Here is a 275689-nt window from a genome sequence, read left to right on the forward strand (position 1 = left end):
GGCTCGGAAGGGAAGGAGCGCCATTTGACTTTTGAATGAAAAATTAGCTCCAATCGTTAGTGGACACCATGTCGCGTTTGGAGAGCCCCTGTGTACCTAAAGATTGGAGCTCCCCACAAGTGACCCCATTTTGGAAACTAGACCCCCCAAGGAGCTTATCTAGATGCATAGTGAGCACTTTGAATCCCCAGGTGCTTCACAAATTGATAGGTAAAAATGAAAAAGTACTTTTTTTTTCAAAAAAAAATTATTTTAGCCACAATTTGTTCATTTCCACATGGGCAGCAGGATAAAATGGATCCTAAAATTTATTGGACAATTTCTCATGAGTACACTGATGCCTCACATGTGGGGGTAAACCACTGTTTGGGCACACGGCAGGGCTCGGAAGGGAAGGAGCGCCATTTGACTTTTTGAATGAAAAATTAGCTCCAATCATTAGCGGACACCATGTCGCGTTTGGAGAGCCACTGTGTGCCTAAACATTGGAGCTTCCCCACATGTGACCCCATTTTGGAAACTAGACCTCCCATGGAACTAATCTAGATGTGCGGTGACCACTTTAAACCCCCAAATGCTTCACAGAAGTTTATAACGCAGAGCTGGGAAAATAAAAAATCATTTTTCTTTCCTCAAAAATTGTTTTTAGCCTGCAATTTTTTATTTTCACAAGAGTAACAGGAGAAATTGGACCCCAAAAGTTGTTGTCCAGTTTGTCCTGAGTACCCTGATACCCCATATGTGCGGCGGAACCACTGTTTGGGCACACATCGGGGCTCGGGAGGGAAGTAGTGACGTTTTGGAATGCAGACTTTGATGTAATGGTCTGCGAGCATCATGTTACGTTTGCAGAGCCCCTGATGTGCCTAAACAGTAGAAACCCCCCACAAGTGACCCCATTTTGGAAACTAGACCCCCCAAGGAACTTATCTAGATGTGTGGTGAGCACTTTGAACCTCCAAGTGCTTCACAGACGTTTATAACGCAGAGCCGTGAAAATAAAAAATCATTTTTCTTTCCTCAAAAATTATGTTTTAGCAAGCAATTGTTTCTTTTTGCAAGGGTAACAGGACAAATTGGACCCCAGTATTTGTTGCCCAGTTTGTCCTGAGTACGCTGGTACCCCATATGTGGGGGTAAACTACTGTTTGGGCGCACGTCAGGGCTCGGAAGGGAGGGAGCACCATTTGACTTTTTGAACGCAAGATTGGCTGGAATCAATGGTGGCGCCATGTTGCATTTGGAGACCCCTGATGTGCCTAAAAAGTGGAAACCCCTCAATTCTAACTCCAACACTAACCCCAACACACCCCTAACCCTAATCCCAATTGTAGCCATAACCCTAATCACAACCCTAACCCCAACACACCCCTAACCACAACCCTAACCCCAACACACCCGTAACCCCAATCCCAGCCCTAATCACAACCCTAGCCCTAATTCCAACCCTAACCCTAATCCCAACCCTAACCACAATTTTAACCCCAACACACCCCTAACCGCAAGCCTAATCTTAACCCTATTTCCAACCCTAGCCCTAATTCCAACCCTAACCCTAAGGCTATGTGCCCACGTTGCGGATTCGTGAGATTTTTCCGCACGATTTTTGAAAAATCCGCAGGTAAAAGGCACTGTGTTTTTACCTGCGGATTTACAGTGGATTTCCAGTGTTTTTTGTGTGGATTTCACCTGCGGATTCCTATTAAGGAACAGGTGTAAAACGCTGCGGAATCTGCACAAAGAATTGACATGCTGCGGAAAATACAACACAGCGTTTTCGTGCTGTATTTTCCGCACCATGGGCACAGCGGATTTGGTTTTCCATAGGTTTACATGGTACTGTAAACCTGATGGAAAACTGCAACGAATCCGCAGCGGCCAATCCGCTGCGGATCCACAGCCAAATCTGCACCGTGTGCACATAGCCTAGTTCTAACCCTAGTGGAAAAAATATGTATATATTTTCTTTATTTTATTATTGTCCCTACCTATGGGGGTGATAAAGGGTTCAAAGGGGGTGATAAAGGAGGGTTCATTTACTATTTTTTTTAATTTTGATCACTGTGATAGGTTTTATCACAGTGATCAAATTGTACCTGGAACGAATCTGCTGGCTGGCAGATTCGGCGGGCGCACTGCGTATGCGCCCGCCATTTTTGGAAGATGAGGGTGCCCAAGGAGAAGACGGACATCGGGAGGCTCGGTAAGTACGGGGGGGATCGGAGCACGGGGGAAGCGGACAGGAGGACAGGGGAGCGGACAGGACGACTGAGGGGAGCGGAGCACAGGACGGAGGGCTGGGGAGGAGATTTGGGGGGGGGGGCAGAGGCAGATCAGGGTTTCCAGCCATGACCGATGATATTGCAGCATCGGCCATGGCTGAATTGGAATATTTCACCAGTTTTCATAGGTGAAATATTACAAATCGCTCTGATTGGCAGTTTCACTTTCAACAGCCAATCAGAGCGATCGTAGCCACAGGGGGTGAAGCCACCCCCCCCCCTGGGCTGAAGTACCACTCCCCCTGTCGCTGCAGATCGGGTGAAATGGGAGTTAACCCTTTCACCCGATCTGCAGGGACGCAATCCCTCCATGACGCCACATAGGCGTCACAGGTCGGATTGGCACCGACTTTCATGACGCCTACGTGGTGTTACAGGTCGGGAAGGGGTTAACAGGTCGGGAAGGGGTTAACATCCGGTTCATGTATTGTACAAACCAGGACTACGAAGAGGAGGAGAGTTTGTGAAAACCTCGGTTACAGGAAGCAGAAAGGGGACTCGGCAATACCGCACTGTCATCCCATGTAGTAAAACAGAAATAAAAACAAGGGTTTTTTCATTCAGCCAAGAGAGTGACGTCCATGACGTGGTAGAAGTCGGCACAAGATTGGCAGTGGATGACATAACTGGTGATGTGACCTGTGAATATGATCGGCGCTGTTGGCGGCTACTGTACTCTCCAAAGATTGTGAAAATGAAGAAGTAGAAGTGACTTTTCTGCAGCTTCTGGTCCAGCGCCGTCCTTTGTGTATCCAAGAAAACCAGACATTGTAAAAGTTAACAAAAATCAGATATTGACTCTGGTGGAGCCGAGCACCATGACAGGCCGCACATACTCTGACACAAAAGGAAATGGCCATTGCTAGTAAGCGCATATGGACAAGATGACATTTCACCCACTAGAAGGGACACATTGATGATAAAAGGCCAGTGTAAAAACCTACTATTGTTTGATTAGTTCATATTTTATAAAACGAGGATTTAACTACTGTACTATTCTTCTTAAACACTTCATAAATGACATGTTTAGTGATATAATAGAAAAAAAATTGTTACATGTATAAATAGGTGGTAAAATATTGGTTCTTTTAATCTTGTTTTTAACATATAATTAGGATGAGACTGTTTAGAAAATCACACTTGAGGATATGATCACTTTTTTCTTTTGGCTTGTTCAATGAATTCAGGTTGAAAATGCTGAGCAAGTTGTGTTATGATGATTAAGATGTATTTATTCTGGCACATCTGGCATATAAATGTTGAATTCAATAAGTTGTAATTTGAAAAGAAAAAGGGAAGAAACTCACACAAACATAAAATCAGATGATTCAAGGCTTAAAAAAAAAATAAAATTGATAGGTCCCAAGTTGAGTCCCTGTACAAATATAAACAAGAACACAAGTAACACACATGCATGTTTTCACAATTTTAAAACATACGTTTTTTTTCACAATTGCGCATCAAAATTTTGAATTTGATTTCTCCAAAACAAAATATCAAGAAACAGTCTTGTGACATATCAAATGAAAGCTGGCACTGTTCTGAGAACAATGATGCCTCTCCCACCTCTTTATCTTAATTCTAGCCCGAGATATGATAAAAATGTAAAGCCATTCCAGGCCAAAATCCACATTTTTTCAAAACTTTAAAAATCTGTAAAAAATTAACGAAGAAAAAACTTCTAAACTTTTAATTTGTAATTAACTAAAGTTGTACTTCATAAAAACAAAAAATCTAAAGACGTCAGGTAAAAAAATATTCATATTTGGATCACTTGATATGGAATGACCCTCTATCAGCTGTTACCGTCGTTGGCCGAAAGTTCTTGGATGCGCCGGAACACAACAGCTCAGTCAAAGCTATAGTGGCTGGGTATTATATATCCACTCGCTATTTTCCTCAATAAGAAATAGAGCTGCACTACCCAGGTGCAGCTATCTAACTAGAACATAAAAACTTCTGCAGAATATCTTGAAAAGTCTGTATGTCTAACTGAAGATGCAAAATTCTCCATACTTATATCATGCTCCACTATTCCACTGCAATATATCGGTGAAGAATAAGCCAGTGATGGTATAACTTTTTTTTTCGAACATCTAGCAAGATGCACCAAATTTGTAATTTAATTTTATGCTGTTTAAGTTGAGCCAGATAATTACTGTCCAGAAATTAAGAAATATTTTTCTGACGTGTGAAGTAAGTTTGATGATCTACTGGGTTTCCAATTTATTTGTGTATATATTTCATCCCACCAGTGATGCAAAACGTGATTTGAAGTTAAGAATATTGTTGAATACTTGGTGCAAAGCCTTTGTTTGAAACATTTTATGGCATGCAGATAAAGCAACTCTTTTCAGTGAGCTACACATTTAGTTACATATGTATAAGGCAACTAAAATGTAGTGATATTCAGTATTTTTAGTATTTTGCAACAGTGTTTGTAAGACAAGATCAGAAGCCGTTCCAAAATATAAAAAGGGTGCACAAATTAAAATTTTTGGCTTTCTCTAGCTTTACTCAAAGATTTGACTTGCAAATACTAATGTAAAATAGTAACCTAATAGTGGCCATAAAGGGGATGTGTAGTGCTTCATATTTCTGCATTCGTCATTGAGAAATGCTGCTGCACTCTAGGCGGGACAGTTGCTGGTGGTGTGACGATTGCCCTTCATTTCCTTTTTTTTTCATGATCGGTTCATATCATATTAGTTTTATTTCTTCTCCAACATATCTGTATATGTGAACAATGTATAATGGAAAAAAGTTTGGGTGGCTGTGATATACCATACATTGCCACTATGTCATGTTAGTGTTTATCGCTAACCATGTGTCTGCTGGTTATGAAATTATGAAAGCTGCTCTGGTTATAAAATTAAATCTTTCTCTATGATGACGATGCCCAAAGTCTGTAGGTGACCATGCAGTATTGTCTTGCCATATTGCAAATATTCATAGTTATCCTTACATTGAGGTTAGCGTTGTAATCATTAATGATTGGAGAAGAGCATGTTAAACAAGACAAGTAAGAAACTTTTCTAAACAACCCTGACAATATATTAGGCATGGTGATCATTGTATTAGGTGGGTCAGAGATTTCCTTGGGGACCAAGCCTGTGCACATTAAGAAAGTATCCCTTTATTTATGTTTTACAATAGCCTTTACTTTTTTTTTCTTGCAGTGAAATGTTGCAAAAAAATCACAGACTTTGCTCACTGTTCCCAAACTTTGGCAGCTAAAGTTTATTCAATGAAACACCTGAAAAAAAATGTATTGGTAACAAAAAACAAACACGTTTGTAACTATCATGTGCCTTAAATAAATCTTTCATGATAGATATGAGCAAAGTGGAAAAAATCTGCTGAAGGTTTTCAATCCTCCCCTCTCATTCTTCGCAACATTGTATTGTGTTAAGCAAGTGGGTTGACATGTATTTAGACTGTAATATAATATTTCTGAAGAGGAAAACATTGGTTTTAAAGTGATTGTTAGATGAAAAGCTTTGATTTAAAAAAAAAAAATTCTCCCCAAAGTGATATATAATCAGAATCAAAGAACGAATTGAGATATCATTGTCTATTCTATGCTGATGTTTTACTAATCTGGATAGATTTGATGCCTGTTAAGTACCAGGTGTGAAAAGATGACAAGCTTGACCTGTTTTCAATAAACCATGCCTGGACCAAACCTTGCACGTGATCTTGTTCTATGTTCTTTGGACTGCACCAAACAGGAGGCTTCTGTGAATTCCCATTCTCAATAGAACAGACTACATGAAGGCCTAACACTACCTCTAGAAATGTGTGACTTTTTTCTCCTTACCTTGTAGTTCTCATGTCTAATAACACTGTTTTATTAAGCCATGTTGATCTGGTAATAAATGTTATATATTGTCAAGTCCTATGAGTTAAGGTTCAATTTACGCTACATTTTTCTATACATGGAAATATATGTTTGGAACCAAAAATCTGGTGTATTGATATATATCGTTCTTTTTACTTCTATAGTGCAGACATATTGGACTCCTATTAACGTTTTTTTTGTCTGTAAAGACAGTTCAGCAGGATTTGAGTGCTTGATTACTACTTCAATGAAGGAAAGTAAATTACAAGATACTTTTTTTTTTTTTTCAGCAGTTTCCAAAAATAGTGGTAAAAAAGCTAAATTTTTTCCATGCTTTTGCAAAAGTATGGCAGAGAATGCATTGTAAGAGCTCTAGCAATACAATAGAGCTGTCTGCGTACTTTGTCCAAGCCTACAAAGCAAAGCGGACGTGAGCAATACAAAACAGTGTCTGGCTAAACTGACAACCTAAAAACTGGAATATTTCAATATAGGTTTGTATATGAACAGTGACATAAAAGATAACACTGCTGTATTCAAATCTGGCTGCAATATATTGCATCACTTTTTTGCTTACTCCTTTTGTTATGGCCTGATTAAACAATGACCAAAAATAATGATATATGTTTATCTTTGTTTTATAGCCACTCCTATTTGTGGCTTGCAAATACTGATCAGATGTGAAATTTTCAATTCTAGTGTTTCTCATTGTAGTTTCTGCTTTTGTCCATGTTCATTCAAGCGTATTACACTTCATGCCTGCTTTGGTGGTGGGAACCAAAGTTACAGAGTCATAGATATATATGAGACTGTAAGTAAAGGTTCGGAGCCCCGTGATCAAGCCATGTGTTTGTTTGTACAGTATAAAGACCTTGTAATCTGTTGAACCCAGCCTTTGGCTTTCAAAGTTTACGAAACATACTGACCAAAAACTTCCCTGTGAATAGGGCCTTAAGGGCTTGGCAACCTAGAGGGATGTTGTGTTCTGTAGAATAAACTTTATTCTTCTACTGGTTGAACTAACCCCTGTATATAGCACAACCGTTGATGGATGTTACCAACTCCAGCCTTAGCTTGTTGACCGATCCTACTAAAATGGCTGTTCATCTATTTAACATTTTTAGGCAGTTTATTGTTGGGTAGACCCTATACCAGCCAAATTGCTACCATTTGAAGTCAGCAAATTTTTGACATTAAGTGCTCAACATACTATTTGAATGATGCTCCACTGAATATCTATTTACTAGGGCAGTCTGAGCACAGATCTTGTGCTAATTTGTAGTATTTGATATATAGTGCAAACTTACTGTTGAATTGCTGAAATTCGAACTCCTTTCTTTCAAAAACAAGAGTAAACCTTTTAAAAGCAAGGTAAAATCTGATAAATGAGTAGAGGAGATTCAACAGACTGATGACTTAATACCTAGAGCTGTAGTAGGTTCAACCAGAGGTGAAAGGTTTAAATAAGAGTTTACAATCTGTGAAAATAGTGGTGACTAGGGATGAGCGAGCACTAAAATGCTTGGATACTCGTTACTCGAAATGAGCAATTCCTAATACTCTGATTCTCATTAAATTCGGTACTCAAAACAAACATCAATGGGAAATCTGAGTTTTTTCAGCAGACCCTACAAGGAGGTCTGGGTGGCAGTAAAAATGTTGAAATGGATGGGAAAAGTGCTGAATGGAAGGAGACCAGCATGAGGGAAAGCTTTAGAAGCATCTCTGACTCCCAGATCCCTGCTGAGAACAATGATGTCACATTTTTACTCCACTTTAAGGAGTGACAAAACATTCAAATAAACTAGGAATTGGAGTTTACAGGAAATAAATATTTAGCATTCCTTCCTGAATAATGACTTTATAAAGGGATTCTTTTAAAAAATTGAAGTTAACCAATATTGAGATTTTTATTAAAAATTTTAAATTTCAGTGTAATTTATGAAGGAAGCAAGAAGTGCCAAAAACTTGATGAAAACGGACTCCTGTATTAAACACTAAGTGCAAAGCCTGCCAAAAATTACAAGCAGGGTAATCCACACACCCTTGAAGACACCAACTGTAGTGTGTCATTAAAATATTAAGAAAGTATAGTTATGGTAATCCTACACTCATAAAGGCTCTACTACGCACAATGGAAAGCCAGAAAAAAAAATTATAAGGAGTGTCATCCTTACACCCTTGAAGATACCTACTGAAGTGCATCATAAAAATTAAAGTGTAGTTGTGGCACTTCTACACTCAAAAGCTTTGCACACAGTGCAAAGCCAGGAGCAAATTATAAGGAGGGTAATTATGCATAGACCCTTGAAGACAACATTCAAATATTGAAGAGTAAAAACACTATGTGCTGTTGTCATCTGGTGGTGTGGAAAAGTCAGGGCTAATCCAGGCTTTGTTCAGTTTTAACAGTGCGCTTGTCAGAATTTTCTGTTGACAGCCGAAAGCGCCTGTCTGTCTGACTCCCCTTGTGGCACTAAAAACCTGCTCAGACAACACTAGCAGCAGGGTAGCACACCTCCAAGACATAGAGGGACAGCTCATGCTAGGTGTCCAGCTTTGAGAACCAATAGTTAAAGGTCACAGAGGCATTGGGGAGTACGTTGGTTTTGTCTGCCAGGTATTGCTTGACCGACCATCTTTAAAAACTTTTCCCTTGTCAAAAATATCCAGAAATGAGGGAATAGACGCTGGCAGGGTGTGATGAAATTGGCCCAGGTCTTTCATAGTGTACCTGGTGTGTATCTCCCTTGTCTCAGCTTGCCCCCTGCGGTAGCGTTGTCTGATGGAAATTTTTAAAAAATATTTTTCACACTGACCTTCTTATATAGCACCATTTTAGTAGACCTCTCTGCCACCGGTAGGAGAGATGAAGGGTTCTCCTTGTAGCGTGGGTCTAGCACGGTGAACAACCAGTACTTTTTTTTTTTAACCCCTTTCCGACATCGGGCGTAATAGTACACCGATGTCTGACACCCTCCCTTTGATGTGGGCTCCGGCGGTGAGCCCACCTCTTTCCCAGCACATGTCAGCTGTTTTGAACAGCTGACATATGCCCGGAGCAGCCGCAGGTGAAATTGCAATCCACCTGCGGATATTAACTCATTAAATGCCGCTGTTAAACGCTGACAGCGGCATTTAACATGCGCTTCTGGCAATTGTGCCGGAAATCCACCCATCTGTGACCCCTGTCATGTGATTTCGGGTCACCGATAGGATGGCGTGACAACCAGAGGTCTCTTGGAGACCCCTATGGTTGTCACTGACAGCTTGCTGTGAGCGCTGCCCACTGGTCGGTGCTCATAGCAAGTAATTCAGCTACATACAGGCGAATTGATCATTGCCTGTATGTACCAGAGCCGATCAGGTTATGGCAGCGTCTAGTCTTCCATGGAGACTATTAAAGCATATCAAAAGTAAAAAAAAAAGTTTTTAAAAATATAAAAAGAGTTCAAATCACCTCCCCCATTCAAAATAAAACCATAATATTAAACATACACATATTTGGTATCGCCACATTCAGAATTGCCCGATTCTATCAATTTAAAAAAAAAAGGATTAACCTGATCGCTGAACGGCGTAGCGAGAAAAAAGTCAAAATGCCACAATTATGTTTTTTGGTCACAGCAACATTGCATTAAAATGCAATAATGGCGATCAAAAGGTCGTATCGGCACCAAAATGGTATAATTAAAAACGTCAGCCCAGTGCGCAAAAAATAAGCCCTCACCAAACCCGAGATCACTAAAAATGGAGACACTATGGGTATCAGAAAATGGTACAATTTTTTTTTTTTTTTTTTTAAAACAAAGGTTGGAAAAAATTTTTTCACCACTTAGATAAAAAATAACCTAGACATGTTTGGTGTCTATGAACTCGTAATGACCTAGAGAATCATGAAATGTGGGATTGCACTTTTTTATTTCACCGCACTTGGAATTTTTTTCTCATTTTCTAGTACACAACATGGTAAAACCAATGGTGTTGTGCAAAAGTACAACTCGTCCCGAAAAAAAAATCTCACATGGCCATTTTAACCAAATAATTAAAAAAAACTATGGCTCTCGGAAGAAGGGGAGCAAAAAATGAAAATGCAAAATCAAAAATTCCTCTGGTCGTTAAAGGTTTACCAAGGTGAATGTAACACGAGGGTCACGGGAAAGGCAATGGTACATACAGTTGGCCGTATGTGTCAAGCTCCCTACAGCCAACTATTCACTGTCTCCACCATGATGTCTACTCTCAATCTCTTCCTTCTCCATCTCTTCCTCCTCATTTCCCTCCTCAGCCCATCCATGTCGGAGAGACTGGTCCAAACTTGTGTGGGTGTTGGCCTCTGTTGCGCTAACAACCGGTTTCTCCTCAACCTCCACCTCCTCATTGTTGCCCGATCTCCGCTGAACAGATGAGATGAGGCTGGGCTGGGTAGTATCTCCCGGTCTCATGTCGTCCTCCATCTCCACCTGGTACACATGCAAAACTTCAGCTTTAATTGTGAGCAGCGACTGTTTAAGTAGGCACAGAAGCAGGATCATTGTGCTGATTATGGTGCCATCTTTGTGGAGTCCTCAAAGTCTTGTAGAGCTGCACAAATGTTAGACTCTTCAGTTATGGGTGGAGGCTGCCCAGAATACTGACAGTCGTGTTGGAGCTGGTATTTGTAAACTGGCCTCTGCTGCTCAGTCTTGCAAGCATGTGCAGTGTGAATTTCCAGCACGTGGTGATGTTGCACACCAGTCAGTGAGCTCACTGCTGCAGCACTGCCAGAGCCATGGCAGCTGTAGCCGACTTTAGGAAATGTGTGCTAATGTGACATACCTTGACCAAAAGCTCTGGCAAATCTGGAGGGGATTTCAGAAACTGCTGAACCACCAAGTTTAACACCGTGGCCAAGCATGGTACATGTGTGAGTTTGCGAAGCTTCACAGCCGCCACCAGGTTTCGGCCATTATCACACACAGCTATGCCTCACTTGTGATTCAGCTGTGAGAGCCACAGATCTCTCTGGTCTGTTTTTTCATTTCAATAACTGACCAAGTGTGCGGTTTGCCTCGTAGGCAAATCAGCTTCAGCAGAGCCTGTTGCTGCTTCATTGAGGCAGTGCTGTAGAGCTTCCAGCTGATGTGGACTGAGATACCAAATCTGAGATGGAGGAGCTGGAGAAGGGGGCAGGAACTGGTGTAGGAAGCACAGGAAACCATGATAGAAGTAGGGCCAGCAATCTTCGGTGTCTGTTGCACATGTGCCATACCAGGGTGGGACTCAGCCTCCACTGTGTTCACCCAGTGTGCCATCAGGGAAATGTAACGTCCCTGGCCACAAGCACTTGTCCGCATTTCTTTTGTGAAGTTTACAATCCCAGTAACTGTTAAGTACACATGTGATGTTCTTTGACACATGCTAGTACAAGGCGTGCACTCCATACCTGAGAAATGGTGGCTGGGGACCGAGTAACTAGAAACTTGCCGCCATGAGTTGCTAGAAATCATCGGTGCCTACAAGCCTAAACTGCAACTGTTCCAAGCAGTCTGGAAATGTGCCCCTTTAGCATTTAGGCCTGTGGGTGGCTGGAAACATTTTTTTATTCCAAGGCCTGGGGTAGAGACAGCTGAACGCTCTGCTGGGACAAGTTTTTGGAAGTGCCTTATGATGGTGCATCAGAATCTGCAAGGACATGTGCAGGGTGGGAGGCATCTGCGTCAGTGTCATGGACAAGGGATTGGGAAGCATCTAGCACAGGGGAAGAGGCAGTGGTGTCACCCGCTGGCACAAATTTTTACACCAGGCTGGTGGTGGTTGGGCTCTTAGTGGTCAGGCCCCTACTGATCTTGGCATGGCACAGGTTGCAAGATAACTTTTTTTTTTTGTCTCAGAACCCTTTAAAAACATTCCAGTATGGGGAACATCTAATTCTTTCATGGAAAAATTCATGAGTGTTGTTGCTCTGCAGAATAGTTGACCAACTTCTTCTGGTCAGCTTAATGCCTTTTCATGCCTGTGTCAATACTCCCGATCCCTCTCCCTCAGCACTACTGGCCTCGCTCTGCATGCCAACTTCCCAGGTTGGGTCAGTGACTTCATTATCCACCATTTCGTTTTCCACTGCCGCACCCTGGTCCTCCTGAAATGGTGACTTAACAACCTGACTTATCGGCAACTGTCTTATCATACTATTCCCCACCATCTTCTGAACGCTAAGACTGTTCTCTTAGGTTTTGTGCATCACTAAACAGCATCTCCTCCTGTCTCTCTTGGAACATGCAGGGTGAGAGGTCACAGTCAAGAAATGATGTTAAGAGCTTTTTGGAGTGTCCTAGTGTGGGATCACTGGTCTCCTGGGACTCAATATGATGGGAGGAAGGGGGATCAAGGTAAAGATTAAGTCATCCAGACCGTTGACTGGCGAGACTGGAGCGTGTGGAAGACTGGGTGGTGCTGGCAAGCATTCCAGATACATTATCTGTTATCTAACTGTCCACTTGTTCGCACTGATATGGCTTCAGAAGTGGTGTACCGTGCCTCCTTGCAAATTGGGACAGGAAGCTATGTAGAATCCTAGACTGTTAGAGTTGGAAGGGATCTCCAGGGTCATGTCCAACCCCTGCTCAAAGGAAGATTCACTAAACCATCGCAGACAGGAATTTCCATGTGAAAATGAGAATAAGAATGATCCCTCTACACACTAACATCCCTTCAGATATTTGTAGACCGCTATTAAGTCTCTTAGCCTTCTTTTTTTTTTTTTTTTTTTGCAAGCTAAACATTCCCAGATCCTTTAACCGTTCCTTGTAGGACATACTTTGCAGTCAGCTCGCCATCCTGGTAGCTCTTTTCTGAACTTGCTCCAGTTTTTCAATGTCTTTTTTTAAAATGTGCCCAGAACTGGACAAAGGATTTCAGATGCGGCCTGACCAAGGAGGAGTAGAGGGGGATAATTACTTCACGTGATGTAGACTCTATGCTTCTCTTAATACATCCTAGAACTGTTTGCCTTTTTTGCTGCTGCATCACACTGCTAACTCATGTTCAGTCTGATCTATTAGTATATCCAAGTCTTTCACACATGCTGTTGGATGTGCAACCATTTATTACCACTCTTTGAGTACGATCACTGAGCCAGTTGTTAATCCCATAGTTGGTCATTTTTTTCAATAAGGGTAGTATGAGATACTTTATCAAATGCTTTACTGAAGTCGAGATATACAGTGGGTACAGTATTCAGAGCCTGTTAAAATTTTCACTCTTTCATTGCAGCAATTTGGTAAATTCAAAAAAAAAAAAAAACTTTTTTCACATTAATGTACACTCTACATCTCATCTTGACGGAAAAAAAACAGAAATGTAGACATTTTTGCAAATTTATTAAAAAAGGAAAACTGAAATGTCACATGGTCATAAGTATTCAGACCCTTTGTTCAGTATTGAGTAGAATCACCCTTTTGAGCTAGTACAGCCATGAGTCTTCTTGGGAATGATGCAACAAGTTTTTCACACCTGGATTTGGGAATCCTCTGCCATTCTTCCTTGCAGATTCTCTCCAGTTCCGTCAGGTTGGATGGCGCTGAGAAATAAGGGTATAGTACCCCCCAGCGATGGAATTTCTCCGGGGTCTTGGCATTGCTCCTGCCGAGATCTGCCGGCCGTCAACCGGCAGAAATAGGACATTTTTCCTATTGGTTCATTTTGATCACCATGATAGACCCTATCACAGTGATCATAATACAAAATAGTAACTCAAACCTCCCTTTATTACCCCCTTAGCTAGGTAAAAATAATAAAATAAAAAAAAATATTTTCATTTTTCTGTTTGGGTTATAGTTGAGGTTACAGCTAGGTTTACGGTTGGGGCTAGAGTTATCATTGGGGTTATAGTTGTGGTTACAGTTAGGGTGGGGTTAGGGTTGAGGCTGGGACTCAAGTTAGGATTTGGCTAAAGTTGGGGTTGTGGTTATGGTTGGGATTACGATTAGGGTTGGGGTTAGGGATAAGGTTGAGATTAAAGTTAGGAGTTAGAATTGGGGGTTCCACTGTTTAGGTACATCAGGGGGTCTCCAAACACGACATGGCACCGCCATTGATTTCGGCCAATTTTGCGTTAAAAAATCGAATGGTTCTCTCTCCATTCTGAGCCCTGCCATGCACCCAGTGGCTTTCCCCCCACATACGGGGTATTGGCATAGTCAGGAAAAATTGCACAACAATATATGACGTGGTCCAAAAAAGAAAAAAGATTTTGTAAATTTTGTTGGAAAAATGAGAAATCGCTGGTCAACTTTTAACCCTTATAACACCCTAACAAAAAAAGTTTCCAAAATTGTGCTGATGTAAAGTTGACATGTGGGAAATATTATTTATTAACTATTGTGTGACACCACTCTCTGATTTAAGGGTACAAAAATGAAAAGTTTTAAAATTGCCAAATTTCTGCTTTTTTCATAAATAAGCGCAAGTTATATCGAAGAAATTTTACCAATAACATGAAATACAATATGTCACAAAAAACAGTGTCAGAATTCATGGGATATGTTGAAGCGTTCCAGAGCTATAACTTCATAAAGTGACAGTGGTCAGAATTGTAAAAATTGGTTTGGTCATTAAGTACCAAATTGGCTCTGTCACTAAAGGTACCGTCACACTCAGCGACGCTGCAGCGATATAGACAACGAGCCGATCGCTGTTGAGACGTCAAATACAGCAACTCCAGAACGATGCAGGAGCGATCCAGTGACATAACGGCGACTCACTTATCGTTCTCGCTGGTTGTTAGCTCCATGTAAAACATTGCTGGCGTCGTTGCTTTTGATGTCAAACCTGACGATACACGCCGACCTGACGACGAAATAAAGTTCTGAACTTCTAGCTCCGACCAGCGATGGCACAGCGGGATCTAGATTGCTGCTGCGTCTCAAACACAACGAGATCGCTATCCAGGAAGCTGCAACGTCACGGATCGTTGTCGTTCTCGTTGCAAAGTTGCTGAGTGTGACGGTACCTTAAGGGGTTAAAGTATCCCATGATTACTATGTTATATTTTTTTCAGAACACAGACATCTGATGTAAAAAGAGTTCATCCATATCTTCAGTCTGTCTATGTAGCCTATAGTAAACACCTACAATAGTGTTCTTTCTGTTCTCTCTTTGTATTCTTACCCAAACAGTTTCTGCAGAGCTACCATTCTCAGAAGTTTGGATCTCTGTGGAGATATAAGTTTTCCTAACATACAATGCAACACCTGGCCTTGTATTTCCCATCCCATATTGCTCTAGTTAAAGCTCTCCTGATGAGTTTAGCAAACTGTCTAAGTACAGGTGCTTCTCAAAAATTAGAATATCATCAAAAAGTTAATTTATTTCAGTTCTTCAATGCAAAATGTGATAATCATATAGAGTAATTACCGTGTGATCTATTTCAAGTGTTTATTTCTGTTAACCCCATAGAGAATCTGTGGGATATTGTCAAGAGGAAGATGACAGACACTGGATCCAACAATGCAAACGAGCTGAAGGTTGCTATCAAAGCAACCTGGGCTTCCGTAAGACCTCAGCGGTGCCACAGGCTGATCACCTCCATGCCACGCCGCATTGATGCAAAAGGATCCCCGAGTAAGGCTTCTTTAACACATCAGTTTGTTTCAGGCACAATCCGGCAAATTTTGTAAACAACGGATCCGTCGCAAATAGTGAAAAACTGAAGTGAGGGATCCGTTTTTTTGTTTTTCACCCGGGAATACAGTGACTTCCTGTTCCGGGTGGGAGAGGTAGAGAGATTCCAGAATGGAAAATGCACGATTTCTGTTAAAAAAAAAAAAAAAAAAAATGGATCTGGATGCCAGATTCGGTCATTTAAACCTGCATTTCATACGTTTTTGGCCGGATCAGTCGTTGTGCGGTTTTCCGCCGGACACAAAAAAAAGTTGCTCTAGACGTTTTCTCTGTCCTCTAGAAAACTAATTTTTGACCCAGCAAAAAACGGATGAAACGTTGGGACATTAGGCGCAATTCGGCGCTAATACAACTCTATGAGAAAAAAAAGATACTTTTTTAACAAATTTGCCAGATTGTGCCTGATGCAAAAAAACTGATGTGTGAAACTAGCCTAAATATTAAGTGCATTTACTGAGTATACATTTTAATAGGCCAACATTTCAGATTTTAAAATATTTTTTCAAGCTGATGTTATAAAGTATTCTAGTTTACTGAGATAATGACTTTTGGGTTTTCATTGGCTGTAAGCCATAAACATTAACAGAAATAAACAGTTGAAATAGATCACTCTATTTGTAACAACTCTATAATATGAATTTCACTTTTTGTATTGAAGAGCTGAAATTAATTAACTTTTTGATCATATTCTAATTTTGTGAGAAGCACCTGTATGTGTGTTCCTGTATTCATAAGGTGCAACCCATCTCTAGCAAGGAGTCTTTCATGCAGGTAATCCCCTTCATGGTCAAGAAGCCCAAAATATTGCTTATTGCACCATCGACCAAAACCAGTTGTATACCTGTAGAATCCTGTTCAATCTACTTGGTCCATGTCCATCCACTGGGAGGATGGATGAGAAGATAACGTGCGCTGCCAGTTTATTCACTTTCCGTCGTATGTCTTCAAAGTCTCTGCATATAGTCTTCACTTCCTTTTTTTGCTGTGTCATTTGATCCTCTGTGTATTGGTAGGCTTAGGCCTCTTTCACACTTCCGTCTTTCAGCTCCCGTCACAATCCGTCGTTTTTTGACAATGCAGGATCCTGCAAAACAATTTGCAGGATCCTGCATTTTCTCATAGACTTGTATTAGCGATGGATTGTGATGGATGGCCATCCGTTTCATCCATCTTTCACTGGATCCTGCATAAAAAAAATGGTCCGTTGGGCAGAGAAATGTTCAGAGGAATGTTTATTCTGCACGTCGGAAAATCTGTCAGCGACGCGTCCTGCACTGCCAGTCACTGGCTACGATAGTAGCCTATGGGCGCAGGATGCGTCGCTGCCTGTGAAAAGCAGGAATCCAGCGACGGGTCCTGCCTTTTCAAAGAGCGCATGCGTGGAAGAATTTCCCGTCAGGGAAATTCTCGCTCGATCTTTCTCTTTTTACTATTGATGCTGCCTATGCAGCATCAATAGTAACAAGATATAATGTTAAAAATAATTTTAAAAAATCGCAATATTCTCACCTACCGGCGTTCCCGCGCAGTGTCACCGATGTTCCCGGCAGCTAGCGTTACTTCCCAGTAATACATTGCGAAATCTCACGAGAAGTCGCAATGTCAGAAAGACAGGTCCAGTGCACATGTTTTCCACAATCTGCACAGGATCCGTCATTTCAACGTCTTGACGGATCCTGTGCAGATTTGGAAGATGGAAGTGTGAAAGAAACCTTAGGTAGTCATCTGTAGCACTGAAGAGTTTTGATAACCTATCGGACACATCTTTGATTTGGGCACCTGGAAGCACACTTCTCGTAAGGTAATGTCATGTCGGCAAATAGCGGCTTCCATTCCTCTCAGTAGGGAATCCCTCATAACCACCACTTTCCTTTTCTTCTTCACCACAGTGTTTCTTTTTCTCCCTTCAAGAGTCTTCTGATTTCTTAATGTCCTGTTCTTCGTGGGCAAAGCACTTTTTTTATGTACATCGTCACCATTGTCCTGTGTGAGAGCCTGGTAGCAGTTCTCCAGCAGTATAAATGCTGACTGCCTCATCATCCACCTGTTTTTTTTTTTTTTTAAATAGCATGCTTCCATTTTTCTTCTTCTGCAGGTACATTGAAAGGTGCTTTGAACTTTCTGAATAGTTATTTCTACTGTCAATAGTTTCTGCAGGAACACTGAAAAGTTATTCTCTTGCAACATTCTGCAAAGATTTCTCTGCTCTGTCAAGGAAATCCTCATCTTCTTTGGTGAGCTTCAGTATGGTTATTCTCTCCTGAAGACTTTACACCTTTTACTCCAGAGGTCCCCAACCTTTCTGACCTTGAGAGCCACATCCAGCTGTGAAAAGAGGGTCGTGAGCCACATTCAGCTCTGAGAGAGGGTCGCGAGCCACAACGAGCTCCTTCCCCACTCACAGTAGTGTCACCGAGAGCCTCCTTTACTGGTATAATGACAACCAAAGCTTTTTCCCTGATATCACACCAAGGCAGTATGCCAAGCTCCACGGTTTCCTATCTCACCCCCATTCAGATCTGCTCTTCTGTACAGGGCTACACACAAGTCACCATTTATAGATCTGCTCTTAATAGTTATTTACACCTGGTGCTAATGCACCAAGCTGGCAGGCAGCTGCGAGCCACACATCACAGGCTCGCGAGCCACAGGTGGCTCCTGAGCTACAGGTTGGGGACCCCTGTTTTACTCTAACAGAGTCAAAAGCTTGTATTTCTGACACAAAGTTTTTTTCCCCCTGACAAGTATGTAAACATATAGCACACATTGCAGCACACCATATGGGTAATCTCCATGTTGAACAAAACGAACTTCTGTTTTGTGGATGGGTGTGTTCCTTGTGCTCCAGCAACAGTCTTATTCACCCCTGCTCCACGTCCTCAGCGTCTGCGTGCAACCTCATCAGCACTTCCCTGTACCTTAACGCACGCCTTACGCAACTTCTAATTGCGAGGTCTCTGTGAAGTGGCTTCAGTGGGCCGAGCATGGCGGAGCTTGTCCTTTTATAACCTCTGAGGTAACGTGGCCAGCTAATTACAGTAATGCCACTACCAAGATGGCTACGGCATTACAGTGACAGTAAAAACCAACCATCAGAACTATAGACCCAACTCAAGGAAATGAGTAGCACGGATATACTTTTAAAAATATTACTTTATTTGTAGTTGTATATTTTATGTGCACATGTTTGAAAACATAGAATAATAATACAATAAGTGACATATATAAAAATCACCAATATATACAGTATAAAAATCTAAATAGGCATAAGGTGCACCATAAAAGGAAAGATTATTACACAGGACTCCTACAGATAAAATTTGAATGTGAATGTATTACACAAGTGATAATAAAAATATGTAAAAAATGTGTAAAAACAGAGGATATGGGGCTAAACATATAACCCACGGCCTGAGCAAATATAATTTGGCTAAAATTTGTGCAAAAGTGCAATGTGCCAAAAATGAAACAAAGGGAACAATGTGCAATGTGCCATGATTAGAAAAGGAAAAAGAACGTGGAGAGGAATACTTAGGAGTTCCTGTATCTTTAAGGCATCACTAGATCCAAACAATGCGCATTGTTTACCACTCATTTCACTTGTTGCACTAGGGTTTACCAAATGATTTCATATGAATATATGTAATCCTATATAGAATTCACTGACCCTATAAAGTGTTAACAAATTTCCGGCATTACAGTGACGTGCAGGCAATCCCCACTTGTTTATTGGCTATGTAACAGGCGCCAAACATGTGGGGCTGGGATTTGAGCTTCAAATCTGAGCACCAGCCAATTCTCATTAAGTTCCGAGCACCCAGATGCTCTATTGTTATCCAAGTATCGTGGAACACATTCGCTTATCACTAGTGGTGACACAAAAGCTAAAAAGTACATGTATTGTCAAGTAATTTTTTTATATAAGGTTATACATGTAAAGCTGCTTGAGCCAGTCGCGAACCAGTACACATGTATGCTCAGATATGAAAGAAGTGTGCGGTATATTGCTAAGAGAAAGGACCAGGTTCTGCGGGGAAAAAATGTGATCTGTCTGCCTAAATCGGTCAGTTTTCAGTTCACACCTTAAAACTATAGATTCTGAAATGCACAAGACAATTTGGTTAATTTCCATAGAGATGGTGCTGCACAAAAAGAAAAAAAAAAACAAAATTAGACGTGTGAATGGGCAATGTTAGATCAATAGCAGAATGGAGAGTTTGGGTTGGGTGGTACACACAAAAGGGAGTATTTGTAGTAAGATGCAGTACTGTGGAAAGCTTTGAGGATGACTGTGATGCTTATATTCTATAGTGTTGAAATGGTTCTGCCAGAATATTATCCCATGCGGCCAGGAAAGTTTCTTGCAGTTCACAAAAATTTTGATGGGACTAATGATGAGCGCAAGTGCTCATTACTCGAGTTTACCTAGGGTGCTTGGGTATGGATCAAGTAGTGCAGGTGCTAGAGTGAAACATTCACATCCCTGAGGCTGCATGTTCCGTGGCTGTTAGGCTACTTTCACACTAGCATCGGCGTCAGCCTGTCGCAGTGCGTCGGGCCGACGTACTGACGCATCCTATACCAACGCAGCACAACGGGGGTAGCGAATGCATTATTACAACGCATCCGCTGCCCCATTGTGAGTTGCAGGAGGAGGGGGCGGAGAGCCGGCCGCGCATGCGCGGTCGGAAATGGCAGGACACAACGCACCAAAAAAGGTTACAAGCAACGTTTTTTTGTGCCGACGGTCCGCCACAACATGACGCAACCGTCGCACGATGGTTGCGACGTGTGGCAATGCATCGCTAATACAAGCCTATGGAGAAAAAACGCATCCTGCAAACAACTTTGCAGGATGCGTTTTTTCAGCAAAACGACGCATTGCGACGAGCGTCGTATGACGCTAGTGTGAAAGTAGCCTTACACACACAAAACATGCAATGATTGCCTGACAAACATGGGCAATCACTGCATGTTTTGAGCAGAGACGTAGCTAAGGGTCCAGGCTGGGGGGGGGGGCAAACACATCTGAGTGGGCCCCCTAACCTGAATGATGTTTGTTTACATAATTATGGTGGTTTTAAACACTCTTGTGGGCATCTCGGTGGACTACTGTGCATTCCAAGTGAGCAAGATTATATTCTGCTACATCGCTACACATGAATAGATACTACATTATGCATAACATACATTAAATCATGGTTCTAAACCCCTAAATTCAGAGCAGCTACAATCACAACCACAGATATACCTAAGGAATGTAAATCTTTATTGTCTGGCAAAGAACTGTCAAACATTTTTCTGTTAAATAGAAATAAATTATGGAGCTCACCAAATCAATGTCTGTTCCACAATAACTAAAAATATTTTTTTTGTTCCAAAGAACAGATGGACTGAACAAATCCAAAACTATGATGAACTATGGAAAAGTCACTTCTTACAGTGCCATTCTCTCCTTTAGATGAGCAAATCTACCACCCACCTTGTCTTTGTCAATTTCAATGTGCCTCTCAATACTAAGCAAGGTCAAGTTGGACAGTCGGGCCTCATTCATGCATGCTCGCAAGTGTGTTTTAATAAGTTTCAGACCGCTGAAGCTTCTCTCTGCTTTTGCACTACTGACAGGAATAGTCAGATAAATTCTATAAAGTGTACTTAAATTTGGAAAAGTATGATGCATGTCATTTGCAATTAGAAATGGTAAAGTTTTGTCAGTGGTGTCAACTTTCTTCTCTATTGACAGCTCACTGTACATATTCCGGAAAGTCAGGAACTCATCTAAGACTTCCTTGGGTTCTGTAGACACATCATCTGAGTAGAAGCATGCACGTTCAATCGCTCTGTCAGCAACATCAGAGTCTTGAAAGTGTTTGTTACTGAGTGGACTGAATAATTTGGCAATTTCTCTAAAATCCGAAAAACGGTGCTCAAACTGGCTCCAAAATACATCTAGTATAAAATAAAATACTTCAGTTTTGAAGCAAGCTCGGCTATCCTCAATTGGCTCATCTTCAGCCGTTTTATCAAAAAATCGTTTCCTCTTACGAACTTTTCTTTTTTTGATATATGGTAGTGTGATTGCACTGAGTAGCCAAGACATTGACTGTGTTTTCTAGGGTTTCAAAAGCCTCATCTGATCGCACTCTCTCTAATTTGTGACATGCATGCGTCAATTAAATGTACAGCTGCATTGATGTCCAATGACTCTTTTTGTAGGTAGTTTGAGAGGACATAAGTTTTCATTAAGTGTATTTTCCAAAAAGCTAGCATTAGTTGAATTCATATGTGCTAATTTTTGCTAGCAGACCATCTGCTTCAGCAGCAGTTTTTGGGCTGGTGTCATTATGCATCTTGATGCATCTCAGAACTTCAAGAATCGCTGGCAGGCTTTGGATTACTGCATCAGTCGCCTGTTTCCTGGAAGCCCATCGCGTATCCGACAGCCTCTTCAGTGTTAACACTGTTTCTTCAAGGATTTTATCCTGCTCTTCCTGGAGAATTTTATATCTTGGTAAACTTGATCTTAAAGGGACACTGTCACCTGAATTTGGAGGGAACAATCTTCAGCCATGGAGGCGGGGTTTTGGGGTTTTTGATTCACCCTTTCCTTACCCACTGGCTGCATGCTGGCTGCAATATTGGATTGAAGTTCATTCTCTGTCCTCCATAGTACATGCCTGCGCAAGACAAGATTGCCTTGTGCAGGCATGTACTACGGAGGACAGAGAATGAACTTCAATCCAATATTGCAGCCAGCATGCATTCTCTGTCCTCCGTAGTACATGCCTGCACAAGGCAATCTTGTCAAGTGAAACAAAGAAAATTTTAGCACTGCACAATGCACATGCAGTGTCTAGCAGAATCAAATTGAGATTGTGTGCACAACAATGTAATAAAATGCTTTCAGAGCAATTTTATTTTGCCCTGGCTTGCAGCCCCATTAAATGACATGACATTGTCCTTGCCCCATCATAAGCCTGCCCTCATTAGATTCAAATTAAGACCAAGTTCTCTGGTGAGAATATTTAATACATCATAAAATGACTATACATGGCCATCTGGAAGCTCTTCAAATTTTATGAAACGCTCAATGCGGTTTTCCGTTTTTGTTACGTATCTCAATGATAAGGAGAATTGGTCAGTTCTTTTGATATCCTGTATGATAGTGCACATAGTTTCACTGGCCAGTGCAGAAATCAGCTCATTTTGTTATTCCGAACTCAGATACGTAACACGACCAACCGGATTCTTCAGATGATGTTCAAGCACAGTCATACTGTGCTAGCAATTTAAGCAGCTCCAAGAAATTACCTTCATTGACATCTTGGTCACCCAGGCAGGCATGCTCTCTGTGACCCCGAAATGCAAGACCCTCCTTGCTAAAAAAAAAAAAAAAAAAAAAAGTGACCTCTATTAGCCTATGAATTATTTTTCTATTTCTATCTGCTCCTTTTCACCTTTGATAAGCCCTGCTATTATTGTGCTGTCCTGATATTTAGTTATAAGCAAAGTTATTAGTTATTTAAGGAACACATGCGGAATCACCGCACATATGACGGGACAGCCCTTTGGGTGGAGCGGGGTGTCCGTTGCGTCCAAAGCGCAGGGAATCTTGAACGTGGAGACATAGCCTAACAGGCTGGGGCTTATTATAAGACCTAATCTGTAAATATAATAAACCCCCTACCTCCACCCAGACAACAACTATTAGATAATATATGCCAATAAATGAAATAAAAGGCCCCTACAGCGCCACCCACCTCCCCTACCCTAACTCTGGAATTGCACTTTTTTGCAATTTCACAGCACTTGGAATTTCTTTCCTGTTTTCCAGTACACGATATGTTAAAACCAATGGTGTCGATCAAATGTACAACTTGTTCTGCAAAACAAAAAACAAGCCCTAACATGGCCATATTGACCAAAAAATAAAAAAATATGGTTCTAGGAAGAAGGGGAGCAAAAAAACAAAAATACCTCTAGTTGTGAAGGGGTTAAGGTTAGGAACCTGGTTCCAAGAACATCACAGAATTGTTATCATTAATTTTGCTTATATATTGCTACCATGTGAACATACAAACTCCTTGCATATGTTGTCCTAGGTGAATTTGAGCCTAGTACCTCAGTACAGCAAAGCAAAAGTGATAAACATTAAGCTAAAGTCTAGCCACAGGTATCTGAGGACCCCTGGTGTGCAAAGAAAAAAAAACAAGTAAACCTCCAAACCATTACTCCAGTTTTTCATTTTGGTGTATCAGCAGTTCACACTGCTGGATGTGATCAATCATGCTGCTTGTGCCTAAATATTCCCCTCCCATCAGTATTTAGCAACAGAAACCTGTACTCATCTGCATAGGCAATATTTATTTTGCCACTCATAAATCCATTTTTTCCACTCTTACACACTTGAGTCTCCACACAGTATGGCGTTCCCAACAGAACCATCCACACATTGTCCTCCATGTAGTAAAATGTGCCACACATTGTCCTTCATGTAGTATAATGCACCCCACATAGCCCTCTTAGTAATATAATGGATCCACATATTCCGCCAAGTAATTAATGCACCCCACATAGTCCTCTTAGTAATATAATGACCTCACATAGTTCTCCATGTAGTATAATGCATCCCACATAGCCCTCTTAGTAATATAATGGATCCACATTGTCCTCCATGTACACTGTGTGCTGAATTATTAGGCAAGTTGTATTTTAGAGGATTATTTTTATTATTGATCAACAACTATGTTCTCAATCAACCCAAAAGACTCATAAATATCAAAGCTTAATATTTTTGGAAGTTGGAGTGGTTTTTTTTTTTATTTGGCTATCTTAGAAAGATATCTGTTTGTGCAGGTAACTATTACTGTGCAGAATTATTAGGCAACTTAATAAAAACCAAATATTCCCATCTCACTTGTTTGTTTTCACCAGGTAAACCAATATAACTGCACAAAATTTAGAAATAAACATTTCTGACATGCAAAAACAAATCCCCCAAAAAATTAGTGACCAATATAGTCACCTTTCTTTATGATGACACTCAACAGCCTTCCATCCATAGATTCTGTCAGTTGCTTGATCTGTTTACAATCAACATTGTGTGCAGCAGCCACCACAGCCTCCCAGACACTGTTTCCCCTCCCTGTAGATCTCACATTTTATGAGGGACCACAGGTTCTCTATGGGGTTCAGATCAGGCGAACTAGGTGGGCATATCATTATTTTTTCTTCTTTTGAGACCTTTACTGGCCAGCCACGCTGTGGAGTAGTTGGAGGCATGTGATGGAGCATTGTCCTGCATGAAAATCATGTTTTTCTTGAACGATACTGACTTCTTCCTGTAACACTGCTTGAAGAACTTGTCTTTTCGAAACTGGCAGTAGGTCTGGGAGTTGAGCTTCACTCCATCCAAGGTCCCACAATTTCATCTTTGATGATACCAGCCCATTCCAGTACCCCACCTCCCCCTTATTGGCGTCTGAGTCGGAGTGGAGTTCTCTGCCCTTTACTGATCCAGCCTCTGGCCCATTCATCTGGCCCATCAAGAGTCACTCTCATTTCATCAGTCCATAAAACCTTTGAAAAGTCAGTCTTAAGATATTTCTTGGCCCAGTCTTGAAGTTTTATCTTTGTTTCTTGTTCAAAGGTGGTCGTTTTTCAGCCTTCCTTACTCTTGGCCATGTCCCTGAGTATTGCACACCTTGTGCTTTTTGTGACTCCAGTAACATTGCAGCTCTGAAATATGGCAATAACTGGTGGCAAATGGCATCTTGGCAGCTTCACGCTTGATTTTCCTCAATTCATGGGCAGTTATTTTGCGCCTTTTTTTCCCAACGCGCTTCTTGCGACCCTATTGGCTATTTGCCATGAAACCCTTAATTGTTCGGTGATCACGCTTCAAAAGTTTGGCAATTTCAAGACTGCTGCATTCCTCTGCAAGACATCTCACTATTTTAGACTTTTCAAAGCCTGTCAAATCTCTCTTCTGACCCATTTTGCCAAAGAAAAGGAAGTTGCCTAATAATTAAGCACACCTTGTATAGGGTTTTGATGTCATTGGACAACACCCCTCCTCATTACAGAGATGCACATCACCTGATTTACTTAATTGGTAGTTGGCTCTCAAACCTGAACAGCTTGGAGTAGGACATGTATAAAAAGTATCATGTGATCAAAATACAACTTGCCTAATAATTCTGCACACAGTGTAATCTAATGGTCCCCAGATAGTCCTCAATGTAGTATAATGGGCCCCCATTGCCTTCCAAGTAGTATAATGCACCCCACATAGAGCTCCGTTTAGTATAATGGGCTCTACATTGCCCATTATACAGTATAATGGGCCCTAGATAGTCTTCCATACAGTGCAATGTGCCCCACATAGCCTTCCATTTAGTATAATGGACCCCACATATTCCTCTATACAGTATAATTGGCTTCCATGCAGTATAATGGACCCCATTTCCATGTAGTATAATGGGCCTCCGATGCCTTTCACACAGTATAATGGCCCCACATAGTCTTCCATATAAAATAATGGACCCCCTCCATGTAGTATAATGTGTCGGCACAGCTGAACGTGTGATGACAGGCAGGTGACTCACAGGCCTCATAGCAGCTGCATGGTGTGCAGTCATTGAGCTCCACTGCTGCTCGTTCCAACTATTATGCTCTCCACTCTCCCATAGGTAAGTGAGCGGCACCAGACAACCTCTATAAAGAGAATCTATCACCAAAAATTCTCTTCCTTTTTACATTTTTATATATATTATTTGTAAAAAAATAAATAAACTAAATTCTAAATATGTCATTAAAAATCAGTGAAGTAAGGGCTTTAATTAAGGAAGAAAAGTGAATTATGTGCTAATCTAACGATCAGAAAAGAAATCTCTATCATTTCCCAAAATATGTAGCGACGCTACTTCACTCCATAGCACAGAAGATAGTATCTGCTTGGAGCAGCTACCATCTTCAGTGTTGTGCAGTGAGTGTGCTGCTCACAGCAACGCACTCTGTTATTAGAAGACTTTTCCTTGCTTGTCTGCAGCTTCACCACATATCACTGTCGCACTTGTCTGTGCTCTGGCCAGTGTGATAGTGATAGACAATGAAGCTGCTGACAGGCAAGTACAAGTGTGATAAGACTCTCTTTGCTGGTGGAGCGACTGTGTTCGGTATTAGAGTGCAGCAATGCCCACTTATTTTTAATGCTTTTTTTTATAGTGCAGAAAAGCTTTGATTTTGCACTTAAAAATGCAACAGTTTTTTTAATCTTTTTTTTTATATGCAATTTTTTCAAGTGCCGCATAGAAGCTTACAGAGAAAAAATGCATCAAAGCAATGGCATCTTTAGATGCACAGTGGGTAGGAGTTTTCATGAAATCACATCCACTTTGCTTCGACATTTAGGCAGTGTTCACATGTAGCCTAAAGACTGTTTTTTCTGCTATTTTTATTTTGCACATTAATTCTGTGTTTAATTGTGCGGGCAAAGTGGATGTGATTTCATGAAACTACAGACCGCTGTATGTCTAAAGACGTTGATGAAGTGTATGGTTTTAGTGCTTTCTTTCTCTAGACTTTTATGGGAAGAATGTATAAAATGCATGTAAAAAAAGGATATGAAAAAAATGCAGTTGCTTTTATAAGTGCAAAATCCAAACTTTTCTGTACTAAAACAGCACATAAAAATGCTTCTTCAAATCTGCACTAAATACACATTAATTAAGGGGAGGAATGTATTAAAAAATGCAATAACCAAAGCAAATTGTTATGGCGTAGTTTGGTGTGGAAAACTGCAAAAACGTGCCTGGACGCACATTCAGCTGAAGTGAATTGGCTGCGCTGCACTACACGGCCAATCAGAGGCCAGCAACTAATGTTTCCACACAATCAGATCAATTCCTGTGGGAGAATTCACAAGAATTAGGCCGGCATCACAGTAGCGAGTTTTACGGACGTAAGAGCGCAGAAAATACGTCCGTAAAACTCGCCAAACAAACGGCACAATTATTCTCTATGCCCCAGCTCCTATCTGCCGTATTTTACTGATCCGTATTATACTGGCTTCTACGGCCGTAGAAAATCGCAGCATGCTGCGTTTGTCACCGTACTGCGCAAAAAATACGCCAATGAAAGTCTATGGAAGCCAGAAAAATACGGATCACACACGGACCAGCAGTGTAACTTGCGAGAAATATGCAGCGGTGTTAAAGAGAAAAGCCGGCAACTGGGGCGGTGTACAGTAAAATCACACTGACAGCTTACAGTAGAATAGGTAGAATAAATGTGTACACATATATATATATATATATATATATATATCTATTCTATGTATGTCAGTGAGACACATAAATGTATTATTACTTCATACAGCGCTAGATAGCTTTAAAGCCGGTAATTCAATTACCGGCTTTTTCTTTCTCCTTCTTAAACCCGACATGATATGAGACCTGGTTTACATACAGTAAACCATCTCATATCCCCATTTTTTTTGCATATTCCACACTACTAATGTTAGTAGTGTGTATATGCAAAATTTGGCCATTCTATCTACTAAATTAAAGGGTTAAATGGTGGAAAAAATTGGCGTGGGCTCCCGCGCAATTTTCTCTGCCAGAGTAGTAAAGCCAGTGACTGAGGGCAGATATTAATAGCCTGGAGAGGGTCCACGGTTATTGGCCCCCCCTGGCTAAAAACACCTGCCCCCAGCCACCCCAGAAAAGGCACATCTGGAAGATGCGCCTATTCTGGCACTTGGCCACTCTCTTCCCATTCCCGTGTAGCGGTGGGATATGGGGTAATGAAGGGTTAATGTCACCTTGCTATTGTAAGGTGACATTAAACCAGATTAATAATGGAGAGGCGTCAATTATGGCACCTATCCATTATTAATCCAATACTAGTAAAGGCTTAAAAAAAAAACCACATTATTAAAAATTATTTTAATGAAATAAACACAAAGGTTGTTGTAATATTTTATTCAACGCCCAATCCAGTCACTGAAGACCCTCGTTCTGTAACAAAAAAAACCAAAAAAACAATATCCTTACCTTCCGAAGATCTGTACTGTCCAACGATGTAAATCCATCTGAAGGGGTTAAAATATTTTGCAGCCACGAGCTTTGCTAATGCAACGTTGTTCCTGGCTGCAAAACCCCGGGGAATGAAGGTAAAGTAGGTCAATGACCTATATTTACCTTCATTTGCGGTGAGGCGCCCTCTGCTGGTTGTCCTCATATGAACTCGAGCCTGGGAGCTTTCTAGGAAAGTTCCCACGATCTAGGGACAACCAGCAGAGGGCGCCTCACCGCAAATGAAGGTAAATATAGGTCATTGACCTACTTTACCTTCATTCCCTGGGGTTTTGCAGCCACGAACAACATTGCATTAGCAAAGCTCGTGGCTGCAAAATATTTTAACCCCTTCAGATGGATTTACATCGTTGGACAGTACAGATCTTCGGAAGGTAAGGATATTGTTTGTTTTTTGTTTTTTTTTTTGTTACAGAACGAGGGTCTTCAGTGACTGGATTGGGCGTTGAATAAAATATTACAACAACCTTTGTGTTTATTTCATTAAAATAATTTTTAATAATGTGTTTGTGTTTTTTTTTAACCCTTTACTAGTATTAGATTAATAATGGATAGGTGTCATAATCGACGCCTCTCCATTATTAATTTGGCTTAATGTCACCTTACAATCGCAAGGTGGCATTAACCCTTCATTACCCCATATCCCACCGCTACACGGGAATGGGAAGAGAGTGGCCAAGTGCCAGAATAGGCGCATCTTCCAGATGTGCCTTTTCTGGGGTGGCTGGGGGCAGGTGTTTTTAGCCAGGGGGGGGGGCAATAACCATGGACCCTCTCCAGGCTATTAATATCTGCCCTCAGTCACTGGCTTTACTACTCTGGCGGAGAAAATTGCGCGGGAGCCCACGCCAATTTTTTCCGCCATTTAACCCTTTAATTTAGTAGATAGAATGGCCAAATTTTGCATATACACACTACTAACATTAGTAGTGTGGAATATGCAAAAAAATGGGGATATGAGATGGTTTACTGTATGTAAACCATGTCTGAAATCATGCAAAAGCTGGTAATTGAATTACCGGCTTTAAAGCTATCTAGCGCTGTATGAAGTAATATATACATATGTGTCTAATGATATATATATATATATATATATATATATATATATATATATATATATATATATATATATATGTATATATATATATATATATATATATATATATATATATATATATATATATATATATAAATTTTTTTTTTTTTTCAACTCATGGATCCCTTGTATAGCCGTATGTTGGTTTTGCAAGCCTGCGAGAAAAACACGCAGTACGGATGCCATACGGATTACATACGGAGGATGCCATGCGCAAAATACGCTGATACACCCTGCCTACGGAGGAGCTACGGACCACTATTTTGGGGACATTTCAGCGTATTACGGCCGTAATATACGGATCGTATTGTCTTACGCCGAGTGTGACTCCAGCCTTAAGGGGAAATGTAGTAATGAAAATAATTTGTTCTCAGAACCGAACCAGTCTGTACATAAATTAAAAAGAGAAATTATCCTCACTGGGCATTTAACAGAGCCTTAAATATGGTATCACAGAAAAAATAGAAGACTTAACCCCTTAATGACCGCCGATACGCCTTTTAACAGCGGCAGTTAAGGGTACTTAAAGGGACTCTGTCACCTGAAATTGGCGGGACTGGTTTTGGGTCATATGGGCGGAGTTTTCGGGTGTTTGATTCACCCTTTCCTTACCCGCTGTCTGCATGCTGGCTGCAATATTGGATTGAAGTTCATTCTCTGTCCTCCATAGTACACGCCTGCGCAAGGTAATCTTGCCTTGCACAGGCGTGTACTACGGAGGACAGAGAGTGAACTTCAATCCAATATTGCAGCCAGCATGCAGACAGCGGGTAAGGAAAGGGTGAATCAAACACCCAAAAACTCCGCCCATATGACCCAAAACCAGTCCCGCCAAATTCAGGTGACAGGTTCCCTTTAAACCACAGCGCAATTAATTAACAGTACTGTGGAAAAAGTGAATAGCGCCACCCAGAGTCGGATTTTCTCTGGGGTCTCGGTTGTCGGGTGTAGCCGAGACCCCAGAGAACACGATTCGGGGGTTTTTTACCGACCCCCGGTAATTAACCGTTTACCAGCGGTCACAAAAAAAGGCGATTTCCCATTTAATTTCTCTGTCTTCCATTGTGATCGCACATCAGAGGACAGAGAAATGGGGTCCCCGATAGCTCCCCGATACTCACCTGTCTCCCCGGTGCTCCTCGTGGCTCCCGATGGGCGCCGCCATCTTTTTCCGGCCAAAAAGTGGCGGACGCAGTGCGCCCGCCGGCCGGCACCCGGAAGATCTTTGGGGTCTCCAGGGGTAGCCGAGACCCCAAAGAACATGTTCGGGGTCGGTTTTTACCGACCCCTGTTTTGCGATCGCCAGTAATTAACTCGCCGGTAAAAAAAGCGATCTGTGACTCTGTTCTCTGATGCGATCGCACATCAGAGGACAGAGAAATAGGGTGATTTGTGGACCCTGTTATACTTACCAGTGTCCCTGGGTCCTCCTGCATCCCCTCCTGCCAGTTGGCTTTTTCCTCCAGTAAGAAAAATGGCGGGCGCATGCGCAGTGCGCCCGCCATGATCTGCCGGCCGGCAGCTAGAGGAGTTGGGGCTAAGGTTAGGGTTGGGGCTAAATTTAGGGTTTGGGCTAAATTTAGGGCTAGGGTCAGGGTTCATTCACACTTGCGTCGGTATGGGGCCGTCGCAATGCGTCGGCCCAACGTACCGATGCACGTTGTGAGAATTGTTCACAGCGTGGGCAGCAGATGGAATTTTTCAACGCATCCGCTGCCCAGTCTATGTTCTGGGGAGGAGGGGGCGGAGTTACGGCCATGCATGCACGGTCGGAAATGGCAAAACAGAAAACATACAAAAAAGTTACATTGAACTTTTTTGTGACGGTCCGCCAAAACACAACGGATCCAGTGCACGACAGATGCGACGTGTGGCCATCCATCGCGATCCGTCGGCAATACAAGTCTATGGGCAAAAAACACATCCTGCGGGCACATTTGCAGGATCCATTTTTTGTCCAAAATGACGGATTGTGACGGATGCCACACGACGCAAGTGTGAAAGTAGCCTTAGGGCTAGGGTTGGGGCTAAACTTAGGGTTAGGCTGCCGTCACACTAGCAGTATTTGGTCAGTATTTTACATCAGTATTTGTAAGCCAAAACCAGGAGTGGGTGATAAATGCAGAAGTGGTAAATATGTTTCTATTATACTTTTCCTCTAACTGTTTCACTCCTGGTTTTGGCTTACAAATACTGATGTAAAATACTGACCTTAAACTGCTAGTTTGATGCAGACTTTAGGGTTGGGGCTAGGGATAAGGTTGGGGCTAAAGTTAGGGCTGGGGGGCTAAAGTTAGGGCTAGGGTTGGGGCTAAAGTTAGGGTTAGAGTTGGGGTTAGGGTTTGGATAAGGGTTGGTATTAGGGTTAGGGTTGGCATTAAGGTTAGGGTTGTATTGGGATTAGGGGTGTGTTGGATTTAGGGTTATGGTTAGGGTTGAGATTAGGGTTGTTTTGGGGTTAGGGTTGTGATTATCGTTTGGGTTGTGATTAGGATTATGGATCGGGTTGGGATTAGGGTTAGGGGTGTGTTGGGGTTAGGGTTGAAGTTAGAATTGGGGGTTTCCACTGTTTAGGTACATCAGGGGGTCTCCAAACACGACAGCCAATTTTGCGCTCAAAAAGTCAAATGGTGCTCCCTCCCTTCTGAGCTCTGCCATGCGCCCAAACAGTGTCCCCCCACACATGGGGTACCAGCATACTCAGGACAAATTGGACAACAACTTTTGGGGTCCAATTTCTCTTGTTACCCTTGTGAAAATAAAAACTTGGGGGCTAAAAAATCTTTATTGTGGAAAAAAAATATTTTTTATTTTCACGACTCTGCATTATAAACTTCTGTGAAGCACTTGGGCATTCAAAGTTCTCACCACACATCTAGATAAGTTCCATGGGGGTTCTAGTTTCCAAAATGGGGTCACTCGTGGGGGGTTTCTACTGTTTAGGTACATTAGGGGCTCTGCAAACGCAACATAACGCCCGCAGACCATTCTACCAAAGTCTGAATTCCAAAACCGCTCCTTCCCTTCCGAGCTCTGCCATGCGCCCAAACAGTGGTCCCCCCACATATGGGGTATCCGCCTACTCAGCATAAATTGCACAATAAATTTTGGGGTCCAATTTCTCCTGTTACCCTTGTGAAAATATCATTTTTGTGGAAAAAATATGATTTTTTTATTTTCTTGGCTCTACATTATAAACTTCTGTGAAGCAGTTGGGGGTTCATAGTGCTCACCACACATCTAGATAAGCTCTTTGGGGGTCTGGTTTCCAAAATGGGGTCACTTGTGGGGGGTTTCTACTGTTTAGGTACATCAGGAGCTCTGCAAATGCAACATGACGCCTGCAGACCATCCCATCAAAGTCTGCATTCCAAGCGGCGCTCCTTCCCTTCCGAGCCCCGATGTGTGCCCAAACAGTGCCTCCCCCCTACATATGGGGTATCTGCATACTCAGGACAAACTGGTCAACAGATTTTTGGGTCCAATGCCTCCTGTTCCCCTTGAGAAAATAAAAAATTGCAGGCTAAAAAATCATTTTTGAGGGAAAAAAAAGGATTTTTTATTTTCACGGCTCTACTTTATAAATTTCTGTGAAGCACTTGGGGGTTTAAAGTGCTCACCACACATCTAGATAAGTTCCCTAAGGGGTCTAGTTTCCAAAATGGGGTCACTTGTGGGGGGGTTTCTACTGTTTAGGCACATCAGGGGCTCTCCAAACGTGACATGGCGTCCGATCTCAATTCCAGCCAATTCTACATTGAAAAAGTAAAACGGCACTCCTTCTCTTCCAAGCTCTGCGGTGCGCCCAAACAGTGGTTTACCCCCACAGATGGGGTATCGACGTATTCAGGAGAAATTGCGCAACAAAATTTATGGTTACATTTCTGTTTTTACACTTGTGAAAATTAAAAAAAAATGGTTCTGAAGTAAAATGTTTGCAAAAAAAAGTTAAATGTTCATTTTTTCCTTCCACATTGTTTCAGTTCCTGTGAAGCACGTATAGGGTTAATAAACTTCTTGAATGTGGTTTTGAGCACCTTGAGGGGTGCAGTTTTTAGAATGGTGTCACACTTGGTTATTTTCGATCATATAGACCCCTCAAAGTGACTTCAAATGTGATGTGGTCCCTAAAAAAAAATGGTGTTGTAAAAATGAGAAATTGCTGGTCAACTTTTAATCCTTATAACTCCCTAGCAAAAAAAAATGTTTCCAAAGATGTGCTGATGTAAAGTAGACATGTGGAAAATGTTATTTATTAACTATTTTGTGTGACATATCTCTCTGATTTAAGGGCATAAAAATACAAAGTTTAAAAATTGCTAAATGTTTAAATTTTTCGCCATATTTCCGTTTTTTTCATAAATAATCGCAAGTAATATCGAGGAAATGTTACCACTAACATTAAGTACAGTATGTCGCGAAAAAACAGTCTCTGAATCAGCAGGATCTGTTAAAGCATTCCAGAGTTATAACCTCATAAAGTGACAGTGGTCAGAATTGTAAAAATTGGCTCGGTCATTAAGTACCAAATTGGCTCTGTCACTAAGGGGTTAATCTTGTCCAACACATAACAAACAAATTAGACAAAAATCTTACATTTGTTTCCAATACAGTCCTCAATGTTTCCATATGACTCATTACGATAGTTACATAAGGTCCTGGTGGTGCACGACCTATCCACACTTGCCCCTTGAAAAAGCAAGGAAAAATCCATGCGAAACACGCGTTGGGGTTAGAACCACCTGTTTTTGTGCACTGCACTTTATTCCTCCACTGGGTAAGAGGTTTTGTACTTCCCTGTAACTGAATGTTTGATTCTTAAAGGGACACTGTCACCTGAATTTGGAGGGAACAATCTTCAGCCATGGAGGCGGGGTTTTTGGATGTTTGATTCACCCTTTCCTTACCCGCTGGCTGCATGCTGGCTGCAATATTGGATTGAAGTTCATTCTCTGTCCTCCATAGTACACGCCTGCGCAAGGCAAGATTGCTTTGTGCAGGCATGTACTACGGAGGACAGAGAATGAACTTCAATCCAATATTGCAGCCAGCATGCAGCCAGCGGGTAAGGAAAGGGTGAATCAAAAACCCCACCTCCATGGCTGAAGATTGTTCCCTCCAAATTCAGGTGACAGTGTCCCTAGTACAGCGTTGTGGTCAGAAAATACACATGATTGGTCATTTTAACCCGATCAGCATTTAGCAGATTTTTGATATTTAGATACTGACCTGCACTACATATACCCAACATCTATATTAAGCGATTTATGTTCGATCATTTTGTGAACATTACCCCGTTGGATATAATTAATCCAATGTTTATGGTGTCTGTCGGTCCTTCTTCCAACTGTTTTTTAAAATGTTCTTGACATTTTGTCTGATTAATAAAAATACAAGCTTTTAAACCAATACTCCGCATTTTCTCCTGTTCCAAATATAACAAACAAATCAACAAATTAGACAAAAGTCTTACATCTGTTTCCAATACAGTCCTCAATTTTATCAAATTAGACATATAATTAACACATTTCTCCCTATCTTATGTGAGGATCAGATGTTAGCAGCGGTCTTACAGTCAGGGTATAAAGTAGTGGCGAGAAGCTCACCGACAGTAGGAAATAGGATTTCTCCTAGCAGGTTTATTTTTAAGAAATCTCAAAAAACATGGCTCAACTGCATAGCTTTCTTTAAATGTGGGAGCACTAATTGCAGAACGTGTAAACAAGTAACTAATAGTAAAATATTTAGCAATCATGATAACACTAGGAACTATAATATCAAACAATTTATAAACTCTAAATCAAACATTATATACAAGATTGATTGCGCCATTTGCAATAAAGCATATGTGGGATGCATGTCCTGCAAATTAAAGACATGTATATCTGAGCATCTCTATCATATATCAAATACTGCAAATAGACACGCTACACACACATCCTATTCTAGGGGGGTAGTCATTATGGTACATAAGTAGTGTTGAGCATTCCGATACCGCAAGTATCGGCCGATATTTGCGGTATCGGAATTCCAATACCGAGTTCCGATATTTTTGTGATATCGGGAATCAGTATCGGGATTAAGATTCATGTGTAAAATAAAGAATAAAAATAAAAAATATTGATATACTTACCCTCTGACGCGCCCTGGTTGTCACCGCTGCAACCGCCATGCTTTCGTTCCTAGGAATGAGCACGTTAAGGGCCTTCGATGACGTCACGGCTTGTGATTGGTCGCTGAGCGGTCATGTGACCGCTCACGCGACCAATCACAAGCCGCGACGTCATCGAAGATCATTAACGCGCTCATTCCAGTCTATATTCCTCATTCCTAAGAATGAGCGCGTTAAGGACCTTCGATGACGTCGCGGCTTGTGATTGGTCACGTGAGCGGTCACATGACCGCTCAGCGACCAATCACAAGCCGCGACGTCATCGAAGGCCCTTAACGCGCTCATTCCTAGGAACGAAAGCATGGCGGTTGCAGCGGTGACAACCAGGGCGCGTCAGAGGGTAAGTATATCAATAATTTTTATTTTTATTCTTTATTTTACACATGAATATGGATCCCAGGGCCTGAAGGAGAGTTTCCTCTCCTTCAGACCCTGGGATCCATTACAGGATACCTTCCGATATTTGTGTCCCATTGACTTGTATTGGTATCGGATATCGGTATCGGCGATATCCGATATTTTTCGGATATCGGCCGATACCATCCGATACCGATACTTTCAAATATCAGATGGTATCGCTCAACACTATACATAAGTCTTTGCGATGGTCAGTTCAAATGGTTAAAAGGGACCTGGAGCGTAAATTTATTTTTATTTATGCATTTATAGATATGATGCCTTATGTGTTACTTAATATTTATAATCCACCACCAGCTAAGATGGAGGTTCTTCATCAAGCTGCAATTTTTATATTGCAATATCCTGATGGTAAAATGATATGCATGGGTGATTTCAATATGGTACTTAACATCTATTTGGATAGACTGAGTGCTGCAAACTTGAGGCCCAGTAATCAAGACACTACTATACTGGAGGCTTTCATAAAAGAAATGGGCTGGATTGATTTTTGGAGACCGCAACATCCCCTTAAGAAGGAGTCCAGTTATATGCCAGCTGTTCGTTGTCTGTTGAGAATTGACCATGCATTTGGAAACAATGCTATATTGTCTGACCTGCATGAAGTTAAGTATCTTCCTAGGGCAGTATCAGATCATGCTCCATTGGTGATATGTCTTCACTTAATAGACGGTCCCAACAGAGATTCCGCATACACCCATTTTGGCTGTCCCTTATAGGAGAGCAAGATAGAATAGTTGACCAATTAGACATAGTTATCACCGATCATGCTGACTTTCCTGATAAATTGATTGTATGGGATACTCTTAAAGCATATTTGAGGGGATGTGTCAGATCTACAATCTCATATATTAAGAGAGTCCTGTATTAAGGAGCAGAGACTGGCTAAGGAATATAGACTGTTGGAAGTTGAATATATCAATAACCCATCTGATACTTCACTGTTTGGATGGCTAGGGAAGGGAATACCTGACGCATTTAAAGGAGAAGGCCCAGAGAAAACTCTTTTTCTCTAAACAGACATATTTTGAATTGGCAAACCAATCAAGTAAATTTTTGGCATATATGGTCCAACAAAATCAAATGTCCTTGTCCATTCTTGCCATCAATGCGGTGGAAGGAACTCTGATGCTTAAATCTGACCAAATGGCAAACAGATTTGAAGAATATTTTAGAGAATTATATAGTTCCCAACTAAATCATACTATGGAGTTTTCTAGACTTTCTCATGAAGATCAAACCTTCTTATATAGAGATATCACGTTGGAGGAAATTCAGGAAGCAGCCATGTCTCTCTCCAATGGGAAAACCCCGGCACTGATGGCATACCCATAGAACTATATAAAAGATATCTTGATCAGATAGGGCCGGTTCAGATGCAGACCCTTTCCGAAGCGCTTGCAAGACATTCACTCCCCCAATCCTTTTATGATGCCACCATAGTGGTAATACCAAAGCCAGATAAACCTGCTGAGGAGTGTAGCTCTTATCGTCCCATATCTCTGCTCAATACAGACTATAAAATAGTAACTAAACTTATAGCCAATAGACTTAAAGCAATAATATTAACCATAGTACATGAAGATCAATCTGATTTCATGCCGGGGAGGTCCACCTCCTCTAATATTAGAAGAGTGCAGGTTCTAACTCAGGACACAAATATGAGAAGCCTTGAGCGATAGCCTCTCTTGATACTGCGAAGGCGTTTGATTCAATGGAGTGGAAGTTTTTGCAACGTGTTCTTCTGAAATTTGGTTTCTCAGAGAAATTTTGTAAGTGGATTGAACTACTTTATTATATGCCCAGAGCTAATATTCTTGTTAATGGCTTGCTGTCGGATTATTTTGACTTGGGTAGGGGGACCAGACAGGGCTGCCCACTATCCCCAATGCTATTTGCTCTTGCAATTGAGCCAATTACACTTGCAATTAGAAAAGACCCCATGGTGGAAGGAATAAATATCAACTCAAGAGTAGATAAGGTAGGATTATATGATGATGACCTAGTGCTCTTTCTAGAGAAAGTGGAGCAATCTCTTCCAAGGGCAATTGATCTTATTAATTATTTTAGGGAACCATCTGGTCTTAAAATTAATTGGAGTAAGTCTGTGATTATGCCACTAATAGATAACATAGGAAAATCAACCATCAGCACTCAGCTTGAAGGATGCACGCTCCAAAGTCCAAGGATCCAATTAGACCGAGAAATCGCCAAAGAAGAAGAGAGAGCAGCATCCATGCCAGGTGAAAAAATATCCAAAAGAAGCTTTATTCTGCCATATAACTTTATATATATATATATATATATATATATATATATATATATATATATTAGCTGAAGAGCCTGGCGTTGCCTGGGCATAGTAAATATCTGTGGTTAGTTATAGCACCTCACTTCTCTTATTTTCCCATCACGCCTCTCATTTTCCCAATCACATCTTTCATTTTCCCCCTCACACCTCTCATTTTCTCCCTCACTCCTCTCATTCCCGCCTAACACTTGTCATTTCAACCTCACATCTGTCATTTTCTGATCACTCCACTATTTTTCCTCACTCCTCTCATTTTGCACTCACACCTTTTCATTTTCACCTCATCACCTCAGTATATACATGTTTGTCATCTCCCTTATATATAGTATACATCTGTATGTCATCTTCTGTATATAGTTTATACCTGTATGTCATCTCCCCTGTATATAGTATATACCTGCTGTGTGTCATCTCCCCTATATATAGTATATACCTGTATGTCATCTCCTCCTGTATATAGTATACTAGATTGTGGCCCGATTCTAACGCATCGGGAATTCTAGAATATGCATGTCCCCGTAGTATATGGACAATGATGATTCCAGAATTCGCGGCAGACTGTGCCCGTCGCTGATTGGTCGAGGCAACCTTTATGACATCATCGTCGCCATGGCAACCATTATGACATCATCGTCGCTGTGCCCGTTGCTGATTGGTCGAGGCCTGGCGGCCTCGACCAATCAGAGACGCGGGATTTCTACGTCGATGCTGTGCCGGTCTCTGATTGGTCGAGGCCTGGCGGCCTCGACCAATCAGAGAGCAGGGATCTCCAGGACAGACAGACAGACAGACAGACGGAAAAACCCTTAGACAATTATATATATAGATACCTGTGTCATCTCCCCTTTATATAGTATATATCTGTGTGTCATCTCCTGTATATAGTATATACCTGCATGTCATCTTCTATATATAGCATATACCTGTAGATCATCTGCTCCTGTATATAGTATATACCTGTGTGTCATCTCCTCCTGTATATAGTATATACCTGTATGTCATCTCCTCCTGTATATATATATGTACCTGTATGTCATCTCCTCTATATAGTATATACCTGTGTGTCATCTCTCCTGTATATAGTATACTAGACTGTGGCCCGATTCTAACGCATCGGGTATTCTAGAATATGCATGTCCCTGTAGTATATGGACAATGATGATTCCAGAATTCGCAGCAGACTGTGCCCGTCGCTGATTGGTCAAGGCAACCTTTATGACATCGTCGCCATGGCAACCATTATGACATCATTGTCGCTGTGCCCGTTGCTGATTGGTCGAGGCCTGGCGGCCTCGACCAATCAGAGAGCCGGGATTTCCAGGACAGACAGACAGACAGACAGACAGACAGACAGACAGACGGAAAAACCCTTAGACAATTATATATATAGATATCTGTGTGTCATCTCCCCTGTATATAGTATATACCTGTGTGTCATCTCCTCCTGTATTAGACCTCATTCACACGTTATTTGCTCAGTATTTTTACCTCAGTATTTGTAAGCTAAATTGGCAGCCTGATAAATCCCCAGCCAACAGGAAGCCCTCCCCCTGGCAGTATATATTAGCTCACACATACACATAATAGACAGGTCATGTGACTGACAGCTGCCGTATTTCCTATATGGTACATTTGTTGTAGTTTGTCTTCTTATTAATCAGATTTTTATTTTTGAAGGATAATACCAGACTTGTGTGTGTTTTAGGGCGAGTTTCGTTTGTCAAGTTGTGTGTGTTGAGTTGCGTGTGGCGACATGCATGTAGCGACTTTTGTGAGATGAGTTTTGCGTGGCAACATGCGTGTAGCAACTTTTTGTGTGTCGAGTTGCATGTGACAGGTTAGTGTAGCAAGTTTTGCGCATGGCGAGTTTTGCGCGTGGCGAGTTTTATGTGTGGTGCCTTTTGAGTATGTGCAAGTTTTGTGTGAGGCAACTTTTGCATGTGTTGCAACTTTTGTGCATGTGGCAATTTTTCCGCGTGTGCAAGTTTTGCGTGTGGTGAGTTTTCCATGAGATGAGTTTTGCACTTGTGGCGAGTTTTGCAAGAGCCTAGTTTTTGCATGTGGCGAGTTCTGCACGTGGCGAGTTTTGAGCGGCGACTTTTGTTTCGACTTTTATGTGGCGAGGTTGGTGTATTTGTGGTGAAATGTGTGCTGAGGGTAATATGTGTTCAAGCACGTGGTAGTGTGTGGCGCATTTTATGTGTGTGTTCATATCCCCGTGTGTGGTGAGTATCCCATGTCGGGGCCCCACCTTAGCAACTGTACGGTATATACTCTTTGGCGCCATCGCTCTCATTCTTAAAGTCCCCCTTGTTCACATCTGGCAGCTGTCAATTTGCCTCCTACACTTTTCCTTTCATTTTTTCCCATTATGTAGATAGGGGCAAAAGTGTTTGGTGAATTGGAAAGTACGGGGTTAAAATTTCACCTCACAACATAGCCTATGACGCTCTCAGGGTCCAGACGTGTGACTGTGCAAAATTTTGTGGCTGTAGCTGCGACGCCTCCAACACTTTTCCTTTCACTTTTTTCCCCATTATGTAGATAGGGGCAAAATTGTTTGGTGAATTGGAACGCGCGGGGTTAAAATTTCGCTTCACAACATCGCCTATGACGCTCTCGGGGTCCAGACGTGTGACTGTGAAAAATTTTGTGGCTGTAGCTGCGATGGTGCAGATGCCAATCCCGGACATACATACACACACACACACACACACACGCACACATTCAGCTTTATATATCTAATATATAATTGCCTAGAATACTACTTCCTGCAATTTGTGCCAACTTCCGTGGCTTTGTCCGGAGCTAATGTCCGGAGCTAATGTCCGGAGATTAATTGCCTAGAATACTACTTCCTGCAATTTGTGCCAACTTCCGTGGCTTTGTCCGGAGCTAATGTCCGGAGCTAATGTGCGGAGATAATGTCCGGAGCTAATGTCCGGAGATAAGTGACGTCAACAGTGTCCAGTGTCTGATTGGTTGCCGCCTGCTGCGAGCGACCAATCAGAAACGTGCCGTACTGTGACTGCGTGGAGGCGGGCCCAGTGACGTTGCTCTTCAAGCTCCTGCCGAATTTCGTCAAAAAAATGATAATACCATTTACCAAAACTATATATATTTAGTTGTGAAGTGGTTCAGTGACATTTTCACACCAATTTTGAACTTTTGTTTGGTGTTTTCTCCATATACTGCCTATTATTTTTGTTCTTTCTTACTATTATTTATTAATTGTATTATTCTTACATTTGAATAAATAAAGTATATATGGATTCTAGACTCCCGATTCTTTAGAATCGGGCTGCCATCTAGTTAGATAGATATATATATATATATAAAGTTATATGGCAGAATAAAGCTTCTTTTGGATATTTTTTCACCTGGCATGGATGCTGCTCTCTCTTCTTCTTTGACTAATAGATAACATAACTGAACCCATGCTATGTTGTTTAAATGTAGCACAAAATTTAAATATCTGGGCATCGTAATTAATCAAAATCTGATTAGAGACCTTAGGGATAATATATACCCTTTGGAAGATCTGATGAAGACTAAGTTTGGGATATGGTCCCGACTAACCTTATCTGTTGCAGGAAGAATTGGACTAATTAAAATGATAATTCTTCCTAAGGCCTCTTTCACACTTCCGTCTTTTTCCTCCCGAAGAAATCCATCGAAAAAACAGGATCCTGCAAATTTTTCTGAAGGATCCTGTTTTTTCCCATAGACTTGTATTAGTGATGGATTGTGACGGATGGCAATCCATTTCATCCGTCGTGCACTGGATCCGTTGGAAAATAGTGGTCTGTCGGGCGGAGAAAACGCTCAGAGGAACTTTTTTTTTAACGTCGGAAAATCGTTCAGTGACAGGTCCTGCGCTGTCCATCGTTGGCTGTAATGGAAGCCTATGGACGCAGGATCCGTCGCTGACCGTCAAACACAGGAATCCAGCGACGTATCCCGTTTTTTCATTCTCAGCACGCCTGGAAGTATTTTCTAGTTCGGGAAAAAAACACAAATCTCGCTCTCTCCGTTTGCCAATCTTTTTACAACGTTCGTCGATACGTTGCGCCGACGCATTATGACGGCCGTCTCAAGACGGAAGTGTGAAAGAAGCCTTAATGCTTATATATGCTGGAACACACATCATTAAAGGTTCCTAAAAGTTTCTTCAGGAAAATACATAGCATGATGGTAGCTTTTATATGGGGCCTGTCAAGACCTAAATTAAGTATTGGATCCCTGCAGAGGCCCAAAAACCAAGGTGGATATGCAGTTCCTCACTTATACTTGTATTATCTGGCTGGTCAGCTGCGCAACTTAAAATATTGGGTAACTCAGGGTGAACTTAATAATGCAGGACCCCACCTCGTACATTTCTTGGGTGGGAATACTCCGTGGGAAATATTGGAGGGTTCATACAGACCACCCAAGGGTTTGTTTTTTGCGCATAACTTAGCAATACAGGTTTGGCAAGAAAGAAAACGCATTTTGAAATTCACTGATCAAGTTGGGGAAGTTCAGATATGGGATAATTCCAAATTCCCGCACCTTCAGGAATTACAGGATCCGGTTTTCAAACAGAATGGAATGACATCACTTACTCAGTTTTTTGAAAATGAAACTTTATTATCGTTCGAACAAATCCATGTCAGGTTCGGAATTCCCCACAGAGATTTTTATAGATATTTGCAATTAAGACATGTCATAATGTACCAGTTCCCATATCATAGAAAGAGAATATCTAAATACCCACTGATAGGAAGACTATCGACCCAAGGACCCACAGGAGTAATATCCTCCCTTTACACCTTTTTGTTAAACTCTAAAATCGCATCCACTCAGCTCGCTGAGGAGAGTAAGTGGCAGCAGCTGATCCCATCTATTACTGATGATCAGTGGAGCGATATTCTAGAAGCACATACGATGGTGTCACATGCTGCAAATAATAAATTAATTCAGTTGTATATTCTTCACCAATCCTATCTGACCCCAAGTAGACTACATAAATTTGGTAGAGGGGTGACTGATGACTGTCACAGATGTGGGGAATCGGGGGCTGATTTCTGACCCCTTATTTGGAACTGTAGGATTAGACGGAGATATTGGAGTGAGGTCGTAGATACACTGGAGCGGATAATGGGGATACCGATTGAATGTGGACCAGAATTGTGCATTCTAGGGGCCGTGAATGAGGAGATGTGGGTCCACCATGATAGAATATTTCTTAGGGAAGCTCTATTTATAGCTAGGAAAGCAATAGTATTGAGGTGGATGGGAGGAAATCTCCTTTGATTAATCAACAGAGGAAACTTGTGAATGACTTAATTCCTTATGAAAACATACTATATACAGAAACAGAAGATATCCCCAGAATTTCAGAAGATTTGGGAACGATGGTGTAACTCGCCATCGAAGCAGCAGGAGCCAGGTGCGATGATCTCTTCGATCATGCGACATAGTCCCTGATGTGTATATCTATTCTAGATTGTGAATGTGTTGATCTATGTAGGATTAATAACATATGTCTGTTATAACCTGATTAGATACGAGTTTTAAAACATTCATTGGGGACCCGTAGATTAGGAAGTGCAGTGCTTGGTAAAATGTATTATACTGAAGGTTATGTTTTGTTTGTATATTTTATTATTGAAGGTATTCTGTCATATCTATGTCAATTTAATTTTGATATGTGGATTATTTTGATGCTATGCTATGATATCATATGTTTATCTTATTTTGTGGAATCCTTCAATAAAAAGAGTTTAAAAAAAAATACTGCAAATACAAATCGCAATATTTCATCAGTGTTGAGACATTTCATTTCCATCCACTCACTCAGTTTAGAGTTTCTTGGGATTTGCGCGATTAAACCGGTTATGAGATCACCACAGGGAGGAGGCATTAGACAATGTCTCCTCACACGGGAAGCCTTCTGGATATATAACCTGGGTACGAGAATGCCTAATGGCATAAATAAACGTAATGAAATCATGGAACATGTTCCATTATTGATATCAAACTATTGGTCAAGTATATGAATTTTTATGTACTTTTTTTTTTTTTTTACTTTATTTTCAATTATGTCATTTTGGCTAAGTATATATGTTTCATCCAGGACCCGCAATGTATCATGTGATACGCTTGCATAATTTGATTGGTTCAGTTCCCATATACCTTTAACCCCTTTCTGACATCGGGCTTTATAGTATACTGATGTCGGATACCCTCCCTTTGATGTGAGCCCACATCTTTCCCGGGATATGTCAGCTGTTTTGAACAGCTGACATGTGCCCGCAATAGCCATGGGTGGAATCGCGATCCACCCGCGGCAATTAACTAGTTAAATGCCACTGTCAAATGCTGACAGCAGCATTTAAATGGCGCTTCTGGCAATCGCGCCTGAAATACGCACAGCAGTGACCCGCGTCACATGATCGCGGGTCACCGGTGTGTCGGCATAACAACCCGAGGTCTCCTCAAGATCTCTATGGTTGTCACTGTCGGATTGCTGTGGTCGGTGCTCATAGCAAGTCAATTCTACTACATAGAGGTGATCTGACCATCGCCTCTATGTAGCAGAGCCAACAGAGTTGTGCCAGCTTATAATCTCCTATGAAGACTATTTAATCATGGCAAAAGTAAAAAAAAAATGCGTTTAAAAATATATAAAAGTTCAATCCAGTTTCCTCCCACATTCCAAAGACATACTGATAGGGAATTTAGATTGTGAGCCCCATGGGGGACAGTGATGATAATATGTGCAAACTGTAAAGCGCTGCAGAATATGTTAGCACTATATAAAAATAAAGATTATTATTATTAAATCACCCCCCTTTCACCCCATTCAAAATAAAACAATAAAAATAAAATCAATCATACACATATTCGGTATCACTGAGTTCAGAACCACCCGAACTATCAATAAAAAAAAGGATTAACCTGATCGCTAAACGGCGCATCGAGGTAAAAAAAAGTCAAAATGCCAGAATTACATATTTTGGTCACTGTGACACTGCATTAAAGTGCAATAAAGGGCTCATCAAAATGGTATCATTAAAAATGTCAGCTCTGCACGCAAAAAGTAAACCCTCACCTAACCCGAGATCACGAAAAATGGAGACGCTACAGGTATCGGAAAATATCACAATTTTTTTCATTATTTTTTTTTTTAGCAAAGTTTGGACTTTTTTTTTCACCACTTAGATAAAAAAAGAACCTAGACATGTTTGGTGTCTATGAACTTGTACAGGAAAGAAATATATCTTGGTACCGTGTTAGCCAGTAGATAGAAAAATATTTATAATTTAGAGTCCTCAGTGGTTGATACCTTTTAATGGCTAACTGAAAAGATGGTAACAAATTGCAAGCTTGTTTTAGTCTTTGCCTGATGAAGAGACCTATGTAGTCTCGAAAGCTTGCAATTTGTTACCATCTTTTCAGTTAGCCAATAAAAGGTATCAACCACTGAGGACTCTCAATTCAAAATATTTTTCTATGAACTTGTAATGACCTGGAGAATCATAATGGCAAGTCAGTTTTAGCATTTAGTGAACCTAGCAAAAAAAATAAACAAAAAAACAAGTGTGGGATTGCACTTTTTGCAATTTCATCGCACTTGGAATTTTTTTTCAAATTTTCTAGTACACGACATGGTAAAATCATGTCCCACAAAAAATAAGCCCTCACATGGTCATATTGACGGAAAAATAAAAAAGTTATGGCTCTGGGAAGAGGGGAGCGAAAAACAAAAATGCAAAACCGAAAAAAGCTCAGGTCATGAATGGGTTAAAGCCTTGTTGGTATTGGAGGGTTTTATCTTTGATAAAGAACGCCTGGCGATCGAAATGAGTTGCTTTACTTTCCCGGTATGAGTGTGGTTCAGGAGCATTCACATGTTTTAACATGAATTAAATAAATCTTGGATTCTTTATTGAAGAAGCTGGAATGCCTCAAGTTTTGTTTACTATCACGTTGAAACAGGACGAAGTTCCGTGCAATTGCTGTGGCTGTCGGTAAGCTGGCTTTGCTTTGTGTTATCATGGGTGACATTATACCAGGAAGGAGCACATGGCAACACAAGTCTCATTCATACTAAAATAATGGCGCAACAAAATATTGTGGAATAAAATTGGCCGTGATGTTTATTCTTGGGTAACTTAAAAATATAACAGTAAACATACCAATTGAATGATTCATATAAATAACCAAACATTCCAAGACTCCATTAACCAATCCATCCAGGAACTGGATGATTTTACCAAGAGCCTCTACTCAAAGAGTTGAGGCCCCCCCAAAAAACACACAGCCATTTCTCCACAATATTTTGTAAATTTAGGTTAAAAATGTCAAGGCCAATGTTGGATATGTGAATAAAATCATGGCGATACAGCCCCGGTAAAAATCCTTCGAGGTCATCATGCCTAAAAAAAAAAACATTGACTAGAGGCAAGAACTTTTCCATGCTTCTATTAACTCTCTTGCGAACTTTATCCATAAATCTGAATTCCGGAGTATTCTACAAAAGCCTGGGAATGATCTCGGAAAAAACAAAACCCGGATAAGGAAAAGATTGCCTAAGACTAACAATATCGGAACGCATGATGGCTAATAAGTCCAGGATCTTTAGTTTCCCGAGATCATTCCCGCCCGCATGAAACACTACCAAGTCTGGGAATGAAAACAGATTAAAACAGTTTTTAAATTCTAAAACTAAATTAGACCATCGTAAACCATGAACTCCATGCCAGAAGATCTGCACCTTAGAAACATCGAAAGACAAATTTTCGGAGTAGCATTGTTGACACGCTCTCTTCTGGGCCCAATAAATGAAAGAGTGAACGATGACCCAAATTATGAAGGGACCTGAAATTGAAATACAGATTAGTCATCATATAAATCGTGCCAAATATAAAGTTTAAACCTCCCCGACTCCCATCGACCAATTTGCCTGATTTGGGAATCACAAAAGCCGGCCCTAGACGCCTCCGTAGCGGCTCCAATCCTGAAGGAATGAGATGTTATTCTAAGATGTTGCTTCCCTAGAACTCTCAAACAATTCTTCAGAATAAAATTAAACTGAAAAATTGTAGCTGGAGAACCGTCCTTATGCAAAAATAATGGGCCCTCCTTTTTAGTTCTAACAAGCAGCCATCTTTTAATGTTTGACACCGGACAAATAGCAGTATCAGCAAAAGAAGCAATTTTCAAACTTGCTCCCCTGGGCAACTGATCTGTTTTAGACCTTTTAATGAATAAAATAATAAAATTGTCCTTGAGTTTAAAATCTGAAAGCATTAAACCTGAGGGTTGCGATTTTGTACCAGATACCACCTCCCCTATTCGGAGGGCCCTGAAAAATGTCAAGCAAAACGCAGCATAAAATAAAGAAACCTCGTCTGAACCGGAACAAACTTGGCTTAGGGCCGAGCAAAGATCTTTCAACAGTGGCAGCGAAATTGGCCGTCTGCTGTCAGGCTGAAAGCTACCTTTCTTGTAGCCTTTCAGAAGCTGCTTAATCGGAAAAGGGAAGCCAAAGATGATTCGCTGCCAAGTCTAAGGAAAAACGAGACACCCACTAGGTGTTTGGTTACGGCAGAATATGATAGGCCCTGAGTAATTAACGACTCCGCGAACTTCAGACCGGAAATAGGGCTGGCTACCTTAGGATTAAAAACATTTAAACTGCAAAATTCAGTCCACAATTTCCATGCAGCCGAATAACTGGCCTATGATCGAACAGATAACGAATTTCTAATAAGATGGGGGATCAAATTGGAATCACTTTCCAAATAGACTGAGGGCAGGGTGTCCCTTCCGGATCCGCATCGGGCACCTGCGAATGATAGAGCGACCAATGATGTTCACGTAGTGCATCGGCTGCCGAAATCCATTTGCTTTTGCCAGAATATGCTTTCAGCCAAATGTTGGATTTAAGACAAACCAATACCAGTTGTCTTAGAATGCAAGCAACCCATTTGTTTTTTGACGACAAAGTGTTAATGGAAAAAAGAACATCCGCGTCCATAGATAAAATACTTACCCTCGAGTTTTGCATATAGGACCCCCACAGGGAAACTGCAACAAAAATGGAAAAGATTTCCAAAACCATTGTGTTCCTGGTCACCTCGGAGACAACCCATGTTTCGGGCCAAAGCTGCGACATCCAATGTGTCGAAAAAAGAATGCCACAACCGGAAGAACTATGTACTGAAAAAACAAGCGGAAAAGAGTCTGAGGAGACAAAAGGGGGATTGCCAACAAGTTTTGCCATTAAAATTAGTAAGAAAAGAGAGCCAAATTTTAGCATCTTCCCTTACTTCCGAACCGACTGATGTGGGAATTTGGGGATGAAAAACCTCAAGTAGAATCATAAAGGCGACGAAAGAATGCCCGACCAATTGTTATAATCCTTAAAGCAAAATTCAATAAACCCAAAAGGGATTGTAAGTCTTTTAGGGTAATTTTCTTTTTAGAGAGAAAATTATTCAATGCAGAACGCAATTTAGTAATTTTTTCTTCAGGGAGCCTACATTCCATTTTAGAGGAATCCAAAATTATCCCCAAAAATTCGATAATTGTACAAGGGAAAACCGTTTTCTCATCCGCGATTGGGACGCCAAAGAATTTACACATGCCAATAAAATTATTCAGCATATGCAGACACTTAGCAGAGGAAGGCGGACCTATGAAAAGAAAGTCATCAAGGTAGTGTAGTATACAGACCTCTGAAGATTGAAAGGCCAAAACCCAGTGCAAAAAGGAAGAAAAGCTCTCAAAATAAAAACAGGAAAGAGAAAACCCCATGGGAAGGCATTTATCAAAGAAAAATTCATTCTCAAAATGAAAACCCAAGGAAGAAAAACCGTCAGGATGAACCCGAAGGAGCCTGAAAGCAGATTTAATGTCAGATTTATACATTAAAGCTCCAATTCCGTATTGCTTTAGAAAGTCAATCGCCACATCAAATGATGAATAAGTTACGGAACAAACTGTTTTATCTATTTCATCATTTAAAGAAGCACCAGGAGGGTAAGACAAGTGATGAATAAGGCGGAAAGAGCCAGCCTCCTTCTTAGGGACTACGCCCAATGGGGAAATTCTGAAAAGGTGGAGATGAAAACGGACCCGCCACTCTGCCTAGTAACAGTTTGCTTTTGATTTTTTTCTCTAACTACCTCAGGATGAGTGTAAATTTCTGACAATTTTACAACCAGACCCCTGAAATGGAGGAATGGAAAAGCCATTCAAAAAACCATTGAAAAGCAGATCACTGATCACTTGATCTGGATAACGGTTTAGCCACGGAGCCATTCTTTCCACCATCACCGGGGTCTGTGCCTTTTGAATTAGGATCCCTAAATAAGGTTTGGGCTTGTTTTTTAAAGCATTTGGGAAACGGGGTGTGAGTTTCCACAAAAGGAACACTCATGCCGGAACCTGCAACTACTACCCCATTTACATACGGATTCATTAAATGCAAAGCAAAAGCCTTTCCTTGGCTGAGATGTGGGTGCTGATCTACTAGAAAATTGTCTCTGAGGAAGCATTAAATTGAGCCATAGCCCTACATCTTTGCTACCCCAATTTACCTCAGGATGTATGGCTAATTTTTGGCGGGAAGCTTCATCATAATTCAACCAAGCAAATCCGCCAAAATTCCTGTATGCTTCCAGGATAATATCAACATGCTGAAAAAGTTAACTACATAAAGGAGGGGATTTCTCGCCAAGAACAGCTGAATAAATAGAGAACGCCTGGATCCAATTATTGAATGATTTAATCGAACCACGTTTAACGTCATCCGGTTCAATTTTATTATCTTTTTCATCCAGTTTACCCAGCTGTTCCCTGCGAGGAAGAAGGAATAGGAACTACAGGCGAATCACTAGATAAGTCTATACTGGGGCTTACAGGTGAAGCAGATTTAAAGGCTTCACCTAACGCCTCAGTAAGAACGTTCTTTAGCATGTGTTTAAGATCCACATCACATAAAGGTACTGACACAGGAAAGCTCTCAACCCTTCCATGGTGTCTGTCGTCCGGAGGTCCATCATGTGTGCAGCCTGCGCTCAAGCCTTCCGTGTTAGGCGAGCGCATCTGTGCACGGACAGAGGGCCTTTCTTCAGGGTCCTTGTCCTGGCTGGGTCGCAGGCTTGGGGGTGCTTCATGCAGGGCGCTTGCTGTGGATGAAGGAGCCGCCCGGATTTTCAAATTTGGCACCGCAGCCGCAGCGCTTTTATGGCCGCGGTGCACACCTGCCTTGGCGGCGACTCCTGATGACGCCGCCGTCGCGTCTCCTTGCTGATGTGGGAAGTCTCGCGCCAGGCTGCGAGACTTCCTAGCAGAAGGCGGACGGGACTTCCTGCTCATCTCTGTCTGTCGGCTGGAGCGTGAAGACACCAATGAAGGTGAGTATGCAGACCTGGGCTTCCGTCTTCTGCCGCTGCTGTGGGATCTCGGCGGGGATACCGGAGGGGGAGTCGGCTGCTGCTGAGGTAAGCTTGGGTTAGAAGGAGGAGGGAATGCTTCCGGAGCTGCCGTTATAGGTTTTACAGCAAGGCAGCTCCTCAGCCATTCCGCTCCGTCCTCTTCCCCAGCCCTTGACAGGATCTTCTGAAGTTAATCTTCCATGGAGCTGGTATCTTCTTTCTTCAGCACTCACCTCAGAGTGCCTAAAATCTGCCAAGACTGGCTTTAAATACACCGGCAACAGCCCAGCAACGCACTTTCCACCAATGAACAGTCGTTAAAAGGGCGCTAAAACTGACTGGACTAAACCAGTGCTTCTCAAAATAACTTAAATTCACTCAGCAACTTGCTTCAAAAATTAACTCTTTCACAGAACTATTCCATCAACATATACATAGCCTGTGTGGCCATGAGACCTCCCCTTTATTCCCTAATTCTTATGGGGGGGGGGCTGCCATTATACCATGAAGGGACTCAGGAAGGGGCACATTATATCACTAAGTGGCCTGGGATGAGGGGACATTATACCATGGAGTGGCTCAGGATGTGGGGCATATTGTACCAGGAAGGGGCACAGCATGGGGGACATATTATGAAGGGATACAGGATGAGGCGCATTATGCCATGAAGGGGCCCAGGATGGGGCACTTTATACCATGAAGGGCCTCAAGATGGGGCCTATTATACCATGAAGGAGACAAGGATGGAGGACATTATGCTATGATGCCCGAGAGAGGGGACATTATACCATGAATGGGCCCAGGATGGGACACATTATATCATAAATGGGCCTGGAATGGGGCACAATATACCATGAATGGGCACATTATATGATGAAGGGGCCCATGATGCTTGAAATTATACCAGGATGTGACACTTTATACCAAAAAGAGCTCAGGATAGGGCACATTATACTACAAAGCGGACCAGGATGGGACACATACCATGAATGGGCCAGCGGTGGGGGACATTATATCATGAATGAGCCCGAGAGGAGGGACATTATACCAGGATGGAGCACATTTTACCATGAAGGGTCCAGGATGGGGCACTTTAATCCATAAAGGGGCACATTATACCATGAAGGGACCCATAATAAGGGTGCATTATACAATTAAGGGAACCAGGATGGGGCGCATTATAGCATGAATGGGTTCAGGATGAGTCATACCATGAAGGAGACAAGGATGGGGACATTATACCATGACAGGGCCTGGGAGAGGGGACATTATACCATGAAAAAACCCGGAATGGGCAACATTATCATTATCATTATCATGAAGAGGCCCAGGATGGGGGACATTATCCCATGAAGGGTACCAGTATGGGGCACATTATACTATGAAGGGGACCACGATGAGGCACATATCATGAAGGGCCTCACGATAGGGCACGTTATGCCTTGAAGAAGACCAGGATGGGGCACATTATACCATGATGGGGCCCGGGAGAGGGGGTATTATACCATGAACAAACCAGGGAAGAGGGACTGCCACAGATTTACTGCAACAGAGAGGAGCCATAAGACTGCAGTGTCTCCTACTCTTGCACTGATTAGAAGCACTTCACCTTCATATTAAATGGTGCAAATTTCTTTTAGCAGTGCAGGGGTTAATCTGTTCAGTTGAGAGCTCCTGGAGCATTAAAGGGAACCTTTCACGCCCAAAATCGAAGATGAGCTAAGCCCACCGGCATCAGAGGCTTATCTACAGCCTTCTGTAATGCTGTAGATAAGCCCACAATGTATCTTGAAAGATGAGAAAGATAGGTTAGATTATACTCACCCAGGGGCGGTCCCGCTGTCGTCCGGTCCGATGGGCGTCGCGGTCCGGTCTGGGGCCTCCCATCTTCTTACGATGACGTCCTCTTTTCTTCACGCTGCAGCTCCGGCGTACTTTGTCTGCCCTGTTGAGGGCAGAGCAAAGTACTGCAGTGCGCAGGTGCTGGGAAAGGTCAGAGAGGCCCGGCGCCTGTGCACTGCAGTACTTTGCTCTGCTCTCAAGAGGGCAGACAAAGTACGCTGAATCCACAGCGTGAAGAAAAGAAGAGGATGTCATCGTAAGAAGACCCTGGACCGGACCGCGACGCCCTTCAGATCGGACCGCCCCCCAGGTGAGTATAATCTAACCTCTTTTTCTCATCTTTCAGGATACATCGGGGGCTTATCTACAGCATTCCAGAATGCTGTAGATAAGCCCCTGATGCTGGTGGGCTTAGCTCATCTTCGATTTTGGGGGTGACAGGTTCCCTTTAAGGCTCTCAGCTGTGCACTGTTAGCTACTCCCATCTCCTATATAAACTGGGTCCTGGCTAGCACTCATTGTCAGAGGTAGCTTATGCTGCATAGCTGGAAGTTGTGGTTGGTTACTATTGGAGAAGGCGTTTGGTGGATTTATCTGTGACTGTTGCTAGGTTTTGAGTGTGTGATAATTCCCTTTCTTCTCCTACTTTGGTTTAACCCCATCCTTCACTCCCGGTGCATTCCTCTGTATTTTTCGTTACCACTGTTTGTATTACCTTGTTAGTCTGATTGGTGTACTTCTGTACACTACTACTTCCCTCTTTCCTGGGTGGGGGAAGGGTACAGACAGAGGGCAGATTCAGGAGCTAAGCCAAGGTATGTGGCCCTGGCATCTACACTATCAGAAGTAATCTGGGGAGCAGGGCGAGCTAGGGCGCCCCTAGCATTAGTGACAGGGAAGGAGCCCCTGGTCCCGGGACACCCGACAACAGTGCCATGACATTAGCTCTGCCCAAGACCTTTTTTTTTATCCATTATGGATCCTATCACTGCTTTAACAGGGCAACTGTAGCAGTTCAGCCTGGAGGTGGCAGATCTATGCACTGTTGTTTTGCAGCACCCTAACACATCAGGTTTGGGGGCCATGTCTCCCAGGCAACCCTTAGTCGAGCCCAAGATCACTTTGCCTGAAAGGTTCTCTGAGGGGGCATGACAAGTTTGCTGTTTTCATGGATGCCTGTAAACTACACTTCAGGTTATGTCCTTATTCCTCAAGAACTGGGGATCAATGAGTGGGGATAATAATCTCGCTCCCTCAGGGTTACCCTCAAGCATGGGCTCTCTATTTCCTGTGTATCAGTTGCTCCAGAACGTGGAGAATTTTTTTCTGGTGCTGGGTCATATATATGACACCAACCTCTTCTCCCTGGCTGAGTACATACTATGTCAACTTCAGCAGGGATACCGGCCGGCAGAGGAATATTGTTCCAAGTTTTGGAGGTGGTCCACTGACACGAAGTGGAATGACCCCATGCTCTGTAGCCAGTTCTGTAAAGGGCTATCAGTAAGGGTGAAGGATGCCTTAGCCTTGTGTGAGACTTCAGTTTCAATTGAGGCAGGCACGTCTCTTGCTATCCGGGTGGATCACTGTCTTCGGCAAAGACATAAAGAGACACCCCAATATACGGGAGGTCTGGGGCCAAGGGTAACCTGGTCTGAGTCATCTGAGGAACCCATGTAGTTGGGTGGGACAACTCATTGTGGAATGCAGTCTGTTGTTCAGCGCAAAGGGGAGTATGTTTTTACTGTGGTAGAATGGGAACGTGTCCTTCCCTATCTCACTGTAAACAGCCACCAGAAAACTAAGGAGCCTGGCTTGCGGGGAGGTTAGCAACTCGGGTGTGCATATCTCCTGTGTGGGTAGGACACAAATTTTTTCTGCCTGCTGAAATCCATCTGTGCTGACATAAGGTGGTTATTTCAGCCTTTCTGGACAGTGGGGCAGGGTTTAACTTGATTAAAACTATGTTTATGCAGATCCAGTGCCTCAAACCACATACACTGTCCAAACCTATACCCATAATCGCTATTTAATCTGCACCCTTGATACAGGGTTATTTTACTCAAGCCATCCAGGGGTTACATTCACAGGTAAGAGCCATGCACTTAGAAGGTATTGACTGTTATGTGTTAGACTGTTTGCCCTGCCCTGTGGTTCTTGGACTTCTTTGGCTCACTCTGCAAAACCTTGTGATAGATTGGCAAACTCGGTAGGTGGTAAAGTGGAATGAGTATTGTCAAGGGGCACTGCTTGGGCACCCGGCTTGCAAGTGTGTATACCCAGTCTGTGCCTAAATACCTGTCTGCCTTTGGGGATTTGGTCTCAGAGCAGGGGTGCTGAGAACTTCCTCCCCATCATCCTTATGACTACAAAGTTAATCTTGTCCCTGGGGCTAAGCTGCCAAAGAGCAGATTATGTAATATTTCTGGTCCAGAGCGGCAGACCATGAATGACTATATCACGGTAAGTTTGGCAAAGGGTCATATCAGACCATCTTCATTCCGCATTGCTGCGGGGTTTTCCTTTATAGAGAAGAAAGATGGGGAGTTACTCACCTGCCTAGATTTCCACTAACTCAATCAGATCATGGTCCGGGATCCGTATCTGATCCCTCTGATCCCAGACCTCTTTAGTCAGATTGTAGGAGCAAAATAGTTTTGTAAACTGGATATCGGGGCGTATAATCTCATTCATATTAAAGAAGGGGATGAGTGGAAAACACGAGAACCTTGTGATACCATTTGGGTTGACGAATGATCCCATCGTCTTTCAGCACTTAAAAAATGACGTCTTTAGTCACCTGGTAGGTAGATTTGTTATAATCTATCTTGACGATATTAGTTTATTCACCTTACCTTGATTCACATCCGGTACATGTCAGGCAGGTCTTACAGATACCCAGAGACAATAAATTATTTGTAAAACCAGAGAAATGTATGTTTTCGGTTGAGGAGATCCCTTTTCTAGGATTTGCATGAATCCACAGAAAGTCCGGGTGGTACTGGATTGGGATCATCCTGAGGATATGAAGGTATTACAAAGGTTTTTGGGTTTCAACAACTACTACTGTAAGTTACTCAAAAACTTTTCAATAGTGGCCAGACCTCTGGCGCTTATGACCAGGAAAGGGACAGACTTTTTCAAGTGACCCAGTCCAGCCAGGGAGGCACATGATACCTTGAGGGAGTATTTTACATCTGTAAAATACAATCTAGAAGTTGATGCGTCTGAAGTGGGGGGTGGAGGCTGTATTGTCGCACGGTGCATTTCCTGGTAAATGGAATCGATGTGCATAATTATCTAAAAAAAAAACAAACAAAAAAACTCATCTCCGGAGAGAAATTATGACATTGGCAACAGGGAACTCTTGATAATCAAGTGGGCCTTTTGAAGAGTGGCGTCATTTTCTGGAGGGGGTAGTTCATCCGGTTATGGTAATCACGAATCATGTATATCTAGAGTGTTAGGACTGGCGGAACGCACCGAGTAAATAATGAGATGGTATTAGGTGCGTTCGGCGTCCACCGTGCAGGAGAGAACCCGCTGCTGGCAAATGGGGGCACTATATGGTGGTGGAAACGAACTCTGTTACGTCACAGAGCCGTAGTACTGCACCAAGAGCGCAAGCAAGAAGTCACAGAACTCAATTCCAAGACTCGGGATTGGGTTAGCCTAGACCACTTGCGCTTGACACCGCAACTGGGTGTCAGAATAAACAAAAGTAATTTGAAGCACAAGAGTGCGAGCAGTGCCGCACTGGCGGACGCCACTAACCACCCAGACTTGGGTTGGAAAGTGCTTTGATAACGCACGGTGCCGCACTGGCAGTCACAGCAATAGATGCTGTGATGTATGTTTCGTGCTGAGACGCTGTGACGTATGCTTAATGCTGATAGCTCAGCCGGGCGCTAGATAGCATACTTCCCCCTTTTGCGAACAGTCATACACAAGGGAGGGGATGTTTAAAGAACGACTTGCACTCATCAACACCCACACATTTTCAAATGTACACTAGCGCATGGCCACGCGGCCCTTTTATAGCTGCAGCAAGTACAGGACCTTCCCAGAAGAACCAATGGGAGGCTGCCACAGAACTTGAGCACCTTCAGGACCTTCCTAGAAGACCAATGGGATTTGCTGCAGTATCTAAGCATGTGACCCTTGATCTCCAATGGGAGATCTTGCCCTGGGCATGCTCAGAAGGGAAAAAGCAGGACTTGGCCCCAAAAATGTCTGCTCGCCGCTGCCCAGTACTGGCTACAATGGTAGAAGCTGGAAAGGCAGCAGTAACCCTTTGCACAGAGTCAGACTGAGCAAGACATGGGCACCAATGTCTCCGCTGAGCAGCTTCCACTGCGGCAGGAGAAGAATGGGAGACCGCAGCGAAGATGGACCGAGATTCCCCCTGTGCAGAGGTGGGAACTCGACCCTTAACATAGAGTCTGTGAAAAATCTAACGCCTTGACAGGCAAGATGGGCATTGTTCTTCACCAAGTTTAATTTTTTTGTTACATATAGGCCGGGGAGCAAGAACGTTATGGCTACTTTCACACTAGCGTCGGTACGGGGCAGTCGCCATGCATCGGCCCGACGTACCGACGCAAACTGCGAAAAAAATGAACAACGGGGGCAACGGATGCAGTTTTACAACGCATCCGCTGCCCCATTGTAAGGTCCGGGGAGGAGGGGGCGGAGTTCCGGCCGCGCATGCGCGGTCGGAAATGGCGGACACGACGCACGAAAAAATGTTGTATGCAATTTTTGGGGGGCCGATGGTCCGCCAAACACGACGCATCCATCGCACAACGGATGCGACGTGTGGCCATGGGTCGCTAATGCAAGTCTATGGAGAAAAAAACGCATCCTGCGGGCAACTTTGCAGGATGCCTTTTTTCTCCAAAAAGACGCATTGCGACGTATGTCACACGACGTTAGTGTGAAAGTAGCCTAATGCGTATGCCTTATCTCATTGTTTTCCTGGGATGGAGATAATTGTGAATCGGTTCCTATACTACAAAAATGGATGGTTGTTGCGTCTATATACTCCGATCTTGAAAAAGGGGTTGTTGCTGCTCAGGGGGACACCCTTGTTGACTGTTCATTAGGTAAACTGTTTGTGCCTGTGAATCTCTGTCTGAGAGTTCTTAGTGAACATCATGATTTGGACTTGGCCGGACATGCCGGTAATAAGGCCACCACAGATCTTCTTAGGCCGGCGTCACACACAGCGTAAAACAATACGGTCCGTATATTACGGCCGTAATACGCTGAAAAGTCCCCAAAAAAATGGTCCGTTGCTCCTCCGTAGGCAGGCTGTGTCAGCGTTTTTTGCGCATGGCATCCTCCGTATGTAATCCGTATGGCATCCGTACTGCGTGGTTTTCTCGCAGGCTTGCAAAACCAACATACCGCTATAGAAGTGATCCATGTGTCCCAAAAAGAAAAGAATATATATATATATGTCAGTAGACACATATATGTATATATATTAATACTTATTCCAGCGCTATACAGCTTGAAAGCCGGTAATTCAATTACCGGCTTTTTCTTTCTCCTTCATAAAACCCGACATGATTTGAGACATGGTTTACATACAGTAAACCATGTCTTCTCTCCATTTTTTTTGCAGATTCCACACTACTAATGTCAGTAGTGTGTATCTGCAAAATTTGGCCGTTCTAGCTCTTAAAATAAAGGGTTAACTGGCGGAAAATATTGGCGTGGGCTCCCGCGCAATTTTCTCCGCCAGAGTAGTAAAGCCAGTGACTGAGGGCAGATATTAATAGCCTGGAGAGGGTCCACGGTTATTGGCCCCCCCCCTGGCTAAAAATATCTGCCCCCAGCCACCCCAGAACAGGCACATCTGGAAGATGCGCCTATTCTGGCACTTGGCCACTCTCTTCCCATTCCCGTGTAGCGGTGGGATATGGGGTAATGAAGGGTTAATGCCACCTTGCTATTGTAAGGTGACATTAAGCCTAATTAATAATGGAGAGGCGTCAATTATGACACCTATCCATTATTAATCCAATTGTAGTGAAGGGTTAAATAAAACACAAACACATTCTTTAAAATTATTTTAATGAAATAAAAACAATGGTTGTTGTAGTATTTTATTCAACGCCCAATCCAGTCACTGAAGACCCTCGTTCTGTGAGTAAAGAAACATAATAAACCAACAATATACTTACCCTCCGCAGATCTGTAACGTCCAACGATGTAAATCCTTCTGAAGGGGTTAAAACATTTTGCAGCAAGGAGCTGTGCTAATGCAGGCTGCTCCTCGCTGCAAAACCCCAGGGAATGAGGCTAAAAATAGATCAATGATCTATATTTAGCATCATTTGCGGTGAGGCGCCCTCTGCTGGCTGTTCATAGATCGTGGGAAATTACCTAGAAAGCTCCCTGGCTCCCTGGCTTTCTAGGTAATTTCCCACGATCTATGAACAGCCAGCAGAGGGCGCCTCACCGCAAATGATGCTAAATATAGATCATTGATCTATTTTTAGCCTCATTCCCTGGGGTTTTGCAGCGAGGAGCAGCCTGCATTAGCACAGCTCCTTGCTGCAAAATGTTTTAACCCCTTCAGAAGGATTTACATCGTTGGACGTTACAGATCTGCGGAGGGTAAGTATATTGTTGGTTTATTATGTTTCTTTACTCACAGAACGAGGGTCTTCAGTGACTGGATTGGGCGTTGAATAAAATACTACAACAACCATTGTTTTTATTTCATTAAAATAATTTTAAAGAATGTGTTTGTGTTTTATTTAACCCTTCACTACAATTGGATTAATAATGGATAGGTGTCATAATTGACGCCTCTCCATTATTAATTAGGCTTAATGTCACCTTACAATAGCAAGGTGGCATTAACCCTTCATTACCCCATATCCCACCGCTACACGGGAATGGGAAGAGAGTGGCCAAGTGCCAGAATAGGCGCATCTTCCAGATGTGCCTGTTCTGGGGTGGCTGGGGGCAGATATTTTTAGCCAGGGGGGGGCCAATAACCGTGGACCCTCTCCAGGCTATTAATATCTGCCCTCAGTCACTGGCTTTACTACTCTGGCGGAGAAAATTGCGCGGGAGCCCACGCTAATTTTTTCCGCCATTTAACCCTTTATTTTAAGAGCTAGAACGGCCAAATTTTGCAGATACACACTACTGACATTAGTAGTGTGGAATCTGCAAAAAAAATGGAGAGAAGACATGGTTTACTTTATGTAAACCATGTCTCAAATCATGTCGGGTTTTAGGAAGGAGAAGGAAAAAGCCGGTAATTGAATTACCGGCTTTCAAGCTGTCTAGCGCTGGAATAAATATTAATATATATACATATATGTGTCTCACTGACATATATATATATATATATACCTATTCTATGTGTACACATTTATTCTACCTATTCTACTGTAAGCTGTCAGTGTGATTTTACTGTACACCGCACTGAATTACCGGCTTTTCTCTCTAACAGCGCTGCGTATTTCTCGCAAGTCACACTGCTTGTCCGTGTGTAATCCGTATTTTTCACGCTTCCATAGACTTTCATTGGCGTATTTCTTGCGCAGTACGGTGACAAACGCAGCATGCTGCGATTTTGTACGGCCGTAGAAAGCCGTATAATACTGATCAGTAAAATACGGCAAATAGGAGCAGGGGCATAGAGAATAATTGTGCCGTATTTTTTGCGAGTTTTACGGACGTAGATTCTGCGCTCTTACGTCCGTAAAACTCGCATGTGTGACGGCGGCCTTACTTTGTGTTTTTGGTGGTCAGGGGTACATCAGGATGTCCGGGAGTATGTAGCCACCTGCAGTGTCTGTGTGTATTCTAAAACCTCTCAAACTCGTCCATCTGGGTCTCCCCAACCATTGGCGATTCCCAGTAAACCTTGGACTCATTTATCAGTTGATTTTTACCACTGATCTACCTGTGTCAGCAGGTGATGCTTTAATTTTGTTGGTGGTGGACATACTCAGTAAAATGTCACATTTTATTGCGCTATCCGCTTTACCTAACACCAAGACCTTGGTGCAAATTTTTATCAGGGAGATTGTAAAATTCCATGGGATCCCTACCGATATTGTCTGTCTTATTTCCAAATTTTGGAGGACGTTTTGCAAGTTAGGGAATCCATCTGTCGCTCTCTTCAGCATTTCACCAGCAGTCTAATGGGCAAACTGAACAGGTTAACCAGAATCTTAACACTTATCTTAGGTGTTTTGTGTCTGATAATCAGGAGGACTGGGTTACCTACTTACCTCTAGCTGAATTTTCGGTAAATATTCATTGTCATGAGACTACAATTAAGTCTCCATTTTTCAGTGCAAACGGGTTTCATTCTCAATTCAGCTCATTTAATGGGAATCGTTCTTCTAGAATATCTGAAGAACGATTTTCATCAATTACGTATATGTGGCAAGGGGATATTGATAATTTGAGGAAGATGGGGTCCAAACAGGGTCGGCTCTAGGTTTTCTTGGGCCTCGGGGAAAAGAGTCATAGTGGGCCCCTTTAACACATACCATGATTCATGATGCACAAATAAGAAATATAGGAATAGTACAATACCAAAGAATTCACTTCTCACATTACATGAGTGATATCTATTGTAAATTTCTACAATAGCTTAGAAACCAGACAGTGTCGTCCTCCATTCAGTATTATGGGCACCACATGGCACTCCATACAGTATAATGAGCTCCATATAATGCTCAATACAGAATGAGCCCCATATAAAGCTCCATACAGTATAATAAGCCCCATATATTGCTCCATACAGTATTATGTGCACCACATAGTGCTCCATACAGAATAATGAGCCCCATATCTTGCTCCATGCGGTATATAATGGGCCCATATATTTGTCCACACAGAATGAGCCCCATATATTGCTCCACACAGTATTATGGGCATCACATAGTGCTCCATACAGAATAATGAGCCCCATATATTGCTCCATAAAGTATCATGGGAATCACATAGCGCTCCATACAGAATAATGAGCCCCATATCTTGCTCCATGCAGTATATAATAGGCCCCATAAATTGCTCCATACAGAATGAGCCCCATATATTCCTCCACACAGTATTATGGGCATCACATAGTGCTCCATACAGAATAATGAGCCCCATATATTACTCCATGCAGTATATGATGGGCACCATATAATGCTCCATTTATATTGAGTCCCATAAGATGCTCCATATGTATATGATGGGCCCTATATATGATGGCCCATATATAATGATCCACTGTATGATTGGCTCCATACAATATAGGCCCCATACATGATGCTCCAGTGTATGTTGAGCCCCATACATGATACTTCATATATAATGGGCCTCTCCTGATGGTCCCCATATATTGCTCCTAACATGAAAAAAAATGAAATTAAATACCTCTCCTTGCTGGCTGCTGCTCTGCTCTAGACTCCTAGTCAGAGGATGCAGCAGTGGTGGAACGAAGAGGTAAGTATTACAAGTGCTGGGGCCCTGAGCAAGCGGGGGGCCCACTCGTGGACTCCAGCACTGGCACAGGCACTGGACCCCATAGCACGCCGGTGTCCCCAATGGCAAGTGGCCCCCTCACCTGGTTGCTTGGTGTGATGCCCTCAAGGAACATTAAGTTGAAGGTTCCCTCTTGGAAACTGTCTCCGGTTCATCGGTCCCTATAAGACTGTGGCCGTCGTAAATCCCACTGCATTCCACCTTGCTTTGCCACTCACTTTTAGGATCCATAATGTGTTTCATCAATCTCTACTCAAAAAATATATTGTGTACCATCACCTACCACCATCTCCAGTCATTGTGAACGGAAATTTGGAATTTCAAATAACCAAGATCGTTGATTCGCTTAGTTCGTCGGTCGCTTCAGTATCTAGTACACTGGAAGGGATACGGTCCTGAAGAGAGGATGTGGTTACCAGTATCTGACGTCCATGCAGCCAGGCTAATCCGGTCTTTTCATGTGGCACACCCTTATAAACCTGGTTTTCAGGTTCTGGAGGTGCCTTGTATAAGGGGGAATTGTTTGTTTCCATGACATAGAGCAGAGGTCCCCAACTCCAGTCCTCAAGGCCCACCAACAGGTCATGTTTTCAGGATTTCCTTAGTCTTGCCCAGGTAATAATTGCATCACCTGTGCTATACAAAGGAAATCCTGAAAACATGACCTGTTGGTGGGCCTTGAGGACTGGAGTTGGGGACCTCTGACATAGAGGAGCCAGAAGACTGCAGTGTCTGATTCCTCCTACTCCTGCACTAATTAGAAGTACTTCACCTTCATATTAAATGGTGTAAATTTCGTTTAGCAGTGCAGGGCTTCATCTGCCAGGTTGAGTTAAGGCTCTCAGCTGTGCACTGTTAGCCACTCCCATCTCCTATATAAACTGGGACCTGGCTAGCACTCATTTTCAGAGGGAGATTATGCTGCATGGCTGGAGGTTGTTGTTGGTTATTATTGGAGAAGGCATTTGTTGGACTTATCTGTGACTGTTGCTAGGTTTTGAGTGTGTGATAATTCCCTTTCTTCTCCTACTTTTGTTTTACCCCATCATCCACTCCCCAGTGCATTCCTCTGTTATAGGCGTGTTTATATCTGTATGCATGGTATTTTACCCCTGTATTACCTTGTTAGTCTGGTGTACTAGTATTTTTTGTTACCCCTGTTTGTATTACCTTGTTAGTCTGGATGGTGTACTGCGGTACACTACAATTCCCCTCTTTCCTGGATGGGGGAAGGCAAAGTATGTAGCCCTGGTGTCTTCACCATCAGAAGTAATCCGGGTAGCAGGGTGAGCTAGGATGCCCCTAGCGTTAGGGACAGAGAAGGAGCCCCTGGTCCCAGGACAACCGACAACAGAGCCATGACAGGGACATAGCTCTGGATAGGGCCCATTATACCACGAAGGGGCACATTATACCATGACTGGGATCAGGATGGGGCACATTACACCATGATGGGGCCTGGGAGCAGGGACATTATATCATGAAGGAGCACAGGATGAGGGACATTATACCAGCATGGGACACATTATACCAAAAGGAGCTCAGGATATGGCACATTATACCATGAAGTTGACCAGGATGGGGCATCTGCTATGAAGACGCCTGCGATGGGGAACATTTTATCAGGAAGGGGCCTAGGATGGGGCAGATTATAACTTGAGCCATTATACCATGAAGAGATCCAGGATAGGACACCTTAACCATAATGGGACACATTATACCATGAAGGGAACCAGGATGGGGAACATTACACCTTGAAGGGGACTAAGATGGTGCACATTATACCACAAAGGAGACCAGGATGCTGGACATTATTCCAAAAGGAGCTCAGGATAGAGCACATTATACCATGAAGGGGGCCAGGATGGAGCACATTATACAGTAGTGTTCAAAATAATAGCTGTGTGTTTAAAAACGTGAGTTATACTAGTATAAAGATTTTGCGACTATTTCTATGCATTGGGAATACTGCACACCGATTTCTAATTCAAAACATGCAGAGAAATGTATATATTTTTTTAACTACTTTACAGAAAATAAAAATGAACATTGGGCTGTTAAAAAAATAGAAGTGTATGTCTGTATTTGTCTTTGCAAACTCACAGTCATCAATATACCTAATTTGGACGTGTCTGTGCACAATGAGTCATCCACAGTTGGGCATAACCATGGATACCTAAGGAGAGGAGCTCCCCCTGGTGGCGAGTTAAGGCATAAGCCTTTTTTGAATGTTAGCCTGTGAGGCAACACTGTGAGGCAAGATTGCAAAAGATGGATCAAATTGAGCACGCTGTTGCATGTAGAGAAGCGAATCGCATACCTGCATCTTAATGAAACAGAAGATGAGCGAAATTGTCGAAGAACTGCTGATGCAGCCTGACAGAGGGTGGCCAGAGCAAGAGAAACGAATGAAGCAACTGAATCACGTAGAGCATCTAATGCTGCACGACAGTGAGCAACACGCAATGCACAAAGTGATACACATTTCACAAAAAAGAGAACACGTGTCCAAAATGCAAGAGCCACTCGACGACAGCTACAGTTAGTTACATTTGCTGCTAGAGGACTTCTCAATCATATTGATGAGACACATATTGAAGAGCACTATGCTGCAAACAGACTTTTCGATGTCAGTTCTGCCAATCTAAAAATTTCAAAGACGAAATGGCGCAGAACAAAACATTCCCTTCCTGCTGTAAGAGAGGGCGCATCTAATTACGTCCCATTCGTATGGATGATCAATTAATCAAGTAGATGAAAAGAGAGCATCAGCACTCCAATAACTTTATGGCTAATATAAGGCAATACAATAGCTCTCTTGCTTTGGCATCAATGGGAGCAGAAGTAGCGCCACCTCCTGGGCATGGTCCATACTGTTTTCGAATTCATGGAAAAATTTAACACAGAACTGCCCCATTGCATCCCGCTGTGGGAAGTACTCCCAAGTTTGCACAGATTTATGTCTTGGACAGGGAAGAAGCATTAAGTACAAGAATTCAAGCAAATAAAAAGTGCCTCCCAGCACTGCTATCATCTCTTGGAGAGAAAATGAAAGCAATTAAACCACTCGCAAGAGCCTTCACAATGATGAGGGAATTTGAAATCGAGGAAGAGAGGATTGCTGAATTAGAAAATAGCGATCCACTCGAAATAATCAATTATAAATGACTACAATGATGACCAGAGGCGCTACAATGCACCAAGGTGCAATGAAGAAACTATAATTTATCAAAATGCAATAGGGACATCAGAGTTCACCTCAAGAGTGAAAACCAAACTGTTCAAATCAGCTTTCTTCACAGAAACTGTGATGCAATGACACATCGACTTCTATTCCAATATTGGGACAGTGGATGGACAATAATTTTGACAACTCCAATTGCCCTAAGTGTGCAACATCAAGGAATTGGTGACATTCATCTACCATCCATACCAGTGGATCAAGATCGACAAGAAAAAAATCACCCTGTTGCAGTACTATGCATACAGGCTTGCCATTCGTGACGAGTTCAATCTCCTTCTAAATGCTGGGAAGTTGACGCAACAATTTATCGTTGACAGTTACGTCAAATTTGAATCCGACAGGATCAAATATATAAAACAAAATCAAAAGGCATTATGTGTTGACAGTTATGCCGGCGTTATGGATCACATCCATAATGCTGCATTGCACCAAGGGCTAAAAGCTGGGACACCAGTAATTTTACCATCCACTTTCATTGGAAGCCCAAGAGCTATACAGCAAAATTACCAAGACACCATGACAATTGCTGAAAATTCGGAAAGCCAGATCTTTTTGTTACGATGACCTGTAACCCAAAGTGCAAAGAAATTACTGAAAACTTAGAACCATGGCAAAGGCCAGCGTTCAAACCAGATTTGGTTGCAGAAGTGTTTAAAATCAAACTCCAAGCCGTGCTTGACGAGATTTTGAAAAACCAAATTTTTGGCCGTGTAGTTGCCTATGTGCATGTAATAGAATTTCAAAAGCGTGGACTACCACACGCTCACATGCTCTTAACCCCTTTCTGACCTCGGACGGGATAGTACGTCTGAGGTCAGAACCCCCGCTTTGATGCAGTGCTCCGGTGGTGAGCCTGCATCAAAGCCGGGACATGTCAGCTGTTTTGAACAGCTGACATGTGTCCGCAACAGCGGCGGGTGAAGTCGCGATTCACCCGCCGCTATTAACTAGTTAAATACTGCTGTCAAACGCTGACAGCGGCATTTAATCGGCGTTTCCGGACGGAAATGAGCGCATCGCTGACCTCCGTCACATGATCGGGCGTCAGCGATGCATCAGAATGGTAACCATAGAGGTCCTTGAGACCTCTATGGTTACTGATCCTGGCTAGCTGTGAGCGCCACCCTGTGGTCGGTGCTCACAGCACACCTGCATTTCTGCTACATAGCAGCGATCTGATGATCGCTGCTATGCAGCAGAGCCGATCGAGTGGTGCCAGCTTCTAGCCTCCCATGGAGGCTATTGAAGCATGGAAAAAGTAAAAGAAAAAAGTAAAAAAACATTGTGAAAAAATAAAAAAAATATAAAAGTTTAAATCACCTCCCTTTCGCCCCATTCAAAATAAATCAATAAAAAAAAAATCAAACCTACACATATTTGGTATCGCCGCGTTCAGATTCGCCCGATCTATCAATAAAAAAAGGATTAACCTGATCACTAAACGGCGTAGAGAGAAAAAAATTAAAAACGCCAGAATTACGTTTTTTTGGTTGCCGCGACATTGCATTAAAATGCAATAACGGGCGATCAAAAGAACGTATCTGCACCAAAATGGTATCATTAAAAATGCCAGCTCAGCACGCAAAAAATAAGTCCCCCACCGACCCCAGATCATGAAGAATGGAGACGCTACGGGTATCGGAAAATGGCACTTTTTTTTTTTAGCAAAGTTTGGAAATTTTTTTCACCACTTACCATAGATAAAAGAGAACCTAGACATATTTGGTTTCTATGAACTCGTAATGACCTGGAGAATCATAATGGCAAGTCAGTTTTAGCATTTAGTGAACCTAGTAAAAAAGCCTTTTTTTGCAATTTCACCGCACTTGGAATTTTTTTCCTATTTTCTAGTACATGACATGCTAAAACCAATGATGTCGTTCAAAAGTACAACTTGTTTCGCAAGAAATAAGCCCTCACATGGCTATATTGATGGAAAAATAAAAAGTTATGGCTCTGGGAAGGAGGGGAGCGAAAAATGAACCCGGAAAAACGGAATATCCCAAGGTCATGAAGGGGCCTCGGTGAGGAAGATAAACCGAGGGACATAAAAATAATTGATGAATTGGTCTCTGCTGAAATCCCAAATGAGACATCAAATCCAAAACTGCATGAGGCCGTGATGAAGCACATGATTCATGGCTCATGTGGCGAAGATCAACCTGGTGCTATATGCATGACAGTTGGTCAATGCGCAAAAAATTCCCAAAGGAATTTAATACAGAGATAAACCCCAATGTTGATGGTTATCCACAGTACCGTTGATACAAAACTGGGAAAACCAAATCGACAATAGATGGGTAGTTCCATACATCCCTTCTTTATTGCTCAAGTACAATTGCCAGATCAATGTTGAGATATGTGCTTCAATAAAAAGTGTTAAATATCTTTTCAAATATGTATACAAAGGACATGACTGTGCAAATATCAAGTTTGATCCATTAAACTGGAATGAACTAGCCATGTACCTAGATTCTCGATATATAAGCGCCCCTGAGGGCATGTGGAGAATCAGAAAAAATAAAATGCATGAAACTTCACATACCATTAAAAGGCTTGCTGTTCACCTTCAAAACATGCATCAAGTGTTTTTCCAAGATGGTAATGTGGATATGGTTATTTCAGACTCAAAAGCCTCTACTCTGCAGGCTTATTTAGAGCTAAACAGAGTTGATGCTTCCGCCCATCAGTATTTGTACAGTGAAATCCCTGAACACTATGTCTGGGATAGAAAAGCTGTACTAGAAGGATGGAAAAAAATGACGGGCTCAATTTGGGAAAATAATTGCCTGAATGTATACAGTCTCTTTAACAGATGGTGAGCTGTATTACCTAAGACTCCTTTTACTTCACATAAGAGGAGCAAAGTGTTATGCTGACTTAAGAACTGTCAATGGAGTCGTACATGACACGTATAAAAATGTGTGCATTGATCTTCATCTTTTGGAAGATGATCCCCAATGGGAAGATGGCATAACGGATGCAATCGCTTTCCAAATGCCCTACCAACTTTACGAATTATTTGCTATAATTTGTATATATGGGGAACCAGCTAAACCATTGGCATTATGGCAAAAATATAATACCAAATCTATGGAGGATTACACCAGGCGGTATACTCCAGAAATTGCTCAGAAACTGGATCTTCATGATATTAATGAAGTGCTCTTAAGCAATAAAAAGTCCTGTGCTGACTACGGATTGCCAACTCCAGTAAATGTTCCAGATGAAATACTGGACCAACTGAATTATGCTGTAAAAAAGCAAGAGGCTGAGCAATTAAAAGCTATGCTTAATGAAGCTCAGAAATCAGATTTCCATGCAATTATGCAAGCAGTCAATGCTGCATCACAGCCAGACGACACTAGCTCACACTGTTTTTTCCTGGACGGCCCAGGAGGCAGTGGGAAGACATTTTTGCACAACTGCTTGCACAAGACACTCCAAGCAAAAAAGAAGTCTGTTTGCTCAGTAGCCTACACTGGATTGGCGGCTACATTACCGCAAAATGGTAGCACCTACCATTCCAAGTTTGGCCTTGGAATTACAACAAATGAGACCACAGTGTCAAAAATTAAGCCAACCTCACTTCAAGTAAAGGAGCTTAGGGAGTCATCTGTCGTTATTTGGGACATAGTAGCAATGACTCCCTGTCTTAATATGAATGCTGTGGATAATGTGCTCCAAGACATATGTGGAAAAAAAGACCATTTCATGAACGGTGCTGACTTTCGTCAAACCCTACCAATAGTGGAAGGTGGAAAAAGAGCCCAAATTGTACAGTCCAACATTAAACACTCAAAATCCTGGAATCAGTTTTCACAGTTCCAGTTACAACAGAATATGAGAACGTCTCAGGATGAGGTTGAGTACAACTCATGGTTAATAAAACTTGGCAATGGAGAGTTGTCAAATGTATATGGTCACCAGAAGGCACAATTGAAATCCCGAATTCTTTTATTGAAGAAGGTGATTTAATTACAGCTATTTTTGGCGACAATTGAAATTACGATGCATTGGTAGAAGCAATTGCCAATAAAGCAATTCTTATGCCATTGAATGATGACGTTCACGCCTTGAAAGACAAAATTCTTTGTCAAGTTAAAGGTGAACACTGGACATGTCGCTCCCTCTGTCTACACAATTGCTGAAGAGGAGGGTGTGATTTTCACAGATTACCCTGTAGAGATTTTTAACTCTGTGAATCCCACTGGGATGCCTCCTCATGAACTAAAGCTGAAACCAGGAGCTGTAATTATGTTCCTGCATAATCTTAACAGAAAGCATGGCCTTTGTAATGACACAAGGCTTTGTGTGAAAAGCTTAAAAGCAAACGTTATTTCATGCCGATGCTTTAAAAGGAAAAGCAAAAGGTCAGACAGTTCTAAAGGTACCGTCACATTAAGCGACGCTGCAGCGTTATAGACAACGATGCCGATCGCTGCAGCGTCGCTGTTTAGTCGTTGTGTGGTCGCTGGAGAGCTGTCACACAGACAGCTCTCCAGCGACCGACGATGCCGAAGTCCCCAGGTAACCAGGGTAAACATCGGGTTACTAAGGGCAGGGCCACGCTTAGTAACCCGATGTTTACCCTGGTTACCATTGTAAATGTAAAAAAAAAAAAAAACACTACATACTTATATTCCGGTGTCTGTGGCGTCCCCCGGCGTCAGCTTCCCTGCACTGTGTAAGTGCCGGCTGTAAAGCACAGCGGTGACGTCACCGCTGTGCTCTGCTTTACGGCCGGCCGGCGCTGACACAGTGCAGGGAAGCTGACGCCGGGGGACGCGACAGACACCGGAATGTGAGTATGTAGTGTTTTTTTTACATTTACAATGGTAATCAGGGTAAATATCGGGTTACTAAGCGCGGCCCTGCGCTTAGTAACCCGATGTTTAACCTGGTTACAAGTGAACACATCGCTGGATCGGCGTCACACACGCCGATTCAGCGATGTCAGCGGGAGATCCAGCGACGAAATAAAGTTCTGGCCTTCTAGCTCCGACCAGCGATGTCACAGCAGGATCCTGATCGCTGCTGCGTGTCAAACACAACGATATCGCTATCCAGGACGCTGCAACGTCACGGATCGCTATCGTTCTAAAGTTGCTCAGTTTGAAGGTACCTTTATTCCAAGAACTGACCTGATTTTCAAAGATAAAAACTTGCCAGTCCAGATGCGATGGCGTGAGTTTCCTGTCATGTTGGCTTTTGCAATGACCATCAATAAATCTCAGGGACAGTCCTTAGATATTGTAGGAATTTATTTGCCTCTCCCAGTGTTTTCACAAGAGCAGTTACATGTGGCTTTCTTCAGGGGAAGGAAAAGCCAACAAATAAGGGTCAAAATATTTGAGACACAGAAGCAGGGTAAACTTATTCCTAATGTTGACAAATGGTTTACTGTCAGCTGTGTGTACAAAGAAGTCTTTTATTAAGCTTTTTAACAATTGTAAAAGCCAATAAATGTTGTACACAAAAGCGGAACTAACTCCTAGGTGCGGTCTACGGACCAAACATTGTGCATGGGCAGGGCCTTGGGGCTCAACCATGTGAAATAGCTTATGCTCAGGAACATTGAGAAATAGCGCTATTGGATAGCTCTACCAGTTCATGTCCTTTAGGAATAGGGCTATGGATATCTCTACCCGTTCACTTTCTTCATGGATAGCGCTATCGGATAGCTCTACCCGAACAGTATTAACCATAGATCTTTTTTTTTGGCAGAAGAGGTACACCAGGTATTTATGTTTGCTATTAGTCTGCACATACGCCAGTCTGGTGCCTGGGTACACCCAATTTCGTGGTTCGTAATCACCGAGCAATCACACGTATGTACTATTTTTTTTATGACTATTCAGCATTTCCATGAATCACAACCTAATATTCAGTTGTATACCCACAGTTTTTTAGAACTGCTTCACATCTGTTGCATATAGTAAATCAACTTCTAGCACCTGTCATCTGTTATTCCAGCCCAGGAAGCTTGGACTGCACAATTTTTTTGTATTTGCTGGGTTTACCTCAAATGGCATTTTTGATGTCACACTACAAGTGATGCATCAGATTAAGGATTGGGCTGGCCACTCTGTGATCTCAATTTTGCTGGACTGGAGCAAAGATTTAGCCGGTTTACTGGTGTGTTTAGAGTCGTTGTCTTGTTGAAACACCCATTTCAAGGGCATATCCTATTCAGCGTAAGGCAGCATGACCTCTTCAAGTATTTTAATATAGGAAAACTGTTCCATGATCCCTGGTATGTGGTAAATAGGTCCGGCACTATAGTAAAAGAATCATGCCCATATCATGATTAGTGATGGTCGAACCCCCAAATGTTCAGGATCGGAGGGTTCACCCGAGTTTTTTGTAAACTTTGAGTTCGGGGCTGGAGATGACACGAACTTGCATCCGAACCCTGAACTCGGACTTTACATATATGGGATGGGGAGCTATAAAAAAGGCAGAAAATTAATAATAAACATTATAATTATTCTTACTCAGAGAGGCCCGACGCCTGCGCACTGCAGTACTTTGCTCTGCCCTCAACAGGGCAGACAAAGTACGCCTGCGCAAGAGCCGTGGCGTGAAGACCAGAAGACAACGCCATGGAATGAAGATGGGAGGCGCCGGAGCGGACCTGAGACACCAATTTGACCAGACCACAGCGGGACCGCCCCTGGGCGAGTATAATCTAACCTCTTTTTCTCCTCTTTCAGGTTACATCTGGGGCTTATCTACAGCATTACAGAATGCTGTAGATAAGCCCCTGATGACGGTGAGCTTACCTCACCATCGATTTTGGGGGTGACAGGTTCCCTTTAACCCCTTTACCCCCAAGGGTGGTTTGCACGTTAATGACCAGGCCAATTTTTACAATTCTCACCACTGTCCCTTTATGAGGTTATCACTCTGGAACGCTTCAACGGATCCCAGTGATTCTGACAATGTTTTCTCGTGACATATTGTACTTCATGATGGTGGTAAAATTTCTTTGATATTACCTGCGTTTATTTGTGAAAAAACGGAAATTTGGCGAAAATTTAGAAAATTTCGCAATTTTCCAACTTTGAATTTTTATGCAATTAAATCACAGAGATATGTCACACAAAATACTTAGTACGTAACATTTCCCACATGTCTACTTTACATCAGCACAATTTTGGAACCAAAATTTTTTTTTGTTAGAGTTATAAGGGTTAAAAGTTGACCAGCATTTTCCCATTTTTACAACACCAATTTTTTTAGGGACCACATCTCATTTGAAGTCATTTTGAGGGCTCTATGATAGAAAATACCCCAGTGTGACACCATTCTAAAAACTGCACCCCTCAAGGTGCTCAAAACCACATTCAAGAAGTTTATTAACCCTTCAGGTGTTTCACAGGAATTTTTGGAATGTTTAAATTAAAATTAGCATTTAACTTTTTTTCACAAAAAATTACTTCAGCTCCAATTTGTTTTATTTTACCAAGGGTAACAGGAGAAAATGGACCACAAAAGTTGTTGTACAATTTGTCCTGAGTACACCGATACCCCATATGTGGGGGGGGGGGGAACCACCATTTGGGTGCATGGGAGGGCTCGGAAGGGAAGGAGCGCAGACTTAGATGGAATGGTCTGCAGGCGTCACATTGCGTTTGCAGAGCCCCTAATGTACCTAAACAGTAGAAACTCCCCACAAGTGACCCCATATTGGAAATTAGACCCCCTAAGGAACTTATCTAGATGTGTTGTGAAAACTTTGAGCCCCCAAGTGTTTCACTGCAGTTTATAACGCAGAGCCGTGAAAATAAAAAATCTTTATTTTTCCCACAACAATTATTTTTTAGCCCCCAGTTTTGTATTTTCCCAAGGGTAACAGGAGAAATTGGACCCCAAAAGTTGTTGTCCAATTTGTCCTGAGTACTCTAATACCCCATATGTTGGGGTAAACCCCTGTTTGGGCACACGGGAGAGCTCGGAAGGGAAGGAGCACTGTTTTACTTTTTCAACGCAGAATTGGCTGGCATTGAGATCGGATGCCATGTTGCGTTTGGAGAGCCCCTGATGTGCCTAAACAGTGGAAACCCCCCAATTATAACTGAAACCCTAATCCAAACAGACCCCTAACCCTAATCCCAACGGTAACCCTAACCACACCTCTAACCCAGACACACCCCTAACCCTAATCCCAACCCTATTCCCAACCGTAAATGTAATCCAAACCCTAACTTTAGCCCCAAACCTAACTTTAGCCCCAATCCTAGCCCTAATCCTAACCCTATCCCTAACCCTAATGGGAAAATGAAAATAAATACATTTTTTTAATTTTTCCCTAACTAAGGGGGTGATGAAGGGGGGTTTGATTTACTTTTATAGCGTTTTTTTTAGCGGTTTTTTATGATTGGCAGCCGTCACACACTGAAAGACACTTTTTAATGCAAAAAATATTTTTGGCGTTACCATATTTTGAGAGCTATAATTTTTCCATATTTGAGTCCACAGAGTAATGTGAGGTCTTGTTTTTTGCGGGACGAGTTGACGTTTTTACTGGTAACATTTTCGGGCACGTGACATTTTTTGATCGCTTTTTATTCTGATTTTTGTGAGGCAGAATAACCAAAAAACAGCTGTTCATGAATTTCTTTTGGGGGAGGCGTTTATACCGTTCCGCGTTTGGTAAAACTGATAAAGCTGTTTTATTCTTCGGGTCAGTACGATTACAGCGATACCTCATTTATATCATTTTTTTATGTTTTGGCGCTTTTATAAGATAAAAACTATTTTATAGAAAAAATAATTATTTTTGCATCGCTTTATTCTGAGGACTATAACTTTTCTATTTTTTTTGCTGATGATGCTGTATGGTGGCTCGTTTTTTGCGGGACAAGATGACATTTTCAGCGGTACCATGGATATTTATATCTGTCTTTTTGATCGCGTGTTATTCCACTCTTTGTTTGGTGGTATGATAATAAAGCGTTGTTTTTTGCCTCTTTTTTTTTTTTCTTACCGTGTTTACTGAAGGGGTTAACTAGTGGGACAGTTTTATAGGTTGGGTCGTTACGGACGCGGCGATACTAAATATGTGTACCATTATTGTTTGTTTTTTTATTTAGATAAAGAAATGTATTTATGGGAATAATATTTTTTCCCATTATTTAGGAATTTTTTATTTATTTATTTTTTTTTTACACATGTGGACATTTTTTAAAAAACTTTTTTACTTTGTCCCGGGGGGGACATCACAGATCGTTGATCTGACAGATTGCACAGCACTCTGTCAGATCAGCGATCTGACTTAGAGAACTGCAGGCTTACCAAGCGCCTGCTCTGAGCAGGCACTTGGTGAGCCACCTCCCTCCCTGCAGGACCTGGGTGCCACGGCCATTTTGGATCCAGCCTGCTGCAGGGATGGGAGGTAGGAGACCCTCGGAGCAACGCGATCACATCGCGTTGCTGCGGGGGTCTCAGGGAAGCCTGCAGGGAGCCCCCTCCCTGCGCGATGCTTCCCTGTACCGCCGTCACACCGCGATCATGTTTGATCGCGGTGTGCCAGGGGTTAATGTGCCGGGGGCGGTCCATGACCGCTCCTGGCACATAGTGCCGGATGTCAGCTGCGATAGCCGTGAGCGCAGCCGATCGCGCTGGACGTACTATTCCATCCATGGGAATTAAGGCCCACCCCACATGGACGGAATAGTAAGTCCAATGACAGAAAGGGGTTAAAGATTTTTCTGTATTTTCATGACTGAAAATTGTACATTCACACTGAAGGCATCAAAACTATGAATTAACACTTGTGGAATTATATACTTAACAAAAAAGTGTGAAACAACAGAAAATATTTATTAGATTCTAGGTTCTTCAAAGTAGCCACCTTTTGCTTTGATGACTACTTTGCACAAGCCGGCAAGAAATTCTCGCCATACGGATGTCACACAAATGCTTAGAAAATCGCATCCTCGCATTGCACACGGATGACATACGGATCACTGTTCGGGGAACATTTCTGCGATTCTCGTACGTGTTAAACGGACTGTATTTTTATACATTAAGTGTGACTCTAGCCTCTTAGGAGCAGTGTAGCAAGTATGACATGGCCGATTCACTCTCCTGATGTACACCAACTATTCCATACTGACCCTATTCACTATAATGGAGGATTCATGTTGCATTGTCACTTAACCCCTTCATGACCTTGGGATTTTCCATTTTTCCGTGTTAGTTTTTCACTCCCCTCCTTCTCAGAGCCATAACTTTTTTATTTTTCCGTCAATATGGCCATGTGAAAGCTTATTTTTTCCGAAACAAGCTGTACTTTTGAACGACATCATTGGTTTTAGCATGTCGTGTACTAGAAAACGGGAAAAAATTCCAAGTGCGGTGAAGTTTAAAAAAAAAGTGCAATCTCACGCTTGTTTTTTGTTTGGCTTTTTGCTAGGTTCACTAAATGCTAAAACTGACCTGTCATTATGTTTCTCCAGGTCATTACGAGTTCATAGACACCTAACATGACTAGGTTATTTTTTATCTAAGTGGTGAAAAAAATTCCAAACTTTGCTAAAAAAAAAAAAAAAAAATTTTGCCATTTTCCGATACCCGTAGCGTCTCCATTTTTCATGATCTGGGGTCGGTTTAATGATACCATTTCGGTGCAGACACGTTTTTTTGATCGCCCGCTATTGCATTTTAATGAAATGTCGCGGCGACCAAAAAAACGTAATTCTGGCGTTTCGAATTTTTTTCTCGCTACGCTGTTTAGCGATCAGGTTAATGGGTTTTTTTATTGATAGATCAGGCGATTCTGAACGCGGCGCTACCAAATATGTGTAGGTTTGATTTTTTTTTATTGATTTATTTTGAATGGGGCGAAAGAGGGGTGATTTAAACTTTTATACTTTTTTAATTTTTTTTCACTTTTTTTTTTACTTTTGCCATGCTTCAATAGCCTCCATGGGAGGCTAGAAGCCGGCACAACGCGATCGGCACTGCTACATAGCAGCGATCATTAGATCGCTGCTATGCAGCAGAATTGCAGGTGTTCTATGAGCACCGACCACAGGGTGGCGCTCACAGCTATCCGGGATCAGTAACCATAGAGGTCTCAAGGACCTCTATGATTACTCTGCAGAAGCATCGCTGACCCCCGATCATGTGACGGGGTCAGCGATGCGCTCATTTCCGGCCGCCCGGCCGGAAGCGCCGGTTAAATGCCGCTGTCAGCGTTTGACAGCGGCATTTAACTAGTTAATAGCGGCGGGTCAATTGTGATTTCACCCGCCGCTATTGTGGGCACATGTCAACTGTACAAAACAGCTGACATGTCCAGGCTTTGATGCGGGCTCACCGCCGGAGCCCGCATCAAAGCGGGGGTTCTGACCTCGGACGTACTATCCCGTCCGAGGTCAGAAAGGGGTTAAAGTAAAACCTAAAACATGCTCCCATTATTTTTTAACTAGATCTGTGACAGTAGAACATTGATATCTACTGAAAATGTATGTCCCAAGCCCTTTCTAAAGGAATAAGAATAGACGGAAACAGAGTGCAGTGATTTACTATCGCTTCACTGTTTATTTAACTACAGAAATCTGTCAGTAAAATTACAGTAAAAAGATATAGAATTGATTAGAAATGACAGACAATTTTTATACAACCATGTCTTGACATTTTTTTCCCTCAATTTTGTTTTAAACACCGTTAATTGCATCCCAGTGGTTCTGTTTAATTAGCCTTTAAAAACGGCCTTTTCCAAGGCATCCTCCTTATCACTGTATTCAACGTGAGCTGGGTAGTTAGTGCAGTCATAGCGTCCACATGTTCTGACATATTCAAGGAAGTCTGGAGCCCCAGGACACACAACGTTGTCTGCTAGGATCACAGATCCCGTCTTGATCACACCACATTCCTATTCAAGTTGCAGAAGAAGACACAATTACATGTACAAATAGTCATAAAAGAATACAACACAATGCACTAGAGCAAATGGTTACTGCATTTTATGTCAAGTAAGGCCGTGAAACATGGACCATCCTCGCACCAAAAGACCTGGCCTGACTTTGCAGCCTCTAGACCTGAGCTAACTGCCTCCTACAGGCCCATGATGTACAGTAGTTAGCTCAGGGTGGGAAGCCAAGGCATTGAAGCCAGGTCTCATGATGTGAGGATGGTCCATTTTTCACAGATGTGGCCTAATTTAGAATGAAATGATTAATCATACTCAGGTTTTGCAGTGGATTTAAAAGGGTTGTCCCATGAACAAAAGTTGATTTTAATCAAAAGATCTTGGAATAATAATAATTTCCACATTTCGATGTGTTAACAAAAAATGTTCCCGTGCTGAGATAATCTTATAAATGTGCTCCTGCTGTTTACTGTGTAATGGCTGTGTCAGACTGATCATACCACAGCTACTGGGCAGTGGGGGAAGCAAGAAAGTATATAGACATTACAGCATGGGATCACAGCTGATTCTTTTTGTGAAGTAAAATTTTCCCTTAACCCTGCTGTTCTGTTCGGTCTGGGGAGACCTATTTTGAACTTTGGTATTTTTTGGGGTGTTCAAGATGCGGTTCTGAAACTTGTGGTTGATTGACTTAAATGAGGATGGGTCGGTCGGCCACGGGTTTCAGAGCCGCATCTTGAATATTTTAAAGAATATTGAAGTTCAAAGTCGGTCATTTTTGACCAACAGAACAGCAGGGTTAAGGTACCGTCACACTCAGCAACTTTCCAACGATCACGACCAGCGATACGACCTGGCCGTGATCGTTGGAAAGTCCTTGTGTGGTCGCTGGAGAGCGGTCACACAGACAGCTCTCCAGCGACCAACGATGCCGAAGTCCCCGGGTAACCAGGGTAAACATCGGGTTACTAAGCGCAGGGCCAGGCTTAGTAACCCGATGTTTACCCTGGTTACCATTGTAAATGTAAAAAAAACCAAAACACTACATACTTACATTCCGGTGCCTGTCACGTCCCCGACGTCCACTTCCCTGCACTCCTGCATCCTGTGTAAGCGCCGGCCGTAAAGCAGAGCGGTGACGTCACCGCTGTGCTCTGCTTTACGGCCGGCCGGCGCTGACACAGGATGCAGGAGGAGTGCAGGGAAGCGGACGCCGGGGACGTGACAGGCACCAGGATGTGAGTATGTGGTTTGTTTTTTTTTTACATTTACAATGGTAACCAGGGTAAACATTGGGTTACTAAGCGCGGCCCTGCGCTTAGTAGCCCGATGTTTACCCTGGTTACAAGTGAAGACATTGCTGGATCGACGTCACACACGCCGATTCAGCGATGTCAGCGGGTTATCCAGCGACGAAATAAGGTGCTGGCCTTCTAGCTCCGACCAGCGATGTCACAGCAGGATCCAGATCGCTGCTGCGTGTCAAACACAACGATATCGCTATCCAGGACGCTGCAACGTCACGGATCGCTATCGTTATCGTTGTAATGTTGTTAAGTGTGAAGGTACCTTTAGTGACAGAGCCAATTTGGTACTTAATGATCAAGCCAATTTTTACAATTCTGACCACTGTCACTTTATGAAGTTATAGCTCTGGAACGCTTCAACGTATCCCACTGATTCTGAGACTGCTTTTTCGTGACATATATTGTACCTCATGTTAGTGTTAGAATTTATTCGATATAACTTTGAAAAAATGGAAATTTGGCAAAAATTTTGAAAATTTTGCTATTTTCCAAATTTTTTACTTTTGTACTCTTAAATCAGAGAGGTGTCACACAAAATAGTTAATAAATTTTATTATTTTTACCTAATTAAGGGGGTGATAAAGGGAGTTTGATTTATTATTTCTTTTTTCTATGCCTACTGTGATAGGGCCTATCTCCGTGATCAAAATGAACCAATAGGAAAAATTTCCTATTGTTGCCGGCCTCCAGATCTTGGAGGGTGCACTGCACATGTGCCAGCCATTTTCTTGCAGAAGTAGACTCTGACAGCCGGAAGACAGGACCGGGGGATGGAGGAGGGTCCAGGGACACCTGAGGGGCTCGGGGGACCCCATTTCTCTCCTCTGATGTGCTAGATCATATCAGGAGAGGAATAAAATGGGTAATCACTTTTTTTCGGTCGCCGTTATTCTGTGAATAACGGTGATCGCAACACTGGGGTCAGTAAAAACCGACCCGAATCATGTTCTCCAGGGTCTCAGATATCCCCGGTAGCAGAGTCTCTGGAGAGTTTCCGATGATGGGGAGGTACTATACACTTATTTCTCAGAGCCGTTAAGCAGAGCTGAGGAATAAGTACCCTATATTGCCGCCGTTAAAAGGCGTATCGGCGGTCGGTAAGGGATTAAACAATGTTTTACTTCGAAGAAATAACCAGCTGTGATCCCGTGCTGTAGTGTCTGTATACTTTCTTTTCCTTTCTCCCCTGCCCAGGAGTTGTGGTATGATCTGGCCATGTCCCCGTATGGTCAGGCACAGCCATTACATAGTACACAGCAGGGGCACATTTATAAGATTATCTCAGCACAGGGACATTTTATTTGAACACATCCAATTGTGTAACCTATTACTTCAAGGTCTATTAACCCCTTCATTCAAGTAAATAAGGCAGCACACTGCAGCAAGCATCTCTCTTATACCAGGTCCTAAACTTGCCTTACCTCAAGTAAGGTAAGGCAAGTTTAGGACCTGGTATAAGAGAGATGCCGTAAAGTTGCTACCAGGTACACATAAAATTGGCCATTTTTATGCGCTAAACGCTCTCATTTTTCATATTTCTAGTGCAGTAATGCAGTTCAATTTTCGTGTTTCATGGTTGCATGTTTTAGCGCTGCAGTGTGCTGCCTTATTTACTTGACTGTATACGAGTTGGTGACTTCAGGTTCAGCACCTGCTCACACTTAGTCTATGTTTGCATGTGCCGGTCAGGTTTTTGAAATGTATTAACCCCTTCATGACCCAGCCTATTTTGACCTTAATGACCTGGCCGTTTTTTGCAGTTCTGACCAGTGTCCCTTTATGAGGTAATAACTCCGGAACGCTTCAACGGATCCTAACGGTTCTGAGACTGTTTTTTCGTGACATATTGGGCTTCATGTTAGTGGTAAATTTAGGTCGATAATTTTTGCGTTTATTTGTGATAAAAACGGAAATTTGGCGAAAATTTAGAAAATTTTGCAATTTTCACATTTTGAATTTTTATTCTGTTAAACCAGAGAGTTATGTGAAACAAAATAGTTAATAAATAACATTTCCCACATGTCTACTTTACATCAGCACAATTTTGGAACCAAAATTTTTATTTGCTAGGAAGTTACAAGGGTTAAAATTTGACCAGCGATTTCTCATTTTTACAACGAAATTTACAAAACCATTTTTTTTAGGGACCACCTCACATTTGAAGTCAGTTTGAGGGGTCTATATGGCTAAAAATACCCCAAAGTGACACCATTCTAAAAACTGCACCCCTCAAGGTGCTCAAAACCACATTCAAAAAGTTCATTAACCCTTCAGGTGCTTCACAGCAGCAGAAGCAACATGGAAGGAAAAAATGAACATTTAACTTTTTAGTCACAAAAATGATCTTTTAGCAACAATTTTTTTATTTTCCCAATGGTGAAAGGAGAAACTGAACCACGAAAGTTGTTGTCCAGTTTCTCCTGAGTACGCTAGTACCCCATATGTGGGGGTAAACCACTGTTTGGGCACACGTCGGGGATCGGAAGGGAGAGAGCTCCATTTGACTTTTTCAACGCAAGATTGGCTGGAATCAATGGTGGCACCATGTCGCGTTTGGAGACCCCCTGATGTGCCTAAACAGTGGAAACCTCTCAATTCTAACTCCAACATTAACCCCAACACACCCCTAACCTTAATCCCAACCCTAACCACAACCCTAACCCCAACACACCCCTAACCCTAGTCTTAACCCTAATTCCAACCCCAACGCTAAGGCTATGTGCCCACATTGCGGATTTGTGTGGGGATTTTTCCGCACCGTTTTTGAAAAATCTGCAGGTAAAACGCACTGCGCTTTACCTGCGGATTTACCGCATATTTCCAGTGTTTTTTTGTGTGGATTTCACCTGCGGATTCCTATTATGGAGCAGGTGTAAAACGCTGCGGAATCCGCACAAAGAATTGACATGCTGCGGAAAATACAACGCAGCGTTTCCGCGCTGTACTCTCCGCACCATAGGCACAGCGGATTTGGTTTTCCATAGGTTTACGTGGTACTGTAAACGTGATGGAAAACTGCTACGAATCCGCAGCGACCAATCCGCTGCGGATCCGCAGCCGTGTGCACATAGCCTAATTCTAACCCTAATTCCAACCCTAGCCCTAATTCTAACCCTAATTCTAACCCTAAGTGCAACCCTATCTCTAAGTGCAACCCTAAGTGTAACCCTAGCCCTAAGTGCAACCCTAGCCCTAAGTGCAACGCTAGCCCTAAGTGCAACCCTAGCCCTAAGTGCAACGCTAGCCCTAAGTGCAACCCTAGCCCTAAGTGCAACCCTAACCCTAAGTGCAACCCTAACCCTAAGTGCAACCCTATGTCTAAGTGCAACCCTGTCCCTAAGTGCAACCCTATCTCTAAGTGCAACCCTAACCTTAAGTGCAACCCTAACCCTAAGTGCAACCCTAAGTGCAACCCTAGCCCTAAGTGCAACCCTAGCCCTAAGTGCAACCCTAACCCTAAGTGCAACCCTAACCCTAAGTGTAACCCTAACCCTAAGTGCAACCCTAACCCTAAGTGTAACCCTAACCCTAAGTGCAACCCTAACCCTAAGTGCAACCCTAACCCTAAGTGCAACTCTATCTTTAAGTGCAACTCTATCTCTAAGTGCAACCCTAAGTGCAACCCTAACCCTAAGTGCACTTTTGAGTGATGTATATCGCCTTCTGTATTTGCCAAGACCATTCCATATTCTTCTATGCCGTATCATGAATGTAGCTTCTATATGGCAACTATGTATGGTGGTAAAAGGGTTTCAGACACACCACTTACCATAAGCTACATTGGATACATAGGTCCTCTTGCACATGGTGTGGTAATATACACAACGCTCTCTGAAGCACCCAGATTCCCTTCTGATTTCTATACTGTAGTGAGTATTCTTATATATACCTGCAATAGAGGTATCGTATGTGGAGTATACCAGTTGTAAGGAGAATTTATTTATGCATATACTAGGTAGACCAATGGTCCCCTTTAGGTCTTACCATTGCATAGAATACTATATATCTACCGTGTATACCACATGAATGTATTGTTTGTCCTTGCACTTTGGTTTTATGTGATGATTTATTTTCGATTTTATCATCATTAAAAGTTATATTTTAACCCAAACGCTGCATAGCTCAAATAGAAGCATACTGAACCTGCTGGAGTGCATTGTAATTAGAGCCACAGCTGTGGTTACAATGCAAAATAACAGAGCATGGATTTAGTCAAACTATTTGACCAACTCAGATTTTACAAAACCTGACATAGGCTTTTATTTTTGGAGGGATCTGCAGGATGGTAGTGGGGCGGATCTCTCCCTCCACTTCGGGTCTTGTGAGTGGCACACGTCCACGACTCACATTTAAACTTTCAGTTAAGGTTTTGGTGTGTCAGTGTTTGGTTTGCAAGCATCAGAGCAGGAGGATATACTTAGAGAGAGCACCTCATATACTCAAAAGAAAAAAGGGGGGGGGTAAACCTTCATATTTAGATATGTACCAATAAAGAGACAACTGAAGGAGCAATTCCCAATATAACAGTATTTATTAATTATTCTCCATAAAATTATTACAGTACAAAGTTAATTATATACACATATAGTGAAAAGAGTACAATTCAGATGGTTAGATCCATCTGTACAATAGTTTTGGCAGAAAGAGAGAAGATACAGGATCACAAAACTAAAGGCCAAATGACCATACTCAAATTTTATAGACTGCTCACAGCCGTAAACCAGTCAAAACGTTACATGGGTAATAAATCCTGGCATCTAAGGGATGAAAGTGCAATGTGCAAATCCTAAAAAGGTCACTCAAAATGTCCAATACACAGTAACCACATTATTGCACTCAACCCTGTAGCCTATATCCACATATAAATCCCATAGGACAGTCCAGCTATGATAGTGATCATATTTTACCTGCAGTCATGGTGGCCTTAGTGTGGTCCGGTAAAAAGCTACACCTCGACGTGCGTTTCACTACATCCGTGGCTTCGTCAGGAGGTCCACCTCGACGCGCGTTTCACCACATCCGTGGCTTCATCACGTTGTAGCTTTTTACCGGACCACACTAAGGCCACCATGACTGCAGGTAAAATATGATCGCTATCACAGCCGGACTGTCCTATGGGATTTATATGTGGATACAGGGAGGGGAGCAAACACTTTTTCACACAACTGTAAGTCTACTATAAAGAGAAGCCTTTATGAAAGCAAATACAGAGGGTTCACCACAAGGTGCAAACCAGTAATCAGCCTTTGAACACGGTCACACATTCTTTATTCGGTCAGTATTTTACATTAGTATTTGAAAGCCCAAATCAAGAGTGGAACATATTCCTCGGTTTATCAATCATGACAATTTGACAACGGAGGAAAGGGGGCGACTGCGCATCCTTGAGAATCTACAGGAGGTTGTAATCAAGCCGGCGGACAAGGGGGTAATACTGTCAACTGGTCCAGAAGTGACTATGAAAAAGAAGCGCATCGCCAATTAGTTGATAAAGTATGCTATAAAAAATTGACTTTTAACTCCTTGTCCGCCTTTACAACTTAGTTGGTGGCCATCATTAAGAGAGCACAAAATGATGGGACCATTACTAAGGAATTAGCAACAGCTCTGGTGGTCACCGAACCTATGATTACAACCTTCTACATGTTACCTAAGATCCATAAGGACGCGCAGTCTCCCCTGGGACGACCAATTATTTCAGGGACAGGAAACTACTTGGAAAAGGTGAATCAATGGATAGATTCTAAACCACAGCCCCTAGTGGAGGAGTTGCCTTCTTTTTTTAAGGATACTGGAGAGCTCCTCCACAGGGTGGACGGATTACATCTAGAAAAAGACAAGATGCTGGTGACAGCTGACGGTGAGTCGCTGTACACCATCATCCATCACAAAGATGGGTTGAGGGCTGTGGAATTTTTCCTAGGCATGTCAACACTCCCTGTGGGAATTAGAAATTTGATTTTAAAACTTTTGGAATTTGCATTAACGCATAATTTCTTTGTTTTTAAGGGGTCCTTCCTGCAGCTCCAGGGGACTGCTATGGGGGCGTCTTTTGCGCCCGCAAATCGTTTCCTGGGGCTGTGGGAGAGGGATCTCTTCCTGTCAGATCAGTTGGCGTCAATGTGCCGTGTCCTATCGTGGACGCGGTACATTGATGATATACTGCTGATCTGGCGTTCCATTGGAACAATTTTTACAATGCTTGAACAGCAATGATCGGAACATACTCTTTACATATTATGGGAGTTATGAGGAAATTGAGTTTTTAGATGTTAAGTTGAGGAGGGATGCTAATGACGAAATACAAACCAACATTTTTCGTAAAAAAAAAAAAAAACAGCTACGAATATGCTGTTGCACGCCTCCTCCTCACACCCCAGACATATTATACAATCTGTACCAACCGGACAATTCCTGCGATTAGGCAGATTATGCTCTACTGATGACGACTTCCTCATACAGGCGGAGGATTTAAGATCGAGACTTACTGATCGAGGGAATAGTAAGAGGATGATCAAACGGGCTTTTAATAGAGCGAGACATTCCTCTAGGGGTGACCTTCTATATAAGACTCGGAATAAGGAAAATAATGATATCGTACGATTTGTGACAAATTACCACTCCAAGTTTCCTATGCTTAGAAAAGTGCTTGATAAATCATGGCACATTTTGAGGGCTGATCCAGTCCTTGCCAAATTTCTTAGAATTCAGGAGAAAAACATAAGAGTAACTCGAATCACAATATGTAGAAAAAGTATGAATTTTTATCTAAACAAATATTTTTAAAAACACACATAAGATGTAATAGGAATTCAGGATATACAGTATACGGTAATGTGCACACAACAAGTCAGAGATAAAGTATCAATACCTTCAATGCTACGGTAATTGTATGTCAGGTAAATACTAACTGCCAAATTCCTACCTGAGAGGGCCGCCAACACTGCCAGACGTTCACGGAATCTCAGTGATATGTTAGTCCGCAGTCACTATGTTGATAATTCACCGAAAACATTTCTGGATACGGTGACTGCGAGATGTGGATGTGTCCCCTGTGGTCGCTGCATGGCATGCCCTAATATAGATCGCTCTAACACCTTTGTTGGGCCTGACAATACCCGAGTATATAACATTAAAAAGAGAATTACATGTGAGAGCAAATATATTATATACTATGCCACGTGCCCTTGTACAAAAATATATGTGGGCCTCACTACAAGGCAATTAAAAACACGGGTAAGAGAGCACGTATTGGGCATTGCTGCAGCGGCGGCCTGTGAGGACACGTCCACATTAAAAACAATTCCTCGCCATTTTAAATTAAATCATGGCTGTGATGGCGGCCTCCTCAGGGTGAGAGGAATAGATATGGCAGAGGTAGGGATTCAGAGGGGTGATATTCCGAACAAATTGGCCCAGATGGAGTCCAGGTGGATTTGGACCTTGGGTACCTTACATTCATCTGGGCTAAATGAGAATGTGAGCTATGCCCCTTTTCTTTGATGGCTTGTCTGAATATATCCAGAAAGGCTTCTACTGTGAAAGATATTGTTTTTATTCATTTTAATTTTTTAATTATAGTTTTATTCATTTCTCTTGTTCTCTGTGCAGCGATTCAAAGTGGTTTAATAACATTACTGATCCTTCAAACCGTATCTGACGAATGGACACATTTATTCCTGTGGCCTCCCAAACAAGGAATATGGCAACATCAGCAACTATGCCTTAGTATTTCATTATGTTTATTATGTTAATTACTCTGTACAAAATAAGGTGCGGACATCTATGTTGATACGATAACTGATTGTTATAATTTCGGTGGTGACAATAGATGGATTTACATTGCCGTATAATGAATAATCATCTTATATACATATATACAAAATGCGATACTACGCCTCTGCCTGTACACCCGGTCCCACTCGGCTCCTGTGACTCCCCGGGGCTTTCGGCATCAATATGTGGTGCTGCGCATGCGCACATTGCTGTGTGACGCCGACGCTCTGTGGCGTCGTGGTTGCCGTTGGGATGCACGCGTCACATCCGGTAGGACGCCGCTATGAATCATTGGCGGTCACAAGTGAATCAGTACTATCTAATGCACAGGACATGAGGAAGTGTGTGTGCACCCTGACGAAGGACGGACCAAAACGCGCACTGGGGAGGACGCAGACTCTCCTGGTTCCCTACCTCTAGCTGCGCACTCTGCACTTTATAGTGAGTATAGAATACCTATTGATTATAACATGAAGTCTCTGAGTGGGACTTGATGTAGTTAGGAGTCACACTTGTGACGGATGGTTGGCTAAGGGTAGCAGCAAATATGGGATTAAGATCCCCATTTTTAGTATTATAGATTATTCTGATTTGAGATATGTACACTGGTGGGGATATACAGGAGTGTGATGTGCCCTGATATTAATGTTTTTCATGGTTGTAAGTGACATAGACCTGGCAATTTTGCATTGTTATTGTTTCTAATAAAGAATATAAGAGTTTTAAATTGGACTAGTACATCGTTTTATTCCCGAGTGGAATAGGGTTGCTATGTAATTGATGTGTCCGCTATGAGAAAGTGTCCACATGGGGGTCTATGATTGACATTATATAATAATAATAATAATAATAATAATAATTTTATTTATATAGCGCCAACATATTCCGCAGCGCTTTACGAATATAAGCTTAATATGTGGTTGTGTTGGTGGTTTGTAAACACTCAGAGGAAAAGTATAATGGAAACATGCGCACCACTTCTGCATTTTTCGCTCACTTCTAGTTTTGGCTTACAAAAAAACATCTAAAGAAGCAGTCCCAGTTCTGGAAAAAGCATGCTTTGGACAGATGTATCCAAAATCATCCTATACCACAATGACTGGAAGAAGAAAGTATGGAGAAGGCTTGGAACGGCTCAAGCACACCACATCCTCTGTAATGCATGGTGGAAGCACTGCGATGGCATGGGCATGCATGTCTTCCAATGGCACTAGATCCCTAGTGTTTAATGATGATGTGACTGAAGACAAGCAGTTAGATGAATTCTGAAGTGTACAGGGCTATACTTTCTGCTCATATGCAACCTAATGGAGTAAGGTTGATTGTATGGAGCTTCACAGTACAGATGGACAATGATCTAAAACATACCGTGAGAGCAACCCAGGAGTTTAAGGCAAAGAAGTGGAATATTTTGCAATGGCCGAGTCATTCAAAAGATCTCAACCCCATCAAGCATGTATTTCACATGATTAAGAAAAAATGTAAGGCAGATAGACCCACAAAAAAAGCAACTGAAGTCAGCTGCAGTAAAGACCTGGCAAAGCATCACGGAGGAAGCCCAGCGTTTGGTGACATCCATTTCAGGCAGTCAATGCCTTCTTTGAATTCTGTACAAAGTATTAACCCCTTAACGATCGCCGATACGCCTTTTAACTGCGGCAGTTAAGGGTACTTTTGCCTCAGCACCACTTTTTAACGGAGCAAATAAGTGTATAATGCCCCCAGAGTCAGAATTTCTCCTGCATCTCGGCTACCGGGGGGTAGCGGAGATCCTAGAGAACATGACTCGAGTCGGTTTTTACCGACTCCAGTGTGGCGATCGCCATTATTAATGGAATTATGGCGACCGGAGAAAAAAATAAAAAAATCTGATTTCTTATTTGTGATCGCACATCAGAGTAGAGAGAAATTGGTTCCCCCCCGGTACCTCCGGTGTCCCTGAAACCCCCCGTGAAGTCCCCCGGGCCGCCGGCAATAATAGGAAATTTTTCCTATTGGTTCATTTTGATCACTGTGATAAATTTTTTGTGAAAAAAGTAAAATGTTCATTTTTTTCCTTCCACATTGCTTTTGTTCTCGTGAAGCACCTGGAGGGTTAATAAACTTCTAGAATGTGGTTTTGCACACCTTGAGGGGTGCAATTTTTAGAATAGTGTCACTTTGGGGTTTTTTCTGTTATATTGACACCCCCAAACTCACTAAAAATGTGAGGTGGTCCCTAAAAAAAAATGGTTTTGTAAATTTTGTCGGAAAAACGAGAAATTGCTGGTCAACTTAACCCTTATAACGTCCTAACAAAAAAAATATGTATCCAAAATTATACTGATGTACAGTAGACATGTGGGAAATGTTATTTCAACATTTTTACCAAATTTCCATTTTTTTTCATAAATAAACGCAAGTTATATCGAAGAAATGTTACCCACCTAACATGAATTACAATATGTCACGAAAAAACATTCTCAGGATCAGTGGGATACGTCGAAGCGTTCCAGAGTTATAACTTGATAAAATGACAGTAGTTAGAATTGTAAAAATTAACTTGGTCATTAATTACCAAATTGGCTCTGTCACTAAGGGATTAAACAAATATTTTATTTATGGTAAAATTAATTTGTTCCATTACTTTTGAGCCCCAGGATATTTTTGTTCAACTACTTTAATTAAACCTGAAAGCTTACACTCTAAAGGGAACCTGTCAGCAGGACTGCGCTGAGTAACCTACAGACACTGTCAGGTTGGCGCCGTTACACTGATTTAAATTATACCGCAGTTCATGAAAATCCGTCTTGTGGATTTTGTGTAATTTTTACTTTCAGTTTTGAGTTCTTAATATGCTCTTGGTCCAGGGTGGCCATCTTCATGTGGTGCTCTGATTAGCTATTCATTTGTGTGGCTTCGGACAGGTCACCGATCATTCAGTGACCTGCCCCTTAGTTTACACCAGCGTTTCCCAAACTCCAGTCCTCACGGCCCCCACGGGTCATGTTTTCAGGATTTCATTAGTGTTGCACAGATGGTGGAAGTATCATCAAGGCATCAGGAATTCTCTAAAGGTACCTTCACACTCAGCGACGCTGCAGCGATACCGACAACGATGTCGATCGCTGCAGCGTCGCTGTTTGGTCGCTGGAGAGCTGTCACACAGACAGCTCTCCAGCGACCAACGATCCCGAAGTCCCCGGGTAACCAGGGTAAACATCGGGTTACTAAGCGCAGGGCCGCACTTAGTAACCCGATGTTTACCATGGTTACCAGCGTAAACGTTAAAAAAACAAACACTACATACTTACCTTCAGCTGTCTGTCTTCCGGCGCTCTGCTTTCCTCTGCACTGTCAGCGCCGGTCAGCCGGAAAGCAGAGCGGTGACGTCACCGCTGTGCTTTCCGGCTGGCCGGCACTGACACAGGATGCAGGAGGAGTGTAGAGAAGCAGAGCGCCGGGGACAGACAGCTGAAGGTAAGTATGTAGTGTTTGTTTTTTTAACGTTTACGCTGGTAACCAGGGTAAACATCGGGTTACTAAGCGCGGCCCTGCGCTTAGTAACCCGATGTTTACCCTGGTTACCAGTGAACACATCGCTGGATCGGCGTCACACACGCCGATCCAGCGATGTCAGCGGGAAGTCCAGCGACGAAATAAAGTTCTGGACTTTCCTCAGCAACCAACGATCTCCCAGAAGGGGCCTGATCATTGGTCGCTGTCACACATAACGATTTCCTTAACGATATCGTTGCTACGTCACAAAAAGCAACGATATCGTCAACAATATCGTTATGTGTGAAGGTACCTTTACTTGTGCTTCACTATGGAAATCCTGAAAACAGGGGCCGTGGGGTTCGTGAGGACTGGAGTTTGGGAAACACTGGTTTACACAATGAATATTATGTATATTGAGTGTTCGCGCATGATCACATGTGATGTGCATTTAATTCTTTTATTTGATGTTACAAATAGATTCCTAAAAATATGAGTTGGCTCAAAATGGCGCCGGCTGTAGCAGTGAATGATAGATGCTACTGTGCAGGCGACTGCTGCGCCATCTTGCTAGAGAAAAAAAAATTGCCTCCTCCAAGATGGTGCTACTGCACAGAGGTTCGACCTGGCCTATGCCTTCCCTCCGATCCCGATTTTAGCAAGGACGTTACAGATGGATATGGTCCAAGGTCCACTACTTCTATCCCAGAAAGACGACCTTCTTCACCAGGGTCCCCTGCTACATCCGGAGCTTCAAAGGTTGAACCTTGCAGCCTGGCTACTGAAGCTGGAATTCTAAGAGCTAAAGTAATACAAACTCTCCAGAAGAGTAGGAAGCCAGTGACCAACGCCATTTATGGCAAGGTTTGGAAAAAATGTTTGTCTTGGTTTTCTCCGAATATTCCTGATCCCTTTCATCCTAACATTGCTCGGATTTTGGACGGTCTTCACAAGGGGCTTGATCTAGGTCTTACACTTAGTACCTTGAAGGTAGAGGTGTCAGCTCTTAGCTCCTTCTTTGACCAGAACTGAGCTAGTCATTGCTGGATAAAGCATTTCATGACCTCAGCAGCTAGATTCCGGCCTAGACTTCGTAGCCAATTCCCCCCTGGGATTTAAATCTGGTACTTAACAGTTTAACCAGAGACCCATTTGAACCTTTATCATCTACGAGTTTAAAAAAACCTTACCCTTATAACGGTCTTTCTGGTAGCAATTACTTCCGCTAGACGTGTAGGAGAGCTGCAGGCCCTATCAATACAAGAGCCCTACTTAACGGGTACAGCAGATAGCATTATCCTCCGCTTAGATCCCTCCTTTATGTCTAAGGTAATCTCGGACTTTCATAGAGGTCAGGATATTGTGCATTTTGCCAAATCCATCCAATACGAAAGAAGAAGCCTTTCACACCCTAGATGGTTGTAGGGTGGTTCTCTACTACCTCCAACAAACCGAAGGTTGGAGGATTGACCACAACGTATTCATTCAGCCCTCAAGACGGAATAAGGCGGCTAAGAAGACGAACGCCAATTGGATCAAACAAGCTTTCTGTCTCGCATACTCATCGCAGAATTTATCCCCTCCTGCATCACTGAAGGCTCACTCTACACGTTCAGCATCAGCATCATAGGCAGAGAGGGGGGACGCATCTACTGAGCAGATATGCAGAGCCGCCACCTGGTCTTCTGTCCATACGTTTACCAGACACTACAGACTAGATTTTTAATAGGGATTTAACATTCGGCAGATGAGTGCTGCAGGTTGTGGTCTCTAAGAAATTAGATGTTGGTATTACTCTGATACTGCTGTCGTGGAAGGTGACTAGAGAAAATAGAATTAGTCTTACCGGTAATTTGGGTTCTAGGAACCTTCAACGACAGCACTAATTTCCCTCCCTATCCGATGTTCTTTTTGGATGATTCCTGCACTTTGGTGGTAACTATTCATGCTAGTGTATCCGGAAAAACACTGGTGGTTGTAGGAAGGGGAGGGGTATTTAACCTCTTTGTGTTTCCTGTCCCCCATTTGGGCGGGGAGACATCCTCCGATACTGCTGTCATGGAAGGTGACTAGAGAAATATAGATTAAAACAACCACAAGAAGGATTTAATCAACCAAGGTATCATTTTAATCAGTATAACGGCGCCGACCTGACAGTGTCTGTAGGATACACAATCCTGCTGACAGGTTCCTTTTAATTACAGTGGGTACGGAAAGAATTCAGACCCCTTTAAATGTTTCACTCTGTTTCATTGCAGCCATTTGGTAAATTCAAAAAAGTTCATTTTTTGAATTTACCAAATGACTACAATGAAACAAAGAGTGAAAAATTTAAAGGGGTCTGAGTAATTTCCATACCCACTGTACATTTCAGTTATCTCATTCTAAAATCAAACATACTGTTCATGCAGTATGAGTTCAAATCATGAAGATTCGGTCACTGTCGAAATATCTCTGCACCCAACTACATGTAAGTACAGCTATAAGACATACAAGTGCTTGTCACTAAATTATATCAAAAAAGTTAATTTATTTCAGTTCTTCATTACACAAAGCGAAGCTCATATTATATAGAGTTATTACAAACAGAGTGATGTATTTCAGGTGTTTATTTCTGTTAATGTTGATGATTAAAACCCTACTCACCTCAAGTAATTTGGTGTCGGATGCGTAGTGCACCTTGAAATGATCCATGAATACAAAGTCCACATGATCCACACCAATCTTTGCTTTCAGGCTCGGAATGATTACCTCTGTGGAGCCCTGCAGGATTTCTACCTATGGAAACCAAAATTTTTATTTACTTTCTATGCAGCTTCATATCTAAAATATTGGGTTAGTCTGGGGTGGCATAACAATCATCTTAGACTTATGCATAGAAATTGCTCATTATTTAATATGCAATAACTACTCTTATGAGTAATAAATTACCTATTACATTGAAGAAAAACACAAAATTTTCTATGCTGATTTTTTTTGGATTGCTTTTTGAAAACCGTGTTATCAGAGCTATTATAATTCAATAATATATGTGAGGTCACATTCACATGTTCAGTATTTGGTCAGTATATTACATCAGTATTTGTAAGCCAAAACCAGGAGTGAACAAATCTTAGAAAAAGTATAATGGAAACATGTCACCACTTCTATATTTTTGATCCACCTCTGATTTTGCATTACAAATACTGATGTAAATTACTGATCAAAATACTGTTGTGGGAACGTAGTTATAGGGCACAATCAAATGTCAGTATTGCACAGAGAATCACATTGCAAAGCTTGGACTGGCCGGGCGGCTCTCATGACCAGTGTGACATCTTCATGTATGTCTAGGCTGCTGTCATTCTATGCTGCTGGCATGCTCGGGTCAGGAGAGCAGCCGGCCAATCCGTGCACTGCGATGCGATAGTCGTCCATGTTATGCGGCCATCTGACTTTGTGTTATATACTAGATATTAGACATACACACAAATCTGTCAAAATTTGAATTTGGTAAATTAACTCAAAATCGTTCATGAAATTCAAAGTTATTCAAATAAGCCGTGACTGCCATTTAAAAAAGACATTTAGAATGTTCTAAGTTGTACGCAAAGCATAATAAGTAGATTGGACAAGAAGAGTTTAAAATAAATAAAAATTCATATCGCAGCCCCTCAATTGTCACTGCTGCTTAAGCTCCCCGCCGATCCTCCACTGGCTCCCTATACTCCTCTGCTCTGGCCACTTCTTGGCCGTTGCTGGGTAGGCCCTGACATGCAAAAGTACTAGCAAACAGTGAAAAGGACATGTGCCCTGGAATGGAGCTGGGACTTAGAAAGCTAACGTAGGACTAACGGGGAGTCCCAACACAAAGGCAAACAACTAAAATTGTTTTATTGTTCTAAACCCCACCTTTGGTCAAAATGGTGGGTGGCTGGCTGCCATTTAGCTGGATTCGCACAAATTTAATTCCCAAAAATTAAAATTCTGCTGAATCCACAATTTGTTGGTAAATTCTAACTGAATTTGACCAATTTAGAACCGATTTGCTCCCACTTATTAGATACTAGATGGCGGCCCGATTCTAACGCATCGGGTATTCTAGAATATGTATGTATGTATGTATGTGTGTGTGTGTGTGTGTGTGTGTGTGTGTGTGTGTGTGTGTGTGTGTGTGTGTGTGTGTGTGTGTGTGTGTGTGTGTATATATATATATATATATATATATATATATATATATATATATATATATATATATATATATATATATATATATATATATACACACACACAGTCATGGCCAATAGTATTGGCACCCCTGCAATTCTGTCAGATAATACTCATTTTCTTCCTGAAAATGATTGCAAACACAAATTATTTGGTATTATCTTCATTTAATTTGTCTTAAATGAAAAATCACAAAAAGAATTGTCCTAAAGCCAAATTGGATATAATTCCACACCAAACATAAAAAAGGGGGTGGACAAAAGTATTGGCACTGTTCTAAAAAATCATGTGATGCTTCTCTAATTTGAGTAATTAACAGCAACTGTAAATTACCTGTGGCACCTAACAGGTGTTGGCAATAACTAAATCACACTTGCAGCCAGTTGACATGGATTAAAGTTGACTCAACCTCTGTCCTGTGTCCTTGTGTGTACCACATTGAGCATGGAGAAAAGAAAGAAGACCAAAGAACTGTCTGAGGACTTGAGAAACCAAATTGTGAGGAAGCATGAGCAATCTCAAGGCTACAAGTCCATCTCCAAAGACCTGAATGTTCCTGTGTCTACTGTGCGCAGTGTCATCAAGAAGTTTAAAGCCCATGGCACTGTGGCTAACCTCCCTAGATGTGGACGGAAAAGAAAAATTGACAAGAGATTTCAACGCAAGATTGTGCGGATGTTGGATAAAGAACCTCAACTAACATCCAAACAAGTTCAAGCTGCCCTGCAGTCCGAGGGTACAAAAGTGTCAACCCGTACTGTCCGTCGGCAACTGAATGAAAAGGGACTGTATGGTAGTTGATCCAGGAAGACCCCACTTCTTACCCCGAGACATAAAAAAGCCAGGCTGGAGTTTGCCAAAACTTAAATGAAAAAGCCTAAAACGTTTTGGAAGAATGTTATCTGGGTCAGATGAGACAAAAGTAGAGCTTTTTGGGCAAAGGCATCAACATAGAGTTTACAGGAGAAAAAAAGAGGCATTCAAAGAAAAGAACACGGTCCATACAGTCAAACATGGGGGAGGTTCCCTGATGTTTTGGGGTTGCTTTGCTGCCTCTGGCACTGGACTGCTTGACCGTGTGCATGGCATTATGAAGTCTGAAGACTACCAACAAATTATGCAGCATAATGTAGGGCCTCCCTCAGAGGTCATGGGTCTTCCAGCAGGACAATGACCCAAAACACTCTTCAAAAAGCACTAGAAAATTGTTTGAGAGAAAGCACTGGATACTTCTAAGGTGGCCAGCAATGAGTCCAGACCTGAATCCCATAGATCACCTGTGGAGAGATATAAAAATGGCAGTTTGGAGAAGGCACCCTTCAAATATCAGGGACCTGGAGCAGTTTGCCAAAGAAGAATGGTCTAAAATTACTGGAAGCGGTTGGTCGCAGTTATTTTGGCTAAAGGTTGTGCAAGCAAGTATTAGGCTGAGGGTGCCAATACTTTTGTCTGGCCCATTTTTGGAGTTTTGTGTGAAATGATCAATGTTTTGCTTTTTGCTTCATTCTCTTTTGTGTTTTTTCATTTAAGACAAATTAAATGAAGATAATACCAAAGAACTTGTGATTGCAATCATTTTCAGGAAGAAAATGAGTATTATCTGACAGAATTGCAGGGGTGTCAATACTTTTGGCCATGACTATATATATATATATTATATATATATATATATATATATATATATATATATATATATATATATATATATACACAGTGGGGCAAAAAAGTATTTAGTCAGTCAGCAATAGTGCAAGTTCCACCACTTAAAAAGATGAGAGGCGTCTGTAATTTACATCATAGGTAGACCTCAACTATGGGAGACAAACTGAGAAAAAAAAATCCAGAAAATCACATTGTCTGTTTTTTTAACATTTTATTTGCATATTATGGTGGAAAATAAGTATTTGGTCAGAAACAAACAATCAAGATTTCTGGCTCTCACAGACCTGTAACTTCTTCTTTAAGAGTCTCCTCTTTCCTCCACTCATTACCTGTAGTAATGGCACCTGTTTAAACTTGTTATCAGTATAAAAAGACACCTGTGCACACCCTCAAACAGTCTGACTCCAAACTCCACTATGGTGAAGACCAAAGAGCTGTCAAAGGACACCAGAAAGAAAATTGTAGCCCTGCACCAGGCTGGGAAGACTGAATCTGCAATAGCCAACCAGCTTGGAGTGAAGAAATCAACAGTGGGAGCAATAATTAGAAAATGGAAGACATACAAGACCACTGATAATCTCCGTCAATCTGGGGCTCCACGCAAAATCCCACCCCGTGGGGTCAGAATGATCACAAGAACGGTGAGCAAAAATCCCAGAACCACGCGGGGGGACCTAGTGAATGAACTGCAGAGAGCTGGGACCAATGTAACAAGGCCTACCATAAGTAACACACTACGCCACCATGGACTCAGATCCTGCAGTGCCAGACGTGTCCCACTGCTTAAGCCAGTACATGTCCGGGCCCGTCTGAAGTTTGCTAGAGAGCATTTGGATGATCCAGAGCAGTTTTGGGAGAATGTCCTATGGTCTGATGAAACCAAACTGGAACTGTTTGGTAGAAACACAACTTGTCATGTTTGGAGGAAAAAGAATACTGAGTTGCATCCATCAAACACCATACCTACTGTAAAGCATGGTGGTGGAAACATCATGCTTTGGGGCTGTTTCTCTGCAAAGGGGCCAGGACGACTGATCCGGGTACATGAAAGAATGAATGGGGCCATGTATCATGAGATTTTGAGTGCAAACCTCCTTCCATCAGCAAGGGCATTGAAGATGAAACGTGGCTGGGTCTTTCAACATGACAATGATCCAAAGCACACCGCCAGGGCAACGAAGGAGTGGCTTCATAAAAAGCATTTCAAGGTCCTGGAGTGGCCTAGCCAGTCTCCAGATCTCAACCCTATAGAAAACCTTTGGAGGGAGTTGAAAGTCCGTGTTGCCAAGCGAAAAGCCAAAAACATCACTGCTCTAGAGGAGATCTGCATGGAGGAATGGGCCAACATACCAACAACAGTGTGTGGCAACCTTGTGAAGACTTACAGAAAACGTTTGACCTCTGTCATTGCCAACAAAGGATATATTACAAAGTATTGAGATGAAATTTTGTATCTGACCAAATACTTTTTTTCCACCATAATATGCAAATAAAATGTTAAAAAAACAGACAATGTGATTTTCTGGATTTTTTTTTCTCAGTTTGTCTCCCATAGTTGAGGTCTACCTATGATGTAAATTACAGACGCCTCTCATCTTTTTAAGTGGTGGAACTTGCACTATTGCTGACTGACTAAATACTTTTTTGCCCCACTGTATATATGTATATATATATATATATATATATATATATATATATATATATATATATATATATATATATATATATATATACACACACATATATATATACATACATATCGAATGCAAAAGGAACAGCCAGACAGCACCACTGCCAGGAAGAACAAAGTGGGAACCGCTCACCTGTGTGAAGCCAGGATATCTGATCTTGGGTGCGTAGCTCCGCTGGAGAAAAGTCCATATGAAATAGTGAATGTATAAGGAAATAGAGCGCACTCGCCGATCATCCAGTACAGGAATCTTTATTCAAACATCGTGCTGTACATCTTCACGACCGGGGGTGCTGTACAGAGAGTGCGGCAAAGCGGGACGACGGCCGTTTCACGCCTGGCTGGCGCTTCAACGGGTCAGCGCCAGCCAGGCGTGAAACGGCCGCCGTCCCGCTTTGCCGCACTCTCTGTACAGCACCCCCGGTCGTGAAGATGTACAGCACGATGTTTGAATAAAGATTCCTGCACTGGATGATCGGCGAGTGCGCTCTATTTCCTTATACATTCAATATACATACACATATATATATATATATATACATATATATATATACATATATACATATATACATATATATATATATATATATATATATATATATATATATATATATATATATATATATATATATATATAGCAGCCACATAGTATATAGCACAGGCTACGTAGTATATAGGAGCCATGTAGTATATAGCAGACAAATACTACGTGGCCTGTGCTATATACTATGTGGCTGCTATATACATACATACATATTGTAGAATACCCGATGCGTTAATACAGGCCACGCAGTATATAACACAGCCTAAATAGTATATAACACAGCCCACGCAGTATATAGCAGCCACGCAGTATATAACACAGGTGACGTAGTATATAACACAGGCCATGCAGTATATAACAGTGGACACGTAATATATAGCACAGGCCACGCAGTACATAACACTGCCCACATAGTATCTAACACTGGCCACATAGTATATAGCAGCCACGCGGTATATAACGCAGCCCACGTGGTATATAACACTGCCCACATAGTATATAACACTGGCCACATAGTATATAATGCAGCCCACGCGGTATATAACACTGCCCACGTAATATATAACAGTGGCCACGTAGTATATAGCAGCCACGCTGTATATAACGCAGCCCACGTGCTATATGACACTGCCCACATAGTATATAGCAGTGTGGGCACATATCCGTGTTAAAAAAAGATAATTAAAATAAAAAATAGTTATCAAGCGAAGCTGTCCCTATGCGCGCAGCTGCCGCCATCTTCCGTTCCCAGGATGCATTGCGAAATTACCCAGATGACTTAGCGGTCTCACTAATTTCGCAAAGCATCTCTGGGAACGGAAGCTGGCGGCAGCCGCGAGCGCATCGTCGGACTACGGAAGATGAGCATAGCAGTTTTTTTTATTATTTTTAACATTACATCTTTTTACTGTTGATGCTGCATAGGCAGCATCAATAGTACAAATTTGGGGATCCACAGGGTTAATAGCAGTGTTAACGGAGTGCGGTACCCGCGGCCTGTTACTGCTGGCATTAACCCTGTGTGAGCGGTGAGTGGAGGGGAGTAAGCGGGCGCCGGGCACTGACTGCAGGGGAGTATGGAGGGACTAATCGGACTGTGCCCGTCGCTGATTGGTCGCGGCAGCCATGACAGGCAGCTGGCGAGACCAATCAGTGACCCGGGATTTCCGTGACGGAAGTTGCCGACAGAAAGACAGACAGAAGGAAGTACCCCTTAGACAATTATATATATATATATATATATATATATATATATATATATATATATATATATATATATATATATATATATATATATAGATAGATAGTCTATACTTTACAGCTTTTATGTTACTTAATGAGAACCTTATCTTGCATGCCAGCAAACTGTATCATCTCTTTGGCCACAGCGGCATATTCTGGATTCATTTCCACAGTAAACAGACGACATCCTGGCTTCAGTAAACGGGATATCCGGATAGCAGAATACCCACAATATGTGCCAAGTTCTAGAGTCGTAGTTGGATTTGTCTCAATGACCACATTATCCAGAATGAGACCTGAAATAAAAATTGTGTAATTGAAAGGTCCGTAGTCATCAGATTTTTTTAATAAAGAAAATCCACATCATTTGTATTAGCTAATAATTATCTGCCCTCATAGTCTTTTGCATAAGAGTGCAGAGTTGCCAACTCCCTAGCGGGATAAAGCTGGGTTCAGTTATACTGTATATACTGATACTTATCCAATCCTGTTGAAATAGGTTGAATAAACCAACATAGAGTGGGATGTAAAAGTTTGGGCACCCTTGGTCAAACTGACTGTTAAGCTATGTGCGCACGATGCGGAAAACGCTGCGGATCCGCAGTGTTTCCACAGCTGCTGGTCCGAAGTAGTTTTCCATGAGTTTTATATTACAATGTAAACCTATGGGAAACAAAAAACGCTGTGCACATGCTGCGAAAAAAACGCGCGGAAACTCAGCGGTTTACATTCCGCAGCATGTCACTTCTTTCTGCGGATTCCGCAGCGGTTTTACAGCTGTTCCTATGGAATACCGCAGTTGTAAAAACCGCAGAAAACCCGCGGTAAATCCGTGATAAATCTGCAGAAAAAACGCAGCGTTTTTGCCCTGAAGATTTATCAAATCCGCTGTGGAAAAATCCACAGTGAACAAGAATACGTGTGCACATAGCCTTATAGTAAACAGTTAAGAAATTTGAAGATGAAATGATCTCTGAAAAGCTTTAAGTTAAAGCTGACACATTTCCTTTGTATTTTAGGCAAAAAAAATAAATTGTCATTTGTTTTCATTTTAAAAATTATAAAAAGGAAAATGGGCAATCGTTTGGGCACCCTTGCAGATTTGTGTGCTCAGAATACCTTGACTAAGGTTTCAGACCTTAATTAGCCTGTTAGGGTTATGGCTTGTCCACTATCATCAGAAAGGCCAGGTAACGCAAATTTCCCAGCTATATAAAAACCCAGCCTACATTGGATTCGTCTGAGCAGCTACCTAGCACTCGGAAAATGAAAATGGTGGAGGCTCACAATCAGGAGAAGGTTATAAGAAGATAGTAAAGTGTCTTCAAGTTGCTCTTTCCTCAGTTTGACATGTATTTAAGAAATGGCAGTTAACAGGAACAGTTGAGATCAAGATGACATCTGGAAGACCAAGCAAAAGTTCATTGAGAGCTGCTCTTAGGATTGCTAAACAGACAAATCAGAACCCCCACTTGTAACTGCAAAAGACCTTCAAAAAGCTTTAGCAGATTCTAAAGTTGTAGTACATTGGTAAATTGTTCTACTGTTCAGAGTCACCTGCACACATATGGCGAAGAGTCATCAGAAGAAAACCTCTCCTGCGTCCTCATCTTAAAATTCAGCATGAGAAGCATGCAAAAGAACATCTACACAAGCCTGATGCATTTTAGAAACAAGTCCTGTGGACTGATTAAGTTAACCCCTTAAGCCCTGAGTGTGGTTCGCACGTTAATGACCGGGCCAATTTTTACAATTCTGACCACTGTCGCTTTATGAGGTTATAACTCTGGAACGCTTCAACGGATCCCAGTGATTCTGACATGTTTTCTCGAGACATATTGTACTTCATGATAGTGGTAAAACTTCTCTGATATTACCTGTGTTTATTTGTGAAAAAGACGGAAATTTGGCAAAAATTTAGAAAATTTCGCAATTTTCCAACTTTTAATTTTTATGCCCTTAAATCACAGAGCTATGTCACACAAAATACTTAATAAGTAACATTTCTACTTTACATCAGCACAATTTTGGAAAAAAAAAATTTTTTGTTGTTAGGGAGTTATAAAGGTTAAAAGTTGACCAGCAATTTCTCATTTTTACAACACCATTTTTTTTTTAGGGACCACATTACATTTGAATTAATTTTGAGTGATCTATATGATAGAAAATAACCAAGTGACACCACATTCAAGAAGTTTATTAACCCTTCAGGTGTTTCACAGGAATTTTTGGAATGTATAAAAAAAAAATGAACATTTAATTTTTTTTCCACACAAAATTTACTTCAGCTCCAATTTGTTTTATTTTACCAAGGGTAACAGGAGAAAATGGACCCCAAACGTTGTTGTACAATTGTCCCGAGAACCCCGATACCCCATATGTGGGGGTAAACCACTGTTTGGGCATATGGCAGAGCTCGGAAGAGAAGGAGCGCCATTTGACTTTTCAATGCAAAATTGGCTGGAATTGAGATGGGACGCCATGTTGCGTTTGGAGAGCCAATAATGTGCCTAAACATTGAAACCCCCCACAAGTGACACCATTTTGGAAAGTAGACCCCCTAAGGAACTTATCTAGATGTGTGGTGAGCACTTTGACCCACCAAGTGCTTCACAGAAGTTTATAATGTAGAGCCGTAAAAATAAAAAATATTTTTTCACAAAAATGAACTTTTCACCCCAAATTTTTATTTTCCCAAGGTTACCAGAAGAAATTGTACCCCAAACGTTGTTGTGCAATTTGTCCTGAGTACGCTGTTACCACATATGTTGGGGTAAACCCCTGTTTGAGCACACGGAAGAGCTCAGAAGGGAAGGAGCACTGTTTTACTTTTTCAACGCAGAATTGGCTGGAATTGAGATCGGACAACATGTCGCATTTGGAGAGCCCTGATGTGCCTAAACAGTGGAAACCCCCAATTCTAACTGAAACCCTAACTCAAACACACCCCTAATCCCAACCACACCCCTAACTCCAACACACCCCTAACCCTAATCCCAACCGTAAATGTAATCCAAACCCTAACCCTAGCCCCAACCCTAGCGGGAAAATGGAAATAAATACATTTTGTTTATTTTTCCCTAACTAAGGGGGTGATGAAGGGGGGGTTTGATTTACTTTTATAGCGGGTTTTTTTAGCGGATTTTTGTGATTGGCAGCTGTCACACACTAAAAGACGCGTTTTATTGCAAAAAATATTTTATTTTGCATTACCACATTTTGAGAGCTATAATTTCTCCATATTGTGGTCCACAGAGTCATGTGAGGTCTTGTTTTTTGCGGGACGAGTTGACGTTTTATTGGTAACATTTTCGGGCACGTGACTTTTTTGATCGCTTTTTATTCCAATTTTTGTGAGGCAGTATGACCAGAAAACAGCTATTCATGAATTTGTTTTGGGGGGCGTTTATACCGTTCTGCGTTTGGTAAAATGGATAAAGCAGTTTTATTCTTTGGGTCAGTACAATTACAGCGATACCTCATTTATATTTTTTATGTTTTGGCGCTTTTATACGATAAAAACTATTTCATAGAAAAAATAATTACTTTTGCATCGCTTTATTCTGAGGACTATAACTTTTTTATTTTTTTGCTGATGATGCTGTATGGCGGCTTGTTTTTTGTGGGACAAGATGACGTTTTCAGCGGTACCATGTTTATTTATATCTGTCTTTTTGAGCGCGTGTTATTCCACTTTTTGTTCGGAGGTATGATAATAAAGCATTGTTTTTTGCCTCGTTTTTGTTTTGTTTTTTTTACGATGTTCACTGAAGGGGTTAACTAGTGGGACAGTTTTATAGGTCGGGTTGTTACAGCCGCAGCAATACTAAATATGTGTACTTTTATTGTTTTTTTATTTAGATAAAGGAATGCATTTATGGGAACAATATATATTTTTTTTCTTTATTTAGGATTTTTTTTTTTTTTACACATCTAAATATTTTTTTTTTTACTTTATAACATTGCCCCAGGGGGGGCATCATGTTATAGGGTCAGATCGCTGATCTGACACTTTTCAGAGCACTGTGTCAGATCAGCGATCTGACGTGCAGTGCTCCTGGCTTACCAGCGACTGCTCTGAGCAGGCGCTTTGTAAGCTACCTCCCTGCAGGACCCGGATGCAGCCCTGTGGCCATTTTGGATCCGGGGCCTGCAGGGAGATGCTCGGTACAAGGTGAGCACATCGCCTTGTACCGAGGGTCTCAGGGAAGCCCGCAGGGAGCCCTCTCCCTGGGCGAAGCTTCCCTATGCCGGCGGAACACTGCGATCATGTTTGATTGCAGTGTGCCGGGGGTTAATGTGCCGGGGGCGCTCCTGGCACATAGTGCCGGATGTCAGCTGCGATAGTCAGCTGACACCCGGTCGCAATCAGCCGTGCTCCCCCCGAGAGCGCGGCCAATCGCTATGATGTACTATCCCGTCGGTGGTCATACGGGCCCACCCCACCTCGACGGGATAGTACGTCATATGAGATTAAGGGGTTAAAATAGAACTCTTTGGCTATAGTTATTAAAAGGTATGTGTGGAAAAAGAACATCTTGCCAACCATTAAACATGGGGGCGGATCAATCATGCTTTGGGGTTGTGTTGTGTGCAGCCAATGGCATGAAGAATATTTCACGGGTAGAGGGAAGAATGGATTCAATGAAATGTCAACAAATTCTTGACGCAAACATACCACTATCTGTAAAAAGGTGAAGTTGAAAAGAGGATGGCTTCTACAAATGGATAATGATCCTAAACACATGTCACAATACACAAGCTACCTCAAAAGGCTCAAGCTGAAGGTTTTGCAATGGCTCTCACAGTCACCTGGTTTAAATAATATTGAAAATGCTGCTTCCACTGTTTAGGCACATCATGGGGCGTCCAAGCATGACAAGTTGCCCGCCATCAATTCCAGCCAATTTTGGATTCAATAAGTCAAATGGTGCTCTCTCCTTTCTGAGCCCTGCACTGGGCCCAAACAGTGAATCTCCAGCACATAGGAGGTATCAGTGTACTCAGAAGAAATTGCACAACAAATTTTGTTGTCCTTTTTCTCCTGATACCCTTGTGAAAATTACAAAGTTTGGGCCTAAAGTACATTTCTTTTGAAAAAAGTTAAATGTTAATTTTTTTCCTTCCACATTGCTTCAGCAACTAAAGGGTTAATAAAACTTCTTAAATGTGGTTTTGAGCAACTTGGAGGGGTGCAGTTTTTACAATGGTGTCACTTTTGGGTATTTTCTATCATATTGTCCCCTCAAAGTGACTTCAAATGTGATGTGGTCCCTAAAAGAAATGGTTTTGTAAATTTTATTGAAAAAAATGAGAAATCGCTGGTCAACTTTTAACCCTGATAGCTTTCTAACAAAAACAAAATTATGTTTCCAAAATTGTGCTGATGTAAAGTAGACATGTGGGAAATGTTATTAACTACCGTATATACTCAAGTACAAGCTTACCCGAGTATAAGCCGAGGCACCTAATTTTGCCACGGAAAACTGGGTAAGCTTATTGACTCGAGTATAAGCCGGGTATGTATTGTCCTCTCATCTCTATCCCGGTATGCGTGGTTCCCCCATCATGTCCTACTCTGTGTGGCTCCCCCTGTTGTATGCATGGCTCCCCCATCCTTGTATGCATAGCTTGGCTCCCCCGGTCCCATCCTTGTATGCATGGCTCTGCTCCCTCGGTCCCATCCTTGTATGCATGGCTCGGCTCCCCTATCCCATCCATGTATGCATGGCTCCCCTGGTCGAATCCTTGTATGCTCTGCTCCCCAGTCCTCCCCCGTCATACACACCCTCCTCGCTCCATCGCTGAATGTCCCTGCATCGCCATTGTCCTGATGCGGCAGTTCTTACTGTGATGAGCGGTCACATGGTACCACTCATTAAAGTAATGAATATGCGTTCCACGCCTAAGGGAGTGGAGTTGCGTTCATATTCATGACTTTAATGAGCGGTACCACCAGACCGCTGAGCACAGGAACAAGAAAGAGCTGCCAACGCCGGGTCAGAGGTGCAGATGAGGCTATCACTGTGTTACAGCCACCTGGACCATTACTCGTGTATAAGCCGGGGGGAGGGGGGGTTTCAGCACTAAAAAAATGTGTTGAAAATCTCGGCTTATACAAGAGTATATACGGTATTTTGTGTGATACGACTCTCTGATTTAAGGGCACAAAAAATAAGAGTTTGGAAATTGCTAAATTTTCAACATTTTTGCCAAATTTAAGTTTTTTTCATAAATAAAACAAGTCTTATAGAAGAAATTTTTACCACTAACATGAAGTACAATAGGTCATGAAAAAACAATCTCAGAATCAGTGGGATACGGTGAAGCGTTCCAGAGCTAAGACCTCAAAGTGACAGTGGCCAGAATTGTAAAAATTGGCATGGTCATTAAGATCAAAATTGGCTCGGTCACTAAGGGTTTTTAACCCCTTATGCCCTGAGGGTGGTTTGCACGTTAATAACTGTGCCAATTTTTACAATTCTGACCACTGTCCCTTTATGAGGTTATAACTCTGGAACGCTTCAACAGATCCCGGTGATTCTGACAATGTTTTCTCGAGACATATTGTACTTCATGATAGTCATAAAATTTCTTTTATATTACCTGCATTTATTTGTGAAAAAAAAACGAAATTTGGCGAAAATTTTGAAATTTTCCAAATTTGAATTTTTATGCCCTTAAATCACAGAGCTATGTCACACAAAATACTTAATAAGTAACATTTCCCACATGTCTACTTTACATCAACACAATTTTGGAAACAACATTTTTTTTGTTAGGGAGTTATAAGGGTTAAAAGTTGACCAGCAATTTCTAATTTTTACAACACCATTTTTTTTTTAGGGACCACATCACATTTGAAGTTATTTTAAGGAATCTATATGATAGAAAATAACCAAGTGTGACACCATTCTAAAAACTTCACCCCTCAAGGTGCTCATAACCACATTCAAGAAGTTTATTAACCCTTTAGGTGTTTCACAGGAATTTTTGGAATGTTTAAAAAAAAAAATGAACATTTAATTTTTTTTCACACAATTTAATTCAGCTCCAATTTGTTTTATTTTACCAAGGGTAACAGGAGAAAATGGACCCCAATAGTTGTTGTACAATTTGTCCTGAGTACCCCGATATCCCATATGTGGGGTTAAACCACTGTTTGGGTGCATGGCAGAGCTCGGAAGGGAAGGAGCGCCATTTGACTTTTCAATGCAAAATTGACTGGAATTGAGATGGGACGCCATGTTGCGTTTGGAGAGCCACTAATGTGCCTAAACATTGAAACCCCCAACAAGTGACACCATTTTGGAAACTAGACCCCCCTAAGGATCTTATCTAGATGTGTTGTGAGAGCTTTGAACCCCCAAGTGTTTCACTAGTTTATAACGCAGAGCCGTGAAAATAAAAATTCTTTTTTTTTTTTTTCCACAAAAATTATTTTTTAGCCCCTAGTTTTGTATTTTCCCAAGGGCAACAGGAGAAATTGGACCCCAAAAGTTGTTGTGCAATTTGTCCTGAGTACGCTAATACTCCATATGTGGGGGGTAACCTCCGTTTGGGCACATGGCAGAGCTTGGAAGGGAAGGAGCGCCATTTGGAATGAAGACTTAGGCTAGGTTCACATTGCGTTAGGGCAATCCGTTAAGCGCATAGTGCTAGCGGATTGCGCTAACGCAATGTTTATTTTGGGGCCGCGTTCGCCGTTCCCGCTAGCGCAGATCCCCGATCTGCGCTAGCGAGGGATGGACCTCGGACGCTCCTCGGACAATGCAAGCAGCGTCCGAGGTTCGTCACAAAAGAACGGCACATCGCTAGCACATGCTAAAAATGGCATGCGCTAGCGATGCGCTACAGGCAGAAATCACATTGCTGTCAATGGGTGCGCTAACGGACCACATTTTGAGAGGTATAATTTTTCTATATTTTGGTCCAGAGAGTCATGTGAGGTCTTGTTTTTTGCGGGACGAGTTGACGTTTTTATTGGTAACATTTTCGGGCACGTGACATTTTTTGATCGCTTTTTATTCCGATTTTTGTGAGGCAGTATGACCAAAAACCAGCTATTCATGAATTTCTTTCGGGGGTGGGGGGGGCGTTTATACCATTCTGCGTTTGGTAAAATGGATAAAGCAGTTTTATTCTTCGGGTCAGTACGATTACAGCGATACCTCATTTATATAATTTTTTTATGTTTTGGCGCTTTTATATGATGAAAACTATTTTATAGAGAAAAAATTATTTTTGCATCGCTTTATTCTGAAGACTATAATTTTTTTTTTGCTGATGATGCTGTATGGCGGCTCGTTTTTTGCGGGAGAAGATGACGTTTTCAGCAGTACCATGGTTATTTATAGCTGTCTTTTTGATCGCGTGCTATTCCACATTTTGTTCGGCGGTATGATAATAAAGCGTTTTTTGCCTCTTTTTTTTTTTTACGGTGTTCACTGAAGGGGTTAACTAGCGGGACAGTTTTATAGGTCGGGTCATTACAGACGCGGCGAAACTATATATGTGTACTTTTATTGTTTTTTTTATTTAGATAAAGGAATGTATTTATGGGAACAATATATATACTTTTTCTTTATTTAGGAACTTTTTTTTTTGTACACATCTGAATATTTTTTTTTTTTACTTTAGAACATTGCCCCAGGGGGGGCATCATGTTATAAGGTCAGATCGCTGATCTGACACTTTGCAGAGCACTGTGTCAGATCAGCGATCTGACATGCAGGGCTGCAGGCTTACCAGCGCTTGCCCTGAGCAGGCGCTGGTAAGCCACCTCCCTGCAGGGCCCGGATGTAGCCCGGCGGCCATTTTCGGTCTGCTGCCTGCAGGGAGGAGACGCTCGGTACAAGGTGAGCGCGGCCGATCGCTAAAACGTACTATCCAGTCCCTGGGAATTAAGTCCCAGGTCACCTTGACGGGATGGTACGTTATATGGGATTAAGGGGTTAAACCACTCGAGTGTTGCTTTAGCAGTATGCTTTGGGTCATTGTCTTGTTGGAAGGTGAACCTCTGTCCCAGTCTCAAATCTGACAAGAGTGAAACAGGTTTTGCACAAGAATATCACTGTATTTAGCACCATCCAAAGTCCCCTTGATTCAGACCATTTTCCCTGTCCCTGCTGCTAAAAAACATCCCACAGCAGGATGTTGCCTTGACCATGTTTCAATGTGGGGGGGTGTTCTTGGGAGTGAGGAATTGTGTTGGTTTGGCGCCTGACAGAGCAAAAAGTTACATTTTTGTCTCATCTGCCAACTGCACATTCCTCCATACATTTGGTGAGTCTCCTACATGTCTTTTGGCAAACTCAAAACGAGCCTTACAATTTTTGTGTGTAAGTAAAGGCTTTTTTCTGCCACCTCTATGGAATGTATGGCTTATTGAGATCTTATGGACAGATACTCCAGTCTCTGCTTGGGAACTTCGCATCTCCTTCAGGGTTACCTTTGGTCTCTGTGCTGCCTCTCTGTTTAATGCCCTCCTTGCCAGGCTTAAGAGTTTTGGTGGGTGGCCCTCTGTTGGCAGGTTTATTGTGGCACCATGTTCTTTCCATTTGATGATAATGGATTTAATGGTGCTCTGGGGAATCATCAGAGATTGGGATAATTTTTTAAAACCCAACCCTGACTTGTACTTCTAAACAACTTTGTCCCCGGCTTGTTGTTTGGAGATCACCTTGGTCTTCATGTTGTTGTTTGGTTAGTGGTGTCTCTTGCTTAATGATGTTCTTGCCTCTGTGGACTTTCAGAAAAGGTGTGTATATACTGACAGACCATTTGACACTTACATTGCACACAGATGGACTTCTTTTCACCAAGCATGTGACTTATTAAGACAATTGCTTGCCCCCGAAGTTTTGTGTGGATTCATAGCAAAAGAGCTTAATACATATGGACATACATGCATCACACACATATCAGATTACAAAAATGTTTAAATTCTAGTTGTAATGTAACAAAATAGGTAAAACGCTAAGGGGGTGAATACTTTCACAAGCCACTATATCTAAACCTGGACTTCAAATTAAAAGGCAACGAAATGCCATAGCATAGTGGACTACGTCTTGTTGCCCTTATCCAACAGGTGTATATGGAAAAAAAGATGCAAAACAGACAGTGCTCTATTGCCAATGGCTGTAGGCCACGCCACTGCTATGAGACCAGGAGGGCCCAATGTCAGCGCCGACACCGGGCATCCCCTTCTCCCATCAGCACAGAATTATAGAGGTGGAAGCGTCTGTTGATGCTCCCTCCTCCATCATCATTGGAGCCTCAGCAGAAGGTTTCACACCAATCATTCTTCCTCGGCGTATGACCTGTCAGAGCAGTGCACGCAATGACGTCATTATATGTCTGGTGCTTAACACCATAGGCTCAGCAAATCAGCGCATCAGTGACTGGAGGCCATAATAGCATATGGAAGACCATGGCGGGATGAATTATATTGTATGGAGGACTATGGTGGGGGTTTTGCATTTTATTGTATGTGGGACAATGGGGGGGGGGTGCATTATATTCTATGGAGGACCATGGTGGGTACATTATTTTCTATGGAGGATCTTGGTAAGTGCATTATATTCTATGAAGGACCATTGAGGGTGAATTATACTGTATGGAGGACAATGGCGGGTGCATTATATTCTATAAAGGACCATGAGGGGTTTGTTTTATTCTATGGGGGTGCAGTATGTTCTATAGTTGACCATGGGAGGTGGATTATATTCTATGAAGGACCATGGGGGGTGCATTATACTATATGGAGGACCATTATAATATATGGAGGATTATGTTGGGTGCATTATACAATATGGAGGACTATGGGGGTGCATTATACTATGTGAAAGGTAATGTATGTAGGACCAAGGAGGATGTATTATATTGTGTAGAGGACCATAGGAGGCACATTATACAGTATAGAGGACCATGGGGCGTGCATTATATTGTATAGCGAACCACAGGAGATTCATTATGTTCTATTGAGGACCACGGGGAGTGCATTATATTGTATTGAGGACCACGGGGAGTGCATTATATTCTATTGAGGACCATGGGGAGTGCTTTTCTATATTCTATGGAGGACCATGAGGGGTGCATTATATTCCATGCAGGACCATGGGGTGTGCATTATACTATATGGAGGATGCATTATACTATATGGAGGATTATGGGGTGTGCATTATACTATGTGGAAGTGAAGCGCCCCCAGACACAGGGTCACGTGTTCTTGGTACCGGGCCTCTCTGGTTCGGTTCTGAGGCTGTCACGGTGGCTGGACCCGGTCCGTGACCCTGCTAAGGGGCGTCCAATAAAGGGTGATGGTGCATAGTGCGAGGAATAACGAGGACACAGGGTTCAGTTTCTTTACCTTTTACTGAAGGTTTCAGGATCCTCAATCCAGGGCACTGTCGACAGGGCTGTCTGAGACCGGCCGGTCCGAAGGCACATCCAGAGCTCCCTTTGCAGGTGGAAATCAGTGTCTACCCACTAGCGCCTGTGTGTTGTAGTGCTTCCCTGCTGAGCATTCAGGATAGTCCTCACAACTTCTGTTCTCGTTCTTTCTAGATCTTTCTCTTCTCCGTCCTCCAGGTATGTTATGGCTAGGACGCATCTTTATGACAGGTAGGCCTGGAATTATTCTGGAACCCTAGTGTCGCCCCTCTCCCACGATTGCCTCCTATGTCCTTCTTAGGTGTTGTATGGTAGACAGCCAACCTGTAATTAACTGTCCTGCCGCTGTTTGAAGTAATGCGTGGAGACTATTACTTCCTCGGTGCTCCAGCCACCGGCTACGCGCCTCAGTAGGATGTTGCTGTTCTCGGGGCACGACTCCTACTGGATCTCCTTTGTGCTGATCTCGTTTCTCACTGTTCCACAATATCCTTCGCTTCGTGTCTCTTTCTTAGGATACCGCCGCAAGGTAGTGCAGGCGCGGTTCCATAACAATCTGTCCTTTCGCTAGGTACCTGCCAGATTTCCCAGTTCTGACAGGTCCTCCCTGGAGCTCTCCCAGGCTTCGTTCTGCCTAACTTCCTGTCCAACCCCTAGTTTTACCAATGTGAGGAGTGGCCCAATAAATAAGCCTTTTACTCCCCCTAGTGGCCGGAGTGTGAAGTGTAGTGTGTGCTTGGTGATACCTGGTCAGTAGAACTCCTTTAGTGCCATCAGACGTACCATCACTCCCCTTAGTGGCAGAGCGATGTTACTGCAACGACCAGATCTCTGGGGCGCTGCACTCCCCCCCGGTTAAATCCAGTACTCCCGGACTGGGAAAAGAAGAACAACAATACATGTTAATAGAAAACACACAAAAATTCTTATATATATACTATGAACAAATAAATATAACAGTGCTTTCCGTTATGGAAGGTAAGGACGCTTGAACGTTGCAAAAGATTGGTCATGCACAGTTCATGACTCCCAGTTCTGTAGGTGCAACCATAGAATAGCAGGGACCCCGGGTAAACAAAGGGGCCCTTGTGAAAGTTTTGGAGTGATTCACTGTCCATCACGCCATTGTCCATTTTTAACCTATAACACAGATATTTACACAAGCATTTTCAACCAAATAACTATCGTTAATATCGCCAAGGTCTATAACGAAGTGGAGTCTGATTCTTGGTGCTAGGCGTGGACCTCCGCAGCGCAGGGGTTGCTACTGGCCTGACAGGACCCGCTACGCTTGCTATCGCTAGTGTAGTGCACTGTCTTGTAGCTACACTTTTAGTGGGTCTGGGCAGCACTGGCATACTGGCGTCCTCAGTGCTTCCACGATTAGTGGTGGGCATGGCAGATTCACCGATGACAGAGGGAGGACCCGCTGGTTCGACTGTTGGCCTCGCATCTTCTGGTGGGGTCGGCTGCGCCGGCGGGTCCAGCTGCCATGGCACCACATTTAGTTCTGGCGGTTTCGGTTGACGGAACGTTAGGACAGGTACCACAATGGCCTGATTTATTTGAGTCCAGGACTGGGGAAAATCGCCAAGAACAGTGTGTATCATCTTCTCTTTTTCCACGGGCGGAGAAGTCCTGGTATCTATTTCCCCATCTTTCAGCTTATCAGGGCATATTTTCAGGTGGTCTCTGGATATGGCCGCTGAGGTCTCCCCTCAGTCTTTACTGATGAGACAGACCTTTGTATTGTCGGAGGGGAGAATGGTATAGGTTCCGCTTCCCATTGATCATCAAGCTTGTGTAGTCTCCTCTTTTGAGTACTTGCTCACCAGGTGCCAATGGAGCTGCGGGAGCATGCTGGTTGTAGTCCCGCTCTTGCTTCTGTCTGGCCTGAGCAAGACTCTTTTCCACACATTCCTGTACTTTGCGGTACTTCTGCTGCCTCTCGGTATCCCAATCCGCATCTGGTGATATATCTTCAGGGGTCAGAACCCCCATGTCCAGATCGACGGGTAACTTGCTAGACCTTCCTCGCATCAGGTATGCTGGGGTGCAGTTGGTGGAATTCACCGGGATGTGGTTGTACATGTCCACCAAGTCTGGTAACTTTGTAGGCCACAAGTTCCGCTCCTCTACAGGTAAGGTTTTCAGTAAGTCGATCACCACTTGGTTCATCTTCTCACACATCCCGTTGGTCTGTGGATGGTACGGCGTGGTTCTGAACTTCTTACACCCGTACAAATTGCATAACTCCTGGAACACCTCCGCCCTCAAATGCCGGCCCTTGATAGGTCAACACCTTCTCTGGGTACCCATGGGGTCGACAGAAGTACTGCTGGAAGGTTTTGGCAGCCGTCCTAGCTGTCAGATCTTTGACTGGTACGACTACCAGGAATCTGGAATAGTGGTCCACAATGGTGAGAGCATAGATATACCCTGACCGGCCAGGTGTTAGCTTTACGTGATCCAGCGCGACCAACTCGAGCGGCCGTTTGGTGATGATGGGCTGCAAGGGAGCCCGTTGGCTGTCACGATCCTTCAGGCGTAGGCTACAGGGGCCACACTCTCGACACCACTTCTCGATGGCCTTCCTCATGCTGACCCAGTAGAACCTCCCACGGAGTAGCCTCTCCAGCTTCCTCCATTCGAAGTGTCCTGCCCAGTCGTGGTACGCTCCCAGGACCATGGGCACATCTTGTCTGGGGACCACAATCTGCCACACTAATTCGTGGGTGCGAGGGTCAATGTTCCTTCGGCACAGCTTGCCATCGTGAAGAAACAGTTTGCCCCTCTCCTTCCACAACTGTAATGTCTCCAGTGGATCATCCGGGCCAGGATGCAAACCTGCCTGCGTCAGGAGCTCCTTCACCCGACCGCAGGGTCACCATCCTGGTTCTCTGTCCACCCGTGGTGGGGCAGGGGATTCAACGGGGTGCCCTGTTTGTTTCTGCGCCTGTTCTCCACCTGATGGGAACACGGAGTTGCCTTGGGACGATGGAAAGCGGGCAGCTCCACTTCTTCAAATGCTTCTGGGTCTTCCTCCATTTCAGGCAGGTGAGGCATTCGGGACAATGCATCGGCATTCGCATTCTTATGCCCCGCCCGGTACTTGATGGTAAAGTCGTAATTGGACAACCGGGCCATCCACCGCTGCTCCAAGGCACCGAGTTTCGCTGTGTCCAAGTGCGTAAGTGGATTATTATCCGTGAAGACGGTGAATTTCGCTGAGGCCAGATAGTGCTTGAACCTCTCCGTCATGGCCCAAACGACGGCGAGGAACTCCAGCTTAAAGGAACTGTAGTTGTCTGGGTTCCTTTCAGTGGGGCGAAGCTTCCTGCTGGCATAAGCGATTACTCGTTCCTTGCCCTTCTGGACCTGGGACAACACCGTTCCCAGCCCCACGTTGCTGGCGTCCGTATACAGGTCCTTCTCAAAAAATTAGCATATAGTGTTAAATTTCATTATTTACCATAATGTAATGATTACAATTAAACTTTCATATATTATAGATTCATTATCCACCAACTGAAATTTGTCAGGTCTTTTATTGTTTTAATACTGATGATTTTGGCATACAACTCCTGATAACCCAAAAAACCTGTCTCAATAAATTAGCATATTTCACCCATCCAATCAAATAAAAGTGTTTTTTAATAACAAACAAAAAAAAACATCAAATAATAATGTTCAGTTATGCACTCAATACTTGGTCGGGAATCCTTTGGCAGAAATGACTGCTTCAATGCGGCGTGGCATGGAGGCAATCAGCCTGTGACACTGCTGAGATGTTATGGAGGCCCAGGATGCTTCAATAGCGGCCTTAAGCTCATCCAGAGTGTTGGGTCTTGCGTCTCTCAACTTTCTCTTCACAATATCCCACAGATTCTCTATGGGGTTCAGGTCAGGAGAGTTGGCAGGCCAATTGAGCACAGTAATACCATGGTCAGTAAACCATTTACCAGTGGTTTTGGCACTGTGAGCAGGTGCCAGGTCGTGCTGAAAAATGAAATCTTCATCTCCATAAAGCATTTCAGCCGATGGAAGCATGAAGTGCTCCAAAATCTCCTGATAGCTAGCTGCATTGACCCTGCCCTTGATGAAACACAGTGGACCAACACCAGCAGCTGACATGGCACCCCACACCATCACTGACTGTGGGTACTTGACACTGGACTTCAGGCATTTTGGCATTTCCTTCTCCCCAGTCTTCCTCCAGACTCTGGCACCTTGATTTCCGAATGACATGCAAAATTTGCTTTCATCAGAAAAAAGTACTTGGGACCACTTAGCAACAGTCCAGTGCTGCTTCTCTGTAGCTCAAAAGTGGCTTTACCTGGGGAATGCGGCACCTGTAGCCCATTTCCTGCACACGCCTGTGCACGGTGGCTCTGGATGTTTCCACACCAGACTCAGTCCACTGCTTCCTCAGGTTCCCCAAGGTCTGGAATCGGTCCTTCTCCACAATCTTCCTCAGGGTCCGGTCTCCTCTTCTCGTTGTACAGCGTTTTCTGCCACATTGTTTCCTTCCAACAGACTTACCATTGAGGTGCCTTGATACAGCACTCTGGGAACAGCCTATTTGTTGAGAAATTTCTTTCTGGGTCTTACCCTCTTGCTTGAGGGTGTCAATGATGGCCTTCTTGACATCTGTCAGGTCGCTAGTCTTACCCATGATGGGGGTTTTGAGTAATGAACCAGGCAGGGAGTTTATAAAAGCCTCAGGTATCTTTTGCATGTGTTTAGAGTTAATTAGTTGATTCAGAAGATTAGGGTAATAGGTCGTTTAGAGAACCTTTTCTTGATATGCTAATTTATTGAGACAGGTTTTTTGGGTTATCAGGAGTTGTATGCCAAAATCATCAGTATTAAAACAATAAAAGACCTGACAAATTTCAGTTGGTGGATAATGAATCTATAATATATGAAAGTTTAATTGTAATCATTACATTATGGTAAATAATGAAATTTAACACTATATGCTAATTTTTTGAGAAGGACCTGTACAATACAAAAGGTTGGTCGTATTCCGGGTAGGCTAGTACTTCCTCTCCCGTCAGTGCCGATTTTAAGCAAGTGAACGATCCTTCCAGTCCGTCGCTCCAATCCAACGGGGTATTCTTACCCTTGGGTTTCTTGGGCTGGTCCACCAACAGGTCTTGCAACGGCGCGGCCTTCTTGGTGAAGTCCTTGATAAACCTCCGGTAGTAACCCACCAACCCGAGGAACTGCTGGACCTCATGAAGGTTACTGGGCTGCGGCCAGTCCTTGGTCACTGTGACCTTTTCAGGGTCTGGGGCCACTCCTTCGGCACTCACCACATGGCCCAGGTACTGTACTTTGGGTTTGAGCAGATGGCATTTGGACGGCTTCACCTTTAAGCCAAAGTTGGACAGTGCTTCAAATACCTCGGCCAAGGTGCTTCAGATGGTCTTCATAGGTCTTAGAGAAGACAATGACATCGTCCAGATACAGCAGCACGGTCTCAAAGTTCTTGTGTCCCAAACAGCACTCGATCATCCTCTGGAACATCCCCGGGGCGTTACACAATCCGAAGGGCATGTAGTTGAACTCGCAGAGACCCATCGGCGTCGTGAAGGCTGTCTTTTCCTTGTCCGCCTCTGCTACAGGAACCTGCCAATACCCACTGGTGAGATCTAAAGTAGAGAAGTAATTAGCAGACTTTAACGCGGCCAAGGACTCCTCTATCCTAGGCAGGGGGTATGCGTCCTTATGTGTAATGCGGTTTAATTGCCTATAATCCACACACATCCTCATGGTGCCATCTTTCTTCCTAACGAGGACTAACAGAGCTGCCCAGGGGCTACAGCTGTCTCTCACTACCCCAGCCTCCATCTCTCGTAACATGTCCTTGGCACACTGATAATGAGCTGGGGGTACAGGACGGTATCTTTCCTTTACGGGTGAGTGATCTCCGGTGGGGATGTGATGTTGAATCCCTTTTACCCGCCCGAAATCAAGGGGGTGTTTGCTGAATACCCGCTCATACTCGTGAACCACCCTGTAGGCCCCCTGTATCTGGTGAGATGGAGTAGCATCAGTGCCCACATGTAATTCCTGACACCAATCTTTTGATTGCTCTGCAGAGCCGTTGTCCTCCGCCGCCTTGGACGGAGCCAAGGGCCCGGGTGCGTGTATCACACTATTATTAACAGTAAACAGCTTGGCAAGTGTGACATATTTGGTTAGGTGGACTTCCTCCTCCCCGCAGTTAAGAACACGCACCGGCACCCTCCCCTTGCGGACGTCAACCACCCCTCTGGCTGTCATGAGGGTAGGCCTATTCTCTGAATACACAGGTTCTACCAGGGCCTGATAGTCCTTACCCCCGAGGCCTATGGCTGCCCGACACCATATTAACATTTCACTCCTGGGGGGTATTGCAATGGGATTCGAATCACTCACTGTAACCCGGCCAATTTCACCACCAGTCAGCTCCACCTGCTGTCTCCGCATTAGGGATGATTTCTTTCTGCAAGGCCCGTTGTTCACTGTGACCAGCTGTCTCTGCTACCTGCTGCAACAAGACAATAACTTCTGCAAGACAATTTTCTATGACATTAGTACCGATGGTCATCATGGGGTAACGTTCACGTCGGTCAATATCAACAATGACAATTCCTTGGGCCTCCAATTCTACCCGCCCCACCTTAATAGTGACCTCTTTATATCCCACTTGCGGCAGTGGCTGACCATTGCTAGCTATTATGGTGAAATCATCATCAGGGGCACGGGTGATGTCAGTGTCCTCCCAATAACGCCTATAAAGAATGTAGGTAGTTGTCACCTGGGAACCGGTGTCCAGCAAAGCGTTCATGGGCATACCGTCGATCACGATGGGGAGAACAGGACACCCCCCGACGTATTTGGCTCTCCAATTTTGCGGGCCTGGGTGTTCTACTCCTGGGGGTTGGCCCTTGGCCCCAGGGGTTGCTCGTTTAACTAACAGTACCTTGCAAGATGGCCCACCTGGTGGCAGCGGCGACAGGTCGTCCATCCTGATGAAAACGATCGTCGTCTCTGCCTCTGGTCGATGGAACCCTCCTTGGTCGTTGCCAGGGGACATCCTCCGGTCTGGAAGCCACCTGGATCTTCTCCTTGGGGGCCTCCTGTAGGGACTGGACGGTCCGGACTAGGGCGGCAACGCTCCTGGTCAGTTCCTGTATCTGGAGGCGCAGTCCTGCAGGGGAGTCGTCTTCCAGGATCTGAGCATCGGCCTCGGCGGAGACAGGTGCGTCCGGCGCCACCTCCTGGTGGTATGTGAGCGCTTACCGCCTGGGAAGTGTGGCACGGCTGGGCTGCCGCTCCGGTAGCGCTTGGATATCTTTATCTTTGAATTGCGCGAAAGTCAGTTCTGGATTCTACATGGCCAGGAAGTGTAGCTGGGCCCTTTGGTTACTGCACAGGAGCCCTTCAATGAACCGCTCTTTCAGGAGTTTATCTTCATCTTGCATGTTGTTTGGGTCACTTTGCTTGATGGCCCGCAGCGCCTCCTGCAGATTAAGGGCATAGTCCCGTAAGCTATCCTGCGGCCGCTGCTTGCACCCATAGAACGTCAATTTAATTTCAGTAGCGGTGCGGGTGTCAAAGGTGACTTTAAGCTTGGCAAATACTTGTTGCGCAGTTTTCTTGTCCGTAGCAGGCCAGGACTTTACTTCTCTCAATGCCGCTCCAAAGAGTTGGCCGATTATCATATGAACCTTCTGAGGCTCCGTCAAGGGATAAAACTCGAGCAGGCTACAAATCCCTTCTTTAAAGTCAGTTAACGTATGAGCTTCTCCAAAGTATCATGGGAGCCAGGCAGCCCCTGATAGGTACGGCATAGAGAAGGGCATTATGGCTGCTGTAGCGGCGGCAGTATCCGGCTGGTTGGTGGGAGCGATAAGCCCCGCGGCCTCTAGCAGTGATACCGGGTTTGGGGCTGCGCTTACCACGGAATCCGGAAGTGCTCCCGAGTCTGCAGCTGTGGCCGCCGCCTCCGCTCCTCCGGAATCCGACATGGCCGTTCCTCCTCCCTTGCTAATCTGTCGGGGTCGGGGTTCTCCTTCCGGGGTCAGCGCCTCACCGCGCCTTCCGCTCCGCACGCTTTTCCAGCCAGCTCCACCCACGAAGCTATGGCTCCTCCCCTCGCGCTCCACACGGCGCGGCAATGGCGGATTTTTGGCGGCAAATATCAATACACAGTCGTTGCAATAAGTCACAGTTCAATCACAGTTCCAAGGCACACATGAACTGATTCCTCAGGCTTAAGTAGATCCTGTTCGTGACGCCAAGTTGAAGCGCCCCCAGACACAGGGTCACGCGTTCTCGGTACCGGGCCTCTCTGGTTCGGTTCTGAGGCTGTCACGGTGGCTGGACCCGGTCCGTGACCCTGCTAAGGGGCGTCCAATAAAGGGTGATGGTGCGTAGTGCGAGGAATAACGAGGACACAGGGTTCAGTTTCTTTACCTTTTACTGAAGGTTTCAGGATCCTCAATCCAGGGCACTGTCGACAGGGCTGTCTGAGACCGGCCGGTCCGAAGGCACATCCAGAGTTCCCTTTGCAGGTGGAAATCAGTGTCTACCCACTAGCGCCTGTGTGTTGTAGTGCTTCCCTGCTGAGCATTCAGGATAGTCCTCACAACTTCTGTTCTCGTTCTTTCTAGATCTTTCTCTTCTCCGTCCTCCAGGTATGTTATGGCTAGGACGCACCTTTATGACAGGTAGGCCTGGAGTTATTCTGGAACCCTAGTGTCGCCCCTCTCCCACGATTGCCTCTTATGTCCTTCTTAGGTGTTGTATGGTAGACAGCCAACCTGTAATTAACTGTCCTGCCGCTGTTTGAAGTAATGCGTGGAGACTGTTACTTCCTCGGTGCTCCGGCCACCGGCTACACACCTCAGTAGGATGTTGCTGTTCTCGGGGCACGACTCCTACTGGATCTCCTTTGTGCTGATCTCGTTTCTCACTGTTCCACAATATCCTTCGCTTCGTGTCTCTTTCTTAGGATACCGCCGCAAGGTAGTGCAGGCGCGGTTCCATAACAATCTGTCCTTTCGCTAGGTACCTGCCAGATTTCCCAGTTCTGACAGGTCCTCCCTGGAGCTCTCCCAGGCTTCGTTCTGCCTAACTTCCTGTCCAACCCCTAGTTTTACCAATGTGAGGAGTGGCCCAATAAATAAGCCTTTTACTCCCCCTAGTGGCCGGAGTGTGAAGTGTAGTGTGTGCTTGGTGATACCTGGTCAGTAGAACTCCTTTAGTGCCATCAGACGTACCATCACTCCCCTTAGTGGCAGAGCGATGTTACTGCAACGACCAGATCTCTGGGGCGCTGCAGAAGGTTATGTGGGGCCATTATAATATTCTTATATATTATAAATGTAGGCCCATAATACTGCATGGAGGGCTGTGTGGGGGTCACAGTTGGGGAATCATACTGTGTTAGGGTCACCATACTTTGCATTGGGAGTACAGTAGGGTCATTGTACTGTGCACGTAGAGGCTAATGTGGAGGACTTCACCATGAGGTGAAAATAGTAAGATTTTATTAGATTATATAGTCAATGTAATATACATGTAGTTCTGGTTGGGAGGAAGCCCTCTTTTCTGTGTAAAGTCCTTGGCTTTCTTCTGCCACTACCTTACAGGAAATGAGTTCACTGTTACAGTCCTACTTGAGAGACAGACACTCATTTTCCTTGTGTGTGAACTGACTGGAAGTGGAATTCTTTCTCCATACCATTTACATCCCCAATTATGGGATAGTTATAACGTCACCTTGATCTCCTGGGGAATGCGCACCCTAAAGAGAATCTGTCAGCAGGTTTTTGCTAAGTAATATGAGAGCAGCATGATCTAGGGACAGAGAGCCTGATTTCAGTGATGTGTCACTTATTGGACTGCTTGGTGCAATTTTGATAAAGTCCTTGTTTTCTCTGCTGTAGATGTAATAGTGGTCAGAATGCTGAGCTGTGTATATCCCCTCCCTACACCCTTGGTTGACAGCTTCCTATGTACTGTGTACATTGTCAGCAAGCTGCTAATCAGTGGTTAGGGTTGGGTTATACAGATTAGCCTTACTGTCATGCACTCAACACCTTATTGATAATCGCCTCCTGAAAAAATACTGACTGAATTGAAACTACAGCACACAGCCAATTAAATGACATCCCTGGAATCAAGCTCTCCTTCCTTACATTATGCTTTCAGATTAAACCTGCCGACAGATTCCATTTAACCCCTTCATGACATATGACAAATTTACGTCACATGTCTTGTCCCTTCCTTTGATGTGGGCTCTCAAGCTGAGTCGGCATCTTTCCCTGCATGTGACAGCTGATTTGATTAGTCGTTATGTGCCTCTAACAGTTGCAGGTGGAGTGGAGCTGTGCTCGTGGATGTTAACCTGTTAAATCCCGTTGTCAATCTCTGACAGCGGCATTTAATATGCGCCGACAGGCATGTACATTGTTCCATGCTCTCATCGGCGTACCAGTGGCATGATCGCAGGATACCGTTGGGTGTCATTACAGCTGAAAGTCTGCTGAAGACCAACATACCTGTAATTATGATCCTATAGGGAGGATTATAGACTGTGCAATATACTATATGGAGGACTATGGGCGGAGCAGTATATTATATGGAGGACTATGTGATTCATTATACTATAAGGCCGGGGTCACACTTGCGAGATCAATGCGCGAATCTCTCGCACTGCCGCCAGCATTCGGGACCAGAGCGTACGGCTGCATAGAAATACATGTAGCCGCAACTCCGGCATCAGTGCCGGCACTTGATGCGTGAGTTTCTCGCACTGAACTCGCAAGTGTGACCCCCGCCTATGGAGGACTATGGGGTGCATTACACTGTGTTCCAAATAATTATGCAAATTGGATTTAAGTGTTATAAAGATTTAATTGTTTTGTTTTTCAAATAAACTCATGGATGGTATTGTGTCTCAGGGCTCAATGAATCACTGAAATCAATCTTAAACACATGTGATAATTAGTTTTCCAGGTGATTCTAATTAAAGGAAAACTACTTAAAAATTATGTTCCACATTATTAAGCAGGCCACAGGTTTCAAGTAATATGGGAAATTAAAAGGATCTCTCTGCTGCTGAAAAGCATTAGGCTAGGGTCACATTGCGTTATGTGACCGCGTTTAACGGACAACGTTACACCGCGGCATAACGCTGTGTAACGTCGTCCGTTAACGCCGCCATAACCTGTAATGGCGAACGCATCGCATTTTGGGCGTGCGCTAGCGATGTGCCGTCATTTGAGTGACGGACCGCGAACGCTGCTTGCAGCGTTCGCGGTCCGTTCCTCACTAGCGCAGATCGGGGATCTGCGCTAGCGGGATCGGCTAACGCGATCCCTTTTGGGACATTGCGTTAGCGCGGTGCGTAGCGCTATGCGCTAAATGGACTGCCCTAACGCAATGTGACCCTAGCCTTAAACAGTGCAATGCCTTGGACAAGGTATGAAAACATTAGATATTCCACAAAAACTTAAGAGTGGTCATCATACTGTGAAGAGATTTGGGCCTGAAACAGAGCACAGACAGAGTTCATGCAGATAAAGGCAAAATGAGGAAGGTTTCTGCCAGACAAATTCATGGGATTAACCCCTTTACCCCCAAGGGTGGTTTGCACGTTATGGACCGGGCCAATTTTTACAATTCTGACCACTGTCCCTTTATGAGGTTATAACACTGGAACGCTTCAACAGATCCCAGTGATTCTGACATTGTTTTCTCGTGACATATTGTACTTCATGATAGTGGTAACATTTCTTTGATATTACCTGCGTTTATTTGTGAAAAAACGGAAACATGGCGAAAATTTTGAAAATTTCGCAATTTTCCAACTTTGAATTTTTATGCAATTAAATCACAGAGATATGTCACACAAAATACTTAATAAGTAACATTTCCCACATGTCTACTTTACATCAACACAATTTTGGAACCAAAATTTTTTTTTGTTAGGGAGTTATAAGGGTTAAAAGTTGACCAGCAATTTCTCATTTTTACAACACCATTTTATTTTAGGGACCACATCTCATTTGAAGTCATTTTGAGGGGTCTATATGATAGAAAATACCCAAGTGTGACACCATTCTAAAAGCTGCACCCCTCAAGGTTCTCAAAACCACATTCAAGAAGTTTATTAACTCTTCAGGTGTTTCACAGGAATTTTTGGAATGTTTAAATAAAAATGAACATTTAACTTTTTTTTCACAAAAAATTTACTTCAGCTCCAATTTGTTTCATTTTGCCAAGAGTTACAGGAGAAAATGGACCCCAAACCTTGTTGTACAATTTGTCCTGAGTACTCTGATACCCCATATGTGGGGGGTAAACCACTGTTTGGGCGGAAGGGAAGGAGCGCCGTTTGACCTTTCAATGCAAAATTGATAGGAATTGAGATGGGACGCCATGTTGCGTTTGAAGAGCCACTGATGTGCCTAAACATTGAAACCCCCCACAAGTGACACCATTTTGGAAAGTAGACCCCCTAAGGAACTTATCTAGAGGTGTGGTGAGCACTTTGACCCACCAAGTGCTTCACAGAAGTTTATAATGCAGAACCGTAAAAATAAAAAATAATTTTTGTGAAAAAAAATGATCTTTTCGCCCCCAATTTTTTATTTTCCCAATGGTAAGAGAAGAAATTGGAACCAAAAAGTTGTTGTACAATTTGTCCTGAGTACGCTGATACCCCATATGTGGGGGTAAACCACTGTTTGGGCGCATGGGAGAGCTCGGAAGGGAAGGAGCGCCATTTGACTTTTCAATGCAAAATTCACAGGAATTGAGATGAGACGCCATGTTGCGTTTGGAGAGCCACTGATGTGCCTAAATATTGAAACCCCCCAAAAGTGACACCATTTTGGAAAGTACACCCCCTAAGGAACTCATCTAGATGTGTGGTGAGCATTTTGACCCACCAAGAGCTTCACAGAAGTTTATAATGCAGAGCCGTAAAAATAAAACAAAATTTTTTTCCCACAAATATTATTTTTAGCCCCCAGTTTTGTATTTTCTCGAGGGTAACAGGAGAAATTGGACCCTAAAATTTGTTGTCAAATTTGTCCTGAGTGCGCTGATGCCCCATATGTGGGGAGGAACCACCGTTTGGGCGCATGGGAGGGCTCGGAAGGGAAGGAGCGCCATTTGGAATGCAGACTTAGATGGAATGGTCTGCAGGCGTCACATTGCGTTTGCAGAGCCCCTAATGTACCTAAACAGTAGAAACCCCCCACAAGTGACCCCATATTGGAAACTAGACCCCCCCACGAACTTATCTAGATGTGTTGTAAGAACTTTGAGCCCCCAAGTGTTTCACTACAGTTTATAACGCAGAGCCGTGAAAATTAAAAAATCTTTTTTTTCCCACAAAACTTATTTTTTAGCCCCCAGTTTTGTATTTTCCCAAGGGTAACAGGAGAAATTGGACCCCAAAAGTTGTTGTCCAATTTGTCCTGAGTACGCTGATACCCCATATGTTGGGGTAAACTCCTGTTTGGGCACACGGGAGAGCTCGGAAGGGAAGGAGCACTGTTTTACTTTTTCAACGCAGAATTGGCTGGAATTGAGATCGGACGCCATGTCGCGTTTGGAGAGCCCCTGATGTGTCTAAACAGTGGAAACCCCCCAATTATAACTGAAACCCTAATCCAAACACACCCCTAACCCTAATCCCAACAGTAACCCTAACCACACCTCTAACCCTGACACACCCCTAACCCTAATCCCAACCCTATTCCCAACTGCAAATGTAATCCAAACCCTAACCCTAACTTTAGCCCCATCCCTAACTGTAGCCTTAACCCTAACTGTAGCCTTAACCCTAACTGTAGCCTTAACCCTAACTGTAGCCTTAACCCTAACTGTAGCCTTTACCCTAACTGTAGCCTTTACCCTAACTGTAGCCTTAACCCTAGCCCTAACCCTAGCCCTAACCCTAGCCCTAACCATAACCCTAGCCCTAACCCTAGCCCTAGTCCTAACCCTAGCCCTAACCCTAGCCCTAACCCTAACGGGAAAATGGAAATAAATACATTTTTTAAATTTTTTTTATTTTTCCCTAACTAAGGTGGTAATGAAGGGGGGTTTGATTTACTTTTATAGCGGGTTTTCTTAGCAGATTTTTATGATTGGCAGCCGTCACTCACTGAAAGACGCTTTTTATTGCAAAAAATATTTTTTGCGTTACCACATTTTGAGAGCTATAATTTTTCCATATTTGAATCCACAGAGTCATGTGAGGTCTTGTTTTTTGCGGGACAAGTTGACGTTTTTATTGGTAACACTTTCGGGCACGTGACATTTTTTGATCGCTTTTTATTCCGATTTTTGTGAGGCAGAATTAGCAAAAACCAGCTATTTATGAATTTCTTTTGGGAGAGGCGTTTATACCGTTCCGCGTTTGGTAAAATTGATAAAGCAGTTTTATTCTTCGGGTCAGTACGATTACAGAGATACCTCATTTATATAATTTTTTTTATGTTTTGGCACTTTTATACGATAAAAACTATTTTATAGAAAAAATAATTATTTTTGCATCGCTTTATTCTGAGGACTATAACTTTTTTATTTTTTTGCTGATGTTGCTGTATGGCGGCTCGTTTTTTGCGGGACAAGATGATGCTTTCAGCGGTACCATGGTTATTTATATCTGTCTTTTTGATCGCGTGTTATTCCACTTTTTGTTCGGCGGTATGATAATAAAGCGTTGTTTTTTGCCTCGTTTTTTTTTTTTCTTACGGTGTTTACTGAAGGGGTTAACTAGTGGGCCAGTTTTATAGGTCGGGTCGTTACGGACGCGGCGATACTAAATGTGTGTACTTTTATTGTTTTTTTTTATTTAGATAAAGAAATGTATTTATGGGAATAATATATATATTTTTTTTCATTATTTAGGATTTTTTTTTTTTTTTTTACACACTTGTAAAAATTTTTTTTTACTTTTTTACTTTGTCCCAGGGGGGGACAATACAGATCGGTGATCTGCCAGTTTGCACAGCACTCTGACAGATCACCGATCTGTCAAACAGCGCTGCAGCGTTACCAAGTGCCTGCTCTGAGCAGGCACTTGGTAAGGCACCTCCCTCCCTGCAGGACCCGGATCCGCGGCCATCTTGGATCCGGGACTTGCTGCAGAGAGGAGGTAAGAGACCCCCGGAGCAACACGATCACCGCCGGCACATCGCGAACATATTTGATCGCGGTGTGCCGGGGGTTAATGTGCCGGGGGCGGTCCGTGACCGCTCCTGGCACATAGTGCCGGATGTCAGCTGCGATAAGCCTATGATGTACTATTCCGTCCTTGGGAAGTAAAGCCCACCCCACATGGACGGAATAGTACGTCTAATGGCAGATAGGGGTTAAGAGAGCAGCTGCCAAAATACCATTACAAAGCAGCAAACAATTATTTGAAGCTGCTGGTGCCTCTGGAGTCCCTTGAACCTCAAGGTGTAGGATCCTTCAAAGGCTTGCTGTGGTGCATAAACCTAATATTCAGCCACCCTTAAACAGTGTTCACAAGCAGAAATGGTTAAAGTGGGCCCAGACATACATGAACACTAATTTCCAAATAGTCTTTGTTTACTGATGAGTGTCGAGCAACCCTGGATGGTCCAGATGGATGGAGTAGTGGATGATTGGTGGATTGCCACCATGTCCCAACAAGGCTGCGACATCAGCAAGGAGGTGGAGGAGTCACATTTTGGGCCAGAATCACGGGGAAACAGCTGGTAGGACGCTTTAAGGTTCCTGAAGGTGTGAAAATGACCTCTGCAAAGTATTTAGGGTTTCTGACAACTTTCTTCCATGGTCTAAAAAGCAGAAACGTGCCTTCAGGAGCAAAATCATCTTCATGCATGACAATGCACCATTTCTTGCTGCAAAGAATACCTCTGAGTCATTGGCTGCTATGGGCATAAAAGGAGATAAACTCATGGTGTGGCCACCATCTTCACCTGACCTCAACCATACAGAGAACCTTTGGAGTATCATCAAGCAAAAGATCTATGAGGGTGGGAGGCAGTTCACATTAAAACAGCACCTCTGGGAGGCGATTCTGACTTCATGCAAAGAAATACAAGTAGAAACTCTCCAAAAACTCACAAGTTCAATGGATGCAAGAATTGTGAAGGTGATATCAAAGAAGGGGTCCTATGTTAACATATAACTTGGCCTGTTAGGATGTTTTGGAGTTTAATAGCTGTTTTAGGCTGGTTTCACACTTGTGTTTTAAAACGCAGTGTTTTAAATGCAAACGCATTTGGTGCAAAAATGCGTTTAAACGCAGCGTTTTTTGACGCATGCGTTTTTGCGTTTAAACGCGTTTTAACGCGTTTTTTTCCTGCGTTTGCGTTTTTGAAACGCATGATGAGAAGTGTGTGACAGCTGCCAATCATCAAAATCAACTAGAAAACCCACTATAAACATAAATACCTAGGGTTAGGATCCCTAGTAACCCTAGGGATCCTAACCCTAACCCTAACACAAACCCTAACCCTAACCCTATGGATCCTAACCCTAACACAAACCCTAACCCTAAACCTAGGGATCCTAACCCTAACACTAACACAAACTCTAACCCTAACCCTAAAACACAAACTCTAACCCTAACCCAAACTCTAACCCAAACTGTAAAACAAACTAACACAAACCCTAACACAAACCCTAACCCAAACCCTAATCCTAACCCTAGGGATCCTAACCTGTTATGAAAGGCAATTCAGTACTACAATGGACATAGCGGTCAGAGCACATTCAGTGATCTGACAATAACCCAAAATCATAGAACGAGCTCTGAGACGTGGGAACTCTGCAGACCGCAATCCCTAATCCTCTCCAAACAACACTAGAGGCAGCCGTGGATTGCGCCTAACTCTGCCTAGGCAACTCGGCACAGCCTGAGAAACTAACTAGCCTGAAGATAGAAAATAAGCCTACCTTGCCTCAGAGAAATACCCCAAAGGAAAAGGCAGCCCCCCACATATAATGACTGTGAGTTAAGATGAAAAGACAAACATAGAGATGAAATAGATTCAGCAAAGTGAGGCCCGACTTTCTTAACAGATCGAGGATAGAAAAGGTAACTTTGCGGTCTACACAAAACCCTAAAGAAAACCACGCAAAGGGGGCAAAAAGACCCACCGTACCGAACTAACGGCACGGAGGTACACCCTTTGCGTCCCAGAGCTTCCAGCAACAAAATAGACAAGCTGGACAGAAAAAATAGCAAACAAATAGCAAAGAAGAACTTAGCTATGCAGAGCATCAGGCCACAGGAATAATCCAGGGAAAAGTAAGTCCAACACTGGAACATAGACAGGAAGCCAGGATCAAAGCATTAGGTGGAGTTAAGTAGAGAAGCACCTAACGACCTCACCAGATCACCTTAGGGAGGAAACTCAGAAGCCGCAGTACCACTTCCTTCCACCAACAGAAGCTCACAGAATCAGCCGAAGTACCACTTGTGTCCACAGGAGGGAGCTCTGCCACAGAATTCACAACACTAACCCTAACACAAACCCTAACCCTAGGGATCCTAACCCTAACACAAACCCTAACCCTAACCATAGGTATCCTAACCCTAACCCTAAGGATCCTAACCCTAACACAAACTCTATCCCTAACCCTAAAACACAAACTCTAACCCTAACCCAAACTCTAACCCAAACTCTAACACAAACCCTGTTATGATCTGGTGGCCGAGGAGCAGCATGAGACGTACTCTGGAGAAGGTGGTACCTGTACTGACCGCAAACCTGAACTTAGCACTGCAACTAGAAGTAGCCGTGGGATGTACCTAACGCTCCCTAGACACCTCGACACAGCCTAAGAACTAACTTCCCCTAAAGATAGAAACGGGAAAACTATCTTGCCTCAGAGAAAATCCCCAAAGGATAGACAGCGCCCCACAAATATTGACTGTGAGAGGAGAGGGAAATGACATACGCAGACTGAAATCAGGATTTAGCAAAGGAGGCCTTTCTAGCTAAAAAGAAAGAATAGGACAGAGTACTATGCGGTCAGTATTAAAACACTAGAAAATATCCACCACAGAAAATACAAATCTCCACATCTGACTAAAGACATGGAGGGTATATCTGCATCTCCAGAGACACAGCTTGGCTGCAAAAAATCCTTCACAGACAAAGCTGGACAAGACAAAACATGAAAACGCACTGAACTATAAGGTCCACAGCATGTGGACAGCAAAAACAAAGCCAGAACTTATCTTTGTTGAAAAGAACAGCAAAACAGGAGAGACCAGGTATGGATGCGAATCCTCCAAAAACAATGGACAACTGGCACTGACTAAAGGATCAAGCAAGACTATATAGCCCAGCCCAAATTGCAATAAGTGGACACACCTGATAAATGCTGCGATCCAAAGACAACAGCACTACCACTCATAACCACCGGAGGGAGCCCAAGAGCAGAATTCACAACAAAACCCTAACCCTAGAAACCCTAACCCTAACCATCCTAACCCTAACACAAACCCTAACCCTAACCATCCTAACCCTAACACAAACCCTAACCCTAACCCTCCTAACCCTAACACAAACCCTAACCCTCCTAACCCTAACACAAACCCTAACCCTAACCCTCCTAACCCTAACACAAACCCTGACCCTAACCATCCTAACCCTAACACAAACCCTAACCCTAACCATCCTAACCCTAACACAAACCCTAACCCTAACCATCCTAACCCTAACACAAACCCTAACCCTAACCATCCTAACCCTAACACAAACCCTAATCCTAACCATCCTAACCCTAACACAAACCCTAACCCTAACCATCCTAACCCTAACACAAACCCTAACCATAACGTTAGGGTTTGTGTTAGGGTTTGTGTTAGGGTTTGTGTTAGGGTTTGTGTTAGGGTTTGTGTTAGGGTTTGTGTTAGGGTTTGTGTTAGGGTTTGTGTTAGGGTTTGTGTTAGGGTTTGTGTTAGGGTTTGTGTTAGGGTTTGTGTTAGGGTTTGTGTTAGGGTTTGTGTTAGGGTTTGTGTTAGGGTTTGTGTTAGGGTTTGTGTTAGGGTTTGTGTTAGGGTTTGTGTTAGGGTTTGTGTTAGGGTTTGTGTTAGGGTTTGTGTTAGGGTTTGTGTTAGGGTTTGTGTTAGGGTTTGTGTTAGGGTTTGTGTTAGGGTTTGTGTTAGGGTTTGTGTTAGGGTTTGTGTTAGGGTTTGTGTTAGGGTTTGTGTTAGGGTTTGTGTTAGGGTTTGTGTTAGGGTTTGTGTTAGGGTTTGTGTTAGGGTTTGTGTTAGGGTTTGTGTTAGGGTTTGTGTTAGGGTTTGTGTTAGGGTTTGTGTTAGGGTTTGTGTTAGGGTTTGTGTTAGGGTTTGTGTTAGGGTTTGTGTTAGGGTTTGTGTTAGGGTTTGTGTTAGGGTTTGTGTTGGGGGGTGGCTTATAAGTGTGTATTCTTGTGTTTTTCTATAAAAACGTATGCAAATGCATGCGTGCTTAAAAATGAATGCGTTTACATAGACATCAATAGGTTTTTTTGCCGTGAAAAAACGCATACGCTGCTAAAATTACTACATGTTGCATTTCTGCAACAAAACGCATGCAGATAAAAAACGCATGCGTTGCAAAAACAAGCAAAACGCATGCAAAAAAAAGCATGCGTTTTTAATGTTAAGTATAGGAAAAAACGCATGCTTTTTTTGCGTTTACCGCAAAAACCCAAAAAAAACGCAAATGTGAAACCACCCTTATTCAGTGAATGTGACCTCCTAATGCTACAAATTCCACAAATGAGCATTTTCAGTTCTTTAAAACATATCAAATGTATAGAAATTCTACTGTGCCTAATAATTTGGAACAGTGCATTTTGAGTATTCATTTTGGAGATGATACTGTTATCATTGGGAGGTTTCTTCAATAAAATTTGATGTATACTCTAACTGGTGATGACTTTTATTAGACTGTGTCATTTGCACCGACCATTTAGGAAAATCCAAGAAAAATATAATTTGCATAATAATTTGGAACACAGTGTATACTATAGGGAAAAGAATGGGCTGCGCGCTATAAGATATGGAGGACTATGGGGACTGCATTGTACTTCTGCTATGGGGCCTCATGACTTCTTTGTACGACCCTGGTGTGTATAATGGTTCATTTTTTTTCCCTACATTCCCTATACCAGGATAGAGGATATATATACTAGGATGGGTCCCAGGATAAGGGACATATATATACTAGGTCTGGAGATATATATTAAGGATGGGTCCAAGGATAAGGAACATATACCAAGATGGGAGATATATATATATATATATATACCATAATGGGGCCAGGATGAGGGACCTATATACCGTGATGGAAGGGCACGTACACATCTATTCAAGATTGGGGGGCCCTGGTTCAAATCTTGCATTGGGGCCCATCAATCTCTAGTTACGCCACTGCAAAAAAACTATACAAGTTTGGCATCTATGTACTTGTACTAACCTGGAGAATCAGATTGCCAGGTGAACATGGTAAAGAACCCCCTAAGCCCCCCCCCCCCCAAAAAAAAAAAAAAAATTTGTGAAATTGCACTTTCAATTTCAACACACTTATTTTTTCCCCCCCGTTTTCCAATACACTATGTGGTAAAATGATGTGTTATTCAAAAGTACACGTCGTCACGCAAAAAACAAGCCATATGGCTATACTTAAAAATAAAATAAGTCATTGGTATTGGAAGAAGGGGAGTAAAATAACGGGGGGAAAAAGAAAATGTCCATGGCGTGAAGGTGTTGAAGTAAATTCATGCAAGTTTACCATATTTTTGAGTCACAAAAAGAAGAACTGTTGGTGAAAAAAGCTAGATGTAGTCATGTATCTTTCCATAAATAACCCAAGTGACTTATACACCTTAACATTTAAATATAATTCTAGACTAGTTTTTTGTATGCTTTGTTATTCTCATTCATACTGTATATACTTGAGTATAAGCCGAGATTTTCAGCCCATTTTTTTTGGCTGAAAGTGCCCCTCTCGGCTTATACTCGAGTCATTGTCTGAGGGGGTCGGCGGGAGAGGGGGAGCGGCAGGAGTTGCGGCTGTCACATCATACTCACCCCCTCCTGGCGCGATCTCTGCACTTCCCTGCTTTATACCTTGTGGGAATAAAATGACTAGAAATAGGAAAAACCCAATGTGGCTAAACAAAGAAGTAAGACAGGCAATTAACAGTAAAAAGAAAGCATTTGCACTATTAAAGCAGGATGGCACCATTGAAGCTCTAAAAAACTATAGGGAGAAAAATACTTTATCTAAAAAACTAATTAAAGCTGCCAAAAAGGAAACAGAGAAGCACATTGCTAAGGAGAGTAAAACTAATCCCAAACTGTTCTTCAACTATATCAATAGTAAAAGAATAAAAACTGAAAATGTAGGCCCCTTAAAAAATAGTGAGGAAAGAATGGTTGTAGATGACGAGGAAAAAGCTAACATATTAAACACCTTCTTCTCCACGGTATTCACGGTGGAAAATGAAATGCTAGGTGAAATCCCAAGAAACAATGAAAACCCTATATTAAGGGTCACCAATCTAACCCAAGAAGAGGTGCGAAACCGGCTAAATAAGATTAAAATAGATAAATCTCCGGGTCCGGATGGCATACACCCACGAGTACTAAGAGAACTAAGTAATGTAATAGATAAACCATTATTTCTTATTTTTAGGGACTCTATAGCGACAGGGTCTGTTCCGCAGGATTGGCGCATAGCAAATGTGGTGCCAATATTCAAAAAGGGCTCTAAAAGTGAACCTGGAAATTATAGGCCAGTAAGTCTAACCTCTATTGTTGGTAAAATATTTGAAGGGTTTCTGAGGGATGTTATTCTGGATTATCTCAATGAGAATAACTGTTTAACTCCATATCAGCATGGGTTTATGAGAAATCGCTCCTGTCAAACCAATCTAATCAGTTTTTATGAAGAGGTAAGCTATAGACTGGACCACGGTGAGTCATTGGACGTGGTATATCTCGATTTTTCCAAAGCGTTTGATACCGTGCCGCACAAGAGGTTGGTACACAAAATGAGAATGCTTGGTCTGGGGGAAAATGTGTGTAAATGGGTTAGTAACTGGCTTAGTGATAGAAAGCAGAGGGTGGTTATAAATGGTATAGTCTCTAACTGGGTCGCTGTGACCAGTGGGGTACCGCAGGGGTCAGTATTGGGACCTGTTCTCTTCAACATATTCATTAATGATCTGGTAGAAGGTTTACACAGTAAAATATCGATATTTGCAGATGATACAAAACTATGTAAAGCAGTTAATACAAGAGAAGATAGTATTCTGCTACAGATGGATCTGGATAAGTTGGAAACTTGGGCTGAAAGGTGGCAGATGAGGTTTAACAATGATAAATGTAAGGTTATACACATGGGAAGAGGGAATCAATATCACCATTACACACTGAACGGGAAACCACTGGGTAAATCTGACAGGGAGAAGGACTTGGGGATCCTAGTTAATGATAAACTTACCTGGAGCAGCCAGTGCCAGGCAGCAGCTGCCAAGGCAAACAGGATCATGGGGTGCATTAAAAGAGGTCTGGATACACATGATGAGAGCATTATACTGCCTCTGTACAAATCCCTAGTTAGACCGCACATGGAGTACTGTGTCCAGTTTTGGGCACCGGTGCTCAGGAAGGATATAATGGAACTAGAGAGAGTACAAAGGAGGGCAACAAAATTAATAAAGGGGATGGGAAAACTACAATACCCAGATAGATTAGCGAAATTAGGATTATTTAGTCTAGAAAAAAGACGACTGAGGGGCGATCTAATAACCATGTATAAGTATATAAGGGGACAATACAAATATCTCGCTGAGGATGTTTATACCAAGGAAGGTGACGGGCACAAGGGGGCATTCTTTGCGTCTGGAGGAGAGAAGGTTTTTCCACCAACATAGAAGAGGATTCTTTACTGTTAGGGCAGTGAGAATCTGGAATTGCTTGCCTGAGGAGGTGGTGATGGCGAACTCAGTCGAGGGGTTCAAGAGAGGCCTGGATGTCTTCCTGGAGCAGAACAATATTGTATCATACAATTATTAGGTTCTGTAGAAGGACGTAGATCTGGGTATTTATTATGATGGAATATAGGCTGAACTGGATGGATAAATGTCTTTTTTCGGCCTTACTAACTATGTTACTATGTTACTATGTTCTCAGATGGTCTCCGGCACCAGCAGCTCTTCCTGTGTTCAGCGGTCACGTGGTGCCGCTCATTAAAGTAATGAATAAAGAAGAATATTATTATAATATGCATGCGACTCCACTCCCATTGGCGTGGAGTGCATATTCATTACTTTAATGAGAGGTACCATGTGACCACTCAGCAATGGAAGGAACTGCCGCCCCGGGACAACAGAGAAACAAGGAAGTGCAGAGACCGCGCCAGGAGGGTATGACGGGGAAGGTTGAGCCATGCAATATTCACCTGTCCTCGTTCCACCGCCGGGCTGTGTCGTTCAGGTCAGAGGGCGCGATGACGTGGTTAGGGCACGCCCTCTGCCTGAACAGTCACTGCAGAGAGACGGAAGACATAGTGGCGAGCGGCGGTGGATCAGGGACAGGCGAATATTGCAAGTGCCGGGGGCCTGAGCTAGCGGCGACACCGGCACCTGTTCCCCATAGCGCGCCGATGTCCCTGCCTGCTCAGGACACCAGCTCCTGGCCCCCAGCGACGAGAGGAGAGTAGGTCTTTTTTTTTTTAATCACAGCAGCATATGGAGCATATTATTCTATGGAGCATCTTATGGGGCCATCACCCTTTATTGAGCAGCATATGGCACATATTCTATGGAGCATCTTATGGGGCCATTAACTTTCTTGGAGCCGCATATGGGGCATATTATTTTATGGAGCATCTTATGGGGCCATCATTAACCTTTTACGCAGCATTATATGGGGTATATTTTTTGTATGGAGCATCTTATGGGGTACATCATGAACTTTATGGAGCATTATATGGGGCATATTTTGTATGGGGCATCTTATGGGGCTCATCATGAACTGTATGGAGCATTATATGGAGCTCCTGATTCAATATGGATATTCAAAAACATTTAACCTACTCATGTCTCAATTAATTTTACTTTTACTGGTATCTATTTTTATTTTTGAAATTTACCAGTAGCTGCTGCATTTTCCACCCTAGGCTTATACTCGAGTCAATAAGTTTTCCCAGTTTTATTGTGGCAAAATCAGGGGCCTCGGCTTATACTCGGGTCGGCTTATACTTGAGTATATACGGTATGATGATTTTTTTAATACCTAATTCACTTGTTCAAATCAAACAATTTGCACTGATGGGATCAATTTGTTAACATGATAAAATTATATTCTCGCTGCCAAAATTGTACACATCACCTTTTTCATCTCCCACATTCATGGCCCATTCCTTTTGGCTGCAGTATTGATCAATGTGGTCCAACACACTCTGAGCGTCCCCTTCTGTTGCATGTTGCTTTACAAACTCCAATATTCTTTGTTCTTTTCCAGCCATTTTGCCCAATAATTCTGCAAATCAAGTGAAGCTTTCTTATAGGCAGGATAGTTTCCACTGAATTTAATGCAAAATACTCTTATTCATGATATATAGTTTAGTTACTTGATTAAAAGGTTATTACCACAATCACATTATTTTTCACAAAGCACAGTAAACACATACTTATTGTTAATATCAAACCCAACATAAAGATTCTTTCCTCTACCTATATCCTTATTCATTGATATCAGCACTATGTGCTTCCAGTCTCACATAACTGGACACTCCTATTCTTAAACCAGAATTTCCATCAGCACCCTGCTTCTCCTAAGTGCTGCTGACCTCCCTCTCTTGTGTGCTCCTAGCTAGCTCTCCCTCTTTGATGAATTGATGACTCAAAGCTGTGCTGTACTCGGGCTGACTGATGAATGTGTATAATAGCACAGGATTCCAGTAATGCTCTGCTATACTGTGATCAACTACATTCGACAGATATTTAGCACATCAAGCTAATCTATGTTTAGAATACACTCTATTCTTCTGTACACTATATGATCCTGTGTAAAACTGCCTGACCCAATCTCATCTGCCATCTACATCAACATGGTTGTATGTGTTGTTGTTTTTTTTATCATTAATAAGATGGTTTCTAGTAAAGATCAAAAGTTCTGCATTCTGCTATGCCTGCATAACGGAACTTGTAGTAGCTGAACACTATGTATAGGATGTGGTGAACACATGCGGAATCACCGCTCGTACAAAAGGCAGCAGCACTTTGGATGGGGCGGGTGTCCGCTGCGTCCAAAGAGCTGCCATTCCGAACCATGGAAACAGTCTTAAACATTCTCTATGTCAGTGGTGGAGACAAGGCAGAGCTATACTGGAAGCCAGCAGAGAGCGTGTGTACTGCGCATGCTTAACTAGGAGCAATGGAACTATGGCAGGACGGATCCAATGACAACTGGAGGGTAGAGGTATAGAGCCTAGGGGGGCACAGGGGTGATATCTGCTATACAGAGCAGATTTATTATTGCGTTCTATTAGCAGAAATTAATAACTATAAATGCATATTATTATAACCCTTGTGGCCACCTATTTCCGGTAATGTAACCTTCATTTTCATAGGTTTACTTGTTTTTGCACTAAGTAGACAGTTTTGTTTCAGCTATTACAGCATTATCATTACATCTACCTACTAGTTTCTATATGACAGAGATTTACATTGCCCTACTGTCATATTACTTACCGGTCTCAGGCAGAGCCAATAAGTAAGGTATTGTTTATATTTGACACTATACTCCTGAGCTAATTAATCTTGCTATTTCATAAGATTTATCCCCCTTGTTGTTATTATTAACCCCTTTACCCCCAAGGGTGGTTTGCACGTTAATGACCAGGCCAATTTTTACAATTCTGACCACTGTCCCTTTATGAGGTTATAACTCCGAAACGCTTCAACGGATCCTGGTGATTCTGACATTGTTTTCTCGTGACATATTGTACTTCATGATAGTGGTAAAATTTCTTTGATAGTACCTGCGTTTATTTGTGAAAAAAACGGAAATTTGGCGAAAATTTTGAAAATTTCGCAATTTTCAAACTTTGAATTTTTATGCAATTAAATCACAGAGATATGTCACACAAAATACTTAATAAGTAACATTTCCCACATGTCTCCTTTACATCAGCATAATTTTGGAACCAATTTTTTTTTTTGTTAGGGAGTTATAAGGGTTAAAAGTTGACCAGCAATTTCTCATTTTTACAACACCATTTTTTTTTAGGGACCACGTCTCATTTGAAGTCATTTTGAGGGGTCTATATGATAGAAAATGCCCAAGTGTGACACCATTCTAAAAACTGCACCCCTCAAGGTGCTCAAAACCACATTCAAGAAGTTTATTAACCCTTCAGGTGTTTAATAGGAATTTTTGGAATGTTTAAATAAAAATTAACATTTAACTTTTTTACACAAAAAATTTACTTCAGCTCCAATTTGTTTTATTTTACCAAGGGTAACTGGAGAAATTGGACCCAAAAAGTTGTTGTCCAATTTGTCCTGAGTACGCTGATACCCCATATGTGGCAGTAAACCACTGTTTGGGCGCATGGGAGAGCTCGGAAGGGAAGGAGCGCTATTTGACTTTTCAATGCAAAATTGACAGGAATTGAGATGGGACGCCATGTTGCGTTTGGAGAGCCACTGATGTGCCTAAACATTGAAACCCCCCACAAGTGACACCATTTTGGAAAGTAGACCCCCTAAGGAACTTATCTGGATGTGTGGTGAGCACTTTGACCCACCAAGTGCTTCACAGAAGTTTATAATGCAGAACCGTAAAAATAAAAAATCATATTTTTTCACAAAAATTATATTTTTGCCCCCAATTTTTTATTTTTCCAAGGGTAAGAGAAGAAATTGGACCTCAAAAGTTGTTGTCCAATTTGTCCTGAGTACGCTGATACCTCATATGTGGCAGTAAACCACTGTTTGGGCGCATGGGAGAGCTCGGAAGGGAAGGAGCGCAGTTTGACTTTTCAATGCAAAATTGACAGAAATTGAGATGGGACGCCATGTTGCGTTTGGAGAGCCACTGATGTGCCTAAACATTGAAACCCCCCACAAGTGACACCATTTTGGAAAGTAGACCCCCTAAGGAACTTATCTAGAGGTGTGGTGAGCACTTTGACCCACCAAGTGCTTCACAGAAGTTTATAATGCAGAACCGCAAAAATAAAAAATCATATTTTTTCACAAAAATTATATTTTTGCCCCCAATTTTTTATTTTTCCAAGGGTAAGAGAAGAAATTGGACCTCAAACGTTGTTGTTGTCCAATTTGTCCCGAGTACGCTGATACCCCATATGTGGCAGTAAACCACTGTTTGGGCGCATGGGAGAGCTCGGAAGGGAAGGAGCGCCGTTTGACTTTTCAATGCAAAATTGACAGGAATTGAGATGGGACGCCATGTTGCGTTTGGAGAGCCACTGATGTGCCTAAACATTGAAACCCCCCACAAGTGACACCATTTTGGAAAGTAGACCCCCTAAGGAACTTACCTGGATGTGTGGTGAGCACTTTGACCCACCAAGGGCTTCACAGAAGTTTATAATGCAGAGCCATAAAAATAAAACAAAATTTTTTTCCCACAAAAATTATTTTTTAGCCCCCAGTTTTGTATTTTCCCTAGGGTAACAGGAGAAATTGGACCCCAAAAGTTGTTGTCCAATTTGTCCTGAGTACGCTGATACCCCATATGTGGGGGGGAACCACCGTTTGGGCGCATGGGAGGGTTCGGAAGGGAAGGAGCGCCATTTGGAATGCAGACTTAGATGGAATGGTCTGCAGGCGTCACATTGCGTTTGCAGAGCCCCTAATGTACCTAAACAGTAGAAACCCCCCACAAGTGACACCATTTTGGAAAGTAGACCCCCTAAGGAACTCATCTTGATGTGTTGTGAGAGCTTTGAACCCCCAAGTATTTCACTACAGTTTATAACGCAGAGCCATGCAAATAAAAAATATTTTTTTTTCCACAAAAATTATATTTTAGCCCCCAGTTTTGTATTTTTCCAAGGTTAGCAGGAGAAATTGGACCCTAAATGTTGTTGTCCAATTTGTCCTGAGTACGCTGATACCCGATATGTGGGGGGGAACCACCGTTTGGGCGCATGGGAGGGCTCGGAAGGGAAGGAGCATCATTTGGAATGCAGACTTAGATGGATTGGTCTGCAGGCGTCACATTGCGTTTGCAGAGCCCCTAATGTACCTAAACAGTAGAAACCCCCCACAAGTGACCCCATATTGGAAACTAGACCCCTCAATGAACTTATCTAGATGTGTTGTGAGAACTTTGAACCCCCAAGTGTTTCACTACAGTTTATAACGCAGAGCCGTGAAAATAAAAAATCTTTTTGTTTTCCCACAAAAATTATTTTTTAGCCCCCAGTTTTGTATTTTCCCAAGGGTAACAGGAGAAATTGGTCCACAAAAGTTGTTGTCCAATTTGTCCTGAGTACGCTGATACCCCATATGTTGGGGTAAACCCCTGTTTGGGCACACAGGAGAGCTCGGAAGGGAAGGAGCACTGTTTTACTTTTTCAACGCAGAATTGGCTGGAATTGAGATCGGACGCCATGTCGTGTTTGGAGAGCCCCTGATGTGCCGAAACAGTGGAAACCCCCCAATTATAACTGAAACCCTAATCTAAACACACCCCTAACCCTAATTCCAACGGTAACCCTAACCACACCTCTAACCCTGACACACCCCTAACCCTAATCCCAACCCTATTCCCAACTGTAAATGTAATCTAAACCCTAACCCTAACTTTAGCCCCAACCCTAACTGTAGCCCCAACCCTAACCCTAACCCTAGCCCTAACCCTAGCCCTAGCCCTAACCCTAACCCTAGCCCTAACCTTAACCCTAACCCTAGCCCTAGCCCTAACCCTAGCCCTAACCCTAGCCCTAACCCTAGCCCTAATGGGAAAATGGAAATAAATACATTTTTTTTTATTTTTCCCTAACTAAGGGGGTGATGAAGGGGGGTTTGATTTACTTTTATAGCGAGTTTTTTAGCGGATTTTTATGATTGGCAGCCGTCACACACTGAAAGACCCTTTTTATTGCAAAAAATATTTTTTGCAATACCACATTTTGAGAGCTATAATTTTTCCATATTTTGGTCCACAGAGTCATGTGAGGTCTTGTTTTTTGCGGGACGAGTTGACGTTTTTATTGAAAACATTTTTGGGCACGTGACATTTTTTTATCGCTTTTTATTCCGATTTTTGTGAGGAAGAATGACCAAAAGCCAGCTATTCATGAATTTCTATTGGGGGAGGCGTTTATACCGTTCCGCGTTTGGTAAAATTGATAAATCAGTTTTATTCTTCGGGTCAGTACGATTACAGCGATACCTCATTTATATCATTTTTTTATGGTTTGGTGCTTTTATACGATAAAAACTATTTTACAGAAAAAATAATTATTTTTGCATCGCTTTATTCTCAGGACTATAACTTTTTTATTTTTTTGCTGATGATGCTGTATGGCGGCTCTTTTTTTGCGGGACAATATGACGCTTTCAGCGGTACCATGGTTATTTATATCTGTCCTTTTGATCGCGTGTTATTCCACTTTTTGTTCGGCGGTATGATAATAAAGCGTTGTTTTTTGCCTCGTTTTTTTTTTTTTTTCTTACGGTGTTTACTGAAGGGGTTAACTAGTGGGACAGTTTTATAGGTCGGGTCGTTACGGACGCGGCGATACTAAATATGTGTACTTTTATTGTTTTTTTTTTTTTATTTAGATGAAGAAATGTATTTATGGGAATAATAATTTTTTTTTTTTTTCATTATTTTGGAATATTTTTTTTAATTTTTTTTACACATTTGGAAAATTTTTTTTTTACTTTTTTACTTTGTCCCGGGGGGGACATCACAGATCAGTGATCTGACAGTTTGCACAGCACTCTGTCAGATCACTGATCTGACATGCAGCGCTGCAGCCTTCACAGTGCCTGCTCTGAGCAGGCTCTGTGAAGCCACCTCCCTCCCTGCAGGACCCGGATCCGTGGCCATCTTGGATCCGGGGCTCGAGCAGGGAGGGAGGTGAGGAGACCCTCGCAGCAACGCGATCACATCGCGTTGCTGCGGGGGGCTCAGGGAAGCCCGCAGGGAGCCCCCTCCCTGCGCGGTGCTTCCCTGCACCGCCGGCACATCGCGATCATCTTTGATCGCGGTGTGCCAGGGGTTAATGTGCCGGGGGCGGTCCGTGACCGCTCCTGGCACATAGTGCCGGATGTCAGCTGCGATAAGCAGCTGACACCCGGCCGCGATCGGCCGCGCTCCCCCCGTGAGCGCGGCCGATCGGCTATGACGTACTATCCCGTCCAGGGTCAGATAAGCCCAGGGCACCTCGACGGGATAGTACGTCTAAGGTCACAGAGGGGTTAATATTTTTGTGCATTTTTGGTTCACCTCACTTACTGCTTTTGGTGTCCCTTTACGGCATTTTGTTTTGTTTTTGCTTGTTTTTAATACTATATATTTAATAAAATTTATTATAGTGCTTTGTAAAAAGCACTATATTGTTATTCCCCCGTAGACAACTTCTTATTATAGTGCTTTGTAAAAAGCACTATATTGTTATTCCACCGTAGTCAACTTCTTATTATAGTGCTTTGTAAAAAGCACTATATTGTTATTCCACCGTCGTCAACTTATTATAGTGCTTTTGTAAAAAGCACTATATTGTTATTCCACCGTAGTAAACTTCTTATTATAGTGCTTTTGTAAAAAGCACTATATTGTTATTCCACCGTAGTAAACTTCTTATTATAGTGCTTTTGTAAAAAGCACTATATTGTTATTCCCCCGTAGACAACTTATTATTATTATTATTATTATTATTCAGTCCGCGATTAATGCGGCCCGAACCGCTGCACGCACAGACTCCAGTGAGGTGTCATTTCGAAGCCAGCGTTCCCAAGAGGTGTGCTAAGTATTTTTCGTGTCGATCGGATTTGTAGTTTTGGCGCAATTTGCGTTTTTCCCCTGATTGGAATGCAATTTCTCTATGGGTAAATTTTCCTATAAGCTTATAATGGCTGACTTCTGAGGCAATTTCAAACTAACTGCCAACTGCCACCTGGCTGATTAGCTCACTGCTATGTGCAGTCAGACCCAGTTACTATGACAACGCCTACGAACTCTACATGACCCCACCAGGACACAGTTTTGCCAGATAATATCAGCTCTTAAAGTGACCCGCACACCAAATCTGACCCTGAGGTGCCCAGTGCACCCCCGGTCCCGTGTGTGAAAAGTAAGTGCACCCCCGGTCCCGTTGGTGAAATTAAGTGCACCCCCAGTCCCGTGGGTGAAAATTAAGTGCACCCCAGTCCCGTGTGTGAAAAGTAAGTGCACCCCCGGTCCTGAGTGTGAAAAGTAAGCGCACCCCAGGTCCCGTAAGTGAAAAGTAAGTGCACCCTCGGTCCCGTGGGTGAAAAGTAAGTGCACCCCGGTCCCGTGTGTGAAAAGTAAGTGCACCCCTGGTCCCGTGGGTGAAAAGTAAGTGCACCCAGGTCCCGTGTGTGAAAAAGTAAGTGTGCCCCCGCCCCCAAATCGGACCCCGAGTGACCCCGCCCCCGAATCGGACCCCGAGTGACCCGGACCCCCGAATCTGACCCAGAGTGGCCCCGCCCACCAAATCTGACCCAGAGTGGCCCCGCCCACCAAATCGGACCCAGAGTGACCCCGCCCACCAAATGTGACCCAGAGTGACCCCGCCCACCAAATCGGACCCAGAGTGACCCCGCCCACCAAATCGGACCCAGAGTGACCCCGCCCACCAAATCGGACCCAGAGTGACCCCGCCCACCAAATCGGACCCAGAGTGACCCCGCCCACCAAATCGGACCCAGAGGTGCCCCGCACACCAAATCGGACCCAGAGGTGCCCCGCCCACCAAATCGGACCCAGAGGTGCCCCGCCCACCAAATCGGACCCAGAGGTGCCCCGCCCACAAAATCGGACCCAGAGTGACCCCGCCCACCAAATCGGACCCGGAGGGGCCCCGCCCACCAAATCGGACCCGGAGGGGCCCCGCCCACCAAATCGGACCCAGAGTGACCCCGCCCACCAAATCGGACCCGGAGGGGCCCCGCCCACCAAATCGGACCCAGAGTGACCCCGCCCACCAAATGTGACCCAGAGTGACCCCGCCCACCAAATCGGACCCAGAGTGACCCCGCCCACCAAATCGGACCCAGAGTGACCCCGCCCACCAAATCGGACCCAGAGTGACCCCGCCCACCAAATCGGACCCAGAGTGACCCCGCCCACCAAATCGGACCCAGAGTGACCCCGCCCACCAAATCGGACCCAGAGTGACCCCGCCCACCAAATCGGACCCAGAGTGACCCCGCCCACCAAATCGGACCCAGAGTGACCCCGCCCACCAAATCGGACCCAGAGTGACCCCGCCCACCAAATCGGACCCAGAGTGATCCCGCCCACCAAATCGGACCCAGAGTGACCCCGCCCACCAAATCGGACCCTGTGGGGCCCCGTCCACCAAATCGGACCTTGAGGGACCCCGCCCACCAAATCGGACCCAGAGTGACCCCGCCCACCAAATCGGACCCAGAGTGACCCCGCCCACCAAATCGGACCCAGAGTGACCCCGCCCACCAAATCGGACCCTGAGTGACCCCGCCCACCAAATCGGACCCTGTGGGGCCCAGTCCACCAAATCGGACCCTGAGGGACCCCTTCTACCAAATCGGACCCAGAGTGACCCCGCCCACCAAATCGGACCCAGAGTGACCCCGCCCATCAAATCGGACCCAGAGTGACCCCGCCCACCAAATCAGACCCTGTGGGGCCCCGTCAACCACCAAATCGGACCCTGAGGGACCCCTTCTACCAAATCGGACCCAGAGTGACCCCGCCCACCAAATCGGACCCAGAGTGACCCCGCCCACCAAATCGGACCCAGAGTGACCCCGCCCACCAAATCGGACCCTGAGTGACCCCGCCCACCAAATCGGACCCTGTGGGGCCCCGTCCACCAAATCGGACCCTGAGGGACCCCTTCTACCAAATCGGACCCTGAGGGACCCCGTCCACCAAATCGGACCCTGAGGGACCCCGTCCACCAAATCGGACCCTGAGGGGCACCGTCCACCAAATCGGACCCTGAGGGGCCCCGCCCACCAAATTGGACCCTGAGGGGCCCCGCCCACCAAATCAGCACCTGAAGGGCACCCAAGTGTGAAAGTCTTGCAGGGGCAGCCCGGGCACCATTCCAAAGCACTATCTGTAGTTCCTTCAGGAAATACACATCTAGTTCTTCTTCTTATTCTTATTATTATTAGGCTTTTTTCCGCAATTAATGCGGCCCGAACCGCTGCACGCACAGACTCCAGTGAGGTGTCATTTCGAAGCCAGCGTCCATGAGAGGTGTGCTAAGTATTTTTCGTGTCGATCGGATTTGTAGTTTTGGCGCAATGTGCGTTTAAAAATTGATTGCCCCTCATTGGAAAGCATTGCCGCTATGCATTTCAATAGAGAAATTTTGACACAAGGTATAATGGCTGATTTCTGAGGCAATTTTAAAATAACTGCCAACTGCCACCTGGCTGATTAGCTCATTGATATGCGAAGTCAGATCCAGTTACTATGCCAACGCGTACGAACTCTACATGACCCCACCAGGACACAGTTTTGCCAGATAATATCAGCTCTTAAAGTGACCCGCGCACCAAATTGGCACCTGAGGTGCGCAGCCCACCAAATCGGACCCGAGTGGCCCCGCCCACCAAATGTGACCCCGAGTGGCCCCGCCCACCAAATGTGACCCCGAGTTGCCCCGCCCACCAAATGTGACCCCGAGTTGCCCCGCCCACCAAATGTGACCCCGAGTGACCCCGCCCACCAAATGTGACCCACAGTGACCCCGCCCACCAAATGTGACCCAGAGTGACCCCGCCCACCAAATGTGACCCAGAGTGACCCCGCCCACCAAATGTGACCCAGAGTGACCCCGCCCACCAAATGTGACCCAGAGTGACCCCGCCCACCAAATGTGACCCAGAGTGACCCCGCCCACCAAATGTGACCCCGCCCACCAAATGTGACCCCGCCCACCAAATGTGACCCAGAGTGACCCCGCCCACCAAATGTGACCCCGCCCACCAAATGTGACCCAGAGTGACCCCGCCCACCAAATGTGACCCCGCCCACCAAATGTGACCCAGAGTGACCCCGCCCACCAAATGTGACCCAGAGTGACCCCGCCCACCAAATGTGACCCAGAGTGACCCCGCCCACCAAATGTGACCCAGAGTGACCCCGCCCACCAAATGTGACCCAGAGTGACCCCGCCCACCAAATGTGACCCAGAGTGACCCCGCCCACCAAATGTGACCCAGAGTGACCCCGCCCACCAAATGTGACCCAGAGTGACCCCGCCCACCAAATGTGACCCAGAGTGACCCCGCCCACCAAATGTGACCCAGAGTGACCCCGCCCACCAAATGTGACCCAGAGTGACCCCGCCCACCAAATGTGACCCCGCCCACCAAATGTGACCCCGCCCACCAAATGTGACCCCGCCCACCAAATGTGACCCAGAGTGACCCCGCCCACCAAATGTGACCCCGCCCACCAAATGTGACCCAGAGTGACCCCGCCCACCAAATGTGACCCCGCCCATCAAATGTGACCCAGAGTGACCCCGCCCACCAAATGTGACCCAGAGTGACCCCGCCCACCAAATGTGACCCAGAGTGACCCCGCCCACCAAATGTGACCCAGAGTGACCCCGCCCACCAAATGTGACCCAGAGTGACCCCGCCCACCAAATGTGACCCAGAGTGACCCCGCCCACCAAATGTGACCCAGAGTGACCCCGCCCACCAAATGTGACCCAGAGTGACCCCGCCCACCAAATGTGACCCAGAGTGACCCCGCCCACCAAATCGGACCCAGAGTGACCCCGCCCACCAAATCGGACCCAGAGTGACCCCGCCCACCAAATCGGACCCAGAGTGACCCCGCCCACCAAATCGGACCCAGAGTGACCCCGCCCACCAAATCGGACCCAGAGTGACCCCGCCCACCAAATCGGACCCAGAGTGACCCCGCCCACCAAATCGGACCCAGAGTGACCCCGCCCACCAAATCGGACCCAGAGTGACCCCGCCCACCAAATCGGACCCAGAGTGACCCCGCCCACCAAATCGGACCCAGAGTGACCCCGCCCACCAAATCGGACCCAGAGTGACCCCGCCCACCAAATCGGACCCAGAGTGACCCCGCCCACCAAATCGGACCCAGAGTGACCCCGCCCACCAAATCGGACCCAGAGTGACCCCGCCCACCAAATCGGACCCAGAGTGACCCCGCCCACCAAATCGGACCCAGAGTGGCCCCGTCCACCAAATCGGACCCAGAGGGGCCCGTCCACCAAATCGGACCCTGAGGGGCCCCGTCCACCAAATCGGACCCTGAGGGGCCCCGCCCACCAAATCGGACCCTGAGGGGCCCCGCTCACCAAATCGGACCCTGAGGGGCCCCGCCCACCAAATCGGACCCTGAGGGGCCCCGCCCACCAAATCGGACCCTGAGGGGCCCCGCCCACCAAATCAGCACCTGAAGGGCACCCAAGTGTGAAAGTCTTGCAGGGGTAGCCCGGGCACCATTCCAAAGCACTATCTGTAGTTCCTTCAGGAAATACACATCTAGTTATAGTGCTTTTGTAAAAAGCACTATATTGTTATTCCCCCGTAGACAACTTATTATTATTATTATTATTATTATTCAGTCCGCGATTAATGCGGCCCGAACCGCTGCACGCACAGACTCCAGTGAGGTGTCATTTCGAAGCCAGCGTTCCCAAGAGGTGTGCTAAGTATTTTTCGTGTCGATCGGATTTGTAGTTTTGGCGCAATTTGCGTTTTTCCCCTGTTTGGAATGCAATTTCTCTATGGGTAAATTTTCCTATAAGCTTATAATGGGCTGATTTCTGAGGCAATTTCAAACTAACTGCCAACTGCCACCTGGCTGATTAGCTCACTGCTATGTGCAGTCAGATGCAGTTACTATGACAACGCCTACGAACTCTACATGACCCCACCAGGACACAGTTTTGCCAGATAATATCAGCTCTTAAAGTGACCCGCACACCAAATCTGACCCTGAGGTGCCCAGTGCACCCCCGGTCCCGTGTGTGAAAAGTAAGTGCACCCCCGTTCCTGGTGTGAAAAGTAAGTGCACCCCGGTCCCATGTGTGTGAAAAGTAAGTGCACCCCCAGTCCCTTGTGTGAAAAGTAAGTGCACCCCGATCCCGTTTGTGAAAAGTAAGTGCACCCCCAGTCCCGTGGGTGAAAATTAAGTGCACCCCAGTCCCGTGTGTGAAAAGTAAGTGCACCCCCGGTCCTGAGTGTGAAAAGTAAGCGCACCCCAGGTCCCGTAAGTGAAAAGTAAGTGCACCCTCGGTCCCGTGGGTGAAAAGTAAGTGCATCCCTGGTCCCGGGTGTGAAAAGTAAGTGCACCCCCGGTCCCGTGGTTGAAAAGTAAGTGCACCCCCGGTCCCGTGGGTGAAAAGTAAGTGCACCCCCGGTCCCGTGAGTGAAAAGTAAGTGCACCCCTGGTCCCGTGTGTGAAAAGTAAGTGCACCCCCGTTCCTGGTGTGAAAAGTAAGTGCACCCCCGGTCCCTTGTGTGAAAAGTAAGTGCACCCCGGTCCCATGTGTGTGAAAAGTAAGTGCACCCCGATCCCGTTTGTGAAAAGTAAGTGCACCCCTGGTCCCGTGGGTGAAAAGTAAGTGCACCCAGGTCCCGTGTGTGAAAAAGTAAGTGTGCCCCCGCCCACCAAATCGGACCCAGAGTGACCCCGCCCACCAAAACGGACCCAGAGTGACCCCGCCCACCAAATCGGACCCAGAGTGACCCCGCCCACCAAATCGGACCCAGAGTGACCCCGCCCACCAAATCGGACCCAGAGTGACCCCGCCCACCAAATCGGACCCAGAGTGACCCCGCCCACCAAATCGGACCCTGTGGGGCCCCGTCCACCAAATCGGACCCTGAGGGACCCCTTCTACCAAATCGGACCCTGAGGGACCCCGTCCACCAAATCGGACCCTGAGGGACCCCCCGTCCACCAAATCTGACCCAGAGTGACCCCGCCCACCAAATCAGACCCAGAGTGACCCCGCCCACCAAATCGGACCCAGAGTGACCCCGCCCACCAAATCGGACCCAGAGTGACCCCGCCCACCAAATCGGACCCAGAGTGACCCCGCCCACCAAATCGGACCCAGAGTGACCCCGCCCACCAAATCGGACCCTGTGGGGCCCCGTCCACCAAATCGGACCCTGAGGGACCCCTTCTACCAAATCGGACCCTGAGGGACCCCGTCCACCAAATTGGACCCTGAGGGACCCCGTCCACCAAATCGGACCCTGAGGGGCACCGTCCACCAAATCGGACCCTGAGGGGTCCCGCCCACCAAATTGGACCCTGAGGGGCCCCGCCCACCAAATCAGCACCTGAAGGGCACCCAAGTGTGAAAGTCTTGCAGGGGTAGCCCGGGCACCATTCCAAAGCACTATCTGTAGTTCCTTCAGGAAATACCCATCTAGTTCTTCTTCTTATTCTTATTATTATTAGGCTTTTTTCCGCAATTAATGCGGCCCGAACCGCTGCACGCACAGACTCCAGTGAGGTGTCATTTCGAAGCCAGCGTCCATGAGAGGTGTGCTAAGTATTTTTCGTGTCGATCGGATTTGTAGTTTTGGCGCAATGTGCGTTTAAAAATTGATTGCCACTCATTGGAAAGCATTGCCGCTATGCATTTCAATAGAGAAATTTTGACACAAGGTATAATGGCTGATTTCTGAGGCAATTTTAAAATAACTGCCAACTGCCACCTGGCTGATTAGCTCATTGATATGCGAAGTCAGATCCAGTTACTATGCCAACGCGTACGAACTCTACATGACCCCACCAGGACACAGTTTTGCCAGATAATATCAGCTCTTAAAGTGACCCGCGCACCAAATTGGCACCTGAGGTGCGCAGCCCACCAAATCGGACCCGAGTGGCCCCGCCCACCAAATGTGACCCCGAGTGGCCCCGCCCACCAAATGTGACCCCGAGTTGCCCCGCCCACCAAATGTGACCCCGAGTTGCCCCGCCCACCAAATGTGACCCCGAGTGACCCCGCCCACCAAATGTGACCCACAGTGACCCCGCCCACCAAATGTGACCCAGAGTGACCCCGCCCACCAAATGTGACCCAGAGTGACCCCGCCCACCAAATGTGACCCAGAGTGACCCCGCCCACCAAATGTGACCCAGAGTGACCCCGCCCACCAAATGTGACCCAGAGTGACCCCGCCCACCAAATGTGACCCCGCCCACCAAATGTGACCCCGCCCACCAAATGTGACCCAGAGTGACCCCGCCCACCAAATGTGACCCCGCCCACCAAATGTGACCCAGAGTGACCCCGCCCACCAAATGTGACCCCGCCCACCAAATGTGACCCAGAGTGACCCCGCCCACCAAATGTGACCCAGAGTGACCCCGCCCACCAAATGTGACCCAGAGTGACCCCGCCCACCAAATGTGACCCAGAGTGACCCCGCCCACCAAATGTGACCCAGAGTGACCCCGCCCACCAAATGTGACCCAGAGTGACCCCGCCCACCAAATGTGACCCAGAGTGACCCCGCCCACCAAATGTGACCCAGAGTGACCCCGCCCACCAAATGTGACCCAGAGTGACCCCGCCCACCAAATGTGACCCAGAGTGACCCCGCCCACCAAATGTGACCCAGAGTGACCCCGCCCACCAAATGTGACCCCGCCCACCAAATGTGACCCCGCCCACCAAATGTGACCCCGCCCACCAAATGTGACCCAGAGTGACCCCGCCCACCAAATGTGACCCCGCCCACCAAATGTGACCCAGAGTGACCCCGCCCACCAAATGTGACCCCGCCCATCAAATGTGACCCAGAGTGACCCCGCCCACCAAATGTGACCCAGAGTGACCCCGCCCACCAAATGTGACCCAGAGTGACCCCGCCCACCAAATGTGACCCAGAGTGACCCCGCCCACCAAATGTGACCCAGAGTGACCCCGCCCACCAAATGTGACCCAGAGTGACCCCGCCCACCAAATGTGACCCAGAGTGACCCCGCCCACCAAATGTGACCCAGAGTGACCCCGCCCACCAAATGTGACCCAGAGTGACCCCGCCCACCAAATCGGACCCAGAGTGACCCCGCCCACCAAATCGGACCCAGAGTGACCCCGCCCACCAAATCGGACCCAGAGTGACCCCGCCCACCAAATCGGACCCAGAGTGACCCCGCCCACCAAATCGGACCCAGAGTGACCCCGCCCACCAAATCGGACCCAGAGTGACCCCGCCCACCAAATCGGACCCAGAGTGACCCCGCCCACCAAATCGGACCCAGAGTGACCCCGCCCACCAAATCGGACCCAGAGTGACCCCGCCCACCAAATCGGACCCAGAGTGACCCCGCCCACCAAATCGGACCCAGAGTGACCCCGCCCACCAAATCGGACCCAGAGTGACCCCGCCCACCAAATCGGACCCAGAGTGACCCCGCCCACCAAATCGGACCCAGAGTGACCCCGCCCACCAAATCGGACCCAGAGTGACCCCGCCCACCAAATCGGACCCAGATTGACCCCGCCCACCAAATCGGACCCAGAGTGACCCCGCCCACCAAATCGGACCCAGAGTGGCCCCGTCCACCAAATCGGACCCAGAGGGGCCCGTCCACCAAATCGGACCCTGAGGGGCCCCGTCCACCAAATCGGACCCTGAGGGGCCCCGCCCACCAAATCGGACCCTGAGGGGCCCCGCTCACCAAATCGGACCCTGAGGGGCCCCGCCCACCAAATCGGACCCTGAGGGGCCCCGCCCACCAAATCGGACCCTGAGGGGCCCCGCCCACCAAATCAGCACCTGAAGGGCACCCAAGTGTGAAAGTCTTGCAGGGGTAGCCCGGGCACCATTCCAAAGCACTATCTGTAGTTCCTTCAGGAAATACACATCTAGTTATAGTGCTTTTGTAAAAAGCACTATATTGTTATTCCCCCGTAGACAACTTATTATTATTATTATTATTATTATTCAGTCCGCGATTAATGCGGCCCGAACCGCTGCACGCACAGACTCCAGTGAGGTGTCATTTCGAAGCCAGCGTTCCCAAGAGGTGTGCTAAGTATTTTTCGTGTCGATCGGATTTGTAGTTTTGGCGCAATTTGCGTTTTTCCCCTGATTGGAATGCAATTTCTCTATGGGTAAATTTTCCTATAAGCTTATAATGGGCTGATTTCTGAGGCAATTTCAAACTAACTGCCAACTGCCACCTGGCTGATTAGCTCACTGCGATGTGCAGTCAGACCCAGTTACTATGACAACGCCTACGAACTCTACATGACCCCACCAGGACACAGTTTTGCCAGATAATATCAGCTCTTAAAGTGACCCGCACACCAAATCTGACCCTGAGGTGCCCAGTGCACCCCCGGTCCCGTGTGTGAAAAGTAAGTGCACCCCCGTTCCTGGTGTGAAAAGTAAGTGCACCCCGGTCCCATGTGTGTGAAAAGTAAGTGCACCCCCGGTCCCTTGTGTGAAAAGTAAGTGCACCCCGGTCCCATGTGTGTGAAAAGTAAGTGCACCCCGATCCCGTTTGTGAAAAGTAAGTGCACCCCCAGTCCCGTGGGTGAAAATTAAGCGCACCCCAGTCCCGTGTGTGAAAAGTAAGTGCACCCCCGGTCCCGAGTGTGAAAAGTAAGCGCACCCCAGGTCCCGTAAGTGAAAAGTAAGTGCACCCTCGGTCCCGTGGGTGAAAAGTAAGTGCACCCCGGTCCCGTGTGTGAAAAGTAAGTGCATCCCTGGTCCCGGGTGTGAAAAGTAAGTGCACCCCCGGTCCCGTGTGTGAAAAATAAGTGCACCCTCGGTCCCGTGGGTGAAAAGTAAGTGCACCCCATCCCGTGTGTGAAAAGTAAGTGCATCCCTGGTCCCGGGTGTGAAAAGTAAGTGCACCCCCGGTCCCGTGGTTGAAAAGTAAGTGCACCCCCGGTCCCGTGGGTGAAAAGTAAGTGCACCCCTGGTCCCGTGTGTGAAAAGTAAGTGCACCCCCGTTCCTGGTGTGAAAAGTAAGTGCACCCCTGGTCCCGTGTGTGAAAAGTAAGTGCACCCCCGTTCCTGGTGTGAAAAGTAAGTGCACCCCCGGTCCCTTGTGTGAAAAGTAAGTGCACCCCGGTCCCATGTGTGTGAAAAGTAAGTGCACCCCGATCCCGTTTGTGAAAAGTAAGTGCACCCCCGGACCCGTGGGTGAAAATTAAGTGCACCCCCAGTCCCGTGGGTGAAAATTAAGTGCACCCCAGTCCCGTGTGTGAAAAGTAAGTGCACCCCCGGTCCTGAGTGTGAAAAGTAAGCGCACCCCAGGTCCCGTAAGTGAAAAGTAAGTGCACCCTCGGTCCCGTGGGTGAAAAGTAAGTGCACCCCGGTCCCGTGTGTGAAAAGTAAGTGCATCCCTGGTCCCGGGTGTGAAAAGTAAGTGCACCCCCGGTCCCGTGGTTGAAAAGTAAGTGCACCCCCGGTCCCGTGTGTGAAAAATAAGTGCACCCTCGGTCCCGTGGGTGAAAAGTAAGTGCACCCCGGTCCCGTGTGTGAAAAGTAAGTGCACCCCTGGTCCCGTGGGTGAAAAGTAAGTGCACCCAGGTCCCGTGTGTGAAAAAGTGTGCCCCCGCCCCCCAAATCGGACCCTGAGTGACCCCGCCCCCAAATGTGACCCAGAGTGACCCGGACCCCCGAATCGGACCCCGAGTGGCCCCGCCCCCCAAATTGGACCCAGAGTGACCCCGCCCACCAAATGTGACCCAGAGTGACCCCGCCCACCAAATGTGACCCAGAGTGACCCCGCCCACCAAATGTGACCCAGAGTGACCCCGCCCACCAAATCGGACCCAGAGTGACCCCGCCCACCAAATGTGACCCAGAGTGACCCCGCCCACCAAATCGGACCCAGAGGGACCCCGCCCACCAAATGTGACCCAGAGTGACCCCGCCCACCAAATGTGACCCAGAGTGACCCCGCCCACCAAATCGGACCCAGAGTGACCCCGCCCACCAAATCTGACCCAGAGTGGCCCCGCCCACCAAATCTGACCCAGAGTGGCCCCGCCCACCAAATCTGACCCAGAGTGACCCCGCCCACCAAATCGGACCCAGAGTGACCCCGCCCACCAAATCGGACCCAGTGACCCCGCCCACCAAATCGGACCCAGAGTGACCCCGCCCACCAAATCGGACCCAGAGTGACCCCGCCCACCAAATCGGACCCAGAGTGACCCCGCCCACCAAATCGGACCCAGAGTGACCCCGCCCACCAAATCGGACCCAGAGTGACCCCGCCCACCAAATCTGGCCCCTGAGTGACCCCGCCCACCAAATCTGGCCCCTGAGTGACCCCGCCCACCAAATCTGACCCCGAGTGACCCCGCCCACCAAATCTGACCCAGAGTGACCCCGCCCACCAAATCTGACCCAGAGTGACCCCGCCCACCAAATCTGACCCAGAGTGGCCCCGCCCACCAAATCGGACCCAGAGTGGCCCCGCCCACCAAATCGGACCCAGAGTGGCCCCGCCCACCAAATCGGACCCAGAGTGGCCCCGCCCACCAAATCGGACCCAGAGTGGCCCCGCCCACCAAATCGGCCCCAGAGTGGCCCCGCCCACCAAATCGGACCCAGAGTGGCCCCGCCCACCAAATCGGACCCAGAGTGGCCCCGCCCACCAAATCGGACCCAGAGTGGCCCCGCCCACCAAATCGGACCCTGAGGGGCCCCGCCCACCAAATCGGACCCTGAGGGGCACCCAAGTGTGAAAGTCTTGCAGGGGTAGCCCGGGCACCATTCCAAAGCACTATCTGTAGTTCCTTCAGGAAATACACATCTAGTTATAGTGCTTTTGTAAAAAGCACTATATTGTTATTCCCCCGTAGACAACTTATTATTATTTATAGTGCTTTGGGACAAAGCACTATATTGTTATTCCACCGTAGTCAACTTATTCTTCTTCTTATTATTATTCAGTCCGCAATTAATGCGGCCCGAACCGCTGCACGCACAGACTCCAGTGAGGTGTCATTTCGAAGCCAGCGTTCCTGGCAGGTGTGCTAAGTATTTTTCGTGTCGATCGGATTTGTAGTTTTGGCGCAATTGGCGTTTGAAAATTTCGTCTCAATGCATTTCAATGGGAAATTGTTCCAACAATAAGGGATAATGGCTGATTTCTGAGGCAATTTCAAAATAACTGCCAACTGCCACCTGGCTGATTAGCTCATTGATATGTGCAGTCAGACCCAGTTACTATGCCAACGCCTACGAACTCTACATGACCCCACCAGGACACAGTTTTGCCAGATAATATCAGCTCTTAAAGTGACCCGCGCACCAAATTGGCACCTGAGGTGCGCAGCCCACCAAATCGGACCCGAGTGGCCCCGCCCACCAAATCGGACCCCGAGTGGCCCCGCCCGCCAAATCGGACCCAGAGTGACCCCGCCCACCAAATGTGACCCAGAGTGACCCCGCCCACCAAATGTGACCCAGAGTGACCCCGCCCACCAAATGTGACCCAGAGTGACCCCGCCCACCAAATGTGACCCAGAGTGACCCCGCCCACCAAATGTGACCCAGAGTGACCCCGCCCACCAAATGTGACCCAGAGTGACCCCGCCCACCAAATGTGACCCAGAGTGACCCCGCCCACCAAATGTGACCCAGAGTGACCCCGCCCACCAAATGTGACCCAGAGTGACCCCGCCCACCAAATGTGACCCAGAGTGACCCCGCCCACCAAATGTGACCCAGAGTGACCCCGCCCACCAAATGTGACCCAGAGTGACCCCGCCCACCAAATGTGACCCAGAGTGACCCCGCCCACCAAATGTGACCCAGAGTGACCCCGCCCACCAAATGTGACCCAGAGTGACCCCGCCCACCAAATGTGACCCAGAGTGACCCCGCCCACCAAATGTGACCCCGCCCACCAAATGTGACCCCGCCCACCAAATGTGACCCAGAGTGACCCCGCCCACCAAATGTGACCCAGAGTGACCCCGCCCACCAAATGTGACCCAGAGTGACCCCGCCCACCAAATGTGACCCAGAGTGACCCCGCCCACCAAATGTGACCCAGAGTGACCCCGCCCACCAAATGTGACCCAGAGTGACCCCGCCCACCAAATGTGACCCAGAGTGACCCCGCCCACCAAATGTGACCCAGAGTGGCCCCGCCCACCAAATGTGACCCAGAGTGACCCCGCCCACCAAATGTGACCCAGAGTGACCCCGCCCACCAAATGTGACCCCGCCCACCAAATGTGACCCAGAGTGACCCCGCCCACCAAATGTGACCCAGAGTGACCCCGCCCACCAAATGTGACCCAGTGACCCCGCCCACCAAATGTGACCCAGAGTGACCCCGCCCACCAAATGTGACCCAGAGTGACCCCGCCCACCAAATCGGACCTAGAGTGGCCCCGTCCACCAAATGTGACCCAGAGTGACCCCGCCCACCAAATGTGACCCAGAGTGACCCCGCCCACCAAATGTGACCCAGAGTGACCCCGCCCACCAAATGTGACCCAGAGTGACCCCGCCCACCAAATGTGACCCAAAGTGACCCCGCCCACCAAATGTGACCCCGCCCACCAAATGTGACCCAGAGTGACCCCGCCCACCAAATGTGACCCAGAGTGACCCCGCCCACCAAATGTGACCCAGAGTGACCCCGCCCACCAAATGTGACCCAGAGTGACCCCGCCCACCAAATGTGACCCAGAGTGACCCCGCCCACCAAATGTGACCCAGAGTGACCCCGCCCACCAAATGTGACCCAGAGTGACCCCGCCCACCAAATGTGACCCAGAGTGACCCCGCCCACCAAATGTGACCCAGAGTGACCCCGCCCACCAAATGTGACCCAGAGTGACCCCGCCCACCAAATGTGACCCAGAGTGACCCCGCTCACCAAATGTGACCCAGAGTGACCCCGCCCACCAAATGTGACCCAGAGTGACCCCGCCCACCAAATGTGACCCAGAGTGACCCCGCCCACCAAATGTGACCCAGAGTGACCCCGCCCACCAAAGGTGACCCAGAGTGACCCCGCCCACCAAATGTGACCCAAAGTGACCCCGCCCACCAAATGTGACCCAGAGTGACCCCGCCCACCAAATGTGACCCCGCCCACCAAATGTGACCCCGCCCACCAAATGTGACCCCGAGTGGCCCCGCCCACTAAATCGGACCCAGAGGTGCCCCGCCCACCAAATCGGACCCAGAGTGACCCCGCCCACCAAATCGGACCCAGAGTGACCCCGCCCACCAAATGTGACCCAGAGTGACCCCGCCCACCAAATGTGACCCAGAGTGACCCCGCCCACCAAATGTGACCCAGAGTGACCCCGCCCACCAAATGTGACCCAGAGTGACCCCGCCCACCAAATGTGACCCAGAGTGACCCCGCCCACCAAATGTGACCCAGAGTGACCCCGCCCACCAAATGTGACCCAGAGTGACCCCGCCCACCAAATGTGACCCAGAGTGACCCCGCCCACCAAATGTGACCCAGAGTGACCCCGCCCACCAAATGTGACCCAGAGTGACCCCGCCCACCAAATGTGACCCCGCCCACCAAATGTGACCCAGAGTGACCCCGCCCACAAAATGTGACCCAGAGTGACCCCGCCCACAAAATGTGACCCAGAGTGACCCCGCCCACAAAATGTGACCCCGCCCACCAAATGTGACCCCGCCCACCAAATGTGACCCCGCCCACCAAATCGGACCCAGAGTGACCCTGCCCACCAAATGTGACCCAGAGTGACCCCGCCCACCAAATGTGACCCAGAGTGATCTCGCCCACCAAATGTGACCCAGAGTGACCCCGCCCACCAAATGTGACCCAGAGTGACCCCGCCCACCAAATGTGACCCAGAGTGACCCCGCCCACCAAATGTGACCCAGAGTGACCCCGCCCACCAAATGTGACCCAGAGTGACCCCGCCCACCAAATGTGACCCAGAGTGACCCCGCCCACCAAATGTGACCCCGCCCACCAAATGTGACCCCGCCCACCAAATGTGACCCCGCCCACCAAATGTGACCCAGAGTGACCCCGCCCACCAAATGTGACCCAGAGTGAACCCGCCCACCAAATGTGACCCAGAGTGACCCCGCCCACCAAATGTGACCCAGAGTGACCCCGCCCACCAAATGTGACCCCGCCCACCAAATGTGACCCAGAGTGACCCCGCCCACAAAATGTGACCCAGAGTGACCCCGCCCACAAAATGTGACCCCGCCCACCAAATGTGACCCCGCCCACCAAATCGGACCCAGAGTGACCCTGCCCACCAAATGTGACCCAGAGTGACCCCGCCCACCAAATGTGACCCAGAGTGATCTCGCCCACCAAATGTGACCCAGAGTGACCCCGCCCACCAAATGTGACCCAGAGTGACCCCGCCCACCAAATGTGACCCAGAGTGACCCCGCCCACCAAATGTGACCCAGAGTGACCCCGCCCACCAAATGTGACCCAGAGTGACCCCGCCCACCAAATGTGACCCAGAGTGACCCCGCCCACCAAATGTGACCCCGCCCACCAAATGTGACCCCGCCCACCAAATGTGACCCCGCCCACCAAATGTGACCCAGAGTGACCCCGCCCACCAAATGTGACCCAGAGTGAACCCGCCCACCAAATGTGACCCAGAGTGACCCCGCCCACCAAATGTGACCCAGAGTGACCCCGCCCACCAAATCGGACCTAGAGTGGCCCCGCCCACCAAATGTGACCCAGAGTGACCCCGCCCACCAAATGTGACCCAGAGTGACCCCGCCCACCAAATGTGACCCAAAGTGACCCCGCCCACCAAATGTGACCCCGCCCACCAAATGTGACCCAGAGTGACCCCGCCCACCAAATGTGACCCAGAGTGACCCCGCCCACCAAATGTGACCCAGAGTGACCCCGCCCACCAAATGTGACCCAGAGTGACCCCGCCCACCAAATGTGACCCAGAGTGACCCCGCCCACCAAATGTGACCTAGAGTGACCCCGCCCACCAAATGTGACCCCGCCCACCAAATGTGACCCAGAGTGACCCCGCCCACCAAATGTGACCCCGCCCACCAAATGTGACCCAGAGTGACCCCGCCCACCAAATGTGACCCAGAGTGAACCCGCCCACCAAATGTGACCCAGAGTGACCCCGCCCACCAAATGTGACCCAGAGTGACCCCGCCCACCAAATCGGACCTAGAGTGGCCCCGCCCACCAAATGTGACCCAGAGTGACCCCGCCCACCAAATGTGACCCAGAGTGACCCCGCCCACCAAATGTGACCCAAAGTGACCCCGCCCACCAAATGTGACCCCGCCCACCAAATGTGACCCCGCCCACCAAATGTGACCCAGAGTGACCCCGCCCACCAAATGTGACCCAGAGTGACCCCGCCCACCAAATGTGACCCAGAGTGACCCCGCCCACCAAATGTGACCCAGAGTGACCCCGCCCACCAAATGTGACCCAGAGTGACCCCGCCCACCAAATGTGACCCAGAGTGACCCCGCCCACCAAATGTGACCCAGAGTGACCCCGCCCACCAAATGTGACCCAGAGTGACCCCGCCCACCAAATGTGACCTAGAGTGACCCCGCCCACCAAATGTGACCCAGAGTGACCCCGCCCACCAAATGTGACCCAGAGTGACCCCGCCCACCAAATGTGACCCAGAGTGACCCCGCCCACCAAATGTGACCCAGAGTGACCCCGCCCACCAAATGTGACCCAGAGTGACCCCGCCCACCAAATGTGACCCAGAGTGACCCCGCCCACCAAATGTGACCCAGAGTGACCCCGCCCACCAAAGGTGACCCAGAGTAACCCCGCCCACCAAAGGTGACCCAGAGTGACCCCGCCCACCAAATCGGACCCAGAGTGACCCCGCCCACCAAATGGGACCCAGAGTGACCCCGCCCACCAAATGGGACCCAGAGTGACCCCGCCCACCAAATGGGACCCAGAGTGACCCCGCCCACCAAATGTGACTCAGAGTGACCCCGCCCACCAAATGTGACCCAGAGTGACCCCGCCCACCAAATGTGACCCAGAGTGACCCCGCCCACCAAATCGGACCCAGAGTGACCCCGCCCACCAAATGTGACCCAGAGTGACCCCGCCCACCAAATCAGACCCAGAGTGACCCCGCCCACCAAATGTGACCCAGAGTGTCCCCGCCCACCAAATGTGACCCAGAGTGACCCCGCCCACCAAATGTGACCCAGAGTGACCCCGCCCACCAAATGTGACCCAGTGACCCCGCCCACCAAATGTGACCCAGAGTAACCCAGCCCACCAAATCGGATCCAGAGTGACCCCGCCCACCAAATCGGACCCAGAGTGACCCCGCCCACCAAATCAGACCCAGAGTGACCCCGCCCACCAAATCGACCCAGAGTGGCCCCGCCCACCAAATCGGACCCAGAGTGGCCCCGCCCACCAAATCAGCACCTGAGGGGCACCCAAGTGTCAAAGTCTTGCAGGGGCAGCCCGGGCACCATTCCAAAGCACTATCTGTAGTTCCTTCAGGAAATACCCATCTAGTATTATTATTATTATTCAGTCCGCGATTAATGCGGCCCGAACCGCTGCACGCACAGACTCCAGTGAGGTGTCATTTCGAAGCCAGCGTTCCCAAGAGGTGTGCTAAGTATTTTTCGTGTCGATCGGATTTGTAGTTTTGGCGCAATTTGCGTTTTTCCCCTGATTGGAATGCAATTTCTCTATGGGTAAATTTTCCTATAAGCTTATAATGGGCTGATTTCTGAGGCAATTTCAAACTAACTGCCAACTGCCACCTGGCTGATTAGCTCAGTGCTGTGTGCAGTCAGACCCAGTTACTATGACAACGCCTACGAACTCTACATGACCCCACCAGGACACAGTTTTGCCAGATAATATCAGCTCTTAAAGTGACCCGCACACCAAATCTGACCCTGAGGTGCCCAGTGCACCCCCGGTCCCGTGTGTGAAAAGTAAGTGCACCCCCGTTCCTGGTGTGAAAAGTAAGTGCACCCCGGTCCCATGTGTGTGAAAAGTAAGTGCACCCCCGGTCCCTTGTGTGAAAAGTAAGTGCACCCCGGTCCCATGTGTGTGAAAAGTAAGTGCACCCCGATCCCGTTTGTGAAAAGTAAGTGCACCCCCAGTCCCGTGGGTGAAAATTAAGTGCACCCCAGTCCCGTGTGTGAAAAGTAAGTGCACCCCCGGTCCTGAGTGTGAAAAGTAAGCGCACCCCAGGTCCCGTAAGTGAAAAGTAAGTGCACCCTCGGTCCCGTGGGTGAAAAGTAAGTGCACCCCGGTCCCGTGTGTGAAAAGTAAGTGCATCCCGGTCCCGGGTGTGAAAAGTAAGTGCACCCCCGGTCCCGTGTGTGAAAAGTAAGTGCATCCCTGGTCCCGGGTGTGAAAAGTAAGTGCACCCCTGGTCCCGGGTGTGAAAAGTAAGTGCACCCCCGGTCCCGTGGTTGAAAAGTAAGTGCACCCCTGGTCCCATGGGTGAAAAGTAAGTGCACCCCGGTCCCATGTGTGTGAAAAGTAAGTGCACCCCGATCCCGTTTGTGAAAAGTAAGTGCACCCCCGGTCCCGTGGGTGAAAAGTAAGTGCACCCCGGTCCCGTGTGTGAAAAGTAAGTGCATCCCAGGTCCCGGGTGTGAAAAGTAAGTGCACCCCCGGTCCCGTGGTTGAAAAGTAAGTGCACCCCCGGTCCCGTGTGTGAAAAATAAGTGCACCCTCGGTCCCGTGGGTGAAAAGTAAGTGCACCCCGGTCCCGTGTGTGAAAAGTAAGTGCACCCCTGGTAACGTGGGTGAAAAGTAAGTGCACCCAAGTCCCGTGTGTGAAAAAGTAAGTGTGCCCCCGCCCCCCAAATCGGACCCTGAGTGACCCCGCCCCCGAATCGGACCCCGAGTGACCCGGACCCCCGAATCGGACCCCGAGTGGCCCCGCCCCCCAAATTGGACCCAGAGTGACCCCGCCCACCAAATCTGACCCAGAGTGACCCCGCCCACCAAATCTGACCCAGAGTAACCCCGCCCACCAAATCTGACCCAGAGTGGCCCCGCCCACCAAATCTGACCCAGAGTGGCCCCGCCCACCAAATGTGACCCAGAGTGGCCCCGCCCACCAAATCTGACCCAGAGTGACCCCGCCCACCAAATCTGACCCAGAGTGACCCCGCCCACCAAATGTGACCCAGAGTGACCCCGCCCACCAAATGTGACCCAGAGTGACCCCGCCCACCAAATGTGACCCAGAGTGACCCCGCCCACCAAATGTGACTCAGAGTGACCCCGCCCACCAAATGTGACCCAGAGTGACCCCGCCTACCAAATCGGACCCAGAGTGACCCTGCCCACCAAATCGGACCCAGAGGTGCCATGCCCACCAAATCGGACCCAGTGGTGCCCCGCCCACCAAATCGGACCCAGAGATTCCCCGCCCACCAAATCGGTCCGAGAGGTGCCCCGCCCACCAAATGTGACCCAGAGGTGCCCCGCCCACCAAATGTGACCCAGAGTGACCCCGCCCACCAAATGTGACCCAGAGTGACCCCGCCCACCAAATGTGACCCAGAGTGACCCCGCCCACCAAATGTGACCCAGAGTGACCCCGCCCACCAAATGTGACCCAGAGTGACCCCGCCCACCAAATGTGACCCAGAGTGACCCCGCCCACCAATTGTGACCCAGAGTGACCCCGCCCACCAAATGTGACCCAGAGTGACCCCGCCCACCAAATGTGACCCAGAGTGACCCCGCCCACCAAATGTGACCCAGAGTGACCCCGCCCACCAAATGTGACCCAGAGTGACCCCGCCCACCAAATGTGACCCAGAGTGACCCCGCCCACCAAATGTGACCCAGAGTGACCCCGCCCACCAAATGTGACCCAGAGTGACCCCGCCCACCAAATGTGACCCAGAGTGACCCCGCCCACCAAATGTGACCCAGAGTGACCCCGCCCACCAAATGTGACCCAGAGTGACCCCGCCCACCAAATGTGACCCAGAGTGACCCCGCTCACCAAATGTGACCCAGAGTGACCCCGCCCACCAAATGTGACCCAGAGTGACCCCGCCCACCAAATGTGACCCAGAGTGACCCCGCCCACCAAATGTGACCCAGAGTGACCCCGCCCACCAAATGTGACCCAGAGTGACCCCGCCCACCAAATCGGACCCAGAGTGACTCCGCCCACCAAATCGGACCCAGAGTGACTCCGCCCACCAAATGTGACTCAGTGACCCCGCCCACCAAATGTGACCCAGAGTGACCCCGCCCACCAAATGTGACCCAGAGTGACCCCGCCCACCAAATGTGACCCAGAGTGACCCCGCCCACCAAATGTGACCCAGAGGTGCCTCGCCCACCAAATCTGACCCAGAGGTGCCCCGCCCACCAAATCTGACCCAGAGGTGCCCTGCCCACCAAATCTGACCGACGTGCCCTGCCCACCAAATCTGACCCAGAGGTGCTCTGCCCACCAAATCTGACCCAGAGTGGCCCCGCCCACCAAATCTGACCCAGAGTGGCCCCGCCCACCAAATCGGACCCAGAGTGGTCCCGTCTACCAAATCGGACACAGAGTGGCCCCGCCCACCAAATCATCCCCTGAGGGGCCCCGCCCACCAAACCAGCGCCTGAAGGGCACCCAAGTGTGAAAGTCTTGCAGGGGCAGCCCGGGCACCATTACAAAGCACTATCTGTAGTTCCTTCAGGAAATACCCATCTAGTTATAGTGCTTTGGGACAAAGCACTATATTGTTATTCCACCGTAGTCAACTTATTCTTCTTATTATTATTCAGTCCGCAATTAATGCGGCCCGAACCGCTGCATGCACAGACTCCAGTGAGGTGTCATTTCGAAGCCAGCGTTCCTGGCAGGTGTGCTAAGTATTTTTCGTGTCGATCGGATTTGTAGTTTTGGCGCAATTGGCGTTTGAAAATTTCGTCTCAATGCATTTCAATGGGAAATTGTTCCAACAATAAGGGATAATGGCTGATTTCTGAGGCAATTTCAAAATAACTGCCAACTGCCACCTGGCTGATTAGCTCATTGCGATGTGCAGTCAGACCCAGTTACTATGCCAACGCCTACGAACTCTACATGACCCCACCAGGACACAGTTTTGCCAGATAATATCAGCTCTTAAAGTGACCCCGCCCACCAAATTATTACCTGAGGTGTCCAGCCCACCAAATCTGACCCAGTGTGACCCCGCCCGCCAAATCGGACCCAGAGTGACCCCGCCCACCAAATCGGACCCAGAGTGACCCCGCCCACCAAATGTGACCCAGAGTGACCCCGCCCACCAAATGTGACCCAGAGTGACCCCGCCCACCAAATGTGACCCAGAGTGACCCCGCCCACCAAATGTGACCCAGAGTGACCCCGCCCACCAAATGTGACCCAGAGTGACCCCGCCCACCAAATGTGACCCAGAGTGACCCCGCCCACCAAATCGGACCCAGAGTGACCCCGCCCACCAAATGTGACCCCGCCCACCAAATGTGACCCAGAGTGACCCCGCCCACCAAATGTGACCCAGAGTGACCCCGCCCACCAAATGTGACCCAGAGTGACCCCGCCCACCAAATGTGACCCAGAGTGACCCCGCCCACCAAATGTGACCCAGAGTGACCCCGCCCACCAAATGTGACCTAGAGTGACCCCGCCCACCAAAGGTGACCCAGAGTGACCCCGCCCACCAAATGTGACCCAAAATGACCCCGCCCACCAAATGTGACCCAGAGTGACCCCGCCCACCAAATGTGACCCAGAGTGACCCCGCCCACCAAATGTGACCCCGCCCACCAAATGTGACCCCGCCCACCAAATGTGACCCCGAGTGGCCCCGCCCACTAAATCGGACCGCGAGTGGCCCCGCCCACCAAATCAGACCCAGAGGTGCCCCGCCCACCAAATCGGACCCAGAGTGACCCCGCCCACCAAATGTGACCCAGAGTGACCCCGCCCACCAAATGTGACTCAGAGTGACCCCGCCCACCAAATGTGACCCAGAGTGACCCCGCCCACCAAATGTGACCCAGAGTGACCCCGCCCACCAAATCGGACCCAGAGTGACCCCGCCCACCAAATGTGACCCAGAGTGACCCCGCCCACCAAATCGGACCCAGAGTGACCCCGCCCACCAAATGTGAAGCAGAGTGACCCCGCCCACCAAATGTGACCCAGAGTGACCCCGCCCACCAAATGTGACCCAGAGTGACCCCGCCCACCAAATGTGACCCAGAGTGACCCCGCCCACCAAATCGGACCCAGAGTGACTCCGCCCACCAAATGTGACTCAGAGTGACCCCGCCCACCAAATGTGACCCAGAGTGACCCCGCCCACCAAATGTGACCCAGAGTGACCCCGCCCACCAAATGTGACCCAGAGTGACCCCGCCCACCAAATGTGACCCAGAGTGACCCCGCTCACCAAATGTGACGCAGAGTGACCCCGCCCACCAAATGTGACCCAGAGTGACCCCGCCCACCAAATGTGACCCAGTGACCCCGCCCACCAAATGTGACCCAGAGTGACCCCGCCCACCAAAGGTGACCCAGAGTGACCCCGCCCACCAAATGTGACCCAAAATGACCCCGCCCACCAAATGTGACCCCGCCCACCAAATGTGACCCCGCCCACCAAATGTGACCCCGAGTGGCCCCGCCCACTAAATCGGACCGCGAGTGGCCCCGCCCACCAAATCGGACCCAGAGGTGCCCCGCCCACCAAATCGGACCCAGAGTGACCCCGCCCACCAAATCGGACCCAGAGTGACCCCGCCCACCAAATGTGACCCAGAGTGACCCCGCCCACCAAATGTGACCCAGAGTGACCCCGCCCACCAAATGTGACTCAGAGTGACCCCGCCCACCAAATGTGACCCAGAGTGACCCCGCCCACCAAATGTGACCCAGAGTGACCCCGCCCACCAAATGTGACCCAGAGTGACCCCGCCCACCAAATGTGACCCAGAGTGACCCCGCCCACCAAATGTGACCCAGAGTGACCCCGCCCACCAAATGTGACCCAGAGTGACCCCGCCCACCAAATATGACCCAGAGTGACCCCGCCCACCAAATCGGACCCAGAGTGACTCCGCCCACCAAATGTGACTCAGAGTGACCCCGCCCACCAAATGTGACCCAGAGTGACCCCGCCCACCAAATGTGACCCAGAGTGACCCCGCCCACCAAATGTGACCCAGAGTGACCCCGCCCACCAAATGTGACCCAGAGGTGCCCCGCCCACCAAATGTGACCCAGAGGTGCCGCGCCCACCAAATCTGACCCAGAGGTGCCCCGCCCACCAAATCTGACCGAGGTGCCCTGCCCACCAAATCTGACCCAGAGGTGCTCTGCCCACCAAATCTGACCCAGAGTGGCCCCGCCCACCAAATCTGACCCAGAGTGGCCCCGCCCACCAAATCGGACCCAGAGTGGTCCCGTCTACCAAATCGGACACAGAGTGGCCCCGCCCACCAAATCATCCCCTGAGGGGCCCCGCCCACCAAACCAGCGCCTGAAGGGCACCCAAGTGTGAAAGTCTTGCAGGGGCAGCCCAGGCACCATTACAAAGCACTATCTGTAGTTCCTTCAGGAAATACCCATCTAGTATTATTATTGTAATCCGAACGTGGTAAACTTATTCAGTTTTTTCCGCAATTAATGCGGCCCGAACAGCTGCACACACAGACACCAGTGAGGCGTCATTTCGAAGCCAGCGTCCACGAGAGGTGTGCTAAGTATTTTTCGTGTCGATCCGATATGTTGTTTTTTTCAAAATTGCATTTTAAAAAAAAATATTCCCATAGGAAATAATGGCGAACTTTCCATTACCCCCAACTTGACCTTCCAAAGATGGCAGCTATGCAAATGTACGGTGTCCATTTTAGGACATGATCATTTATCAAAGTCAAACAGAATAAAGTGACTATGACACCCTCTCATCCCGTGTGTGAAAAGTAAGTGCACCCCCGTTCCCGTGTGTGAAAAGTAAGTGCACCGAGTGGCTCCACCCGCCAAATTGGACCCCGAGGGGCCGCGCCCGCCAAATCGGACCCCCAGGGGCCTCGCCCACCAAATCAGACCCAGAGTGACCCCGCCCACCAAATCAGACCCAGAGTGACCCTGCCCACCAAATCGGACCCAGTGACCCCGCCCACCAAATCGGACCCAGAGTGACCCCACCCACCAAATCGGCCCCCGAGCGGCCCCGACCACCAAATCGGCCCCCGAGCTGCCCCGCCTACCAAATCGGACCCCCAGGGGCCCCGCCCACCAAATGTGACCCAGAGTGACCCCGCCCACCAAATGTGACCCAGAGTGACCCCGCCCACCAAATGTGACCCAGAGTGACCCCGCCCACCAAATGTGACCCAGAGTGACCCCGCCCACCAAATGTGACCCAGAGTTACCCCGCCCACCAAATGTGACCCAGAGTGACCTCGCCCACCAAATGTGACCCAGAGTGACCCCGCCCACCAAATGTGACCCAGAGTGACCCCGCCCACCAAATCGGACCCAGAGTGACCCCGCCCACCAAATCGGACCCAGAGTGACCCTGCCCACCAAATCAGACCCAGAGTGACCCCGCCCACCAAATGTGACCCAGAGTGACCCCGCCCACCAAATCGGACCCAGAGTGACCCCGCTCACCAAATCGGACCCAGAGTGACCCCGCCCACCAAATGTGACCCAGAGTGACCCCGCCCACCAAATCGGACCCAGAGTGACCCCGCCCACCAAATCGGACCCAGAGTGACCCTGCCCACCAAATGTGACCCAGAGTGACCCCGCCCACCAAATGTGACCCAGAGTGACCCCGCCCACCAAATGTGACCCAGAGTGACCCCGCCCACCAAATGTGACCCAGAGTGACCCCGCCCACCAAATGTGACCCAGAGTGACCCCGCCCACCATTTGTGACCCAGAGTGACCCCGCCCACCAAATGTGACCCAGAGTGACCCCGCCCACCAAATGTGACCCAGAGTGACCCCGCCCACCAAATGTGACCCAGAGTGACCCCGCCCACCAAATGTGACCCAGAGTGACCCTGCCCAATAAATCGGCACCTGAGAGACCCCGCCCACCAATCTAGTGCCTGAGGGGCACCCAAGTGTGAAAGTCTTACAGGGGCAGCCCGGGCACCATTCCAAAGCACTATCTGTAGTTCCTTCAGGAAATACCCATCTAGTTCTTATTATTATTCTTATTATTAGGCTTTTTTCCGCAATTAATGCGGCCCGAACCGCTGCACGCACAGACTCCAGTGAGGTGTCATTTCGAAGCCAGCGTCCATGAGAGGTGTGCTAAGTATTTTTCGTGTCGATCGGATTTGTAGTTTTGGCGCAATGTGCGATTGAAAATTGTTTTTCCCTCATTGGAAAGCATTGTCAATGCATTTCAATAGGGAAATTTTGCCATAAGCTATAATGGCTGATATCTGAGGCAATTTAAAAAATAACTGCCAACTGCCACCTGGCTGATCAGCTCATTGATATGCGAAGTCAGACCAAGTTACTATGCCAACGCGTACAAACTCTACATGACCCCACCAGGACACAGTTTTGCCAGATAATATCAGCTCTTAAAGTGACCTACCCACCAAATTGTTACCTGAGGTGTCAGCCCACCAAATCGGACCGAGTGACCCCGCCCACCAAATTGGACCCAGAGGGTAAGTGCACCCCCGCCCCGTGTGTGCAAAAGTAAGTGCACCCCTTGTGTATGCAAAACTAAGTTCACCCCCACCCCAAGTGTATAAAAGTAAGTGCACCCCCGCCCTGTGTGTGCAAAAGTAACTGCACCCCCGCCCCCGTGTGTGCAAAAGTAAGTGCACCCCCGCCCCCGTGTGTGAAAAGTAAGTGCGCCCCCGGCCCTGGATGTGCAAAAGTAAGTGCACCTCCGACCCCGTGTGTGAAAAGTAAGTGCGCCCCCGGCCCCGGATGTGCAAAAGTAAGTGCACCCCCGGTCCCAGTTGTGCAAAAGTAAGTGCGCCCCCGCCCCCGTGTGTGCAAAAGTAAGTATGCCCCTGCCCCCGTGTGTGCAAAAGTAAGTGCACCCTGCCCCGTGTGTGAGAAGTAAGTGCGCCCCCGGCCCAGGATGTGCAAAAGTAAGTGCGCCCCCGGCCCCGGGTATGCAAAAGTAAGAGCGCCCCGGCCCCGGGTGTGCAAAAGTGTGCCCCGGGTGTGCAAAAGTAAGTGCGCCCCGGGTGTGCAAAAGTAAGTGTGCCCCGGGTGTGCAAAAGTAAGAGCGCCCCGACCCCATGTGTGCAAAAGTAAGTGCGCCCCCGGCCCCGGGTGTGCAAAATTAAGTGCGCCCCCGGCCCCGGATGTGCAAAAGTAAGTGCACCCCCGGTCCCAGGTGTGCAAAAGTAAGTGCGCCCCTGCCCCCATGTGTGCAAAAGTAAGTACACCCCCGCCCCCGTGTGTGCAAAAGTAAGGGCACCCTGCCCCGTGTGTGAGAAGTAAGTGCGCCCCCAGCCCAGGATGTGCAAAAGTAAGTGCGCCCCCGGCCCCGGGTATGCAAAAGTAAGTGCGCCCCGGCCCCGGCTGTGCAAAAGTAAGTGCGCCCCGGGTGTGCAAAAGTAAGAGCGCCCCCGACCCCATGTGTGCAAAAGTAAGTGCGCCCCCGGCCCCGGGTGTGCAAAATTAAGTGCGCCCCCGGCCCCGGGTGTGAAAAGTAAGTGCACCCCCGGTCCCGGGTGTGAAAAGTAAGTGCACCCCCAATTCTGTGGGTGAAAAGTAAGTGCACCACCGCTCCCATGGGTGAAAAGGAAGTGCACCCTCGGTCCCGTGTGTGAAAAGTAAGTGCACCCCCGGTCCCGTGAGTTAAAAGTAAGTGCAACCCCGGTCCCGGGTATGCAAAAGTAAGAGCGCCCCGGCCCCGGGTGTGCAAAAGTGTGCCCCGGGTGTGCAAAAGTAAGTGCGCCCCGGGTGTGCAAAAGTAAGTGTGCCCCGGGTGTGCAAAAGTAAGAGCGCCCCGACCCCATGTGTGCAAAAGTAAGTGCGCCCCCGGCCCCGGGTGTGCAAAATTAAGTGCGCCCCCGGCCCCGGGTGTGCAAAAGTAAGTGCACCCCCGGTCCCAGGTGAGCAAAAGTAAGTGCGCCCCCGCCCCCGTGTGTGCAAAAGTAAGTACACCCCCGCCCCGTGTGTGCAAAAGTAAGGGCACCCTGCCCCGTGTGTGAGAAGTAAGTGCGCCCCCAGCCCAGGATGTGCAAAAGTAAGTGCGCCCCCGGCCCCGGGTATGCAAAAGTAAGTGCGCCCCGGCCCCGGGTATGCAAAAGTAAGTGCGCCCCGGCCCCGGGTGTGCAAAAGTAAGTGTGCCCCGGGTGTGCAAAAGTAAGTGCGCCCCGGGTGTGCAAAAGTAAGTGCGCCCCGGGTGTGCAAAAGTAAGTGCGCCCCGGGTGTGCAAAACTAAGTGCGCCCCGGGTGTGCAAAACTAAGTGGGCCCCGAGTGACCCCACCAGGACACAGTTTTGCCAGATAATATCAGCTCTTAAAGTGACCCGACCACCAAATCGGACCCTGAGGGGCACCGCCCACCAAATCGGACCCTGAGGGGCCCCGCCCACCAAATCGGCCCCTGAGGGGCCCCGCCCACCAAATCGGACCCAGAGTGACCCCGCCCACCAAATCGGACCCAGAGTGACCCCGCCCACCAAATCGGACCCAAAGTGACCCCGCCCACCAAATCGGACCCAGAGTGACCCCGCCCACCAAATCGGACCCAGAGTGACCCCGCCCACCAAATCGGACCCAGAATGACCCCGCCCACCAAATCGGACCCAGAGTGACCCCGCCCACCAAATCGGACCCAGAGTGACCCCGCCCACCAAATCGGAACCCAGAGTGACCCCGCCCACCAAATCGGACCCAGAGTGACCCCGCCCACCAAATCGGACCCAGAGTCGCCCCGCCCACCAAATTGGCCCCCTGAGCGGCCCCGAACACCAAATCGGACCCAGAGTGACCCGGCCCACCAAATCGGACCCAGAGTGACCCCGCCCAAAAAATCGGACCCAGAGTGACCCCGCCCACCAAATCGGACCCAGAGTGACCCCCGCCCACCAAATCGGACCCAGATTGACACCGCCCACCAAATCGGCCCCTGAGGGGCCCCAACCACCAAACGGGCACCTGAGGGGCACTCAAGTGTGAAAGCCTTGCAGGGGCAGCCCGGGCACCATTCCAAAGCACTATCTGTAGTTCCTTCAGGAAATACCCATCTAGTTATAGTGCTTTGTAAAAAGCACTATATTGTTATTCCACCGTAGTCAACTTATTCTTCTTATTATTATTCAGTCCGCAATTAATGCGGCCCGAACCGCTGCACGCACAGACTCCAGTGAGGTGTCATTTCGAAGCCAGCGTTCCTGGCAGGTGTGCTAAGTATTTTTCGTGTCGATCGGATTTGTAGTTTTGGCGCAATTGGCGTTTGAAAATTTTGTCTCAATGCATTTCAATGAGGAAATTGTTCCAATGGCTGATTTCTGAGGCAATTTCAAAATAACTGCCAACTGCCACCTGGCTGATTAGCTCATTGCTATGTGCAGTCACACCCAGTTACTATGCCAACGCCTACGAACTCTACATGACCCCACCAGGACACAGTTTTGCCAGATAATATCAGCTCTTAAAGTGACCCGCACACCAAATCTAAACCTGAGGTGCCCAGCCCACCAAATCGGAGGCCGAGGGGCCCCGACCTCCAAATCGGACCCAGAGTGACCCCGCCCACCAAATCGGACCCAGAGTGACCCCGCCCACCAAATCGGACCCAGAGTGACCCCGCCCACCAAATCGGACCCAGAGTGACCCCGCCCACCAAATCTGACCCGGAGTGACCCCGCCCACCAAATCTGACCCGGAGTGACCCCGCCCACCAAATCTGACCCGGAGTGACCCCGCCCACCAAATCTGACCCGGAGTGACCCCGCCCACCAAATCTGACCCGGAGTGACCCCGCCCACCAAATCTGACCCGGAGTGACCCCGCCCACCAAATCGGACCCAGAGTGACCCCGCCCACCAAATCGGACCCAGAGTGACCCCGCCCACCAAATCGGACCCAGAGTGACCCCGCCCACCAAATCGGACCCAGAGTGACCCCGCCCACCAAATCGGACCCAGAGTCGCCCCGCCCACCAAATCGGCCCCCTGAGCGGCCCCGAACACCAAATCGGACGCAGAGTGACCCCGCCCACTAAATCTGACCCAGAGTGACCCCGCCCAAAAAAATCGGACCCAGAGTGACCCCGCCCACCAAATCTGACCGAGTGACCCCGCCCACCAAATCTGACCCAGAGTGACCCCGCCCACCAAATCTGACCCAGAGTGACCCCGCCCACCAAATCTGACCCGGAGTGACCCCGCCCACCAAATCGGACCCAGAGTGACCCCGCCCACCAAATCGGACCCAGAGTGACCCCGCCCACCAAATCGGACCCAGAGTGACCCCGCCCACCAAATCGGACCCAGAGTGACCCCGCCCACCAAATCGGACCCAGAGTCGCCCCGCCCACCAAATCGGCCCCCTGAGCGGCCCCGAACACCAAATCGGACGCAGAGTGACCCCGCCCACTAAATCTGACCCAGAGTGACCCCGCCCAAAAAAATCGGACCCAGAGTGACCCCGCCCACCAAATCTGACCGAGTGACCCCGCCCACCAAATCTGACCCAGAGTGACCCCGCCCACCAAATCTGACCCAGAGTGACCCCGCCCACCAAATCTGACCCAGAGTGACCCCGCCCACCAAATCTGACCCAGAGTGACCCCGCCCACCAAATCTGACCCAGAGTGACCCCGCCCACCAAATCGGACCCAGAGTGACCCCGCCCACCAAATCGGACCCAGAGTGACCCCGCCCACCAAATCGGACCCAGAGTGACCCCGCCCACCAAATCGGACCCAGAGTGACCCCGCCCACCAAATCGGACCCAGAGTGACCCCGCCCACCAAATCGGACCCAGAGTGACCCCGCCCACCAAATCGGACCCAGAGTGACCCCGCCCACCAAATCGGACCCAGAGTGACCCCGCCCACCAAATCGGACCCAGAGTGACCCCGCCCACCAAATCGGACCCAGAGTGACCCCGCCCACCAAATCGGACCCAGAGTGACCCCGCCCACCAAATCGGACCCAGAGTGACCCCGCCCACCAAATCGGACCCAGAGTGACCCCGCCCACCAAATCGGACCCAGAGTGACCCCGCCCACCAAATCGGACCCAGAGTGACCCCGCCCACCAAATCGGACCCAGAGTGACCCCGCCCACCAAATCGGACCCAGAGTGACCCCGCCCACCAAATCGGACCCAGAGTGACCCCGCCCACCAAATCGGACCCAGAGTGACCCCGCCCACCAAATCGGACCCAGAGTGACCCCGCCCACCAAATCGGACCCAGAGTGACCCCGCCCACCAAATCGGACCCAGAGTGACCCCGCCCACCAAATCGGACCCAGAGTGACCCCGCCCACCAAATCGGACCCAGAGTGACCCCGCCCACCAAATCGGACCCAGAGTGACCCCGCCCACCAAATCGGACCCAGAGTGACCCCGCCCACCAAATCGGACCCAGAGTGACCCCGCCCACCAAATCGGACCCAGAGTGACCCCGCCCACCAAATCGGACCCAGAGTGACCCCGCCCACCAAATCGGACCCAGAGTGACCCCGCCCACCAAATCGGACCCAGAGTGACCCCGCCCACCAAATCGGACCCAGAGTGACCCCGCCCACCAAATCGGACCCAGAGTGACCCCGCCCACCAAATCGGACCCAGAGTGACCCCGCCCACCAAATCGGACCCAGAGTGACCCCGCCCACCAAATCGGACCCAGAGTGACCCCGCCCACCAAATCGGACCCAGAGTGACCCCGCCCACCAAATCGGACCCAGAGTGACCCCGCCCACCAAATCGGACCCAGAGTGACCCCGCCCACCAAATCGGACCCAGAGTGACCCCGCCCACCAAATCGGACCCAGAGTGACCCCGCCCACCAAATCGGACCCAGAGTGACCCCGCCCACCAAATCGGACCCAGAGTGACCCCGCCCACCAAATCGGACCCAGAGTGACCCCGCCCACCAAATCGGACCCAGAGTGACCCCGCCCACCAAATCGGACCCAGAGTGACCCCGCCCACCAAATCGGACCCAGAGTGGCCCCGCCCACCAAATCGGACCCAGAGTGGCCCCGCCCACCAAATCGGACCCAGAGTGGCCCCGCCCACCAAATCGGACCCAGAGTGGCCCCGCCCACCAAATCGGACCCAGAGTGGCCCCGCCCACCAAATCGGACCCAGAGTGGCCCCGCCCACCAAATCGGACCCAGAGTGGCCCCGCCCACCAAATCGGACCCAGAGTGGCCCCGCCCACCAAATCGGACCCAGAGTGGCCCCGCCCACCAAATCGGACCCAGAGTGGCCCCGCCCACCAAATCGGACCCAGAGTGGCCCCGCCCACCAAATCGGACCCAGAGTGGCCCCGCCCACCAAATCGGACCCAGAGTGGCCCCGCCCACCAAATCGGACCCAGAGTGGCCCCGCCCACCAAATCGGACCCAGAGTGGCCCCGCCCACCAAATCGGACCCAGAGTGGCCCCGCCCACCAAATCGGACCCAGAGTGGCCCCGCCCACCAAATCGGACCCAGAGTGGCCCCGCCCACCAAATCGGACCCAGAGTGGCCCCGCCCACCAAATCGGACCCAGAGTGGCCCCGCCCACCAAATCGGACCCAGAGTGGCCCCGCCCACCAAATCGGACCCAGAGTGGCCCCGCCCACCAAATCGGACCCAGAGTGGCCCCGCCCACCAAATCGGACCCAGAGTGGCCCCGCCCACCAAATCGGACCCAGAGTGGCCCCGCCCACCAAATCGGACCCAGAGTGGCCCCGCCCACCAAATCGGACCCAGAGTGGCCCCGCCCACCAAATCGGACCCAGAGTGGCCCCGCCCACCAAATCGGACCCAGAGTGGCCCCGCCCACCAAATCGGACCCAGAGTGGCCCCGCCCACCAAATCGGACCCAGAGTGGCCCCGCCCACCAAATCGGACCCAGAGTGGCCCCGCCCACCAAATCGGACCCAGAGTGGCCCCGCCCACCAAATCGGACCCAGAGTGGCCCCGCCCACCAAATCGGACCCAGAGTGGCCCCGCCCACCAAATCGGACCCAGAGTGGCCCCGCCCACCAAATCGGACCCAGAGTGGCCCCGCCCACCAAATCGGACCCAGAGTGGCCCCGCCCACCAAATCGGACCCAGAGTGGCCCCGCCCACCAAATCGGACCCAGAGTGGCCCCGCCCACCAAATCGGACCCAGAGTGGCCCCGCCCACCAAATCGGACCCAGAGGGGCCCCGCCCACCAAATCGGACCCAGAGGGGCCCCGCCCACCAAATCGGACCCAGAGGGGCCCCGCCCACCAAATCGGACCCTGAGGGGCCCCGCCCACCAAATCGGACCCTGAGGGGCCCCGCCCACCAAATCGGACCCTGAGGGGCCCCGCCCACCAAATCGGACCCTGAGGGGCCCCGCCCACCAAATCGGACCCTGAGGGGCCCCGCCCACCAAATCGGACCCTGAGGGGCCCCGCCCACCAAATCGGACCCTGAGGGGCCCCGCCCACCAAATCGGACCCTGAGGGGCCCCGCCCACCAAATCGGACCCTGAGGGGCCCCGCCCACCAAATCGGACCCTGAGGGGCCCCGCCCACCAAATCGGACCCTGAGGGGCCCCGCCCACCAAATCAGCACCTGAAGGGCACCCAAGTGTGAAAGTCTTGCAGGGGTAGCCCGGGCACCATTCCAAAGCACTATCTGTAGTTCCTTCAGGAAATACACATCTAGTTATTATTCTTATTATTAGGCTTTTTTCCGCAATTAATGCGGCCCGAACCGCTGCACGCACAGACTCCAGTGAGGTGTCATTTCGAAGCCAGCGTCCATGAGAGGTGTGCTAAGTATTTTTCGTGTCGATCGGATTTGTAGTTTTGGCGCAATGTGCGATTGAAAATTGTTTTTCCCTCATTGGAAAGCATTGTCAATGCATTTCAATAGGGAAATTTTGCCATAAGCTATAATGGCTGATATCTGAGGCAATTTAAAAAATAACTGCCAACTGCCACCTGGCTGATCAGCTCATTGATATGCGAAGTCAGACCAAGTTACTATGCCAACGCGTACAAACTCTACATGACCCCACCAGGACACAGTTTTGCCAGATAATATCAGCTCTTAAAGTGACCTACCCACCAAATTGTTACCTGAGGTGTCAGCCCACCAAATCGGACCGAGTGACCCCGCCCACCAAATTGGACCCAGAGGGTAAGTGCACCCCCGCCCCGTGTGTGCAAAAGTAAGTGCACCCCTTGTGTATGCAAAACTAAGTTCACCCCCACCCCAAGTGTATAAAAGTAAGTGCACCCCCGCCCTGTGTGTGCAAAAGTAACTGCACCCCCGCCCCCGTGTGTGCAAAAGTAAGTGCACCCCCGCCCCCGTGTGTGAAAAGTAAGTGCGCCCCCGGCCCTGGATGTGCAAAAGTAAGTGCACCCCCGACCCCGTGTGTGAAAAGTAAGTGCGCCCCCGGCCCCGGATGTGCAAAAGTAAGTGCACCCCCGGTCCCAGTTGTGCAAAACTAAGTGCGCCCCCGCCCCCGTGTGTGCAAAAGTAAGTACGCCCCTGCCCCCGTGTGTGCAAAAGTAAGTGCACCCTGCCCCGTGTGTGAGAAGTAAGTGCGCCCCAGGCCCAGGATGTGCAAAAGTAAGTGCGCCCCCGGCCCCGGGTATGCAAAAGTAAGAGCGCCCCGGCCCCGGGTGTGCAAAAGTGTGCCCCGGGTGTGCAAAAGTAAGTGCGCCCCGGGTGTGCAAAAGTAAGTGTGCCCCGGGTGTGCAAAAGTAAGAGCGCCCCGACCCCATGTGTGCAAAATTAAGTGCGCCCCCGGCCCCGGATGTGCAAAAGTAAGTGCACCCCCGGTCCCAGTTGTGCAAAAGTAAGTGCGCCCCTGCCCCCGTGTGTGCAAAAGTAAGGGCGCCCCCGACCCCATGTGTGCAAAAGTAAGTGCGCCCCCGGCCCCGGGTGTGCAAAATTAAGTGCGCCCCCGGCCCCGGGTGTGAAAAGTAAGTGCACCCCCGGTCCCGGGTGTGAAAAGTAAGTGCACCCCCAATTCTGTGGGTGAAAAGTAAGTGCACCACCGCTCCCATGGGTGAAAAGGAAGTGCACCCTCGGTCCCGTGGGTGAAAAGTAAGTGCACCCCCGGTCCCGTGAGTTAAAAGTAAGTGCAACCCCGGTCCCGGGTATGCAAAAGTAAGAGCGCCCCGGCCCCGGGTGTGCAAAAGTGTGCCCCGGGTGTGCAAAAGTAAGTGCGCCCCGGGTGTGCAAAAGTAAGTGTGCCCCGGGTGTGCAAAAGTAAGAGCGCCCCGACCCCATGTGTGCAAAAGTAAGTGCGCCCCCGGCCCCGGGTGTGCAAAATTAAGTGCGCCCCCGGCCCCGGGTGTGCAAAAGTAAGTGCACCCCCGGTCCCAGGTGTGCAAAAGTAAGTGCGCCCCCGCCCCCGTGTGTGCAAAAGTAAGTACACCCCCGCCCCCGTGTGTGCAAAAGTAAGGGCACCCTGCCCCGTGTGTGAGAAGTAAGTGCGCCCCCAGCCCAGGATGTGCAAAAGTAAGTGCGCCCCCGGCCCCGGGTATGCAAAAGTAAGTGCGCCCCGGCCCCGGGTGTGCAAAAGTAAGTGTGCCCCGGGTGTGCAAAAGTAAGTGCGCCCCGGGTGTGCAAAAGTAAGTGCGCCCCGGGTGTGCAAAACTAAGTGCGCCCCGGGTGTGCAAAACTAAGTGGGCCCCGAGTGACCCCACCAGGACACAGTTTTGCCAGATAATATCAGCTCTTAAAGTGACCCGACCACCAAATCGGACCCTGAGGGGCACCGCCCACCAAATCGGACCCTGAGGGGCCCCGCCCACCAAATCGGACCCTGAGGGGCCCCGCCCACCAAATCAGCACCTGAAGGGCACCCAAGTGTGAAAGTCTTGCAGGGGTAGCCCGGGCACCATTCCAAAGCACTATCTGTAGTTCCTTCAGGAAATACACATCTAGTTCTTCTTATTATTAGGCTTTTTTCCGCAATTAATGCGGCCCGAACCGCTGCACGCACAGACTCCAGTGAGGTGTCATTTCGAAGCCAGCGTCCACGAGAGGTGTGCTAAGTATTTTTCGTGTCGATCGGATTTGTAGTTTTGGCGCAATTAACGTTTGAAAATTGTTTTTCTCTCATTGGAATGCATTGCCAATGCATTTCAATAGGGAAATTTTGCCATAAGGTATAATGGCTGATTACTGAGGCAATTTAAAAAATAACTGCCAACTGCCACCTGGCTGATCAGCTCATTGATATGCGAAGCCAGACCCAGTTACTATGCCAACGCGTACGAACTCTACATGACCCCACCAGGACACAGTTTTGTCAGATAATATTAGCTCTTAAAGTGACCCGCACACCAAATCTGACCCTGAGGTGCCCAGTGCACCCCCGATCCCGTCTGTGAAAAGTGCACCCCCGTTCCTGGTGTGAAAAGTAAGTGCACCCCCGGTCCCTTGTGTGAAAAGTAAGTGCACCCCGATCCCGTCTGTGAAAAGTAAGCGCACCCCGATCCCGTGTGTGAAAAGTAAGTGCACCCCCGGTCCTGAGTGTGAAAAGTAAGTGCACCCACCAAATCGGACCCAGAGTGGCCCCGCCCACCAAATCGGACCCAGAGTGGCCCCGCCCACCAAATCGGACCCAGAGTGGCCCCGCCCACCAAATCGGACCCAGAGTGGCCCCGCCCACCAAATCGGACCCAGAGTGGCCCCGCCCACCAAATCGGACCCAGAGTGGCCCCGCCCACCAAATCGGACCCAGAGTGGCCCCGCCCACCAAATCGGACCCAGAGTGGCCCCGCCCACCAAATCGGACCCAGAGTGGCCCCGCCCACCAAATCGGACCCAGAGTGGCCCGCCCACCAAATCGGACCCAGAGTGGCCCCGCCCACCAAATCGGACCCAGAGTGGCCCCGCCCACCAAATCGGACCCAGAGTGGCCCCGCCCACCAAATCGGACCCAGAGTGGCCCCGCCCACCAAATCGGACCCAGAGTGGCCCCGCCCACCAAATCGGACCCAGAGTGGCCCCGCCCACCAAATCGGACCCAGAGTGGCCCCGCCCACCAAATCGGACCCTGAGGGGCTCCACCCACAAAACCAGCGCCTGAGGGACACCCAAGTGTGAGTCTTGCAGGGGCAGCCCGGGCACCATTCCAAAGCACTATCTGTAGTTCCTTCAGGAAATACCCATCTAGTTCTTCTTATTATTATTAGGCTTTTTTCCGCAATTAATGCGGCCCGAACCGCTGCACGCACAGACTCCAGTGAGGTGTCATTTCGAAGCCAGCGTCCACGAGAGGTGTGCTAAGTATTTTTCGTGTCGATCGGATTTGTAGTTTTGGCGCAATTAACGTTTGAAAATTGTTTTTCTCTCATTGGAATGCATTGCCAATGCATTTCAATAGGGAAATTTTGCCATAAGGTATAATGGCTGATTACTGAGGCAATTTAAAAAATAACTGCCAACTGCCACCTGGCTGATCAGCTCATTGATATGCGAAGCCAGACCCAGTTACTATGCCAACGCCTACGAACTCTACATGACCCCACCAGGACACAGTTTTGCCAGATAATATTAGCTCTTAAAGTGACCCGCGCACCAAATTGGCACCTGAGGTGCGCAGCCCACCAAATCGGACCCGAGTGGCCCCGCCCGCCAAATCGGACCCCGAGTGGCCCCGCCCGCCAAATCGGACCCCGAGTGGCCCCGCCCGCCAAATCGGACCCCGAGTGGCCCCGCCCGCCAAATCGGACCCAGAGTGGCCCCGCCCGCCAAATCGGACCCAGAGTGGCCCCGCCCGCCAAATCGGACCCAGAGTGACCCCGCCCGCCAAATGTGACCCAGAGTGACCCCGCCCGCCAAATGTGACCCAGAGTGACCCCGCCCGCCAAATGTGACCCAGAGTGACCCCGCCCGCCAAATGTGACCCAGAGTGACCCCGCCCGCCAAATGTGACCCAGAGTGACCCCGCCCGCCAAATGTGACCCAGAGTGACCCCGCCCGCCAAATGTGACCCAGAGTGACCCCGCCCGCCAAATGTGACCCAGAGTGACCCCGCCCGCCAAATGTGACCCAGAGTGACCCCGCCCGCCAAATGTGACCCAGAGTGACCCCGCCCGCCAAATGTGACCCAGAGTGACCCCGCCCGCCAAATGTGACCCAGAGTGACCCCGCCCGCCAAATGTGACCCAGAGTGACCCCGCCCGCCAAATGTGACCCAGAGTGACCCCGCCCGCCAAATGTGACCCAGAGTGACCCCGCCCGCCAAATGTGACCCAGAGTGACCCCGCCCGCCAAATGTGACCCAGAGTGACCCCGCCCGCCAAATGTGACCCAGAGTGACCCCGCCCACCAAATGTGACCCAGAGTGACCCCGCCCACCAAATGTGACCCAGAGTGACCCCGCCCACCAAATGTGACCCAGAGTGACCCCGCCCACCAAATGTGACCCAGAGTGACCCCGCCCACCAAATGTGACCCAGAGTGACCCCGCCCACCAAATGTGACCCAGCCCACCAAATGTGACCCAGAGTGACCCCGCCCACCAAATGTGACCCAGAGTGACCCCGCCCACCAAATGTGACCCAGAGTGACCCCGCCCACCAAATGTGACCCAGAGTGACCCCGCCCACCAAATGTGACCCAGAGTGACCCCGCCCACCAAATGTGACCCAGAGTGACCCCGCCCACCAAATGTGACCCAGAGTGACCCCGCCCACCAAATGTGACCCAGAGTGACCCCGCCCACCAAATGTGACCCAGAGTGACCCCGCCCACCAAATGTGACCCAGAGTGACCCCGCCCACCAAATGTGACCCAGAGTGACCCCGCCCACCAAATGTGACCCAGAGTGACCCCGCCCACCAAATGTGACCCAGAGTGACCCCGCCCACCAAATGTGACCCAGAGTGACCCCGCCCACCAAATGTGACCCAGAGTGACCCCGCCCACCAAATGTGACCCAGAGTGACCCCGCCCACCAAATGTGACCCAGAGTGACACCGCCCACCAAATGTGACCCAGAGTGACCCCGCCCACCAAATGTGACCCCGCCCACCAAATGTGACCCAGAGAGACCCCGCCCACCAAATGTGACCCAGAGTGACCCCGCCCACCAAATGTGATTCAGAGTGACCCCGCCCACCAAATGTGACCCAGAGTGACCCCGCCCACCAAATGTGATCCAGAGTGACCCCGCCCACCAAATGTGACCCAGAGTGACCCCGCCCACCAAATCGGACCCAGAGTGACCCCGCCCACCAAAGGTGACCCAGAGTGACCCCGCCCACCAAATGTGAACCAAAGTGACACCGCCCACCAAATGTGACCCAGAGTGACCCCGCCCACCAAATGTGACCCAGAGTGACCCCGCCCACCAAATGTGACCCCGCCCACCAAATGTGACCCCGAGTGGCCCCGCCCGCCAAATGTGACCCAGAGTGACCCCGCCCGCCAAATGTGACCCAGAGTGACCCCGCCCGCCAAATGTGACCCAGAGTGACCCCGCCCGCCAAATGTGACCCAGAGTGACCCCGCCCACCAAATGTGACCCAGAGTGACCCCGCCCACCAAATGTGACCCAGAGTGACCCCGCCCACCAAATGTGACCCAGAGTGACCCCGCCCACCAAATGTGACCCAGAGTGACCCCGCCCACCAAATGTGACCCAGAGTGACCCCGCCCACCAAATGTGACCCCGCCCACCAAATGTGACCCAGAGAGACCCCGCCCACCAAATGTGACCCAGAGTGACCCCGCCCACCAAATGTGATTCAGAGTGACCCCGCCCACCAAATGTGACCCAGAGTGACCCCGCCCACCAAATGTGATCCAGAGTGACCCCGCCCACCAAATGTGACCCAGAGTGACCCCGCCCACCAAATCGGACCCAGAGTGACCCCGCCCACCAAAGGTGACCCAGAGTGACCCCGCCCACCAAATGTGAACCAAAGTGACACCGCCCACCAAATGTGACCCAGAGTGACCCCGCCCACCAAATGTGACCCAGAGTGACCCCGCCCACCAAATGTGACCCCGCCCACCAAATGTGACCCCGAGTGGCCCCGCCCACCAAATGTGACCCAGAGTGACCCCGCCCACCAAATGTGACCCAGAGTGACCCCGCCCACCAAATGTGACCCAGAGTGACCCCGCCCACCAAATGTGACCCAGAGTGACCCCGCCCACCAAATGTGACCCAGAGTGACCCCGCCCACCAAATGTGACCCAGAGTGACCCCGCCCACCAAATGTGACCCAGAGTGACCCCGCCCACCAAATGTGACCCAGAGTGACCCCGCCCACCAAATGTGACCCAGAGTGACCCCGCCCACCAAATGTGACCCAGAGTGACCCCGCCCACCAAATGTGACCCAGAGTGACCCCGCCCACCAAATGTGACCCAGAGTGACCCCGCCCACCAAATGTGACCCAGAGTGACCCCGCCCACCAAATGTGACCCAGAGTGACCCCGCCCACCAAATGTGACCCAGAGTGACCCCGCCCACCAAATGTGACCCAGAGTGACCCCGCCCACCAAATGTGACCCAGAGTGACCCCGCCCACCAAATGTGACCCAGAGTGACCCCGCCCACCAAATGTGACCCAGAGTGACCCCGCCCACCAAATGTGACCCCGCCCACCAAATGTGACCCCGCCCACCAAATGTGACCCCGCCCACCAAATGTGACCCAGAGTGACCCCGCCCACCAAATGTGACCCAGAGTGACACCGCCCACCAAATGTGACCCAGAGTGACACCGCCCACCAAATCGGACCCAGAGTGACACCGCCCACCAAATGTGACCCAGAGTGACCCCGCCCACCAAATGTGACCCAGAGTGACCCCGCCCACCAAATGTGACCCAGAGTGACCCCGCCCACCAAATGTGACCCAGAGTGACCCCGCCCACCAAATGTGACCCAGAGTGACCCCGCCCACCAAATGTGACCCAGAGTGACCCCGCCCACCAAATCTGACCCAGAGGTGCCCCGCCCACCAAATCTGACCCAGAGGTGCCCCGCCCACCAAATCTGACCGAGGTGCCCCGCCCACCAAATCTGACCCAGAGGTGCTCTGCCCACCAAATCTGACCCAGAGTGGCCCCGCCCACCAAATCGGACACAGAGTGGCCCCGCCCACCAAATCGGACCCAGAGTGGTCCCGTCTACCAAATCGGACACAGAGTGGCCCCGCCCACCAAATCATCCCCTGAGGGGCCCCGCCCACCAAACCAGCGCCTGAAGGGCACCCAAGTGTGAAAGTCTTGCAGGGGCAGCCCGGGCACCATTACAAAGCACTATCTGTAGTTCCTTCAGGAAATACCCATCTAGTTTTAATTGTACTTGTGTTGGATCTCTTCCTATTCTCCCGCATGAACCACATGTGTGGGAGTTTTTGTTGTTGCATCTTGATTGAAGTTCTTTCTTACATTTGGGACAAATTTGATTTAATTACCCTTATTAATAGTTTAGACAGGTCAAATGTGGTGACAGATTCACTTTAATCTCATAGATGTGTATAATGGTTGTGTCACGCTCGCGCCCAGACTGGTTGGCGCGGGGATGTGGCCCCACTGTGCCACAGACCAGACTACCCTGGAAGGGGTGTAACTAAGTAGATTCCTTGGTATTCATTCGAGCCTCTGATGGTGAGGTCAGTTTTGTGCGGCAGGAAGCTACCAGGTGCCACTCCAGGGTGGTGTCTGGCTGTGGCTGCTGATCCCACTGGGGAACGGAACATAGACAGGCAAGCGGGCACGGCTGGCACTGGCAGACAGGCGGGCACGGCTGGGACACAGGCAGGCAGACGGGTACAACAGAGACACTGGCAGGCGAGCACGGCTGGCTCTCTGGTAGGCAGGCAGGTACGGCTGGTTCACTGGCAGGACAGGTGGACAAGGCTGGTACACTGAAAGAACCGGTAGGGACTGGTCTGCAGGCAGGTATGTAAAACAGGTAAGAACCTGTTCAGACAAAAGGACTTAAGAATAGGTAGAGAAAGACCGCAAGAGCGGATGCAGAGCGAAAGCACAGCAGCTAGAGCCAAGAACAGAAACGCAGGAGGCAGAGCCAAGAGCAGAAATGCAGGAGGCGGAGCCAAGAGCTGGAGGCAGAGCCAAGTGCAGAAATGCAGGAGGCGGAGCCAAGAGCGGGAGAAGTAGAACCACAAGAAGCGGAACCGCAGAGCGAGAGCTGAGCGGAGCCGCAGAGCAGCAGAGTGCGGAGCAAAGTTAGAGTGCAGAGCAAGGTCACAGAATGCAGAGCGAGGAGCAAAGCAAGGTCGCAGAGAGCGTAGCCGAAAGCAGAGCAAAGCAAGACACAGAGTACGCACAGCAGGGAAAGGAAACCAAGGCAGGGATATAAAGGGACACAGGAACAGGACTAGGCTAAGACAAAGTCAGGAACAGGACAAGGTACAGAGACATGGACACAAGCCAGGGTACGACGCCCCTCTGGGTGGCAGGCATAGGCCAGGGTACGATGCCCCGCTGGGTGGCTACACAAGGACACAGACCAGGGTACAACACCCCCCTGGGTGGCGGACACGAGAGTAAAAGAGACAGGGCCTGGCACCTCAGCAGCTAAGAACTGACTGAGGGAGTAAGTTGCACAGGCCCCCACCAATGGGTGGAGATCTCTTAAATACATGGCTCATGGCAATTGGCTGGGGACACCTTAGCAAGGTGCACACAGACTCAATAAGACACAGGAGTTGCCAGCTCCGCCCCCCTATGCACACAGACAGAGTATGCACAGAGCAAACAGCAGATATGAGGCACACAGCATGGAGCTGGCAGCAGAGAGAAGTCACAACAAGGCACAGAGAAGAAAGTGAGTTTGAGTGTAATGCAGGTGGGGATGGGAGGCCATGCAGTGATGCCAGCAGGGTTGTTACAGTACCCCCCCTTTACGGACCCTCTTCTTAAAGCTTGCCAGGATGATTTGCAGAAGAAGAATAGGCCCACACACAGACCAGGCCAACATGACATCTTCAGGGTAGACCAAGGCAGGCGGGTCACCAGGAATCTCAAAACAAAGTCTCTTGGTGCTCAACAGGGTTAGCTTCCACAATGAGCAGGACCACCTCCTCCAGGTAGGCAGTTAACAGGGACTTGAATGCTGCTGTCTTAACATCTTCACCAGCCGGACACTTGGAAACTGGGAACCCTCTCACGGGGTTCAACTTTTGCCCAACAGGAAGCAGAGAAGTTCTTGGATACTGAACACAGGAAAAGTTATTAGAGATGAGCGTGGAGAACAACAGCTCCACTGGGTCAGAGAAAAATTGAGGTGCACAAACTTCTGTTTTGAAATCTTCACCAGCCAGCCACAAGGACGCTGAAGGTATCCACATAGGAACTATCTTCTGCCCGTTATCCAGAAGAAATCAAACGCCGGGGATATTCCTAGGAACGGTTTACAGGTATAGTCGTTGGAGATGTGTGGAGAGATAGTCACCGCTACCCCATCTTCAGTGACGTCAGCACACCTTGACTCGACTAACTGTTTACCGGTATAGTCGCTGGAGATGTGTGGAGACATTGTCACCGTTTCCCCATCTTCGGTGACATCAGCACACCTTGACTCGACGACTAGCAGACCAGCTAAAGAAGATGACACTGCTAACTGTCTTTGACGCACGGGAACCAGACACTTCTCAAGACTGGGTAGATTCAAACGAAGCACTTTACTGGAACTCTTGACCAGAGCAGGTGGTCGAGTCCTTGGCTCAGAATGGCCCATGGGCATAACAGACAGCATACGGAAAACAAACTTCTTCATGTATAAGGCTCCAACTTTGAGCTGTAGTTGTCCTTGCAGGACTAGACTGCTCTTTAGCAGGGCTCGGCCATTATCAGACAATGCCCACACCCGGTTCTGGAGCTGTAGAACGGAGACTATACACCGACTCCGTATGATAGGCGGCTTTAACACACCAAAGCTCCCAGAAGTCAGAGAAACAGTCATTAACTTAGATGGAGAGGAAGTACTCTCGCCAGGGGCAGCCTCTCCCATTGGCCCAGGGTTTTGTAGTACAGGGTTCACAGGGCAAAGACCATCTGAATGTTCTTTACAACCACAGGGATACTGTATTTCAATCTCAGCACCAGATTCAGGCTGCAGATTTGCCAGCCCCCTCTTATAAGACCTCTTGGATCTTGCTCGGGTGCCTGCTTTGGCAGGTTGTGGAACAGGTGAGTCTTGGACGGTCATGGATGGAAGCGACAGTTTACCTACAGGTTTCTTTCGTCTGGACCATCTCTGTGAGCTTGAAGGGGAAGACTTTTCAGGAGATGCAGTACTTGGCTTATCGAAGGCTTTACAGAAGGCCACCAGGAAGGCCGGCAGATTCGAGATAATGGGTCCCCTGCTTCCCAGAGGGGGTCGAGCCACATCAAAGCATCTCCTCTTAGGTAGGTCATTAAGAAACCTACTTTCAACCAGTCTGTGGGGAATTGGGGAGCATGCCACTTGAAATAACGCAAGCACCGCTCCAAGAACACACGACATTGCTTTGGATCGCCATAGTAGCATGGAGGATCTGCTGGCATGGATTAGTCATTAGGAGCGCAGGCTTGAAGTCGATCAAACATCTCATTAGAGATGTCAATTGGGGATGGAGCAGTGAAGGACTGGCTTTCAGACTGGGAAAACCTTTTTCCTTGGAGGGCAATACTGGCAAGCAGAGAGTTAATCTTGCTCCAAGAGCGAAGGCACATGGGACTCAGCGGGGACCATGGCCTGTGCAAACTGTCGTGCTCGCGCCCAGACTGGTTGGCGCGGACGTGCGTGGATGTGGCCCCACTGTGCCACAGACCAGACTACCCTGGAAGGGGCGTAACCAAGTAGATTCCTTGGTATTCGCTCGAGCCTCTGATGGTGAGGTCAGGCTTGTGCGGCAGGAAGCTACCAGGTGCCACTCCAGGGTGGTGTCTGGCTGTGGCTGCTGATCCCACCGGGGAACGGAACATAGACAGGCAAGCGGGCACGGCTGGCACTCTGGCAGACAGGCAGGCACGGCTGGGACACAGGCAGGCAGACGGGTACAACAGACACTGGCAGGCAGGCGGGCACGTCTGGCTCTCTGGTAGGCAGGCAGATACGGCTGGCTCTCTGGCAGAACAGAAGGACAAGGCTGGTATACTGGAAGAATCGGTAGGGACCGGTCTGCAGGCAGGCATGTAAAACAGGTAAGAACCTGTTCAGACAGGAGGACTTAAGAATAGGTAGAAAAAAACCGCAAGAGCGGATGCAGAGCGAAAGCACAGGAGCTAGCGCCAAGAACAGAAACGCAGGAGTCGGAGCCAAGAGCTGGAGCCAAGTGCAGCAATGCAGGAGGCGGAGCCAAGAGCTGGAGCCCAGTGCAGAAACACATGAGGTGGAGCCAAGATCTGGAGGCGGAGCCAAGTGCAGAAATGCAGGATGCGGAGCCGAGTGCAGAAACGCAGGAGGCGGAGCCTAGAGCGGGAGAAGTAGAACCGCAAGCAGCAGAGCCAGGTAGAACTGCAAGGAGCAGATCAAAGTAGAACCACAAGAAGCGGAGCCGCAGAGCGAGAGCTGAGCGGAGCCGCAGAGCAGGGCCACAGCTGAGAGCAGAGCAAAGTCAGAGTACAGAGCAAAGTGCAAAGCAAAGCTACAGAGAGCAGAGCTGAGAGCAAAGCCAGCAAAGCCACAGAGAACAGAGCAAAGTCAGAGTGCAGAGCAAGACACAGAGTGCAGAGCCGAGAGCAAAACCACAGAGTGCAGAGCAAGGTCACAGAATGCAGAGCAAGGAGCAAAGCAAGGTCGCAGAGAGCGGAGACGAAAGCAGAGCAAAGCAAGACACAGAGTACGCATAGCAGGGAAAGGAAACCAAGGCAGGGATATAAACGGACACAGGAACAGGACTATGCTAAGACAAAGTCAGGAACAAGCCAAGGAACAGAGACATGGACACAAGCCAGGGTACGACACCCCTCTGGGTGACGGACATAGGCCAGGTTACAACGCCCCCCTGGGTGGCGGACACGAGAGTAAGAGACAGGGCCTGGCACCTCAGCAGCTAAGAACTGACTGAGGGAGTAAGTTGCACAGGCCCCCACCAATGGGTGGAGATCTCTTAAATACATGGCTCATGGCAATTGGCCGGGGACACCTTAGCAAGGTGCACACAGACTCAATAAGACACAGGAGTTGCCAGCGCCGCCCCCCTATGCACACAGAGTATGCACAGAGCAAACAGCAGATATGAGGCACACAGTATGGAGCTGGCAGCAGAGAGAAGTCACAACAAGGCCAAGAGAAGTGAGTTTGAGTGTAATGCAGGTGGGGGATGGGAGGCCATGCAGCAATGCCAGCAGGGTTGTTACAGGTTGTCTTCACATATGGATAACAATTAGTTTCTTCTCAAAATTGGCCGTAGGAGGGCAACAACCCAGCAGCAGGGCCGTTACCCCAGCCTTTGTGCAAGGAGGAACAGGAGGAGCACTGCCAGAGCCCTGCAAAATGACCTCCAACAGGCCACAAATGTGCATGTGTCTGCACAAACGGTTAGAAACCGACTCCATGAGGATGGTTTGAGTGCCCGACGTCCACAGATGGGGGTTGTGCTCACAGCCCAACACCGTGCAGGACGCTTGGCATTTGCCACAGAACACCAGGATTGGTAAATTCACCACTGGCGACCTGTGCTCTTCACAGATGAAAGCAGGTTCACACTGAGCACATGTGACAGATGTGACAGAGTTTGGAGACGCCACGGAGAGCGATCTGCTGCCTGCAACATCCTTCAGCATGACCGGTTTGGCAGTGGGTCAGAATGGTGTGGGGTGGCATTTCTTTGGAGGGTCGCACAGCCCTCCATGTGCTCGCCAGAGGTAGCCTGACTGCCATTAGGTACCGAGATGAGATCCTCAGACCCCTTGTGAGACCATATGCTGGTGCGGTTGGCCCTGGGTTCCTCCTAATGCAGGACAATGCCAGACCTCATGTTGCTGGAGTGTGTCAGCAGTTTCTGCAAGATGAAGGCACTGAAGCTATGGACTGGCCCGCCCATTCCCCAGACCTGAATCCGATTGAGCACATATGGGACATCATGTCTCGCACCATCCACCAACGTCACGTTGCACCACAGACTGTCCAGGAGTTGGCGAATGCTTTAGTCCAGGTCTGGGAGGAGATCCCTCAGGAGACCATCCGCCGCCTCATCAGGAGCATGCCCAGGCATTGTAGGGAGGTTATACACGCACTTGGTAGCCACACTCACTGCTGAGCATCATTTCCTTGTCTTGAGCAAGTTGGATCAGCCTGTAATTTGATTTCGAGTATCATTCCAACTCCAGACCTCCATGGGATATTCACTTTGATTTACATTGATCATTTTTATGTTTTATTGTTCTGAACACATTCCACTATGTAATGAATAAAGATTTGCAACTGAAATATTTCATTCAGTGATATCTAGGATGTGGTATTTTAGTGTTCCCTTTATTTTTTTGAGCAGTGTAATATTTTAAATAAATTTTCCAAACAAAGTCATAAATAACCCGAAATAAATTCTGGGAAATACAAAACATAAAAATGGACATCCATAGGTAGAAATATAGGAACATACGGTAATTAAAGTGATCAAATGTTAGTTACCGTATATACTCGAGTATAAGCCGAGATTTTCAGCCCACTTTTTAGGCTGAAAGTGCCCCTCTCGGCTTATACTTGAGTCATTGTCCCAGGGGGGTCGGTGGGGGAGGGGGAGCGGCGGCTGTGACATACTCACCTGCTCCTGGCGTGGTCCTTGCATCTCCGGTCTCCCGCCGCTGACAGCTTCTTCCAGCGTTGAGCGGTCATGGATAGGAGATGCAGGGACCGCGTCAGGAGCAGGTGAGTATAATGGGGAGGGGGAGCACTGCGCGATATTCACCTGTCCTCGTTCCGGGCGCCGCTTCGTCTTCCACGTCCTCTGCAGTGAAGCTCAGGTCAGAGTGCGCGATGACATGGTTTGTCCGCGCCCTCTGCCTGAACGTTAGAGCAGAGGATGCGGAAGACACAGCGGCGCCGGAACGAGGACCGATGAGTATTGCAAGTGCCAGGGGCCTGAGCGACGAGAGGTGAGTATGTCTTTTTTTTTTTTTTTAATCGCAACAGCATATGGGGAAAATATCTCTCTGGAGCATCTTATGGGGCCATAATCAACGTTTGTGCAGCACTATATGGGGCAAATATCTCAATGGAGCATCTTATGGGGCCATATTCAACGTTTGTGCAGCACTGTATGGGGCAAATATATTTATGGAGCATCTTATGGGGCCATAATCAACGTTTGTGCAGCATTATATGGGGCAAATATCTCAATGGAGCATCTTATGGGGCCATATTCAACGTTTGTGCAGCACTATATGGGGCAAATATATTTATGAAGCATCTTATGGGGCCATAATCAACGTTTGTGCAGCATTATATGGGGCAAATATCTCTATGGAGCATCTTATGGGGCAATAATCAACGTTTGTGCAGCACTATATAAGGCAAACATCTCAATGGAGCATCTTATGTGGCCATAATCAACGTTTGTGCAGCACTATATGAGGAAAATATCTCTGGAGCATCTTATGGGGCCATAATCAACATTTGTGCAGCATTAAATGGGGCAAATATCTCTATGGAGCATCTTATGGGGCCATAATCAACGTTTGTGCAGCACTATATGGGGCAAACATCTCAATGGAGCATCTTATGGGGCCATATTCAACGTTTGTGCAGCACTGTATGGGGCAAATATATTTATGGAGCATCTTATGGGGCCATAATCAACGTTTGTGCAGCATTATATGGGGCAAATATTTCTATGGAGCATCTTATGGGGCCATAATCAACGTTTGTGCAGCACTATATGGGGCAAATATCTCTGGAGCATCTTATGGGGCCATAATCAACATTTGTGCAGCATTACATGGGGCAAATATCTCTATGGAGCATCTTATGGGGCAATAATCAACATTTGTGCAGCATTATATTGGGCAAATGTCTCTATGGAGCATCTTGTGGGGCCCTTATTAACCTTTATGCAGTACTGTATGGGGCAAATGTGTCTATGGAGCATCTTATGGGGCCATTATTAACCTTTGTGCAGCATTACATGGGGAATATTTTAATATGGAGCATCTTATGGGGCCCATCATGAACTGTATGGAGCATTATATGGGGCTCCTGATTCAATATGGATATTCAAAAACACTTAACCTACTGATATCTCAATTAATTTTTCTTTTATTGGTATCTATTTTTATTTTTGAAATTTACCGGTAGCTGCTGCATTTTCCACCCTAGGCTTATACTCGAGTCATTAAGTTTTCCCAGTTTTTTGTGGCAAAATTAGGGGAGTTGGCTTATACTCGAGTATATACGGTAATCATGCAGAAGTCAATAGGTACAAATGAGTACATATAAATGCATAAAACTGTCTGAGATATATATATATATATATGTACAAGTATACGGTACCTTTTAGTAAATAACCGTTATAGCAATGACCTGATCATAAATGTGGTAAAGTTTTTTCACCCTGGAGAAAGTGGCAGGTGAAATACAAGTCTGGTTCTGGGCATTCTAAAGGTAAGTTCACACTCTGCGTTTTTTCAGCTTTTAATTTTTGCAGCAAAACCTGATCTCTTGTCAGAAAAGCTGCAGAAAATCAAGCAAAACCTCCTTTTATTGCCTTTTTTCCTGCGTTTTTGGCATGCTAGATTTGTCTCTTGTGCATGCTGAAAGTTTAGCGCAAAAAAAAAGTCCTAGTTGACAATCAAGTTTTGCCACAAAAACACAGCAAAATCTGATACCTGCGATTCTGCTGCGGATTGTCATTCATGTCAATGGGTGAAAAACGCTGAAAAAAAAACACCGCACCGCAAAAAACGCTGCGGATCCGCAGAGAATCCGCAACGTGTGCACATACCCTTAGTGATGAGTGAATATACTCATTATTCGAGATTTCTCGAGCATGCTCAGGTGTCCTCCGAGTATTTTTTAGTGCTTGGAGATTTAGTTTTTCTTGCCGCAGCTGAATGATTTACATCTGTTAGCCAGCATAAGTACATGTGGGGGTTGCCTGGTTGCTAGGGAATCCCCACATGCACTTATGCTGGCTAAGAGATGTAAATTATTCAGCTGCGGCAATAAAAACTAAATCACCGAGCACTAAAAAATACTCGGAGGACACCTGAGCATGCTCGAGAAATCTCGAATAACGAGTATATTCACTCATCACTATTCTTTATCTTTGTCTTTTACCTTATTTGCATCTGTTCTGTGAAAAAAGTCACATTATCTGTTAATATGTTTTTAGCAACTCGACAAAAAAGAAAGAGGGTAAAAAAGGCACAAATAATAAATCAGCTGCAAACATTTGGATTACAAAAGCCAGAAATGAAGAATAGCCAAAAAAAAAACAGCAAAAAAGTAGAAAATAAGGCTACGTTCACATTCGCGTCTTTGGACGCAGCGTCGTCGCCGCAATGCACGACGGATGTGAAACGCACGCAAAAACGCATTGTTTTGTGATGCATGCGTCCATTTTTGGCTTGATTTTGGACGCAAAAAAAATGCAACTTGCTGCGTCCTCTGCGCCTTGACACTTGCGCCAAAAATGACGCATGCGTCACAAAACGCAAGACAACGCATGTCCATGCGCCCCCATGTTAAATATAGGGGCGCATGACGCATGCGTCGCCGAACCTGCGCCCGACGCAACGCAAATGTGAACGTAGCCGAAGACTTTAAAATAGGCACAAAGAAAAGTCTTAAAAACTAGCTAAAAATAGGCAAAAATGCAATAATGAAGCGATATCCCGAGCACTAGAAAATAATGCAAAAAACATTGGTGCTGTGACAAGAAAGGGTCGATGTGGTGTAACTGTACAGCAATACATGGTCTCAGAGATGGAGGAGCGACCCTGCAATGTCAGGAGGAGACAGGCATGAAGCCTCCAGCTGTGCTCTGGCAGATCTGCTCCACATAACACACAGATCATGGGGTTTATTACTTTCTGCCTGTGTCCTTATCAATAGTCACCTGTAATAATGTAATGGTGGCTGTAAACCTGAGAGATTTAGATCACTGGGTGTGATAAAAGGTGAGGTGCACAGCCAGAGACCAGTACTCACTTGTGCTCTCCAGCAGATCCAGGAAGTGGAGTGATTCTTCCTCAGCAAGGCATGACTAAGCAAAGGGGCGGTGAGCATCATGGGGCCACAATACAGAGACTTCAGCTGCTTACAAGATGTACATAGTCACACTACTGCGAATATCAGACAAAGGGGTCCTTGTAGTAGAGTGAGGGTCACTCCCCAAGGGAAGGGTCTGAGCAGGGACAGAAAAGCAGCCCTGCTACACAAACCACACCAGCCCACATACTATAACACTATAGTGAATTTTGTTATGTTTTGTCTGCCCCTGCATACTCGTCTAAGGCCATGGTCACACGTTCAGTATTTGGTCAGCATTTCACCTCAGTATTTATAAGCCAAAACCAGGAGTGGAACAATCAGAGGTAGAGTAGAAACATATCCACCACTTCTGGATTTATCACCCACTCCTGAATTTGGCCTATAAATACTGATGTAAAATACTGACCAAATACTGAATGTGTGAACATGGTCTTAAAAGAGTTAGGGTACCGTCACACTATAACATTTCGATCGCTACGACGGTACGATTCGTGACGTTCCAGCGATATCGTTACGATATCGCTGTGTCTGACACGCAGCAGCGATCAGGGATCCTGCTGAGAATCGTACGTCGTAGCAGATCGTTTAGAACTTTCATCGCTGGATCTCCCGCTGTCATCGCTAGATCGGTGTGTGTGACACCGATCTAGCGATGCGATCCAGCGATGCGTTCGCTTGTAACCAGGGTAAACATCGGGTAACTAAGCGCAGGACCGCGCTTAGTTACCCGATGTTTACCCTGGTTACAAGCGTTAAACTAAAAAAAAAAAAAACAGCACATACTTACATTCTGGTGTCCGTCAGGTCCCTTGCCGTCTGCTTCCCGCACTGTGACTGCCGGCCGTTAAGTGAAAGCAGAGCACAGCGGCTGTGCTTTCACTTTCACTTTACGGCCGGCAGTCACTGAGTGCGAGAAGCAGACTGCAAGGGACCTGACGGACACCAGAATGTAAGTATGTGCTGTTTGTTTTTTTTAGTTTAACGCTTGTAACCAGGGTAAACATCGGGTAACTAAGCGCGGTCCTGCGCTTAGTTACCCGATGTTTACCCTGGTTACCCAGGGACCTCGGCATCGTTGGTCGCTGGAGAGCTGTCTGTGTGACAGCTCCCCAGCGACCACACTACGATTTACCTACGATCACGGCCAGGTCATATCGCTGGTCGTGATCGTAGGTAAATCGTATAGTGTGACGGTACCCTTATTTGAAGAGCCACATGTGAATGGCACCGCAGTGCGCATGATCGACCACAGCTCCTTTTAGATGGTGCCCTTTAGAGCTCCGGTTCTTGGGATCCTGAGGGTCCCAGAGGATGGACCCCCAGCAACTGGAATGTTCTTGTGATAGGGGATTACTTGGGATAATCCATTTAAATGGGTTTTTCCAATATTTATTTTTATTTTCCCTGAGAATATTGAAAATCATAAACCAATATTAACCCCCAAAGTCCAATGTCACCATTCCGACAATAGGACAGGAGAAGTGGTACTGTGCAGTATATATACAGGAAAAGTATATACCACTCGGTACTGTGCAGTGTATATATACAGGATAGGAGAAGTGGTACTGTGCAGTGTATATATACAGGACAGGAGGAGTGGTACTGTGCTATATATACAGGAGGAGTGGTACTTTGCAGTATATATACAGGACAGGAGGAGTGGTACTGTGCAGTGTATATATACAGGACAGGAGTGGTACTGTGCAGTATATATATACTAGCTATTGAACCCGTTCTACGCCCGGGTGGCGAGCATTTATATTGGTATATGGTCTCCATCCTGTCATGTGCTGCTCCATCCTGCGTCCCCATCCTGTCATGTGCTCCCATCCTGCGCCCCCGTTCTGTCATGTGCTGCTCCCATCCTGCGCCCCGTTCTGTCATGTGCTGCTCCCATCCTGCGCCCCCGTTCTGTCATGTGCTGCTCCCATCCTGTGCCCCCGTTCTGTCATGTGCTGCTTCCATCCTGCACCCCCGTTCTGTCATGTGCTCCTCCCATCCTGCGCCCCCGTTCTGTCATGTGCTGCTTCCATCCTGCACCCCCGTTCTGTCATGTGCTGCTCCCATCCTGCGCCTCCATTCTGTCATTTGCTGCTCCCATCCTGTTATGTGCTGCTCCATCCTGCGTCCCCATCCTGTCATGTGCTGCTCCATCCTGCGTCCCCATCCTGTCATGTGCTCCCATCCTGCGCCCCCGTTCTGTCATGTGCTGCTCCCATCCTGCGCCCCGTTCTGTCATGTGCTGCTCCCATCCTGCGCCCCCGTTCTGTCATGTGCTGCTCCCATCCTGTGCCCCCGTTCTGTCATGTGCTGCTTCCATCCTGCACCCCCGTTCTGTCATGTGCTCCTCCCATCCTGCGCCCCCGTTCTGTCATGTGCTGCTTCCATCCTGCACCCCCGTTCTGTCATGTGCTGCTCCCATCCTGCGCCTCCATTCTGTCATTTGCTGCTCCCATCCTGTCATGTGCTGCTCCCATCCTGCGCCCCCGTTCTGTCATGTGCTGCTCCCATCCTGCGCCCCCGTTCTGTCATGTGCTGCTCCCATCCTGCGCCCCCGTTCTGTCATGTGCTCCTCCCATCCTGCGCCCCCGTTCTGTCATGTGCTGCTTCCATCCTGCACCCCCGTTCTGTTATGTGCTGCTCCCATTCTGCGCCCCCGTTCTGTCATGTGCTGCTTCCATCCTGCGCCTCCATTCTGTCATTTGCTGCTCCCATCCTGTCATGTGCTGCTCCCATCCTGCGCCCCCGTTCTGTCATGTGCTGCTCCCATCCTGCGCCCCCGTTCTGTCATGTGCTGCTTCCATCCTGCACCCCCGTTCTGTCATGTGCTGCTCCCATCCTGCGCCCCCGTTCTGTCATGTGCTGCTTCCATCCTGCACCCCCGTTCTGTCATGTGCTGCTCCCATCCTGCGACTCCATTCTGTCATTTGCTGCTCCCATCCTGTCATGTGCTGCTCCCATCCTGCGCCCCCGTTCTGTCATGTGCTGCTCCCATCCTGCGCCCCCGTTCTGTCATGTGCTGCTCCCATCCTGCGCCCCCGTTCTGTCATGTGCTGCTTCCATCCTGCACCCCCGTTCTGTTATGTGCTGCTCCCATCCTGCGCCCCCGTTCTGTCATGTGCTGCTCCCATCCTGCGCCCCCGTTCTGTCATGTGCTGCTCCCATCCTGCGCCCCCGTTCTGTCATGTGCTGCTCCCATCTGTCATGTGCTGCTCCCATCCTGCACCCCCGTTCTGTCATGTGCTGCTCCCATCCTGCGCCTCCATTCTGTCATTTGCTGCTCCCATCCTGTCATGTGCTGCTCCCATCCTGCGCCCCCGTTCTGTCATGTGCTGCTCCCATCCTGCGCCCCCGTTCTGTCATGTGCTGCTCCCATCCTGCGCCCCCGTTCTGTCATGTGCTGCTTCCATCCTGCACCCCCGTTCTGTTATGTGCTGCTCCCATCCTGCGCCCCCGTTCTGTCATGTGCTGCTCCCATCCTGCGCCCCCGTTCTGTCATGTGCTGCTCCCATCCTGCGCCCCCGTTCTGTCATGTGCTGCTCCCATCCTGTCATGTGCTGCTCCCATCCTGCACCCCCGTTCTGTCATGTGCTGCTCCCATCCTGCGCCTCCATTCTGTCATTTGCTACTCCCATCCTGTCATGTGCTGCTCCCATCCTGCGCCCCCGTTCTGTCATGTGCTGCTCCCATCCTGCGCCTCCATTCTGTCATTTGCTACTCCCATCCTGTCATGTGCTGCTTCCATCCTGCACCCCCGTTCTGTCATGTGCTGCTCCCATCCTGCACCCCCGTTCTGTCATGTGCTGCTTCCATCCTGCACCCCCGTTCTGTCATGTGCTGCTCCCATCCTGCGCCCCCGTTCTGTCATGTGCTGCTTCCATCCTGCACCCCCGTTCTGTCATGTGCTGCTCCCATCCTGCACCCCGTTCTGTCATGTGCTGCTCCCATCCTGCACCCCCGTTCTGTCATGTGCTGCTCCCATCCTGCGCCTCCATTCTGTCATTTGCTGCTCCCATCCTGTCATGTGCTGCTCCCATCCTGTCATGTGCTGCTCCCATCCTGCGCCTCCATTCTGTCATTTGCTGCTCCCATCCTGTCATGTGCTGCTCCCATCCTGTCATGTGCTGCTCCCATCCTGCGCCCCCATTCTGTCATGTGCTGCTCCCATCCTGCGCCCCCGTTCTGTCATGTGCTGCTCCCATCCTGTCATGTGCTGCTCCCATCCTGCACCCCCGTTCTGTCATGTGCTGCTCCCATCCTGCGCCTCCATTCTGTCATTTGCTGCTCCCATCCTGTCATGTGCTGCTCCCATCCTGCGCCCCGTTCTGTCATGTGCTGCTCCCATCCTGCGCCCCCGTTCTGTCATGTGCTGCTCCCATCCTGCGCCCCCGTTCTGTCATGTGCTGCTCCCATCCTGCGCCCCCGTTCTGTCATGTGCTGCTCCCATCCTGCGCCCCCGTTCTGTCATGTGCTGCTCCCATCCTGCGCCCCCGTTCTGTCATGTGCTGCTCCCATCCTGCGCCCCCGTTCTGTCATGTGCTGCTTCCATCCTGCACCCCCGTTCTGTTATGTGCTGCTCCCATCCCGCGCCCCCGTTCTGTCATGTGCTGCTCCCATCCTGCGCCCCTGTTCTGTCATGTGCTGCTTCCATCCTGCACCCCCGTTCTGTCATGTGCTGCTTCCATCCTGCACCCCCGTTCTGTCATGTGCTGCTGCCATCCTGCACCCCCGTTCTGTCATGTGCTGCTCCCATCCTGCGCCCCCGTTCTGTCATGTGCTGCTCCCATCCTGCGGCACCGTTCTTTAATTTGCTGCTCCCATTCATATGCCCCATAAGATGCTCCATAGTATATGCCCCGTATCAGGTGGCGTAAGTAACAAATAGCTGTGGCATGAAGTGCCACAGCCTCATGCCACAGCAATTTCTTACTTGCGCCACCTGATTCCTTTCCGCCGCCATTTTCTTGGTCCTCCTGCTGGCGGAATTGGCGCCTGCGCAGTCCGCGCTTTCCGGCGCCATTTTCTTGAAGACACACTGCAGTGTGCAGGTGCCATTATCTTTGTCCTGCTGCCGGAATCGGCACCTGCGCACTGCAGTGTGTCTTCAAGAAAATGGCGACGGAAAGCGCGGACTGCGCAGGCGCCGATTCCGGCAGCAGGACCAAGAAAATGGCGGCGTAAAGGAATCAGGTGGCGTAAATAACAAATTGTTGTGGCATGCCACAGCAATTTGTTACTTACTTGTTACTTACTTGTTACTTACCATTTTCTTCGTCCTCCTGCTGCCGGAATCGGCGCCTGCGCAGTTCGCGCTTTCCGGCGCCATTTTCTTGAAGACACACCTGCAGTGCGCAGGTGCCGCCATTTTCTTTGTCGTGTGTCTTCAAGAAAATGGCGCCGGAAAGCGCGGACTGCGCAGGCGGCGATTCCGGCAGCAGGAATCGGCGCCTGCGCAGTCCACGCTTTCCGGCGCCATTTTCTTGAAGACACACTGCAGTGCGCAGGTGCCATTATCTTTGTCCTGCTGCCGGAATCGGCACCTGCGCACTGCAGTGTCTTCAAGAAAATGGCGCCGGAAAGTGCGGACTGCGCAGGCACCGATTCCTGCTGCCGGGATCGGCGCCTGCGCAGTCCGCGCTTTCCGGCGCCATTTTTTTGAAGACACACTCCGGCTCCTCTGCCTGTGACTGGTCAGTCAGAGGACGGCGCTGGCGCACATTAAGCGCGTCATCGCGCCCTCTGAACTGTGAACGTCACAGCAGAGGATCCGGGAGACGGAGCCGCACGCAGCGCTGGAACGGGGGACAGGTGAATATACTTACCCTCCTGGCGGTCCCTGACTCTCCGGTAGAGATCGCGGTGTGCGTTCAGTGTTTACGCATACCGCGATCTCCTGGGAGCGTCACTCTGTGGGGGCCAGACTGCGCTTGCGCAGTCTATAAAGGCTTCGGACAGAGTGACGCTCCCAGCGTTATATTATAGATACAGGACAGGAGGAGTGACACTGTGCAGTGTATATATACATGACAGGAGGAGTGGTACTGTGCAGTGTATATATACAGGACAGGAGGAGTGGTACTACTGTGCATTGTATATATACAGGATAGGAGAAGTGGTACTGTGCAGTGTACTGTATATATACAGGACAGGAGGAGTGGTACTGTGCAGTGTATATATACAGGACAGGAGGAGTGGTACTGTGCAGTGTATATATACAGGATAGGAGAAGTGGTACTGTACAGTGTAGACATACAGGATAGGAGAAGTGGTACTGTGCAGTGTAGATATACAGGAAGTGGTACTGTGCAGTGTATATATACAGGACAGGAGGAGTGGTACTGTACAGTCTATATACACAGGACAGGAGGAGTGGTACTGTACAGTGTAGACATACAGGATAGGAGAAGTGGTACTGTGCAGTGCATATATACAGGACAGGAGGCGTGGTACTGTGCAGTGTATATATACAGGACAGGAGGAGTGGTATTGTGCAGTGTATATATACAGGACAGGAGGAGTGGTACTGTGCAGTGTACATATACAGGACAGGAGGAGTGGTACTGTGCAGTGTATATATACAGGACAGGAGGAGTGGTACTGTGCAGTGTATATATAGGACAGGAGGAGTGGTACTGTGCAGTGTACATATACAGAACAGGAGAAGTGGTACTTTGCAGTGTATATATACAGGACAGGAGGAGTGGTACTGTGCAGTGTATATACACAGGACAGGAGGAGTGGTACTGTGCATTGTAGACCTACAGGATAGGAGAAGTGGTACTGTGCAGTGTAGATATACAGGACAGAAGTGGTACTGTGCAGTGCATATATACAGGACAGGAGGCGTGGTACTGTGCAGTGTATATATACAGGATAGGAGAAGTGGTACTGTACAGTGTAGACATACAGGATAGGAGAAGTGGTACTGTGCAGTGAAGATATACAGGAAGTGGTACTGTGCAGTGTATATATACAGGACAGGAGGAGTGGTACTGTGCAGTGTATACATACAGGACAGGAGGAGTGGTACTGTGCAGTGAATATATAGGACAGGAGGAGTGGTACTGTGCATTGTATAAAAACAGGACAGGAGGAATGGTACTGTGCAGTGTACATATACAAAACAGGAGAAGTGGTACTGTGTAGTGTATATATACAGGACAGGAGGAGTGGTACTGTGCAGTGAATATATAGGACAGGAGGAGTGGTACTGTGCATTGTATAAAAACAGGACCGGAGGAATGGTACTGTGCAGTGTAGATATACAGAACAGGAGAAGTGGTACTGTGCAGTGTATATATGCAGGACAGGAGGAGTGGTACTGTACAGTGTATATATACAGGACAGGAGGAGTGGTACTGTGCAGTGTATATATACAGGACAGGAGAAGTGGTACTGTGCAGTATATATATACAGGACAGGAGGAGTGGTACTGTGCACTGTATATATACAGGACAGGAGGAGTGGTACTGTGCAGTGTATATACAGGACAGGAGGAGTGGTACTGTGCAGTGTATATACAGGACAGGAGGAGTGGTTCTGTGCAGTGTATATACAGGACAGGAGGAGTGGTACTGTGCAGTGTATATACACAGGACAGGAGGAGTGGTACTGTGCAGTGTATATACACAGGACAGGAGGAGTGGCACTGTGCAGTGTAGATATACAGGACAGGAGAAGTGATACTGTGCAGTGTATACATACAGGATAGAAGTGGTACTGTACAGTGTAAATATACAGGATAGGAAAAGTGGTACTGTGCAGTGTATATATACAGGACAGGAGGCGTGGTACTGTGCAGTGTATATATACAGGATAGGAGAAGAGGTACTGTACAGTGTAGACATACAGGATAGGAAAAGTGGTACTGTGCAGTGTAGATATACAGGACAGGAGGAGTGGTACTGTGCAGTGTATATACACAGGACAGGAGGAGTGGTACTGTGCAGTGTAGACATACAGGATAGGAGAATTGGTACTGTGCAGTGTATATATACAGGATAGGAGGAGTGGTACTGTGCAGTGTATACATACAGGATAGGAGAATTGGTACTGTGCAGTGTAGATATACATGACAAGAAAAGTGGTACTGTGCAGTGCATACAGTTAGGGCCAGAAATATTTGGACAGTGACACAATTTTCGCGAGTTGGGCTCTGCATGCCACCACATTGGATTTGAAATGAAACCTCTACAACAGAATTCAAGTGCAGATTGTAACGTTTAATTTGAAGGGTTGAACAAAAATATCTGATAGAAAATGTAGGAATTGTACACATTTCTTTACAAACACTCCACATTTTAGGAGGTCAAAAGTAATTGGACAAATAAACATAACCCAAACAAAATATTTTTATTTTCAATATTTTGTTGCAAATCCTTTGGAGGCAATCACTGCCTTAAGTCTGGAACCCATGGACATCACCAAACGCTGGGTTTCCTCCTTCTTAATGCTTTGCCAGGCCTTTACAGCCGCAGCCTTCAGGTCTTGCTTGTTTGTGGGTCTTTCCGTCTTAAGTCTGGATTTCAGCAAGTGAAATGCATGCTCAATTGGGTTTAGATCTGGAGATTGACTTGGCCATTGCAGAATGTTCCACTTTGTGGCACTCATGAACTCCTGGGTAGCTTTGGCTGTATGCTTGGGGTCATTGTCCATCTGTACTATGAAGCGCCGTCCAATCAACTTTGCAGCATTTGGCTGAATCTGGGCTGAAAGTATATCCCGGTACACTTCAGAATTCATCCGGCTACTCTTGTCTGCTCTTATGTCATCAATAAACACACGTGACCCAGTGCCATTGAAAGCCATGCATGCCCATGCCATCACGTTGCCTCCACCATGTTTTACAGAGGATGTGGTGTGCCTTGGATCATGTGCCGTTCCCTTTCTTCTCCAAACTTTTTTCTTCCCATCATTCTGGTACAGGTTGATCTTTGTCTCATCTGTCCATAGAATACTTTTCCAGAACTGAGCTGGCTTCTTGAGGTGTTTTTCTGCAAATTTAACTCTGGCCTGTCTATTTTTGGTATTGATGAATGGTTTGCATCTAGATGTGAACCCTTTGTATTTACTGTCATGGAGTCTTCTCTTTACTGTTGACTTAGAGACAGATACACCTACTTCACTGAGAGTGTTCTGGACTTCAGTTGATGTTGTGAACGGGTTCTTCTTCACCAAATTAAGTATGCGGCGATCATCCACCACTGTTGTCATCCGTGGACGCCCAGGCCTTTTTGAGTTCCCAAGCTCACCAGTCAATTCCTTTTTTCTCAGAATGTACCCAACTGTTGATTTTGCTACTCCAAGCATGTCTGCTATCTCTCTGATGGATTTTTTCTTTTTTTTCAGCCTCAGGATGTTCTGCTTCACCTCAATTGAGAGTTCCTTTGACCGCATGTTGTCTGCTCACAGCAACAGCTTCCAAATGCAAAACCACACACCTGGAATCCACCCCTGACCTTTTAACTACTTCATTGATTACAGGTTAACGAGGGAGACGCCTTCAGAGTTAATTGCAGCCCTTAGAGTCCATTGTCCAATTACTTTTGGTCCCTTGAAAAAGAGGACGCTATGCATTACAGAGCTATGATTCCTAAACCCTTTCTCCGATTTGGATGTGGAAACTATCATATTGCAGCTGGGAGTGTGCACTTTCAGCCCATATTATATATATAATTGTATTTCTGAACATGTTTTTGTAAACAGCTAAAATAACAAAACTTGTGTCACTGTCCAAATATTTCTGGCCCTAACTGTATATACAGGATAGGAGAAGTGGTACTGTACAGTGTAAATATACAGGATAAGAGAAGTGGTACTGTACAGTGTAGACATACAGGATAGGAGAAGTGGTACTGTGCAGTGTAGATATACAGGACAGGAGAAGTGGTACTGTGCAGTGTATATATACAGGACAGGAGGAGTGGTACTGTGCAGTCTATATACACAGGACAGGAGGAGTGGTACTGTGCAGTGTAGACATACAGGATAGGAGAAGTGGTACTGTGCAGTGAATATATAGGACAGGAGGAGTGGTACTGTGCATTGTATAAAAACAGGACAGGAGGAATGGTACTGTGCAGTGTACATATACAGAACAGGAGAAGTGGTACTGTGTAGTGTATATATACAGGACAGGAGGAGTGGTACTGTGCAGTGAATATATAGGACAGGAGGAGTGGTACTGTGCATTGTATAAAAACAGGACAGGAGGAATGGTACTGTGCAGTGTACATATACAGAACAGGAGAAGTGGTACTGTGCAGTGTATATATACAGGACAGGAGGAGTGGTACTGTACAGTGTATATATACAGGACAGGAGGAGTGGTACTGTGCAGTGTATATATACAGGACAGGATAAGTGGTACTGTGCAGTATATATATACAGGACAGGAGGAGTGGTACTGTGCACTGTATATATACAGGACAGGAGGAGTGGTACTGTGCAGTGAATATACAGGACAGGAGGAGTGGTACTGTGCAGTGTATATACAGGACAGGAGGAGTGGTACTGTGCAGTGTATATATACAGGACAGGAGAAGTGGTACTGTGCAGTATATATATACAGGACAGGAGGAGTGGTACTGTGCAGTGTATATACACAGGACAGAAGGAGTGGCACTGTGCAGTGTAGATATACAGGACAGGAGAAGTGATACTGTGCAGTGTATACATACAGGATAGAAGTGGTACTGTACAGTGTAAATATACAGGATAGGAAAAGTGGTACTGTGCAGTGTATATATACAGGACAGAAGGAGTGGTACTGTGCATTGTATAAAAACAGGACAGGAGGAATGGTACTGTGCAGTGTACATATACAGAACAGGAGAAGTGGTACTGTGCAGTGTATATATACAGGACAGGAGGAGTGGTACTGTACAGTGTATATATACAGGACAGGAGGAGTGGTACTGTGCAGTGTATATATACAGGACAGGAGGCGTGGTACTGTGCAGTGTATATACAGTTAGGTCCATATATATTTGGACAGAGACAACATTTTTCTAATTTTGGTTATAAACATTACCACAAAGAATTTTAAACAAAACAATTCAGATGCAGTTGAAGTTGAGACTTTCAGCTTTCATTTGAGGGTATCCACATTAAAATTGGATGAAGGGTTTAGGAGTTTCAGCTCCGTAACATGTGCCACCCTGTTTTTAAAGGGACCAAAAGTAATTGGACAATTGACTCCAAGGCTATTTCATGGACAGGTGTGGGCAATCCCTTCGTTATGTAATTCTCAATTAAGCAGATAAAATGCCTGGAGTTGATTTGAGGTGTGGTGCACGCATTTGGAAGGTTTTGCTGGGAAGTAAACATGTGGTCAAAGAAGCTCTCCATGCAGGTGAAACAAGCCATCCTTAAGCTGCGAAAACAGAAAAAACCCATCCGAGAAATTGCTACAATATTAGGAGTGGCAAAATCTACAGTTTGGTACATCCTGAGAAAGAAAGAAAAAGCTCTGGTGAACTCATCAATGCAAAAAGACCTGGGCGCCCACAGAAGACAACAGTGGTGAATGATCGCAGAATAATCTCCATGGTGAAGAGAAACCCCTTCACAACAGCCAACCAAGTGAACAACACTCTCCAGGAGGTAGGCATATCAATATTCAAATCTACCATAAAGAGAAGACAGCATGAAAGTAAATACAGAGGGATCACTGCACGGTGCAAGCCACTCATAAGCATCAAGAATAAAAGGCTAGACTGGACTTTGCTAAAAAACATCTAAAAAAGCCAGCACAGTTCTGGAAGAACATTCTGTGGACAGATGAAACCAACATCAACCTCTACCAGAATGATGGAAAGAGAAAAGTATTGCAAAGGCGTGGTACAGCTCATGATCCAAAGCATACCACATCATCTGTAAAACATGGCAGAGGCAGTGTGATGGCTTGGGCATGCATGGCTGCCAGTGGCACTGGGTCACTTGTGTTTATTGATGATGTGACACAGGACAGAAGTAGCCGAATGAATTCTGAGGTATTCAGAGCCATACTGTGTGCTCAGATCCAGTCAAATACAGCCAAACTGATTGGTCGTCGTTTCATACTACAGATGGACAATGACCCAAAACATAAAGCCAAAGCAACCTAGGAGTTTATTAAAGCAAAGAAGTGGAATATTCTTGAATGGCCAAGTCAGTCACCTGATCTCAACCCAATTGAGCATGCATTTCACTTGTTAAAGACTAAACTTCAGACAGAAAGGCCTACGAACAAACAGCAACTGAAAACCACCACAGTGAAGGCCTGGCAGAGCTTCAAAAAGAATGAAACACAGCATCTGGTGATGTCCATGAGTTCAACACTTCAGGCAGTCATTGCCAACAAAGGGTTTTCAACCCAAGTACTAAAAATGAACATTTAATTTAAAATTATTGACTCTGTCCAATTACTTTTGGTCCCTTTAAAAACAGGGTGGCACATGTTGAGCTGAAACTCCTAAACCCTTCATCCAATTTTAATGTGGATACCCTCAAATCAAAGCTGAAAGTCTGAACTTCAACTGCATCTGAATTGTTTTGTTTAAAATGCATTGTGGTAATGTCTATAACCAAAATTAGAAAAATGTTGTCTCTGTCCAAATATATATGGACCTAACTGTATACAGGATTGGAAATGAGGTACTGTACAGTGTAGACATACAGGATAGGAGAAGTGGTACTGTGCAGTGTAGATATACAGGACAGGAGAAGTGGTACTGTGCAGTGTATATATACAGGACAGGAGGAGTGGTACTGTGCAGTCTATATACACGAGACAGGAGGAGTGGCACTGTGCAGTGTAGACATACAGGATAGGAGAAGTGGTAATGTGCAGTGTATATATACAGGACAGGAGGAGTGGTACTGTGCAGTGTAGACATACAAGACAGGAGAAGTGGTACTGTGCAGTGTATATATATATACAGGACAGGAGGAGTGGTACTGTGCAGTGTATATACACAGGACAGGAGGAGTGGTACTGTGCAGTGTAGACATACAAGATAGGAGAAGTGGTACTGTGCAGTGTATATATACAGGATAGAAGGAGTGGTACTGTGCAGTGTATACATACAGGATAGGAGAAGTGGTACTGTGCAGTGTATATATACAGGACAGGAGGAGTGGTACTGTGCAGTGTATACATACAGGACAGGAGGAGTGGTACTGTGCAGTGAATATATAGGACAGGAGGAGTGGTACTGTGCATTGTATAAAAACAGGACAGGAGGAATGGTACTGTGCAGTGTACATATACAGAACAGGAGAAGTGGTACTGTGTAGTGTATATATACAGGACAGGAGGAGTGGTACTGTGCAGTGTATATATACAGAACAGGATAAGTGGTACTGTGCAGTGTATATATACAGGACAGGAGGAGTGGTACTGTGCAGTGTATATATACAGGACAGGAGGAGTGGTACTGTGCAGTGTATATATACAGGACAGGAGAAGCGGTACTGTGCAGTGTATATATACAGGACAGGAGAAGTGGTACTGTGCAGTATATATATACAGGACAAGAGGAGTGGTACTGTGCAGTGTATATATACAGGAAAGGAGAAGTGGTACTGTGCAGTGTATATATACAGGACAGGAGGAGTGGTATTGTGCAGTGTATATATACAGGACAGGAGGAGTGGTACTGTGCATTGTATATATACAGGATAGGAGAAGTGGTACAGTGAATATATAGGACAGGAGGAGTGGTACTGTGCATTGTATAAAAACAGAACAGGAGGAATGGTACTGTGCAGTGTACATATACAGAACAGGAGAAGTGGTACTGTGTAGTGTATATATACAGGACAGGAGGAGTGGTACTGTGCAGTGTATATATACAGGACAGGAGGAGTGGTACTGTGCAGTGTATATATACAGGACAGGAGAAGTGATACTGTGCAGTGTATACATACAGGATAGAAGTGGCACTGTACAGTGTAAATATACAGGATAGGAAAAGTGGTACTGTGCAGTGTATATATACAGGATAGGAGAAGAGGTACTGTACAGTGTAGACATACAGGATAGGAGAAGTGGTACTGTGCAGTGTAGATATACAGGACAGGAGAAGTGGTACTGTGCAGTGTATGTATACAGGACAGGAGGAGTGGTTCTGTGCAGTCTATATACACAGGACAGGAGGAGTGGTACTGTGCAGTGTAGACATACAGGATAGGAGAATTGGTACTGTGCAGTGTATATATACAGGATAGGAGGAGTGGTACTGTGCAGTGTATACATACAGGATAGGAGAAGTGATACTGTACAGTGTAGATATACATGTCAAGAAAAGTGGTACTGTGCAGTCCATATATACAGGATAGGAGAAGTGGTACTGTACAGTGTATATATACAGGATAGGAGAAGTGGTACTGTACAGTGTAGACATACAGGATAGGAGAAGTGGTACTGTGCAGTGTAGATATACAGGACAGGAGAAGTGGTACTGTGCAGTGTATATATACAGGACAGGAGGAGTGGTACTGTGCAGTCTATATACACAGAACAGGAGGAGTGGTACTGTGCAGTGTAGACATACAGGATAGGAGAAGTGGTAATGTGCAGTGTATATATACAGGACAGGAGGAGTGGTACTGTGCAGTGTAGACATACAAGACAGGAGAAGTGGTACTGTGCAGTGTATATATATATATACAGGACAGGAGGAGTGGTACTGTGCAGTGTATATACACTGGACAGGAGGAGTGGTACTGTGCAGTGTAGACATACAAGATAGGGGAAGTGGTACTGTGCAGTGTATATATACAGGATAGGAGGAGTGGTACTGTGCAGTGTATACATACAGGATAGGAGAAGTGGTACTGTGCAGTGTATATATACAGGACAGGAGGAGTGGTACTGTGCAGTGTATACATACAGGATAGGAGAAGTGGTACTGTACAGTGTAGATATACAGGACAAGAAAAGTGGTACTGTGCAGTGCATATATAGAAGACAGGAGGCGTGGTACTGTGCAGTGTAAATATACAGGATAGGAGAAGTGGTACTGTGCAGTGTATATATACAGGACAGGAGGAGTGGCACTGTGCAGTGTATACATACAGGATAGGAGAAGTGGTACTGTACAGTGTAGATAAACAGGACAGGAAAAGTGGTACTGTGCAGTGCATATATCCAGGACAGGAGGCGTGGTACTGTGCAATGTATATATACAGGATAGGAGAAGTAGTACTGTGCAGTGTATACATACAGGATAGGAGAAGTGGTACTGTACAGTGTAGATATACAGGACAAGAAAAGTGGTACTGTGCAGTGCATATATACAGGACAGGTGGCGTGGTACTGTGCAGTGTATATATACAGGACAGGAGGAGTGGTACTGTGCAGTCTATATACACAGGACAGGAGGAGTGGTACTGTGCAGTGTAGACATACAGGATAGGAGAAGTGGTACTGTGCAGTGTATATATATACAGGACAGGAGGAGTGGTACTGTGCAGTGTAGACATACAGGACAGGAGGAGTGGTACTGTGCAGTCTATATACACAGGACGGGAGGAGTGGTACTGTGCAGTGTAGACATACAGGATAGGAGAAGAGGTACTGTGCAGTGTAGATATACAGGACAGGAGAAGTGGTACTGTGCAGTGTATATATACAGGACAGGAGGAGTGGTACTGTGCAGTCTATATACACAGGACGGGAGGAGTGGTACTGTGCAGTGTAGACATACAGGATAGGAGAAGTGGTACTGTGCAGTGTATATATATACAGGACAGGAGGAGTGGTACTGTGCAGTGTAGACATACAGGACAGGAGAAGTGGTACTGTGCAGTGTATATATACAGGACAGGAGGAGTGGTACTGTGCAGTGTATATACACAGGACAGGAGGAGTAGTACTGTGCAGTGTAGACATACAGGATAGGAGAAGTGGTACTGTGCAGTGTAGACATACATGACAGGAGAAGTGGTACTGTGCAGTGTATATATACAGGACAGGAGGAGTGGTACTGTGCAGTGTATATACGCAGGACAGGAGGAGTGGTACTGTGCAGTGTAGACATATAGGATAGGAGAACTGGTACTGTGCAGCGTATATATACAGGATAGGAGGAGTGGTACTGTGCAGTGTATACATACAGGATAGGAGAAGTGGTACTGTACAGTGTAGATATACAGGACAAGAAAAGTGGTACTGTGCAATGCATATATACAGGATAGGAGAAGTGGTACTGTGCAGTGTAGACATACAAGACAGGAGAAGTGGTACTGTGCAGTGTATATATACAGGAAAGGAGGAGTGGTACTGTGTAGTATATATATACAGGACAGGAGGAGTGGTACTGTGCAGTGTATATATACAGGACAGGAGGAGTGGTACTGTGCAGTGTATATACAGGACAGGAGGAGTGGTACTGTGCAGTGTATATACACAGTACAGGAGGAGTGGTACTGTGCAGTGTAGACATACATGATAGGAGAAGTGGTACTGTGCAGTGTATATATACAGGATAGGAGGAGTGGTACTGTGCAGTGTATACATACAGGATAGGAGAAGTGGTACTGTAAAGTATAGATATACAGGACAGGAGGAGTGGTAATGTGCAGTGTATATATACAGGAAAGGAGGAGTGGTACTGTGCAGTGTATATATACAGGACAGGAGGAGTGGTAATGTGCAGTGTATATATACAGGACAGGAGAAGTGGTACTGTGTAGTATATATATACAGGACAGGAGGAGTGGCACTGTGCAGTGTATATATACAGGACAGGAGGAGTGGTACTGTGCAGTGTATATACAGGACAGGAGGAGTGATACTGTGCAGTGTATATACAGGACAGGAGGAGTGGTACTGTGCAGTGTATAAATACAGGACAGGAGAAGTGGTACTGTGCAGTATATATATACAGGACGGGAGGCGTGGTACTGTGCAGTGTATATATACAGGATAGGAGAAATGGTACTGTACAGTGTAGACATACAGGATAGGAGAAGTGGTACTGTGCAGTGTAGATATACAGGACAGGAGAAGTGGTACTGTGCAGTGTATGTATACAGGACAGGAGGAGTGGTTCTGTGCAGTCTATATACACAGGACAGGAGGAGTGGTACTGTGCAGTGTAGACATACAGGATAGGAGAAGTGGTACCGTGCAGTGTATATATACAGGACAGGAGGAGTGGTACTGTGCAGTGTAGACATACAAGACAGGAGAAGTGGTACTGTGCAGTGTATATATACAGGACAGGAGGAGTGGTACTGTGCAGTGTATATACACAGGACAGGAGGAGTGGTACTGTGCAGTGTAGACATACATGATAGGAGAAGTGGTACTGTGCAGTGTATAAATACAGGATAGGAGGAGTGGTACTGTGCAGTGTATACATACAGGATAGGAGAAGTAGTACTGTACAGTGTAGATATACAGGACAAGAAAAGTGGTACTGTGCAGTGCATATATACAGGACAGGAGGCGTGGTACTGTGCAGTGTAAATATACAGGATAGGAAAAGTGGTACTGTGCAGTGTATATATACAGGAAAGGAGGAGTGGTACTGTGCAGTGTATACATACAGGATAGGAGAAGTGGTACTGTTAGGTTGAACAATTTAATAAAATGTTCACTTCACTTAAGTTGCCTACTCCTGGCCTAATGGATATTGATCAGGTGCGCACCAAAGAAATAAACATATAACAACACACAGTCATATGTAAACTCTCCATGATCAATCTATGGCCCAGCTGCAAGGGAAAAAGAGACTTTATTCAGTCAGAACACATGGTTATATATCCCCTGTAAGGGGGCTCGGTTAGCTCTAAAATGGGAGTAATCGGATGCATTCCATTGGTTAGTGGGTTGGGCAATGAGCAAGTCCATGGGTGGATCCATGAGGTCATCAGGGTGGGTTGGTCCATGAGGTCATCAAGATGGGCGTCACTGTGGGTGGATCCATGAGGTGACCAGAGTGGGCGTCATCTTGGATACCAGCCAGACAGCCACATGGCTCTCTGATACAGGAAATGGCAGCCATCTTTAGTGTCTTACTTTCATCTAAAAAACTTATGTAAGATCAAACAATACACGTTATGGGTCACTTCTCTCAATCTCTTATGTCTTGGGGTTAATTAAGTATTTGATCTTATGGCTCTCCTCAACAGTCCCCCCTAAATACTTTATTAACCCCTTTTTTTTTATCTTGATCCCACCGTGGTTCCCTAACCCACCAGTGTTAAGTGTCACTATGACATCAGAGGCTTCATGACAATACAGATGCTATAGACACCAGAGAATGTGTGACCAATCATGGGTATATCAGGAGGTATCTCGGAGCGCGCTACCAGCGTCCTCGGGACTTTTCTACCTGCTGGATCTATTACTCTCCAATCTCCATGGTTACATAAAATACATATGTCACTCACCCTGATGTAACACATCCTATATCTGACCATCTCGCCCGGGAGGGGGGAATTGGAGTTTTCACCAGTTTGAGACAAGTTTTCCCTTGTGGAAAACCTCCCTTTGTAGCTGGACTTTGACAAGCAGGTCAGATCCTACTCTGTCCCTAACTGTCTAACAAGTTGATAATGTGAGAGATGGATTAAATGGCGCTATAACAATTAATAATAATAATAATAATATGAATCCAGAAGACGCTCAGCAATCCTGACTGAAGTAGGAGTAGTCAGGAGCACTTGGTAGGAACCCTCAAATCTCGACTCCAGGGATGTCTTTCTGATGAACTTCTTTACCAGCATGTAGTCACCAGGTTGGAAATCATGGGTACCTTCACTGGAATCTGGATCTGGAATGGATGATAAAACTTGTACATGTGTTAATAACAGTTCTTTAGTAAGGACAATTACATAATTTACAAGAGTATCACTTCCTAAAGCTAGTTGTTGTGGAAAATATTGGCTCAACCTTGGAGGCTCCCCCCAAAAAGAATCTCGTGTGGTGTGTTTGGTGGGACCCCTTGGAGTGTTTCTGACTGAGTATAAGGCAATGGGCAAAATGTCTGTCCTAGTCTGACCTCCTAACTGGCTTTCAGTATTTTATTTTTCAAGGTGCCATTCAGTGTTTCTACTTTCCCACTGCTCTGTGGGTGATATGGAGTATGTAAACCCGAATCAGCTCCCACCAATGTCCATAGTTCCTTAGTCAGTGCTGCAATGAATGCGGGTACTTGGTCACTCTCAATTACCTCTGGGACCCCATATCTGCATACTACTTCAGTCATCAGTCTCTTAACAGTCACTCTGGCAGTCATGTTTATTACTGGGTAGGCTTCGGGCCATCCTGAGAACATGTCAGTCACTACCAGTACATACTCGTACTTCCCTACTTTTGGCATTTGAATGTGATCAATATGAATCCTCCGAAAGGGATAGAGTGGTTTAGCCAATGTTTCTGAGTAACTTTCTGGGGCGGTGCTGGATTGCATGTTGCACACACAAGGCAGGAATTGCAGTATTTTTGGGTGACAGTAGAGATCCCAAGTGCCATGTAAGTCTTCCAAATCAGGTCAATCATCTGATTCCGGCCTCTGGGCGATACCGTGTGCCCATTCTGTCTCCGAGGAATACAGATTACGGGGTAGACAGAACTTTTTGTTCACCCTGCAGACTCCATCTTCATCCTTTTTTAGCTCCTCCTTCTTGTCATGGCTTCTTTTCATTATCCAATGTCTTGATGTAGATGGATAATCCTCATAAGAGAGCCTTTAGTCCCTTCTTCAGTGTTTTGTGACACGTACACCGCTGCTTTCTCTTTCCCAAATGGATCAGCAGCATAGGTTTTTACTGTTTTGTCAGCAAAGAAGTTCCTCCTTGCTTCTGGAGAATCCAATCTTCCGTGAGCTTTGATCTTGATCACTGCAACCTCTGAACGTAGATCAAGAGCGGCCACAAGTTCTTGTATGGTAGCAGCATGTTTTACAGGAGTTCCACTGGACGTTAGGTATCCTCTGGCTGCCCAGATACTGCCGAAGTCATGAGCCACTCCGAAAGCATATCTTGAATCCGTGTAGAGGTTGACCACCTTCTCCGTTGCTTCCTGACAAGCCAACGTCAAAGCTTTAAGTTCCGCTTCTTGTGCAGACATGTGCGGTGGTAGTGATCCAGCTGAGATGACCTGGTCATGTGTAACCACGGCATATCCCGTATGGAACCTTGCCGTTTCATCTGCAAATCTGGAACCATCAGTGAGGAACGTCAGGTCAGCATGTGGGAATGGGTCTTCAGACACATTTTTCTTGGAGGCTACTTCTTTCTGCATTTGTTCAAGACAGTCATGATCCTCCTTTGAGTGTGTAGAGGCATCTTCTCCGAGAGCATCAGCATCATCATCCACATCCCCCCTGGAAAGAGGAAGCAGCATGGACAGTTTGAAGATGCTGCAGCGGACAAGAGTGACATTATCCGGAACCAACAGCGAATATTGTAGTCTCATATGACGCTGCACCAACAGATGTTTAGGGTTGCAGGAATAGCAATTATGTCGTGTGGAGCCATTAAGAGAACTGGATGTCCTCAGATGATATCAGAATTTGGGATTCCAAAAGCTGGTGCAGACTGTATGGCCTGTTTAAGAGCGTAGAAAGCTTCCATGGATTTGGTACATAGTGGAAACGCTGATGTCTTGAGGTCTTCGTACAATGGCTGCATCAGCTTTGAGGCATCTGGAATCCTTTGGCGACAATAAGTGATAGGTCAGCCAGCTCATCCGAGGCCCATGTCTTGGGTTCTTGGCAGAACTCAACACCAGAGTCCCATGTCTTGTCACTGGCAAGTGAGTCATCATTGAACACGATATCCATAACAGGCCAATATGCATCGACTGCTTTAAGATTTGACAGGGAAATTAGATCTTGCCACGTAGCTGGGTAAGTACTTTGGATTTGAAGCATGCTTCTGTAGAAAGGCATCGGCTGTTTTTCTGGATCTGGAGCTTGGTACAACAGAGTAGCAGCTTGCTGGGGTGTAAACTTGACGTAGAGGGTGGGCTCCTCAGACATGAGCATTGGCACTGTGGGTGGTGACACCTGAGGCGGGAGTAGAGATGGCACCGGAATTGTCAAGGTCTCAATTTGCTCACTAATATTCGCATACTCTAAAATGCGAGTTATTGCTGCATGAAGTTGTTGAGCACTATCGTCTGGATGAATAGGGTCAAAAGTAGGGGTCACAGCGTGTATGATCATTCTACATGGAAGATTGCCAGCTTTAGTCACCACTATGTCCCCAACAGCTATCTGACCATGTGACTCAACAATGATTTGACTGTCAGCTTGAATAGTCGCCCCTCCTGCTTACACTATAGCTCTAGCTACACCTCCATTATGCTCTAACCGAGAATTGGCAGCTTTAACAATAGCGTCTGTTTCCATTGTCGTTATGTCACCCCTTCCCACCACTAACAAGGGTCCCTCAGGAAGTTCTTTTTGAAAACAGGTTGTCAACACTCCCTCCCCTTTGTGCTTCCTGTGCTATTGACATCCCCCTCCCAGATTGAGCCCCCCCCTTGATACAGTTGCCACCGTCCCATACAGGTGTGCACTTGGCTGCAAGAGAGCCTGTGAGGTATCGGGTATAGGGTTAGGTAGACTGTGTGAGAGTGCTATTGTAGTGGAAGCGTTGGGAGGAGAGGCCATTGCTTGGAGCATCTTGTGTGGGTTGTTGTGAACAGGTAATTCAGAACCACAATGGACATTGAAGTTCAGAGCACACAAAGTGACCTGACAATTACCAAAAACATAGAACGAGCTCTGAGACGTGGGAACTACGCTGACCGCAATCCCCAATCCTATCACACAACACCAGAGGTAGCCGTGGATTGCGCCTAATGCTCCCTATGCAACTCGGCACAGCCTGAGAAACTAACCAGCCCTGAAGATAGAAAAATAAGCCTACCTTGCCTCAGAGAAACTCCCCAAAGGAAAAGGCAGCCCCCCACATATAATGACTGTGAGTAAAGATGAAAACACAAACACAGAGATGAAATAGATTTAGCAAAGTGAGGCCCGACTTACTGAATAGACCGAGGATAGGAAAGATAGCTTTGCGGTCAACACAAAAACCTACAAACAACCAGGCAGAGGGGCAAAAAGACCCTCCGCACCGACTAACGGTACGGAGGTGCTCCCTCTGCGTCTCAGAGCTTCCAGCAAGCAAGAAAAACCAACGAAGCAAGCTGGACAGAAAAAATAGCAAACAAAAATAACACAAGCAAAACTTAGCTTATGCAGGACAGACTGGCCACAGGAACGATCCAGGAGGAAGCAAGACCAATACTAGAACATTGACTGGAGGCCAGGATAAAAGCACTAGGTGGAGTTAAATAGAGCAGCACCTAACGACTTAACCTCATCATTTGAGGAAGGAAACTCAGAAGCCGCAGTACCACTCTCATCCACCAAAGGAAGCTCATAGACAGAACCAGCCGAAGTACCACTCACGACCACAGGAGGGAGCTTGGCCACAGAATTCACAACAGTGGGTGTGCGGCTAAATTGGCAGTGGAAGTGACAGTAGAAAGGGTCGGTGCCGAGGACGATCCAGGCGGGAGCATTGCTAGCTAGGGGAAAGGTTCGGTGCCCCATTGGAAACCACTGAGACAGGATACATGGGTAAAGCTTGTTCACTTCCCAAAGGAAAATAGTATTGGCCGTTAGTGGTCATTACTGGGTAACAAGGATTTGGTGATGTGGTGTATAGCCTTAGTCTAAGATATTCACCACCAGGAGCAGCACATTTGCCATCCAGAAAATGGCTACCGTCAGAATTACATTTGCCATCCACAGAATGGCCGCCGCCAGCATGAACACATTTGCCATCCATAAAATGGCTGCTACCAGCATTAACAAATTTACCATCCACAAAATGGATGCTACCAGCATTAACAAATTTACCATCCACAAAATGGCTGCTACCAGCATTAACAAATTTACCATCCATAAAATGGCTGCTACCAGCATTAACAAATTTACCATCCACAAAATGGCTACTACCAGCATTAACAAATTTACCATCCACAAAATGGATGCTACCAGCATTAACAAATTTACCATCCACAAAATGGATGCTACCAGCATTAACAAATTTACCATTTACAAAATGACTACTACCAGCATTAACAAATTTACCATCCACAAAATGGATGCTACCAGGGTTAGCACATGGCTCTGGGCCACCATTATAAGGTGGTGGCCGTTCACAGGATATATTTTTGTAATACACATAACTCAAAACTCTGCCCTTTTTATTCCTTTCCTCTTCTACCCAATTTTCTCTATACAGACTTTCAGAGACTCTCTCCCATGCCCTAGCAGTAGACAAAAATCAATTATCTTCTAGGATACCCTTTCTTTCTTTCAAGACAATCTTCCACTCCAGGGGCTGTAACCTCCCCCCTTCTGGCATTCCACACAACTTCATAAGCTTTTTACATTGTTTAACATGACTCTTCCCTTCACGAGTCGTTACCAATGTGCACGGGTCTAACTTGCCATCTGAATTTGGCTTAGTGCCAATACGGCAGAACTGCATTAATTTCTCCATCTTTCTATAGATATCTATATCCCTATCAAGATAACAAGCACCAAACAAACAATAAGACGGGGGAGATGACTCAAACCTGAGATTCTAAAGAGAACTGAGTCTGCAGTACTCAGTTCCTATTCTTTCTTGTCACGTGGTCCCTGTCTGACTTCCGTATTCTGTACTTTACAAACCAATTATTCCCTACTTAGTCAAATTGCTCCCTAACTTACCAGTCCCCGTGCAGAGTCAACTCACTCGATGCCACGGGGCAAAAAAACTATAAATTTATTTATTTGGCTCGAACTGAGTCATCTCACTCCAAGTTTTAATGAGCCGCTACACAATTTATTAGGCACCGAACTGAGTCATCTCACTCCAAGTTTTACCGGGCCCCCCTAGGCCGAGTCAATCACTCAAGGTCCTAGTCTCTCTTATACAGAACTGAAAATCTTATCACAGGCGACAACCATGTACTGTACCACAGACAAAAATAATTTTTTTTTTTTTTACACTTGCTTGCTTTTCTTTTCTAAAAACTTGCTTTTCCTGTTCTAACACTTGCTTTTCCTTCACTAAAAAAAACTTGCTTTTCCTGTTCTAACTACCAGTCATCTCCCCTCCTCACAACACATAACAGGCAGTAGGCAACTAAAACATGTGACGGTTCTTGCAATTAAATGACCAGCAGCAGAGAGACCCTTCTACCGTCTTACAGATACCACGAAGACCGGACACGGTCAGGCAATCTGCACAGGATACCCCGAAGGACACAGGTAAAGACTACAGATTATAAAAATCAGCAGACTTACCGTGTTCTGATAAGGAGGTGATCAGTCTCCATGTTCGGGGTATTCAGCGCGTCGTGCCATTCCAGTCGCCGGTCCTCAGGGTTCAGGGCTCTTCCTCTGCTGGCCCCACGTTGGGCGCCAAATTGTTAGGTTGAACAATTTAATAAAATGTTCACTTCACTTAAGTTGCCTACTCCTGGCCTAATGGATATTGATCAGGTGCGCACCAAAGAAATAAACATATAACAACACACAGTCATATGTAAACTCTCCATGATCAATCTATGGCCCAGCTGCAAGGGAAAAAGAGACTTTATTCAGTCAGAACACATGGTTATATATCCCCTGTAAGGGGGCTCGGTTAGCTCTAAAATAGGAGTGATCGGATGCATTCCATTGGTTAGTGGGTTGGGCAATGAGCAAGTCCATGGGTGGATCCATGAGGTCATCAGGGTGGGTTGGTCCATGAGGTCATCAAGGTGGGCTTCACTGTGGGTGGATCCATGAGGTGACCAGAGTGGGCGTCATCTTGGATACCAGCCAGGCAGCCACATGGCTCTCTGATTCAGGAAATGGCAGCCATCTTTAGTGTCTTACTTTCATCTAAAAAACTTATGTAAGATCAAACAATACACGTTATGGGTCACTTCTCTCAATCTCTTATGTCTTGGGGTTAATTAAGTATTTGATCTTATGGCTCTCCTCAACAGTACTGTACAGTGTAAATATACAGGACAGGAAAAGGGGTACTGTGCAGTGCATATATCCAGGACAGGAGGCGTGGTACTGTGCAATGTATATACAGTGGGGCAAAAAAGTATTTAGTCAGTCAGCAATAGTGCAAGTTCCACCACTTAAAAAGATGAGAGGCGTCTGTAATTTACATCATAGGTAGACCTCAACTATGGGAGACAAACTGAGAAAAAAAAAATCCAGAAAATCACATTGTCTATTTTTTTAACATTTTATTTGCATATTATGGTGGAAAATAAGTATTTGGTCAGAAACAAAATTTCATCTCAATACAATATATGTAATATATCCTTTGTTGGCAATGACAGAGGTCAAACGTTTTCTGTAAGTCTTCACAAGGTTGCCACACACTGTTGTTGGTATGATGGCTTATTCCTCCATGCAGATCTCCTCTAGAGCAGTTATGTTTTGGGCTTTTCGCTTGGCAACACGGACTTTCAACTCCCTCCAAAGGTTTTCTATAGGGTTGAGATCTGGAGACTGGCTAGGCCACTCCAGGACCTTGAAATGCTTCTTACGAAGCCACTCCTTCGTTGCCCTGGCGGTGTGCTTTGAATCATTGTCATGTTGAAAGACCCAGCCACGTTTCATCTTCAATGCCCTTGTTGATGGAAGGAGGTTTGCACTCAAAATCTCACGATACATGGCCCCATTCATTCTTTCATGTACCCGGATCAGTCGTCCTGGCCCCTTTGCAGAGAAACAGCCCCAAAGCATGATGTTTCCACCACCATGCTTTACAGTAGGTATGGTGTTTGATGGATGCAACTCAGTATTCTTTTTCCTCCAAACACGACAAGTTGTGTTTCTACCAAACAGTTCCAGTTTGGTTTCATCAGACCATAGGACATTCTCCCAAAACTCCTCTGGATCATCCAAATGCTCTCTAGCAAACTTCAGACGGGCCCGGACATGTACTGGCTTAAGCAGTGGGACACGTCTGGCACTGCAGGATCTGAGTCCATGGTGGCGTAGTGTGTTACTTATGGTAGGCCTTGTTACATTGGTCCCAGCTCTCTGCAGTTCATTCACTAGGTCCCCCCGCGTGATTCTGGGATTTTTGCTCACCATTCTTGTGATCATTCTGACCCCACGGGGTGGGATTTTGCGTGGAGCCCCAGATCGAGGGAGATTATCAGTGGTCTTGTATGTCTTCCATTTTCTAATTATTGCTCCCACTGTTGATTTCTTCACTCCAAGCTGGTTGGCTATTGCAGATTCAGTCTTCCCAGCCTGGTGCAGGGCTACAATTTTGTTTCTGGTGTCCTTTGACAGCTCTTTGGTCTTCACCATAGTGGAGTTTGGAGTCAGACTGTTTGAGGGTGTGCACAGGTGTATTTTTATACTGATAACAAGTTTAAACAGGTGCCATTACTACAGGTAATGAGTGGAGGAAAGAGGAGACTCTTAAAGAAGAAGTTACAGGTCTGTGAGAGCCAGAAATCTTGATTGTTTGTTTCTGACCAAATACTTATTTTCCACCATAATATGCAAATAAAATGTTAAAAAAACAGACAATGTGATTTTCTGGATTTTTTTTCTCAGTTTGTCTCCCATAGTTGAGGTCTACCTATGATGTAAATTACAGACGCCTCTCATCTTTTTAAGTGGTGGAACTTGCACTATTGCTGACTGACTAAATACTTTTTTGCCCCACTGTATACAGGATAGGAGAAATAGTACTGTGCAGTGTATACATACAGGATAGGAGAAGTGGTACTGTACAGTGTAGATATACAGGACAAGAAAAGTGGTACTGTGCAGTGCATATATACAGGACAGGAGGTGTGGCACTGTGCAGTGTATATATACAGGATAGGAGAAGTGGTACTGTACAGTGTATATATACAGGACAGGAGGAGTGGTACTGTGCAGTGTATATATACAGGATAGGAGAAGAGGTACTGTACAGTGTATATATACAGGACAGGAGGAGTGGTACTGTGCAATGTATACATACAGGATAGGAGAAGAGGTATTGTGCAGTGTAGATATACAGGACAGGAGAAGTGGTACTGTGCAGTGCATATATACAGGACAGGAGGAGTGGTACTGTGCAGTCTATATACACAGGACAGGAGGAGTGGTACTGTGCAGTCTATATACACAGGACAGGAGGAGTGGTACTGTGCAGTGTAGACATACAGGATAGGAGAAGTAACATAGTAACATAGTAACATAGTTAGTAAGGCCGAAAAAAGACATTTGTCCATCCAGTTCAGACTATATTCCATCATAATAAATCCCCAGATTTACGTCCTTTTACAGAACCTAATAATTGTATGATACAATATTGTTCTGCTCCAGGAAGACATCCAGGCCTCTCTTGAACCCCTCGACTGAGTTCGCCATCACCACCTCCTCAGGCAAGCAATTCCAGATTCTCACTGCCCTAACAGTAAAGAATCCTCTTCTATGTTGGTGGAAAAACCTTCTCTCCTCCAGACGCAAAGAATGCCCCCTTGTGCCCGTCACCTTCCTTGGTATAAACAAATCCTCAGCGAGATATTTGTATTGTCCCCTTATATACTTATACATGGTTATTAGATCGCCCCTCAGTCATCTTTTTTCTAGACTAAATAATCCTAATTTCGCTAATCTATCTAGGTATTGTAGTTCTCCCATCCCCTTTATTAATTTTGTTGCCCTCCTTTGTACTCTCTCTAGTTCCATTATATCCTTCCTGAGCACCGGTGCCCAAAACTGGACACAGTACTCCATGTGCGGTCTAACTAGGGATTTGTACAGAGGCAGTATAATGCTCTCATCATGTGTATCCAGACCTCTTTTAATGCACCCCATGATCCTGTTTGCCTTGGCAGCTGCTGCCTGGCACTGGCTGCTCCAGGTAAGTTTATCATTAACTAGGATCCCCAAGTCCTTCTCCCTGTCAGATTTACCCAGTGGTTTCCCGTTCAGTGTGTAATGGTGATATTGATTCCTTCTTCCCATGTGTATAACCTTACATTTATCATTGTTAAACCTCATCTGCCACCTTTCAGCCCAAGTTTCCAACTTATCCAGATCCATCTGTAGCAGAATACTATCTTCTCTTGTATTAACTGCTTTACATAGTTTTGTATCATCTGCAAATATCGATATTTTACTGTGTAAACCTTCTACCAGATCATTAATGAATATGTTGAAGAGAATAGGTTCCAATACCGACCCCTGCGGTACCCCACTGGTCACAGCAACCCAGTTAGAGACTATACCATTTATAACCACCCTCTGCTTTCTATCACTAAGCCAGTTACTAACCCATTTACACACATTTTCCCCCAGACCAAGCATTCTCATTTTGTGTACCAACCTCTTGTGCGGCACGGTATCAAACCGTGCAAACCGTGAAGTGGTACTGTGCAGTGTATATACACAGGACAGGAGGAGTGGTACTGTGCAGTGAAGACATATAGGACAGGAGGAGTGGTACTGTGCAGTGTAGACATATAGGACAGGAGGAGTGGTACTGTGCAGTGTATATACACAGGACAGGAGGAGTAGTACTGTGCAGTGTAGACATACATGATAGGAGAAGTGGTACTGTGCAGTGTATATATACAGGATAGGAGGAGTGGTACTGTGCAGTGTATACATACAGGATAGAAGAAGTGGTACTGTAGAGTGTAGATATACAGGACAAGAAAAGTGGTACTGTGCAGTGCATATATACAGGACAGGAGGAGTGGTACTGTGCAGTGTATACATACAGGATAGGAGAAGTGGTACTGTACAGTGTAGATATACAGGACAAGAAAAGTGGTACTGTGCAGTGTATATATACAGGACAGGAGGAGTGGTACTGTGCAGTGTATATATACAGGACAGGAGGAGTGGTACTGTGCAGTGTATATATACAGGACAGGAGGAGTGGTACTGTGCAGTGTATATATACAGGACAGGAGGAGTGGTACTGTGCAGTATATATATACAGGACAGGAGAAGTGGTACTATGCAGTATATATATACAGAACAGGAGACATTTTACTGTGCAGTGTATACAGTGGGGCAAAAAAGTATTTAGTCAGTCAGCAATAGTGCAAGTTCCACCACTTAAAAAGATGAGAGGCGTCTGTAATTTACATCATAGGTAGACCTCAACTATGGGAGACAAACTGAGAAAAAAAATCCAGAAAATCACGTTGTCTGTTTTTTTAACATTTTATTTGCATATTATGGTGGAAAATAAGTATTTGGTCAGAAACAAACAACCAAGATTTCTGGCTCTCACAGACCTGTAACTTCTTCAAGAGTCTCCTCTTTCCTCCACTCATTACCTGTAGTAATGGCACCTGTTTAAACTTGTTATCAGTATAAAAAGACACCTGTGCACACCCTCAAACAGTCTGACTCCAAACTCCACTATGGTGAAGACCAAAGAGCTGTCAAAGGACACCAGAAACAAAATTGTAGCCCTGCACCAGGCTGGGAAGACTGAATCTGCAATAGCCAACCAGCTTGGAGTGAAGAAATCAACAGTGGGAGCAATAATTAGAAAATGGAAGACATACAAGACCACTGATAATCTCCCTCGATCTGGGGCTCCACGCAAAATCCCACCCCGTGGGGTCAGAATGATCACAAGAACGGTGAGCAAAAATCCCAGAACCACGCGGGGGGACCTAGTGAATGAACTGCAGAGAGCTGGGACCAATGTAACAAGGCCTACCATAAGTAACACACTACGCCACCATGGACTCAGATCCTGCAGTGCCAGACGTGTCCCACTGCTTAAGCCAGTACATGTCCGGGCCCGTCTGAAGTTTGCTAGAGGGCATTTGGATGATCCAGAGGAGTTTTGGGAGAATGTCCTATGGTCTGATGAAACCAAACTGGAACTGTTTGGTAGAAACACAACTTGTCGTGTTTGGAGGAATAAGAATACTGAGTTGCATCCATCAAACACCATACCTACTGTAAAGCATGGTGGTGGAAACATCATGCTTTGGGGCTGTTTCTCTGCAAAGGGGCCAGGACGACTGATCCGGGTACATGAAAGAATGAATGGGGCCATGTATCGTGAGATTTTGAGTGCAAACCTCCTTCCATCAACAAGGGCATTGAAGATGAAACGTGGCTGGGTCTTTCAACATGACAATGATTCAAAGCACACCGCCAGGGCAACGAAGGAGTGGCTTCGTAAGAAGCATTTCAAGGTCCTCGAGTGGCCTAGCCAGTCTTCAGATCTCAACCCTATAGAAAACCTTTGGAGGGAGTTGAAAGTCCGTGTTGCCAAGCGAAAAGCCAAAAACATCACTGCTCTAAAGGAGATCTGCATGGAGGAATGGGCCAACATACCAACAACAGTGTGTGGCAACCTTGTGAAGACTTACAGAAAACGTTTGACCTCTGTCATTGCCAACAAAGGATATATTACAAAGTATTGAGATGAAATTTTGTTTCTGACCAAATACTTATTTTCCACCATAATATGCAAATAAAATGTTAAAAAAACAGACAATGTGATTTTCTGGATTTTTTTTTCTCAGTTTGTCTCCCATAGTTGAGGTCTACCTATGATGTAAATTACAGACACCTCTCATCTTTTTAAGTGGTGGAACTTGCACTATTGCTGACTGACTAAATACTTTTTTGCCTCACTGTATATACAGGACAGGAGGAGTGGTACTGTGCAGTGTATATACACAGGACAGGAGGAGTGGCACTGTGCAGTGTAGACATACAGGATAGGAGAAGTGGTACTGTACAGTGTAGATATACAGGACAAGAAAAGTGGTACTGTGCAGTGCATATATACAGGATAGGAGAAGTGGTACTGTACAGTGTATATATACAGGATAGGAGAAGTGGTACTGTACAGTGTAGACATACAGGATAGGAGAAGTGGTACTGTGCAGTGTAGATATACAGGACAGGAGAAGTGGTACTGTGCAGTGTATATATACAGGACAGGAGGAGTGGTACTGTGCAGTCTATATACACAGGACATGAGGAGTGGTACTGTGCAGTGTAGACATACAGGATAGGAGAAGTGGTACTGTGCAGTGTATATATACAGGACAGGAGGAGTGGTTCTGTGCAGTGTAGACATACAAGACAGGAGAAGTGGTACTGTGCAGTGTATATATACAGGACAGGAGGAGTGCTACTGTGCAGTGTATATACACAGGACAGGAGGAGTGGTACTGTGCAGTATAGACATACATGATAGGAGAAGTGGTACTGTGCAGTGTATATATACAGGATAGGAGGAGTGGTACTGTGCAGTGTATATATCGAGGACCAGAGGCGTGGTACTGTGCAATGTATATATACAGGATAGGAGAATTAGTACTGTGCAGTGTATACATACAGGATAGGAGAAGTGGTACTGTACAGTGTAGATATACAGGACAAGAAAAGTGGTACTGTGCAGTGCATATATACAGGACAGGAGGCGTGGTACTGTGCAGTGTAAATATACAGGATAGGAAAAGTGGTACTGTGCAGTGTATATATACAGGACAGGAGGAGTGGTACTGTACAGTGTAGATATACAGGACAGGAAAAGTGGTACTGTGCAGTGCATATATCCAGGACAGGAGGTGTGGTACTGTGCAATGTATATATACAGGATAGGAGAAGTAGTACTGTGCAGTGTATACATACAGGATAGGAGAAGTGGTACTGTACAGTGTAGAAATACAGGACAAGAAAAGTGGTACTGTGCAGTGCATATATACAGGACAGGAGGCGTGGTACTGTGCAGTGTATATATACAGGATAGGAGAAGTTGTACTGTACATTGTAGACATACAGGATAGGAGAAGAGGTACTGTGCAGTGTAGATATACAGGACAGGAGAAGTGGTACTGTGCAGTATATATACAGGACAGGAGGAGTGGTACTGTGCAGTCTATATACACAGGACAGGAGGAGTGGTACTGTGCAGTGTAGACATACAGGATAGGAGAAGTGGTACTGTGCAGTGTATATATATACAGGACAGGAGGAGTGGTACTGTGCAGTGTAGACATACAGGACAGGAGAAGTGGTACTGTGCAGTGTATATATACAGGACAGGAGGAGTGGTACTGTGCAGTGTATGTACACAGGACAGGAGGAGTAGTACTGTGCAGTGTAGACATACATGATAAGAGAAGTGGTACTGTGCAGTGTATATATACAGGATAGGAGGAGTGGTACTGTGCAGTGTATACATACAGGATAGGAGAAGTGGTACTGTAGAGTGTAGATATACAGGACAAGAAAAGTGGTACTGTGCAGTGCATATATACAGGACAGGAGGCGTGGTACTGTGCAGTGTAAATATACAGGATAAGAGAAGTGGTACTGTGCAGTGTATATATACAGGACAGGAGGAGTGGTACTGTGCAGTGTATACATACAGGATAGGAGAAGTGGTACTGTACAGTGTAGATATACAGGACAGGAAAAGTGGTATTGTGCAGTGTAGACATACAGGATAGGAGAAATGGTACTGTGCAGTGTAGATATACAAGACAGGAGAAGTGGTACTGTGCAGTGTATATATACAGGACAGGAGGAGTGGTACTGTGCAGTGTATACATACAGGATAGGAGAAGTGGTACTGTACAGTGTAGATATACAGGACAGGAAAAGTGGTACTGTGCAGTGCATATATACAGGACAGGAGGCGTGGTACTGTGCAATGTATATATACAGGATAGGAGAAGTGGTACTGTGCAGTGTATATATACAGGACAGGAGGAGTGGTACTGTGCAGTGTATATATACAGGAGGAGTGGTACTGTGCAGTGTATATATACAGGACAGGAGGAGTGGTACTGTGCAGTATATATATACAGGACAGGATAAGTGGTACTATGCAGTATATATATATATATATACAGGACAGGAGACATTTTACTGTGCAGTGTATATATACAGGACAGGAGGAGTGGTACTGTGCAGTGTATATACACAGGACAGGAGAAGTGGTACTGTGCAGTATAGACATACAGGATAGGAGAAATGGTACTATGCAGTGTAGATATACAAGACAGGAGAAGTGGTACTGTGCAGTGTGTGTATACAGGATATGAGAAGTGGTACTGTGCAGTGTATATACTGTATATACACAGGACAGGAGGAGTGGTACTGTGCATTGTATATATAGGACAGGAGGAGTGGTACTGTGCAGTATATATATATATACAGGACAGGAGAAGTGGTACTGTGCAGTGTATATATATAGGACAGGAGGAGTGGTACTGTGCAGTGTGTGTATACAGGATAGGAGAAGTGGTACTGTGCAGTGTATATATATACAGGACAGGAGGAGTGGTACTGTGCATTGTATATATAGGACAGGAGGAGTGGTACTGTGCAGTATATATATATACAGGACAGGAGAAGTGGTACTGTGCAGTGTATATATATAGGACAGGAGAAGTGGTACTGTGCAGTATATATATATACACAGGACAGGAGAAGTGGTACTGTGCAGTGTATATATATAGGACAGGAGGAGTGGTACTGTGCAGTGTGTGTATACAGGATAGGAGAAATGGTACTGTGCAGTGTATATATACAGGACAGGAGGAGTGGTACTGTGCAGTGTGTATATATATATATATATATATATATATATATATAGGACAGGAGGAGTGGTACTGTGCAGTATATATATATATATATGTACAGGACAGGAGGAGTAGTACTGTGCAGTGTATATATACAGGAGGAGTGGTACTGTGCAGTGTAGATATACAGGACAGGAGAAGTTTTACTGTGCAGTGTATATATACAGGACAGGAGGAGTGGTACTGTGCAGTGTATATACACAGGACAGGAGAAGTGATACTGTGCAGTGTAGACATACAGGATAGGAGAAATGGTACTGTGCAGTGTAGATATACAAGACAGGAGAAGTTGTACTGTGCAGTGTATATATACAGGATAGGAGAAGTGGTACTGTGCAATGTATATACACAGGACAGGAGGAGTGGTACTGTGCAGTGTATATATATATATTGTAAGGATTTCACTCACTCAGCTGCGACGGCTGACACTCAGGAGACGTGTTCCTTTAAAGTTCACTGGGTTTATTGCTTCATAAACCATATGGCAAATAACAGAAAGCAAAATGGGCCTTTGGTTCAGGCAAAGAAAAGCAAGTGTCCAGTTCATCCGGCTCAGTCCTGAAGCCGTAACACACTCAGGAGGGTTTCACCTCCACACATATCTGCTGTGTAAAGGATTAGCCAGTCTTATAAAGAGCTAACCCCACCCAGTAACCCATCACATGATTAGCCATGTGGTCTGACATTACCACACGTCCTGAAACACATATACAAGATTATGTGCAAGAAAGGAATACTCCGGGCTACATTACAGCAATCAGGCACTTATGTGGCACATACCTCCCATCGACCACAAACCCTTTAGCCATGCTACATACCTCCCCCCTCTGCCTAAAGCCGTGGGGCTTGGCACTTTCCCCCACTAAACAAGGGATTCTCGATAGGGCATCCGCATTACCGTGCAGCTTTCCGGCTCTATGTTCCACATGGAAACTGAAGTCCTGCAGGGCTAAGAACCAACGGGTGACTCTAGCATTTCTTCCTTTCGTTTCTCTCATCCACCTAAGCGGGGCATGGTCAGATACCAGTCTAAATTTACGTCCCAGCAGATAGTACCGCAATGTGTCCACTGCCCATTTTATGGCCAAGCACTCCTTCTCAACGACTGAGTAGTTCTTTTCAGATGAGGACAGCTTCCTACTCAGATAGAGAACAGGATGCTCCTCCCCATGTAGTTCTTGGGAAAGGACTGCTCCCACCCCAACATCTGAAGCATCTGTCTGAAGAATAAACTCTTTCTTGAAGTTTGGGGCCATCAGAACGGGTTGCTTACACAAAGCGTTTTTCATTTCTTGGAAGGCCGACTCTGTTTCTTCGGACCACTTAACCATTACTGATTTTGTCCCTTTTAGCAGGTCAGTCAGAGGCGCAGCCATCGTGGCGAAGTTTGGGATGAACCTCCTGTAATATCCCACGATTCCCAGGAAGGCTTTAACTTGTTTCTTGGAAACTGGTTTTGGCCATGTTTGGATTGCCTCCACTTTATTGATTTGGGGTTTTATTTCTCCATGACCCACTATGTATCCAAGGTACTTAGCTTCTTCTTTACCCAAGGCGCACTTCTTCGGGTTTATAGTAAATCCGGCCTCTCTTATAGCATCCAACACCGCTTGGACTTTCTCCAGATGACTCTCCCAGTCCGGGCTAAAGATGACGATATCATCTAGGTACGCAGCAGTGTAGGCCTTATGGGGTGCAAGGACTCTATCCATAGCCCTCTGGAAGGTCGCCGGAGCTCCCTGTAGGCCAAACGGCATCCGGGCATATTGGAAGCATCCATCAGGTGTCGAAAAGGCCGTCTTCTCCTTGGCTTCCTGTGCCATGGGGATCTGCCAATACCCCTTTGTCAAATCCAAGGTGGATATATATCTGGCGTGCCCAAGCCTTTCGATGAGCTCATCAATACGGGGCATGGGATAAGCGTCGAACTTGGAGACTTCATTCAACTTCCGATAGTCGTTGCAAAACCTCCACTCTCCATCAGGTTTTGGGACCAGGACAATTGGGCTCGACCAACCGCTCTTGGATTCCTCAATGACCCCAAGCCTCAACATACGCTCCACTTCCTTGGAGATAACTTCTCGACGAGCCTCAGGAATACGATAAGGTTTCACATTCACCCGCACATGTGGCTCTGTTAGGACCTCGTGCTCTATGACCTTCGTGTATCCTGGCAATTCTGAAAACAGGTCCCTGTTTTTCTGGAGTAACTCCCGGCACTGCTGTTTCTGGGTCTTTGATAGCGTCTCTGCTATAGTAACCGCTCCAACCTCACCTTCTGGGTTGCTTAACAATGATGGAGTTGCTGTCGGCTCTCTATCTTGCCATGGCTTGATGAGGTTGACATGGTAAACTTGGAATGGTTTCCGTCTTCCTGGTTGGTGAATTTTATAATTTACCTCACCAAGTTTCTCGACAACCTCATATGGCCCTTGCCATTTGGCCAAGAACTTGCTTTCCACCGTTGGAACTAACACAAGAACTCGGTCTCCCGGATTGAACTGCCTCACTCTTGCAGACCGGTTGTAGACCCTGGCTTGAGCTTCTTGTGCTTGGAGAAGGTGTTCTTTCACGATAGGTATCACCTTTGCAATCCTCTGCTGCATCAGGGCCACATGCTCAATGACGCTTCTGTGGGGTGTGACTTCGGCCTCCCAGGTTTCCTTGGCTATATCCAGGAGTCCTCGTGGATGTCGGCCATATAGAAGCTCAAACGGTGAGAACCCTGTGGAGGCCTGTGGAACTTCACGAATGGAAAACATCAGATAGGGTAAGAGACAATCCCAGTCTCTACCGTCTTTCTCTATAGCTTTTCTCAGCATGCTCTTTAGGGTCTTGTTAAACCTCTCAACAAGGCCATCTGACTGGGGATGGTACACCGAGGTCCTCAACTGGGAGATCTTCAGGGCTTTGCATAACTCCCTCATCACCTTGCTCATGAAAGGTGTACCCTGGTCAGTCAGGATCTCCTTTGGCAGACCTGTCCGGGAAAAGACATGGACCAACTCGCGGGCTATGCTTTTTGAGGAAGAATTTCTCAAGGGAATTGCTTCAGGATAGCGTGTGGCATAGTCCAGGATGACTAATATATACTGATGGCCCCGAGCTGATTTAACTAAGGGACCGACCAAGTCCATGGCAATTCTCTCGAACGGTACCTCAACAATGGGCAGTGGCACAAGGGGGTTCCGGAAATGAGGAGTAGGAGCAGTTAGCTGACATGTAGGGCAGGATCTGCAATAGTTCACTATTTCCCGGTGACACCCAGGCCAATAGAACCTCTGCACAACCCGTTCCTGCGTTTTTTCCACCCCCAGGTGTCCACCCAAGATGTGTGAATGGGCCATGTCCAACACTTTCCGTCTATACGGACCCGGCACTATCAACTGCTCTACCAACTCCTCCCGTATTTTCGTGACACGGTACAACAACTCCCCCCTCAACAGAAAATGGGGAAATCTTGTGTCTGCCCCCGGCTCCTGTACCACCCCGTCAATAACTGTGACATTATTAAAGGCTTCCCTCAGAGTGGGGTCCCTATGTTGGGCAGTCCCAAAATTTTCACCGGTAACTTCTAACTCCAGAATGTCAGATGTAGGGGATACTTCCTCCTCATCCCCAACCAGAACACAAAAAGGAAAACTGTCTGCCTCTGGGTGTGGCGATACCCTTCCAGGGTTCACTGGTTCCCTGCCAGGGAGCTCAGAACCATTTCCCCACAAATCCCAAAACAAACAGAAATCCCGGCCAATAATTATAGGGTGCAACAAGTCCTGAACCACGCCGACTATGTGGGACTCAGTGCCACATGCCGTTTCAATGTCCACCCTGGCCATAGGGTAGTCCTTTGCATCACCATGTATGCACCGCACTCCGACCTTCTTTCCTGGGAGCAGGTGGAGAGGAAAAGTGGCCCTCACCAGGGTCACTAGGCTCCCCGAGTCTAACAGTGCCGTTACTGCTCGACCGTTCACCTTTACGGGACACGCTTGAGGTCCCTCGTTGGATGGAGAGTTCACACTACAGGCTGGATACGCATAGTATGAACAACGGCGTCCCATGCTGCAGTCCATCTGCTCAGTGGTTTGGGAACAACGGGCAGCTATATGTCCTGGCTTGTGGCACCTCCAACAAATAATATCACCCGTGGGGACCTTGGGCACCACCTCCCCCGCCCTTTGTGACCTTGGACGCACCACCCCTTTTTGGGACTCAGCTGCCTTCTGGCACCCCCAGTACGGCATGGGCTGCCTCCCGAAGGAGCCTTCCAACCCTTGGTATCTCTCAACCAGTCCGATCAGCTCGTCGGCATTCTGGGGATCACCCTGGGCAACCCAAGACTGTATAGGCCTCGGGAGGGAATGGACAAACCGATCCATCATCACCCGTTCTACCATCTGTGCAGGCGCAGAGGATTCTGGCTGCAGCCATTTCTGGACCAGGTGCAACAGATCAAACATTTGGGAACGAGGTGGTTTGTCCCGGTGATAGCCCCAGGAGTGAACTCGCTGTGCCCTGACAGTCAGTGTCACCCCCAAACGTGCGAGAATCTCGGCTTTCAATTTGTGATACTCTTTGGCATCCTGCAAGGTCAAATCATAGTACGCCTTCTGGGGTTCTCCCGTCAGGTATGGCGCAAGTACCTCTGCCCACTGCTCTGGCGGAAGTTTTTCCCTCTCAGCGACCCTCTCAAACACTGTCAGGAAGGCCTCAACATCATCCCCGGGAGTCATTTTCTGCAATGCGCGTCTTACCGTCTTCCGGACGTGGGTGTCATCAGCCAAACCTGGGGTTGGGGCGCTCGCCTTGCCCTGGATGGCGGTTGCCAGAAGCTGCATCTGCTGCTGATGCTCCTGCTGGCTCTGCTGCATCTGCTGCCGTTGCTCCTGCTGACTCTGCCGTTGCTCCTGCTGACTCTGCCGTTGCTCCTGCTGGCTCTGTTGTATCTGCTGCATCAACAGCCTGTTGGTCTCTTGCTGCCTTTTCTCCTGCTGTGACTGCATCTGGACCAAGTGTTTCAGCAGGTCCTCCATTTTCTTCGGCAATGCTTGCTGGCTTGCAACAGCCTTGACCCAGGACATTCAAAAATAAACTCACGTCTCCGCTGGGAACGCTGCTCGCACGTCTCCACCAATTGTAAGGATTTCACTCACTCAGCTGCGACGGCTGACACTCAGGAGACGTGTTCCTTTAAAGTTCACTGGGTTTATTGCTTCATAAACCATGTGGCAAATAACAGAAAGCAAAATGGGCCTTTGGTTCAGGCAAAGAAAAGCAAGTGTCCAGTTCATCCGGCTCAGTCCTGAAGCCGTAACACACTCAGGAGGGTTTCACCTCCACACATATCTGCTGTGTAAAGGATTAGCCAGTCTTATAAAGAGCTAACCCCACCCAGTAACCCATCACATGATTAGCCATGTGGTCTGACATTACCACAGGTCCTGAAACACATATACAAGATTATGTGCAAGAAAGGAATACTCCGGGCTACATTACAGCAACCAGGCACTTATGTGGCACATACCTCCCATCGACCACAAACCCTTTAGCCATGCTACAATATATATATAGGATAGGAGGAGTGTTTCTGTGCAGTATATGTATACAGGATAGGAGAAGTGGTACTGTGCAGTGTATATATACAGGACAGGAGGAGTGGTACTGTGCAGTGTATATATATATATAGGACAGGAGGAGTGGTACTGTGCAGTATATATAAATACAGGACAGGAGGACTGGTACTGTGCAGTGTATATATACAGGAGGAGTGGTACTGTGCAGTGTAGATATACAGGACAGGAGGAGTGGTACTGTGCAGTGTATATATACAGGACAGAAGAAGTGGTACTGGGCAGTGTAGACATTCAGGATAGGAGAAGTGGTACTGTGCAGTGTAGATATACAAGACAGGAGAAGTGGTACTGTGCAGTGTATATATACAGGACAGGAGGAGTGGTACTGTGCAGTGTATATATAGGACAGGAGGAGTGGTACTGTGCAGTGTATATATTCAGGACAGGAGGAGTGGTACTGTGCAGTGCATATATACAGGATAAGAGAAGTGGTACTGTGCAGTGTATATATACAGGACAGGAGGAGTGGTACTGTGCAGTGTATATATAAAGGACAGGAGGAGTGGTACTGTGCAGTGTATATATACAGGACAGGAGGAGTGGTACTGTGCAGTTTATATATATACAGGACAGGAGAAGTGGTACTGTGCAGTATATACTGCATATATATGCAGTATATACAGGACAGGAGACGTTTTACTGTGCAGTGTATATATTCAGGACAGGAGAAGTGGTATTGTGCAGTGTAGACATACAGGATAGGAGAAATGGTACTGTGCAGTGTAGATATACAAGACAGGAGAAGTGGTACTGTGCAGTGTATATATACGGGACAGGAGGATTGGTACTGTGCAGTGTATTTATACAGGATAGGAGAAGTGGTACTGTGCAGTGTATATATACAGGACAGGAGGAGTGGTACTGTGCAGTGTATATATATAGCATAGGAGGAGTGTTACTGTGCAGTGTATATATACAGGATAGGAGAAGTGGTACTGTGCAGTGTATATATACAGGACAGGAGGAGTGGTACTGTGCAGTGTATATATACAGGACAGGAGGAGTGGTACTGTGCAGTGTATATATACAGGAGGAGTGGTACTGTGCAGTGTATATATACAGGACAGGAGGAGTGGTACTGTGCAGTGTATGTACACAGGACAGGAGAAGTGGTACTGTGCAGTGTAGATATACAAGACTGGAGAAGTGGTACTGTGCAGTGTATATATACAGGACAGGAGGAGTGGTACTGTGCAGTGTATATCTAGGACAGGAGGAGTGGTACTGTGCAGTGTATATATTCAGGACAGGAGGAGTGGTACTGTGCAGTGTGTATATATACAGGATAGGAGAAGTGGTACTGTGCAGTGTATATATGCAGCGCCCCAGAGACCTGGTCATTGCAGTAACGTCGCTCTGCCTCTAAAGGTAGTGATGGTACGTCTGATGGCACTAAAGGAGTTCATCTGACCAGGTATCACAAGCACACATTACACTTCACACTCCGGCCACTAGGGGGAGCAAAAGGTTCTATTTATTAGGCCATTCCTCATACTGGTAAAACTAGGGGTTGGATAGGAAGTTAGGCAGAAGCTGACTGGGTTTTACCCAGGCAACATCCAGTGGCAGGGGGTGTTGCGGGAGAGACTTCAGAGGGGTCCTTGTCAGGCGTGGGAACCTGGCAGAGACTTAGCGACAAGAACAGAAAACAACGGAACCGCGCCTACACTTCCTTGCAGCGGTATCTGTTATGATATGGTGGTTTAGGAGCAACATGGGACGAGCTCTGAAGGAAGTGGTACCTGTACTGACCGCAGTCCCTAAGCTCAACGCAACACTAGAAGTAGCCGTGGTATGCTCCTGACACTCCCTAGGCACCTCGTCACAGCCTGAGAACTAACTACCCCTAAAGATAGAAACAGGAAAACTATCTTGCCTCAGAGAAAATCCCCAAAGGATAGATAGCCCCCCACAAGTAATGACTGTGAGTGGAGAGGGAAAAGACATACACAGAATGAAACCAGGATGAGCACAGGAGGCCAGTCTAGCTAGATAGATAGGACAGGATGGAATACTGTGCGGTCAGTATAAAACACTACAAAAAATCCACACAGAGTTTACAAAAATCTCCACACCTGACTAAAGGTGTGTTGGGTAAATCTGCTTCCCAGAGCTTCCAGCTACACAGAATTAATTCATACTGACAAGCTGGACAAACATAGAAAGCACAGAACGGATAAGTCCACAACCTGTGGACAGAAAAGAGCAAGCAAGGACTTAGCTTTGCTGAACTGGTCAGGATAACAGGGAAATCCAAAGAGATGTGAATCCAACCAGGAACCATTGACAAGTGGCACAAGATGAAGGAAAGAGCCAGGCTAAATAGCCGAGCAGAATAGACAATCAGTGAAAGCAGCTGCTGACTGCTAAATCCAAGTAGCAGCCATTCCACTTAAAAGCACCGGAGGGAGCCCAAGAGCAGAACTCACAAAAGTGCCACTTACAACCACCGGAGGGAGACCAAGAGCGGAATTCACAACAGTACCCCCCCCCCCCTTGAGGAGGGGTCACCAAACCCTCACCAGAGCCCCCAGGCCGATCAGGACGAGCCAAGTGAAAAGCACGAACCAAATCGGTGGCATGGACATCGGAGGCAACAACCCAAGAATTATCCTCCTGGTCATAATCCCTTCCACTTTACAAGATACTGAAGCCTCCGCCTCGAAAAACGAGAATCCAAAATTTTCTCAACCTCATATTCCAACTCTCCCTCAATGAACACCAGGGCAGGAGGATCAACTGAGGGAACAAAGGGCACCACATATCTCCGCAACAAAGATCTATGGAAAACATTATGAATGGCAAAAGAGGCTGGAAGAGCCAAACGAAAAGACACCGGATTGATAATTTCAGAAATCTTATAAGGACCAATAAAAGGAGGCTTAAACTTAGGGGAAGAAACCTTCATAGGAACATGACGAGAAGACAACCAAACCAAATCCCCCACACGAAGCCGGGGACCAACACACCGACGGCGGCTAGCAAAACGTTGAGCCCTTTCCTGAGACAACGTCAAATTGTCCACCACATGAGTCCAAATCTGCTGCAGCCTGTCCACCACAGAATCCACACCAGGACAATCAGAAGGCTCAACCTGCCCAGAAGAAAAACGAGGATGAAAACCAAAATTACAAAAGAAAGGTGAAACCAAAGTAGCCGAACTAGCCCGATTATTAAGGGCAAACTCGGCCAACAGCAAGAAAGCCACCCAATCATCCTGATCAGCAGACACAAAGCATCTCAAATAGGTCTCCAAGGTCTGATTAGTTCGCTCAGTTTGGCCATTAGTCTGAGGATGAAACGCCGAAGAAAAAGATAAATCAATGCCCATCCTAGCACAAAAGGCCCGCCAAAACCTAGAGACAAACTGAGAACCTCTGTCAGACACAATATTCTCCGGAATGCCATGCAAGTGAACCACATGCTGAAAAAACAATGGAACCAAATCTGAGGAGGAAGGCAACTTAGGCAAAGGTACCAGATGGACCATTTTAGAGAACCGGTCACAAACAACCCAGATAACAGACATCTTCTGGGAATCAGGAAGATCCGAAATAAAATCCATGGAAACATGCGTCCAGGGCCTCTCAGGGAACGGCAAAGGCAAAAGCAACCCACTAGCGTGGGAACAGCAAGGCTTGGCCCGGGCGCAAGTCCCACAGGACTGCACAAAAGCACGCACGTCGCGCGACAAGGAAGGCCACCAAAAGGACCTAGCAACCAAATCTCTGGTACCAAAAATCCCAGGATGACCAGCCAACACTGAACAATGATCCTTAGAAATCACCTTACTTGTCCATCCATCAGGAACAAACAGCTTCCCCACTGGACAGCGGTCAGGCCTATCAGCCTGAAATTCCCGAAGCACCCGCCGCAAATCAGGGGAGATGGCAGAAAGAATCACCCCTTCCTTAAGAATGCCAACCGGCTCAAGGACTCCAGGAGAATCAGGCGAAAAACTCCTAGAGAGGGCATCAGCCTTAACATTCTTAGATCCCGGAAGATACGAGACCACAAAATCAAAATGGGAGAAAAACAGGGACCATCGAGCCTGTCTAGGATTCAGCCGCTTGGCCGACTCGAGGTAAATCAGATTCTTATGATCAGTCAAGACCACAACGCGGTGCTTAGCTCCCTCAAGCCAATGTCGCCACTCCTCAAACGCCCACTTCGTAGCCAACAACTCCCGATTGCCGACATCATAATTGCGTTCCGCAGGCGAAAACTTTCTGGAAAAAATAGCACACGGTTTCATCAAAGAACCATCAGAATCCCTCTGAGACAAAACGGCCCCTGCCCCAATCTCAGAAGCGTCAACCTCAACCTGAAAAGGAAGAGAAACATCCGGCTAACGCAACACAGAGGCAGAAGTAAATCGGCGCTTAAGCTCCCGAAAGGCCTCAACAGCCGCAGACGACCAATTCGTCACATCAGCGCCTTTCTTCGTCAAATCAGTAACCACACTGGAAAAGTTGGCAATGAAACGGCGATAGAAATTAGCAAAGCCCAAACATGTTTGAAGGCTCTTCAGAGATGTGGGTTGAATCCAGTCATGAATAGCTTGGACCTTAACAAGATCTATTTCCATAGACGAGGGAGAAAAAATAAAACCCAAAAAAGAGACCTTTTGAACTCCGAATAGGCACTTAGACCCCTTCACAAATAAAGCATTATCACGAAGGATCTGGAACACCATCCTGACCTGCTTCACATGAGACTCCCAATCATCGGAAAAAATCAAAATATCATCCAAATATACAACCATGAATTTATCAAGATAATTGCGGAAAATATCATGCATGAAGGATTGGAACACAGATGGAGCATTAGAGAGCCCAAATGGCATCACAAGGTATTCAAAATGGCCTTCGGGCGTACTAAATACAGTTTTCCATTCGTCACCCTGTTTAATACGAACAAGATTATATGCCCCTCGGAGGTCAATCTTAGTAAACCAACTAGCCCCCTTAATCTGAGCAAACAAATCAGAAAGCAAAGGCAAGGGGTATTGGAATTTGACCGTGATCTTATTAAGAAGATGATAATCTATACAGGGTCTCTAGGAGCCATCCTTCTTAGCAACAAAAAAGAAACCCGCTCCCAATGGTGACGAAGACGGCCGAATATGCCCTTCCTCCAAAGATTCCTTAACATAGCTCCGCATGGCGGCATGCTCTGGCACAGACAGATTGAAAAGTCGGCCCTTAGGGAACTTACAACCAGGAATCAAGTTAATAGCACAATCACAGTCCCTATGTGGAGGAAGGGAACTGGACTTGGGCTCATCAAATACATCCTGGAAATCCGAAAAAAACTCAGGGACCTCAGAAGAGGGGGAAGAGGAAATTGACATCAAAGGAACGTCACTATGTACCCCTTGACAACCCCAACTAGTCACAGACATAGTTTTCCAATCCAGCACCGGATTATGTTCCTGTAACCATGGAAAACCCAGTACAACAACATCATGCAGGTTATGCAACACCAGAAAACGGCAATTTTCCTGATGTGCAGGAGCCATGTACATGGTCATCTGCGTCCAGTACTGAGGTTTATCCTTGGCCAATGGTGTAGCATCAATGCCCCTCAAAGGAATAGGGCTCTGCAAAGGCTGCAAGGAAAAACCACAGCGCCTGGCGAATTCTAAGTCCATTAAGTTCAGGGCAGCGCCTGAATCCACAAATCCACAAATGCCATGACAGAAAAGGACGACAATGAGCAAATCAGGGTCACAGATAAAAGAAATTTAGGCTGTACAGTACTAATGGTAACAGACCTAGCGACCCTCCTAGTACATTTAGAGCAATCAGAAATAACATGAGCAGAATCACCACAGTAAAAACACAGCCTATTCTGACGTCTGAATTCCTGCCGTTCTGTTCTAGTCAAAATCCTATCACATTGCATAGGTTCAGGACTCTGCTCAGAGGACACTGCCATATGGTGCATAGCTTTGCGCTCGCGCAGACGCTGATCAATCTGAATGGCTAGAGACATAGATTCGCTCAAACCAGTAGGGGTAGGGAAACCCACCATAACATCTTTAAGGGCTTCAGAAAGACCTTTTCTGAAAATAGCAGCCAGAGCATCCTCATTCCATTTAGTGAGCACAGACCATTTCCTAAATTTCTGGCAGTATAATTCTGCCGCTTCCTGACCTTGACACAAGGCCAACAGGGTTTTTTCTGCATGATCCACAGAATTAAGTTCGTCATACAATAATCCGAGCGCTTGAAAAAATGCGTCTACATTCAGCAATGCCGGATCCCCTGATTCAAGGGAGAATGCCCAGTCCTGAGGGTCACCACGCAGCAAGGATATGATGATTTTAACTTGCTGAATGGGATCACCAGAAGAACGGGGTTTCAAAGCAAAAAACAATTTGCAGTTATATTTAAAGTTCAAAAACTTGGATCTGACCCCAAAAAACAAATCAGGAGTAGGAATTCTACGCTCCAAAGCCGGAGTCTGGACAACATAATCTTGGATACTCTGTACTCTTGCAGCAAGTTGATCCACACGAGAAAACAAACCCTGAACATCCATGCCAGAGCATAAATCCTGAACCACCCAGAGATCAAGAGGAAAAAAAAGACAGAATAGAGCACAGAAGAAAAAAAATGGCTCAGAATTTTTTCCTTCTTTTGAGATGCATTTAATTCATTTTTGGCCACTTGTACTGTTATGATCTGGTGGTTTAGGAGCAACATGGGACGAGCTCTGAAGGAAGTGGTACCTGTACTGACCGCAGTCCCTAAGCTCAACGCAACACTAGAAGTAGCCGTGGGATGCTCCTGACACTCCCTAGGCACCTCGTCACAGCCTGAGAACTAACTACCCCTAAAGATAGAAACAGGAAAATTATCTTGCCTCAGAGAAAATCCCCAAAGGATAGATAGCCCCCCACAAGTAATGACTGTGAGTGGAGAGGGAAAAGACATACACAGAATGAAACCAGGATGAGCACAGGAGGCCAGTCTAGCTAGATAGATAGGACAGGATGGAATACTATGCGGTCAGTATAAAACACTACAAAAAATCCACACAGAGTTTACAAAAATCTCCATACCTGACTAAAGGTGTGTTGGGTAAATCTGCTTCCCAGAGCTTCCAGCTACACAGAATTAATTCATACTGACAAGCTGGACAAACATAGAAAGCACAGAATGGATAAGTCCACAACCTGTGGACAGAAAAGAGCAAGCAAGGACTTACCGTATATACTCGAGTATAAGCCGACCCGAGTGTAAGCCGACCCCCCTAATTTTGCCGCAAAAAACTGGGAAAACTTATTGACTCGAGTATAAGCCTAGGGTGGAAATGCAGCATTTACCGGTGAATTTCAAAAATAAAAATAGATCATTATTTCCCTATAGCTGTACCATATAGTGCTCTGCACCGTTCATTATTTCCCCATAGCGGTGCCATATATTGCTCTGCACCATTCATTATTACCCCATAGCTGTGCCATATAGTGCTCTGCACCGTTCATTATTACCCCATAGCTGTGCCATATAGTGCTCTGCACCGTTCATTATTGCCCCATAGCTGTGCCATATAGTGCTGTGTATTATGGAGTCAGTTTGTTGACTTCGAAAGCAGAGAGGGAAAGACGTGCAAAAAAGATTGAATGGTAAAGTAGTGCTACTTGATCTCATCACCATTGTTTTCCTTATCTGTGAGGGTGGACTTAGGGTACCGTCACATTTAGCAACGCTGCAGCGATATAGACAACGATTCTGATCGCTGCAGCGTTGCTATTTAAGTCATTGTGTGGTCGCTGGAGAGCTGTCACACAGACAGCTCTCCAGAGACCGACGATGCCGAAGTCCCCGGGTAACCAAGGTAAACATCGGGTTACTAAGCGCAGGGCCGCGCTTAGTAACCCGATGTTTACCCTGGTTACTGTTGTAAAAGTTAAAAAAAACAAACAGTACATGCTTACATTCCGGTGTCTGTCCCCCAGCGTCAGCTTCCCTGCACTGTGTCAGCGTCGGCCGGCCGTAAAGCAGAGCACAGCGGTGACATCACCCTGTGTTGTTTGAGTAGCGTTATGCCCATGTTAACAGGAGAGCGGGCGTTAGGCCAGTCGATCCCTGGTCCATGCGGTCCCGGCTAGCGGACCTTGGGCACCCGCCGCCTCCCTTCCTGTTTCCCCACACTTGGTGGCAGCAGTGGAACACTACTCAGCCCGGCAGAACTGGAGGAGCTGCAGGGGACTGGTGTTCACACACACCGTCCAGGGCAGCATATCATGCATGATGATCTGTTATACACACCCCGTGTTGTCAATTACTCTTTTTCTCCCTCCTCTATGATGTTCACCACTGCCTTCAGTCCTCAATTTCACAACATCAGAAACATTGTATTAAAATACCCATTGTGAACCAAGATGACACTCCATACGATTACTGAGGCAGGTGTCAAATGTGTAGGTAGGAAGGGCAGTTCTCTTGGTCATTTACTATCACCGAGTCTCCCTCGAAGCCCCAAAACATCAACATCATTGCTTTCTATCCCTGTTTTTTTTTTGTTGCTCTGCAAATGGTTGCTCTGCAAGTTCTCTGGCAGAGCATAGAAAACGGTACAGCATATCACATGCAATTCAAAATTATCTACTGCATCAGTTGCAATAGCTGCAATCTCCAATATATCGGAGATACCACAAGAAAATTGAAAAGTAGTTTAGCTGATTATGTCTCTAATATTACTAGCAACAATGCTGGCTATTCAGGTGCCGTCAAACATCCATATTGAATCAGGAGCACCATATAATGCTCCATACAGTTCATGATGGCCCCATAAGATGCTCCTTAATAAAATATGCCCCATAAAATGCTCCATAAAGTTTATGTTTAGTTTCCATAAGATGCTTCATGGAAAATATGCCCTATACAATGCTGCATAGGTTGATTATGGCCCCATAAGATGCTCCATAGAAACATTTGCCCCATAGCTGGCTGCTGCGATAAAAAGAAAAATCACATACTCACCTCTTGTCCTGAGCAGGCCCCCGAAACTTGCAATATTCACCTGTCCGCGTTCCACCGCTGGGCGCCGCTGAGTCTTCTGCGTCCTCCGCACTGACTGTTCAGGCAGAGGTCTGCACGCACACTAATCACGTCATCGCGCCCTCTGACCTGAACATCACAAGCAGAGGACGCAGCAGACACAGCGGCGCCCAACGGAGGAATGCGGACAGGTGAATATTGCGCAATACTCACCCTCTAGTCCCATTATACTCACCTGCTCCCGGCGCAGTCCCTGGCAGCTTCTCACTGACAGGTGATCTTCAGCGCCCCCAGCTTCTTCCTATATGTGTCCATATTCATTACTTTAATGAGCGGTACCATGTGACCGCTGAACACAGGAAGAAGCTGCAGGCGCCGGTGAAGCAGGAATGCGCAGAGATGCACCGGGAGCAGGTAAGTATGATTTGACAGCTGCCACTCCCCCTTTCCAGCTGACCCCCTGGGACAATGACTTGAGTATAAGCCGAGAGGGGCACTTTCAGCCCAATAAAATGGGCTGAAAATCTCGGCTTATGCTCGAGTATATACAGTATGTTAATAAGTTCAGCCATTTCTATTTTGCTTTATATGTTCCTTGTTCATTCTACCTCACTTGTCCTATGAGTAAGAGTGTCTGTGCACACCAGAAACGTATCAGGCTTCGGGGTCTTTTTTAAACTTTTTTAAACTGCTCCAATAAAGTATAGTTTTATTACCGGATTGGATTATGCTGATGGAATCTTTTTTTTTTTCTTCTTCCAAGTAACATTACATTCAGTGTGTACAGGGCACTTGCTCCATCAGACTGCAGAACGGGGGTGGGAGGGAGGGGTGTCTTCCTTGTGGGCCAAATGTTATCGGCCAGATTTTGACACATGTGATGTACATAGAGTGCCTGCTGTGGGTGGGGTTAGCTTTCTCGTGTGTGTGTATATATATATATATATATATATATATATATATATATGTGTATATATATATATATATATATATGTCATGCCCACTCCACATAGCCCCACCCAATCACTAAGCATCTTTCATTTCACCAGGGCTGTTGAGCAACAGTTTTCCCACTCCACAACACTTCAACAGACACTGACCAGGTAGGAGAAATCTAGTGCAGCGCCCCAGAGTCCTGGTCATTGCAGTAATGTTATTCTTCCACCAGGGGGAGTGATGTTACATCTGAAAGCAATGAAGGAGATCTTCTGTCCAGGTATCACAACCACAAAACACACTTCACACTCCAGGCCGCCAGAGGGAGCCATGCTTCTATCTATTAGGGCAATCCTCACAATTAGGTAAAACTGATAGTCTGGGAAGAACGTTAGAAGGAGGAGAAGAGAGTAGACGGAAGGTCTGTGGGAGAACGAGGGTTCACGGAGCTGCGTCTACCCCACGTGCGGCAGCATCCAAAGAAAGAGACATTGAACGGAATTGTGTTGCAGTGAGTGAGAAATGAAGTCATAGCAAAAGGAGAGGAACTTCAGGGGAAGACCAGCTAGAAGCAGGCTGCCTCCTTCTGAAGTGCAGTACCGGTAAGGATCTCTATGCTTTACTTCAGAGACCGGCAGGATGGTTGACTCCACATTGGCTGCCCAAAATATACTTGTGGGGGCTGGGGCGTCTCTAGGGTCCCTATAAAAAGCCTCAGGCCATCAGTCATACGGGTTTGTCCTATGCGTCAGGGGGACAGAGAGAAAGAGACCTAACCTACGATAGTTGTGAGCACCTCACCGAGGAGCTCAGCAGGGAGGAACTACAACACTCAGGCGCTAGAGGAAGGCTATTGAATTCCACCTGGATAAGGGGACTCTGGATTTGCCTTCAGACCGGCCGGACTCTGCCTACCCTGTGGTCCCTACCCTGGACTGTGGATGCTGAAGCCTTCAGTAAAGGTAAAGAGACTGCAACCTTGTGTCCTCATTATTCACGGCGTCTTACATCATCCACCATCCACCATCTACACACTGGGAAGCCCTGGAGACACACTGCACCTGTGGGAAGGTATACCATCTAGCTGCCATAACATCACCCCAGCGGACCCCTAAGCAGCGTCGGTCACTCTGACCGAATACCACAGGTGGCATCATGAATATTTTCCTATAAACTTTTGTCCTTTTATTGGACGCCCCTCAAAGGGCCACGGACCGGGTCAGCCACAGTGACATCCCTGACGAGAACCGAAGGGCCCGGCTTCGAGTACCCCATTGCCCTACACGGGGGGGGGGGGGCGCTCCACTAGCATTCCCGGGAGCATAATCTCCCAGCCATTGTCTGCCCCCGAAAGAAGCAGAGAGCACATGACAGAAATTAATCACCCCCTCGTCTATTACTGCCGCGTTCTATTATTACCGGCGTAGAAAATCACATCATCAGCGGGCGCACACAGAGCCGCACTGCCAGGTTACATAACAGCGCATCTCCAGGAACTCCCTGCTCAGCGCCACCCAGCTCGGGACTATGGGATGAAGGATGTGTGATGGGTATATGGGCATGGTACTATGGGATGGAGGATGTATGATGGGTATATGGGCATGGTACTATTGGATGGAGGATGTGTGATGGGTGTATGGGCACTGGACTATGGAATGGAGGATAATCACTATGAATTGTTATAGCTAACCACAGTTAGCTACTATGCCCTGGCAATGCCAGGCTCTTCAGCCAGTATCTACTATATAATTATCTAAGGGTCACTTCCGTCTGTCTGTCTGTCACGGATATTCATTGGTCGCGGCCTCTGTCATGGAAATCCAAAACGCCCATGACCAATCAGCGACGGCATTGTCTTGCAGCGAAATGGCCGCTGCTTTACTGCCCTGCAGTCAGCCCTGAGCGCTCACACAGGGTTAATGCCAGTGTTAATGGACCGCGGTGTAACGCACTCTGTTAACGCAGCTATTAACCCTGTGTGACCAACTTTTTACTATAGATGCTGCGTATGCAGCATCAATAGTAAAATGATCTAATGTTACAAATAATAATAATAATTAAAAAAGGTTATTCTCACCCTCCGACGTCGTGCGCTGTCCTCGGCAGTGCAAGTGGCAGGTTCCGGTGCCAAGGATGCTATGCGAGCTGGACCTGCCATGACGTCACGGTCATGTGACCGCGACGTCATCACAGGTCCTGCGCTCATACCAACCCTGGGACCGGAAGCTGCTGCGTGCACCGCACACAGGCGCCAGGACTTCAAGGGGCCTTCGGAAGGTGAGTATATGTTTATTTTTTATTTTAAGTCTTTTTTAGCCACGCATATAGTGCCCACATTGCTATATACTATGTGGGCTGTTACATACTGCGTGGACTCTGTTATATACTACATCTCTGCTATATACTATGTAGCTGGGCAATATACAATGTGGCTGTGCAATATACTACGTGATCTGTGTTATATACTATGTGGCTCTACTATATACTATGTCGCTGACCAATATACTACATAGCTGTGCAATACACTACGTAGCTGTGCAATACACTATGTGACTGTATTATATAGTACGTAGCTGTGAAATATATTACATGCCTGTGCAATATACTATGTGGCTCTACAATATACTACGTGGCTATGTTATATACTACGTGGCTCTGCTATATACTACGTGGCTGACCAATATACTACATACCTGTGCAATACACTACGTGGCTATGTTATATACTACGTGGCTGTGTTATATACTACGTAGCTCTGCTATATACTACGTACGCTGTGTTACATTCTATGTAGCTCTGTTATATACTACGTAGCTGTTAGATACTACGTCGGTTGTGTTATATACTACGTCACTGTGCAATATAGTACGTAGCCTGTGCTGTATACTACCTACATATTCTAGAATACCCGATACGTTAGAATCGGGCCACCATCTAGTCTACTATATGATCGTCTAAGGGTCACTTCCGTCTTTCTGTCTTTCTGTCCGTCTGTAACGGAAATCAAAACAGCCGCAACCAATCAGCGACGGGCACAGTCCGGCGGCAAAATGGCCGCTCCTTACTCCCCACAGTCAGTGCCCGCTCCATACTCCCCTCCAGTCAGCGCTCACACAGGGTTAATGGCAGCGCTAACGGGCCGCGGTGTAACACACTCCGTTAACGCTGCTATTAACCCTGTGTGACCAACTTTTTACTATTGATGCTTCCTATGCAGCATCAATAGTAAAAACATCTAATGTTAAAAATAATTTAAAAAATAGTTATATACTCAACGTCCGTCGGCCCCTCGGATCCAGAACAGGCCTTTCCCGCTCCTCACAACGCTGCGGTGACCGCTCCATGCATTGCGATCTCGCGAGATGATGACGTAGCGGTCTCGCGAGACCACACCTTATCATCTCGCGAGACCGCAATGCTCTCTTCAGACCGGAGCGCGCGAGGAGCGTTGGTAATCACTTCGATCCAGGGGCCAACGGAAGGTGAGTATATAACTATTTTTTTATTTTAATTCTTTTTTTTTAACAGGGATATGATGCCCACATTGCTATATACTATGTGGGCTGTGCAATATACTACATGGGCTGTGCAATATACTACGTGGGCTGGGCAATATACTGCGTGGGCTGTGCAATATACTACGTGGCTGGGCAATATACTACGTGGGCTGTGCAATATACTACGTGGGCTGTGCAATATACTACGTGGGCTGTGCAATATACTACGTGACTGTGCAATATACTACGTGGGCTTGGCAATGTACTACGTGGGATGTGCAATATAATACGTGGGCTGGGCAATATACTACGTGGCTGTGCAATATACTACATGGGCTGTGCAATATACTACGTGGGCTGTGCAATATACTACGTGGGCTGTGCAATGTACTACGTGGGCTCTGCAATGTACTACGTGGACTGTGCAATGTACTACATGGGCTGTGCAATGTACTACGTCGGCTGTGCAATGTACTACGTGGGCTGTGCAATATACTACATGGGCTGTGCAATACACTACGTGGGCTGTGTTATACACTACGTGGGCTGTGTTATACACTACGTGGCCTGTGTTATACACTACGTGGCCTGTGTTATACACTACGTGGCCTGTGTTATATACTGCGTGTGTGGGCTGTTATATACTACGTGGCTGTGTTATATGCTATGTGGGCTGTGCTATATACTAGCTATATACTAGCCATTAGTTTATCCCATGCGGCCTCCGAGTTCAGTTGTACCCTACTTTTGATTTGGCTGATAAATCTCTTAGTAAAAGATGGGAGGAAGCTTTCACAGCTTGTTCTTTCACTTTTATTGAAATCATTAATGACAAAAATTCTAAACTTCTGCATGACATGGATCTGCAGATTGGTCAACTCCAATCTCAGCTGATGAAGGATAATCCCAAGGAAATTATGGATCAGTTTTTTCAGGATCTGGATAAAGACCTGGAAAAATGGGAGAAGGAGGTCTGTTCCTTGAAAATGAAAAAATATCAGCGAAATGTCAATGACTGAGATGAAAAGAATTTTTAAATGGCAAAATAAGAAGGAGCATAGTAAAGCCCCTCCGTTACCTCCTTTTCATTATACTCTAGCCAAACTTCAGTACAGGTTATTGACTCATTTCGACCTATGAATATGAGAACTAGGAACGGTGGACAAAAAGTATTTTATCTCCTCAAGGAACAATTCTAGCCAAAGAACAGATCAACCTAAGGTAATCAATCTTTCTAACCATATTCTTACCCCCCTACAGGAGAATATTCTTCAATGGGGTTTAACGTTTTCTCCTGCAAAACCTTTAGACACTTTCACAGCCTTGTAGGATGTCCATCTGTTTGCCCAGAAACTCATTCTAAAACGCTATCATGAGAAACCACTGGTTAATTGTCCATTTGAAACTATCGAGGAACAACGAGCCGTTGCCATTTTGGAATCTCTGGCTGATGAACAACATCCATCGCCGCTGAGTAATTTCCCAGTCCCACTTTAAAACAAATCCCAAAAGTTTTCCAGTCTTCGCACTAGTCCTGCATCGAGGTGTTTGTCAAAATGGTCAGCTAGGATATTGAACAACTTAGTATTAAATGGGCCTCCGGAAGGGATCAGATTGAAGACCAGGCTTTTCAGGACATGCAAAAGTGGACTGATGTGACAATTAAGCCTGCTGATAAGAGTGTTACTGTGGTCATTTGGCCAAATGACCAATATGAAAAACAAGCTAATAAATTATTATTGGATAAAACTGGCTACAAGAACTTATATTATAACCCGCTTACAACATTCCGACAGGAATTATTCACTATTGTAACTAAGGCATTTGAAGCCGGAATTATCCCCCAAAAACTTTTGGACACTGTTTTGGCTATTAAACCATGCATGCCCATTTTTTATTGGATCCCAAAGATTCATAACAATCCAATTAATCCACACAGTAGACCAATAGTCTCCGGGAACGATGGAATTTGTGAGTTGGCATGCCTGATCATAGACTTCTATCTTAAACCCCTGGTACGCTTTCATCCTTTATTAAGGACAGCACCTCGGCACTTCGCAGTTTGGATGGACTCTACATTCAGGAAAATATGCTACTGGTCACAGCCAACGTGGAGAGTTTGTATACGTCTATCCGACATGAGGACGGACTCAGGGCCATCTCCTGGTTCCTTGAGACTGGAGATGTTGGAGATATTGATAAATCCTTATCTGGGTTAATTCTTGAACTTTTATTTTAACACATAAGGCTACTTTCACACTAGCGTCGTGCACTGCACGTCGCAATGCGTCGTTTAGGAGAAAAAATGCATCCTGCAAAATTGCTCGCAGGATGCGTTTTTTCTCCATTGATTAACATTAGCGACGCATTGCGACGCTTTGCCACACGTCGCAACCGTCGTGCGACGTTTGCGCCGTGTTGTGGCGGACCATCAGCATCGGTGTAACATTTTTTGCTGCATTGTGTCCTCCATTTCTGACCGCGCATGCGTGGCCGGAACTCCGCCCCCACCTCCCCGCAACTCACAATAGGGCAGCGGATGCGCTGGAAAAATGCATCCGCTGCCCCCGTTGTGCAGCGCTTGCACAGTATGCGTCGGTACGTCGGGCCGACGCAGCGCGACGACCCCGTACCGACGCTAGTGTGAAAGTAGCCTGTTTTCTTTTCCTTAACCAGATTTATCTCCAGCTTCAGGGAACTGCAACGCTCCTTCCTATGCAAATCTATTTCTAGGGGCTTGGGAGAGAGACATTTTCTTGAGCTACCCAGTGAGGCACTTTGGAAAGTGCAACACTGGATACGTTATATAGACTATATGCTATTTGTATGGGAGGGTACTGTCGAGCATCTCAATGAATTCATGACCACATTGAATCAAAACAACCAAAATATTAGTTACCTTTACCCATATTCGCGCACTCAGTTTTTTGGATTTGGCTATTAGTATCTCTTCACTGGGCCTTATACAGACTGATGTCTTTCGAAAACCCACTGCAACCAATACTTTTTTACATGCAAGTTCTTCACATCTCCAATCTACAATTAATGGAATACCTGTAGGGCAACATCTAAGAATCCAACGTATATGCTCCACTGATGAATCTTTTAATCATCAAGCAAAAGACCTTTACTTTCGTTTCAGAGAACGCGGTTATAGCCACAGACAAATTCACCGTGGCTATAGACGGGCTAGCAATACACCGCGTAGTAACTTTCTTTATTGCACCCAACAACAGGATGCTAATACTTCAGATTCACAATTAGATTAATCACTCCCTATAACAGTCAGTTCTAGTTGTCCACTGGCTGATTTGCCTGCATGTAACTGCTCTTTTATATTTTTTAACTATTCTTCAATAAAATGGAAGTTTTATAATACAAGACCTCTGAAGGTGCAGCGGATTCTTCATCGCTGGGTCATACACATTTTTCTGGATTTCGTTGCTGTGGCTGCCGAGCCGTGACCCTGGCTGACAGACGGACTTCTGGAGTGAGACGAGGACGGTTAGCTGACTAAAAATGTTCTCTTTTCTTGTTAAGCTATAGCAGTCAGTGGTGTGCCTTCAAAGATATCATCTTTAAACATTGGGATGTCCTTCACACAGATGCGGTTTTGGAAAATATCCTGTCAGCAAGACTGCAGATTACTGCCAAAAGGTCCAATAATTTTTGTGATCTCCTGGTTAGAAGCCACTACCCTCCTGAACTTGCACGGCTTTTGTCAGGAAGGGAACCGTAACGTTATATGTGCTTTCTCCTTGTACTTTCTGTAAGGCTTGCAAAAATCTTATAAAAAGCAGAGAGTTCTCAAATACAGATGGGAGCTGTATCTAGAAGATACGGCATCAACTCACATGTGCATCCAAAGAAGTTATCTACCACCACAGTGTCCCTGTAAGAAAATCTATATAGAGCCTTGGCTCGGGTTGAGTCATTGGATTTACCAGCTCATACTTGTCCCTGTATTCACATATTTCCCCTTTTTCTGTCCTCATGCCTCACTATATTATTTAGTTTTCACTTTGTGCATATTTGTTTTCTAATTTGTCCCTTTATATTCATGTCATTTATATTCATGATCTGGTATTCATTTAGTATCATTTACTTTGTACATGTGTCCCCTTTACTCATATTTTTCCTTTCTGTTCTCATTTATCACCACACCACTTGTGTATTTCTTACCACTGTCACTTCGTCCCTGGTGCGCATGCGCCACTTGCCCAGCATTTGATCTTTGGGAGCACGGACACAGGCCCACATAGCACACGCGCCGTCTCCCTGACAGCAGTGGTCTGTTTGCGTTCCAGCTCCAGGTGCCGGAAGATCCGAATGCTGAGTCCGGCCACACATGCACCGTGAGGCTGGGACTTCTTATATTCTGCGCTAAATTGACCACTGCATGCCGGGACGAGACATCTCACACTCACCCCTCTTCCTCGGCTCTACTATTGGAGAAGCTCCCTTTTTATAGTCTCCTAATCCCTCCCCTAACACCCGCCTTCTGAAGAAGATTAAACGAAGCGTGCGTGAAGCGGCAGGGACTCTCCAGGTTACCACATATATTGCAGTAAGTTGCTCTTCAGGTGCTGTGCTCGTAGTACGGTTAGGCTTATTTTGGCCACCCATCTACTTATATTTTGCTATGCCACTAGGTTTTATTTATGTTTTACTAGCACATGGCGCTTTAACTATGATCATTGTCACTTTGTGATTTTCACAGTATTACCATTTTACTGATTGTTCCTCCCACTTCAGTCAGCTTGTCTTGACTACTATACTTGGATTCATTTGTGCCGCAATCTTGGTCTTTATCCTTTTGCGGTTAGGTACTTGTGTATCACTGCCATTTGTATTAATACTCCGTACTATTGTGCTTGCACTTTGCATTTTCCTCCCCCTTTTTCAGGTGTATGATAGTTGTCTGAAGGCCTGGCCTTAGTGTACTTAATAAAGGATCACTTTAACCCCCAATGGTGGTTTGCATGTTAATGACCGTGCCAATTTTTACAATTCTGACCACAGTCCATTTATGAGGTAATAACTCTGGAACACTTCCATGGATCCTGGTGATTCTGAAACTGTTTTCTCGTGACATATCATAGTAACATAGTAACATAGTTAGTAAGGCCGAAAAAAGACATTTGTCCATCCAGTTCAGCCTATATTCCATCATAATAAATCCCCAGATCTACGTCCTTCTACAGAACCTAATAATTGTATGATACAATATTGTTCTGCTCCAGGAAGACATCCAGGCCTCTCTTGAACCCCTCGACTGAGTTCGCCATCACCACCTCCTCAGCCAAGCAATTCCAGATTCTCACTGCCCTAACAGTAAAGAATCCTCTTCTATGTTGGTGGAAAAACCTTCTCTCCTCCAGATGCAAAGAATGCCCCCTTGTGCCCGTCACCGTCCTTGGTATAAACAGATCCTCAGCGAGATATTTGTATTGTCCCCTTATATACTTATACATGGTTATTAGATCGCCCCTCAGTCGTCTTTTTTCTAGGCTAAATAATCCTAATTTCGTTAATCTATCTGGGTATTGTAGTTCTCCCATCCCCTTTATTAATTTTGTTGCCCTCCTTTGTACTCTCTCTAGTTCCATTATATCCTTCCTGAGCATCGGTGCCCAAAACTGGACACAGTACTCCATGTGCGGTCTAACTAGGGATTTGTACAAAGGCAGTATAATGCTCTCATCATGTGTATCCAGACCTCTTTTAATGCATCCCATGATCCTGTTTGCCTTGGCAGCTGCTGCCTGGCACTGGCTGCTCCAGGTAAGTTTATCATTAACTAGGATCCCCAAGTCCTTCTCCCTGTCAGATTTACCCAGTGGTTTCCCATTCAGTGTGTAATGGTGATATTGATTCCTTCTTCCCATGTGTATAACCTTACATTTATCATTGTTAAACCTCATCTGCCACCTTTCAGCCCAAGTTTCCAACTTATCCAGATCCATCTGTAGCAGAATACTATCTTCTCTTGTATTAACTGCTTTACATAGTTTTGTATCATCTGCAAATATCGATATTTTACTGTGTAAACCTTCTACCAGATCATTAATGAATATGTTGAAGAGAGCAGGTCCCAATACTGACCCCTGCGGTACCCCACTGGTCACAGCGACCCAGTTAGAGACTATACCATTTATAACCACCCTCTGCTTTCTATCACTAAGCCAGTTACTAACCCATTTACACACATTTTCCCCCAGACCAAGCATTCTCATTTTGTGTACCAACCTCTTGTGCGGCACGGTATCAAACGCTTTGGAAAAATCGAGATATACCACGTCCAATGACTCACCGTGGTCCAGCCTATAGCTTACCTCTTCATAAAAACTGATTAGATTGGTTTGACAGGAGCGATTTCTCATAAACCCATGCTGATATGGAGTTAAACAGTTATTCTCATTGAGATAATCCAGAATAACATCCCTCAGAAACCCTTCAAATATTTTACCAACAATAGAGGTTAGACTTACTGGCCTATAATTTCCAGGTTCACTTTTAGAGCCCTTTTTGAATATTGGCACCACATTTGCTATGCGCCAATCCTGCGGAACAGACCCTGTCGCTATAGAGTCCCTAAAAATAAGAAATAATGGTTTATCTATTACATTACTTAGTTCTCTTAGTACTCGTGGGTGTATGCCATCCGGACCCGGAGATTTATCTATTTTGATCTTATTTAGCCGGTTTCGCACCTCTTCTTGGGTTAGATTGGTGACCCTTAATATAGGGTTTTCATTGTTTCTTGGGATTTCACCTAGCATTTCATTTTCCACCGTGAATACCGTGGAGAAGAAGGTGTTTAATATGTTAGCTTTTTCCTCGTCATCTACAACCATTCTTTCCTCACTATTTTTTAAGGGGCCTACATTTTCAGTTTTTATTCTTTTACTATTGATATAGTTGAAGAACAGTTTGGGATTAGTTTTACTCTCCTTAGCAATGTGCTTCTCTGCTTCCTTTTTGGCAGCTTTAATTAGTTTTTTAGATAAAGTATTTTTCTCCCTATAGTTTTTTAGAGCTTCAATGGTGCCATCCTGCTTTAGTAGTGCAAATGCTTTCTTTTTACTGTTAATTGCCTGTCTTACTTCTTTGTTTAGCCACATTGGGTTTTTCCTATTTCTAGTCCTTTTATCCCCACAAGGTATAAACCGCTTACACTGCCTATTTAGGATGTTCTTAAACATTTCCCAATTATTATCTGTATTCTTATTTCTGAGGATATTGTCCCAGTCTACCAGATTAAGGGCATCTTTAAGCTGGTCAAACTTTGCCTTCCTAAAGTTCAGTGTTTTTGTGACTCCCTGACAAGTCCCCCTAGTGAAAGACAGGTGAAACTGTACAATATTGTGGTCGCTATTTTCTAGATGGCCGACCACCTGCAGATTTGTTATTCTGTAAGGTCTATTAGATAGTATTAGGTCTAAAAGTGCTGCTCCTCTGGTTGGATTCTGCACCAATTGTGAAAGATAATTTTTCTTGGTTATTAGCCGAAACCTGTTGCCTTTATGGGTTTCACAGGTTTCTGTTTCCCAGTTAATATCCGGGTAGTTAAAGTCCCCCATAACCAGGACCTCATTATGGGTTGCAGCTTCATCTATCTGCTTTAGAAGTAGACTTTCCATGGTTTCTGTTATATTTGGGGGTTTGTAACAGACCCCAATGAGAATTTTGTTACCATTTTTCCCTCCATGAATTTCGACCCATATGGACTCGACATCCTCATTTCCTTCGCTAATATCCTCCCTTAAAGTGGACTTTAGACAAGACTTTACATAGAGACAAACCCCTCCTCCTCTCCGATTTTTACGATCCTTTCTAAACAGACTGTAACCCTGTAAGTTAACTGCCCAGTCATAGCTTTCATCTAACCATGTCTCGGTTATTCCCACTATGTCAAAGTTACCTGTAGATATTTCTGCTTCTAGTTCTTCCATCTTGTTTGTCAGGCTTCTGGCGTTTGCGAGCATGCAGTTTAGAGGATTTTGTTTTGTTCCAATCTCCTCGCTGTGGATTGTTTTAGAAATGTTCTTACCTCCCTTCTGAGTATGTTTTCCTGGATCTTCTTTGTTCAAGTCTAATGTTTTTCTTCCCGTCCCCTCTTCTTCTAGTTTAACGCCCTCCTGATGAGTGTAGCGAGTCTTCTGGCTACCACTTCATGATAGTGGTAAAATTTATTTGATATGACTTGCGTTTATTTGTGAAAAAATGGAAACTTGGCAAAAATTTTGAAAATTTTGCAATTTTCCAGATTTGAATTTTCATGCCCTTAAATCACAGAGATATGTCACACAAAATACTTAATAAGTAACATTTCCCGCATGTCTACTTTACATCAGCACAATTTTGCAACCAAAATTTTATTTTGTTAGAAAGTTATAAGAGTTAAAAATAATAGCACGCGACCAAAAAGACAGATATAAATAAACATGGTACCGCTGAAAACGTCATCTTGTCCCGCAAAAAACAAGCCACCACACAGCATCATCAGTGAAAAAATAAAAAAGATATAGCCCTCAGAATAAAGCGAAGCAAAAATAATAATTTTTTTATATAAAATAGTTTTTATTGTATAAAAGCGCCAAAACATGAAAAAATGATATAAATGAGATATCGCTGTAATCGTAATGACCCGAAGAATAAAACTGCTTTATCAATTTTACCAAACGAGGAATGGTAAAAACGCCCCCCCCCCCCCAAAAAAAAAAAAAGAAATTCATTTAATTGCTGGTTTTTGTTCATTCTGCCTCACAAAAATTGGAATAAAAAGCGATCAAAAATGGTACCAATAAAAATGCCAACTCGTCCCGCAAAAAACAAGACTTCACATGACTCTGTGAACCAAAATATGGAAAAATTATAGCTCTCAAAATGTGGTGACACAAAAACTATTTTTTGCAATAAAAAGCGTCTTTTAGTGTGTGACAGCTGTCAAATTTAAAAACCCGCTATAAATAATAAATCAAACCCCCCTTTATCACTAGGGAAAAAATAATAAAATTTTAAAAAATGTATTTATTTCAATTTTCCCATTAGGGTTAGGGCTAAAGTTAGGATTAGAGTTTGGATTACATTTATGGTTAGGATTAGGGTTGGGATTAGGGTTAGGGGTGTGTCAGGGTTAGGGGTGTAGTTAGGGTTATGGTTGGGATTAGGGTTATGGGTGTTGGAGTTAGGGGTGTGGTTAGGGTTGGGATTAGGGTTTAGGGCATGTTCGGGTTAGGGGTGTGTTTATGGTTAGGGTTAGGGTTGGGATTAGGGTTAGGGGTGTGGTTAGGGTTATGGTTAGGATTAGGATTAGGGGTGCGTTTGGGTTAGGGTTTCAGTTAGAATTGGGGGGATTTCCACTGTTTAGGCACATCAGGGGCTCTTCAAACGCGATAAGGTGTCCAATCTCAATGCCAGCCAATTTTGCGTTGAAAAAGTAAAACAGTGCCCCTTCCCTTCCGAGCTCTCCTGTACACCCAAAGAGGGGTTTACCCCAACATATGGGGTATCTGCGTACTCAGGACAAATTGCACAACAACTTTTGTGGTCCAATTTCTCCTGTTACCGTTGGGAAAATAAAAAAATTGGGGGGTGAAAAATCATTTTTGTGAAAAAATATAATTTTTTTTAATTTTACGGCTCTACATTATAAACTTCTGTGAAGCACTTGGTGGGTCAAAGTTCTCACCACACATCTAGATAAGTTCCTTAGGGAGTCTACTTTCCAAAATGGTGTCACTTGTGGGGGGTTTCCCTGTTTAGGCACATCAGGGGCTCTCTGTTATGATCCGGTGACCTTGGAGCTGCATGAGAACTTTCACTGGAGAAAGTGGCCACTATACTGACCGCAAACCTGAACTTAACACCGCAACTAGAAGTAGCCGTGGAGTGTACCTAACACACCTAGACACCTCGTCACGGCCGGAGGACTAAATACCCCTAAAGATGGAAATCGGAATACTGTCTTGCCTCAGAGAAAATCCCCAAAGGATAGACAGCCCCTCACAAATATTGGCGGTGAGTCGGAGAGGAAAAAACATACACAGGCAGAAAAAACAGGATTTAGCACAGGAGGCCACTCTAGCTAGATAGGACAGGATAAGACAGAGTTCTGTGCGGTCAGTATTAAAACCCTTCAAAAAATCCACAGCAGAATATACAAAAAACTTCCTACATCTAACTAAAGATGTAGGAGCGTATATCTGCAACTCCAGTGAAACCAACCAGACTGAGAAAACACAGACACAGTCTAATCTGGACAAAAGAAAAACAAACGAACAGTACTGAAAATAAGCACACTGCATGTGTGCCACAGGAAAAGAAACAGACACTTATCTTTGCTGAACTGGCAGATAAGCAGGAGAAGCCAGGCAGAGATCCAACACTTCCAGAGAAACATTGACAACTGGAAGGGGCTAAAGGATCCTGCACACCTAAATATCCCAATCAGAATTGTAATTATCTGATACACTTGGCCAAGACTGAGAGTCAGAGACAACTGCATTCCCACCAACAACCACTGGAGGGAACCCAAGAGCAGAATTCACAACAGCTCTCCAAATGCGACATGGCATCCTATCTCAATTCCAGTCAATATTGCATTGAAAAGTCAAACCGCGCTCCTTCACTTCTGAGCTCTGCCATGCGCCCAGTGGTTCCCCCTCACTTATGGGGTATCTGCATACTCAGGACAAATTGTACAACAACTTTTGCAGTCCAATTTCTCCTGTTACCCTTGGTAAAATAAAACAAATTGGATCCAAAGTAAATTTTATGTGAAAAAAGTTAAATGTTCATTTTTTTTTTTAAACATTCTAAAAATTCCTGTGAAACACCTGAAGGGTTAATAAACTTCTTGAATGTGGTTTTGAGCACCTTGAGGGGTGCAGTTTTCAGAATGGTGTCACACTTGGTTATTTTCTATCATATTTGAGACCCCTCAAAATGACTTCAAATGTGATGTGGTCCCTAAAAAAAATGGTTTTGTAAAAATGAGAAATTGCTGGTCAACTTTTAACCCTTCTAACTCCCTAACAAAACAAAAATTTGGTTCCAAATTGTGCTGATGTAAAGTAGACATGAGGGAAATGTTACTTAAGTATTTTGTGTGACATATCACTGTGATTTAAGGGCATAAAAATTCAAAGTTGGAAAATTGTGAAATTTTCAAAATTTTTGACAAATTTCCGTTTTTTTTCACAAATAAACACAAGTAATGTCGAGGAAATTGTACCACTAACATGGAGTATAATATGTCACGAGAAAACGTCAGAATCACCGGGATCCATGCAAGCATTCCAGAGTTATAACCTCATAAAGGGACAGTGGTCAGAATTGTAAAAATTGGCCCGTTCATTAACATGCAAACCACCCTTGGGGGTTAAGGGGTTAAATGCTTTACAGTGTTCTTCCCACACCTCCATGTCAATCAGCTGCTAAGACCTTATTTACTGTGGTTGTTACAGGGAGAATTGGGACAACCATGCTAACTAGAACAGGTTATAACAACCCCAGTGCTTCTTATGCTGCAGGCTGCTTCATAAAGCAGCATCAGAGCACTCGACAAGGCTGCTGGCCTAAACAGTCTGTCAAAGGAGTGCTCTTTCTTCCCATCCCCAGGAATCTGGCAGTCAGGTGGCTGTGAAGCGCTCCTGACAAAAAGATGTATGAATAACGCCTTTAAAGGCTACTGGTATTTTTAAAGGCATTTTCTCTTAAATTGTATATATTTTTAGGTGAAGAACATGTTTGCAATAAGGTCCTCACTAATTATTTCACTTGCTCAAAAACATTTTGTTAAAAACTTTCAGACAAACTGATTTATTACAGAATGGCATTTTGCACAAAGATACACAGAGGCCAATTTTTGTTTCAACAGATTATTTATTTTTCCAAAAAGAAAAAAAACCAAAAAAAAAAACCTTTTTTTTAAACAACAATAACAAGCTGTGCGTGTGGTATATCACTTCTATCTTAAGTATATCTTCTTTCAATATTTTACTATACTTAAGACATTATTTATTGTAATGGGAGAGATGGGCAGAGGAAGGGCAAGGAGGGGCTTAGAAGGGTAAAGGAATGGGTATATCCAAATCTAGGATACAAACAGGAGTAAATGCTGGCCAGATTACCTTCAGCAATGGGCCTCAGGAGAGCCAGGATGCCGGCACATGCAGAGACAGCGTTGACTGCTCATGTGACGGCACTGGATGCGTTCCTCTTCAGAGAGCTGGCTGATGTGGCTGCCTCACAAGGTGAGGTGAGGCTGGAGGCTCAAACTCAGGGAAGCTGCTGATCATGACAAGAGACAGTGAGCCAGCAGGGGATGAGGATGAAAGACTGGCATATGATCCTCCCTCTTCAGCTGTTTGGAAAAGGCTCTTGTTTTCCCTCTAAAGATGATATTAAGGCTTTAATTAACCCCTTAGTGACAGAGCCAATTTGGTACTTAATGACCAGGCCAATTTTTACAATTCTGACCACTGTCACTTTATGAGGTTATAACTCTGGAACGCTTCAACGGATCCCGCTGATTCTGAGATTGTTTTTTCGTGACATATTGCACTTCATGTTAGTGGTAACATTTCTTCGATATTACTTGCGTTTATTTATTAAAAAAACGGAAATATGGCGAAAATTTTGAAAATTTTGCAATTTTCAAACTTTGAATTTTTATGCCCTTACATCAGAGAGATATGTCACACAAAATGGTCAATAAATAACATTTCCCATATGTCTACTTTACATCAGCACAATTTTGGAAAAAAAAAAAAATTATTAGGGAGTTATAAGGGTTAAAATTTGACCAGCAATTTCTTATTTTTACAGCAAAATTTACAAAACCATTTTTTTTAGGGACCACCTCACATTTGAAGTCAGTTTGAGGGGTCTATGTAGCAGAAAATGCCCAAAATTGACACCATTCTAAAAACTGCACCCCTCAAGGTGCGCAAAACCACATTCAAGAAGTTTATTAACCCTTCAGTTGCTGCACAGGAACTGAAGCAATGTGGAAGGAAAAAATGAACATTTTACTTTTTTTCACAAATATTTTACTTCAGAATCAATTTTTTTATTTTCACATGTGTAAAAAAAGAAAATGAACCACATAATTTGTTGTGCAATTTGTCCGGAGAATGCCGATACCCCATATGTGGGGAGGGACCACTATTTGGGTGCACAGTAGAGCTCAGGAGGGAAGGAGCGCCATTTGGCTTTTTCAACATAGAATTCCCTGGAATTGAGATCGGACACCATGTCGCGTTTGGAGAGCCCCTGATGTGCCTAAACAGTGGAAACCCCCCACAAGTGACACCATTTTGGAAACTAGACCCCCTAAGGAACTTATCTAGGTGTGTGGTCAACACTTTGAACCCCCAAGTGCTTCACACAAGTTTATAACGTAGAGCCGAAAAAATTAAAAATCATTTTTTTTTCACAAAAATGATCTTTTCACCCCCAATTTTTTATTTTCCCAAGGGTAGCAAGACAAAATAGACCCCAAAAGTTGTTGTGCAATTTGTCCTGAGTATGTCGATACCCCGTATGTGGGGGTAAACCTCTGTTTGGGTGCACAGTAGAGCTCAGAAGGGAAGGAGCGCCATTTGACTTTTTCAACATAGAATTCTCTGGAATTGAGATCGGACACCATGTCGCGTTTGGAGAGCCCCTGATGTGCCTAAACAGTGGAAACCCCCCACAAGTGACACCATTTTGGAAACTAGACCCCCTAAGGAACTTATCTAGGTGTGTGGTCAACACTTTGAACCCCCAAGTGCTTCACACAAGTTTATAACGTAGAGCCGAAAAAATTAAAAATCATTTTTTTTTCACAAAAATGATCTTTTCACCCCCAATTTTTTATTGTCCCAAGGGTAGCAAGACAAAATAGACCCCAAAAGTTGTTGTGCAATTTTTCCTGAGTATGTCGATACCCCGTATGTGGGGGTAAACCTCTGTTTGGGTGCACAGTAGAGCTCAGAAGGGAAGGAGCGCCATTTGACTTTTTCAACATAGAATTCTCTGGAATTGAGATCGGACACCATGTCGCGTTTGGAGAGCCCCTGATGTGCCTAAACAGTGGAAACCCCCCACAAGTGACACCATTTTGGAAACTAGACCCCCTAAGGAACTTATCTAGGTGTGTGGTCAACACTTTGAACCCCCAAGTGCTTCACACAAGTTTATAACGTAGAGCCGAAAAAATTAAAAATCATTTTTTTTTCACAAAAATGATCTTTTCACCCCCAATTTTTTATTTTCCCAAGGGTAGCAAGACAAAATAGACCCCAAAAGTTGTTGTGCAATTTGTCCTGAGTATGTCGATACCCCGTATGTGGGGGTAAACCTCTGTTTGGGTGCACAGTAGAGCTCAGAAGGGAAGGAGCGCCATTTGACTTTTTCAACATAGAATTCTCTGGAATTGAGATCGGACACCATGTCGCGTTTGGAGAGCCCCTGATGTGCCTAAACAGTGGAAACCCCCCACAAGTGACACCATTTTGGAAACTAGACCCCCTAAGGAACTTATCTAGGTGTGTGGTCAACACTTTGAACCCCCAAGTGCTTCACACAAGTTTATAACGTAGAGCCGAAAAAATTAAAAATCATTTTTTTTTCACAAAAATGATCTTTTCACCCCCAATTTTTTATTTTCCCAAGGGTAGCAAGACAAAATAGACCCCAAAAGTTGTTGTGCAATTTGTCCTGAGTATGTCGATACCCCGTATGTGGGGGTAAACCTCTGTTTGGGTGCACAGTAGAGCTCAGAAGGGAAGGAGCGCCATTTGACTTTTTCAACATAGAATTCTCTGGAATTGAGATAGGACACCATGTCGCGTTTGGAGAGCCCCTGATGTGCCTAAACAGTGGAAACCCCCCACAAGTGACACCATTTTGGAAACTAGACCCCCTAAGGAACTTATCTAGGTGTGTGGTTAACACTTTGAACCCCCAAGTGCTTCACACAAGTTTATAACGTAGAGCCGAAAAAATTAAAAATCATTTTTTTTTCACAAATATGATCTTTTCACCCCCAATTTTTTATTTTCCCAAGGGTAGCAAGACAAAATAGACCCCAAAAGTTGTTGTGCAATTTGTCCTGAGTATGTCGATACCCTGTATGTGGGGGTAAACCTCTGTTTGGGCGCACTGCGGAGCTTGGAAGGGAAGGCGCGCTGTTTGACTTTTTAATCTCTTAATTGTGAGAGCGGACGTCATTTTGGGTTTGTAGATGTGCCTAACAGCAGAAACCCCCCACAACTGACCCCGTTTTGGAAACTACACCCCTCAAAGATTTTAATCAGGGGTATATTGAGCAATTTGAACCCACATGTATGACACAGAGTTTGATAACATTAGGTTGTCATATTGAAAAAATTCATTTTTTTCCACGAGAATCTTGTTTTAGACCTGAATGTCTCGATTTTTCAGAAATAACATCAAAAAGTGGACCCCACAATTCGTTACCCACTTTATTATGAGTGCAGCAATATCCCATATGTAGTAAAAAAGTTCTGTTTGGACAAATGGCAGGGCTTGGACAGAAAGGGGCACAATGTGACAAATTTGGCTTTATTTGAAATTGAAGATCCAGGACCCATTCAAAGCTTCTAGAGACATTGAGCAAAAAAGAAAATCCTTCCAGGAATTATTACTCACAGAGGGAGGCATGCTCCTAAAACACAATGGCTGACTATAAAATTGGTCTTGCTAACAAAACAGTTGTCCCGCATTTGCGTATATTGTAGCAGGAAGAATAAACTGTACTGGAATGAAGGGCAAAATGTGTAGGAAAATGCAGCCAACTATGTGGCAAAGCGGAGTTTGTTCCAAAGATGAAAGAACACCATCAGGGCTAGAATGGCAGACACTTTCAGAGACTGGTCGTACAACGTCCTTTTAGCTCCATCAATCCCTATATGAGAGACGAATGTGCCAATAGACGTGGTACACCATAGCAAGCTCCCACCCGCCAAGGTCAGAACCGCTATATGCACAAAACAACCAGTTCTCTATAGAAAGTATTGTCTGGTACCAGAGGTTCGGCAAGAACCATAAAGTAAAGCCCATAGTGTATAAGTACGGAACTTCCTCATTTTTTAGAAATCCTACAATAAAATGATCATGCCCGTATCATCAACATAAATATAAGTAATATAAATGGAAGCCAAAGTTTTGTGTAGCAAGACAGTTATAAAAACAGTCAAAGTTAGATAAATGGTCAAAAATGTTTGAGTAATAAAGTCCTAGAATTCATTTTCAGATAATCTCACTTTTCAAGATCATTTCTGGGGTCCACATTCTAACGCTTATTGACATAGGTACGTGGACGAGAATTTGTTGGAATAGTAGTTTGGTATGGGATTGATCGAGTCGTAGAATTTTCAGATGACCTGACTTTGCAAGAACATTTGTGGGGTCCACACTCTAGAGCGTACAGACGTGGGTACGTGGATGAGAATTTGTTGGAATAGTAGTTTGGTATGGGATTGATCGAGTCGTAGAATTTTCAGATGACCTGACTTTGCAAGAACATTTGTGGGGTCCACACTCTAGAGCGTACAGACGTGGGTACGTGGATGAGAATTTGTTGGAATAGTAGTTTGGTATGGGATTGATCGAGTCGTAGAATTTTCAGATGACCTGACTTTGCAAGAACATTTGTGGGGTCCACACTCTAGAGCGTACAGACGTGGGTACGTGGATGAGAATTTGTTGGAATAGTAGTTTGGTATGGGATTGATCGAGTCGTAGAATTTTCAGATGACCTGACTTTGCAAGAACATTTGTGGGGTCCACACTCTAGAGCGTACAGACGTGGGTACGTGGATGAGAATTTGTTGGAATAGTAGTTTGGTATGGGATTGATCGAGTCGTAGAATTTTCAGATGACCTGACTTTGCAAGAACATTTGTGGGGTCCACACTCTAGAGCGTACAGACGTGGGTACGTGGATGAGAATTTGTTGGAATAGTAGTTTGGTATGGGATTGATCGAGTCGTAGAATTTTCAGATGACCTGACTTTGCAAGAACATTTGTGGGGTCCACACTCTAGAGCGTACAGACGTGGGTACGTGGATGAGAATTTGTTGGAATAGTAGTTTGGTATGGGATTGATCGAGTCGTAGAATTTTCAGATGACCTGACTTTGCAAGAACATTTGTGGGGTCCACACTCTAGAGCGTACAGACGTGGGTACGTGGATGAGAATTTGTTGGAATAGTAGTTTGGTATGGGATTGATCGAGTCGTAGAATTTTCAGATGACCTGACTTTGCAAGAACATTTGTGGGGTCCACACTCTAGAGCGTACAGACGTGGGTACGTGGATGAGAATTTGTTGGAATAGTAGTTTGGTATGGGATTGATCGAGTCGTAGAATTTTCAGATGACCTGACTTTGCAAGAACATTTGTGGGGTCCACACTCTAGAGCGTACAGACGTGGGTACGTGGATGAGAATTTGTTGGAATAGTAGTTTGGTATGGGATTGATCGAGTCGTAGAATTTTCAGATGACCTGACTTTGCAAGAACATTTGTGGGGTCCACACTCTAGAGCGTACAGACGTGGGTACGTGGATGAGAATTTGTTGGAATAGTAGTTTGGTATGGGATTGATCGAGTCGTAGAATTTTCAGATGACCTGACTTTGCAAGAACATTTGTGGGGTCCACACTCTAGAGCGTACAGACGTGGGTACGTGGATGAGAATTTGTTGGAATAGTAGTTTGGTATGGGATTGATCGAGTCGTAGAATTTTCAGATGACCTGACTTTGCAAGAACATTTGTGGGGTCCACACTCTAGAGCGTACAGACGTGGGTACGTGGATGAGAATTTGTTGGAATAGTAGTTTGGTATGGGATTGATCGAGTCGTAGAATTTTCAGATGACCTGACTTTGCAAGAACATTTGTGGGGTCCACACTCTAGAGCGTACAGACGTGGGTACGTGGATGAGAATTTGTTGGAATAGTAGTTTGGTATGGGATTGATCAAATTCTGGAATTAATTGTGAAATGGGGTAAAATGGGATCTACTAATTAAAATATTTATCAATTGTTCCAAATTGTACTACTGGGGCCACTAAGCAGAAAATAAAAATGATTGAAAAAAAAAACAAACTAATAATTGTAGGTGGTGTGGTAGGTCTCAAAACAGGGGGAGATACAAAGGCCTGGTTGGGATGGGCATGTGGGGCAATAAAATCGGGAATCACTCCGCCTGCCATGCTTTCTGCAAACTCGGCACCTTTTTTGAGGATACCTTTGGGTGGGAGTGACAGGGACAGGGTGAGGAAAATGGCGTTCTGACAGTCTCCGGGAATCCTCAGAGTCGAAGGCTTCCCCCGGTGCCATGGACTCAAATATGAGGCTCTCTACTACTTTTTCCTGAAAGTGCAGGAAAGTTAGTGGTCCTTGAGATTTTTTGTATAGGACAAAACTGTTGTAGGTGGCAGTCTGAATTAGATAGATTCCCACCTTTTTATACCACGCCCTGGTCTTCCTCTTGACCAGGTATGGTTGCAGAACCTGGTCTGACAGGTCTACGCCACCCATATGTCTATTATATTCTGTGACGCAGACAGGTTTTTCTTTGTCCCTGGTGGCACCCCTCTCTCTGACCGTCACAGTGGTGTCCGTATGCAGTGTGGAAAGCATATAGACGTCCTTCCTGTCTTTCCACTTCACTGCAAGTAGTTGGTCGCTTGCAAGTGAAAATGACGCCCCCCTCTCCAAACGTCTGGACACCAACTGTGACGGAAACCCCACTCTGTTTTTCCTCACTGTCCCACAGGCCCCTGTACTTGCAGCATGGAGGGATTTGTATAGGGGGATACTCGTGTAATAATTATCTGTGTACACGTGGTACCCTTGATTGAGAAAGGGCGTCATTAGCTCCCAGACAATTTTGCCTGGGATACCAATTGTCTGGGGGCAGTTTGGGGGGTTTATTTGGCGGTCCCTACCTTCGTAAATTAGGAAGGTGGACGTGTACCCTGATGAGCTCTCGCAAGCTTTATATAATTTTACGCCGTATTTGGCTCTCTTGGAGGGAATAAATTGGCGGAATGAAAGACGGCCCTTGTAGCTCATCAAGGACTCGTCGACTGCCATATTTTGCTCTGGGGTATAGGAATTTAGAAAGGAAGTTTTTAGGAGGGAAATTAGGGGTCTTAATTTATTTAGCCGATCGTAGTTGGGGTCAGTTCTTGGGAGAGCTTGGGCATTGTCACTGAAGTGGAGGAATCTCATCAGGGCTTCGTAACGGGCTCGGGACATGATGGCTGCAAATACAGGGGTGCAGTGGACAGCTTTTGTTGCCCAGTAAGAGCGGAGAGTGGGTTTTTTTACTATACCCATATTCAGGGTGAGGCCTAAGAATTTTTTAATTTCGGGGACATTTGTGGGGATCCAGGAACGGGAATGAAAGGCAGTGGGTTTTTGGGAAATATATTGCCGGGCATATAGGTTAGTTTGGTGGACGATTAATTGCAGGACTTCGGGGCTAATGAAAATTTCAAAAAAATCAATGGGGGTAAAATTGGCGACATCTACTTTTATTCCAGGGACTGCAGAAAAAGGGGGAATTTGAGGGGAAAATGAGGTGTCATTATACCACAGCGGTGGGGGGACTGCGGTACTTGGTCCTGCCTCTGAAGCTTCAGCAGTGACGACCGACTCCGCTACCACCGGGCTGGGGGATCCCGTGGAGGAAGAGTCGTCATCACTGTCTGAAAACTGCTCAACTTCAGGGGCAGAATCTGTTTCGCTGCCGGAGCTGCCGGAGCAAAGCAGGCTGTAAGCTTGCTCCGCGCTAAAAGTTCTGCGAGCCATTTTATCTAATTCCTCCCCTAACCCTAACCCTAACCCTAACCCTAACCCTACCCCTAACCCTACCCCTAACCCTAACCCTAACCCTAAAAAAAATTTAAAAAAAAAATTATAATTTTTTTTTTCTTTTTTTTTTTTTTTTTTTTTTTATAATCCTCTGGGATTACGGAGAACGGGGGTGGGTAAATGGGATGCTGGCGGAGGCAGATATTATGTTTTTTGTCACTGACAGAGCAGCACTTGAACTGTAGTCTCTCTCTCTTCTCTCCTAGAACAACTACAAGGAGAGAAGAGAAAGGTACAGCCCAAGTGCTGCCATGTTTATCAAATATTAGGGGTTTTGATCACTGTAATTGGGCATATTACAGTAATCAAAACCCAGCAGCCAATGAGAAAATTCTCATAGGTTGCTGGGTCTCTGCTGGCAGATCATGGCAGGCGCACTGCGCATGCGCCCGCCATTTTCTTCCAGCAGAGAAGAAGAAGGGGGGCCAGGAGCAGTGGGCTGGGGACCGGGGACCACTACTGAGGACCGGGGACAGGAGCAGGCGGTATGGTGGGGGGCTCGGGGGCTCTATTTCTCTCCCCTCTGATGTGCGATCACATCAGAGGGGAGAGAAATGCAAAGCATTTTTTTTTTTTACAAACTATTTGCAGCGATCGCAATCCCGGGGGTCTGTAAAGACCCCTGGGATTGCGATCGCTCCAGGGGGTCTGCGATCGCTCCAGGGGGTCTGTAAAAACAGACCCCAATACACCGGGGGAAGCTAGGCTTTGGCGGGCGCATCTGCACATGCGCCCGCCATTTTGGAGCCCGGGCAGGAAGGAGGAGGGTCGGGGACCGGGGGGGCACCTTCTCCGGTACATAAGGTACCGTGGGGGGCTCGGGGGACCCTATTTCTCTCCCCTCTAATGTCCGATCACATTAGAGGGGAGAGAAACACAATACTAATCGCGTTTTTTTTTTTTTTTTGCGATCGCCGGTAAACGGTTAATTACCGGCGATCGCAAAAGCGGGGTCGGTGAAAACCGACCCGAATCATGTTCTCTGGGGTCTCGGCTACCCCCGGCAGCCGAGACCCCGGAGAAAATCGGCCTCTGGGGGGCGCTATGTACTTTTTCCACAGCGCCGTTAATTAACGGCGCTGTGGCTTAAGTACCCTTAGCGGCCGCCGTTAAAAGGCGTATCGGCGGTCGCTAAGGGGTTAAAGAGGTTAATAATACTTGCAGATCTGAGACAGCATGTGTAAGACAAGATTTACAGCAACTGACAGATCGCACTTCACTCTGGAAGGGGATCATGATGTTACCAGATCCCATGTGTCAGAATTGCATCAACTAACGCTCCTTCAACAAAAGACTGTAAAAGATCTTCAGGTTCAATTAGATGATCTAGATAACAGGGGCAGAAGATGGAACCTATCCATTACAGTAAATGGCTGCCCATTCTCCCCAGTCCCACAAGCTCGCTGCCTCGGGGTAATCCTTGACGCTGATCTCTCCTTCAAACCACATATCCAAGCCCTTTCCACTTCCTGCCAACTTCAACTCAAAAATATTTCACGAATCCGTACATTCCTCAACCAAGAATCTGCAAAAACCCTAGTGCATGCCCTCATCATCTCTCGCCTTGACTACTGCAACCTCCTGTTCTGTGGCCTTCCCTCTAACACTCTCGCTACCCTCCAATCTATTCTAAACTCTGCTGTCCGACTAATCCACCTGTCCCCCCACTATTCCCCGGCCTCTCCCCTCTGTCAATCCCTTCACTGGCTCCCCATTGCCCAGAGACTGCAGTACAAAACCCTAACCATGACGTACAAAGCCATCCACAACCTGTCTTCTCCATACATCTGTGACCTCGTCTCCTTTTCTACTGCCCTCTTATCTCCTCTTCCCACAATCGTATACAAGATTTCTCTCGCGTATCACCCCTACTCTGGAACCCTCTAGCACAACACATCACACTCTCGCCTACCATCGAAACCTTTAAAATGAGCCTGAAGACCCACCACTTCCGACAAGCCTACAACCTGCAGTAACCACCAATCGACCAAACCGCTGCATGACCAGCTCTATCCTCACCTACTGTATTCTCACCCATCCCTTGAAGATTGTGAGCCTTTGCGGGCAGGGTCCTCTCTCCTCCTGTATCAGTTATGACTTGGATTGTTTAAGATAATTGTGCTTCTTTTTATTATGTATACCCCTCCTCACATGTAAAGCGCCATGGAATAAATGGCGCTATAACAATAAATAATAATAATAATATTTGAGTACTGGGTGTTCCACAGTCAAATGAACATGAGAATTGTAAACTAATACTTCAAACTTTCTTTAACTCAATCCTTGGAGATCTACCCGCAACACAAATAAAAGTGGACAGCGCATACCGAGCCTTACAGCTGAACTGAATGACCTCCAGATCCCCTACAGGTGGGCTTTCCCTTTTGCACTAACAACCCCTCGTGAAGGAATTTCTGCAACTCTGCATTCTTTGATTGACTTGCCAGCTTTTTCTAAAGCCCTTAATCTACAGCCTCCTAAAATAGTGGACTGGGATGCCCTTCTGCCTTGGGGGTTACAACAGCTGATTTGGAACCCAATAAAAAGAAGAAAAGATATTAGAGGACCAAGCTTGAGGGGCAATGGGGAAGGAGGTTCCCCTGATAGACCTTGCTGAGCTAACTTTTACTGTAGTAATGCGTTATTGTAGGGGCTTCTCTCCTGTTGCCTCTGGTAGAGATTATATGTGTTTCTTTTTTAGGTACTGGCCAGTACTCTCTCGCTCTTAAGCGGCTTATTGTTATTTGTGGAGCCATCTATATGGCATAAGTTTCTGTGTGTTATAAACAATATAGATTGTTATTGGTTATTCCCTTTGGAGCTCTCTTCTCCCTGCTCGGGTTAAATTTTGGGCCCTACCCCCACAGTATTTTAGATTGGGGTTACCTTATTTATATCAAAGTCCTGATGGACTCCTTTTGATCCACAGGAGTCACCCCTTGCCAGGAGTTTTTCCTGGGAAATATAGTGTTGTTCACTGAAATTTGTACTTTTTCTTAAATTGTTTGTGTCTTTGTGTTTTTACCCTAACCTCGTGTGTTTACCATCCCCTTTTGTTATAGTTCAAATTGTTCAGATGGAGTGGAAAAAGTCCTGTGAAAGTAAGGTAATCCGGCATATTGTAGGAGGTCCTGGACAGGAGATAGGCCCAGGATCTTCCACAAATGTGAGTAGTGCACTCGACACTTGCAGACACTGGTCCTTAGTAGGGAAGAGCGAATAGCTTTGGATAACTCCTTATCTGAATAGCTATAGCATTTAGCGAACAGCTGCATCGGGAACCCGGATACCTTGAGCGCTCCCAAAAATCAGCTGTTCGGCACTGCAGCTGCATGTGTCGCGGCTGTGTGACAGTCACAAAACATGTATGTGTAACACCCCATGTAACCGGTTGTTACAGTGATGCTACCTTCATTTCGGGGAGGGTGATATCATGCGTGGAGGCAAAGAGGATTCTCTTTACCAGGTAAGCACACACATGCAACACATTCTGAATCCAGGCCAGGAGGGGGAGCTCAGGACCTGGATTCGGGGGAGCTTCCCCAGCTTTAAGTATCCTGGTCTGGAGGAGGAGTTAGTTGGTCCAAGGAGAGCAGTCTGAGAGAGATACTGAGACAAAAGGAAGTCTGTGAGGCAGACAGCGGAGCCGTGCAGCCAGGACTGAGCTGCGGCTCCTGGTAAGTTTATGCTATGTAACCTCTTGTCATATTCTGATTGGTTGTTAATTGTTTGTACTGTAATATGATAATTTCCATATGCCCCTCCTACTTGTACATGTGCACACGTTACAGATTTCCTGCAGATCTGCAGCTTTTTTTTCCGTGCAGAAACGCTGAAGATCTGCAAGTGATTTACAATACAATGCAAATCAATGGCAAAAAATATGCTGTGCTAATGGTGTGGAAAATTCTGCACCCAAAACGCAGCAGATTAAAAAAAAGGACCATGTCAATTGTTTTTGCAGATCTGCTGCGTTTCTGCACCTATTCCATAATAGAAATCTGCAGGGGAAAAAAAAGGAAGAAAACTGCACAAAAATCTGCAACGTGTACACATACCCAAAAAAAGGCGCAGATTCTGACTTGCGTTTTCTGCCAAGGAATGCAGAATCTGCACAGAAAATACCACAGTCAAATCTGCAACGTGTGCATATAGCCTAAGAATTGTGCCCCGACAGTATGCAGTTCTGTTCTAACATTGATGGGAGCTCTTGTGGCTACAATAAACCTTTATTTAATCCATATAGAAGGTTGTGACGTCATCCTTGGGAGACTGAAAAGTTACTCCTTATCACTATCTTTGCAACTCAAAAGAGAACAACATAAATTAACTACATCTCCTTCTCTGCAGGTTTGAGGAGGGTGGTAGAGATTAGAAATAAGTTGAAAGACCCATCTATGCAAAAAGCAGAGAAACTACTTTTGTACACAAAGCGAAAATATTATGAAAAGGGCAATTAAGCAAATACACTATTGGTGAAGCAATTGAAGGAGAGGGCTTTGTCCTCAAATCCCCAAGCAATAAGAAGACGGCACTATACACTACAATCCATCTGAGATTTCAAATTTATTTTATAATTTCTATAGTAAATTATCTAATCTCGGAGATACGCTTCCTTCGGATGACAACAGAAGAGACTCCCTATTGAAAAATTATCCAAATTTAAATTTACCAGTACTTGCTCCTGAAGCAATAAACGCTCTTAATATTTTGGTTACCCAAGAAATAGCTGAAATCTTGAAAGACTTGCCTTTGGAAGAGTCTCCTGGCCCAGACAGGCTGACATATCTTTATTATAAAAGTTTTGCAGAGGAGCGGATCCCCCATATTATTATTATTAATTTATATAGCACCATTGATTCTGTGGTGCTGTACATGAGAAGGGGTTGCATACAAATTACAGATATCACTTACAGTAAACAAACTAACAATGACAGACTGATACAGAGGGGTGAGGACCCTGCCCTTGTGGGCTTAGGGTACCGTCACACAGTGCAATTTTCATCGCTACGACGGTACGATCCGTGACGCTCCAGCGTCGTAACAATATCGCTCCAGCGTCGTAGACTGCTGTCACACTTTGCAATCTACGACGCTGGAGCGATAATTTCATGACGTATGTGCGATGTAGAAGCCGTTGGTTACTATGCGCACATCGTATACGATATATGTTACACCATGCAATCATACCGCCACAGCGGGACACTAGACGACGAAAGAAAGTTTCAAACGATCTGCTACGACGTACGATTCTCAGCGGGGTCCCTGATCGCAGGAGCATGTCAGACATTGCGATATCGCTCGAACGTCACAGATATATCGCTCGAACGTCACGAATCGTGCCGTCGTAGCGATCAAAATTTCACTGTGTGACGGTACCCTTACATTCTACAGGATAGTGGGGATGGAGACAATAGGTTGAGGGTTGCAGGAGCTCCGGTGTTGGTGAGGAGGTAGTCATTTTAGTCATGACTAAAATGTTTAACTCATTCATGGAGGGCTCTCCCATACCAGGTACCCTGTCGCATTCATACTTGATTCCTTTTCCTAAGGTCGGAAAGACCCTCTGGGTTGCTCTAATTATCATTCGATAGCCATATTAAACTCAGACTTGAAAATATTTACCGGTATGTTGGCTAATACACTTACTAATAAGTCGGGGTAGTCAATGATTAAGGATCAGGTAGGCTTTGTCCCTTTTTGTTAGGGAGGGAACACCACCAGAAGGGAGATAGATTTGATTGATGTATCCAACAAAAACAAAACACAAACGCTTATGTTAAAAGTTTAGACGCAGAGAAGGCATTAGACTGACTTTCTTGTTTGAAACCGTGAAAATATTTGGTATCTCGGGAGCTTGTTTTACAGCATTAAAGGCATTGCATAGATCCCCCTAAGCCCCAATTAAATTGCCCTTTTGTGTCTCCCCCTCTTTTCTCATCTCTAATGGCATGAGACAGGGATGTCCTCTTTCCCCCCTGCTATATGTAATGTGTATAGAGTCTCTAGCGGCAATGATGCATCAAAATCATAATATGTCAGGAGTGGAAGTCAAGAATAAGGTACCGTATATATTCGAGTATAAGCTGACCCGAGTATAAGCCGACCCCCCCTAATTTTGCCACAAAAAACTGGGAAAACTTATTTACTCAAGTATAAGCCTAGGGTAGGAAATGCAGCAGCTACCGGTGAATTTCAAAAATAAAAATAGATGCTCCATACCGTTCATTATTGGCCCATAGATGCTCCATATAAAGCTGTGCCCCATATAATGCTCTGCACCATTCATTATGGCCCCATAGATGTTCCATAGAAAGCTGTGCCATATGGAATGCTCTGCACCGTTCATTATGGCCCCATAGATGCTCCACATAAAGCTGTGCCATATGGAATGCTCTGCACCGTTCATTATGGCCCCATAGATGCTCCACATAAAGCTATGCCCCATATAGAATGCTCTGCACCGTTCATTATGGCCCCATAGATGTTCCATAGAAAGCTGTGCCATATGGAATGCTCTGCACCGTTCATTATGGCCCCATAGATGCTCCACATAAAGCTGTGCCATATGGAATGCTCTGCACCGTTCATTATGGCCCCATAGATGCTCCACATAAAGCTATGCCCCATATAGAATGCTCTGCACCGTTCATTATGGCCCCATAGATGCTCCACATAAAGCTGTGCCATATGGAATGCTCTGCACCGTTCATTATGGCCCCATAGATGCTCCACATAAAGCTATGCCCCATATAGAATGCTCTGCACCGTTCATTATGGCCCCATAGATGCTCCACATAAAGCTGTGCCATATGGAATGCTCTGCACCGTTCATTATGGCCCCATAGATGCTCCACATAAAGCTATGCCCCATATAGAATGCTCTGCACCGTTCATTATGGCCCCATAGATGCTCCACATAAAGCTGTGCCATATGGAATGCTCTGCACCGTTCATTATGGCCCCATAGATGCTCCACATAAAGCTGTGCCCCATATATAATACTTTGCACTGTTCATTATGGCCCCATAGATGCTCCTTATAAAGCTGTGCCATATATATTGCTCTGCACCGTTGATTATTACCCCATAGATGCTCCATAGAAAGCTGTGCCATATATATTGCTCTGCACCGTTGATTATTACCCCATAGATGCTCCATATAAAGCTGTGCCATATAGAATGCTGCTGCTGCAATAAAAATAAAAAATCACATACTCACCTCTCTTCGCTCAGGACGCCGGCACTTTCAATATTTACCTGCTCCTCGTGCGGCTCCGTCTCCAGCACTGACGCTCAGCAGAGGGCGCGCACTGACCACGTCACCGCGCCCTCTGACCTGAGCACTGCCAGAGGATGTTGGAGACGGAGCCGCAGGTAAATATCGCGCAGCGCTCCCCTCCCCGTATACTTACCTGCTCCGGCGCGGTCCCTGCAGTCCCGGCTTCTCCCGGCGCTGCATCTTCTTCCTGTATTGAGCGGTCACCATTACCGCTCATTTTCAGTCATGAATATGCGGCTCCACCTCTATGGGAGGTGGAGCCGCATATTCATTACTGTAATGAGCGGTACCATGTGACCACTCAGTACAGGAAGAAGATGCAGCGCTGGAAGAAGCAGGGACTGCAGGGACCGCGCCGGAGCAGGTAAGTATAACTAGACAGACCCCGCCCCCCCTCCCCTGACGACCCCCGGGTATGAATCGAGTATAAGCCGAGAGGGGGCTGAAAATCTCGGCTTATACTCGAGTATATACGGTATTTAAGATTTTATTATTTGCTGATGACGTTTTACTGATCCTCACTAAACTTAATGTAATGCTCCCCAACCTCAGTCACTTTGAAGGAGTATGGAAAGCTGTCGGGATATAAATTAAACATCTCTAAAATAGATGCCTTACCCTTAAACATCTAATATCCTTGACTATTTAAAGACGAACTTTAAATTTAGATGGAAAACCGAGGCCATAAAATAATTACTGTCCTCTTCCTATAACAATTTCTATAATTATAACTATCCGTCTATTTTTTGAGAGTTGAGGAGGCTATCGCCTAAGTGGATGCAACTTTATCCTCACTGATTGGCTGGATAGCTTCAGTTAAAGTAGCTTAGGCCGCAGAGCCATCTTATTATTTTGAGACCCTCACCATTAAGATTTCCCTCCAAGAACTCCTAGCTGCTATAATGAAGTTTATATGGAATGAAAGACGCCATAGAATATCCAAGTGTTCTCACATCTTATAGATCACAAGGGGGCTTGTCTGTTCCGGATATCGTTAAATACTGTTTGGCAGCACACCTGAGGAGGATTCCCCCGTGGGCTTCATTATGGGCTTGCAATATTTGGACTGAACTAGAAAAGATATGGTTAGCTCCGATCCACTCGAACTCCCTTTTATGTTCGACTAAGCCTATTAAGATACCATTTACTTTGTTGGGCCCTATGTAGATTACAAAGGATCTTTGGCTCTCATGTGCAAGGCGTTTTGGGTTGGTCTCCCCCAATTTTCCAATGATGTCTTTTATATACCAGTCTCTGATGTAAAACAGTTTGGAACTGACAATGGTCCACCCGTGTATTTTGGCAGGATTATTTAGATTTGCTGATTTGGTAGATTGAAACACTTTGGGAGTTCTCTTGTTTGATGCTATAAAATCTAAATTTGCTATAATTAATAGAGAGTTCTTCAAGTTCATGCAGATTAAGCACCTGGCGTCTTCACTATATGGCTCATTCAACTAAAGGGTTAATATCAGATATTTACAAGATCTTGTGTTTTCTGCAGACTGACCTTCCCTTGAAACATCCGTATACGATTAGATGGGAGTCTCTCCTAGGAAGAATGCTGTCTCCCCAATGCTGCCAGAATATATGGGAAAAGGCAGCCAAATCCGCTATCTGCACTCTTTATAAAGAAAAACCAATAAAATGTTGATGTTTTTGGTATCACACTCCAGAGCTCCTTCATAGACTGAACCAATGGCTTCCAAATATTTGCCGGAGTTGTTGCTCAGCATCGGGTTCTCAAGTCCACATTTTCTGGTCTTGCCCTGGACTGGCTGGATTTTGAGAAATGGTGAAAACCTTAATACAAAAAGCTTCTCTTTGTGTAGGTTGAGCTGGACTCTGCTATATACCTACTAAATGTTTCCCCTACAGGGATGGGGAGGAATTCAACCAGACTGCTGTTACATCTGTTGACGGCAGCTAGATGTTTGATTGCCCTTCATTGGAGACAGACTCCGCCTCCCTCTTATCAGAAAGTTTTGGATAGAATAGCTGACATCCGCAGGATGAAGCGCGACAGCCTTACTGAATGCGAGTTTAAACAGCTAAGAGACTGTCTGGGCTCCCTAGGACTATTTTAGGGCCCAAAACTGTTAGGAGCATGTTGGTTTTTGAGCAGGTTTTTTCTACCCTTGCCTTCATGTAGGTCTCATCTTATTTAGTATTGTGGTTTTATAAGAATTGTAATAGGTGTATGGGGATGGAGTCATCTTAACTTGGCATCATTTAGAACTGCTGTTGGACTTTGTCTTTTTCTGTTCTACTGCACAATGTTTTGATACCACTGGGGGGGGGGGGGGGGGGAGTCTTCCAAGAGTTCATTCTAATTGTACTCCATTCTTCCTGCTCCTCTAATTTGTAAGCCAAATTGTGATTATTTTGTCTTATTTCTAATTGTAAAATTTAATAAAAATTAATTAAAAAAAAAAAAAAAATTGGTCCTGGCCAGATGCGGATATATCCAAATACATGTGCAGATGAGAGGATCCCAACCGGGCCCAGCGTAAATTCCCTAGCAACTCCGCATTTTCAGCCACAGCTCCAAGACGGCATTGGTGTCTGGTCCCATTGGCAATGAACAGTAAACAAGAAAACAAGCAAGTTTAAAATGAACATGTTTTTCTCTAGCTCCCTCTACACCCATTTTATAACATCAGAATGACCCTTTAATTATGAATTCTAATTAACAGTGTTTTACGGACATGAGATTTTTTTTCATTATGTATAGCACGCAGACCCATTGTCGATGGTCCATTTTTACAAGAAAAAAGGATCCATATCATTTTATGACTAAGGGCTTTGGCCAGAAACGCGTCAGAATGGACAATATCTTAATTGCCTGGACAACATGTTTTTTTTAATCCATGTGAAATAAAGATTAGAATTTATTTTTAATCAAAATAACCATACGGATACTTTCTCATTTTTTTTCTTGTGATTTTTTTTTTCCGGTGGTCAACTAACCTGGATAGAGTCTGCATCAGTGAGGAGCAATCTGCCACACATCACATGGTTAGGCTTATTTCCACTTTTTTGGTGTTTCTGTTTTGGTTCATTTTCATGTCTGGGTATTTTTGGAAACAGATGGTCCTCAAAAAACCAAACAAAAAACAAAACTGAGACATGTCCTACAATGGTTCGTGTTGTGCACTTT

At 46.2% G+C, this 275689-nt stretch overlaps 1 protein-coding gene and 1 long non-coding RNA gene across 2 annotated transcripts; both read right to left on the minus strand.

Annotated features, from left to right (window-relative positions):
- Positions 1-77434: 77434 nt before the first annotated feature.
- On the minus strand, positions 77435-192688 carry LOC138669665 (catechol O-methyltransferase-like). Its single transcript, XM_069756331.1, has 5 exons — positions 192594-192688; positions 135504-135653; positions 99800-99993; positions 93000-93131; positions 77435-77796 (listed from the first exon to the last, which is right to left on the minus strand). Exons 2-5 carry the CDS (start codon positions 135637-135639, stop codon positions 77617-77619), a joined length of 642 nt encoding a protein of 213 aa, XP_069612432.1. The 5' UTR covers positions 135640-135653; positions 192594-192688; the 3' UTR covers positions 77435-77616.
- Positions 192689-210363: 17675 nt separating this feature from the next.
- LOC138669672 (uncharacterized) lies at positions 210364-217108 on the minus strand. The gene is made up of 2 exons (XR_011319218.1): positions 216968-217108; positions 210364-211423 (listed from the first exon to the last, which is right to left on the minus strand). It is a non-coding gene; the product is annotated as an uncharacterized lncRNA (long non-coding RNA).
- Between the last annotated feature and the right edge of the window lie 58581 nt (positions 217109-275689).

Source organism: Ranitomeya imitator, chromosome 1 (assembly GCF_032444005.1).
Source record: "Ranitomeya imitator isolate aRanImi1 chromosome 1, aRanImi1.pri, whole genome shotgun sequence".
Lineage (NCBI taxonomy): Eukaryota > Metazoa > Chordata > Amphibia > Anura > Dendrobatidae > Ranitomeya > Ranitomeya imitator.

Bases quoted from the DNA above. Each gene is read 5' to 3' on its own strand.
- LOC138669665 (XM_069756331.1), bottom strand. From the start codon at position 135,639: ATGGCTGGAAAAGAACAAAGAATATTGGAGTTTGTAAAGCAACATGCA. The intron at 93,132-99,799 runs GTTCTCATTAAG...TGGTTTCCATAG, and splicing joins TTGCTGGCATGCAAGATAAG to GTAGAAATCCTGCAGGGCTC. The intron at 77,797-92,999 runs GTGAGTAGGGTT...CAACTTGAATAG, and splicing joins CCGACACCAAATTACTTGAG to GAATGTGGTGTGATCAAGAC.